Consider the following 203763-nt stretch of genomic DNA (forward strand, 5'->3'; position numbering starts at 1 on the left):
CCCCGGTCACTATTTAGACACCAGAAGCTAAAGATGAGTAAGTTCTGACTCAGAAACGAGGTCAAAGCGATTATTTTTTCCTTGTCAACAAAGGAGGGCCTGACCTCGTGCACAGTGAGGAAAACACGTCTGTGGGGAGATTAGTTTTACTGTTGAGCGTTTAAAGCAAACAAACACACGCGGTTAGGCAGATGGCAGAAGAGTTCAAGAGCTATCCATGTCATACAAGGAGTTTGGGCTATAACTGTTTTGCCAATAACACCGCAAAGTGCACCCAACCTAGGCGAATGCAATTTGACATCAAGAAATAATCCGCCAAATTAAAATTAAGCTAACCCTGCCCGGTAATTTTGTACCCATTTGAAACTTCACTCTAGGCCTGCTGCTAACTGTGTGAAGCGCTCCTCATTTGAATGGCAGCGAAGCACCGGGATTCACGAGCCTCAGCTGCTTGCCGCTGAGCTGTGCACGTGGTGGGTTCTCAACCTCCTCTGACTTGACAGGTGGAGGTGGGTCAGGAAAGACTGGGGATTCATACACTCCCAAGGGAGTTGGTGTGTGGAGTCGGACGTGGACGATCGTCCGCACCGGCGGGTTCGGACCCGGACGCCCGGCGCAGCGAAGCACCAGCGGGCCCCCGAGAGCTTCGGAGGAGCGGTGGGCCCTAGCTTCTACCCAGCGGGGCGCGGCGCGGGGCGGGGCCACCAGGAGCTCCGCCCTCCGAGTAGCGGAGGTGCCTGGCGAGAGGGGGCGGGAGACGCTCTGTCCCACGCTCGCCCTGTGCTCGGTGGTTTAAAGATGGCGGCGGCGGCTGGGGTGCGGAGCCGCCGGAGGGGGAGGGAGAAGGAGAGTCTGTGAGTCGCTGGGAGGCAGCGCGGCGGCGGCTGTAAGGAGTCCTCGTGTGGAGCCGCCGGCGACTCGGGCCCGGGGGGCCTGGGCTTGGGCTGGAGAGGCCGGAGCGGCGCCAGGAGCTCCGAGGCCGGAGCAGAGGAGGAATGTGAGCAGGGGTCGGCGGGGGCGCGGGAGTACGCGAGCGGCGGGATGGGGCAGCAGGTGGGCCGCGTCGGGGAGGCTCCCGGGCTCCAGCAGCCGCAGCCGCGCGGGATCCGGGGAAGCAGCGCAGCCAGGCCCTCGGGCCGCAGGCGGGACCCGGCGGGGCGTACCGCAGACACCGGCTTCAACGTCTTCACCCAGCACGGTGAGTGTGTCCGGAGCCGGCGGAGGGCTTGAGGTGGGGGCCGGAGATGGGGTGGGGTAGGGGCGAGGTGCGAGGCGGACGGGCAGCCCTCGGGGGGCCAGGGCTGGAGGGGTGCCCGCTAGTGGGGGCGGAATCTGCTGCCATCTGGGCCAGTCACGGGAGGCGAGGCACACCCCTCCCCCCGCCCGGCTCGGCTCTCCAGCCTGGCTGGCAGCGTCTGGGGGCGGCGGCGGCAGAGAGAGCAAGCAGGGGTCTTAGGGACCTAGGCTAGACTGTCTGCTGTCCTGGGACTGGACGGGGCGAGTGTGGAACGAGGGATGGTGTCCCTAGGGAGGGAAGAATGAAGGCAGGTATGAACTCAGGTTCTGGAGGTGGGAGGATAAACCGGTTGTTAAGGAAGGGAACGAGTCGTGCCCTGAGGAATTGGGAAATAGGTACTGCATCTTGAGATCGTGGCATATTCGGTGTGTGTTTTATTAGTCAGGCATCGAGCAGTGTCAGAATGGTGAGTTGTGAACCCTTTTTAGCATCTCTTTACTTTCAATAGAGTATTTTCCCTAAACTGAAAATGAAGGGCTTTGCCAAACCACCCTGTTCTGTGTGTCTGAGTAGGACCCAGGATTCTGAGATGGCTGGCAGGGCTGTAGATGGGTGGGTATGATTGGGGAAAGGAATGTGAGTTTTCTTTGAGCCGCAGTTGCGTGTACATATATGCATAGGTGCTCTAGGTCGTATGGAACTTGAGCTGTCTCATAGCGCGTCCTCAGAAGAGCTGTCTCTAAACTATTTAAAATTACATTTATTTTGTGTGTGAGTGTATGTGTGCGGGCGTATTCATGCAGAGCTCAGAAGACAACTCGGGGAATCCCTTCTCTCCTTCCACCATGTGAGTTCCAGGTATTGAACTCCTTCATCATCAGGCTGGGAGGCAAGTGCCTTTACTGAGCCGTTCTGTTGGTCCAGTGTCTCTAAACTCTTAGTAGATACAGATTTTGGGCACATACTCTTATTAATTTGTGTGTCTTTATTATATGCTCTAATAATGTAGTTAACAAACAGAAATGAGTATAAGAAAGAGTGCAGTGGGAAAAATTGAGTATAGAGTTCTGTAAGTCAGTGACATTGCACACAGCATGACCGAGGCCCTGAGTTCAAGCCTCAGCAGCAGCAGCAGCAAAAAAAAAAAATTATTATTATTTTCCCCTGAGGCCAAGTGGATCCTTTTGTTCCTCTGTAGTGTTGTCGACCCTTTTTCAGAGAACTTTCCTAGAGAGGGCAGACTAGAGAAGGGGGGAAAGGCAGAAGATATCCTAAGACCCTCAAGAGGCTGCTGATATAGATGTGACTTCTAGAGAAAGGACTGGCCAGTAGAAACTGGTTGAGAAGTAGCAAAGTAGAGTTTCACTGAGAATATGTGTAGAAGCAAAGTAAAGGATAAACACTGTCCCACACCGCATAATTTGGGGAGAGGGAAGGTTAAGAAGTGCAAACTAGTCACGAGGAAGGGGGGTGACGATAGATGGTAGCGTGCCAAAAAGAGGTCCCAGCGGTTTGTAGCTGTTGGTCGAGTTGTGTCTGAGTTCTGCATTTGGACTCCTTTGTTTCCCTTTTCCTTTTTGAATTTTTAAAAACCGGTTAAAATTTTTATGTGTTTGGGTGTTTTGCTGCATGTATGTCTGTGTGCCATATGCATGCATACCTGATGCCCAGAGAGGCCAGAAGGAAGGCATCAGGTCTTCTCCTGAACTGGATGGTTGGTGAGCTGTCATGTGGGTGCTGGTGATTGAGCCCAGCTCCTCTGCAAGAGCAGTGGGTGCTCTTAACTACTGAGGCATCAGTCCATCTCCAGAGTTGTTTCTTAATGGAGGAGGTAGGTGATTTGGGGCCATCTGAGTTTTAAGTTTTATGTGCTCACTATTAAAGATGTGCTTGTGCAGCTCATCAAGGTGTGTGAGTTTCTATGCAGGGGCTATTTATAAAGTGTTTATTGACATACTGAAACATTGGGAACAGGGTTAACAGTTTTCAGGAAGAAATTCATATGGCTTTGCTTTATGGGGTTACTGTGTTAAGTGTAGCCCAGTGGGCAGTGGTGACCCTGTCCTTCTTTGGCCTGTAAGAAGGAAGAAGTCGTGAATAATGGACAAAGGGGGTTTTGAAGGCCACACTTGATTTGGGCCTGTGGAGCTGGAAAGAGCAGACTAGGTAGAAGACAGTGGGAAGTCGTGGATGAAATAGTCAGGAGACACTAGAGCAAAATTGGAATTTTTTTTCTTTTTGTGATTAAGAGCCTAACTGTGCAACCTTGGCTGGCCTGGAACTCACTACGTAGAACAGGTTGCCCTTCAGACTCAGAGATTGGCCTGCTTCTGCCTCCTGAGTGATGGCATTAAAGAGGTGTGCCAGCATGCACATGTGTAGGGTCTTTGTGTAGTGGAGGCCACCGTCGGACTTGCAAACCCTACTCACTCATACTCAGATACTGGTATTATGGAAGTGAGCACCCAGCTGCCATCTTTGAGTTTGTCTGAAAGAGCTGCCCTTTAAGTTTGTAACTTGATTACTCTGAGAAGTAATAGGAACAAAACATTTAATTGAAAGAGACTGGATTATGGGTACTCTGGCAGAAAGTTTCATCAGTTTAGTTGATTGGCTGTAGTTTATAGATTTTATCAATAAACTCAGGTATGAAATATAATGCTGGGAACTTGGCCTTAAAGTCAGTGGATTAGCAGCAATGGGAGTAGGCGGTGAGTTCAAGGTGAGTTCTGTTTATTTAGTGAGTTACGAGTGCTTTTGAGTACCTGTTGCATTCTGAGAGCCTTGTGAATGTTGAATGTGAGTCCTTCATGAACTTAAGGGACTTGAACCCCCAAGGCAGGGTTTCTCTGTGTAACAGTCCTGGCTGCCTTGGAACTCGATTTGTAGACCAGGCTGGCTTTGAACTCTCAGAGATCCACCTGCCTCTGCCTCACAAGTGCTGGGATTAAGGACTTGATTCTCAACATTCTCTTTGGCATTGTGATCCAGGTGGGAGCCCTGGATCCCTGACTGTTTATTTCCTGTGTGACCCTGGGCAAGTTATATATTGGGCTCAGCATTTGTAAAATAAGAATTAATAAGAGTACCCAGTAGTTTATCAGTTACTATTGCAAAGCATTTAGAATAGTGCCTTGCACATACTAGGAATTCAATGTAGGCCAAGTGTGATGGTACACAACTGTAGTCTCAGTACCAGGAGGCAGAGACAGGTGAATCTCTTTGAGTTCAACGCCAGCCTCGTCTAAAGTGAATCAATCTCTCTCTCTCTCTCTCTCTCTCTCTCTCTCTCTCTCTCTCTCTCTCTCTTTATATATATAATTCAGTGTGTCTTACCTCTTTTCATCATCCTTATTTTTATTTTATGTGCATTGGTGTTTTGCCTGTGTGTGTGCCTGTGTGAGGGTGTCAGAAGCTTTGGACCTGGAGTTACAGACAGGTGTGAGCTGCTGGGTGGGTGTTAGGAATTGAACCTGGGTCCTGTGGAAGAGCAGCATGTGCTCTTAACCACTGAGCCGTCTCTCTAGCCCCTATTCTTATTAAAAATGAGGATGTGTCAAAGTTAAAGTCAAGGTTTGTACCTGAGTAACTGGGATAAATGATTTTTATCCTTTAAAATTTTTAACCTTTAAAAAGGTTGAAAATTAGAAGCAGATGGATAGGATGTGAATATGGTAGCCAAAGACTAGTATGAAAAGAGTTGAAATAATAAATACTGGAAGAAATAAAGGTAAAGTAAGTACTTTTTGATTTTGTGGGGTGGTAGTCTGGGGGATTGAACTGAGGGCCTCATACAAGCTAGACAGTACTCTACCACTGAGCCAATATGTATTCGTTACATTCATACTCTGCCACGTGTCTAGCAGTAGTAGCCCATGAAAGATAACTTGTCCCACCTGGGAGGCTGAGGTTAGGAATGTGAAGGCATTCTTTGCTTGTACCTAAGGAGACAAAAATGGGTACTTCAGAGGACTAGGAGATTGCTCAGTGGTCAGGCACTTGCCCAGCATGTCAGGTCCTGTCTTTAACCTCCTGTGCTGTTTTAAAAATAAACAGACAGACAACTGAGGCTGAGACTGAGTTTAAGGCCTGGTCTACATAGCAAGTATACATTTGGCATTATTGTGAAAAACTAATCTCTGTCATCATGGAACTAGTATATAAATCACTATCCTATGCCTATAATCCCAGCCCTTGGAAGCTGAGGCAGATGGATTGCTGTGTATTTGAGGTTAGCCTGGGGGTATGGAGTGAGTATCAGACCAGCAAGGGCTGTGTAGTAAGACCCCATCTCAAAAAACTGGGAAAAAACTTGCTGTCTTGAGTTTATTGAATTATTAGCTTGTAAATCCACAACTAAAAGGTTTGGTGTGGAGCTGGAGAGATGGCTGAGTAGTTGACTGCTTGCTGCTCTTGCAGAGGAACTAAGTTTGGTTACTAGAACCTAGTCTAGGTGGCTCATAACAGCTTGTTAAGTCCAGCTCCAGGTGATTTGATGCCTTCTGGCCTCCTCCAACACCTTTAAACACCCTGCCCCCCCTCAGCACGGAAAATAAATCTTACAAGTGTGACAGAGCCAGGCAGTGGTGGCATATGTCTTTAATCCAAGAACTCAGGAGACACTGGAAGGCAGATCTCTGTGAGCTTGAGGCCAGCCAGGTCTACAAGAGCTAGTTCCAGGACAGGCTCCAAAGCTACAGAGAAACCCTAAAAAAAGTGTGATAGACTCTTGAGTTTACATGTAGATTTAAATTTTTTATATTATTACTTTGTTTATAATTTTTAAATTATTATTAAATTGTTATTGTGTGTGTGTGTATGTGATGTGTGTTTTAGTGCAGAGGTACATGGAGGTCAGAGAACAATCTTTATAAGTTCTTTCCCTTCTATCATGGGTTCCTGGAATTGAACTCATGTCATCAGGCTTACACAACAATTGATTTTGCTTGCTGAACTGTCTCACTGGCTCTCCGTATAAATTTTAATATATATATAATTTACATTAAAATTTATATATATATCTTAGAAAGTTTATCAGAGTCCATGATTTTTTTTCTTTAGCCAAGGGTGGCAATTTTTTTCATTGTTAATATCGTGAGTTAGCTGTTAAAATGATTTGCTTTGCCAGAAATGTTTTTAGAAATGTAATTTAAAAGGAATGAAATAGGCCATATTTTAGTATGAAAGAATGAGATATTGTATGACTTGTCAGTTTTTTAATTGAAGCTTTATAGTTGAGATGATGTTTTGTGTTGGTAATCTCTATTTGTCTTTTTGTTGTTTGTTTTGCTGTGTGCAGTAGGCTGGCCTTGAGCTTTCTTCCTGCCGCAGTAGTCTGCCTAGTGCCGAGATTACCAGTGTGAACCACCGCGCCTAGCTGCTTACTCTGCTTTTTAGTATCTGGCATACCTTTCAACAGTTAAAAGATGTCAAGTCAGTGTTGCTTCCTTCCTACCTCCTTTCTGAAAATTATATTTAAAAAAGCCCAAATTATAAGGTTTTGAGTAATAAAAAAATTTTAAGCTCGCTATTTTAAATCATTGGAATTTTCTTTTTATATCTATAGTGTATCCCCCCCACCCCGGGTTTCTTTGTGTAGCCAAGGCTATCCTAGAACTCTTTGTAAACCAGGCTGGCCTTTGCCTCCCAAGTGCTGGAATTAAAGGTGTGAGCCACCACTGCCCAGCTCTATAGTGCATTTTTAAGTCTTTACAGAGTAAGTTGTGGGTACTCCAAAGTAAAATGATATTCCTGAAAGATAGCATGATCTGTTGTATTGAACACTTACTGCATTTTGTCCATGGGAACATTCTCTATGTGTAGCCCAGGCTGGTATTGCTCTGTTTATAAAGACAGTCTCCTGTACCCTAGGATGACCTAAAACTTGATAACTGAGGATGGCCTTGAATTCCCTGTTCTCTTGCTCCACTTTCCCAAATGCTGAGCTTACAGATGTGTGCCACCACATGGGACTTGTAGGCTGGTCTCAAACTATTCTATCTCCACCTCTAAGCGCTGTGTTCTAGGTATTACGATGCCTAGCAGTGATCACTAATTGTTAGGAGAATTAAATTTTTGTTGTTTTTCTTTTTAGTTTGGGTCTCACTCTATATCACAAGCTGGCAGGCAACGTATCATGTAGGTCAGAAAAACTTTAAAAAATTGTTTGGATGGACACAGTAGTATATACCTGTAATCCCAGTACTCAGGTGGCTGAGGATTGAAAATTATGAATGTAGAAGAGTGTAAAATACTCACCACCCAGGCCCTCTATAGTAAATGATTCAGAACTACTGAACAGAAGGGACAACCAAGAGCTTACATCCCCAGCCATCAGGCAAAGAAAGCACATTGGGAATGGCTCTAGTCCTTTGAATTCTCAAACCCTCCTCCAGTGACACACACCTCCTCTAGCAAGACCACACCTTCTCTAATCCTTCCCAGACTGGTCAACCGGCTGGGGAGCAAAGATTCAAACATAGGAACCAACAGCGGCCTCTCATTCCTCCCACCACTCCTTGTGTCCTTTGCTAGAACCTGAACTGGGTAGGTGTTCTTGTGGTTGTGGTGTTCTTGTTTAAATCACATACATATACTTCCTTTTATATATTTCTGTAATAGTGTTAGTTAAACATTTTAAACTGACAAGTAACAATTTTACTTGATAGAACTTTGTAGGTGAGGTTGAGATGACTCAGGTGGAGTCTACGGGCTCACTGACTGTTCTAGCTGAAATGGTGAGCTTCCAGTTCATTGAAAGACCTTGTCTCAAAAAATAAGGTGAAAAAGGATTGAAGAAAAACATCCTCATGTCAATCTCTGGCCTCCATGTGGGCCCATATGGGTGAGCTCACCCTCATACACATTCATGGAGCACATGCACACAGACGTGTTGAAAAGAAGACAACAAAAAAGAAAACTGTAGGTAGCTGCTTTTACCATGACATCAGAATATTCAGATATGGAAGATGATCTGTGATAGCATTTTTTGTCTTAGCATTAACGTAACTATCTGGAGGAGGGCATTATTTTGTATTTATAACACTAGAATATATAATTGAAGTGCTCCAATGATCTAGTATTAGAATTTATATTGGCTGCCTGAAGTATCTCTAGTTTTATTTTTGCTGCACTGTGCAATTTATAAGAACCTTTTTATTTCCAGATAATATGTCAGGCCTATTCTGCAAGAGCTTTTAGCTGCGGAGAGATCTTGCCAGCCCAGAGTATTTTCTCTGTTCCTGTATTAGTGTAATCTATACTTTCTAATTGTACATGTTAATGACTCTAAGATCTTTAAAAATTTTTTATTTATTTATTTATTTATTTGGTTTTTCAAGACAGGGTTTCTCTGTGGTTTTGGAGCCTGTCCTGGAACTAGCTCTTGTAGACCAGGCTGGTCTCTAACTCACAGAGATCCGCCTGCCTCTGCCTCCCTAGTGCTGGGATTAAAGGCGTGCGCCGCCACCGCCCAGCCCTCTAAGAGAATTTTTAGGTATAATTTAGACAGAACTGTTTTTTCAAAAACTGTCAATGCTCAGATAGCTGTTAATCAACTTCTTCATTTAAGAAGTTAGAGGATCCTGCCCTGGCCTCCAGCGGAGAGATCCTCTTGCTTGACTCTGAGTGCTGGAATTAAAGGAATGCACCACCTTGCCCAGGGAAAATATTTATTTTTGTCCTTTATGTCTATGTGTCTGTGCGTGGGTATGTGCACTTTAGTGCAGGTGTCTATGGAGACAGAGGATTCGGATCTCCTGCAGCCAGAATTGCAGACACTCAATGGGCCATCTGCTGGAAGCCAGACTCGGGTGTTCTTGAGAAGCATCTGCTCCTGACTCCAAGCGATCTCTCTAGTCACCACCACAAGTCTTTAAAATAACAACAAAAAAATGTTAAAAACTTTTTGAGCATAGAAGTGAGATTTTTTTGCAGTGTGTGTGTGTGTGTGTTTGCACACTTTGTTAGTAGCACTGGTGTTTTGGTTACATGTGTACTCTGAGAATATCATACAAATTAGAAAGTTGTTTCAGTATTGCTTTTCAGTCAAACTTCCAATCAAATAAAAGCATAGATGAATATACATTTAATATAATAGCATCCCAAATTTAGTCTGGATTCCTTAAAGAAACAATAACTACCATGAGCTCTGGCTTCATTTTGCTTGTAAATATGCTGAGTGTGCGGTGATTTGCTGGCTTCTCCACTGTGAGCTCTGCCAGTGTTGGGTTTTCACCAGCATAACACAGCTCAGCAGGCTCAGGCCATTTGTATTCCCTGGTTTGCTGTCCTAGGAGAGGACTGGCCTAGAAATCTTTCAGTTGATGTGGTCACGGTCAAAGGTAGCTTAATAGACAGTATATATACACATATATTTTTATAGTCTACCCTTCCTTCTATGCTGATTATAACAAACTGAAGAAATACTACTGAGTTAAAATTCAAGCTTGCCACTTAGTATTTTCTGGTTCCAGGCAATTATAAGAAAATATTCTATAAAAACTAACAATATATTGTTTGTATCACCCACCTGTCTTTATTTATAAAAAGGTTGATGCTCAAAGTTTTTTTTATTATAGTAACTCTTTGAGTTAAAGATTGCATTTCATGTACAACGATACCTAAATGTAGAAAACAAATGTACCATAGAGGAGCTTGTACAGTAGTCAGTAAGTAGCTGGGCGTGGTGACACATGCCTTTAATCCCAGCACTAGGGAGGCAGAGGCCAGCCTGTTCTACATAGTGAGTTCCTGGACAGCCAAGACTATATAGAGAAACCCTGTCTTAAAAAAACAAGTTTAAGATTTATTTAAAACTTTAAAAAAATAATTAGTTTTATGTTTCTGGGTATTTTGCCTGCATGTATGTCTGTGTACCACCTGTGTGAAGTGCCCACAATGACCAAAAGGGGCACTGGAGTGGCAGACAGGTTTGAAATACGATGTGGGTGCTGGGAATTGAACTGAGTCCTCTGGAAGAGCAGCTGGTACTCTTACCCATCTCTCCAGCCCAGATCTGTAGGCACACAGTAGATAACCATTTATTATTATTATCACCTTTGTCTTTGTTATTGTTATTTGAAACAGTGTTTCTCTGTGTTAGCTCTGGCTTTGTACAAGAACAGGCTGGCCTTGAATTTAGAGATCCACCTGCCTCTGCCTCCTGAGTGCTGGGATTAAAGTCGTGGGCCACCACCGCCTGGCTATTATTATTATTAATTAACGTTTTGACTAGCATACAAATAAATAGTTTTTACCCTGACATTTTCATGCATATGTCTTCAGACAGTATTAATATTTGATATTGGCCATATTATAGTGCATAATTTATAGTCAGTGAGTGTGCTTTGAACAAACCGAAGCATTCCTTGAAGTTGTTGATGGGTCTGAAAAAAGTGTTTCAAATCTGTCTTTATTCTCTTTATATTCTTCCCCCCACTTAATTGCCCTATTTTTAATGTAATTGTATTTTACTGTATTTATTTGAAACAGTTTCACGTTGTAGCCGTAGCTGACCTGAAATCACTACATAGTCCAGGGTGGCCTTGAACTCTAGCCAACCCTCCTACCTTAGCTTCTAGAGTGAGCAGCCTAAGTCTTCAAGTAAAACTTCATCAAATTCTATATCATTTTGTTTCATTAACTTTTTTTATTTTGTTCTATAATTAACTCTGTTTAGAAAAATTTTAATGCTTTTATAAGTTCTTTGACCTAATTATTTCAAGACTTCTTAAAATTATTAACTATGTTCAAACAAGGCGTTCTCAGCCCTGGGCAAGTAGGTTGTTTTCTTCTCCAGCCTAAGGTCACCCACTAGATCACTCACTTAGTGTTTGTTTTTGTTTTTTGATTTATTTGGTGTTTGTTTGTTTGTTTGTTGATGAGGTCTCACTGCGTAGCCCAGGTTGGTGGTGACTTTCTGCAATCCTCCTGCCTCTGTCCTGGGATTATAGGCACGAGCCAGCACACCCTGCTTATTTTTTGTTTCTTCTTAGCAGTATGTAGGTTTTTTTTTTTTTTTTGGTTTTTCGAGACAGGGTTTCTCTGTAGCTTTGGAGCCTGTCCTGGAACTAGCTCTGTAGACCAGGCTGGTCTCTAACTCACAGAGATCCGCCTGCCTCTGCCTCCCGAGTGCTGGGATTAAAGGCGTGCGCCACCACCGCCCGGCTTGTAGTTTTTTTTTTTTTTAGTTCTGAAAATGAACCCAAAGCCTCATGCCTGCAAGGCAAGTATCCTACCACCGAGTTATAGTTCTGCCCATCTTTTCATTTTCGTCTTGAAGCACAAGGGTTTGATGTGGTAGCTGTGGGAAAAGTTTTAAGGAGGACTCTTTATACATATCAGATTTGGAGTTCATTGTTTTCAAGTTTAGGATATTTGCTTATTTCTCTGTTTTCCATAGTATTTGCCTTTTTTTATGTCTATATTGTAGACTAATTCACATTGATATCTTCATGGTTGGTTTTTCAATTAGCAAATTTCATCAAATTCTTTGCTGTTTTGCTTGGACTCAGCTATTCCACACTACAGAATTGCTTCTATCTACTTCAGCAGTTTCTGTGAGTGGTGTGTGTTGGCAGTACTCTTCAGTTATAAGAAGTAGAGGTCATCTTATGCCATCCCTAGCAAACTCCCATGCTTCACTGGCCAAGTAGAGAATTCAAGGATAAGAATGCAGCAAGGACTGTCCAGAAACAGGAAGTGGAAGGCTGCTAAAAATTCAGCCAGTATTTATTTTCTGTTTCTTGTTTTAGCTTCTGTTTGCTCATTTTATCCTCCTCTCTAATTCTGTTCATTACACTTCCTGTATTTTAGCCCGAAAGTGATGGTCCATATAATGTTCATTGCTTGATCTCAGCTATATTTCCAGGACTGTCACCATGATCACAGCATCTGTTAGAGTTTTTCAATTTCTATAATTTTGTACAAAGTGATAGATTGTAATGAGGCCTGAACTGTGTATTTCTCTACCAAACAGTTGTCAGTAGCACTCTTGCTTCCAGTTGACTTCTGAAATGTGTCCAGGCAGTGCTGGATATCCCTGTGGATATACAAGTCTCTGTTGCTGAGACCCAGCAATGTGTTTGCTGTCCGCTACCACTGGTGTGAGGGTGTCAGGAAGCTTTAGAAGGTGGTGGTTGGTGGGGTCTTTGCCTTTTTCTTTTGTTTGTTTGGGTTTTTTTTTTGTAGCAACTCTTTAAATGTTTTTCAAATTGTTCCTATTAAACTTATTTTTTCTTATAAGGTATCTGTATTTAATGTACTCTCATTTCATTTTTTCAGAAGTGGTTTAGGAGACCAGTAGGTAGCCGGCATTTATTATCATTACATTTGTTTATTTTGGGGGTGGCATATGAACTAGGATGCATGTATGGAGGTCAGAGCACACATGTTCTTTCATCCCAACTGTGAGGGTTCCAGGTATTGAGCTCAGGTTGAGACTTGGCAGCAGGCACTTTCATCTGCGAAGCCATCTCAGCAGCTCTAATGTGCTTTCTTATTACTTAAAGTTTTTGACTAGATTTTATTTATAGAGCTTGCCATTTTGGGTCATTTCGCTGAATTTCTGGATTTCCCCAAAATTCCTTCTAGTTTTTCTTTTTCCTGAGAGCAAGTAGTATGTATGTATGTGTGTATGTATATATATATATATATATATATATATATATATATATATATTTATATATATATATATATATATATATATATGAAGGTATTAGATGTTTTTAAGAAGAAATTTGTGAGTTTGATTCTTCAACAGAGGCATTAAAAATTTAGAGCTGGAAGAAACCTTAAATACAGTGATTTCAATAAAGTTGATTTGCAGACAGGCGAACTGATATTTGGGGAGTTGAAAGTTGATGATGCCCCCATAGCCTGTTACTAGATGCAGAGGAAGGAAATAGTCTTTTCCTCACTCTCAACTCTGTTCTTGGCTGAAATCATTGTAACAAAAGGCAGACCAGTAAGAGAAACTTATGGAGTTATATGTCTTCTGGTTTTCCACATAAGAATGTTTCACTTAGAGAGATTGTTTCCTGCCATTGGTTTAAGCCCCCCAGCCCCCCAAAGGGACAGATTCTTCTGTAGCCTAGACCAAAACTGAGTACACGGCCAAGAATGACCTTGAACTTCTGGTCCTCCTTACCAGTTTTTGCAAACAGCTGGTTGTGTATACTCTGGGTGTAGAGGTAGGGCTCTGTGCATCTGCAGGTACTCTAGCTAAGCTGGGTTCCCAGCCCTTAGCAGCCTGACTTTTACTTTTTTTTTTGTATTCTCCAGTTCTCTGCTGGGGGTGGTGTATGTGCCTGCTTTTCTTTATGTTCTAAAAAGCCTTTATGATAATAGAGAAGGGGAAAATGTAGCATATTATTTGTTAAAGGTTAATAAATATAATGGATTAGTTCATTTGGTACTACTTTGCAGAAATTGTGTTGTACCTTTCTCATATTTTTAGACTTATGTTAAAAGAATTATTAGTAAAATAAGTGTAGATAATTACTATCAGGAAGTATGTTTCTTTTAAACAGTTTGAGATAAAAATAGGTGGTACAGACCTGTAATTCCCTCTGCTCTGGAGGTTTAGGCAGGAAAGCCTGTCTGGGCTGCAGAGTGGGCCCTGAGACTTTGTCTGAGCTGAAGCTCTTGCATAGTTATATGTTAGACCTCACATTCAGTCCCCAGTGAAGGAAGGGAGGATAGGTGACACTTAACAAAATGACGTTTCTAACTTTAAACAGATTTTTTAATCTTAAAATTCTTTTTATTGTCGTTTGCTTTTGCATGCATTTGTTTTTTGTTTTTTGTTTTTTTGTATGTGTGCATATGTGTGCTTGAGGCAAGTGTTCTATCACTGGGCTAAGCCTCCAACTCCTTCACCTTATATTTTGAGACAGGGTCTCTCACTGAACTTGGCCTCAGATTTGGCTAGACTTGCTGATCAGCAAACCCCAAGGATCTTTCTGTTTCTGCCTTCCAAGTGCTGTGTGTGCTGCCTGGGCTGACCAGACACTGGAGTCAGACTTGGATCTTCATGATTGCTTGGCAAGCCTTTCATTGAGTGTTCTTCCCTAGCCCCCTTGGGTTTTTTTTTTTTTAAAAAAAAAAACAAAACAAAACTGTCGTGTGGGTTCACTACACACCCAAGGCTGAAGGCTGGCCTTGAACTTCTAACCCCCCCACCCCCCAACATACCTCTGCCTTCGCTTCTCAAGTGTTGGGATTAGAGACCTGCACCTCTATGTCCAGTTTATACTTACATTCATAAGACTTTTGGGTTTTTTGTGGCGGATCCTTGTAATTAGAGCATAGAGCTGTAAAGTTTTTTTTTGTTTTTTGTTTTTTTTTAAAAATACGGTCTATAGCAAGCACTGAGCCCTTTGCAGTCATTCATTCATTAATTCATGAGTCAGGGTTTCTCTCTCTAGCCCTGGCTGCCTGGAACTCACTCTGTAAACCAGGTTGGCCTCAAATTCAAAGAGATCCATCTGCTTCTGCCTCCTGAGCACTGGGATTAAAGGTGTGTGTCACCACCACTGACCAGCAATTTTAACCTTGAACTTGCTATATTGCCAAAGATGACCTTGAACTCCTGAGGGGCCTGCCTACACCTCCCGAGTGCTGGATTATAGGTAGGTGCCACCTGTCTGGCCTGCCTTCCTGCCTTTGTCCCTACCTCTGTCACCTCACTCTGTATCTTAGACCAGCCTGGAATGAACTGTGACTCAGGTTGGCCTTGAATTTTCAGAGATCCTCCTGCCCCACCCAAGTGAGGGGAATTGTGGACTACTTACCCAGATCTGATAGCTTACCTCTGCCTCCCCTTTTAGGTTTATTTTTATTTACGTGTACGTGGTACGTGTGTGTGCGCACGCTCATACTACTTGTGTGGAATGCTCTTAAAGGCCCAGAGAGTGTGTCAGGTCCCTTGGAGCTAAACTTACAAGCAGTTGTAAGCTAACAAGCATACGTGCTGGGAACTGAACTCAGTTCCTCAAGAATTCTTAACTGTTAGGTCACCTTCCACATTCCCCTTAGATCTTCTTGTTTAAGTGAAGTATTTTTGTGATGTTAGTTTTCTTATGTGACCCTTTGAACAGAACATTCTTAGTCTAAATAAGGCATTGTTAAGTATTGAAAACAGTGTGGAGGAAGACTGCAAGGTAATACTGTATTCCTTAAAAATGTCATGAGCTTGATTTCTTTCAAGAAGGAAGTGTGGGCTTCCTGCCTAGCTCTTTGCTGGTGTTTTGTAGAGGACTAGCACTCCCACAGTGGTGTTTGGTGATTTGTGAGTGTCCATGTCAACCAGCAAGAAGCAGAGATCTTGAAATAGGGCACATCCTTTTCCTTTAAAAAATACAATTGTTATCTTTACTTTTATGATGTAAATATTTATTAAATTGTATTAAATGATGTTTCTCTTAATGAATAAAGATTAAAATTTTACCATCCTAAGTTATTGAAGATTTCTTGCTTCATTATAGATATTATAATTTTATACTGTATCTAGTACATTTGGGTTTTATAAGTTTTAAAAAGTTGAACATAAATAGCAGGCAGTGGTGGCGCACGCTTTTAATCCCAGCACTCAGTAGGCAGAGGCAGGCGGATCTCTGTGAGTTTGAGGCCAGCCTGGTCTACAAAGTGAGTTCCAGCACAGGTTCCAAAGGTACAGAGAAACCCTGTCTCAAAAAAAACAAAAAAACAAGCAAACAAAAAAGTTGAACGTAAGTAGATTAAGTTATGAAAATCTCGGTAATGGAAATTGTAATTAAAAATGGTAGCCGGGCGGTGGTGTTGCACGCCTTTAATCCCAGCACTTGGGAGGCAGAGGCAGGCGGATCTCTCTGAGTTTGAGACCAGCCTGGTCTTTAAGAGCTAGTTCCAGGACAGGCTCCAAAACCACAGAGAAACCCTGTCTCGAAAAACCAAAACAAACAAACAAATAAATAAAAATGGTGATAGTGATGAGTTTTTGCTTTGGGCTTTTGTTTTGTGATGGTACTGGGGATTGAACTGAGGGCCTCATGCACACTTACTATCAGTGGGGGTTTGTTTTGAACAGAAAATAAGGATCACAAAAACCATAACAAAACTCCCACGTTATTTCCAAAGGGAGCATCTCAGTTGGACCAAAAGCCTTAGAAAAGCCTGCTTTCAGTGTTGGCACTTGTCTATCTGGGAGCTTGGGTGTTTGGAGCGTTCAGGTCTGAAAAGAGTGACTCAGTCTGCTGAACTGTACAGAGTGGTTAGCACTGGGCATCTACATTCTGGGAGTTTGAAGTTGATAGAAAGAAGGCGGAGGGTGTTTATGTTACCACCTCTCAATAGAAACAGAGTTGGGAAACATTTGATCGAGTATGAACTAAATACTTAGCAGTGAAGAACAACTTTTGGAAGAGTGTTTTCTAAACTGTAAGTGTGCCTTATTGCCTCTGATGATTGTGCTTTGTATTTTCCTGTAACAAGCTCTCCACCTGGTCGGTTAGCGTATTTGGTTAGATCTCGATGCTAGGAGTCAGTGTGACTACAGGTATGTGCTGCGATCTCTTAAGTCTTTCTGAGTCTTGAAGCTAGGAGGTGGTATTGGGGACTTTGACACAACAGCAGGTGGGATGCATTTCCAACTGGAACCTACCATGATTCTATAAAGCTTGTATGTGGAAGTACCCAGTGAATAGTTGCCATTGTTTCTTACTGTCCCCAAATATTGTAGTAGGTAGAATAAGTAAAGCTAACGTAAGTTCAGTTCTGAAGAGGAACTGAGGGGGGACAAAAACAAACCAGAAAACCTAAATACTCTTTAATTTGTGGGTATGAAATTTCTGTTAAAGGGCCAGTATTTGCCTTTTTCTTTTTGCGATAGGATCCTCTACAGCCCAGGCTTCCTTAGAACCCACATGTAAACTGGGCTTGAGAGGCAGAGGCAGGCAGATCTCTGAGTTTGAGGCCAGCTGGTTCAAATAGTGAGTTCAGGACAGCCAGAGCTACATGGTGAGATCCTGTCTCCAAAGAAACAAACAAGCACAAACCCTCTTATGTAGCTCAAGCTAGCCTCAGACTCCAACAGTCCTCTTGCTTCAGCCTCCTGAGTATTGGGGTTACAGGATACGTGGTTTAAAGGCTTTGAGTCTCTTGGTGTCTTTTTAATTCATAGAAATACAAAGCTGTAGATGGAGAACTTGGAGGCACTAAATGATTCAGAGCACTGAAATGTGGATGGCACTGAGCTGTAGAAACTATGAATGGTGCCTGCATGGGTTGATACATATGTGTGGGTTTTCAGTGGCTGAAGAGAATAGTTCCCAGTGATTGCTATTTTATTATATATTCACTCTCTGCCTTTATCTTCTTTCCTTAATTCAAATATATCAGAAACATCTAGAAAACACACACACACGAGCATTGAACCAAGCAGGTGTACTCTATATGAAAAACACTTCTGGTGATTTAGATGTAACATACTCATCCAGTTAAGACTTCACTTTAGGAAGCTGGGCATAGTGGTGGACACCTTTAACTCTAGCACTTGGGAGACAGAGGCAGGCAGATCTTTATGAAGAGTTCCAAGACAACCTGGGCTATCTAATGAGACTTTGTCTCAGAAATGAAAACAAACTAAAAGACTTCTAGATCCTAGAGTCCAAGTGCTGAGGCAGAAGTCTATAGGTCCTGAAGAACTGAGTACAAGGCTGTATCTAAATCTCAAGTTCATTGCCAGAACTGTGGTGGTTCAGAAGGACACATGGGAAGTGCATACGGACCTGGGCAGAATTCTCACCACTGATGGGCTTACAGAAGTCATAAAGCAGTGACGGTACTGTGAGAAAGAAGTCTTACCACCACTGCCAGTGGGAGAGCTGTGAAACCTGCCAGAGGATCTCCAACATGGAAATGGCTTGAAAGATTAACTTCTTGATATGAAAGAACCAGGCAGATCCATGGGCTGCTAAGGCCTGTGGATAGAAAGCCCATATTAATTCTATGCCCAACTCTTCTCTTTATCTAGCCCCAAACTCTGTTACTTTTCTCTATAATAAACTCAGTCAAACATGGGGGGGGGGGACGGCTATAGGGCTAGGAGGCCTAGCATGCATAAGGTGCTGGGTTCTACAGCACAGAAAAAGAGTTAGTGCCGCATGGTTTGGGGCATGGGGTGTGTATAGGTACATATGTGTGTGGGTGCCCAAAGCAACCAGAAGAGGGCATTGGATCCCTTGTGCCGGAGTTACAGGCAGTGTGGATTGCTTGATAGAGGTGCTGGGAACTGAAGTCCGATCTGCTGCAAGAACCGTAAGTGGTCTCAGCCACTGAGTCTGTCTTTATCCAGCCCTGGTGAATGTTTTAAGATAGCCATGTTGCCCAGGCTGCTCTTGAGTTCCTCAGCTCAAATGATTCTCTGTCCTTGGTCTCCAGAGTCTTGGGATTCCAGGCATACACCATCATACCTAGCAAATTTATATTTGATGGGAACAGAAAGACCCTCAAAATTGTAGTGGGCTTCAGTGACTGGCTTTTGATTTTGCCTTTTGGTGAATTTACTATCTCCTGGGTTCTATTGTTGCTATTGAGAAAGTAACTGTCAGTGTAATTGACTTCCTGCAGACAACCTGTCATTTCCATCTGGTGGCTTTTATAAGTCGCTTTGTCTTTGATGTCTCGCATTTCCACTGCATCGTAACTAGATTTCCTAGTATTTTGTCCTGCTAGCATGATCCTTTGTGCTTCCTGAAACTAGGGCAGTTTTCGAAAAGTCAGCAATTATCTCCTCAAATACTGCCTTCTCATTTTGCTAGTCTCCTTGAACGTTATTTTGGCATATTTTGGACTTTTCCTTTTGTTCTTGTGTCACTTAGCCTCTGTTCTGTAGGGCTTTTTTTCTTTTCTTTCTTTTTTTTTTAGTACTGTGCAATGTTTTATTTTATCAAAGTGCTTTTTTTTTTTTACTGATCTGATCTACAATTTAATCATTTGAACCTCTAATTTCAGTTACTATTTTCATTTCTTCAAGTTCTTTCTCTTTGACTCCTTTAATCTTTCGGTCTTTTTTGTTGTGGCAAAATACTGTACAGATACAAGAAATATATTTAAAAACTTTTAAGTGTACAGATCGATGACATTGAGTATATTTTTATTGAATGACAATTACTACTGTTTCTCTCCAGAACTATTTCCTCCCATCCCCCAAGACGGGGTTTCTCTTTTAGCCCTGGCTGTCCTTGAACTACTCTGTAGACCAGACCCAGACTCAGAGAACCGCGCGCCTCTGTCTCCTTAGTGCTTGGATTAAAGGCGTGCGCCAAGGCTGCCCAGCTTCTCCAGAACTCTTTTATCTTCCCAGATCCAAACTTGAATCTGTTAAACATTAACTTCCTAATTTTGTCATCTCCCAAGCCCCTAGCAACCACTATATTTTTTTTTTTTTCGTCTTTGTGAATTTGACTATCCTGGGTATCTTTAAGATTTTTTTAAAATTACATTTTATTTTGTGTGTATGTGTGTCTGTAGGTGCCCACTCATGACGTGGCATACATGTGGAGTTAAGAGAACAACTGTGTGGTGGTTAGGACTGAGAATATGCCTCATAGATGCAGGTATTTGAACATTTGGTCCCCAGGTGGTGCTGCTGTTTGGGGACGCTTAGCTGGTGCGGCCTTGTGAGGGAGTGTATCACTGGAGGGTTTTGAGGCTTTAAGGACTGTCTCCTCCAAGTTTTCTCTTTCTGCTTTGTCCTTGTGCTTCAAAATGAGTTCTCCTGACACCATGCCTGCTGCCTCAGTTTTCTCTGGAACTGTGATCCCAGTAAACCCTTCTGTGTCTGAGTTGCTGGGTCATGATGTCCACCACAGCAACAGAAAGTAGCTAATACATGCTGTAAGCCAAAGTAAAATAAACCCTTTCCTCCCTGGTTGCTTTGGGTCAGGCTGTTTTTCACAATAGAAAAGATGTTATGACACCCTGTTTTAGTTAGTATTCTGTTGCTGTGATAAAGCGTCCTGTCCAAAAATGTCTTACTGAAGAAAGAGTTTTGGCTTCCAGTTCTGGAGAGCCAAGAGTCCATCATGGCAGGGCGGCCTGGCAGCAGGTGGCAGGAGCAGGACTCTGAGAGATCCCATCCTCAGCCGCCGGCATGAAGCAGACAACTGAAAGGAGGGTGAAGCTAGGAATACTTCAGAGATCACCCCACTCGTAGAACTTCTCCCCAAAACAGTGCCACCAGCTGGGGATCAGTGTTCAGATATGGAGGGCACCACTTCTTCAGACCACCACACCCTCCAATAATAAGTACATAAGGATTTTAATTTCTCCACAATTTTTTTTATTATGATTAGTTTTTTTTTTTGCCAGTCAGTGGTGGTGTACTTTTAATCCTAGCACTTGGGAGGCAGAGGCAGGTGGATTTGAGTTCGAGGTCAGCCTGGTCTACAGATGAAAAGTTTCAGGACAGTCAGAACTACACAGAGAAACCCTGATTCAAAAAACAAACAAAACCCTATTTTTTTTTAAAATAGTAACCATAGCTCATAGATATGAGGTAGGGTCTCAGTATAGCTTTGATGTGCTTTTTCCTAACGACTAGTGATGCCGGCCATTTGTATAACTTTCTTGGGGAAATTTTCAAGTCCTTTGTTTTAGATCAAGCTGTTTACGTTTTTGTTCTTGAGTTGTGAACTTAGTTGGCGATGTTTTGTTTGCTTCCCTGTCATTCCTCTTTTATAATAGTAATCAGACACATTAAACTCAGTATATTACTGATATTCATGCCTGAATATCCAGTTACTCCAAGTTTACCTTTAAAACAACCAAGGTTTATTATCTCAAAAGTTCTTGGAGTGTCAGAAATGTGAGAGCAACGTAGCTTGGCTGTTGTGGCTGTTAAGCTGCTGGCCCGAGTGCCAGTCTTCTGAAGACTGGACTCCTGCACACAGCACCACCCATGGGAAGCCTCTCTGGAGCATCCTCACACTGATGCCTGCTTTCCCCAGAGAGAGAATAGAGTACCACATAGCCTTTTGTGAAGTGGGTAGAGGCACACAGCGTTATTTCCATCTTACTCTATGTGTGAGGAACAAGTTCTAATTCTACCTGGAGAGGGAACTAATCTTCCCTTCCTATCAAAGAGTTTAGCTGAGGGGATGTAGTTCAGTGGTAGAGTGCTTTGCTCATTTGGTATGTGCCAGGCCCTGGGTTTGATGATCACCACTGAAAAAAAATATTATTTTTGGAGATAAAATCTTAAATAGCCCAGGCTGGTTTCAGACTTACTGATCCGCCAAGGCTGACTTGGAACTCTGATCTCCTTTCTCTCTCTCATGTGCTGGGATGACCATGGGTGTACATCACCATACTTGCTAAGATGTTTCTTTAGAGAAAGTGCTGGGCTGTCCATGGTGTGTCCCACCATACACTGTGAAGATGTTTCTTTAAAGAAAATTCTAACCAAAAATTTTATTTTATACTCTAATGGGTTTGATAGAGCTAATATTAATAATGTGATGTCTGACATTATTCTAAACCAGATGACTAAAACATTTCATTGATCTTTATAAGAATGTGGAAGATAATAGAGCTCTTTAGAAGAGCCCTGTGATTGCCATTATATAAATAAATCAAGAAAAGACAGCCACATGGCAGGCAGTATGAGAGACAGTACTAGGGAGGTTTACTTCAGGGGATTTGCTGATTTTAGCTAAGATTTGAAGGTAGGAGTTATGTTAGGCCACAGGAAAGGGATAGAAGTGCTTTAAACAACATGGATGAAGAAAGGTGACATTTTCTCTGTCTCCTGTGGGGAAAATTTGGTGTGCGAGTTCAGCACATTGCGTATTTGCAAGAACAACAAACAAAAGAGTGTATTAGGGTTTTCTCAAGGAATGGAACTGATAAAATGAATCTATGTGTATATAAAGGGGATTTCTTAGAGTGACTTACAGACAGATGCTGTCTCCCGATGGAAAGTCCATCCAGTAGTTGTTGAGGCCACAAGGCTAGCTGTCTCTCAGCTGGACTTCAGTAGACACTGGAAACCAGAAGTAGGCTTGAATGCCTCAGGAGCAGGATAGGTGAGCTTGCCCGGTAGAGTTGAGGGCTAGGAGGCGAAAAGCAAAAGCTTTTTTTTTTCTTTTATATGCGACTGTTATGAGAAGGTGGGTCCTAGATTTAGGGTGAGTCTTTCCACCACAAAAGATCCAAGTTTAGGGTGGATCTTCCCACCTCAAATGGTCCAATCAGTACTAATCCCTTAGATGTACATAGATGCTTGGCTTTTTGTTAAATTCCAGATGTAGTCAAGTTGACAACCAAGACTAGCTGTCACAAGTAGGTACCTTCTTTTTAATTGATTTTATTGAGCTCTACATTTTTCTCTGCTCCCCTCCTGTCCTCTTCCCTTCCCTTCAACCTTCTCCCAAGTTCCCCATGCTCCCGATTTACTCAGGAGATCTTGTCTTTCTACTTCCCATGTAGATTAGATCCATGTGTGTCTCTCTTAGAGTTCTCATTTTTGTCTAGGTTCTCTGGGATTGTGATTTGTAGGCCGGTTTTCTTTGCTTTATGTTTAAAAACCACTTATGAGTGAGTTTAAAACCCAAATATGTTGTTTGTCTTCTGAGTTTGGGTTACCTTACTCAATATGATGTTTTCTAGATCCATCCATTTGCCTGCAAATTTCAAGATGTTATTTTTATCTGCTGTGTAGTACTCCATTATGTAAATGAGTAGGTACTTTTTTTTTCTTTTTTAATAAAACTGTTAACAATGCCTTTAAATTGTTTTTTTCAACCACTGGCATGGTTGTTGGTGCTGACCTGCAATCCTAGGATTGAAGAGGGAGAGTCAGGAGGATCATTGTAAACTTGAGGCAGCATAAGATCTGGTCTCAACAAAAACAGACAAAAAATGGTTTTTAATTATTCTTTTTATTCTGCATTAACAAGAATACTATGTTATATGAACAAATAATTTCTAAGCCCCTATGAGTAGTTTAGGCAACTATTGGCTTTTTGGAAAACATCCTGCTCAGTATTCATAATTGAGTTGTTGACTTTTAGGTCAATGAGGTATTTTAACTTTCATAATAAATTCTTTTCTTTAAATTGTGTTCTAGGGAAATAATAAGTTGGCTTTAATTTCAAAATTTATTTTTATGTAAAAGTACTATGAAGAGATTATATTGTGTAGCGCACAACGCCTGTCTGCGCTCTGTGTACTACCATACAGTTTTTGAACCTCGGGCAAAGGCCTGGAGATTGAAACACACAAAGACACACAGACAGAGAGACAGAGACACGGACCTCTAGTCACTGGTAAGAAGTCCTTTATTCAATAACACACTGGAGGCTTATACACCCAACACAGACAGGTGGGTGAAAACCTTATCCTCTGATCCTCAAGGCCAAGGCCACTGGGCTCCTGAAGCAGAGCTGGTAAACAACTTTGACACAGTTTTCAGTAACTCAGATCAGAAGGAAAGTAAAGATCTCTAGCAGGGAAGAGCAGCTGGAGGCCAGGACTCCAAATGGTCCCAACAATATTGGAAACAATACTTTAGGAAAAAATAGGTTTCTGTTTTGTAAGAATTTTATTGATCTCAGAATTATAACATTTTCAAAAATCAGTGTTAATATTGCTTTCACTATACATAAAAAGAAGGGTTTATTTTGCAAGTGAATTTATCATCAGAGTTTTACTAAATTAAAAAATTGTTCCTTACCAGGCCACTAGGGGCTACTCCAGTGTCTAGAAGAGCCCGTTACCACCGCAGCTGAAACATTATCTTCCTTCTAGCATAATCAGCACCATCTCGATTTCTTATATGAGAAAGTAGACTTTTAAGTCTGGTGTGGGCTATTAATTTTGACAATAATATGTACCTTTGGTCAGGATTTGCTGTAATTTTATTTTTTACACGTACACACTGGTATGATGTGTGAGGAGAGGTCAGAAGACTTCCTGCAGGAGTCATTGCTCTCCTACTGTGTGGGGTCAGTGCTGGAACTTGGGCTGTCAGACTTGGCAGCAAGTTCCCTTACTCTCTGAGCCATCTTGCTGGCTCTGCTTTGTTGTTAAAATGTGAAAATTTATTGGCCACTTTTTCTAATGGTGCTGTCTCAAACTGACTTTGATCACTTGAGGGAAAATTGTAGCTTTCTTTTTTGGTACAGAACATGATTCTTACTTGTTTTTTACGTTAAACTTTTTCTTGAAAAATTCGAAAGGCTGGTATTTGGTTAGAGTTATCATTTCTTTTTTAAATTATGTATGTTTCCTTAGAGACAGGCAACAGGAAGGACCTTCATGTTCCTTTCAAGAGTATTTAACAAGCTGGTTACGGTGGCATGTGCCTGTGGTCCCAGCACTGGTACTCTGGAGGGAGACAGAAGCAGGGGATCTTCAGTGCAAGGCTATCTTGGGTTATGTGGTGAGACCTTGTTTCCAAAAACAAACACATGAACAACTAGCCAGGTATTTAGCACTTTTATTAGCATTATTTTCATTTCTTCCCAGTTACATAAGAAAATATAATGCAGTTTTGAGTTATAAAGAAAAATATATAAAATAGAGAGAGAATGCTCTTGTTCTTCTCTCTCCCCCCCTCTTCTCTCTCCAGGGTGCCATGTAGTCGAGATGGTCTTGGATTTAGTATGTACCTGGAGATAGCCTTGAACTGAGCCCATAAATTAACATGGAAAATTTTCAAGAAAATAGTTTAGGCACCCATGTATAAAGGAAAGGTTATTGGGGTGGCATGTGTGTGTCTGTTCATCCATCTGTCTGTCCTGGTTTCTGCACCTTCTTAGAAGCCACCAGGATTCAATCATGAAGCCCTTGTTTCTAAAGTACTACTGATCTCTAAACATCCTAGATTGAATTTCTTTTTTTTTTTTTTTTTTTTGGTTTTTCGAGACAGGGTTTCTCTGTGGTTTTGGAGCCTGTCCTGGAACTAGCTCTTGTAGACCAGGCTGGTCTCGAACTCACAGAGATCCGCCTGCCTCTGCCTCCCAACCTAGATTGAATTTCTGACTTCATAATGGAGAGTAAATTTCACAGCCTGAACCATTGAGAGGGATATACACTAGAATCACATCCAAATCACAGCATGTACCTATAATTAATATGACCTGTTGGGGGCTGTAATTTCCCACTTGAAACAAATTTTATGTTTTTGACTCCGCCTCCTCAAAAAAGAAGTCATCAGACTTAATGCTTCAGAAAATATTTTGGTCAACCAAAATTGTATTTATTAAGACATCCCTTCCAAAAGACAAGCCTTGCTATATTGCAAAGGCCAGCCCCCAAACATCATAGCGTAAAACTGTCCTTTTGCCTCAGACTTCCTGGTACTTACAACTACATTTAGCTCAAAATTTTCTTTATCTGTAGCGCTAGGGATTGAACTCAAGTCTTCACACATGCTAGGCAGGTTCTACCACTAAACTGTATAAATATCTTACTGTTTATGTGCCTCTGAAAAAAATAAGTTTTATTGTGTGTATGTGTGAACGTGCACATGCGCTTGTATGCTCGAATGTGTGTGCTCACCAAGGGACAACTTTTGGAAGGTACTTCACTCTTTGACCATGTGAGTCCCAGGATAGAACTCAGGTCGTCACCAGGCTTGGTGGCAAGCACCTTGACTAGCTGAGCCCTCTCATGGGTCCTATTTCCTTTATTTCTACTTCCCACCCCCTTTTGAAAACATGTTTCTTTTGAGTCAGGGTCTTGCTGAGTTGCCCAGACTGACTTGAACTTAGCACCCTGCTGCCCAGCCTCCTGACTACAGTCTTGCAGCACAGGTGAACGAATACATACTTCAAATTTAGTATTGAGGCTGGAGAGATGACTCAGCAGTTAAGAGCACTGGCTCCTCTCCCTGAGGACCTGGTTCAATTCCCAATACACGCATAGTAGCTCACAACTGTCTGTAACTCCAATTCCAGGGAATCTGATACCTTCACACAGACATACATGCAGGCAAAACGCCAATGCACATAAAAGCCAGCAAAACCCAGAAAAAAAAATTTAGTTTTCCTAACCATCCCCCAACCCCCCCCCCACACACAGAGTTTTTCTAGAGGACCTGAGTTCAATTCCCAGCAACCTCATGGCTCACATCCATCTGTAATGAGATCTGGTGCCCTCTTTTGGAATGCAGACAGAACAGCAATAAATAAATAAATCTAAAAAAAGAAAAATCATGAAATTTACAAATAAATTAATAGAACTGGAAAAAAGTATACTGAGGTAACCCTACGCTCAGGAAGACGAATACCAAATAATCTTTCTCATGTATGCATCCTACTCTTAAGTACTTAGTTTGGTATGTTTATCTTTGAGTGCCTGTGGAAGCCAGGAAATCAGAAGGGGCCATGCAGCACATGGGTGGCGGATGCCTTAAGGGAGGGTAAAGATTAGAACATCAGTGAAAGAAAAAAATTAGGTACATTAAAATATTTTTTTTTGGTACATTGAGAAAATGTGTGTCCGTGTATAGTTATGTGTATATCTGTGCAGGTGCCTGCAAAGCCCAGAATAAAAACAGGATCTCGAGTTGTAGGTATTTGTGATCCACCCAAGTGTTTTACCATCTCTTCAGCCCCACACAGAGTTGTTTTGTTTTGGTTTTTTGAGAGAGAGTTTATGTAATCCTGGCTGTTCTGGAACTATACGTAGACCAGGCTGGCCTTAAACTCAGAGAGATCCTCCTGCCTCTGTTTTCCGAGTTCTACCTGTGCTCACATTTGTGCTTGGACATGTGCATGCACACATATACCTCAGACACAGAGAAGCACACACCACAGAGACATATACTAAATAAATTAAAAAAAAATCCCAAAGAAGAAAATTAACTTGTTCCTGATCATTTATCAGGTGTCAGGTTTGGGATGCAGTTCAGTAACATAACTTGTCTGGCATGTACAAGACCTGGGTTCAGTGTGTGTGTTATCATACAAAGCTGTGGTTTCTTTTAAAGATTTATTTACTTTTATATGTATGGATATTTTATTGGCATGTATAGGAATCTACTGGGTATGTGACCATGGAGGTCAGAAGAGAGCACCAGAGCCCTTGGAACTGGAGTTACAGATGGTTGTAAACCACCGGATCAATGCTGGAAACTAAACCTGGTTCCCCTGCAAAAGCACCAAGTGCTCTAAACTGCCAAACCATCTCTTCTGCAGCACCCCACAGAGAGTTTCTTGATTGCCACTGCAACCTCAAAATGTCTAGATGGCATAAGAATTATTTTTTGTGTGTGTGTGTGTTTTGTGGATGAGCCTAAGGAAGTTTGGGGATTTTCCCCAGGACTCAGACTCCATTAATCTGATTGTCAATACTTCTTTACCATAGTAGAATAATTTCTCTGGTTTTGTGCTCGAATGATAATCTCAAATAATGACACCCCCCCCAACCATCTCTTTCTCTCTCCTCCTTCTCCCTCCCTTCCTCACATATACACACAGAGGGACTGGACACGGGTCTTGTACATGCTAGTTAAGTGCCGTGTCACTGAGCTGCAGCCAAGGCTGAGACTTGCTATGTAGTTGATCCCGGCCTTGCATTCCTGATCCTTCTGCTCCCATTTCCCAAGTGCTGGGATTACAGGCATGGGTTACCACATCTGACTTAACTAGTGTTAACTGACTTAACATTCTTGCTCTATGGTCTCAAAAGCATTTGGTTATGTTTTTATATTATAATGGCTGATTTGTTTTTGTGTTTCTAGTAGTATGTGAGAGTTTTTTTTTTGGTTTTTGGGTTTTGGGGTTTTTTTCAAGATAAGATTTCTCTGTAGCTTTTTTTGGTGTTATTAATATTCAATGGCTAGGATATTCTATAACATCACATACTATAAGTACCAGGATATATGAGGTTATTAAAAAGTTTTAAACTACCTTTATTTATTTACTTGTGTGTATATGTGTGTGGGCACATGCAAGGCACAGTGCACGTATGGAGGTCAGAGCACATCTTGTGGGAGTTGGGTCTCTCCTTATACATGGGGCCTTAGGGTCAAGCTCGGGTCATCAGCTTGATTGCAGGTGTCTTTGTCTTTACCTGCTGGACCATTCCTGGCCCCAGTATGTGAGGTTTGAGGACCAAAGACCATGGCTTATTACTACCTTAGTCTCCCCTAACTCTGCGCCACTCATTTGTTTTATGTGAAATATGTGTGTGGGTACTTGCATATTATAGAGGATATGTGGAGGCCAGAGGACAGCTTTAGGAAGTTGCTCTCTCCTACTGTCTGTGTCTCGGTGACTGACTCAGGTACCTGAGGCTTGGTGGCAGCTTCCTTTACTCACTGAGCCATCTGGACAAGCAGGTGCTTTGCATTAAAAAACAAATAGATGAAAATAAAAATTACTTAAAAAAATAAAACCCTATTGCTTATATATCCTGGTATTTATAGTATGTGATGTTATAGACTATGCTAGCCATTGAATATTGTTTCCATATCTCTTTTCTGTTGAGCTAGAGATTGAACCTGCTAGGCAGTGCTTTACCTCAGAGGTCGCCCCTCCTTGCCCTTTCAAGCTGAAAATTGCTTAGACACTTGACTTGTGAAATAATCAGTTATAAATAATTCCAATGAGCAGTTATTGTAACAGTCATAATTAGTGTAATGTGGCTGCTTATTACAGGATTGGGATTTGAGATAGGAAGCTTAGAATTACAGACTTTGCCTTCGTGTGGAGCAGTTATCTGTGCACTCTAAATAATTGTACTGAATTATGTAAGCCATACCCTTCTAGATAAGTACAGCTGAGTTCTGTACATTTTAAGATGGTGACTCATTGAATTATACTCCTGCTTAGATGTAGCTGTGTAAGTGCAGTTGTTTCCCAATTTCCCCTTTTCCAGCAGTGACACTTTTCTTTTGTACTCTGACGTCAGTTGGTGCCGTGTGTTTTCCTTAGAATTAATGGATCAGTAAGTTGTTCCCACGGAAAGCTTTTTAAAGATGTTCTTTCTTTTGCAAGTGCTTGATCATTTTCCATAGAGTGTTGTGCTTCCTGTGTGTTCCCCAGTTTTAATTGTGAGAACAATTGGAAAAAAACAGTGGATAAGGAACTTAGAAGCATATTAAAAAATGTCTTGGGATTTTTAAAATTTTGACTTGAACATTTTTTTTTATCCAGAATCAAAGATTTAGGCTAGTGGTAGAGAGTGCTTGCTGAGCATGTGTGGCCCTGAGTTTGAGTGGAATGGAAGGAAGAAAGCTTAATATACAAATAATTGTTGGAAAACTCATATTTATTGAAGTGTATTTAGCTATAAAAATTTTAAATTAACAAATTAGAATTCAAACCTGATCATTTAGCCAGGCCATGTTTAATCTCATCACTCAGGAGGCAGAGACAGGCAGATCTTTGAGTGCAAGGTCAGCCTGATTACTGAGAGAGTTCCTGGACCGTCGGGGCTACACAGAGAAACCTGTCTTGAAAAACTAACCAACCAAACAACCTGATCACTTTTTTCTTGTTTCATTAGGGCGACTTTTATGTGCCACTTAATTTGCTTATAGAAGATTGGTTTTTATTTTGTTGTTTTGTTTTGTTTTGTTTTGTTTTTCGAGACAGGGGTTCGCTGTAGCTTTGGAGCCTGTCCTGGAACTAGCTCTTGTAGATCAGGCTGGCCTCAAACTCACAGAGATCCGCCTGTCTCTGCCTCCTAACTGCTGGGATTAAAGGCATGCGCCACCACCGCCTGGCTAGAAGATTGTTTTTTTATATTCAGTTTTAAACTTTTAAAAAATTGTTGTGAAATATAGATATAATTTTTTATCTCACTAATTTTGTATATACAGTTCCATGCCATTAATTAAGCTCATACTGTATGATTGTTACTATTGTCCATTCCTAAATTTTTTAAAAAATATTTATTGTGTATACAGTATTCTGTCTGTATGTCTGCAGGCCAGAAGAGGGCACCAGATCCCATTACAGATGGTTGTTAGCCACCATGTGGTTGCTGGGAATTGAACACAGGACCTCAGGGATCTCTCCAGCCCTATTCCTAAAATTTTTTTCATCAGCCAACATGAAAACTCTTATCTCCAGTAAGGAGTACTTTCTCTTCCTTCTTCAAGATCCTGAGTGACTTCTTTATCACTATGAATTTGCCTTGGATATTTTCTGTTGAGTGGAACCATGTAATATTTGTCTTTTTGTGTTTAGCTTATGTTAGTGTATTTTCAAGGTTCAACACATTATAGCATGTTTCAGAACCTTGTTTCATTTTCCTGGCTTAGCAATATCTAACAATATGTGTATACCACATTTTTTTTAATAATTCATTGGTGGACACTTGGGTTCTTTTTCCATTCTGCCTATTATGAAACATGCCTTTCTGAACAGTGGCCTATGTCAGTATCTGTCCGAGTTCCTGTTTTCATTGATTAAAAGTGTATTCCTAGGACAGGAATTGCTCAGTTATATGCTAATTCTGTATTCAAATTCATACAGTGCAGTCTGTTTTTATATTCCCACCTGCAATGAATAGCAATTTGTTCTACAGAAATAATTCTACCTACGAGGCCCTAATTATTTTACCTTAAATGACTTGCAACCTGTCTGTTATTACCTTACTTTTAAAAACAGAGCTTCGGGGCTGGATGGTTTTGTCAGTAAGCACTTGTCATGCAAGCCTGACAGCCTGTGTTCATCCCTGAAACCTACATAAAGTCGGAAGGAGATAGCAGAATCTACAAAGTTGACCTCCACATGAATGCCACAGCAGGCACGTGCCCCTACACACTGCAGCAACAATAATAATAAGTAAAATAAAATAATAATAAGTATGGAGCTTTAATTTCCTATCTTTACTCTGTAAAGTTCTGGCTGGCATTTCACTTGGTCTTAGCTGCAAGGCTGAAATGTGATATGACTGACATTACAATGGATTGGCATGAGGTTCGTATTTGCAATACATCTATCCCTTTCTTCCCTTTTATTCTACCTTTATTTACTTTTGCTATTGTTTTAAGGCAAGCTCTCATACACTCCAGGCTATCCTTGAGCTTGATTGTAGCCAGGCCTAGTCTTGAACTTCTGATCCTCCTGCTTCTGCCTCTCAAGTGCAGTGATTATAGATAGGCATAAACCACCACATCTAGTCTCCCTCCCTTTATTTTGCTTTAAAGAGCAATTTAATTATATGGTGGCAAAGAAAATTTATATTCTTAGCAATAAAAGTACATTCAAATCCTTGAATACTAATTCTTGTTTTATTTGAGTCTTTTTTACATAGTCTTCTTTGTTTGTTTTTGAGAAAGGATTTCTCTATGTTACAGCCCTAACTGTCCTGGAACTCACTATGTAGTAGACCAGGCTGGTCTTGAACTCACAGAGATCCGCCTGCCTCTGACTCCCGAGTACTGGGATTAAAGGTGTGCACCACTACTGCCTGACTACACTTTTCAAGTATATTAGTGTTGAAATGTCACAAAATTTATTAAAATGTTTTATTACTCTAAAAAATGATAATTTGATTAGAAATTTACTCTGCAATCTACATCCAAAAAGTCTTGCTAAACACTAGCAACAAGAGTGATATTATAGCAATAACATAACAAATGCTTTGTAAGGAGTTTTAAAGAATGTAGCACTTACAGTCTACAGTCTAACAGGCTGCAGGTAGAAGCAAAGAGCACAACCTGGACTACAGTCCCTGTCTTCTGTTGCTTAAAGGTGTAGGTACTTAGTGAAACTTTAAGACAAGGGGATTAAAAGTGATTTTAAATTTCAAACCTAAAAATAAGAACAGTTATAAAAGGGGTGGTGGTTAAACTAGTAAGATTTACAGCTTAAGTGAGAGTGCACTTTTGATACAGATGTCAGTGGGGTTTTGACATGTTGGACTTGAACCTTTTGTTGCTAAAATTTGTATTATTCTGTATGTAATGATATTCCTGCAGATGCGGTAGTGTATTTGTTTACCCAGCAAATACCTGCAGAGCTACTACCCATGTAATAAGTAGGATCCCTGAGTCATGGATCCATAGAATGGGCACTGTATGAGATAGCTGTTTTACCCCAGTGTATCTTTAACTACTTATGAAAAACATTTTTAGTAGCAGTTTTCTCTAGACTGATCACCGAGAGGACTGTGATCATTCCTATGAAATGTGTGGCCTAAAAGCCACCTTTTTTTTTTTTTTTTTTGAGACAGGGTTTCTCTGTAGCTTTGGAGCCTGTCCTGGAACTATCTCTTGTAGACCAGGCTGACCTCTAACTCAGAGATCCACCTGCCTCTGCCTCCCGACTGCTGGGATTAAAGGAATGCACCACCACTTCCTGGCTCTAAACTGATCACATGTAGTAATAAGGGCGTTGGGGCTGCATCCCCAGCACCCCGGCTGCCTGGCTAGCTTATGCCCGAAATAACAACACACAAACTGTATTCATTTAATCACTGCTTGGCCCATTTCTATCTAGCCTCTTCTAGGCTAATTCTCACATATTAATTTAGCCCATTTCTTATCATCTGTGTAGCGCCCCTAGGTGCGCTTACCAGGAAGATTCTAGCCTATGTCCATCCTGGGTCGGAGCTTCATCGCTTGCGTCTGCCTGGGAGCTGGGAGCATGGCGTCTCTCCGAGGCGTCTGCTCCCGAGAGGAGAGCTGTGGAGTCTGAGCTCACTTCCTCTTCCTCCCAGCGTTCTGTTCTGTTTACTCCTCCCACCTATCTTCTAACCAATGAGGGCCAAGCAGTTTCTTTTTATTTAACCAATGACCTTCCTCCATCAATCACATAATCTGTTAATATATAGTCTGCCTTAATTTTCAGGGGAAGGGCCTCCAATTTTTAAAGCAGAACCTCAGAAGTTTCTTAGGAGCCAGCAAGATGGCTTAGCAGGTAAAGGTGTTTGCCACCAATCATGACAGCCTGTATTCAATCCCCAGGCCCCTCATGGTAGAAGGAGAGAACTTGAGAACTTACTCCTGCAAATTGTCCTTTGACTTACATTGGAGAAAATACACACGAGAGAGAGAGAGAGAGAGAGAGAGAGAGAGAGAGAGAGAGCGCAAAGAAGGGGGGGGCAGGGGGTGGAGAGAGGCACTTTTCTTAAAAGTTTCTTTCAGCACTTTTGGCTTTTGGATTCTACCTGAGTGAGATTTATAAAGAGATTACCAGTTGCTGCTGTCTGTCCCACTTCCTAGAATTAAATGGATTAACTGTTTAATGAAGTCAAGTCATTGCTGTTAACTCCCATATTATGTAATGTTTATTGGGACCTCTGTGCCTACAGTGGAAAATGGCAGCAATACCTGGCTGCCATGGTGACCTGTCTTTAGTCCTAGAGTAGGGAGGGTACTCTTTTGCAGTCTCTGAGGATTCTTGTGATTGGAAGGGTCTTCCAGGACTGTTCTTGGGAAGCCTCAAGGGTTGGGTTGGCTCTCAGTGCATCTTTGAAATAATCTGCATGTTTAGTGTAACATCTGACTTGAAACCAGAGCTCAGGACTCCAACAGTAATTCTTATTTGTGTGGTTTTATTTACCTTTTCTAGAAGATTTGTTTTTTTAGTGATTAACTATTTTTATTTATTTGTATGTGTATGTGTTCCATGATGTTAGATGGAGGTCTGGACTACTGTAGATTTGGTTCTTTCCTTCCACATTTGTGTGGCTTCCAGTGATTGAATTCAGCTCACCAGACATGGCAGATACTGTCAGTTGGAGGGGTGTTGGGAGAGGGCAAGTGACAGGGTGTCCTGTATATCTCAGGCTGTCCACAAGCTTGCTGTGTAACCAAGGATGACCTTGAACTTAATGATTTTTCTCCTGCTTCTGTCTTCTTCACACTCGGATTACAGTGTTTTTATTCTTTGCTTGCTCATTAGCAATAAGAATTTCTTCCTTATTCATCTGTCCTCAGCATGCCTGGGGATGTGGATCAGTCAGTAGAGTGTTCCTAGATGCCTTGTGTTCAGTCCCTGGCTCTACACAAACCAGACGTGGTGGCACCTGTCTAATCCCAGCACTGAGGAGGCAGTGCCAGGAGACTCATATCAAGGTCACCTTCGTCTTTGTACATAGTAAATTTTGGCTGGCCTAGGATATATGAGACCCTGATTTAAAACAAAAATAAAATAAAAAAGTTATTTTTTGCATTGATTCATTCCCTCCTAAGGTCCAAAGCAGACTTTTGTTTCTAAATAAACTTGAATTTTCTTAAGCTAGATGAACTTCACTACATCTGGAATGAACTAAAACCCAAGTGCTGTGTACACCAGTGAAGGGTTTTTTTTAATTAAATAATATAAAGTGGGAAGACCCACCTTTAATCCACCTCTATTCTGGACCACACCTTCTGGTGGCAGCCTATATAAAGGACTTAAAAGAAGGAAGTTTTTGCTCTTTGCCTGTTTGCTCTCATTCTCTGTGGCAAGTCCATTCTTTCACTGGCATTAGAGCCTGCTTTTCTGGGATTCCAACAGTTTACTAAAGAGGAGCTGAGATATCCAACCTTGTGGACTGAACAACTACTAGATTCCTGGACTTCTGTAGGTAGACAGCCATTGTTGGCTTAACTGGGCCACAACTGCTAAGCCATTCTAATCAATCCCCTTTATCTGTCTGTCTGTCTCTGTTTCTCTATCAATTAATCAAATAATCATTTTTAAGTCTGTTCCTTGAGAGAACCCTACACTAGGAAAATGTAATAGCACTAAAAACTAAAATTGACTGCTGCCAATAAAAGCCTTTTTGTTTTATTCTGCTATCTTAATATGCTAGACATTTGTCTTCATCTCTCAAAGTGAGATATCAGGTAGAACTTTAAGAAATCTTTAATTGCATATATGTTAACAATGAATGATAATTGATTTTCATCAAGTTCGTAAAACCCCCTTTCAACTATAGAGACTAAGGCAAGAATTTATTTTGTGTAGGTCTTGTGCAGGCCGCATAGCTATTGAGAACTCATGAATGTAGTGGCTCAGTCATGTCCCGAAGACACTGCTTTGCTTTGGTCCTCTCCAGCCTTTGGCTCTTAGATTTTTCTTGGATCTCTTTACAATGGTTCCTGAGCTCTTCTCACTTGTAAATGCCCAAAGTTCATTCTTGGAAATAATTTTCTATTAGGATGTGAATATTTCTGTGATGGGGGATTCATGCTTTTACTTGTATACTGGAGAACATTATTTAGACCAAAACTGTAGGAGATAATTGTGGTGGAGATCTTGCTTAGAACACTGAAAAAAAATAACAAAACCTTAAGCTTGAGTTTTTTATAATTAGAATATATTGGGCTAGTCTCCTTTTCTACTGTTCTTCAGCCAACAATGAAGTCATGTTTATCAGTTGAATAGAAAAACATCTACTTGGGACAGTGTATATATACATTTGTGTATGTGGACAATAGACAATTGGAAGAGTATCTTAGGGGTTAAATTCTTGGTAGATAATTGGACAAAGTGCCTGGCAGTGGTAGCACACACCTTTAATCTTAATCCCAGCACTTAATCCCAGCACGCGGCAGAGGCAGGAGGATCTCTGTGAGTTCAAGGCCAACCTGGTCTAAGAGTGCTAGTTCCAGGACAGTCTCCAAAGCTACAGAGAAACCCTGTTTCGGAAAACAAAAAAACAAAACAAAACAAAGAAAAACCCCAAAAACAAACAAAAAAAATGGGACAAAGTAAGACAAGTGTGTTTGTTCATCAAGGCTTGCTTTACAATATTCCTTGGGAGGAGGTTTGATGAAGAACTTCATTTTATTTTACTTAGACAATTTTTAAATTATTTTTATTTTATGTGTATGAGTGTTTTGCCTGTATGTATTTATGCATGTATGTGTACTATGTGAGTTTCTGGTGTTCATAGAACCCAGAAGATGGTATCAGATTCCATAGGACTGGAATGATAGTTGATTATAGTTGGTTAGGAACTACCTTAAGGTGCTGTCTATTAAACCCAGGTTCTCTGGACGAACAGCCAGTACTCTTAACTGCTGAGCTCCTTTTCCAGCCCCCATGACTTTCATTTTCTTGTTTGTCTGTTTTTGAGACAGGGTCATCCTATATTTCCCTGGATGGCCTGCATTTGATATCTAGACCAGAGGCCTCCGACTCACAGATACATCTGTCTTTCCTGTTTGAAAATGCTGATGACCTATTTTATTATTGTTGTTATAATTATTATTATTATTATTTTTTTTTTTTGGATTTTCGAGACAGGGTTTCTCTGTAGCTTTTTGGTTCCTGTCCTGAAACTAGCTCTTGTAGACCAGGCTGGCCTCGAACTCACAGAGATCCGCCTGCCTCTGCCTCCCGAGTGCTGGGATTAAAGGCGTGCGCCACCACCGCCCGGCGCTATAATTAATTTGTAACTTTTCCCAGAATTGTTTGGGACATTAATTTTTCAATTAATTTTGGTGGGTGAAAAGTGTTCATTTATTAGTATGTATTAAAGTTTTAGCCTCTCTTGGTTTTTTTCCTTGTGATTATTTTTTTTTTAACAGTATCTTGTATGTTGTCTGTTCAGGATGGTCTTGAAGTTATGGTCCTTATGCCTCAGACACCTCTGCTAGGATTGCAGATATTTGGCACCTGTCCATGAGGGGAAATATTACAGTAATCAATAGGGAGCATCTGTGACTAATGAAGTTTGAGTTGGGGGTTTTAACAGTGATTTTATTGCTTTTCAGAAGTTTTCTAGTTCTGTGAAAAGAATTCCTTGCAGCTTCACTGAGCTCCTTACAGAGTTGTATATCTATCCCCTTGTACTTAGATGTGACATTACTAAGTGCTCGTTGTATTTCCTAGCAGTGTAAAGTGAACTTTGAAAATGCCTCTCAAACTCAGGCATTAAGCTCCCTGGGAAGAGGATCTCTTCTCTTTGAGCTGTGTGTTGTCCATGCTCTGTAACTAAGCTGACACCCTGTGGAGAGTGGTATGATACACTGTTGGGAGGTGGTGGAACTGTTAATGTGATGGAGCATAGATGATTAGTAGTTACAGGGGTGATTGATCCCCCATCATGTCAGAACTTTAGTCTTGAGCAGATTAACTTCTCAAAAAAAGTAGTGCTAATACAAATTATTTAATTTCCCACATTCCACTTAATTCATTATTATTCTCAGATTTAACACTTGAAGGTTTGCATTGTGAAGTTTTTAGAGAAAGGTATTTAATGTTTGGGTCACAATGACTATAATAATTACTGTTACCAGGCTTTTCTGTAGCAATAAAGTGATGTTCCTAACAAGAATTGTTCCAGATTACTTCTTGAAGTATGTTTGATTTTTCCTTTGTTTGTGCTTCTGATAATTCTCAGGCCTTGTTTCTGTTGAGTTTTGGTATTTCTCTTAATGTTGTGGTATGCCAGGTATTTGAAAAAGACAGACTTGTTAAAAAAAAAACACTGTTAATAATAGCCAAGCTATGGGATTGGCCTAGGCATCTATCAGTAGTGCATGCAGAAAGAAAATGTGGCACGCACACACACACACACACACACACACACACACACACACACACACACACGAGCTTTATATTACTGTGGTGGTTTGAATGAAAATGGTCCCCATAGGCTAATAGGAGTTGTGGTCTGTTGGAGGAGGTGTGTTATTGAAGGTAGGCTTTAGGGTTTCAGAAGCCCAAGCCAGGCTCAGTGTCACTCTCTTCTGCTGCCTGCAGCATATCTGGATTTAGAACTCAGCTACTTCTCCAGCACCATGTCTGCCTGGGGGCCACCATGCTTTTTGCCATGATGCTGATGAACTGAACCTCTGAACGTGTAAGCTAACCAAATTAAATGTTTTCCTTTATAAGAGTTTCTGCGGTCATGGTGTCTTTTCACAGCAATGGAAACCCTCACTAAGACGACCACCCCACATGATCTTCTGGAAAATAGATGGAACTAGAGATTGTCGTAATAAAAAAGCTCGAATTCAGAAAGGCCAATATTACATGTTTTCTCTTACGTTTGATTCTAGAGTTCATGTAGTTTTGTACACACACACCATGAAAGTAGAGGTGGGAGGAAGGAAGGTATGAATGCAAGGTGAATATAAAAGAGAAGATAATACTTGAATGAAAGTCGGAATACTCTTCACTGTGTGTAGTGTGTGTATACCGATATAAGTTAGAATTTTTGATATTTAGTGTTAAAGATTTCTATTTTCTTTTTTATTTTTGGTATTTGTTTGTTTCAAGACCGAGTTTCTCTGTGTAGTCCTGGCTGTCCTGGAACTCTATCTGTAGACTAGACTGTCCTCAAACTCAGAGAGCCACCTGCCTCTGTGTCCCGAGTGCTAGTATTAAAGGTGTGCACCACTACAACTGGCAAGATTTTTCTATTTTTCAAAAGATATTAACTTATTAGGCCATAACCAAAGCAACATAAATATTTGCCTGATAGTAGTAAAAATAAATTATATCAAATTCCTGCTATGTTACTGATATAAATAATTTCAAAGTTTCAGTGACTTAAAACCCCACCCTCCATGAGTCTCAGGGACAGGAGGGATGTGACTGGCTTTAGTACCTTTGGCAGCTTCCATGGGCCTCATTGTTGTAAAACTCCACTGGTTCAGTTCCTGTGCTCTACTTTCTACCGGAACTGGGCTGAAAATTTAAACATACACACACACAGACAGAGACAGACTGACAGAATGGGCCACAGGGACATCCTTGAGACAAGAGTGCCAAGAATGCCCCTTTTCTATATAATTCTGTGCGATCTCTCAGGGATTCGTAGTTCTTGATGTCGCTGGGACCTCCACTTGTAAAAAACCCGAAATGGTCCTGTACTATGCCTGTAGCACCCGACTGTCCTGTAACTCCCGTGTCACTACAGGACCGGTTGTGCACCGGGAACTAAGCTGGAGACTTAAAAACATACAAAGACACATACACACCACACACGCGCGCGCACACACAGAGATGGAGACATGGGTCACTCTTGATACAAGAGTGCCAAGTTTATTGTGCTCAGGGGAAGCTTATGTAGGGCTCTGGCCACGCCCCAGCTCTCGGGATCTCGAAGCTGCAGGCTGTTCAGAGCAGAGGAAAACAAGTTGTTTTGCTCAGAGCAGCTGCAAACACAGGAAAAACAAGCCACTCACAGGGAATTCAGGGTCCGGGGTTCCACAGCCCCTAGTTGCTCCCAACAATTGTCTTTCTCACAGAGGTAGCAGGAACGTGAGGTATTTTTCTTGTGTCTGTGGATATTACTTACTTCAGTGAGACATTTGAAACAGCAGTAGTTAGCAAGTCAGGTGGGAGTGGAGGTGATGAAGAAAAGAAAATATTTGGGGATGATTTAGGAGCTACAAAAGTTCAATAAGTTCAGAGTGTGGGGCAAGTTATCAAGTGTTTGCCCAAAAGAAAATGATAGAGAAATAGAGTACACCCTTCAAAAGAGCCCCGTGTGCCATAGGAAAATTGAGATTTCCTTGAATGCAGTGAGGAGAATCTTTGCAAGGTTACAAGGTCAGACTTAATTGTGTCTAGACAAAACAAACAAAACAAAACAACAACAACAACAAAAAAAAACCAGTCTTGGCTATTTATGCAATCACATTCAGGGTTTTTTTGTTTGTTTTTTAGATAAGACCAGTAGTGGGTAGACCATCAAAAAGCCAGCAGAGGAATTAACAGAATATAAACTGAAGTCATAGAATCAGGGCCAGAGAAAATTAATTTGAACTGTGTTGTTTTTTAAAAATATATCGCGTGTCCCAGGCGGGCTGGCGGTGGCCCAAGCAGTGCCGCCAGAGCCAAGAGGCTGCAGGTTCCCAACAGCAGGCGGCCAAGAAGTGGGGGGGGGGGGGGAGAGAAGAAGACGAGAAGAGAGACAAAGACGCCTGTGCACACCAGAAAGAACAGGAAGAGAGAAAGAGTTTTCAGATGGGGCGAGTGGTCAGAGGTTGCTAGAAGTGGGTGTAGAAAGGGGCATAGACCAAAGGAATAACAAACTGTATTCAACCAGCCAATAAATTTGCCCCATTTTCATTTTGGGGATCACTTATCTTAGAATAAGAGCAGTTTTTCATTCCACAAATACCCCCAGCCTTTAACAGTGTTAGCATGGGAAGCTAAGAATGATTTGGAAAGAACGAAACATTTAACTAATACTGATATTGCACATTTTTTCTTCCCATAAATTCCACTCATTTCCCAGTCCTTCCATATCTGTCCTTCACCCTTGTAACCTCCCCCAAAAGAAAATAGAAAAAAAAAGTTTTACCTTGTAAGCTGTGGTGTATTACAGTGTCACACACTTTTGTCTAAGCAGCTTTACTTGCAAGTGTTCATTGCAGAGAGTCATTGGTCTGGTTTGAGGTGATCCTCACCAAGACCCTAGGTATCCTGCTGTTACCCTGAGTCGTGGAGATCCTGCAGTTCCTTCACAGACAGGCTCCATCAGGCCATAGATGGGTGTAGTCAGAGGCCGTTGGTTCGTTCCTAGATGCCCAGACCTGAAATAATCACACAGAAACTATATTATTTGCTATACTGTTTAGCCAATAGCTTAAGTGTATTTCTAGCAAGCTTTTATATCCTTAACTAACCCATCTCCATTAATTTGTGCATCACCACGAGGTTGTGGCCTACGGTAAAGTTTTAGTGAACTCCAGTAGAGGCGTGTCTCCTGTGGTGGCTATATGACTTCTCATTGACTCCATCTTCTTTCTCCCAGCATTTAGTTTAGTTTTCCCGCCTAACTCTATTATGCTAAACCACGGCCAGGCAGCTTTATTCATTAACTAATAAAAGCAACACATATACAGAAGGACTTCTCCCACCAGATGGGATAGGTGTTGGGGTAGGCCAACCCAAAGCCCTGTATCAGGGCCTGGGTGGTAGCTGAGTTGGTCAGTGTAGTAGTAGGAGCAGCGGGGCTGTGTCCCGCCACCCAGCTGCCCGCACGGCTAGCTTTACCCGAAATAATTACATGGAAACTGTATTCTTTTAAACACTGCTTGGCCCATTACATCTAGCCTTTTCTCGGCTAACTCTCACACCTGGACTAGCCCATTTCTAATATCTGTGTAGCTCACGAGCTGGCTTACCAGGAATGATCTTAACCTGCGTCTGCCTGGAGTGGGAGAATCATAGCAACTCCTCAACTCAGCTTCTTTCTCTCAGCCTTCCGTTCTGTTTACTCCTCCCACCTATGTTTTAACCTATGAGGGCCAAGCAGTTTCTTTATTGCTTAACCAATGAAATCAACAGATTGATATATGACACTCCCACATCAGGTCAGCCTGCCAGCTCTCCTGCCTAGCTCAGGTGAGGGCCATTATCATCTCCCCTCATCAGAGCAAGCTCTCCCACACTGTCCAGGCCAGGGGCAGGGCCAGCTCTCCCAAGTGCTACAGCTGGTGAGTGGCAGGTTGTTATACTTTCTTGATACTTTGGAAGAGTTGAGTGAATACTTAGTTATGTTGAAGGTAACTGATCCACATTTAACTATTATTGATGTTTTGTTTTGTATTTCCTTTGTGTATACATGTGACCTATCTCCTTAATCCAGACTATTAAAAATACATACTCATTTAAAAGAGAAACTTTAAAAAATTGGGGATGTTCCTCATGGCTTGTCTGACTTGCAGAAAACTCTGGGGTCAATCCCTATTGCCATATAAGCAAGGCATGGTAATGTATACCTACAATCCTGCTACTCAAAATATAATCTAAGCCAAGCAAAAATTAAAACCTCTTGAAATTCTCTTTGCTGTCTCTCTTCTTTCTCTTTCTTCCCTTTCCACTTAATTTAACTTGGAGTAGCTGAAGATGACCTTGAACTCCTGGACTTCCTGCCCCTACCTTTCCAAGTGCTGGTGCTTTAGCTGTGTGTCACCACACTGGTCTTCTCATTGTTCTTTAACATCTTCTAATTGCCAGCAAGATAACTCTGGAGTTCTTGGTGTGGCTAGTGTACAAGACTTCTTAATCGAGTCCTCCTTTACCTCCCTCCTATTTTTGCTGTTTAGCAGTTTGTTTAATACACGTACATCTCTGCACCGAAAACAAATCTAGAGTCCAAAATACATGTTTTTTGATTAAGAATGAATTATGGTGATACATTGTCACTAGTCAACTGTTGCCTGAGATTTCTGTCCTACCCGGTCCCGCAACCTTTTAGTCCCATAAAAACACAGAGATCTACATTAATCATAAACTGTTTGGCCTATTAGCTCAGGCTTCTTATTAAATCTTAGGTCCTACATTAACCCATAATTCTTGTCTGTGTCAGCCACGTGGCTTGGTACCTTTTATCAGTGAGGCATTTTCATCTTCCTCTGTGTGTGGGTTACAACTGTAGACTCAGCCTTTTCTTTTCCCAGAATTCTCCTGTTTTGGTTGCCCTGCCTATACTTCCTGCCTGGCTACTGGCCAATCAGCATTTTATTAAACCATACACATGACAAATATTTCCAGGGTAAAAGACCATTGTCCCACAGAAGTCAACTATCTCTGAACTGGAATGTCTTCATCATTTACTTTACTCAGAGTAGTGGTTCTCAGCCTTCCTAATGCTGCAGCCCTTTAATGTTACTACTGTTATGATTGTAATTAAATATCTGATATACAGGTAATCTTAGGTGACCCCTGTGAAAGGGTCTCGACCCACAGGTTGAGAATCACTGTTTTAGATGGTTATTAGAAACATGACCTGTTGGTATATTAAAGTGTGTGGAATATACCTGGGCACGGGTCTCATCTTTCTAGCTTACTCATATAGCTCTAGTTTTGTTATAGTGTGTGGCAAAAGTCGATAAGTATTTTAATAACTGGTACATTAAAATTATCAATAGTTTTACATTTTAGAACTTCCTAATATGTGATGGTTAGTATTAATTGTCAACTTGACACCTAGGAGGCAAGTCTCTGGTATACCTCTGAGGGATTGCCTGCATTAAAATCAGCTTCTGAGAATGTGAGGGATTGTATTGGTTTTGGTAACTGATATGAGAAGATCCATCTTTTTTAATTTGTTGAGAATTTCATACATGAGTACTGTATTTACACCATTACCCTCTCCCTCCAGTTCCTTATGTGTTCCCCCACTCCTCAAATTCATGACCTCCTCCTCTTTAGTCATTATTATTACATAGATATACATACATGTGTATGCATACAGCCTACTAAGTTCATTTCATGTTGCTTTTATGTACATGTGTTTAGAGCTGACTACTTGAGATTAGATAACCTATAAGGGGGCTCATCCTTGGAGAAAACTTATTCTCCCTTTCTCAGCATCTCTTGAATGCCTATAGCTCTTCACCTAGGGGGTGGCCTTTGTGAGCTTCCCCTATCCAAATTAGCATGTTAATTGGTGTTGTCAGGGAGACCCTTTTTAACTGTGGTCAGGAGACTCCTGAGTGGAGAAAGTGGCCTGAGCACTAGTAAAGTGCTTTCAAGAATTGTTCTCCATTCCATGATACGGGTGTGATGGGAGGGACTTGCTCCCTCAGACTGTGACTTCCCGATTATGATGGGCTGTAACAAGTAACCGGGACAGAACAAACCCTGTCTACTGTAAGCTGCTTTTATCAGAGCAGCAGGAAAAGAAACTAAGGATTGAGTTGCATTTTGCACCTACACAGACATGTTTGTTCTCTGCATAGGAGCTGTGGGGTGTGTGTGAGTGAGTGAGAGAGAGATGAGAGAGAAAGAGAGAGAGAGAGAGAGAGAGAGAGAGAGAGAGAGAGAGAGAGAGAGATCACAGTTGTTGCATGCTTCGTAGTTTCAGTGAAACAGCTGACTGCTTAGGTTACAAAGGATTGTCTTATAGATCTTTAGGAATGATCTAGGTTTATTGTGAGTCTCTCCCTAGGAATGTCAACTCCAATCTTGCATTGAAGTCACTGTACCAGGTGCTAGCTGCATTGACTTTGGGAATTCCGTGGGGCAGAGAGGATTGGCACATTCTTCTCATCCCTGAGATAGTTCGTTTTCTTTTGCCGTGACTACATAGGCAGTCATGTGCTTCTGCTAAGACGAAAAGATCATGGAATGTTGGATTCCACATAGCTTTTTGTTTAGAAAGGACCCTAATAAACTTTTATTACAATTATGAGCAGAAGTTATTTATATCTAAAATAAGTTGACCTATCAGTCAACAATTAAATTTTAAATTTAAACCCCAGAGTAGGCTGTATATTTTTGTCTAGATATTACAAAATTTGTGTTCTGTGATGTGATGGTTACGGTTTTTCAGTTTGATGGAATTGGTATGAAAATGATTCAGCTACTTCAATGCTTTACCTATCTTCTATTTTCTTCATTTAAGAGTTTTGCTGTAGAATTCTATGAATTTACTTATTTACTTTTTGGAGACAAGTCTCACTGTTAGCCTTTGCTGGTTTTTAATTCCCAATTCTGCATCAGACTTCCACTTACTGGAATTACAGGCATGCACTACTATCCCTGGCATGTTCTATGAGTTTTAACATTTGCAAATTTGTGTAATCCCACAACTGCTAGAACCATTCTGACCCCAGAAGACATCACTGTTAAAACTCTGGGGAATTGGAGTCTCATTTGGACCTATCAGTCAACAAGTAATAATCCTTTGTAGTTACATTTCCTATCTTTAACCCCTAGCAACCATTGATTTATTCTTATCACTCACTATAGTCTTGCTTCGCAAAGATGTCATATGAATGGAAGCATATACTATATAACCTTTTGTGAATAGCTTCTTTGGGACACTAAGCGTAGGGCCTTTGAGAGTCAGACAACTTAAATGTGCCAGTGGTGTATTTCTGTAAGTGTTCAATGACAATGATAAGGTGGGTATCAGATTTTGTTTATATTTTTTTGATCCATTGATGAACATTTAGATTTTTCCAGTCTGGAGTGATTTGTTGTTTCTTTGGTTTTTGGGGTTTTTTTTTATTTTTTTGAGACAGGGTTTCTCTGTAGCCCTGGCTGTACTGGAACTGGCTCTGTAGACCAGGCTGGCCTTGAACTCAGAGATCCAACCTGCCTCTAACCTCCCGAGTGCTGGGATTAAAGGTGTGTGCTACCACTCCCCAGTGATTTTATTTCACTTATGTGTGTATGTATGTCTGTATGTATGCAGGTGCCTGGGGAGGCCGGAAGAACATAAAATCCTTTGTAGTTAAGAGTTATAGGCAGTTGCTCTTAATTCCTGTGCCATCTCTCCAGCCCCAGTTTGGGGCAATTTTGAAAAGAGCTTTAAAAAGTTGCATACAGGTTTTTGTATGAATTACAATTTTTTTACTTCTCTAATATAACTACTTAGAAGCAGGAGTACTGGTTCATATTTCAGGTGTTTTACATTATAGGGGACTGCCCAGCTACTTTGCAGGTTAGCCATACTGCTCATTCTCCTGAGTACCATCAATAGGAAAGTTCTAGTTGCATCCTCATCCACCCTAAGCCTATTTGACAATGGGCTCCTTGATCTAAGTTTACAGAACATGCTTTGGGAAATACTGCTGGATGTGGTATGCCACCCTATGTAGTATGGCATACAAGCAATACTGTGAAACATGAAGATGCATGACATTTAATTTTCAGATCTTGAAACAAGCATTTAAAAATATATTAGGAGTTAAGAGCTATGTATCTTATCTTTTTTTTTTACATTTATATATTTATTTTTTTCAAGACAGTTTCTCTGTAGCTTTGGAGCCTGTCTTGGAACTAACTCTTGTAGACCAGGCTGGCCCTGAGATCCGCCTACCTCTGCCTCCCGAGTGCTGGGATTAAAGGGGTGCGCCACCACTGCCTGGCACCAGTTTTTTTAAAGGTTCTCTTTTATGACATTTTGAAAGATTTATTTTTAGTTATGTGTTTATGTGTATTGGGTATGTGTACGTACATTTGAGTGCAGATTCCTGCAGAGGCCAGCGGTGTCAGATCCTCTGGAGCTACAGATACAAGTGCTTGTGAGCCACTTAACATGGGAGCTAGGAACTGAGCTCAGTCCTTTGCAAGAGAAGTTCTTGCTCTTAACCTCTGAACCAGGTCTTCAGCCCCTTGTTCATGACATTTGCCCCATTACTTAAGGACGTTCTAGGTAGTGGTTTGAAAGTTTGGAACCACTCTGGAGCAGTACTAGCGATGCCCATCTTTAGGTCTTGCCCTAGGCCATCACAGTCATAAGCCTAGAGTAAGATGGCAGGATACTCATTTTCTGTCAGGTTCCCCGGGTGGTTGTGCTCTGTACTAAAATCAGGAACCCAACCTGGCAAATCAGTCACTTTGGTATTAGAATAATAATTCAGCTTTCAAATTGCAGTTTGTGAAATCTGCTTTACTGGGAAAGCTGTCGGTAGTTGAAGGATAAAAAGGAATGTAAGAATGCATCTCCCTAGTAAGAAGCTGTTTTGTGAATCTTGCTTTGTACTAGGTTCAAATTGTGAACAATTGGGTGTGAATGCTACTCAGTTACACCTTTGTCAAAGCCCTGAATCCTGTAGGATTACAGCAAAGATTAAGCCAGTGGTCCTCAGCTGGGAGCAGTTTGCCCTCCAGATTACATTTGAGTATGTCTGGAGACAGTTTTGATTGCTATATCTGAGAAAGGGGAGCTACTGATCTTTATTGGGTAGAGGGCAGGGTTGCTAAACATTGTCATGTAAAGGACAGTTGTCTACAGCAAGGAATCATCCTGTTTCATCCGCCTATAAATGCTACAAGAGTCATTGTTGGAAAATTTGCTGTTATAGTATTAATTATAGATTAAAAATTCTGCCATGAGATATGAGATAATATAATTTGTTACATTAAGAACATTTTGGGGGGCTGGAGAAATGGCTCAGAGCCTAAGAGCTCTTCCAGAGGTCCTGAGTTCAAGTCCCAGCAACCACATAGTGACTCACAGCCATCTGTCGTGAAATCTGGTGCCCTCTTCTGGCATGGAATGCACATGCAGGAGGAACATTGTATACATAATAAACAAATAAATATATTTTCCCTGGGTGTGGAGGCAGAGGCAGGTGGATCTCTGAGTTCAAGGCCAGCCTGGTCTACAGAGTGAGTAAGTTCCAGGACAGTCAGAGCTGTATAGTGAGACTCTGTCTCCAAACAAACAAAAAGAACATATTTTCTTTCACAGCTGGGTTTATAGCTCAGAGGTTCAAGCATGTGCCATTCACATGGCCTTTTAAATGTGAGTTCTGAGGATCAAATGCAGATCCTTGTGGTTCTGTCAACTGAGTTCTCTTTCGAGCCCTCCCATGTACATTTTTAGCCAAATTTAGTCAGTTGAGTCTATCTTGCATCCATGCAGTCTGCTAGCTAAGCATGTAAGCATGTGCAAGAGGTTAAGCATGGAATTAATTGTTAATAAAATAAGGCCTGACATCTTTCCCTCTACTCAGTCTTTCTGTCTTCAATCAATAAGGTAAATATTTATATAGTCCTTGTTTTTTTTATTGAAAAAATTTTCCGCCTCTTCCCAGCCTCCCATTTCCCTCCCCTCCCCCACTCCTCTCCCCCTCCCCCACTCCTCTCCCCCTCTCCCCACTCCTCTCCCCCTCTCCTATCCCCCTCCCCCTACTCCTCTCCCCCTCCCTCTCCAGTCTAAAGAGCAGTCAGGGTTCCCTGCCCTGTGGGAAGTCCAAGGTCCTCCCCCCTCCATCCAGGTCTAGGAAGGTGAGCATCCAAACTGGTTAGGCTCCCACAAAGCCAGTACATGCAGTAGGATCAAAACCCAGTGCTATTGCCCTTGGCTTTTCATCAGCCCTCATTGTCCGCCATGTTCAGAGAGTCCATTTTTATCCCATGCTTTTTCAATCCCAGTCCAGCTGGCCTTGGTGAGCTCCCAATAGATCAGCCCCACTGTCTCAGTGGGTGCACCCCTCGTGGTCCTGACTTCCTTGCTCATGTTCTCCCTCCTTCTGCTCCTCATTGGGACCTTGGGAGCTCAGTCCGGTGCTCCAATGTGGGTCTCTGTCTCTATTTCCACCCATCGCCAGATGAAGGTTCTATGGTGATATGCAAGATATTCATCAGTATGGCTATAGGATAGGGCCATTTCAGGTTCCCTCTGCTCAGCTGCCCAAGGAACTAACTGGGGACATCTCCCTGGACACCTGGGAGGCCCTCTAGGGTCAAGTCTCTTGCCAACCCTAAGATGGCTCCCTTAACTAAGATATATACTTCCCTGCTCCCATATCCACCCTTTCTTTATCCCAACCATCCCATTCCCCCAAGTTCCCTTCATCCTTCCCTTCTCACTTTTCTCTTCGCATCTCCCCTTACCCCCATCTCACCCCACCCCCAAGATCCCAATTTTTGCCCGGCAATCTTGCTACTCCCAATATCCAGGAGGATAACTATATGTTTTTCTTTGAGTTCACCTTCTTATTTAGCTTCTCTAGGATCACAAATTATAGACTCAATGTTCTTTATTTATGGCTAAAAACCAATTATGAGTGAGTACATCCCATGTCCATCTTTTTGGGTCTGGGTTACCTCATTCAGGATAGTGTTTTCTATTTCCATTCATTTGCATCCAAAATTCAAGATGTCATTGTTTTTTACCGCTGAGTAGTACTCTAATATGTATATATTCCACACTTTCTTCATCCATTCTTCCTTTGAAGGGCATCTAGGTTGTTTCCAGGTTCTGGCTATTACAAATAATGCTGCTATGAACATAGTTGAACAAATGCTTTTGTAATATGATAGGGCATCTCTTGGGTATATTCCCAAGAGTGGTATTGCTGGGTCTTGGGGTAAGTTGATCCCGAATTTCCTGAGAAACCGCCACACTGATTTCCAAAGTGGTTGCACAGGTTTGCAATCCCACCAGCAATGGATGAGTGTACCCCTTACTCTACAACCTCTCCAGCAAAGGCTATCATTGGTGTTTTTGATTTTAGCCATTCTGACAGGTGTAAGATGGTATCTCAAAGTTGTTTTGATTTGCATTTCCCTGATCGCTAAGGAGGTTGAGCATGATCTTAAGTGTCTTTTGGCCATTTGAACTTCTGTTGAGAATTCTCTGTTCAGTTCATATATAGTCCTTGTTTTAAGGTCTTTGCATTTAATCTTTTAATTCTTGTGCCACTTCTGTGAGTGACTATAGTATTGTCTATTTGTGGATATATGTATGTGCACCTCTGTGCAGGTGTGTATATACTTATATGCATGTGTGTGTGGTGGGGCAGAGGTTTACCACAGGTGCCTTCCCCAATCACTTCCACCTTTGTGAGATATAGTCTCTGATTAAACATTGAGTTTACTGATTTGGCTAGGCTATTTGGCCAGCAAGCTCCAGGTGTCCTCCTATATTCTCATTACAGGCAATGTGCTGCCGCCATACCTTCTTCTTTTGGTAAGTGTTGGGGGTCCCAGTTTAGGTCCTAATGTTGTGTAGCAAGCATGTGCCACTGTGCCATCTCTAGTTCTTGTACTGTCCATTTATGATTCCAACTTGATAAAGGTTTCAGAGATACACTGATTGTAAAACTTGAATTTAGATCTAGGGACTGTAGCTTGAGAGTCTGTACACTGAGTCACCAAGTACGTGGCTACCTTATAGGGCTGTTTACAGTTAAACTTCTTGTGCCTCATACTTTGCATGTGACAGGTACTCAGTAAAACAGAGCTGGTTTTATATATTTTTGGTAAACATAAGCAGAAAGAATTCTGCAAGGCATGACTTTTAAGCATCACTTTAAAGAATTACAATAATACCTAAATCAGGGGATGCTTGTTTAAAATTTTCCTACATAGTAGGAACTTTGGTATTGAGGTAATCATGCTTTTTAAAAAATTTGTATTAATGTATATTGCATTGATGTTTATGATCTTTGAACCTTGCATGCCTGCTGTTGGATTTGGCTTGTTATAAATTTATTAAAGGTTTTTAAATTAGTAATCATAACTAATATTGACTTTTACTTTTGCTTTTCTATGATGTCTTTGTTTTGCTTTACTCTTGCTTAAAATTCATTCTCTAGCATGCCCTCACTCATGAGAAAGGTATTATTGTAGTTACCCATTTCTAGCCTTAGATCAGAGGTCAGTTTTGCTCCTGCGTAAGTGTGGAAAGCCAAATATCAGTCTGTTGTGAGGACTCTTAAGACATTCTGGAATGCAGAGCCTTTGATTCCTTACAGAGGAGGAGATTTATGAAACATGTATACTCCTCCCTGGTGCTCCATAACCCAAATACCTTATCAACAGCTGGATCTGAGGGTGCAGAACACACAGATACAAAGGACCAAATGTATAGCTCTCTCTCAGTTCTCTAAATAGTTCAATTTGTCTTTTAAAAAAACCCTGTGTGTATAGTGAGTGTGTGCAGGGAACATGTGTAGAAAAGTCAGAGGACCCCCAAGTGTGGGTCCCTGCCTTCACCTTGGTGGCCTCAGTTTTCCTGGTAGCTGGGATTATTGGCCTTCACTGCCATACTCAGCTTGAAATATTAGTAGCTTACCCACATTCCCACATGTCTTGATCTGATCTGAACTTACCATTTTAGCATATAATTTGTAATGCTAAGAAGAATTTGCATTAAGTGTGCATAATCTCTCTCTCTCTCTCTCTCTCTCTCTCTCTCTCTCTCTCTCTCTTTCTCTCTCTCTCTCTCTGTGTGTGTGTGTGTGTGTGTGTGTGTGTGTGTGTGTGTGTGTGTGTGTCACAGACACATGTGAAGGCCAGAAGTCAACTTCTGGTATTATTCCTCAGAAGGATGAGTTCCCATTGTCTCTCAGAATTGGTTGGTTTGGGTTAGGAGGGAGTTACTGGATAAATGTAGACAAAAAGGGGGAAGCTGCTTGGTTCACAGGGGAAAGACTAGTTCATCAACTGTTTGTTTTGTAAAGGGAAAATAATCAAAAGTTTAAATGAAAATTATGTGAATCTACTTAGAACAGTGGTTCTCAAATTGTGGTTTGCCATCCCCACAGGAGTGGCATATCAAGATATCCTGAATAGCAGACATTTACATTATGATTTATAACTAGTAAAATTACAGTTATGAAGTAGCAATGAAATAATGTTATGGTTGGGGTCAGCACACCGTGAGGAGCTGTATTAAAGGGCTGCAGCATTAGGAAGGATGAGGACCACTGCCCAGGGTCTCTGACCCATCTTCCCATTTATTAGTTCCTCAAAGTAAAATTTGATATTGAAATGTGACAGATTCTTACCACAACTTTGCTCATATTTATGACTCATGAAGTAATTATCATTCATTTTCCTGTGTTGTAAATAACTGTAAACTCAGAGCCTAACTATCTGAATGTCAGGTCTAGAAACAGGGTAGAAGTCATTGAATTTTTGTTTGTTTTTATAGCAGTCACAGCTTTCAACCACCAACACAGTCTGATCTTAGGACTTAAACTCCAAACAAGAAACCTGTGTAGCCAGTAGCAGTCAGTCACTCTGCGTTCCTCTTCTGCAGCTCAGGGCTCCTTCAGTTTCTATGGATTGCCTGTTCTAAAGGATTTTTTTATTTTTTTTGAAAATTTTTCAATTTTTTTATTTATATATTTTTTATGTACTCTGCATGCACACCTACAGGCCAGAAAAGGGCATCAGATCCTAATACAGAAGGTTGTAGCCACCATGTGGGTGCTGGGAATTGAACTCAGGATCACTGGAAGAGCAGCCTGTGCCCTTAACCTCTGAGCCATCTCTCCAGCCCCCCTAAATGTCTTTTTTTAAATCGGGGTTCTCAATCTTCCTAATGCTGTGACCCTTTAACACAGTTCCTCATGTTGTGGTGACTCCCAACCATAAAATTTTTTTGTTGCTACTTTATTACTGTAATTTTGCTGCTGTTATGAATTTTAATATAAACATCCATGTTTTTGGTTAGTTTTAGGCAACCCCATGGAAGAGTCAGTTGAGAGGGGCCGTGACCCACAGGTTGAGAACCAATACTCTAAATTGAAGCCTGTAGTATGCATTAATTTTTGATGTTTTTCATTTGACATAATGCTTTCAAGGATTCTCTTATAGCATGTAGCAGTATTTTGTTCTTTATTGCTTAATAATTTTATGTGTGCTCACTGAGCTATATTCTTTTAATTTTATATGTTTTATATATGATTCTAACCTTTAACAAAATTACATGTATGTGTGTTTCTTAGGATTTCTATTGCTGCGAAGAGACTATGATCAAGGCAACTATTATAAAAGAATTTAGTTTGGAGCTTGTTTACTGTTTCAGAGGGTTAGTCCACTACCCTCATGGTGGATAGTGTGGCAGCAGGCAGGGAAGCAAGGTGCTAGAGTAGTAGCTGGGAGCTTTACGTCCTGGTTTACAGGTAACAGGCAGAGAGAGACAGAGACAGACAGATACACAGACAGACACACACTAGGCTGGTATGGGCTTTTGGAACTTCAAAGCCCACCCCATGTGATGCACTTCCCCCAACTAGGCCAGACCTCCTAACCCTCCTTTCTCAGACATTTCCACTTCCTATTTACTAAGCATCAAAATATACAAGCCTATGGGAGCCAGCCTCATTAAAACCACCACAGTGTGCCAATCTTTCTAAGTTTGTGCAGTGCCCCTCAGGGACATAGTAGGGCATTGGATGCTGTAGTTATAGGTGGTGAACTTACCAACTTGGACACTGGAAATCAAACTTTATTTACCACAGAACCATCTCTCTAGACTCTAGTTCTTTCTTCTTGGTGTTCCAGAATTTTACAACATTTCCCATTCTATCTAAATATCTTTCTTTAACAGTTCTCCTAAAGCCAGTCTTCTGGCATTGGGCTCTTGTTGATTATGTGTCTCTTTTACCATTATAGCTGAAGGGCATTTTTTCATTTTTCAAAGATCTTTATGTGTAAGGATGTTTTGCTTGCATGTACGTCTGTGCACTGCTCACATCCAGTGCCTGTGGAGTCCAGAATTGGGCTTTGGAACCCCCTGGAACTAGAATTAGAGGTAGAGGTGATTATGAGCCTCCATGTGGGTCCTGGGAACTGAATCCAGGTCCTCTGAAAGAGCAGCCTGCATTCTCAACCACTGAGCCTCTCTCTAGCTTCTAGATATTTTCAGTGGCTGTAGAAATTTGGGTTAATGTTTGCTTGTTTTTGTGATGAACTTGGAGCCTTGCACATAATGGACAAGTACTCTATTACAGAGCTATGTCCATATATTTTTGTTTGTTTTTGTTTTGCTTCACATTTGAAATTGTATCGTCTTGCTACTTTCTAGGCTACATAGTTTCAAACTAGAAAAGAATCTTAAGTGATCTGAAGCAGCATTCTCTATTAAGTGTGAATTCATTAAGTGATCTCATCCATATCTATAGTTAGGGTGTGTGCGTGTGTGCATGTGTTCATGTGAGTGCAAGTCTGTGCACGTGTGTGTGCTGGTTTGTATGGAGGCACATGATAACTTGGGGTACTGTTATTACTTAGGAGCCATATCTGGGAATCATTTACCTGTCTCTACTTCGCTTGTGTTGGGATTATAAATGTGTGCCACCAGTCGAGCTCTTTCATGTGAGTTCTGGGGATCAAACTCAGGCCCTCATGCTTGTATAGCAGGTGACTTACCAACTGAGCCATCTCCCTGCCCTTGTCTTGACTTACTTTATTTTAAATTTTGCATCTATTCATTTATTTGGGGAATGTGGTGTACTTGTGTGGATGTGTGTGTGCCCTGTTGTGCATGTGGAGGTCAGAGGATAACTTGGCTTTCTCCTATTATGTAGAATCCTGGGACTGAACTAGGTCATCAGACTTGGTAATAAGTGCTTTTTACCAGCTGAGCTATCATCACCACCCCCTCGTGCTGATTTTAATTACCATGAGTGTTGGTGCCTTCACCCCAAGATCGTCTCTGAGCTTCAGATTTATGCATCAAAGTGCCTCATTGTACCTTTTAAATTTAGTTACTCAGGAAACTTGCTTCTGAGTATGCATGGCAACTACCCGAGTTCTCAAGCTTAAAGCCTTTGTTTTCTCCTTCTGCTGTATCTAAGCAGTTTTAGGCACCCTGGCTTCCATCTGTGAACCACATCTTTAAGTACATCTGCTCTTTCTTTGTCTCCGCTGCTGTCATTGTACTCCAGCCAATATGATCCTACTCCTGACTAGTTTCTCATTTTTCTCTCTGAATAATTACCCCTCTTCCCAAGCAGTAGTGGTTATTTAAAAAAAAAAAATGGAGGTCAGACCATATGACTTCTCTGCTTAGGGCAGTTCACCGGATTTCCTTTTGTAATTGGAATATGCTTGCTCTGGCAGCCTCAGGCGTCCTCAGCAGTGGCCACACTTTTCATTCTCAACACACCAGGTTCTTCCTTTCTGCTTCAGTGGTTTTGCCTCTGAGGCTCTCCCTGCCCCGTCAAGGATGCTGCTAAGATTCTTATTCCTGGCAGAGGTTGTCACTTTCTTTTAAATAGTACACATCTTTGCTTCAAGGTATTGCATTTGTAAACAACAACAATGCTACTCCTTCAGTTGTCTTTTGAAAAGTCACTTTTAATAAAAATGTTATTCATACTGATATTTTAGAATTAATAATCATTGTTAAGATTTCTTGGTTTTAATACAGTAAGTAATTGTAGCCCAATAATCAAAAGGTTTTTGGAGTCTCAAGTTATTTTAGTTTTTATTATGATAAAATGTAAATAATATCAAGTTTGCCATAAATAACCATTTTCCACTGTGCAATTCTATAACATTAAATTTATTCACAGTTTTAGGCATTTACATAAAAGAAAAATCAAGATATTTTATTTAACTGGAATTATAAAATATTTGTCCCTTTGTGTCTGGCTTCTAAAAGATGCTTATAAAAGATATATATGTTGTAACATATATCAAATTTTATTTCTTTTTATTGCTTAATAATATTTCACGGTATATACGTACCACATTTTGCTTTTGCATTTTTTTTCTATAGTGTCAGAACACTATAAAAGTACTGATGACTTGAGTAGATTTACTGATTGAATAGTTAATCTTATGATAGATTCTACATATGAACAGAACATGGATTATAGAGATACTCTCCCAGAAAAGTTTAATCCTCAGAAAGAGAAATTCCACCTGGCATTTGAAATTCTGAGTCATTATTTGAAGTAGCTTTTAGTCATTTAATTCTTACTTTTTCATGATATGGATGCAGTCGCTTTGTAAAGGTTAGTTGCATTGAAAACATAGGCTTTAGTTTACAAATTGTTGTTGATAACAGACATCAAATTCAGTCTTTCTCTTGCAATGTTACTTACAACTTGTATTTTTATATTTTTATTTTAATGTATTTAGGTTCTGCTTTCCTGTAATTTTACTATGTTACTTTTATTGACCTAAAATAACTGGTATATAGTAGGTGCTTAATAATTAATGCAGTGGGCATTCCCAACTGTACAGTTATTAGCACTGTTTTGTATTACTACTATGATTGGTGCTGTGGTTGAGGCTAGCTTTAAACTGGAAATCCCTGTCTGCGCCCAGATGTGTGCCACAACCTTCTCTGAATTATTCTTGTAGATTGTACTGCTTAGTTATCTATCGTTTACTTTATTGGTTTGTGTCTCATAAATCACTCTGATTTTTAAGGTCTTAATCTTACGTAACCTTTCCCTTTATACTTAAAATTAGACTTGCCTTTCCAGGTTTCAGCATTCACAGTTTCAGCCCTGTGTGCCGTGCTTCTTTACCTGTTTTGAGCCACACAGGCCATTTGTTAGGGAAGGCGGTGGATAGTTGCTCTCTGCTTCTGCCTTGCTTATGAGTCACACTGTAACTATTTCTTTGACTTTGGATTTGTGGTTTCTTGAACTAACTAGAGTGATGTAAAGATGAGTCTTGTTAGGCGTTTCCTGTCTTCTCAAAATGTGTTTGGTGTTGTACTGGAAGCAGGCTTTCTCCAAGGAAACACTGAACAGTTTCACCTCATTTTCCCTGGGACTGTAACTTCTGTACCTACTGATCTTGGCTGATTTTGTTATTAACTGTTACTGTTGTGACTTGAAATAGCCTGTGTATGGTTCTTACCCCATCCCTGAGTTTCTGGAGTAGCTCCACCCTTACTCGGGTCTCCACCCCTGTGGGTTGAACTTGCCCTTTGTTCCTTCTGGCCACAGAGTGTGTGAGTAAATGTCCCACGTGTGTGGATTGCTGGCCAAGGTGATATTTTAAGGCTCCTCTGTTCAGAACAGTTTAACTTTCATGCTGTTGGCCAAAGGCATGGTCCTGGGACCTGTTCAGCTGCCTCCAGCCAGTTACTGCAGAGACCAGGACACCTTGCTGTCCTGCTCAGGCAGGGATGCCTCAGCGTTGCCTGTGGCCCACGTGACAGGTATGTTCAGAGATGAGAGCTGGGATGGGGTGGAGGTAGATAACAGTAATGAAACGTGGATTAATCTCCTTTTACCTCCATTGTGGTCAGTGAAGGTTTATATGTTTTGTTTGTTTGCTTTATTTGGTATTTTATACTACACTCTTTCGTTTGTTTGCTTGGTTTGGTTTGGGGGGGCAGTATCTCACAATGTAACTTTGGCTGGCCTGGAACTCTGAGGGACCTTGCCTGCCTCTGTAATGCTGGGAGTTGAGGTGTGTGCCACTATGCTCAGCCTTGTTTTGTTTGAGATAGGGTGTCACTGTCTTAATAGTTGACTTGGAACTTGCTATGTAGACTAGGCTGGTCTCAAACTCACAAAGGTTAGCCTGTTTCTGCTTCCTGAGAGCTAAGAATAAAGGCGTGTACCACCATACTCAGCAAACTAGACTTTTAGCAAATACTTAATGGAAGAACATGAATAATATGTAAAATGATGTTAGATGTATATATCTTGATTGAAAAACTTAAGCTAAATTGAAAACTGCCAAATAATATATCCAACTAAAATAGTTTTTAAAAGAGGTATTAAAAATTACTAGACATATACAATCAAAGTAGAACAATGTTAAACAGTATAAAGTAATGAAAACACAGAAAATAATTACTATCTGACAAATTTATAATGAAAATGATAAAAAATTCCTGACTGAATTAATATTGAAAATGTGTTTTATAAGCTAAATATTAAATATCCACATTTCCTCTGAATTTAAATTTGTATTTCAGTTTTATTATTTTGGATTTTAAGTATGTTGCTGGTGTGTGTATGTGTTGTTCTACAGTAGAAAAGATAAAGATTATTTCTTTACGATTGTCAATATTTCTGCTCCCTGAGTATTTCACACAAGTTTAGGGCCCTTAACTGTTCTTTCCTCAGTCTACCTCTATAGCAGTGGGTTAATTGAAAGGATTAGTTAATGTGCTAAGTTTACCAGCTTGCATTGTTCAGAAGTTAGGCATTCTAGCCCACACACTGACATTGAAGTGGGTGCAGTACCTCTGACTCATGAGGCTCGCCTGTCTTAACTAGTGGCAAATATGGCATAGACTGGACCTTGATGTCGGAGGCTCCAGTGTCCTCCACCCACAGGCTTTGGTTCCCTTTTGCTTTGTTCTTTAGTTTACTCTCTTATTTCATTAAACATCGTTCCTCAGCCTTCCAGCTAAGATCGTTCCTAACTCTGTGCTTAGTCCTGGCCTCAGGAAGAATTAGGACGTTTTTGTTTGAAGATATTTTCCTTTTGTTTGGTGTTAGTGGATAGGTTGTATTTTCTGTGGATATCCTGTGCGGGCAGATTGGACAGGAACTCAGTCTACAAGAACAAAAGAGTGAGTGGGAAGAAAGAAGGAAGGAAGGAAGATTTGTAAAAGCCGGAGACGGGAGGGCCTGCTCGGAACGGAAAGACTGTCTCCTTGGCTTGGGTTTCTTCTAGGCCGTTTCCCTTGGGCACTGCATTTACCTTGTGCTTGCTTGTTACTTCATTTAAGGCTGTATACCATTGGTTGACTGTTACTAAATTTATTAAAGTTTTTTAAAGTTTTTTTTTTTGGTGTGTGTTGATTATATTTAACCCCCTCCTCTAACTCTTCCCATAGTTTTAAAATGTACACAGAATTTTTCTGTGAACTTTATTCTTTTTTCTTTTGTCAAATAAAATGGTTTTGAAGATAATAACTTGCCTTTAATAGCCCTCTTTTGGGCCCAGAGTTCTTCCCAGAGTAGATGAAACCTGTCTGAATATTTCCTTATGTGTTGACAGTCAGCAGTACAGAAATATTGTTCATCACATTTAAAAGGCGTCCGGTGTAAAGTGAGCTATGCCCAGTTTAAAGGGTTTGCTGCTCCCTCCCTTCAATAGCACCTGCTGTGAGTTTGCAGGCTACATGATGTATCCTTAAAAAAGCCTTTTTTTGTGTATTGGTTTGGAGACAGAATCTTGCTATATTGTGCAAACTCATCTAGTGTGGGACCTAAGATTCTTCTGCCTCGGCCTCTGTAATACTGGGGTTGCAGCCATGTGCCACATGCCTGATTTTAAAGAAAAGTTTCTTTAAAAGGGCCTCTTTTTAGGAGCACTTTTGGGTCTGGGGAGAAGGGCTTTTGTTGTTCATTATTCAATGAACGAATAAGAAAAATTTTGTCTTCAAAACAATGCACCTGGAAGAGTTTATACATGCATATCATAAGCAAGTAAATTGTGTGATGTTTTTTGTAGAACAAACTGGGCGACTAAATCAGGAAAGGAAGCTTGGAGTACGTTAGAGTGTTGTTAGGAGTGATGCACTTTAACATCGGACCATCAGGACCTGGTAGCCAGAGGATTACGTTTGAGGGAAATATGAAGAAAGCATTTTAGGCAGAAGAAAAGGCCAGTGGGGGAAAAGGCAGGGATGTGTACCTGCCATGTTTAAGCAGTAGTAGGGAGGGTAGTGGTCAGCATTGAAATAAGACTAGGGGAGAAAATATGCTAGGGCTAGAAAGGGACACTCCCTACTGTAGCCAAAGACTGGGGTTCAAGTGCCAGCACCAGGTGGCTACACACAACTGTAATTCCAGCTCCAATGGGTCTGATATACTCTTCTCACTTCCATAGGCACCTACACACGAGTGCAGACATACAGACAGACAGACAGACACACACACACAATTTTAAAAAATCTTTAAAAAAGAGCTGTGTGTGATGGTGTACACTTTCAATCCCAGCAGTGGGGAAGAAGAGGGAGGTGGACCTCTGTGAGTTCAAAACCAACCAGGGCTACATAGTGATACCTTGTCTACAAAGAAAATAAAAAATGAAAATGAATTAGGCAAATTAAACTGCGAGGGACCTGAAAGGCCCTTTAGGGATTTGGTTCTTACTCTAAAATTGAAACCAATAAAGAATTTTAAACATAGAGTAACAAAATCTGGCTTTTTTTTTTTTAAGCTTTCAAAGGAAAAAGTATAGACACAGAAATCAGTAGCCTAGTGAAAGAATATTGGTAGAAATGAAAAGGTGGGTAAGAAATGGATAGATTTTGGATGCTTTAAAATTTTTACATTAATTTGTATGTGTGTGCACACTTACACATTCACATGTGAGGGTCAGCGGACAGTTTAAAGAGTCGATACTCCTATCATGAGCATGGAACCAGGTTGTCAAGCTTAGCAGCAGGCAGCGTTACCATTGAGCCAGCTCTGGACTCGGGTGTTCTGTGAGACTAAGAGCAGAGGCATGAACAATTAGAGTTTGTAGCTAGAGCACCTGAAAAGATAGAATTGCCTTTGAGTAAGGCAGGGAATTTTTCACAAGAAGTGGGTATGGCTGGAGAAGCAGCTTTGCTTGGTAAATTCTAGCAGTGTCATTGGTGATTTCTGGCCTTCACGTTTGCAGCACAATGCCAGATGAATGTTTGCTCAGATTAGTTTTACAGATCTTAACTTTGAAGATGCTGAGTTTCACAAAATAAGGTAGGCGTGTGCTACTTGCTACTTTTGTCATCATTGTGTTGAAGTTGGTTTTATTGTCTTCTAAAGACTACAGAAAATCAAGGTCTAAATATTACTTAATGGGTACCTTTATTTGGTTTGTGTTTTTTGTTTGTTTGGTTTTGAGTCAGGAGTCTCACTATGTATGCTATAGCTCTGAACAACCTTGAACCCACAGAGAGCTGCCTGCTTCTGCCTCCCCAATACTGAGATTAAAGGTGTGTTCACTACACTCATGGTTAGTGTATTTTAAGATACATTTCACTGTTTCCTGTCACTTATGTTTTGTGTAAGTTGGGCATCATGCACCTAACAGCTGTTAAGTATAGATTATAGAACCTTTAGGGGGAAAATGTGATTGTTAGCCACAAGAAGTACATTGTAAGTTTGATTCCCAGAACCCGTGGCTTTAAAAGCTGAGCATGGTGGCATACTTGTAATGCCAGTGTTTGGGAGCCAGAAGGCTAACATACTTGGTGACCCTTAGGCCAGTGAGACACCTAGTTTAAAAAGAAGATGGATAGCCCGGCAGCGGTGGCACATGCCTTTTAACCCAGCACTCGGGAGGCAGAGACAGGTGGATCTCTGTGAGTTCGAGGGCAGCCTGGTCTACAAGAGCTCATTCCAGGACGGGCTCCAAAGCTACAGAGAAACCCTGTCTCAAAAAACCAAAAAAGAAAGAAAGAGAAAAACAGAAGGTGGATGGTTCATGGCTCCTGAGGAATGACTGACACGTTGTCCTCGTCTCCACGTACACACAAAAGAATAGTGGGAAAGCCACTGCAGGTGTAATGAATAGTATGAAAAAAGGCCCAAATGTGGACGGCAACACCAGTAAAGCTTCAAGTGTAAGGTGTGGTGTGGGGAGAGGGGCAGAGAAGTAGGTTCACCTCACTCATGAAAGGGCTTGAAAGCCAGGAATGAAGAGACTCCAGTTTGATGATGAATTCTTAAAGGGGCTTAAGAGTGATGTGGTCCAATTTTTGTCTTAAATAGATCACTTTGCCAGCTGTGTGGAGGATGGATTTGAGGGAGACAAGACTGGAGGCAGTAGTCCAGGTGAGATCTGTTGGGGTTCGAATGGAGGTATTGAAGGAGAGGTGAAGAGGGATGTCTTGAAACAACATGATACCACAGATTCAAAGCTTTCCCCCTCTTCAAAATGACTAAACCAATTTTGAATAAAAAAATTAGGAAAGAGATGTAAGAGAAAAATGTTACAGTACATGGACAGATAGATCTATTTGCCTTGGCAGACAGCCACTTCACACAGGCCCTTAGATCAAAATTGCTATAGGGAAGTTTTGTTTTTGTTTTGTTTTGTTTTTCTTATTTGTTTGTTTCGTATAGCCAAATTAGGGTATGAGAATGAGGTAATTTTTCAACAAACATGGTATAGATACAAATAGATTCAGAAACTATAAAGCCTTGAGAAGAAACAGATCTTACAAGGCTAAGGCTGGTGTGGATAAGTGAAACTCACAAGTGCATTGGTGGTATTTTCTAGAACCTTGATTAAGTTTACAAAAATTTGATGCCCGGGAAAAGAGATTATAGTTTTAAAAGAAATTAAGGCAGTGAACAACTGTAAGCTATTATAACATAAAAAGATGTTTCTTTCTTTACTGTTTTTGAGATAAGTCTGACTCTGTAGTCTAGGCTGGTGTCAGATGCCTCCTGAGTGGTGGATTACAGGTGTGAGCTGCCATGCTTGACTCAAATGTGGTTTTGTTTATCAGAGAACTTGAGCATTTATCTTGCTAGAAGTGTGGTATCTTTATTTGTAAATAGAAACAAAATTTCCCTACAGTTTCTTTTCTATGAAGGCATATAGGAAGCACCTAGTTTAGAAGAGTTGCTAATTTTACCATTCATATTTCTGATTCTTTCTGTAATAACTGGGTTTGAAGGACACTCCTATAATTCTAGCACTTTTTGTGTAGGGGGTAAGGGAAGGGGGTAGATGGCAGAAGGATCGGGAGTTCAAGGTCACCCTCTATTTCATAGCAGGTTTGAGACGGAGGCCATTTAAGACCCTGACTCAACTCCACCTCCAGAAAGCTGCAAGTCGTTACTACAGCAAAATGTCACATGTGCCTTGTAAAGCTAGCAAGTACTTGTTTGGTCCTCATTTTTAGACAAGTGCACCTTTGCTATTCCTTTAGGCCTGAGTTAGGTGACTGCATGTAAATCAGAACTAAAGTCTCATTCTGTGGTCTTTCCTCTAACTACAGTATTACAGTTGCAACAAGTCCGTTGCTACTGTAAGCCCCTGAAATTCGGCACCTTTGCTCACTCTCTTGTGTACGTTGTTTTTTTGAGATAGTCTCATGTAGCTCAGGCCGGCTTTAAATTCCCTGCCCAGTGGAGGAGACCTGGAGCTAACTCTGAACAGTTCTCAGTATGAGTCTGCAGCTCAAATGCTGCCCCTGCACCGAGCTGAGCTCTTGCTGTTTCACTCACTGGACTTCTTTCCCTTTTTATGTCTTTCAGAAGTTTTACACCGCCCCTATGGCTGTGACGCTGAATCTCAGGCACTGAATGAAGCCATTAGGTGGAGCTCCAAGGAGAATTTGCTGGGAGCCACTGAGAGTGACCCTAATCTCTTTGTCGCACTTTATGACTTCGTGGCAAGTGGTGATAACACACTCAGTATCACTAAAGGTGAGACATCTCTGAATTGTGCTTCACAGCTTTCTCTGGTGGCTGAGAAATGAACCCTGTGCTGCCTTCTGCCACTGATTTGTGACCAGGCACTTCTGCTGCCTTTTCCCTTTTACCTCTTTCTGGACTGCTGCCTCAGAAACAATCAGCTCTATTTTCAGGACTTATTAAAACAACTCAAGAAAAGGTTCATGTTGTTAGGACTTTGTACTCTGAAACACCCTAGCTTCTGCCTGTTTACACTGAAATCATGACTGAGACAAGCTGCAGTGCAGAGCCCCCACTGGTACTCCAGTGCTCTGCATGGACTGTTAGAGTTCACGGTGAGAGCAGGAGCTTGCACCCAGAATCTCAGCCAGCCGTCTCACTGAGATTTAGTCTCACAAGACTATTTCGTTTGTATCATTTTCAGTTTTTGGAGTAAGACTTTCTGTAGAAAGTAGTCCAGTGCTGCCGGGCGGTGGTGGCACACACCTTTAATCCGAGCATTCAGGAGGCAGAGACAGGTGGATCTCTATGAGTCTGAGGCCAACTTGGACTACGGAGTGAATTCCAGGACAGGTTACAGAGAAATCCTGTCTTGAAGCCCCCCCCCCCCCAAAAAAAGAGAAAGTAGTACAGTGGTTATATCAGGTGCATGGTTCTTACGCTGCTGTTGTCCAGGTCACAGTGCATGGCCCAGACAACCCTGTCTGTGTTGACTGGTGGAGAACTGTTAGGGAGGGGTCTATCTCCTGCTTGTAATATCTTTAGAGAGTGAATGAGGTTCTTTTCAGTGGCCAGTTCTTATAAAAGGAAACAATAGGACATGACCAGATAAAATCACCAATTATATTTTGAACATCAATGAAAATAGTGGAACTTTATGAGAAAGAATAAGAATGGGGACGTTCTTGTTTGTTTCACACATGGACTGGGTTAGGCTAGTCTCCTGCACTGTTTTTTTTGGGGGGGTGGTGGTAGGGAGGCTGTAAAGCCTCTCATGGTAAGGAAATGTATTTCAAAATAATATTTAAATGAAATTATAACAAGCTATTATTTCTCAAACAGATACCTTTGATTTATAAGGTTCAAAATGAAGCATTTAGTGGAAATGATGATACTAAGTCAGGCCAGCAAGCCTTCCCTGACTGTGAGGAAATATTTCTATATAGAATTTTTTTTTTTTTTTTTTTTTTTTTTTTTTTGGTTTTTCGAGACAGAGTTTCGCTGTGGCTTTGGAGCCTGTCCTGGAACTAGCTCTGTAGATCAGGCTGGTCTCGAACTCACAGAGATCCGCCTGCCTCTGCCTCCCAAGTGCTGGGATTAAAGGCGTGCGCCACCACCGCCCGGCTCTATATAGAATTTTTATAACTAGTCATTAACTTTGGAACCTCATACAAGCTAGTCGTGTGCTCTAGTGATGAACTATAACCCCAGAATCAACATAGCAATTTTTAAGTGCCATCAAATTCACTTAAGCAGAATTCCTTAAAACCGAGTTTGTCAACAAAAACATTTTTTTACGTGTATTTAATCTATGTATATGAGAGCCTCTTGCCTGACTTTCTGCATGTGTACCACATGTGTGCCTGGTGCCCCATGAAGGTCTCAAGAATGGTTGCATCTCATGGAACTGGAGTTGCAGATGGTTGTGAGACACCCTGTGGGTGCTGGGAATCTAGCCCAGGTCCTCTGAAAGAACAGCCAGTGTTCTTAAGTGATGAGCCATCTCTCCACCTCCCAAACTGAGTTTCTCAGACTGGGGTATAGGTGTGTTCAGACGCGCGCGCGCGCGCGCGCACACACACACACACACACACACACACACACACACACACACACACACACACACACACACACACACACCAGAGGCCCAGGGAATGCAGGCCCTCCTCTGGTCAGCATGAGATTTTGGTTTATTGGGGGCAGATGTTGGAACAGGTATGCACGTGGAGATTATTTTATTTATATAAAGTTCAAGGCTAAAACAAAGGACTTCCAAGCCATGTCTGTTGTGTGGTTTTCCTTTACATGGTAGTGTTCTCTTTGTACCTGTTTGCAAAGTAGTGATTAGGAACTTCATTAGCTAGGTAAAATTTTCTCATCAGTATTTTCGAAGATGGTTCTTTTATCAAGGAAACAGTGATAAAATCATCTTAATTTCTCAGTTACTAGTTATAGAACCACTAGTATTCTGCTCAAGGACTGGGATTCCCTTATCTCATGATTGACAATGGTTTTCTTTAAAAACCTAATACCTAATTTTTATATCAGTTTCTTACTACTAAAAAGATGTCTAAGATGTACACATATGAATTCCTACACAGACTTCAGAGTTTTTTTGTGTTATTATTAATGAGTCAGGGTCTTATGTAACCCAAGCTTGATCTTGATGCAAAGCTGGCTAGCCTTGAACACCTAATCCTCCTGTCTTTACATTCCAAGTGTTGGAATTAAAGATGTTTGATACCATTGTCTGCCTTTTTATATTTTAAAAGAGAAGAAACTATCCTTTAATTATAGTTACTCTTTTGAAAGTGATGGTTGGCTTGAATTAAATAAAATTTGGGGCCTGGAAACATGGGTCAGTGGTTTATGAACACTTCTGCAGAGGACCCAGTGGTAAATCATAAAATGTGATAGACTCTTCTAGCCTTTTCAGGTATCATACACATAGATGGTACACATACATACACACAGGCAAAACATTTATACACATCAAATAAAAATAAATGTGCTTCACAAAAAATACTTTGTGTTGAATATGTGGCTTTTGTTTGAAATTCTAGGATTTTGAGATACTGAAGCAAAACATTGTTGGCCAGAGTGGGCTACAGAATGAGACTCTGTCTTTAAATAAAAATTTTGTAGAAAACAATATTGTGGGGGGCTGGAGAGATGGCTCAGTGGTTAAGAGCGTCGCCTGCTCTTCCGAAGGTCCTGAGTTCAATTCCCAGCAACCACATGGTGGCTCACAACCATCTGTAATGCGGTCTGGTGCCCTCTTCTGGCCCGCAGACATACAGACAGAATGTTGTGCACATAATAAACAAATAAATGAATGAATGAATAAATGAATGAGTGAATAAATGAATAAGAAAACAATATTGTGTGCATATAAGCAAGAGGTTGGCTTGAACCCAGGGGACAGATGCTATCTATCCTGACAGAGTGATGTCTTCCCATATCAAAAATAAAAAGAAAGTTCTAAGATTCCTGTACTGGCAGGTTCAATGTCTGTTTCCCTGCCCATTTTCATGGTAGTCAAGATTACCAGGGTAGGAATTCTAATAAAAAGAGGAGGGAAAAAAAAGCAAAGCCCTGGGGTTTTGGCTTTATCCTGATTATGATGGCCTATATTAAGCGGTTCTGTGAATTTCCCTGGCAAGTTCCTTTTCTTTTTTTAAAAAAGATTTATTTATTTATTATATATACAGTATACTCAGTATTCTGTCTACATGTATGCTTTTTCTTTTTTTAAAAAAGATTTATTATGTATACAGTATTCTCAGTATTCTGTCTACATGTATGCTTTTTCTTTTAAAAAAAAAGATTTATTTATTATGTAGACAGTATTCTTAGTATTCTGTCTGCATGTCTGCCTGCAGGCCAGAAGAGGGCACCAGATCTTATTACAGATAAGTTGTGAGGCACCATGTGGTCGCTGGGACCTGTGGAAGAGCAGGCAGTGCTCTTAATCACTCAGCCATCTCTCTAGCCTGCAAGTTCCTTTCTTTTGTACATATAGCTACTGTGCATCTGCACATTTGTGAATATCCACTGCCATACCAGACACTCATATCTTATTATCTGTATACATTGTATAATATGTACACATATGAGTTCCTACACAGACCTCTGAGTGGTTTCTCTCATACCAGGTGTCTCATGTGAAATGGTAGGGGCTAATAGGACTCCAGTTATGGAAAACATGATGTTTTGGTATGGTAAGCATAATGCAAGCCAAAGGAGAAAGGTAGATGGCTATAACAATAAGTCTGAATTTCCCTCACCAGTTTTGTCCTGGTATCTTCTGGGCCCTGTACTATAGATTGATTGGCTTCTTTCTGCTCTCTGGAGCTAACAGATGTGAACTCTATAGAAAACTTTGTATCTCTTAGAAATAAGAACCTCAAGTACTACAGTCCTTAGATGAACATCTGTGTTACCATTGCTATCTGTTACTCTATCAGATTTGACAAAGAAGCTTCTAGTCTATGCTGCAAGTGTATATTGCATGGGACAAAGTGTATATTGAAGTTTTTAATAATAACATCAAGAGAATGAAGCTGATACAAAGATTCACCAAGTGATTTAGATTTAGGGTTCCAACTTTACAGTTATTTTCTGTTACCACAGACTAATTTTAGAGGAATGGGAAAGAATGATTCATTTTTTATGGGAAACAGGAAGAAACTGAGAAAATGGAACTTTGAAACCTTGAATTCTGGAAACACTTGAGCCTTAAGAGTCTTCACCACCCCTCCCATCCTCTAAACAGTTCTTGTGCTGAAACCTCTTTGTTGGATCTGGAGTCTCAGGAGGTTGGGGCAGGAAGTATTTGCTTACATTGAAAGCTTTGTTGCTTTGACATCATCTGAAAATACAAGTAACTGTATTTTAGACATCTTGTTCCTAAGCTTTTGTTATCATTAACACTGAATCATCTGTGTGTGTTTATGTATACGTACATACATATATGCATACATACATGTATATCTCTTTAAGTGAAAGTAAATTTTACTTTTCTTTTGAAGAGTGAGTACTATCCAGGTGTTAGTATATGCCTATAATCCAGAATTCAGAAGACTGAAGAAGGGTCATGAGCCCAAGTCCAGCGGTGTAGGCTACATGAAACTGTCTTAAAAGAAGAAGGGGTAGGTGGGTGGGCTTGGTAGATAGTTCAGTGGTTAAGAGCACTTACTGCTCCTTCAGAGGATCAAAGTTCAGTTCTCAGTATCTGTATTAGATAACTCAGAGTTGTTGGTTACTCCAGTCCCAGAGGATCCAGCACCCCTTTCTGGACGGACAGACACACACACACACATACACACACACACACGAACACTGTCATTTTCTAGCTATTTGAATAAACTTTCTATACTAACTTAGCACAGGACATAGTTTCTGCAAGACAATTTAAGTGACATATAATCCTTTAAAAACTTAAACTGTCTGAAACCATTTCTTGTTATGCTCATTTGATTTAAGCCACAGAGTGGAAACTAATCAGGATATTGGTAAGCAAGCACCAAGGTTCTTGGTTCATTTTTCAGTGAGGTTGAAGTTTTAAGCCCTTCCGCTCAGTCTTAAAGAGCCTTAATGTTTTCCCTTTCATTCTGTGATAACATCTTGGCTAGGTGAAAAACTACGAGTCCTTGGTTACAACCAGAATGGCGAGTGGAGTGAAGTTCGCTCTAAGAATGGACAGGGTTGGGTGCCTAGCAACTACATCACTCCAGTGAACAGCCTGGAGAAGCATTCCTGGTACCATGGACCTGTGTCCCGCAGCGCGGCAGAGTATCTCCTCAGCAGCCTTATCAACGGCAGTTTCCTGGTTCGAGAGAGTGAGAGCAGCCCTGGGCAGCTGTCCATCTCACTCAGGTATGAGGGACGTGTGTATCACTACAGGATCAATACCACCACAGACAGCAAGGTAAGACATGTCAGCAGCCACCTGTGCATGTGGACTAGCTGTTGAAGAAATGCACTGAACAGGGTTAAAGTAGAAAATCATTTCTGTCTGATGTAAAATAAAGTGTTGCCTAATTGTGTGAGTTTGGGTTGTTTAGCATGTTAGAGAGTCTGTCTTTCAAACCAACTTTGTAATAAGGATAAAATTGTAGATAATTAATAGTTTAAGGGTAAGCCATATTTGAAGGCGAGGAATGAAGAGGTGTATACATGTTAGCTGTTTTAATCATCAACACAAATACACACTAAGTGCTTAGAAGCAAAAGTTAGAAATCAACTCTAATGTCCATCAGGAAGTTCACAGAGTAAGAGTTGCTTCTCATTAGTATATGTTAATATAAATAGATCACCCAGCCACTTAGAAACTTGGATGTTGGGAAACTCAATCTCAGTAGAGTGGATGTGTTAGGCTGGAACTGTTTAGGGCTGGAGAGATGGCTCTGGTATCAAGTGCACTGGCCACTCTGCAGAGGACCTAGTTTCAATTTACAACACTCACCCAATAATTCACCATCTGTAACCCCAGTTCTGAGAGATCCAGTGCCCTCTTCTGGCCTCCACTGGTACTAGGAATACATGCGGTACACAGACGTGAGCAAAACACTCATCCACACAAAATAATAAAGTAATAGTAATTAAAATTTAAAACAAAAATGGAATATAAATTATAAAGCCCAAACTTACATCAGGTTTTGTTCTATTGAATGGTTGATTTAGGTTGAGCCCCCTTTCCTCCATGGGGCAAGCAGAACAGCTTTACTTTCTAAGTGCACTATTTATTAACTTGGAGACTTTACCTGAGTCTCAGTTTGCCTAGTGTTGGTGGTGATGGTTGGTGATTTAGGCAAGGTCTCTTTGTGTTATACCATATGGACTGGAACTTGCAATGTAGACCATGCTGAATTTGAGCTGTAACAGCCATTCTGTTTCTGTGTTCAGAGTCCTGGGATTATAGGTGTGCACCACACCTGGCTTTCCTTTGTATATTACTATTATTTTTTCAACTTTGTTTACTTTTCAATTTTTAAAATGATGTATAATGTGTTGTATGTCTGTGGGTGGGTGTTTGTGCATGTGGGTGCAGTAACCACACAGGCCGGAAGAGGACTTCAGATTCTCCTGAAACTGGAATTGTATGCTTCCTGGCATGGGTGCTGGAGACTGAATGTCAGTCCTCTTCAAGAGCAGTATACACTGTTAACCACTAAGCTATCACTTCCATCTCCCCCTTGCCTGTTATTAAACCCCATCTTGTAGGATTATTGTAAGTATTAAATGAAGCAATTTTTGTAAAGTTTAATAGCTTATACAACATAGGAAATATATATATTACTAGTTTTCTTTCTCCTTTTGTACCATTATACAAGCATAGTGTATTGTCTATGGTCCAAGTGAATGGATTCAGAGTTTGTAATGCTTTTGGTTTTTGGTTTTTTTCAAGACAAGGTTTGTCTGTAGCTTTGGAGCCTGTCCTGGAACTAGCTCTTGTAGACCAGGCTGGTCTCGAACTCCCAGAGATCCGCCTGCCTCTGCCTCCCGAGTGCTGGGATTAAAGGCGTGCGCCACCACCGCCCAGCATTGTAATGTAACAAAAGTGCCAGTAGTTATTAGTTGTTTGCTTTTATTTGTCTCTATGACAAACACCAGAGAGAAATAGTTCACAGACATTTATTTTGACTCATAGTTTCAAAGAGTTCAGTCTGTTTGCAGTACTTTTTCTAATATTTTCAGGCTGTGGTCAGGCAGAACATCATGGTGGGGTCACGTGGTGGAACAGAACTGCTCACCTCATAGCTACCAAAAAGGGAGCAGAGAGAAGCAGCTTACTGATTGGACCTACCAGCTAAAGACCAGCGAGCCCTTCAGCACAAGTCTTTTGGGGGACACTGTGCATCTACTACCTGACATAAACACAACAGTAGTGACCACACATATGTGCCAGACTTACGCAAGAAAATTGATTCACAGCCACGGTGTTTGTGATAACACCAAACAGTGTAATTGATTAATAAATGATCATATATTATTAAAATAGAATCTCCTTCAGAAACAGAAATGAACATGATGTTCTGTACACAAGTCCCTAGGAAGCGGTGGCCTAATAGCTCCCTGTATCATCATGTTATTTGTTTCTGTAGTATCTGAAGCTACGTTCTGTTTCTAAGCAGACCGAAGTAGTTGCTACAGAGACCCTATATAGCCCCAAGCCTAAGATACCTGTTTTTTTTTATCCCTTTACAGATAATTTTTCTGACTGTCTTATAGATGAGTTTCATACGCATAAAGTAGATTGACAAGAGTAATATTTTCCAGAGAATTGTATGGAGAGGAGTGTGGGAGTGGTCGCTAATAGCTATGGGTTTTCTGTGGGAAATGATAAAAGTACTTCGATGGAGTTGGATAGTGGTGATTGATTAGCGAGCCCGGTAAATGTGCTGAAAGGTATGGAATGGTATACTGTAATACTGATTTTATAGCATGTGAATAATAGTTTAATAAAGAGAACCGGCACTAGATAATACATACTGCATGACTTCTGTACATCATGCAGTTCCGACAGGGCTAGTCCCATATGCTACAAGTGTATATAGTGGAAACCTTTGCAGGCAAGGATTCTGGGTGCTGGTGGTGTTATAGTTCTTGTGTGAGGAGTTTATTTTGTGAAAGATCACTAGTTCTCCACTTATGAATTATGCACATTTTTATATACAATAAAGCACCTTTTTGTTTTAAATAGTGGTTTATTGTTGAAACAATAGCTTGGGCATGATGGCACACACTCTAATCCCAGCACTCATGAAGCTGAAGCAAGAAAATCACAAGTTTGAGACCAAACTGGGTTATATAGAGGGACTCTGTGTAAATTAATCAGTCAGTTAATTAAAAACAGGCAAATCATATTCTCTTAGAAGATAAAGCCAGCCTGGTGGTGGTGATGCATGCCTTTAATCCTAACCCTTGGGAGGCAGAGGAAGCAGTTCTCTGTGAGTTTGAGGCCAGCCTGATCTACAAAGCAATTTCCAGGTTAGCCAGAGCTACACAGAGAAATCCTGTCTCGAAAAAAGATACAGCCAAAGACTATCTTATTTTATACTTATTAATTATCACAAATTAACAAGCATCTTGTTAATAACTCTGAAATCCAATTATATTTCTTTTTTAATGGCCTAGACATTTAAAAGGGATGTTGTAAAAATAAAATTTATAATTAATTATATGATGATTAAATAAGTATTATACCCGTATAACTTCTTAATTTTAAAATTAGTGGCTGTCAGTTTATGTTCCCCATGGATTATAAATTCTCCTTTATTATTAGCTTGGAAGCAGATCCTGATTGCTTATTTTAACCACTTCTCAGGTTTGAGTCTTTTTTTTGTGGTAGTGTCTTGCTCTAGCACAGGCTGTCCTGGAACTCTGAATGCTCTTCCTCCGGCATCTTCTGAGTGCTGAATTACACATTCTCTAGTCCTAATGCTTAGCAGTATTCTGAGGACAAGTTTGCCTGACGTACCTGCAGCTGAAAGAATAGGCAGGATGCTTACAATGAGATTAAGCCATCTCCCTTGCCCTGAGTATTAACATTTACTGTCTTAATTCTGATAACCTTCTAGAGTGCTAGTAGCACTCGCAGACAGCACCTGTGATCTTCGTGCCTTGTAGGTGGAGACAGAAGCCTCAGAAATTCTTCAAGGCCAGCCTGGGCTATATAATGGACACCCTGTCTCAAAACAACAACAAAGCCAGGCCAAGTGTGGTAGCGCACACCTAGAGGTAGAGAACTCTGGAGGAGAGGCAGGTAGATTTCTGTGAGTTCAAGGACATAGTTGAGACCCTATCTCAGAAAACAAGCAAATATCACATCTCTAGGCCAGTGAAATGTATGATTTTAAAAATAGTTCCTTCTTTTCTGGGTTCGTTGAGTCTCCTTTTCTCCGCAGGTGTATGTGACTGCTGAGAGCCGCTTTAGCACGTTGGCAGAGCTTGTTCACCACCACTCTACAGTCGCTGACGGGCTAGTGACCACACTGCATTACCCGGCACCCAAGTGTAACAAGCCAACCGTCTATGGTGTGTCCCCTATCCATGACAAATGGGAAATGGAACGAACAGATATTACCATGAAGCACAAACTTGGGGGCGGTCAGTATGGAGAGGTTTATGTTGGCGTCTGGAAGAAATACAGCCTTACGGTCGCTGTGAAAACACTGAAGGTAGGTTGCTGAGAGTTAAGTTTGCAGGCATGTTTGTGTGTGTGCTGAATCACTTGGAAAGATCAGTGTGCCCTTCTTCAACTTTGGAACACTTTCCACCTACTGGTGCCAAACATTTCAGCAAATGGTGGTGATTAACCGTAGTGCCGCTGCTGACAGTGCAGGGCAGATTATTCCCTGCAGAACAACCCACGTGCTGGAAAGGCTTGTCTCTGGAGGCTGTTGATAGAGATCGTATCGGGATTTAGAAGCAAATTATAAGTTCTGCTGAGAACAGGCCCTGCTGAACAGAATTCTCCATGTGATCATAAGCTCCCTATTTTGGTCTCTATCCCCCTGCCTTTTGTTTCTCCCTTATGCCTTCTTGCAATTGAGACACCCTTTTTTTAAAGTTAAAGTAAAAATGACAGGGTGTCACTAAGTAGTCTGGGTTGGTCTTCAAGTCATGATCCTCTGCCTCAGCCTCCAAGTGCTAGACTTACAAGTATGCACTACCATGCCCTGCTAATCACTTCTTGTTCTTAAATTCATAAAAGTCCTTTTCCTGACCCTTCTGTCCTTTTTTTTAAGCACCCTGGTATAAAATCAACAGAGTTGTCAGTCATTCAGTACCGTGGTGTGTCATTCATGTGAGCTGTTCTCATGGGTAGTCAGCTCAGCCATGTTTACTAGCATGTCCTGAGTGTGAAGTGAGCAGTGATGCGGTGCACATGTGCTTTGTTCTTTAAGAATCCCAGTATCGGGCTGGAGAGATGGCTCAGAGGTTAAGAGCACTGACTACTCTTCCAGAGGTCCTGAGTTCAATTCCCAGCAACCACATGGTGGCTCACAACCATCTATGATGAGATCTGGTGCCCTCTGCTGTGTGCAGGCACACATGCAGGCAGAATGCTGTTAAAAAATAAATAAATAGCCGGGAGGTGGTGGCACACGCCTTTAATCCCAGCACTCGGGAGGCAGAGGCAGGCGGATCTCTGTGAGTTCGAGACCAGCCTGGTCTACAGAGCTAGTTCCAGGACAGGCTCCAAAGCCACAGAGAAACCCTGTCGTCTCGAAAAACAAACAAACAAATAAATAAATCTTAAAAAAAAAAAAGAATCTCAGGATCTAATCAGAAGGTCAAACACTAACCTGCCAGAAAACTGAATCTCAGTCCTCTGCTGTGGTGAGTTTTAAGATGAGGCTGTTGAATTTTGCTTGCCCTGTTTATTTTCATTTTTATTCCAATGTCTGACATTGGATAAGTTAAAGACAGTATTCTTAGTTATTCTTCTGTAGAGCATATTAGGTTGTATGTAGTAAGATTAATCTTAAGATAATATGCTAGAATACTCAAATGTGATCCCTTTTACTTAAAAAAAAAAGTACTTTTATGTGTATGAGTGTTTTTGTCTACATTTTACACCACATAGTTGCAGTGTTCAGGGAGGCCAGAAGAGGGCATCAGAGTCCCTGGAACTACAGATGGTTATTAACTGCCATGTGGATCCTGGGGACCAAACCTAGATCCTCTGCAAGAGCAACAAGTGCTCTTAACTACTGAGCCATCCCTCCAGCCCCCTTTTACTTTAATGCCTCAAGTAGGCTTGTGAATTAACTTAAATGAATAAGTCTTTCTTTCTTACATACTTTAACCTTTAACAGGAAGATACCATGGAGGTAGAAGAGTTCCTGAAAGAAGCTGCAGTGATGAAGGAAATCAAGCATCCTAATCTAGTACAACTGTTAGGTAAGAACCCCAAACCATAGATTTCCTCAGATCCACGCTCCCACCCCAGCCCTTTGTTGTATTCAGATCATGGTTTTGCAGATTGTTGTGTTTTGTTTTAGCACCATGTTGGAAATCCTAGGTGTAAACTGACTGCATTAAATCCTGTCAAGAGCTGGGGATGCAGACCAGGAGTAGAGCTAGTAAGCATCAAGTCTTAGACTTAGTACTGCAAATACACATACACACATGCAGGCATATGCGCACGTAGGCACATCGCTTCTCCTTTCATTAGTAGACTGCTTAAAACAAACAACAGTGGCCCAAGTTGATGGCTTTTTTAAAAGAACTTATATTTTTCACTGTATTTTATATGTATATATGTTTTGTCTGGTTATAAACATCTGCAGTGCCCAAGGAAATAAGAAGAGGACATTGGATCTCCTGGAACTGGAGTTCTTAACCCCTGAACCAACTCTCCGGCCCCTTTAAATTTTCTTTACTTAGTTAAAGTGTTTGGGTGTTTTGCCTACATGTGTGTCTATGTACCATATGTGTGCCTTGTGCCTTTGGAGGCCAGAGGGAGGGCGTTGGATTCCCCAGTACTAGAGTTACAGATAGTTGTGAGCTGCCATGTGGATGCTGGGAATCAAACCCCAGTCCTCTGAAAGATCAACCAGTGCTCTTAACTGCCCAGTCATCTCTCCAGCCACAGGTTGATTGCATTGTGTAAACGTGTCTAATTTGTAGTTTTCCCAGATTCAAAGTTCACAAGCATTCAAGGTGGCATCAAAAATTGCCATGAAATATTAGGAGACATTAAACAAAGAACCACTGGAAAAGGTGAATTAAAACTTGTGGCCGATGAGTTTATTCAAGCAGGAAATGCATATGCTGCAATGGGCTAGTTTCTTACTTGTTTGGGTTACAAAGGATCCTTTGAGGAAGCATTTTTGCTTTTTTAAAAATCAGGCCTTTTCTATTCTTGTTTTGTTTTCCAAGACAGGGTTTCTCTGTGTAGCACTGGCTGTCCTGGAACTCACCCTTGTAGGCCAGACTGGCCTTCAACTCAGAGAGATCTGCCTCCCAAGTGTTAGGATTAAAGGCATGCGCCACCACTGCCCAGATGGACCATTTTTTTTTTTGAATGCTCAAATTAAGCTAAGCTATGCTAAAAGGAAACCAATTAATATGGAATCTGCCATTTATTAGTGAAATTCTTGACTATGAAGATAGTTTTTTACAAAGTAGTTAGAAGCAAGGAAACATCAGCGTAGGCCTAAGTTCTGTTACTTTAAGTTAACATGGTTTGCACCCAATTGAAGGGGAATGGGCACATACAGAGCTCTAGAAATGTTGGTCTTATTCCTTTTCGGGTTAAGGTAAGAAATCTGCGTCCCAGGCCAATGCTGAAAAGGTCTGTGAAGCTGCAGAGGACAGTATGGCGGAACAGATTGACCAGCCAGTTTAAGATGTGTTGTGTTTATTTCATAGAATGTGGTGAAGATTGTCAATTGTTCTTGGTCAGGTGTGTGTACTCTGGAACCGCCGTTCTACATCGTGACTGAATACATGCCTTACGGGAATCTGCTGGATTATCTCCGGGAATGCAACCGCGAGGAGGTGACAGCAGTTGTTCTACTTTACATGGCGACTCAGATCTCTTCTGCCATGGAGTATTTGGAGAAGAAGAACTTCATCCATAGGTGTGTGAAGCTGACTGTTGTGATGACTAACCACAGAGCTGTCTTGCTTGACGTGACCATGAAAGAAGAGCGTTGGCAGACCGTTTCACACACAGGCTTCCTCTGTTTCAGCCTCAAACCAGAGAGCTGTTTCATCTAACACTTCACCCAAGATCCTTTGTTCCACCTAGTGGCCAAATTTTTTAAATGCCATTCTGTCTTAGGAAAGTATTTTAAAGCCTTCAGGGAGGGGTCTGTTGCTCCCCCTTGAAATCTATCCCATTATATTTAAAAGGGAATTCATTTTGTTCAACGTCTTTTTTCTGCCTCTTTGTGGGTACTCAATGAGTGGTAGAAATTAGTGAGTTTCCATACTGGTGATTATCATATATCATAAAGTATGACAGTGTTAGTTAGCATCTCCTTATCAACTCTGCCTGTAACACACCGAACCAAGACTAGCGTGTTCACACCCATCTTTCTCACCATCAGCTGGAATAATGCAGGGCTCTTTCCCATAGAGATCTTGCTGCACGGAACTGCCTAGTAGGCGAAAACCATGTGGTGAAAGTAGCTGACTTTGGTTTAAGTAGACTGATGACTGGAGACACCTACACTGCTCACGCTGGAGCCAAATTCCCTATTAAATGGACGGCACCTGAAAGTCTGGCCTATAATACCTTTTCAATCAAATCTGACGTCTGGGGTAAGGTTGATACAACTTCTTATATGTATTTTATTCATTCATTTAACATTAACCATGGCTGGCCTGGTAGTTACTATATAGTCTAGGCCAAAACTTGGGATAGTTCTTCAACCTCAACCTCCTGAGTGAGGACCATAAGCCACCATGCCCAGCTAATTCCCTTAGTTCTTCAGAGCTTTTATGATTCTCACATAAAAAAAAAAGGATATTGAGAAGGGTGGTGGAAACAGCTGAGAAAATATCAACACCTACTTGTAATACCGTCACTCAGAAATCTGAGATACGAGATCTGGGAGTTTGGAGTGAGGCCAGCTTGAGCTACATAGGGATGGGGTATAGTTTAGTGGTAGAGTACTTGCCTAGTTGGTACAAGACCCTGGGCCGTTCCCCAGCATAGGGGTTGGGTAGAAGCAATCAAAAAATGTATTACAGTTGAGACATGGTAGCAGATGCCTGTACTTTAGCACACTGGATGCTTAGATGCTCAGATCCCTTAACACCTACCTGGACAGTATGACAAGACTGTGAACAGCAGCCATATAGCTTGACATGGTGGTGAGGGCTCTGATCTCAGCACTTAGGAGACTGAAGGAGTATGAGCACAAATTGGAGTACAGGCCAGCCTGTGCTCTCTGTATAGTAAGTTCTAGGTCAGCCTGTGCTCTCTGTATAGTAAGTTCTAGGTCAGCCTGTGCTCGCTATATAGTAAGTTCTAGGCCAGCCTGTGCTTTCTATATAGTAAGTTCTAGGCCAGCCTGTGCTTTCTATATAGTAAGTTCTAGGTTAGCCTGAACTGTGTAAGAGCCTGTTTTTAGGGGGGAAAAACCAAAACCAAAACCCCTATGCCTTGAAAGAGGGTCCAGTCCAGACCTCACACTGCAGTGGATCTGTACCAGTCCTTCCTCTCTAAAGCTTCCTGCTTTTCCTGTGAGCTTGTGCTTATTTTCAGAATTCTGTCATAGGGAATGCTCTATGTAAGGACGGTCTGAGAATGTTTCATTTAGAATTTGTCCTTATCCTGGATCTAATTTCTACTGCCCTGAATGACTAAGTAGAGAGACTCAGTAGACCAAATTAGTATAGAAAATTGGAATTGGGACCAATAAAAATATATTTTTTTAATCCCTTTACACAGCTTTTGGAGTACTTTTATGGGAAATTGCTACATATGGGATGTCACCATATCCAGGTATTGACCTATCTCAAGTCTATGACCTACTGGAAAAAGGATATCGAATGGAACAGCCTGAGGGGTGCCCCCCTAAAGTATATGAACTTATGAGAGCATGTAAGTGTTTTGTATATTTGAGCTTTGAAAAAGAACCAGCAACAGGGTGGTTAATGAAATCTACCATTTTTGCTCTCAGTCTTGATAGACTGGATCTAGTCTCATTAACAATTAAAGAGCTTGTCATTGACAGGGCCAGTTGGCACAGTGCATGATGTACCATTGAGTCTTACTGGAATCCCAAGAATAGCTGTCTGTGGCCCATATACAGAGCCAATTTCTGTATATTTAATAAGGCAGTGAGAAGTTGAATTTGCATAAAATATTAGGAGGATGGCTGCTTTCAGCTAGATATGAATGGTTACTAAGTGTGATTGTTAAAGTAACCTGTGGTGGGCTGGGAGGTGGCTCAGTGTGTAAGAGCACTTGCTCTGCATGCATGAGGACTTGAGTTCAAATCCCTAGTGAAAAGCCTGTCTCCGCTGCACATGCCGGTAATCCCAGCATCAGGGATGTCATGAGGTCCCAGGAGCTCACTGGCCAGCAAGCATACTTAGCTGAAGTGGCAAGCTTCTTGTTCAATGAGAGACCCTGTGTCAAGGCACTAAAGCAAAGAGCAGTAGAGAAAGGCATCCTGTGTTTTTTTCTGACTTCCACAAGCCTTACATGTGGGCGTATAAATGCACACTCCCATGCATTTTCTAGACACATAAAAACCAGAAAGTAATCTCTTATGAAGGTGGACAAAAGCATCAGACTGCTTGAGGATGCAAGCTTAGGAATTGAGTAGTAAACAAGAGTGTGCTTGTGTTCACGCGCTACTGCATTATTTTCTCAACGAGCATTTGCGGCTCGTGCTACCCTTTATCAAGTATGAACTCTGTAATCTTTCTGATAGCTTGTTAAACTTCTGGATTTATACACTCAATTTTTAGGAACCTGGGTGTATTTTGTTGGTGGTGGTTGGTTGGTTTTTGTTTGATTTTTTTTTTTTTTTAAAGACAGTATCTCATCATGAAGCCCATTCTGGCCTGGAACTCACTGTGTCCAGCAGACTGCTCTTGATCTCATAGAGATCTGCCTGTCTCTGCCTCCTCAGTGTTGGGATTAAAGGTGTGTGCTACCATGCCTACCCAGTTATTTTTTAAAATATTTATTATTATTTATTTATGGGGTATGCTGCAGTTTTAGTGTGGGAGTCTCTGTATAAATTCTCTTATTTCACATTGTGAAGCCAGGGATTGAACTCAGGTTCAATCTTGGTGGTGAGCACTTATACCACTGAGCAATCTTACTAGTTCACTTTTCTAAAAGTGGAAAACTTGCCATTTTCTAAACATTCTCCTGATCTTTTCCTCATTTTTGTGAAAGTAGTAGGAATGGGGACCAACACCAAGGAGTGGGAACTCGTACTCTATGGCTGGAACCAGGAAGTAGCCGTACATCCCACGGTTCACCTACACATGCAGTACTCTGATAGCACACACCATGGCGTGTGGACCCCATTGCTGGTGTGCTTCTGGGCATGACGCTGTCAAGGAGGCTTTAAGTTCTCTTCTGTTACAGGCTGGAAGTGGAGCCCTGCTGACAGGCCCTCTTTTGCTGAAACCCATCAAGCTTTTGAAACAATGTTTCATGACTCCAGCATCTCTGAAGGTAAGTCTTGTGACTGGGGATTGACTACTGGTGGCCAGTTGCAGGGTAGTGATGGTCATTCAAAATGGGCAGCTACTATAGTTTTTAACTGTTTAAAGTTGACTTTTGACCTTTATTATTCTGCTTTTTTATACCTTTTTAAAAGTTTTGTGTTTTTCATTTTTCTTTCTTTTTTTACTTGGTTTTTGAGACAAGGTTTCATTGTGTATCCCTGCGTGTCATGGAGTTTACTCTGTATACCAGACTGGCCTCAAACTCAAGAGATCTGCCTACCTCTCTGCCTCCGGAGTACTGGGATTAAAGGTGTACGCCACTACTGCCCAGGAGTACTGGGGGTTTTTATATCGTATTTCATACTGAAATTACATTTTGATTTAAAATGTACTCAGTCTCTACAAAGAAAATCAGTAACTTCAGTAGTTCTTAACACAGTATGAAGGAGATTAAAAAATAAGTGTGAAAATATTCTAGGGGGACGGGCTGGAGAGATGACTCAGAGGTTAAGAGCATTGCCTGCTCTTCCAAAGTTCAATTCCCAGCAACCACATGATGGCACACAACCATCTATAATGCGGTCCGGTGCCCTCTGCTGGCCTGCAGGCATACACACAGACAGATACTGTATGAATAATAAATAAATAAATACTTAAAAAAAGTATTCTAGGGGATGGGAAGATGGCTCGGCAGTCAGGACACTTAGTACTCTTGCAGGGGGCCAGAACCAACATCCACTCTGGGTGACTCACAAGTATCCGTAACTCTGGCTTTAGAGCACCCATTGCAATCTCTTGGGGTTGTTGAACAACCCTTTCACAGGGGTCACATACCAGATATTTATGTTATGATTCATAACAGTAACAAAATTAAAGTTATGAAGTAGCAAATAAAAATAATTTTATGATTGGGGTCACCAGAACATGAGGAACCCTATTAAAGGGTCATGGCATTAGGAAGGTTGAGAATCATTATTTTAGAGACTCCAGTGCCCTCTTCTGGCCTCTGTGGGCACCTGCACTCATGTATGTATTCCCACACATATGTACATAATTTAAAATAAATCCTTAAAAATAAATATATTCTCATACTAAACCACATCTAAGGCAAGACCTAGACCCCCCCCCATCAATATCACGAAATTCCAATAGAGTATAACCAAGATTTATCTATAGGCAGATGTGGCATCTGACTATTGCTTATAATACTGAAAAAATAGGAACAACCTAAGCATTGAGTGAACTGTTGATTGTATAACCACATAACTGAAAACTTATATCTTTAAATATTTTAGGCTATCAGTAGAGATAAACTTGTCCTTACTCAAGAAATGGATGTATGGACACATATAGGAAGTTGCTTGCTTTTGTACGTAGTACTCATACCTGAAGAAGTCAAGCAGTAAGCAGTGTGTGGCACATCAGTTATTTCAGCACTCAAGAGGCTGAGGCTGGAAGCTCTCAAGTTCAAGGCTAGCCTGAGCTACAGCATGAGACTAATAAAGTTAATAGCCTGCCCTTTTGTGGTATGGAGTAAGACCCTGTTCTTGGAGAGCTAAGACTACAGAATTCTTAGGTTTTTTGTTTGTTTGGTTTTTTTGTTTTTTGTTTTTTTTGGTTTTTCGAGACAGGGTTTCTCTGTAGCTTTGGAGCCTGTCCTGGAACTAGCTCTTGTAGACCAGGCTGGTCTCGAACTCACAGAGATCCGCCTGCCTCTGCCTCCCGAGTGCTGGGATTAAAGGCCACCACCGCCCGGCCAGAATTCTTAGTTTTATCTGTCTATTAGACACCTTGATACAGTTCTGAAATTTTGTATAAACGTTTCCTTTTCTTTATAATCGCATAGAATTGATCTTGTAATTTCAAGTTTTAATATAGTAGAAGAAATTGAGAGTTGAATTTTGTCCTCCCCTAGTGGTTTGTCACACGAGGTAAGAAGAAAGGGGAAACAAGTGCAGTGTCAGTGTTTTAATATGTCTTTATTCTTCCCTCAGGTTGTCATCTCTCTCTCACACACACCAAATCAATTTATTAAGTGGTAGCAAATTTTTACAATTTGATTGTGTTTCATTTTTATTTAGGAATAAAGAGTATGTTTTTGCCTCAGTCAGTAAAAGCCACAAAACTCAGCTGGGCGGTAGTGGCGCATGCCTTTAATCCTAGCACTTGGGAGGCAGAGGCAAGTGGATCTCTGTGAGTTCAAGACCAGCCAGGGCTACATAGTGAGACCCTGTCCCAAAATCAAAGCACATTTTAGGGCCAAAGAGATGGCTCAAACGTTAAGAGCACTGGCTGCTCTTCCAGAAGACCTTAGTCCTAGCAACCACCTGGTGCCTCATAACCATTTTAGATCTGGTGCCCTCTTCTGGCCTGTGGGCATACATGGAGGCAGAACACTACATACATAAGATATAAACAAACAAATATTTAAAAAAACAAAACACAAAACTCAAGAGTTGGCAGCCAAGGGTGACCAACAGAGTGAACACATTTTTGATAATCAAGTTTTGTTTGGGGGGATTGTTTATTAGGTTTTTTATTTTTTAATTGGGGTACTTGGGCTTAAACCCAAAGTTTTGTACATGTTAGACAGGCACTCTACCACCTGAGTGGCATTCCAAGCTCAAAAGAATCAGGTTTTTTTTTTTCCCCTATTGTAGGTGGTTAGTTGGTGGGGGGGGGACAGGGAAATGTACTGATTTGTTTCACATACATGAAATGGAATAAATTATATTTCTCTACTTTTTAGTGAAAAGTGCAACCTAATGGACATGTTTTTTTTTTTTTATTCAGCATCTGAACAGCACTTAGGCTCTCCAAATAACCCACTTAGCCCAGTAAGCATGCAAAGCTATGAGCAACATCACTTGCCGCAGGAAGTACAGGTTAAACTATTGAGATTCCCATGACATGCTTACCAGATTGAGAAAAATTAAAGTTACATACAGCCGGGCGGTGGTGGCGCACGCCTATAATCCCAGCACTGGGGAGGCAGAGGCAGGCGGATCTCTGTGAGTTTGAGGCTAGCCTGGTCTACAAGAGCTAGTTCCAGGACAGGAACCAAAAGCTATGGAGAAACCCTATCTCGAAAATCCAAAAACAAACAAACAAACAAAGTTACATACACTATAGAGTAACAGCATCCAGTTCTTGCAGGCATGCTGTATAGGTAACCAGAACACTTACACACTGGCAATGTGGGTGTAAATTGTTATGGCTGTTATATTGGTCAGAACTGATAGAAGAACAGTGAGTGTGCACCCCATGATCTGTTTATATCAGTTAGATGTTCATGGCCTTGTGAACCAACAAACGTATCAGGTTGTTCCTAGCAACGTATTCATAGTTACTAAAATTGGAAAGATCCTAACTAACCATCAGGAGGACAAATCAATTTTGGTCATATTACACTTCAGAATACTACTATACAATGAGAAAGAGATCCCACCATATGCAGTAACCTGTAAATCTATAGAATAATGTTGAGTAAAAGAAATTGTATATGAGGGGGCTGGAGAGATGGCTCAGTGGTTAAGAGCATTGCCTGCTCTTCTAAAGGTCCTGAGTTCAATTCCCGGCAACCACATGGTAGCTCACAACCATCTGTAATGAGGTCTGGTGCCCTCTTCTGGCCTGCAGGCATACACACAGACAGAATATTGTATACATAATAAATAAATAAATATTTAAAAAAAAAGAAATTGTATATGAGAGTATACATGGTACTGGGAGGTAATTCAGTTAGTAAAATGTTTGGCATTCAGGTCAGAGGACCTAAATTCAGATCCCCAGCACCCACATGCAAAGCTGGGCATGACAGTACACACCTGTGGGTGATGGAAATAGGAAGATCACCGGCTTGTTGGCTGGTCGGTCTAGGTCTGGCCCAGTCGAACTAGACTGGGGAGAGATCCTGTCACAGTAGTAAGGTGGAAAGCAACTGGGGAAGGCACCACATGTACAGGCTCCTGTACACTCATGAGATTATATGCTCTAGTTTCATTTATACGTTTTGTATAATTTGTTTTCCAGATGGCATCTTGCCATTTTGCCCAGGCTGATGCATTGCTAGCCTCAGCCTTGGGAGCAGCTAGAACTGAAGCACAGTCTGTTCGCCTGCTGCAATCATGTACTTCAGTGTTCTGGGCTCCTTCTTTCTTTTCTCAATTGCCTGCCTTCTTCTCCATCTTAAGATTGCCTTTTTAAAAACCAGACCTTGTCTTTCTTACAGAGGTAGCTGAGGAGCTTGGGAGAGCTGCCTCCTCCTCATCTGTGGTTCCATACCTGCCTCGATTACCTCTACTTCCTTCCAAGACTCGGACTCTGAAGAAGCAGGGGGAGAACAAAGAGAACTTAGATGGGGGCCTTGATGCCTCCGAGAGCCTGGCCTCCAGCTCAGCACCAGGTAGGAGAGGTCAAAACAGAAAGTGCATGCCTGAAGAACCAGGGGCCATGATGGGCCTTGGCCCTGCCCTGCCAGTATGGGCAGCCCTGTCCATCCAACAGAGCTGCTACCAGCTCTGTTTTCTCAGCCCCTGGCTCCCAGAGAGTTACCCAGATAGGTGATGGCAGATGCATCTGTATTGTAGAGAAGGGATGAAGACAGAATGAATAGCACGTGTCACTTTAATATCCACACCACAATTGGACACTAGTCACTGAAACTGATCATGTATTTATTAGTTTCCTATGTAATGCCAGCATCTGATGTTTAATAAATGCAAATAGAACTTTTCTAACTTAATCATGCTTACTGGCTCACCTTTGTCTTTCTTGTTATTGATTGGCCATTTCTCAGCAGGGTTCATTAGAAGTGCACAGGCCTCCAGCGGGTCCCCAGCTCTGCCTCGAAAACAAAGAGATAAGTCACCTAGCAGCCTCTTAGAAGATGCCAAAGAGACATGCTTCACCAGGGATAGGAAGGGAGGCTTCTTCAGCTCCTTCATGAAAAAGAGAAATGCTCCCACACCCCCTAAGCGCAGCAGCTCTTTTCGCGAAATGGAAAACCAGCCACACAAGAAATATGAACTCACGGGTAACTTCTCATCTGTTGCTTCTCTACAGCATGCTGATGGGTTCTCTTTCACTCCCGGCCAGCAAGAGTCGAATCTGGTGCCAGCCAAGTGCTATGGGGGGAGCTTTGCACAGAGGAACCTCTGTAATGATGACAGTGGTGGGGGCGGGGGCAGTGGCACTGCTGGGGGTGGGTGGTCTGGCATCACAGGCTTCTTTACACCTCGCTTAATCAAAAAGACACTGGGCTTACGAGCAGGTAAACCCACAGCCAGTGATGACACTTCCAAGCCTTTTCCAAGGTCAAACTCTACATCTTCCATGTCCTCAGGGCTTCCAGAGCAGGATAGGATGGCAATGACCCTTCCCAGGAACTGCCAGAGGTCCAAACTCCAGCTGGAAAGGACAGTGTCCACCTCTTCTCAGCAAGAAGAGAATGTGGACAGGGCTAATGACATGCTTCCAAAAAAATCTGAGGAAGGTGCCGCTCCAGCCAGGGAGAGACCAAAAGCCAAACTATTGCCCAGAGGAGCCACAGCCCTTCCCCTGAGAGCCCCTGATCCGGCCATCACAGAGAGTGACTCTCCAGGGGTAGGGGTGGCTGGAGTGGCAGCTGCCCCCAAAGGCAAGGAAAGAAATGGTGGGACGCGACTTGGAGTCGCTGGAGGCCCAGAGGATGGAGAGCAGCCAGGCTGGTCTTCTCCGGCCAAGGCTGTAGCTGTCCTCCCAACCACCCACAACCACAAAGTGCCAGTCCTTATATCACCCACTCTGAAACACACTCCAGCGGATGTGCAGCTCATTGGCACAGACTCTCAGGGGAATAAATTCAAGCTCTTATCTGAGCATCAGGTCACATCCTCTGGAGACAAGGACCGACCCCGACGGGTAAAACCAAAGTGTGCCCCACCCCCACCACCAGTGATGAGACTACTGCAGCATCCATCCACATGCTCAGACCCCGAGGAAGAGCCAGCTGCCCCACCTGCAGGACAGCCCACTCCAGAAACCCAGGAGGGAGGAAAAAAGGCAGCTCCAGGGTCCGTGCCCAGTAGTGGGAAACCTGGGAGGCCAGTGATGCCCCCGCCTCAAGTGCCTTTGCCCACATCTTCCATCTCGCCAGCCAAAATGGCCAATGGCACAGCAGGTACTAAGGTGGCCCTGAGAAAAACCAAACAGGCAGTGGAGAAAATCTCAGCTGACAAAATCAGCAAAGAGGCCCTGCTGGAGTGTGCCGACCTACTGTCCAGTGCAATCACGGAACCTGTGCCCAACAGCCAACTGGTGGACACTGGGCACCAGCTGCTTGACTACTGCTCAGGGTACGTGGACTGCATCCCTCAGACTCGCAACAAATTTGCCTTCCGAGAGGCTGTGAGCAAACTGGAACTTAGCCTACAGGAGCTGCAGGTGTCTTCCACAGCTGCTGGTGTGCCTGGGACAAACCCTGTCCTTAATAACTTATTGTCGTGTGTACAGGAAATTAGTGATGTGGTGCAGAGGTAGCCATTGTCAGCCTGGTGGGAAATGCACACATATCTGAGGGGAGAGGGAAAGGGACTCATTTTCCTGTGTTCTTGTTTTTAAAAAGTGACAGACTGATACTTGAGTGTGTTTATGTGAAGTACCTCAGATCCCTGAATTCTCACGTTTACAGGTTCATCTCATAATAGCAAAGGAAGTCACAGAAATAGATAAGTCAGTTTGGTGGAGCAAGGAAGTGCGGACAGAGTTGGAACCTGCGCTGGAAAGTAAGGGAGCATATGTCATACGAAAGTGCAGCCCCTCTCTAGCCGGAACAGCCTGTGCACTCCAGTGGGCTGCTGGCAGTTGTTCTGTATCATGAAACAGGCCTTGACCTGGCATGTCCTGGGGTGATTGTGCTTCAGCTCACCATGCAGATTCAGGAAGAGGAGAAAGCCAAGCAAGGGATGTAGCAGGAGTTTTTACTCAAGGCTGTCAGAAGTGGCTCCCATGGGTCATTGCTGCTGTAGCAAGAACTGCAAATTAGATTGCTAGAATACTCAGCTGTTAAGTGTGGCCCTCTGTCTGCTTTTGCCCTGTTTACCTTGGGTGTATTAGTTGGTACAAGAAGTACAGAATTGGAGGGACATTTAGGCAGGTTGACACCTAAAACTGATGACAACTAGCAGTCACCCCTCCCACTCTTCTAGCATGTTACTTCCTAATGGACCAGTATCCACTTGCTGCTTCTTGGTGGCTGTCTGTAAACCACGGACATGGGGGGTGGGTCTTAGTGGTTCTTCTCTGTCCCTTGCTGGGCAAGCTGTCTGTCCTTATTTCTGGCAGCATTCAGGGCATTACCCAGCATCAATGTCAAAAGTAGTGGTCATTACAGGTTCTCATCGAGGAGACCTTCTATGCCCCTGAATACTGACAAAATGGCCACTTGAGCAGCTATAAATAATCTTTTTTTAGATTAAAATACCAAGGAGTTACAGTACCTTTTTGATGCTGGCTGGGCCCAGAGGCGTGAGGCTGAGAAGAGAACCTTTTCCTGCCCATGACACCCTGCACTAACCCGGTGACAGTGGAGAAGGCCTTTTCACTAAGGCTTGCCTCCGCAGTCTTCCATGCTCTTTCTCTGCTCACATAGCACACTACCCCCTCGTCGCACTTGATGTTGATGGAGTTTGTGTTGGGAATATAGTTTTATTTATTTTGTTCTTTCACCTCTATTTTAAGAGTGCATTATAGGAGTGGGTTATTTTCAGGGAGCACCAATTAGACTTAGAAACCTAAGGGTTTAACCTGCAAATAGGATTTGCCTTTGAAAAATAGGCATTTCCTGTCCCTAAATTACAGGTATGGAAGCTAATAGGGTAACATGGATTAAAAACTTAGTAGGCAATATATTGTTGATGTTTTTGGTGCTGGGTCTAATTCCAGTTTTGTTTTGTGTTGTGTTGTTTTTTTAACTTTGTGAACACACCCCTATCATTCCCCAAAGAGAACCCAATACAAAATACCTTTTTTTTCTTCTCTCAGAGTATTAATGCAGGAAGATGGGAACTCACTAAGCAGTGTTTTCTTCCTGATCGTCATCCATCACTGTCAGGTCACCGCCCATCTTTGGATCTATTAATTGAAGGCACTAGCCCAGATTCTCGAGAGTGTTTGCAGACTAATCTGCAGCTCCCTTTGAGAGCCTCTCTGGAGAGCTCTTAGTGTGGGTACATTGGGTCGCTTTTCATTCTCCGCTGATTCTCAAATGAGAAACTTTAGAACTGCTATGCTTACAATAATCGGGCCAGAATCCTAAAAGGGAAACTATTTCAGGTTGCATTTGGCATGCTTGACCAAGGAAGAAATGTAGTTTTCATTAGAAAGGATATTTGGATACTCCAGAGAAGGCTCAGGGTAAGAGGAGGTCTGGAGTGGAGGAGACAGCTCCTACAGGTGTCAGTGTGTTCCCACGGCTGCAGTCAGGGCAGCTAGGGATCAGGTTAATGCCCTTGTAGTAGTTGGAAGAGAATTTTCCCACCTCCTCCTTCGCCACTCCCCACGATTGTATGCACCCGTATACTTGAATCTGTTTTAGCAGTTAGCCTCATATAGATGGGGAGGAGAAAGCTAAAATTTGAGGCCGTTATTAATGCTGCTTTTAAAGTTCATCCCTGCCATAATGGGATATCATAAGAGATATAGTTGTTTTCAGATTTGGGTCTTGTTTTGTTTTGTTTGTTTGTTTTTGTTGGATAGTTGGTTTTCCCTTGAGAGTTCTGAAAACAGGTTTGGAGAAACACTACTGAGTATCTCAGCTCCCTGCTCTTCTCAGTCTGAGAGGCTGAGGGCAGCACCGATTCTGTCCTGCAGAGTGGGTCATCCCTGAGTCCGCGAGCTGAACTGACTTTCTCGGCACTGCCACGAGTAGCATTGACTGTTGTAGCACACGCCCCATGATGCATGAACTGTGGCTTTCAGGGACTAGGCCTCAGGTCACAGAGGCCCTGTCAACTTGCTATGGAAGAATGATTTAGGTTTTTCCTTTTATATACCTGCAAGGGACCAGCTTAAAAACAGCAGATTTGAAGGTTTGAATCTAAAGCAGAGAAACTGCTTTTAGAAATTAAAAATGTTACTTTACTATATGTAGCCTGAAAACAGCAGATGGCAGGTCCTAAAGTCGTTTGATCTATGCATGTCTTGCCACAACTTCATCCCTTTATGCAAAGTCTTGTGGATTCAGTTGGGTCCCCACCTTCACGTTGCATTTTGTAGTGAATATATCCTAATTGTGCTTACAGCAAGCTTTTTTTTTTTTTAAGCTTTGGCTACAATTATAGTTCACATTTTCAGGTGTTTTCTGTCATTACATTCAGAAAGAGAAACCTTAAAATAGGCTTTTCTTAAAAGATGTGTTTTGTAGTAAATTGGACTGAATTGAACATGGTACACCAAACTAGATCTCTCTAGGGAGAAAATGATTGGGTCATTTCAGGATGGCCTCTGTGTAAGGTCATCATATAGTGGAGACTAGTTTCCAGCAGCAGTGTCAGGTTTCAGTTGGAAATGTTCTAACACTGTTGACAAGCTGACTGATTAAACTGTTTCTTGGCATAATGAAGACTGGGTTTTTGAGTTTAGGGGATCCAGCAACGCCAGTAGTGTAAGGTGATGTTTGTAGACTAGGTAACTCAGGTACCCGGTACACGCTCCATAAATGTTGACCGATAGTGTTCACTCCTAACCCAGGAGTGCGCAATAGTCCTGTAGAGGGTTTTAAAGGGAACCTCATGAACTCGCCCCATTCTACACTGGAATTCCTGGTGGACTGACAGAGTAGCTAGTATGTTTCCCAAGAACTTCTCCAGGTTTCAAACACCACTGGCTGAACAGAACACTCTAAGCCCTTTTCTTTGCAGAAGAAGGACCTGGAGAGGATGGCTGTCACTAGTCGGTTATCTTCGAGCAGTTAGTGACAGAGCCGAGGGGAGAATTCAGGAGTCCTGACACTGGTGGTTCTCCACCGCTCCTGCTGCCTTGTGAGGTGCTCAGCTAGACAATCAGTATCCATGGTGCTGCACGCTTGTAAAGCACAGGCTCTGGCGGGCCCTGGCGGTGACAGTGTAGCCAAACAAGCCTTTAGTAGAATTTGGTTATGAAGCCAACATAGCCCTGTTCTTCTAGACCTCAGCCACACAGAAATCTGCACTTTGTAGCTAAAAATATCTAAATCTGAGTTATTTCAAAACAAAAAAAGAACAAAACCAGTCTTACATTCCTTTTTGTTCAAAAAGAAATCTATTGTTGTGTCATTTTAATGACTGAGGCATAATGGGAAAGCACTTGAGAAGTAGATGCGATCCGACTATGAAGCTGGATTGTGATTTCTGTAGAGGATGGCCTGACCTGGACCTGCAGCTAGAGACTCTCCTCTGGAGTTCGCTAGAGTCACATATGAAACTGCTCATAGTTTAGAGCTGGGAACGTCAGCAAACTGGGGACCAGTTGTTTGGTTTTGTTCTCGTTGTTAAGAACTAGTAAAGTAGTGGCACGTAATCCTGGCAGTGAAGGAGCTGAGGCAAGAGAATCTCCAGATCCACATCAGCCTGGGCCACAGAATAAGACTCAAGAGGAGTGGGGGTTTGTCCCTCTGGAGCCCAGCAGCTTGTCTGGGCCTGGATTGAAAGATGAAGGCCCTCTTTCTTTAAAGCAGTCATCTGGTATGCGCTCAGCAATTACGTCCTTGCTGTGGTGAGAGCAGACTCATTTCCTGTTCATGTTGACAGTATCTTTTAAAACTAATATCTTGGCGGAGGGAGGTAGAGAACTGATGTACTTGGAGGATTTCCAGAATTTCTCTACCAGTTATAAATGACATTGACATTGATCATCTCTCCTTTAAAAAAGGTAGCTGAGCTTACCTCACCTATTAGATAATCGTATGTGCAGGTAAATCATATGGAGGTAGGCAGCTTACATCTAGCTGCACTCTACTCTAACCTCCCTGAATTTGTAGTAATCGTGTGAGGTGACTTTTCTGATCTCCCCATATTTGTCTATCTTTGCTAGTGCTATCATTGTCATCATTAGGCTGCATCTTCAGGGGAGTCAGTACTGGGTTGATAGTCTTTATTTCTGTTCTTAGCGACCTGTTTCATCATCTTGCATGCATTAATTGCTTCACCGGGATCTGGGATCCATCTTTACACCCCCAGCATCTGCTGTGGCCAGTAACTGTTACATCCACTGTCAGCTGCCTTAGCTTCGTCAGGTAGCCATCCAGGTCTTTGAAAATTCCTGTTTGAGTTTTATAGGCATGCAGGAGCCTAGAGCAAGTCAGTTCCAAGGGGATCTGTGCACAGACTGGCCAAGGCAGCCCAAGAGTGCCCATGGCTCCCATGTTGCTAGGATCGCCTCCCAGGTAGAGAGGCGTGGCCTCGGGATGCTTCTAAAACTTGGCCCACTCCTAATGTCTCGTGCATAGAGTTCCATTTTTCCAACTTAGGGGTCATGGTGCTTGGAGTACTGGTTGCTGTCCCCTGCTCTAGTCAGCACAGCACGGTGCCCCAACTTCACTGCTATTGCCTGTGATCCTGCTAGTGAGGAGGCTGGCAGCTGACTGTTGTCTCCAGCTTGTCTTTGTAAGGCTGCTGATTTCCATGTCATGTGTGCGTGTCCGTCTTGACTGAGTGTTCCATGATAACTCTTTCGTTTTGGACTAGGTCCCCACATGACCCGGGAGACCATGTGCTGTGCCCTGGATAAGATCTGGGGCAGTTTGTCTTGATTAGAAGCTGACAGAGTGGCAGAGGCCATGCTCAGAGCTGTGCCTTCAAGGATGGCTTCCTGAGCATTGCTGGGAGAAATACTTGACTGCATCAGGACTCACAGTCCTTGCTTGTCAGTTTAGAAGATCCCTCCTCCCCAGTCAAAATGCCTCACCTTTCTCAGACCTGTGTGATGAGCTGAGGGACCCACCCTCCCTCCACACACACCTCCTTGCTCCATCCAAGGGGAAGTATGGCCACTTCCTTGAGACGCTAGCATCTTCAGGGGAGAATGGGGCTGTTCTGTCAGTCCTCTGCTCTTCCCAGGGTACGGCCCTAATCCCTTAGGACATGGGGGAGGCACTGTCAAATGCCAACAAGTTAGTAAAAAAGAGATACAGAGAGTTTTGTGGGTGGAACTTGCTTGCCTTGTTTCTGTGGCCCTGAATAGGAGTTGAACATCTTGTTTTTAGGGACCATACAATTTAGTGGCATGTGGGACTTAAATATTTCACATTCATAGGTTCTTAATTTTCATCAGTTGTAAGTTCTTTGTTGAATCAGGGCTGCAATGCTTCAGGGTCCTTAGTTCCCTACATTATGCTTGGTGTTCTTAAGACCTATGCTGTCTGTATTGGGAATGGCAAGAATGCGGATGGTCGGAGCCACATGAACAGTATTCTTCCATCTGACGGCCAGCTTCCACTATACCACTTACACTCCATCATGAGAAGCCTTTGCTGAGACCTGAAGAAAGGACCTTTCAGGAAAATGAGTATTCAGAAACTAAAGAGAAGGGCAGGTACTCTCCACAGCTCCTGCTTCCCTCTCTCTGAGGGCAGAAGCAGTAGTGTGGTGAGCGTGCTGCCCTGATCAGCTCCCTGAGCACACTGCACTCTGAAAGCCTTCCTTGGAACCCTGCACTTTCTCTCCCTCACAATCAGATTCTGTAGTGACTATCAGTGGAGAAACCCCAATTTTGTGCTTGCTTGGTAAAAGTAAATTTGAACGTTTTTATGGTGGTTGATAGAACTTTGTCCTAAATTTTGCTAATTCAGACTCTTTAAAACCCTAATGTTTATACCAAAGGTTACACTGCAGGCCTGGGTGGTACACAGAGGGCGAAGCCCACAGTGGGCACTGTGTGCATTGCTAAGGGGACACAGTGCCCAGTGAGACCATGTGGGATTTAGCTAAAACATGTCAGTCATGGGTCACACTACCACTGTTGTCAAGTTTGTTCTTAATTGTTACTGTAATATATTTTCGATTGTTTTTCTAATTTAATTCTCTCACTCTGTTGTCTGACTGTGAACTGCTAACAGTGTTAAACTTGATGTAAATAAATGATGCCCTTGGCAGGGACTGCTTCCTGTCGTATCTCACATGGTTTGCAAGTTGTGTTTTGTTTTAAATAAAGGTTGAAGTATTTTATCGGCAAAGTGGGCTTGAGTTGGAATATTTCTCCCAGGATTTTAATTGAGAGGGCAGCTAAGCAGATCTTTATAGTTGTACAGTGGATGATCAGTGAGCATCCCTCTAATACATCCTTCTGGAGTGGGCTGTGATATGGATCCTCATCCTGTGATGAGTGTTGTGCGTACAGCACCTTCGGAGCCTGAGCTGGCTGATATCAGGTAGGTCATGTGTGGTTATGTATCCAATGTGTATGGACTACACAGAGACTTGATTCTCTGAAAATCCATTCTGAACACAACTGCAAATATGTTCTTAGATTGTCTTGAGACATGTATTAAACAGAGTAAGTATAGATCCTCAAAGAGAGTATTCTTAAAATTATTTACCTCTTTTATTTTTTCATGCTTACAAGACAGGCATGTGTCCTTCCCAAGGTGGCCTCAAACTTGCCATGCAACCAAAGATGAACTTAGATCCCCCCCCCCCCGCTGGGGTTGCTGTTGCATGCCACCACACTGTTCATATGGGTGCTGGCAGTTGAGCCCAGGACTTCATACATGATAAGCACTCTTAACAACTGACCCACATTTCCAGGTCCCAATACCTTTTTGACACATTTGTACACATTCATCGAGGACAGTGTGGCCAGCGGCTATCATGACACAGTCAGGTAAGAACTCGGTCGTGGTGTTCGCCTGCAGAGTGTTTCAGAAGAGCTAACAGTGAAGATTCTGAATGCTCTCACCACAACGAAATCTGGTCATGGATATTCTAAATACCTGATTTGGTTACTGCAGTGTGCGCATGTCTAGAAGCTCTCCTGGGCATTGGTAGTCCTCCGCATGATGAGCTCCCTGACACAGCACGAGTGGGGTCAGACAGCGTTGACCCTGACTTATTCCGAGCAACACGTCTTACACATTGATCCATGTCACTGTTTCTCATGCCCCAGGACTCTCCCCTCTGTGTGTGCATCCACGTCCAGGACCCCATCATCTACTGATGGACTCAGGCTGCTTCTGTCTCATGCCTCAGCACAGAGCTGCCCTGAACACGCGCTCCGGTATCTGTCTTACATGACTCCATTTCTCTTCACTCCCTGTAGTGGGATTTGTGTTCATATTTCAGCATTCCCAAAATTCTGTGTACACTGGAATGTTATACATTGTAGCATATTTAAAGCTGTTGAAGTGTATTTTTGAATTTTTAATGTCTATAAAATACTTGAGTATCGTGATGTTTTAAATCATTGTATAACTGTTGAACTGTTCAACACTGTATAATGTTGAAATTATGTTAAACATCACTTCCTCGTATTCATTCCTAATTTTTTATTTTGAAAATAGTCTCACTACATTGTCCTGACTGACCTTATCCTTGCTGGCTTTGAACCCTAATCGTCCTCTGAATGATGAAATTACCGGTATGGGCCACTATGCCCAGCCTCAAACCCTTCTAGCCAGTTATTTAAGTGTGCGGTACCCTCAGAGGCCAGAAGGATTCCCTCTGTTTTCTTAGGGTAATTTTATAGTTTCAGATTATACATTTTTATATTTAACTCAAATTTTGTTGTTTTAGCTGAGATTTTTTAAAGCTTTTTGTTTTTCCTTTTTGTAGTACTAGGGACCACATAGGCTAGGAAGATATCACTGAGATACATCTCTAGTCCTTGGCCTTTTGAGTATAGGCTGACCTTGAGTTTTGAATCCTACACCTCTGCCTTCTAAGTGCTGGGGTTACAGATGTGCACCTTTGTGCCAAGCTATACTTAATGCTTTGCATGACTACTGTACCATTTCCATAGTGTCTGTGCTGGTTTACCTTCTCCCCAGGAGTGTCTTACAGGTCCTTTCCGTAGCCCCCCTAGGGGTTGTTGTCTTAATTTTCCGGTCGGGGTAAGGTGTGTCCTCTGAGTTAATCATGGTTCCTCTGGAGGGAAGACAGGAGCTCATGCAGCTTAGATTGACAAGCCCCTTCCTCTAGGCTACCTGAGCACTCAGTTGCTGCAAACGGGAGAGACTGGTAGAGTTGCTTACACGTTGAGCAGAGAGCTCCAGGGCTGTAGTTTTCTGAGTTACATCCGTGCTAGGATAGGCTTTCTGGTGATGTAGCACCTGAAAATCGCCCAAGTTTCTGTACATCACCCCTAAACTCATTGATTAACCAAGGTAGACTTGGATGGAACCATCCCTCTGGTTCGGCACTGGTGCCCTGTCAGAGGTGAACAGAAGTTTGTTCATGTCGTCTTTATCAGGAAAAGCTGCATGATACGTGCACAGTTCGATTAACTTTTCTGTTCCATAGGATGAATACTTGGCTGTTGCTTTTGTCTCTCTTCTAAGACTTTAAAAAAAAAAAAAAGATTATGTGCTATAAGTGTTTTGTCTGCATGTATGCCTGCATCACATGCATGCCTGTTCCCACAGGCCCAGAATAAAGTGTTGGGTCCCCTGGGACTGGAGTTAGAGGTAATAGTGAGCCATCTTGTAGGTGCTGGGAACTGACCAAGTATTCTTCGTCACTGAATTCTCTTCCAGCTCACTTGTCTTTTGAAGAGCTTCTATTGTCTTCAAACTGTTGTTGAAGTTTTAATGGGCTTATTTGTTGAGCTCTTTGAGCTCCTTCTATGTTCTGGAGAATAACTCAGTGTCACTAACATAGGTTGTCTCTGCCTGATGGTTTATTTGGCCTTTGGACTTTTTAGTTTGATGAAATCCTTTTGTCATTTATTGCTACTTTACTGCTTTGCTACTGGGGACTTTTCCAAAAAAACCATTGCCTGTACCAAGGTCTTCAAACATTGGTGTCCTAGTTTCAGGTTTTAATGTAAATCTTTAATCTGTTTTGAATTGGTTTTATATGTGGTGAGAGCTAAGATCTACATACACACAGCCACATTACCCAAAACCATTTATTACAGAGACTACCCTTCCTCTGTTGCACTTTCTTGATACCATTGTAAAAAGTCTGTTGGCCTGAAGTGCATATATTGTATTTCTCTGCATTCTGTTTCATTGGTGTGTGTTTATGTCGGTACCACGATGTTTTGGTTCCATACTTTGTAGTAACTTTCAAGTTAGGTAATACAATACAGCTGTGTCCTTTTTGTTTGAATTCCTTTGGCTACTTAAGGATTTTGTAGTTTCTTAAAAATTTTGAAATCATTTTCCTATTTGTGTGAAAAATGTCCCAGTCTTTCTCATCGGTGCTCTTTCAGTTTTCAGTGTAGGCTATTTTACTTCCTTGGTTACTTTTATTCCTAAGTATTTTATTATAATTGTAAATAAGTTTGTCTTTTTGATTTTCTTTTTCAGATAATTGGCTGTTAATGTATACAAACTACTTTTTTTAAAATCCTCCTGCCCACACATAAGTGCTAGAAATAACAGATAAGCAAGCTCATCATTCTTACCAGTTGATTTGATTTTTTTTGTTTTGTTTTGTGATTTGAGACTGGGTTTCTCTGTTTAACAGCCCCTGCTGTCCTGGAACTCATTTTGTAGACTAGGCTGGCCTACAACTCAGAGGTCTGCCTACCTCTGCTGGGATCAAAGGCATGCGCCATGTTGCTTTATTTTTTTATTATTATTATTTTTTATTGTATACAGTATTCTCAGTACTCTGTCTACAGGCCAGAATAGGGCACCAGATTTCATTGCAGATGGTTGTGAGCCACCATGTGGTTGCTGGAATTGAACTCTGGACCTTTGGAGGAGCAGGCAGTGCTCTTAACCACTAAGCCATTTCTCTAGCCCCACCACGTTTTTTTTTTAATAGCAGGTTTTTTTTTAAAGATTTATTTATTTATTATGTATACAATATTCTGCTTGCATGTATCCCTGTGGGACAGAAGAGGGCATCAGATCTCATTACAGATAGTTATGAGCCACCATGTGGTCGCTGGGAATTGAACTCAGGACCTCTGGAAGAACAGCCAGTGCTCTTGACCTCTGAGCCATTTCACCAGCGCCCCCACCACGTTGCTTTTATACTTGATTTTTTGAGGGGTTTTTTTTTAAACATTAAGAGGTTTTTCAATTGGTTTTTCTGCATCTATTGAAATGATCATATAGTTTGTACCTTTCATTCTGCTAATATGATAGATCATTTAATCATTTACAGAGATTGAACCATCCTTGTATCCCTGTAAAGAATTCCTTTTGGTCATAGTGAGTGATCTTTTTGTTGTGATGTTGTTTTAGACTGTATGGTTTTATTTATTTGTTTGTTTGTTTGTTTTGTTTTTCGAGACAGGGTTTCTCTGTGGCTTTGGAGCCTGTCCTGGAACTAGCTCTGTAGACCAGGCTGGTCTCGAACTCACAGAGATCCGCCTGCCTCTGCCTCCCGAGTGCTGGGATTAAAGGCGTGCGCCACCATCGCCTGGCCTAGGCTGTATGTTTTGTTAAGGATTTTTGCATCTGTGTTCAGCAGGGATGTTGACCTATAGATTTTTGGGTTTGGCGTGGGGTTTTATTGTTTTTATTTTATATCCTTGTCTGATTTTGCTATCAAGGTAATACATCATGGAATGAGTTTGGTAGTATTCCTTCAATTTTGGGGTAGTTTCAATAGAATTGGTATTAGTGTTTGTTGTTTAATAAAACCAACCTTAAACTCCTAACCCTCTTTTCCCAATCTCCTTGGTGCTGGGATTACTACTGTGTTTCACCACACCCAGATTTATTTGAGAATGGGTTTCTCAACACAGCTCTGGCTATCCTGGAACTTGCTGTGTAGACCAGGCTGGCCTTGAACTCAGAGATCCAGCTGACTCTGGATTAAAAGGCACGGGTCACTATGCCCTTCTCAGAATTTAACTCTATTAAGGTAGATTTGAATCTACTAAGGTAGATTTCAGCATGAAGCTTCTCTTTGATGTAAGACTTAAAAAAAAAATACTTGTTAAAAGTCTGTTTGGGTTATTTCCTCATGACTTAATCTTGGTAGGTTTTCAACATACAGGAATCTGTCTATTCTACATAATCTAGGTTGTTGGTGTATAATAAGTTTTTTTGAATCCTTTGTATTTCTATGTTACCAGTAGTAATATCCTCCTTTCTATGGATTATTTCTCTTTCCCCACCCACCCTTTCTCTTAGCTGGTAAAGGTCATGTTTATATTTCAAATATGAAGGAAGAACTAGCAGCCTTTTCACTGATCCCTAGTTTTGCTTTAGTTTTTAGCATCCAATCCAATGTCTTTATTTAGAAACAAGGTCTTAGGCCTAGGGATCAGCAAAGTGCTTGCCTAATGTGCAAGAAACCCTCAGTCTGAGCCCAGCACCAATAAATCCAGGTGTACTGGCATGCCTGTAATTATAGCACTAGGAAGATGTTGGCAAAACAGTCAAGGTCATTTTGGGATTACAGACCAGTTTTTGCTGTATGAGACATTGTCTCAAAAAGACAAATATCAAGACAAGGTCTTCAGTATATAGCCCCAGCCAGTCTCAAACTCACTAGACAGCCCAGGTTTTTTTAAGCTTGGCAGCCTCCTGCCTCAGCTTTCCAAGTGCTAGAATTACAGGTGTGCTACCATCCTTGCTATTTCATTTCCATGGTTTTCCACTGCGATGTTTGTTAGTGTGCCAATTGTGGGCACAGTGCTTGCTACGCTGAGATGTGTATAGAGGTCTCGTCTCAAGAACTCAGGATTCTCCAGCTTAATCTCTCCACTGCTCTGTTGTTCTAGAGTGTTTCTGGAAGTTTCTGCAGCCTCTCCTCTGCATTTCCACTTGTATGCCCTTGTGATCATGAGGTACTTCTAGGATTCTAGTTCTGTTAGGTTAGTACGACCTGTTGAGCACTGTCAACATGGCCTGGCCTGTGGGGGAGAAACCTGTGTCTGGCTCCTGGATGGGACGGGGTCCCCATGGCTTTGTTGCAGCCCCAGCTGTCTTCCCGCTCTTCTTCCTAAATAGGGATGACAGGCATCGCAACACCTGACTTGAACAAGAAATCTACTTTTTACTGGGCATTTCATGTAGTCTGAATTGTTAGATCTCCATCCCTGGCTAGGCAGCAGAGCTCCTAAACTTTGTGAGCTGCTGTTGGCTGTTCGAGATCCCGCTTTCAAGCCATGCTGCTTTACACGCTGGACTCAGTACTCCCTAAGCTAAAGCAGGTGAGTACCCAATCACCAGGTCTCAGTAAGAAAGGAGGCCAACATTAGAAAAATACAAAATTTAATCTACACATAGTACATTCTGTAACAAGGCCCCTAATTAAAAAAAAAGTTTTCAGTCTAAACATGCCTTAGCTACACACCCATGGTGTGGACCTCTTGAGCTCTCTCCCGTATTGGCCTACTCAGTGCTGGGATCACAGGTGCGTGCCCCCATGTCACTGGCATGTTTTGAAAGCATGTGGTTTTCCCTTTACCTAAGGCCCCCTTTGCTGTTCTGCTCGCACACAGAAGCTAGCCCACGCCTACAGACTGGATGGAGCACACTCCCGCTGAGCCACAGATCTTCCATCCTTCCATGTTCTGTAGCCCAAGAATCCTGCGACCACAGACTATGCTCAAGTCCTACAGCCTGCGGAGAGCTGCGGCGCCAGCAGACTGCAGGGGAGTTCTGGGGACCCTTTGGCACCTGGACTTCCCGATGGCTTTTTGACTAACTGGCCTGCATTGTAGAGTATCTAGAAGGTAGGTCTTTAAGGCACCAAGTGGTTTTCAGGTCTGCCTCCTGCACGCTAGCTGGAGCAGTGGCGTTGGACGCCGGGGTGCCTGGCAGATCCAGTGAGCACAGTGAGTCACTTTCAAGGGAGGAAGAGGTTGATTCTCTGGGAAATGGATTTGCAGCCCTGGGAGGAGAAAAGCTGCTCCTCCTCCGGGACATACGTCATCATCTTGGCGATTTCATCCAGGGCCTCTTCTGTGTACAGGAGGTCCTGGCTCAGGAAGGCGTCCCGGACACACAGCCGCACATGGCAGTACTCCAATGGCAGGAAGGGGACAAAGAAGTCAATAAGGTTTTCCTTCACAAGACGGCTGGAACCAAAGCTACTGTCTGAAACCAAGACCCAAAGTTACATGGAGACTAGAGACTTACAGTGTCCCCCAAATTGAGACCTGGCCAAGATCTAGTTTCCCATGATGCTCTAGGAGTGCTGTCGGCAGTAGGTGCCAAGAGCTGTGTAGTTGTGGCTGCTTTAGGCACAGAAGCATGGTGAGTGTGGCTGGGCACGACCACCAGGACTGTGGCTTCATCTGGGCAGGAAACAGGTGAAGCCATCCTCCCTTTGGCTGGGGACTGATCTGCCAGACTGTGGGCATCAGAGACCATGGCTGTGCCTGGCTGTGCCAAGGACCCTCGTAAGGGCATTTTCAGGGCAGGAGCTTAGGGTTCCTTTTCCTTGTGCTACCAGAAGCTGACAGTGTTGAGACTGTCCTGTGTCCTCCACCGTTCACCCCGCCCCATCTCGAATTTAGTACATACATTAACTGCTCCAGCTGTGTTGGTGCATACACTAACCGCCCCAGCTGTGTTGGTGCATACACTAACCGCCCCAGCTGTGTTGGTGCATACACTAACCGCCCCAGCTGTGTTGGTGCATACACTAACCGCCCCAGCTGTGTTGGTGCATACACTAACCGCTCCAGCTGTGTTGGTGCATACACTAACCGCTCCAGCTGTGTTGGTGCATACACTAACTGCTCCAGCTGTGTTGGTGCATACACTAACCGCTCCAGCTGTGTTGGTGCATACACTAACCGCCCCAGCTGTGTTGGTGCATACACTAACCGCTCCAGCTGTGGCTCCTGGCAAGGCCTGTGTATGTGACCTGGTCACTTACCTGTGGACGCCGTGATCTCAGCTTGAAGGAGGGTCTCCAAGTGCTGCATCGTAATTTCTTCCCTGGACCACCCAGCCTTAAGCAAACCCAGGACCTCTTTGTTGATGACACTGCCTCCAAGGTTACTGAAAGAAACAAGTGCCTGTTAGCAGTTGGTTCCACACTCACTCCCACGGGTTACCTGACCGCATGGGAGGCTGCTCCAGGGACAGAGCAGAAAGGCACTGCCCTGCTTCACCCCCATCCTGCCTCCCTTGCTCTTTTGGTAAACACTGGTGAATCTGCTCAGTTCAGGACACACACAGCTACTGCCAGACTCGGGGGAGGGTGTCTGGGCACAAGGATGCAGCAGAGGGCTGTGAGCGTCAAGGGTCAGCGGTAAGCATGAAAGCCAGGCCACGGCTACAGAGAAGGTGCCATGCAGCCCTGAGGATTTGGGGCTAGAAAGTAGGGTGGTGACTCTCGTTCACTTTATGTCCTCAGAAACCTGTTCTAGGTTAGAGGGCATGGAGAAAAGGTAGAGGACAGGACCGGACTGGAGAGTCAGTTTAGAAAACACCATTAGAAGTCGGAGAGGTGGGATGGAGAGATGCTCAGAGGTTAAGTGCTGCTCTCCCAGAATTCCTGAGTTTGGTTCTTGGCAACCACATGGTGGCTCACAGCCATCTATGAGATCTGGTGCCCTCTTCTGGCATGCAAGCAGGCATGCAGACAGAACACTGTATAAGTAACAAATCTTTTTTAAAAGATTTATATTTATTTATTATGTATATAATATTCTGTCTGTGTGCATATCTGCAGGCCAGAAGAGGGCACCAGACCTCTTTACAGATGGTTGTGAGCCACCATGTGGTTGCTGGGAATTGAACTCAGGACCTTTGGAAGAGAAGGCTATGTTCTTAACCACTGAGCCATCTCTCTAGCCCCCAACAAATAAATCTTAAGCAAAAAAAAAAAGAGAGAGAGAGAGAGGGGAGGTGTCTGCCTGGGCTGCTTGCTGCAGCTTTCACAGAAGCATGGAGCGAAGGCTTCTTTTGCACTGCCTGTGGTCTAAGGGTCGAGAATTACAGGGCTGAGCACAGGAAGACGGCTGCACACTGTAAGACAAGAGTGAACAGAAGACAAACCCAGGGAGCCACCACCTGAGGCACCTTCTCCCTGCCCCACTTGACCCTCACTCTTTCCCCTGCTTCTTCAGGCCACAGAATGAGGGATGTGGTGAGTGAAAAGAGCAGGGGAGGCGGGCGCAAGTCAAACCGTGGGGGGCTAGCATCTCCATTGCCCCATACCTCAGAAGAGCTCACTCATAACCTCTTGCTCAGTTTTCATCTCAGCCCAGAAGAACACCAGCCGGCTTCTTAAACAGTTTCTGCACAATCACCTGCTCTGTCTGCAGCTTGCTTCTGAACTGCCTGAAGCCAGTCTCTTCCTCCCTCCGTGTTACTTACAGGTTGTACCTCTCACAGGACAAAGCCTAGGAAACCTTCAGGGCCCACCCAGCATCTTCACTCAGCAGGGCTGCATGCCAGAGCAAACCCCTGCCAGTTGCATGCTGAAGGGAACACAGTCACAAGCTCTGTCACCAACTGTGAACTCTTTCCTAAAGAACAGCGCTAGACTCAATCACGAATATCTTTGCACCTCAGTTTCTTCATTTGTAAAATGAGAAACTGGGCCCAGACAGTCTGGGGCCATTTGTCAGTGGACAGTAACAAACACCCACTGTGCACCTGCACACTCTGTATTCACGGATAACTCACGTCCATATTGTTCTTTTTCAAAGTCCTTTCTGTTTGTACCCTGACAAGAATTCAAAGGAGAGCCATTTTGTAGTAATACAAGCGGTGGGGCTGCGTCCCCAGCACCCTGGCCGCCTGCTAGCTTATGCCCGAAATATTACACGGACACTGTATTCTTTTTTTTTTTTTTTGTCTTTTTGTCTTTTCGAGACAGGGTTTCTCTGTAGCTTTTGGTTCCTGTCCTGGAACTAGCTCTGTAGACCAGGCTGGTCTCGAACTCACAGAGATCCGCCTGCCTCTGCCTCCCGAGTGCTGGGATTAAAGGCGTGCGCCACCACCGCCCGGCTGACACTGTATTCTTTTAAGCACTGCTTGGCCCATTTCTATCTAGCCTCTTCTAGGCTAACTCTCGCACCTGGACTAGCCCATTTCTAATAATCTATGTAGCCTACGAGGTGGCTTACCAGGGAGATTCTAGCCTCCGTCCATCCTGGGTCAGAGCTTCATCGCGTGTGCCTCAGAGAGCAGAGCTCTCACGTCCGCCCGGGAGAGGGGAGCATGGCGTCTCTCTCCAGAGAGCAGAGCTGTCGAGTCTGAGCTCACTTCCTCTTCCTTCCAGCATTCTGTTCTGTTTACTCCACCCACCTATGTTTTAACCTATGAGGGCCAAGCAGTTTCTTTATTGCTTAACCAATGAAATCAACAGATTGATATGTGACACTCCCACATCACATTAGCAACCCTCTTCTGGGTGCACGAGAGGACAACAATTCCAGTCCTGCCATGCACCTCTGGAACCTTCTGCTGGCAGACACGGGCAGAAACCAACACTACTTTTCTGGTAACATATAGCAAGTGCCTGAATTCTTCTGGCCCGGGTAAGGGATGGGCTTTGGTTCCCCGATTGCTTCAACTGCTGCCTCTGAAGTCAAGCTTGAACAGCACCATCAGTGCTTCTAAAAACTCAGGACCTAAGTATGGACTCTAGGACAGACCTAAAATATCCCCCGGAGCCTAGCGGGAGCCAAAGTCCCCAGTAAGCAGAACCTGGAGAATGAAACCCTAGGTGGGAAGGGAACGAGGCAGGGATTCTGTAGGCGCTTTCCACCTCGGCTTCAGGTGATTCTGCTGAGTTCTCATCGCTAGACTGCCCTCCACCCTGCCCCACCCCGGGCCTGGCTGCCTTCCTAGCTGTCTGTCTGTCTGCCTGCTTTTATAGACAAAGCTTGCTCTTTCGCAAAATCTTAGCATGATAAAGTTATCCGTGATGGGCAAGCAAAGCCTCCTGGGCATCACCTACTCTGAGTGCCTTCAGGTGCTACAAAAGAGCTGACCTCAACAGCAGGTCTTGGGTTGTCTTTTCAGGTCTAAACTGAGGGTTAAATTGACTGTGCCAGGGCAGGGAAGGGCTCAGTGGACAAAGGTATCCAGCAGCCCTGTGAAGAGCTGACATGGCTGTGTGCACTTAGAACTTCACCTCTGGGGGCTCGCCCTGCCTCAAAATGCAAGGTAGAGCCAAGTGTGATGGCATATGCCTTTACTCCTAGCACACTGGAGACGGATATGTGTGTGGATCTCTGAGTTATAGGCCAGCCTAGTCTACATAGTGAGTTCTAGGTCAGCTGGGTGACATTGTGAGACAAACGAGAAAAATAAATAAAAGCAAACAAGGTAGAGAGTGTGATATCGGACATCCACTGTCAACCTCCACACTGCCAAGCACACACATGCAAGAATCCTTACCACAAAGGGGAGAGGAAGTGAAGTCCCTTATAGAAATCAAGTCCAGAGTCTCAAATCTCAACACTATTCCCTCATAACTAGAATATCAGGCAATCTTGGGGCACCCTCAGGAGGGGTGGCTGTGGTTCTGCATGGCTGGAGACAGACTGGCAGAGTGGCCATGGCCTCTCCTTGGCAGCAGAGCTGTTGGAAACCACTGCAATGTCTCTTTAAGAGCTCCTGGGTAAGTGAACTCCCCAGAAGGCAAGCTCGGCTGCTATCAGTGGCATCTCCCAGCCCCACCTTTGCCCATGTGAACCCATATATGTGTGTGTATATAACTACGTGGCCTCAGACAGTCCACTGAGGTCAGGTCTGTAGGGGAAAGGGCAGGACCATTGCCACCTGGTCAGTGACCAAATGTCTGCCTTGAAGTAGGAGGATCACTGGGTCACTCTCTCAGCCCCTGAAAGAGTTTGCCAAGTTGTGAAGCAACTGGGTAGGAGAGTCCGTGCCTTAGTTAATATTCAGCCATCTCTGCGTGTGAGGCTGCCATGGACAGCTGAGGCCACTGTCTCAGAAAGGGTTAAATACTGTGGACGCTGCTCAGTCTTCACTCTGGCACTCGGGGTACGTCACCAAATGATGGGGGATATCCTTCTGCATATGTGTTACTAAATGCCTCCCTTTTCTTAAGACCACCCTGAGAACCTCAACCCAATGCCATCCTTGCCTTCCGCATGCAGAAACTCATGTGGCCTAAATCTCTTCCGTCTTGAGGAGCCACCCTAACCCCAAACCTCCTTCCACAGTTCAGCCAGGAGAAAAATCCTTCCTGCTTCCTCAGGGTGCCTGAAAGCCTAGAAAAATCCCAGAGGGGTGGCCTCGCAGCTAGGGAGTAAGCAGTGGGTTTGCTGGGGGCTTTGGTGAGGCATTCATACTTGACACATCTCTTCTCTGCTCCCCACAAAGCCATTTTGGGGATCTGGGTACATGGCTCAAAAGTACAGCAATTCTGGAGTTCCCCTGCTAATGTGAGAGACCTGCCCATCACTCTATACTCCAGAGAAGGGTCCACCCTGACAGGCAGGGATCCTGTGAAGGGGTCAAGATTTGCTCTCTCCTTAATTTTAGAACCAATAGCTGACTTGAAAACCAGAGCTCCCCTTTTTTTTTCTGGCCTCTTTGGCCTCGGCGGCAGAAGCAAGATGACGAAAGGAACGTCATCCTTTGGAAAGTATCACATGTTGTTCCGCCGCTGTGGCTCTAAGGCCTACCACCTTCAGAAGTCTACCCTGCCAAGCGCAAGAGAAAGTATAACTGGAGTGCCAAGGCCAAGAGATGAAACACTACTGGGACTGGGCGGATGAGGCACCTAAAAATTGTCTATTGAAGATTCAGATATGGATTCCATGAAGGGACAACCCCTAAACCCAAGAGGGCAGCTGTTGCAGCATCCAGTTCATCTTGAGGATTTCAATCTGTCATAAAATAAATGTCTGGAAAAACAAAAAAAAACAGAGCTCTTATTCAGGAGCCCCCACCGCACCCCTGTCTCTCTGCAGGAGTGTGGCCTGCTGATACCACATCCACTTGACCTTGCCTTACATACCCCGCCCATCCCCAGGACCCAAGGGCTGCTCCTCTCCAGGAAAGGGAACTAAACCCACAATGGCAACCCCACCCACCTCTGCGACCTGCCTAGGTCCACATTTCCTGTGAATGCCTTCCACCACAGCACTCCCTCCTCACCACCATCAGACAGGGGTTCAAGACTCCCTCCCCCAATAACTGCTGCTTGAGGACAAGTTCTGAGCAACTCCAAGACTCGCTATGAGAATCTTCTAGCTCAACAGTGAGTAGGTCTGCTCCTGGTCTTAGAAACCTCACTTATTGTAGGCCCGGCTGGAACTGCTGGGACCCCAGTGGAACCTCAACACTGAAACCTCAAAGACTCAAACCTAAGCCTCAGTTAGTCAACTACCTGACAAGCTGGGTAACAGGAAACAGCTTCAAACACCCTCCCAACAAAGCAGACATACGATTCCCACAGCCAGAACCACTGCCAACATCAGTACAGATGCCTAGGTCCCAATGTTGTAATAGTTTGTTTGTGTTTTAACAAATAAAGCTTGCCTAGAAATCAGAGGCAGACCTAGCCACAAATTAACCATAGAGGTCTGGAGGTCTGTACAGACAGACAGAAAGTGATAAGGTGGGGTAGAGACAGGATCTTTGCCCTTTTCAGTCTAAACAGTCAGAGAGGTAAGAGGTGACTGTAGCTGGTCCTTTATATCTCTGATCTTTCAGCTTTTACCCTGATATCTGACTCTGGGTTTTTGTTAAGAATAATGAGGATCATGTTTCATTTGGCACTCACCATGGGGCTAGAGTAAAAGAAAACCCAACAACATTTTGGCACCCAATGAGGCGCATGAATTCATGAAAAAGCTGCTTGCCCATGGAGCTGCACGCAGCCAGAGTCTCTACCCTGCCAAATACTCAGGAATAGTGGAAACAATAAATCTCTACCAAAAATTAGTACTTCCATAGTAATGTCTGAGAAAAATCAGCTTAGATGACACATACGACAGTAATTTCAAAATAGCTGTGTGCCTTTAATCTCAGCACTTGACAGAGGCAGACAGATCTATGAATTTGAGGCCAGTCTGGTCTATAAAGCAAGTTCTGGGCCAGCCAGATTCTATAGAAAAATCCTGTCGTGTATATAGGCAGAATGTTCTGTCTACCAGCCAACTCTCAAATAACCACACAGAGACTTATTAATTATAATCACACAGGGAATAACTTAGGATTATTACTAACTAGCTCTTACATCTTAAATTAACCTCTATTTTTTTTTATCTATGTTCTACCATGTAGCTCGATACCTTTTTACAACACAGCATGTCCATCTTGCTTCTCCCTGCATCTCCTGGCAACTCCACCCTTCTTCATCCCAGCACTCTCTTCCTGTCTGCAAGTCCCACCTAACCTCTTCCTGCCTAGCTATTGGCCATTTAGCTCTTTATTAAAACAATGAGAACAACACGTCTCCACAGTGTACAAAAACATTATGCCACACATATATATGTATCTTAGATCTGGAGATAAGTAGAGAAGGGATCAAATCACACAAAGAAAATGACAACCCCCAAACACCCTAAGAACAATGTGCAGAAGCCTGAGGTGCTAGAGAAAGACCAACCCTGCAAAACACAAGTACAGAGAGGAGGCCCAGGTCAAAGGCACAGACTTCCCAGGGACTGGAGTAATGGCTCGGTGTTTAAAAGCACATCAAATACTTTCAGAGGACCCGAGTTCATACTCCAGAACCCACGTCTGGTGACTCACAACTTCTTATAATGCCAACTCCAGGGTATCTGACATCTCTGGCCTTGGTGGACACTGAACTCACATGCGCATACCCACACAAAAGCACAGACCCATAATTTTAAAAATAATCTTAAGAAAAAAAATCCCTAATCTAAGGAAAGAGATGGCTGTCATGTCTAAGGGCCAACAACATTCAACATTTATGGGACATAATGAAAGCTAGGAGTTAAGTTTATAGCACTATGTGTCTAAATTTGAGAGAGAGCTCAACTTAATAATGATACACCTGAAGGCCCTAGAAAAACAAGATCAACAGCACTCCAAAAAATTTAGGTGGGATGAGATAAAAGCAGAGCTTATCCTAATAAAATAGAAATAAAAACAAGACAAAAATACAAAGAATCAATGAAACAAAGCACGATTCTTGCAAAAAATTAGCAAGACTGACAAACCTTTAGCCAAGTTAACCAAGAGAGAGAGGAGGGGGATCCAAAATGAATAAAATTAGAGACAAAAAGGGAGGCGTTACTACAGACCTGGGAGGTTCAGAGAACTGTAATACAAACATTAAAAATCTATATTCCACCAAACTGGAAAATCTAAAAGAAATGAGTAAATTACTACTAGATAAATAAAACCTGCCCAAGTTAAATCAAGATGAAATAATCTGAATAGACCCACACAGCATCCAGTGAAGAGATTCATAGCTGTCAGTGGTCACGTCAGGAAGTCTGAAATGGAGCTTATGGGGCTCAATTCACTGAATAGCAAACAACCCTAGAGAAGCAAAGCCCCAGGATGGGGGTGGGGGATTGTCTCCAATTGTCCCTTGCTTCTGTCCTGCTTCCTCCTGCTGTATTTGGCATGGTGTGATTTCTGGGTGAAAGGATCCCACTGTATCTAGTATAGTGTGATTGTTTCTTGGGAAAGTCCCACTCCTCCCTGGGTAGTTTACTTGCAGATCATAATGCAGATGATTCTCTAAGAGTAATAATTAGATCTATGATTTAATTGGAATTTCTGAGTTAGTCTAAAAGATACCGGTAGTTAAGGCAGTAAAGACGATTAGGGAAATGGTTTGAGTTCTTCTGCCAACTGCTCCAATAAGAGACACAAAAAGGCAAATATAGGCTGAAAGTCACTTCCCTTCATTAGATATGAGTTATACAGAGGATAAAAATAAGATCAAGGAAGTTTCATGCATTAAAAACCCATGAATTCTGCCTGTGGAAAAACGGGCTGACAATCAAATGTGGCAGTTACGTCCTGTGGAGGGCCGGTTTTGAACTGCGTAGAAACTCTGTGCAGGGTGACTTGAGGTAGCATTCTTGCTGACAGGCTTGGCAAACCTCTCCCATCAGTAGAGGGCCCTGCCAATACTCAGTCCTTGAGAACGCAGATGTGCACTGTAGTTCAAAGTGATGAGGCTCTGATTAGGTTGTGGTTTGTCTTCTGATGAGGTATTTTTACATTTTATATTACAGCAAGAGTTTTTTCCCATAACACCAGGCTTTTTGTTTAGATTAACTAGGGCACAAAGCTCTTGAAATTATTTGCAACAAAGTTATTAGTTTATGAAACTATTTTCATGTATTATGGGAACCTAGTTTGAATTGTGATTTGAGTATTATAAAAGAGCACTGGCTTTGCAATAAAGTATGCAGTGTGTATCTCCTACTCTGCGTCCCCCATGTCCTGATTTCTGCGGCACTACCCAGGGTCATCCATAACGGAGGAGGTTGGGGAAGGTTCCCCAACAATGTCCATGCACCCAAGCTTAGGCCTGAGTTCCTTAGTCGTGTAGCTTACTGAGTTAATCACAGGCCCTCCTATGCACCTTGAATAAACAAAGTTGTGAAAGGAAATGAAAGGACCCTATTATGTGTAACGAAGAATAGGTGGTTAGCTGGACCACTTGAATGAAGCTTTGTAGGACTCTGCCACACTGAAGCGACAGACAGCTCTGCGCCCGTACAAAGGAACTGGCTGGAATACACTTGACTCGCTTAAAACTATGCTGATCTGTTATGAAAGAATCTTTGCTTTGGGGGGAAGATGTTACGGTGATAAAATTAATACAAAAAAATGTATAACTACTTATGGCCTTCTAAGGAAAACATGTAACTTGTGGTGTTAATGTGATTTCTTCCTATGTAAGGATTTTAATTTGTTTTCGGAAAGTAAGTAACTTGTGGTTATGAGGTAATCTTTTCTTGTGTGGAAATTTTTGTCTTGGGGAGATGAAAGAAAAACAAGAGATGTAAGAAGGGAAAAGGAGCCAGGTGGTGGTGGCACAGGCCTTTAATCCCAGCACTCAGGAGGCAGAGGCAGACAGATCTCTGTGAGTTCGAGACCAGCCTGGTCTACAGAGTGAGTACCAGGACAGACTCCAAAGCTACACAGAGAAACCCTGTTTCAAAAAACCAAAACAAACAACAAAACAAAACAAAACAAAAGACAGAGGAATAAGAAGGAGGAGTAAAGAAGGAAGAAGAAGAAAGATACAGAAGGGAAACAACGATGAAAAGGAAAACAACAGGGTAGAAGAACAGAAAAAGAACAAAGAAGGGGCTGGAGAGATGGCTCAGTGGTTAAGAGCATTGCCTGCTCTTCCAAAGGTCCTGAGTTCAATTCCCAGCAACCACATGGTGGCTCACAACCACCTGTAATGCGGTCTGGTGCCCTCTTCTGGTCTGCAGGCATACACACAGACAGAACATTGTATACATAATAAATATTAAAAAAAAATTAAAAAAAAAAGAACAAAGAAGGAAGAGCAACCAGCAGAGAAAATTAATTAATTAATTAATTAATTAAGTGTTGGCCCTCAGAAAAAGTCTCTGTGTGTATGCAGTTCCGCCGATGCCGCACCTCATTTTCAGTTTCTCTAGCACTGCTGAAAGATGGCCAGCACACAGCAGCACATAGTATCCAGTGAGACAGATCCACAGCACCCAGAGAGACAGACCCACAGCACCCAGTGAGACAGACCCACAGCACCCAGTGAGACAGACCCACAGCGCCCAGAGAGACAGACCCACAGTGCCCAGTGAGACAGACCCACAGCGCGCAGTGAGACAGACCCACAGCGCGCAGTGAGACAGACCCACAGCGCCCAGAGAGACAGACCCACAGCGCCCAGAGAGACAGACCCACAGCGCGCAGTGAGACAGACCCACAGCGCGCAGTGAGACAGACCCACAGCGCCCAGAGAGACAGACCCACAGCGCCCAGAGAGACAGACCCACAGCGCCCAGTGAGACAGACCCACAGCATCCAGTGATATAGAAGCAGTAATTAAAAATCTCCCAACTAGGGGCTGGAGAGATGGCTCAGAGGTTAAGAGCACTGGCTGCTCTTCCAGAGGTCCTGAGTTCAATTCCCAGCAACCACATGGTGGCTCACAACCATCTGTACTGAGATCTGGCACCCTCCTCTGGCGTGCGGGCATACATCAAGGCAGAATGTTGAATACTTAATAAAAAAAAAAATCTCCCAACTATCACAGACATGCATGTTGGCAAAGCATGTAAAAAATAAAATATATGATACTAATAAATTTTAAGAAGCACCTAACTATAAACCCCAGGGCCAAATGGATTCAGTGCAGAATTTCATTTGAACTAACAGAAAAACTCCTTAATCAAATTCCTTTTATAAGCCAGTTTTATCCTCATACCAACACCAAAGACCCCAACCCCACCCCCACCCCCCAAAAAAAGAAAATTATAGGCCAATCTTCCTGATGAAAACAGATTCTGGGATTCTCAATAAAATATTTACAAATCGAATTGAAGAACACATAAAAAAGATTACCCATTACCATTATGATCAAGTCGCCTTCATTCTATAGATTCAGGGATGGAGCAACATATGTAAATCAATAAACAAAATCCACCACATAAGTAGACAGATCATCATCTCATTAGACAGAAAAAGCCTTTGACAAAATCTAACACCCATCAATGATAAAAGTTTGGGGAGAATAGGGATACAGGGGACTTTTCTCAACATAATAAATACAATCCACAGGAAGCCCACAGCCAACAGCATCCTAAACAGAGGAAAACTTGAAGCATTTCCACTAAAATCAGGAATGAACAAAACGTCCACTCTGCACCCTGTTCAGCACAGCGTGGAGTCTTAGAGAGCAAGACAAGAGGAGACTAAGAGGATCCAAGGAAAGGAAGAAGCCAGAGCATCTGACTGCAGATGATGCGATTCAATACATCAAAGACTCCACCAGGGGTTGGGAATATTATTTTCAGGTGTGTGACTTTTGTTTACGCTGCATTTGTTTAACTCTGTGAAGCTGTGTTACTGCGCCTGTCTAAAACCCCTGGCTCTAATAAAGAGATGAATGGCCAATAGGTAGGCAGGATAGGTGGGGCTGGTAGGCAGAGAGTATAAACCAAAGGCGAAATCTGGGAGGAAAGAGCCCAAGAACAAGGAGAAGAGGACATTAGGGGCTAGCCACTCAGCCAGTCACAGAGTAAGAAGGAAAGAAAGGTATACGGAAATAGAGAAATATAAAAGTCCAGAGGCAAAAAGTTGTCAGGATAATTTAAGAAAAGCTGGCAACAAGCCAAGCTAAGGTCGGGCATTCATAACTAAGAATAAGCCTCCATACGTGATTTATTTGGGAGTTGGGTGGTGGGCCCCCAAAAAATCCAAAAGAGTAAAATATCCTACAATATCAGAGGGTCCAGAAAGATGGCTCAGAGGTTAAGAGAGCACTGGCTGCTTTTCTAGAGGTCCTGAGTTCAATTCCCAGCAACCACATGGTGGCTCACAACCATCTGTAATAAGATCTAGTACCATGCTGGCATACATGCAGTCAAAACACTATATACTTAATAAATAAATAAATAAATTTTTAAAAAGACTCCATCAGAAAACTACAACTGATACCTTCAGCATAGTAGCAAAATATAAAACATTCAAAAATTAGTGGCCTTCCCATATACAAATGTCAAACACACCAAGACAGAGATCAAGGGAATGACCCCATTCACAATGGCCTCAAAAATATCTTGGAATAAATCTGAGGAAGTGAAAGACATGTACACTGAAGTTTTAAGACACTGAAAAAGAAAAAAGGAAGAAAACTTGAATAAGATACCAGAGGATGAAAGACTTCCCATGGTTTATGGATTAGTAGGATTAATAGTGTAAAAATGACCATCCTACCAGAAGAAATCTACAGATTCGACATAATCCCCATTAAAATTCCCATGCAGTTCATAAAAATTGAAATATAAACTTTAAACTTTACATGGAAACACAAAAACTCAGGATAATCCATCAGAGAAATGCAAATCAAAACAACTCTGAGATTCCATTTTACATCTGTAAGAATGGCCAAGATAAAAAACATTGATGACAACTTATGTTGGAGAGGTTGTGGGGAAAAGGGAACACTCCTGCATTGCTGGTGGGAATGCAAGCTGGTACAACCCCTCTGGATGTCAGTGTGGTGATTTCTCAGAAAATTAGAAAACAACCTTCCTCAAGACCCAGTAATATCACTTTTGGGTATATATCCAAAGGATGCTCAATCATACCACAAGGACGTGTGCTCAAATATGTTCATAGCAGCATTGTTTGTCATAGCCAGAACCTGGAAACAACCTAAATGCCCCTCAACCGGAGAATGAATAAGGAAAATGTGGTACATTTACACAATGGAGTACTACACAGCAGAAAAAAAAATGGCATCTTGAATTTTGCAGGAAAATGGATGGAGCTAGAAAACATCATTTTGAGTGAGGTAACCCAGACTCAGAAAGACAATTATAACATGTACTCACTCCTAAGTGGTTTTTTAAACATAAAGCAAAGAAAACCAGCCCACAAATCACAATCCCAGAGAACCTAGACAACAATGAGGACCATAAGAGAGACATACAAAGATCTAATCTACATGGGAAGTAGTAGAAGACAAGATCTCCTGAGTAAATTGGGAGCATGGGAACCATGGGAGAGGGTAGAAGGGGAAAGGAGAGGCAGGGTGGGGAGCAAAGAAAAATGTACAGCTCAATAAAAATTAAAAAATTAAAAAAAAGAAAGATGTTGCAAAAAAGTATGGGAGTAACCCCCACTTTCTGGTGGATCTAAGTCTCACACTATACTTTGAAACCCAATTACTGGGCCAGGAACCAATGACTAGAGACGCCATTGGCCTTACAGGAGATGTATTATTCTGCTAAATGTACATAGTATTAAACGAACTCCTAATGACTTATCTCTAGACCGATCCATAGAGCATCTCGTCAATGATTAACAGAGACCCACAGCTGAACAAGACGCCCAGCGTCAAGTCTGCCCAGCTCCAGATGAAACACAAACACCTCACCCACTCCTCCACAGCTCAGGCATCATTTCGGAAGAGGAAGGAGGAAGAGTGTAAGACCAGGGGTGGTAGACAGCTCCAAGGAAACGGAGTTCTTGACATTGCAGGGCAGCTGCGCCTATGAAGTCGCTGCAGTTGTGACAGCATGCTCAAAGTCTGTGCAAGCCCAAGACAAGCCAAATCCCACCGAGTCCCACGCTAAGGAGCTCTTGGCGATTATTGGCTACAGAGAAAGGGGGAGTTTCTTTTTGCTTCATGCAGTCCTTGGTGAGATGACCCCATTCCAGTGGTCACACATTCAAGAATATTTGGGATTCACAAATTGGTCCTGATGTGGTTTTTTTCTTCGTTTTGTTTTGTTTTAAGGGACGCAAAGTTGGATGGGTAGGAAGGTGAGGAATGGATTTGGTGACTGGGGTTGGAATGTGTAAACATGATCAAAACACATTGTACGAAAAACCTAAAAAAGGCTAACTGAAAATCAAAAACCCTAATTAATGCTTCCTATGCGCTTTGCAAAGGCCTCTGAGGCGGCTGCGCAGACAAGCAGCTCCGCTTTTCCAGCTCTTGCCGAATGCTGGGGGAGAGGGGTGGGCAGGGAGGCCTCAGCGTCCCTTGCCTGCTTCCAAGCTGTGGGGCTTTGGCTTTGGGAAGGCCTTAGGACTGACAACCAGCCCCCCACTTCCCGACCTCCTGCTCAAACCTACCTGAGAAAGAGGAAGATGGCCCGTGGCGGCTCAACGCCCTGGGTCTCGGGGACCCTGGGTTCCAGGTGCGGTCCAAGCAGCTCCAGCAGCCCCGGGTGCAACTTCTCCGCTTCGTCAAAGATGAACATGGTCTGCTGGCAGCCCCGCCGGGTCTCCTGCATCTGCCTCTGCAACTCCTCCTGCATAGGACACCGGGAGCTCAGACCTCGGAGGAGCATGGGCTCCTGTTTCCTAAGGGCAGTGGAGCACCGAAGCCAGGCTCCACCCCCAAACCCCAGCCCTGGCTTGGGCCCCACCTGGTACTAAGCTTCCCAGGTGACTCTCGTGTACCTGCGCTGGGCATCCCCACCTGGGATGAAGACGTGCTAGGTTCACGAGAAAAGCCCCCCCCCCCCCCGCCCGCAGGAAACAAGCACCAGCCAGGTGCCTTCTCCAGGATTTAGTAAGTCCCATTCTGGAGCTAAGGGCCACGTCACTCCCCAGAGGCAGAGACTTTGGGCTCAACAACCGAGATAGAGGGAAGGCTCAAGGGCCCAGAGGCTGCCAGCCACACTTGAGGGTTAGTTACCACAAGGGCTCCCCATCACAAGACAGTAAACCCTCCACCGAGCATAAGCTTTGGGATTCTCTCAGAGCTGGGCACAGCTGCTTTTCACTGGAAAATCTACACTACCTATCTACCCATCTCAGGCTCCTCGGCATCCTCATCCCTTCGACACCCAGGCATGTGTGTGTACCTGTCGCTTTTCTAGTGGGGAAGTGGATCCTCAAGCAGTTTGGCTGTAGTCGACGCCAGAGAATTCCTCCTGGGAAGCTCAGCTGTCGACCTCCTGACATGAGCACATCTTGAGTCTCAGGACACCCTGCCCTTGCCCTCCATGGCCATACTGAAACTATCAGGTGACCTAGGCAAGCTCTGCCCTCAAGGCTGACGTAATTTTCCCAGTTTACACACTCCCAAGTATTACAGCTGAGAGCCAGCATGGGCGTGGTCACGGCTGCTTGCTTACGTTCAGGCTAATTTTACTACATGTGTAAGTGAAAAAAAAACAAAACTCCAAATAGCAACACAGTAAAGGAACATTTGGTCCGCCGGCCTGCAGGCATGTAACAAGCTGCTATGGGAAGAACTGAGGAATCACATGTGATGTGATGATATGCCTATTAAAGATGGCTGGAGTGTAGCTAAGTAGTAGGCTGTTGTCTAGCATGCTCATGGCCTTCCGTTCAATTTTTAGCAACGACATTTTAAAAAGTGAGCATAGTACAGGTCTGTGATCTAAGACTTGGGAGGCCCAGGCCAGAAGGCTCAAATCAACATTGTTGCTTTCTTTGCTCAATGACACACTTGTTCCTGGCGGGGGTGGGGTGGGGGAGCCTGAACAAGCCATCTGAAACAAGCATCTCCGCCTGCAGTTGGCGGCCACGTTAGTTCTCTAGGCTAGTGTCAGGAGGGTTGGCTGTGCTTTCCAGGCAATTACGCTTGTAAAGACCAGCCACGCATTCGTGGCCCAGTGTAAATCTGGAGGGAGTGAAACAGAAGCCAGTCGAACATTCTAACGAAGCTACCATGGTGTGAAAGAGCTGGGAAGAGGTCTGAGAGCAGCAGAGTCCAGAATGTGTGCGTGTGGGTGCGTGCATGAGAGCGTGAGCGCATGCGAATGTTGTGTGAGACTGTGGGGAGTTCGCAATACTAACTGTAAGCTAAGGAGGCTGTGGTACAGTTTATGCCTTTCTTCTAGTACACAGCCTCTCTTTCTCTCTCTCTCTCTCTCTCTCTCTCTCTCTCTCTCTCTCTCTCTCTCTCTCTCAAGACAGGATCTCGTTGTGCAGGCCAGGCTGGTCTCGCTCCCCACCTCAGCCAACTAGCATTGGAATTAGGCACGTGCCACCACACCCAGCTACATTTTACTACTTTCAACACAAAGAAAAAAAATCACAAAAACCCGTGGTTCTGTTGGCAATGCGCTCCAGTCACGGAAACAGCTCCAGGGTGTAGTGGAAACAGGGCTTTTCCCTCCTGCAGCTCGAGGCTGCCTGTGGACAGGTTCTGACCCTGCCGCTGCCTGTCCCCGCAGGCTCAGAAGTCTATCTCCTGGTGGCGTCAGCATCTCCACTCGCTCCTCGGCACAGGGGCCTCACCCCTGCCGGGCCACCCCTGCCGGGCCACCCCTGCCGCGGGCCAGCGCTGTGGCCTCACCTTGTACTTGTCCGCATACTTGGGGTGTGGGAAATGGAAGGTGGAGATAAACATCTTGACACAGTCACTCCTCAGTCCGTCCCGATACAGGTTCTCCGCCAGCATCCGGGCCACGAAGTTCTTGCCTGTGCCAGACCAGCCATGGAATGACAGAGCCAGGGCCTTGTCTCCTTGGGGCTTCTCTAAGTAGCCCCTCACAGCTCTTAGGACCAGCTCGCTAGCCAGATGCTGGCCATGCAGTCGCACACGCAGGTCTGATTCTAAGCCTGGAAGGAGAAAGGAGGCCAGAGTGAGAGGTACGGGGCGTGTGTGTACCGCCTCCCTGCTGCATCCCATCTCTTCTGATGGGATTCATCTGATCCCCGCGGCGGGGTCTAACCCCAACATAAACTATCTCTCTGGACCGGCGTGGAGGCGCGGGGGTAATTGAGACACAGTTCAAACAGCAACACCAGAAGGGAGTCTCAGGGTTCATTCAAATCCTGAAGGTCACAGATTATTCCCCAAACAGCTTTTATCTCCCAAGGTAAACTGAGGGGGAAGTTCATTAGCATTGTTTCCGGGTAGCAGGACTAAAGTCAGTTCTGGAATTGACACCTCTTCTCAGGCGGTCTCCATAATTACAAAGAAAGGAGCAGCACCACAGGAGCATCCGGAGACAGCCAGTCTGAAGATGCTTTTAGCACCTCAGCTGCTACTGTGGCTTGAGAGCCTGGCTGCAGAAATATGTGGCCTGTATCATATTGCCCCACATCCCTGTGCTCTCAGAACAAGAAGCAAGAAGACAGACGTCACAGCAGATGGTATTCAAAGGCCATTTGCTGAAGAATTTGAGAAATCAAGATTGAACTCCGGGAAAATAGAATTACCCTTTCAGGATCCGCCACAGTGGGTACCTGCTCCCATCCTGATCCAGGAGCTCATGCTGTCTGTCACCCCACCCCAACCCCGCACATACTTGAGAGCAGCTTCCCAAGGCCAGGCCTGCTTTCCTTTGCCCCCTGAAGGGGTACAGAGGCAGGGAGGCTGCACCATCAGCTGGGGTAAGGTGCCTGCCATTACCCTATTATCAAGACCAATTGGCTGGGCACCTCAAGTCAACCCAGAGGGAGTTCTGGAACATTGGCAGGTGACAGTCTACTAGAGAACACCGCCATCACCTTGCTTCGCTTCAAAACCATTGGTGCACCAAAAGGAAAACGGCCACTTAGAGCCGTCTCCCCTAGCATCAGGACCAGGAGGCCGCAGATCTGGACTTCATCTAAAGGGAGAGCAGGGACTTGATGTGAATGCACGTCAGGCTTCCTGACTTGTGTGCCCTGAGATTCCTGGGCTAGATCCGGCTCCAGACACACTGAGTCACTGTTGGTCTGTCCCTCTCTCTCCCTCCCTCCCTGTGAGTATGTGTTCGTGTGTGTGTGTGTGTGTGTGTGTGTGTGTGTGTGTGTGTGTGTGTGTAGGGGGATTGCATGCGGAGGCCAGAGGTTCAGACTGGGCATTTTCCTCAACAACTTTCTACCTTGTTGTGTTTTTGTTGTTGTTTGCTTGTTTGTTTTGATTTTGGTTTTTTGAGATTCTGGCTGTCCCAGAACTCACTCTGTAGACCAGGCTGGCCTCAAACTCAGAGATCCGCCTACCTCTGCCTCCTAAATGCTGGGATTAAAGGTGTGTGCCACCCCCGCGGGGCTTCCTGCTTGTTCTTTTAAAGGCAAGATCTCTCATTGAACTCAGAGCTAGGTTTGGCTCCACTGGCTTTTCCAACAAGCCCCAGGGGTCCTCCTGTCCACCCCAGTGTGCCTGTGCCACTGTGCCTCACTTTTATGTGGGTGCTGGGAACTGACCTCAAATTCTCATGCTTTTTTGACAAGCACTATATGCCCCATTGGCACTTTTTCTAATTAAGTAACCTAATGTTTACTTTGCAGTCAAGGTGACAGAGACGCAAGAGGTAGAATGGGAGAACTCCAGGCAACTCCAGGTGAGGAGCTGCTTCTTGGGAAACAGGAAAGTTTGCTAAGGATTAAGCCCTGGGCCTTTGTCAGAACAGGTTTTGTGTTTGAGGCTAAATACCACAGTGGAGAGTTAAAATGCAAACTTGCAACATGCACTATAGACCCACTAAGCATGCATCAGATCCACTAAGAATGCACCAGACCCACTAAGCATGCACCAGATCCACTAAGCATGCACCAGATCCACTAAGAATGCACCAGATCCACTAAGAATGTGCCAGATCCACTAAGCATGCACCAGATCCACTAAGCATGCACCAGATCCACTAAGCATGCGCCAGATCCACTAAGCATGCACCAGATCCACTAAGCATGCACCAGATCCACTAAGCATGCACCAGATCCACTAAGAATGCACCAGATCCACTAAGCATGCACCAGACCCACTAAGCATGCACCAGATCCACTAAGCATGCACCAGACCCACTAAGCATGCACCAGATCCACTAAGCATGCACCAGATCCACTAAGCATGCACCAGACCCACTAAGCATGCACCAGATCCACTAAGCATGCACCAGATCCACTAAGCATGCACCAGATCCACTAAGCATGCCCTAGATCCACCTAACGTAATAAAAAAACACAGGGGGAGAAGATTGGTTAGTATTTATTTGTATTCATGCATCTAGGCTGGGGGAGGCTGGGGGTGAACAGGCTGTCTGATAGGGCAATGTTCATCCACAGAATGGTATGGATTGGTTTAAAATGGAAAATAACTTCTTGTTTCTCTTAGGATGCAGGCTCACCCCCTACCCCCACCCCTGCAGCCTTACTTTATCAAGATAAACCAAGAAGCCCAGGTTATACCCACCACTGACATTTTCTGCTTAAACTTAGAAATAGAGTTTTATTTTTTGTTTTGTTTTGTTTTGGCTTTTGATCCTGGGTCTTTCTACATAGCCAAGGCTAACCTTATATTCATGATCTTCCCACCTCATGGGTAGAACAGCACACCTGACTATGCGGGAACGCTGTGTGTGTTGTGTGTGTGTGCCTGTGGGTATGGATGTCTGCACGTGTGTGAAGGGCAACATCAGGTAATCTCTCACTTTTTCCTTTTTTAAAACAGGGTCTGTCTCCGGACCTGTTGCGCATTGATTTGACAGCCCGAGTAACAGCTCCAGAGACCACCTGTCGATTTGCCCCCGAACACTGGAATTATAGGAGTACAATGTTGTGCCCGGCTTCTATGCGCTAGGGATCAGAACTCGGGTCCTCGGGCTTGCCCTGCAGGCATTTTACCAAGTGATCCAACTCCCCAACCCCTAGAAAATTACATTTAAAAAACTTATTTTTATTTTTAAATCATGTGTATATGTGTATATATGTGTGCCTGCAGAAGCCAGAAGGAAGTGTCAGCTCTCTCAGAAGTGGAATTATATAGGCAGTGGCTATGGGATTGAACTTAGGTCCTAACTCCTGAGCCACCTGTCTGGCTCTCTGGGACATTTTAGCCACACTTCTGGAGCAGCTTTCTGGCTCCGTGCTCTCAGCCGTGCTGAGAAATTGCTCGCTATTCATGGTCTGGTCCTAACTCTCCTGAAAGGGGGCAGGATTCTCATCCTCCGCAGAACTCAGCACAATGCCTGGTGCAGGATACCTCAACAGAGATGGGCTATTCTTCCTCAGGGCTGGTAGGGCATGGCTGGAGAGACATCTTCAGAAGAGACTGGGACAAATGGTGACAGGGCCTAGCCTACTGTGTCTCCTGATAGCTGCCTTAGTTGTGTGTGTGACATATCCGTGGTTCTCAAAGATCCCGGCAAGCTCACACCCTTAAACTAAAGGTAAAAGGTGTCCCCAGCACGCAGGGCACCAGGAGTGAGGTGGGATCAGGGTTTTGCCCCTGATCTAAAGATCTTTAGATCTCCACACTCTCAAAAAACAGGAGGGTTGGGGCGGGACACTTGCCAAACATGCCTGAGCACTAGCTCAGTGAAAACACCCACATAGGAAGTATTTGGAAACTTGTTCTATCCGTTAAGGACACCATCATTGTTGGCGCCCTGTCATTCCCATTGGAGTGTGTCCTTTCTGGAAATCAAAGTTCAAAGTCTTCTCAGAAGAGACCCTCAAGTAACCGCAGACCTGACTGTCTTCTTATTGGGGAGGGGGGATGTCGAGGGATAAGTTTCTCACCAGTCGCTTCTCCACAGTCGCCAGCCCCCTCCCCACAGATTCCCTGGACCCTAGAAATCATGCCAGCTCCAACCTGTCAAGTTGTTGGAGATCCTGCAGTCCCCGCCACCGGTGCAGCAGTCCTGAAAGCGGCAGAACCACTCGGTGAGGCGATCCAGGGACCGCCGGCCCCACTGCAGAGGAAGGCTCCAGCCTGGAAAGGAGATGCTTTGAGATGGCAGGACAGTGATGAGAGGCAACCCTGAGGTTTCTCAGGGACGGCGCTCAAACGGGAGTCTGTGTCCTAACTCCAGCCAGGCTCCAGCATTTGCTCCAGAGCTACTTCCATGAGCCACAGCGGCGAATGTATCTGGGGACTGGGGACAGCTACCGGTTGTGTCTACGAAGGTCTTTCCCTGAGTCATTAGTAAGGCGAGCAAGAATGGGGAGACTGTGAGTGTCTAGAGGAATCAGGGCAGGTGAGGTGCGGCAGGCAGTCAGACCTCTTGCTGTCCCCAGGGGCTGCACCAGATGTGCAGTGATAGGCCTGCTAATCCGCGGAGGCTGTCGCTACTCCTGCTAGGGGCGCGAGACGACGCTGGTGAGGCTGGCAGGGGGAACTAGAGGGTCGGCGGCGGGGACGCCCTTACCCAGCGGCGGCGTGGGGGCCTCCTGGTCCTGACAGTGATCGGGCCACACAGTGCAGCTGAATAACCCCCAGTACCGTTTGGAGAGGGTCCCCACCGTCCTCAGCTGCTCCTTCAGGCGTTGGACGCCCGGCCAAGCGGCCGGTTCCTCGTCCTCCTGCCCTGAGCTTGAGGCACCGCTGTGGCCCTGCGTGCCCGAGGGTCGCAGTGGCAGCAACAGCAGCAGCAGCAGCCAGAACGTCCCACCAAGCATGACCGGACCGCGTGCTTCCGTCACTAAGTGTCCGAGAGTCAGGATCCACCGCCGTCCGCAAGCGGGCACGGCCCGGGATTGGTGCCGCCATGGTGATCGGCCCGCCCTTCGCGGAGGTTGAGCCAGTTACTGTTCTCAGACTTGAAACCCACCGGAACCGAAACCCAAACTGATGCCGGACTATAGGAATCCCGAGACTTGAGCCCCTATCCATCCCACGGGACGTAGCCTATTCTGGGGCAATGCCTGAGGCCTCAAGGAAGGTGACAGCAGGCCCTAAAATGGCCACTGCCAACCACTCAGTTATGCCTCCCACAAAAGGACCCTTTGGTGCCCAGCCCTCGTAGGAGGTCAGCTTTTCTGCCAACCCCAGGAAGACGATAAAACCCGCTAAGCAGGAAGCGTTTTGTTGGCCCGGAGTCAGCTGAGTGGAGGAGCTTCCCCGGAATGCGAGCAGGATTGAGCTGAATGACCAAGGTCGCCCCTGGTCCTCTGGAGAGGGAAGCGAGACAACAGCGAGTTCAGCAGCAGGCTGGGTGCCAATCCGGCAAAAGCAAGAGGAAGTTGGTTCGGGAGGTATTTGGGTTTTGGAAACTCCCGAGATAAGGGGAAATTGTATCACGTGAGAATTACAAAAGTTAGCGTAAGTATTTTCCCACTCATAGCTAGGTTTACGAAGCTGATCTGGTGCGCACGACACAGGGTTTTAATCTCACCAAGGAGGAGGAGCTCTGTGAGTTCAAGGTCAGCCACCACTGGCTGCGTACTGAGACCCCATCTATATTTATTTATTTATTTATTTTAAGATTTATTTATTTATTATGTATACAACATTCTGCCTTGATGTATGCCCGCACACCAGAGGAGGGCGCCAGATCTCAGTACAGATGGTTGTGAGCCACCATGTGGTTGCTGGGAATTGAACTCATGACCTCTGGAAGAGCAGCCAGTGCTCTTAACCTCTGAGCCATCTCTCCAGCCCCCATCTATATTTAGAAAACATGAAATACCCAGGTTTGGTCCCGAGCTTGGCGTCATGGGGAGGTGGTGGAAATCAGTCAGGGGTGAACCCTGGTAGAGGTCTTTGGGTTATTGGGTAGATAGATGATGGGAGCATGTTCTTGTAAGGGAATTGTGGGTGAGCCGTTTTGCTCTACCAACTGCTCCTGCCATGATGCGAGGTGCCCGCCTTCTCCAGAGGCCTGTGACTAGTGAACTGGAACCTTCAAGGCAATGAACCAAATAAACCTTTCCTTAGTAAGTCTACCTGGCATTTGCCACAGCGGCAGGAAACGGACACACACTATTATGCTTATTTGAAAACATTAACTCATTCAATAAACACTGACAGTTTAACATACCCATTATCTGAACGAGCCCTATTTCCTATTGGTAGGACTTGGGCGTTCCCTTTCTTGTCAACACTCTGACTGCTCCACCCACACTCCACGACGTAGAGATGCTGGGAGAGCAGTTGACTGAAAGGTTCCTATTCAGTACGTGGGCACTTCTATTTCCTCATGTAGCAAGCATGCGCATTTATAGGGGACGGGTAAAGCAGCATACTGGGAGAAACCTGGGTGGCTCTAGTTATGCTAGGGTTTACTGGAGAATTCAGTGTCAACGAGGTAGATGGTAGAGGGCCCACTTGTGTGCTAAAGTCAATAAAAGTGAAAAAAATACTAAAAACAACAGTTTGCCAAAACACAAGTTTTAATTCTGTGGGGTAACCATCTCAGTTTTACAACTTTTGGGTTGTGCTTGGAATCTGAGAGCTTTGGTTTAGATTTAGCACTTTACTGCAGATAAAGTTACTCGAAACTCCTTAGACTAACTTGGTTTCAAGACATTCCTTTAAAAACACTTGAGGTAGACATTTCACCAAGAAGTCGGCCCCACGTTGAAACAACAAATTCACACATCGGTCAGTGGTTGTATGTCTCTAAGTATTTCCCTAAATTCCTCGCCTCCCCTTCTCAGGGATTGGGGCTGTGGGCTGTAATCGCCAGGAAGAGTTCATGGGTGATGGGGACATCTAGAGGTTACTGTGGGAACTACAGGAAGCTATGAACGTTCAGCATTACTCAAAAGACCCAGGGCTCTGACTTTGCCTAAGAGGCGTGTCCTAACAGCAGAATCTGGAGCGTGGGACCCCGGACCTGCTGAGTCAGCGTATTTCTAAGAGAAAATGGGTATTCACCACTTAATTGAATTTATCTGGATGAACCCTCACTTTTCTGAAGATACCTTCCTACCCCACTGAAGGTAGCCAGAACCATCAGCCTTGAAAACAACCCCTGGGAACGACTTTAAGCCTTTGACCTCCAAATAAATTTGGTAAACAAACTGAAAACATGATGAGTGTGTCCTAGTACACCTGTTAAAGGTTGGACTTTCGTGGCCCATTGCACTTGCAGAATCCCTGTGGTCTGTGACTGTTCTTTCAAGAGAAGGAACACTCCAGTAACAGGATGACCTTAGGAAACCCATGACCCAGGCAATGGACCCTACATCTTTTGAGTTCACAGCTCCCCAATTCTGGAGTCATGGACTTTTATTGTCTTTGTTGAGATAGGGTCTCACTACTGTGGTGCTGGCAGGCCTGGAACACTCTACACAGATCACTCCTGCCTCTTACAGGCTAGCAGCTATACACACAGGTCAAATTCAGACCAGTACCTTCTTCAGTGGAGGTGCTGTGCTCATCCTCATCCTCCCTACCTCCAGCACTCTTCCCTGGTCCTAGTTCCAGAGCAAATGTACACTACTCCAGAGGTACTCTAGCCTTACACGCTCTTCCTCTGCTGACACTAGTACGTTTCTACACCTCTGGGTCACAACCCCGTTACGGGGTAGGGGTGTCAAATGACCCTTTCATGGGGGTTACCTAAGACCATCATAAAGCGGGTATTTATATTACAATTCATAACAGTGGCAAAATCAGTTATGAAGTAGCAACGGAAACAATCTTACGATGGGGTCACCACATGAGGAACGGTATTAAAGGTCACAGCATCAGAAGACTGGGAACCCCTGCTCTAGAGGCTTAAGGGAAAGGCCAATCACTGCCATCTGGGTGGCACGCCACAGGTCTCAGGACAATGTCCACTCTGTAGATGTGTACTGGGGTCTATACTGCCCACCCCTGCCTGCCTGCTTTAGAAAATGAAAGCTGCTCGGCCGCAGCTTCTAATACCTGTCTGGTGGGCAGCAAAGGGGCCCTCAGGTAGGGTCTGCAAAAAGATCTATGTGATTGTTTAAATGAGAACTATCCCTGAATCTTGGGCCTTTTAATATTTGGTCCCTAGTTGATGGTATTGTTTGAGAGGTTTGGGAGCTATGGCCTTGTTGGAGGAAGTACGACTGGAGGAAGGGGTTAAGAGTTAAAGACCTGCCAGACATGGTAGCACACGCCTTTAATCCCAGCACTTGGGAGGCAGAGACAGGAGGATCTCTGAGTTCGAGGCCAGCCTGGTCTACAGAGTAAGTTCCAGGACCCAGGGCTACAGAGAAACCCTGTCTTAAAAACTCATGTCATTTCGAGTTTGCTCTGCCTTCACTCCACCATCATGGGCCTTGGCCATGGTGTTTATCACAGCGATAGAAAACTAACAGGATCTGAACGTGGTGAGTCAGGAAGGAACACATGTCCATGTGCGAGGTCCAAATATACAAGAGCTCGCACACTTATGTACTATACCTCTGGTTTAGACAGTGGATTTCCATGTCAAAAATGAAAATTCTGTGGCGCACGCCTTTAATCCCAGCACTCGGGAGGCAGAGGCAGGCGGATCTCTGGGAGTTTGAGGCCAGCTTGGTCTACAAGAGCTAGTTCCAGGACAGGAACCAAAAGCTACAGAGAAACCCTGTCTCGAAAAATCAAAAAAAAAAAAAATGAAAATTCTGGATGTCCTAAGAATCAGGGGAACCAGCTTTTTCTTCCTGCTTGTAGCACACTGTTCTGCCAAGTCCTACTCAGGATTTCACCTCACAAGAAGCTTCGACAAAGGAGCTAACTAAATATCGAGGAAGCCCTATGAAACAATCCCTAAGAAAGTTTAAGTAGAGGCAAAAGATGTAACATTTTCCCTTAGAACAGGTAGAAAAATGGAGTAGGAATCACCAGGGGGGAAAAAAGTATTAATAGGAAAACATGATACAATAATATATATTAAAATCTTTATTTTTTTTCAGATTGAAACCCATAGAACACATTAGAAATTTGTTTGGTGTCTTACCAAGTACAACCTCTGTCTGCACAACAGCTCCAAGAGGAAATCCTAGGCAGATCAAACAAGAGGGCAATGAAACCTACACCACCCTTTAGACAAATAAATTAGCTTCCCAGTAAGTTATTCCCAGCTTCCCCCAATAGTTTATGAGGATCACCTTAGCTCCTAAACACTGTGACAGTGCAGTACCCAGCCCCACTCACCACCCAGACTAGAGAACTAGAGGGGAGAAAAGCCAGCCTCCCCAGGGAGCACGTTTCACAGTCAGGTCCCTGGCTCAGCAGACGCTGATGAACATGCTAATCTTTACCGGCCAAGTCCTTTCTCAATGTCAGTATTTCCTTGTGTCAAAGTAAATCTATTTTCCTTGGCAGAATGCACACACGGCCTCATTACCCTCAACACCTCTACCCACCTGTGCTGAGCCTGGATCCCAGGCTGCAAAAGGGGGGCTTGCTGACAGCAGCTGTCCTATGATCATAAGAGAAGGTCATGTGCTGATCAGAGGGATCCAGGGAGGGGTGAGAAGGGAGGCTGAAGGAATGTGGTGCATGGAGAGGGAGAGCCAAAGTGTGAGTGTCTGAAAGAAAACATGAAGCCTTTGGATGACAATGCTGTCCCCAGCACTGGGAAAGTAGAGAAGCTGTCAGGGTTCACTCTGCTAAAAGAATGTAATAAAGGTACCTGAATTCTTCCATTTTCTTCCTAAAATTTAGTTTGACACTTAACCCTAAGTGCAAACAGGTAAACATACTTTAAAAATACCATTCGTCTCCAGCACACTGGAGCCTACTGTTTTGAAAGAGACTTACTTATAGTCCTCCCCAAAGCACAATGCAGCCTGAGACTAAGGGACAGTTTGGGGAATATAAATTCTATATCCAAATTTCCCTTTGCAACTAAAGAGGTGGGAGCAAACGAGGAGCCAGCAATGGGTTCTGGCTTGTTCTGCAGATGGTCGGTTGGCAAATGTGCTCTAGAACTGACAAAATCCTCTGGTGACTTGATTATGACAGCCCTAACGCTAAAATGACCCCAGAAGAGGCCAGAGTCACAACACCTTTGAAAAATGTATCTGTCTTATTTCCCCCAACAGAACTTTGTGTCTATAAATTTGGGGCTAGAAGCTTATGGCTGGTCCACAGCCCCACCCATCATGCCAAGATTCACCCAAATACACCTTTCCTACCTTAACCCAACTCCACCTTAGAACACAGGTTTATATTCTAATCGCTGTGTCTCAATTCTAACTTTATCCACTGTGGGTCTGAGTACCTCCTAATGCCATGAGTGTGAAAAAAAGCGCGAATGGCTTTTCTCTAATTTTTTTTCAGAGCAGCTTTTCTGCCTGCTCTTTTCCTCAGAAGAATCTCGTGCCTTCAACGTTACAAGTGAGGCTCCTTGTCACTCACTGCACCAGTGGACAGAGTGCTGACCCACAGCCCAGTCAACACTGAGGGGAGGGCTGACTGCAGCCATCTGTTGGCTCCCACTTTCGCAAGTCTAACCACATTAATCTCAAATTCAACTGTGAATCTGCAAGTGGCCTGGAAACTGGACTCAATACCTCCTTTTGCTAACACTATTACAGTGTTTTGTGCTAATATTTGTTTTATTAAGTTCAATATCCGAGTTTTAAAAAACGCAGCCTATTCCTTAATCTACCTCAAAATGCACATAAAATGTGCAAATGTTCCTAACTCCACGCCTTTTAAAAGTTGTTATAGGTTACTAGGTTTCACCATGAGAAACCTGGGGTCTTACCCTCGGAAGGTAGCTGCCTCAAGCCAGGCTCCATGGCTGGCACTGAATGTCAAGGAAAGCACTGGAAGGCTGGTCTTACAGAAGTCCAGAACCACACAAGAGGCGGAGGGAACACACAGCTCTCGGAGTGTGGACATGTCCCTAGTCCTGGAATTTACCACAGCTGCTTACATGTGAAATGACTTCGCTAGAATACAGAACTAAACCTCAACTTCAAGGAGATGGAAGAATTCTACTACACCAAATGAGGTTTGAAGAATAGAATTTGGATTTGATATGAACCAAAAATATTGAGGCTCTTTGTGGTAGTCTCCTCAGTTTCAAGGCTCAGAAGGCTTATCATTTTTCACTCCGCTACCTCCAGGACCCCCGCCTCAAGCTCCAGCCAGCTACTAGCAGGGCGCATTCTCATAAGAAGGCACAGACAAGCCACCACCTCCTAGAAACAGCAGCATCACTGATTAAATGCCTCACACCTGAAAAGAGAAAGGAGAGCTGGGCATGCTTGTTCATACTTATAATCCTAGCACGTGGAAGGCTGAGGCAGGAGGATTGCTGCCAGTTTAGAGCCAGCCTGGGTTACATATTAAGTTCCAGACCAGCATGGGCTAGAGTGAGAGCCTATAGTATCCTTCAAAATAAATAATGCTGATGCAAGAAAAGGGGGGAGGGAGGAAAACTGAGGATGAAGGGATCACAGGCACCTAACTTGAATTACTTCAGCTTGTTCTGCTACTTTGGGCAAAAGGTGGACGTGGAAGTAAATTAGTGTTCATAGGGGACCATGCTTGGGTTGTAATCATATTTCCTCCAGAGATAATTCTGGTTATTTGAACAGACTGGAGGATGAGTGTTTGCTTTGGACATATCCAAGAACCTAAACTCAGGGGAAGCTGTTTTTCAATAAGCCAATCATCTTCCTGGTTCTACAGAGTAAGCCCCTCCCTCTTCTCTTCCCTGAGATGTCAAAACCACAGCACTCAATAGCTAAGAGCCCCAACATCGTCCTGCCCTTCTCCCCCTCCATCAGACTGTGCTATTTTGTTGATGCCACTATGGAGGAACAGTACATTTTCCAGTCTGACTAGTTCTGCCTTTTTTGTTTTGTTTTTAAGACACAAGGAACTGCAAAGTGATCTACAGAATCCATGGGTGTAGAGAAAGGACGGCAAAGTTCACCGTAGACATACACACTCTCGAACCAATTCCTTAGCCAGTGCCACACCTGCTTGTCCTTTGGAGTGGGAATAAGACTGACCAGACCTGGTGCTTGCTGCTTGAAGGGTCAACTGCCGAGGACTCCAGGTGATTCTGCAGACAAGCGTCCACGACAACACTGCAGAAAACACCAGGCACTCCCAGGGCTGCCCTGTCTTCTACCACCAGAACCCGCTGCTGGCCACTTCCAGGCCCTCACATGCCATTTGGAATTGATTGTGCTGTTTCTCTATCTTCGTAAAAACCAGTTCCACTTGTTTCACGTTGTGGGTTACAAGTGGGAGAGCGGCATCCTGTCTTCCACCAGCACCGTGTCCATCCCAAACTGGTCAGTGCACTGCTTGACGGTGGCAAGGACATTGAGGAGCCGCTGGTCTACAGTGTCCAAGTGTGGATCAGAGAGCACAGGGGAGATGGGGTCGTGGGCCATGGCAGATTTTAAGGCAGACTTTAGCACTCCGTTCTTTAGGTAGTTGAGTCTATTCCAGGTTGAGACCCGAATGCTGGAGGACAGAGTTTTAAAGAAGTTACAGAACATTCTTCCATCACACTCAGTAAAGCTTGGGTAGTAGGGAAGGCATTTAAAATCATGTAAAATATTTCAACTAAAAAAAGTACCACTTCTATTTCAGACTTAAGCTCTGTAATAGAAGTAAGCCGCACTGCCATGCTGTAAATTTGGGGAGTAATTAGAGATTCGTACAAAGATCTGTACACATTCACTACGGTAAGGAGAGAACTGAAGCAATCGAAATGTCTACCAAGTGAGACATACTTCAGATTATGGCTGACACATCAGGGAATACCATGCAGCCATTAAAAAGTTTGAAAACTCGCCGGGCGGTGGTGGCGCATGCCTTTAATCCCAGCACTCGGGAGGCAGAGGCAGGCGGATCTCTGTGAGTTTGAGACCAGCCTGGTCTACAGAGCTAGTTCCAGGACAGGCTCCAAAACCACAGAGAAACCCTGTCTCGAAAAACAAACAAACAAACAAACAAACAAACAAAAAGTTTGAAAACTGAGTGGCATGGGGAAATGTCCATGACAACTACATTAGAGCTGAGAAAGTCAGTGAGAAAAACTCACTGCCTGTTTGTAGGGAAACTAACCTGCATGATCAGTGATGAAACTACAGGATTAGAGCGAACTTTATGTTACAGGAGTTATCGCAGATGCTCAGGGGTGATTGTAACTTTATTATTCAAATATTTCTGGATTTAAAAAATTCTACCATTAATAATAGAAAAATATTTACTCTAAAAATATCTCTTCTTTTGCCAAGAGATGATGGCGGACACCTTTAATCCCAGCACTCAGGAGGCAGAGGTAGGTGGTTCTCAGTGAGTTCGAGGTCAGACTGGTCTACAGAGTGAGTTCCAGGACAGCCAGGGTTTTCAGGACAGAGACCAGTATGGCACGTGCCCAATCTGAGTCACTCTGTGGGTCCACAATGTGCCTTGAAGGTGGCCCAGAGGCTTAGCAGAGCCACCTCTTCCTCTGCAGATCGTGACACCAGTGCTGACTGTCTGTATTCTACGTACTCTCAGCTTTCCAATCTCAGTAAGGAGAAGTACTGCCCAGGTAAGTAAATGTGACTTTCTAAAGAACTCTGTTTCTTACTGAAAAAGAAAAGGCCGAGCACGGTGGCACAGACTGGATGTAATCCTGGCACTTGGAGGACTGAAGCAAGGGTGCTGGGACTTTGAAGGCAGCCTAGGCTATATAGTGAGACCCTGTGAAGAAACAGAGGACTTTGAAGGCAGCCTAGGCTGTATAGGGAGACCCTGTGAAGAAACAAAGGACTTTGAAGGCAGCCTAGGCTATATAGTGAGACCCTGTGAAGAAACAGAGGACTTTGAAGGCAGCCTAGGCTGTATAGTGAGACCCTGTGAAGAAACAAAGGAAGAGGACAGATGGACGGAGATGGGTGGGCTGAAGAGCTCAGTCAGTAAAGAGCTCTGCAAGCACAAGGACTTGAGCTGATCCCCACAGTTCATGTAAAAAGACACTGGGCATAGTGGGACCTACTTGCAAACCTGGAGTCAGGGAGATGGAGACACGGGGATCCCTGGGGCTTAATGGCCAGCCAGCCTAGCCTACTTGATGAGTTCCAGGGCAATGAAAGACCTTGGTGGACAGTTCCTGAGGATGGCACCAAGACTGCCCTCTAGCCTACACACATACTTGCACACATACAACAGCATAAGTTTGTGTGTGCGGAGAGTGAGGGTGGAGTGTAGCTCAGCGGTAAAATACTTGCTTGTAGGCACAAGACCTGGATGTAGTCCTAGTACTGGAAACCAGACAGACAGACAAGGGAAAAAGAGAATAAAGGCAAAGCTGCAGGGGCTATGTTTATGGGCTGACTAGGACTAGAGTTTTCCCAGATCTGCTTTCACAGACAAATGAGGCAAATCCTGCTGGTTCTTGATGTGCAAACTTCAAAATCAGTCCAGGAGCAGGGACCAGAAGCATGAGCTCCTAGGGCAGACTTTACTTCATTTTCTTGATCTACTTCTCGATTTCTTTATTCTCTAATATATTTAAATCACATATTAAATAGAGGAAGTTATTTTTGGATTAGATAATTTCAAACTAAGATATATAAACTCCAGGGGGCAGGACTTGAAACCAAATGGTAAACCAGATGTAGCAACTGAGAATACAGTTTCTAACAGATTTTTTTAAAAAACTATTAATTTTTTTTTTTGAGATTGGTTTAGTCTGTAGCCTGGCTGGCCTGGAACTCACTCTGTAGACCAGGTAGCCTCAAATTCACAGAGATCCACCCGCTTTTGCGCTCTAGGTGCTGGGGTTAAAGCCAAACTAGATTATTTTTAGTATGTGGTAGGGATAAGAAGCCAAACACACACACATGACTTAGATACTACAAACTCAAAACAAATTCTGAGCTTTGGGTGAGCCGCCTCTGTGCTCCCCTCAGCTCTGTCAGGGTGTACAGGTCTGTAGATGTAGAAAAAGCAACCAGGATGTTTTAAGGTCAAGGAAACGGATGGACTGGACCTGAACCTGAAGGAAGCAATGCAGCAGACACACCTGCTGGGCATTACTTACATGCAACACTGATAGAGAGGGGCAAGAATGCTTCTCTCATCCAGCGAGGGGTTCCCAAAGCTGAAAATTAAATTAAGACAGTGAATTAGGTGCAAGTGTTTGCTCCCTTCAGCATCAAAGTAAGAACATATGCTGTAAAAACCCAACTGTGATCCTAGATAATTTCATGCTCCAACAGCTTAAATAATTTAAATTAAAAATAAGCCAGGCATCACTAATTAGACACAGGATCATTAACAGTCTGAACTAAAGTATCAAACAGCAAACAAACTCATGTAACAAGGAACAAGATGCTACAAGATGCTGGACCACAGCTGTGGTGTCACTCTGTGAACTCCCAGTGCAGAGGGAGAAGGCAGAAATCCTAAGTCTGTACACCTGTAAGAGATGCAGAGAGAACGCCAGGCTTGGGATCCCTGCCAGAGTCCCCTAGAAGGCAGGGGAACATTTACTTCCAGAATCACGAAACCATATTCCTGTAAGCAAAGGTGTTGGCAGCTTCAAACCAGAAAAACTGCCCAGGGGCTTTCAGAGGTTGAGACAGAACCCACTCAAAGCAGATACAAAAATGGTATTTCATTAGGAATGAAAAGGTGATTCTGGGGGAAATGGTCACACTTTCACTTTTTTTTTTTTCAAGACAGTCAGTGTTTCTTTGTCTGTTCTGGAACTTGCTCTGTAGATCAGGCTGGTCTCAAATTCATAGAGATTTTCCTGCCCCTGCCTCCCAAGTATTAAAGGTGTGAGCCACCACTGCCTGGTGCCTTCCGTTCTTTTCCTGGAATCTCTCCTTAATGACTGGAGAAGCCTCTAGCCCTAACAATAGTGCAGGCAAAGCAGCTGCTATCCTTTGAATATTTCTGCGGCCCACAAACTCTTGTTGCAACTTAATCCCCAATGCAAGGCTATAAAAAGGCTAAGTCCAGGATAGTTTTGATCCCAAGTCCTCCCACCCCAATCCCCAGGCTCATCTAAGGCACTAGTTGCCAGCTGTAGCACTGTAGAGAGGTAAAGAAGTCTTCAGTAGGTGGGGTCCAGTGGAAGGAAATCAGGCCACTGGCGTGCATTCTTGATGGGGATTTTGGGACCCTGACCTTTTTCTTGTTGTTCTGTTTCCCAAACGCCACGAGGCCAGCAGCTTTGCTCTAAATGTGCTCCCAGACGTGATGATTCTGCCTCATCACAGGCCCAAAAGCAATGAAGCCAACAAACCTCTGAAACCATGAACTGAAATATGCATTTCATTCCTACAAGTTGATTTATGGCAGTATGTGTATTTGAAAGGTCACCTACCCTAGAGAATGTACTCTTTCACACAGACACCAACAACATAGTCCTGCTATACCTTTTGGCATTATCAAGAAGAATAAGCATGCTAGCGCCTTCATCATCTTGAAAGCTTTCATAGTGATGGCGGTCGGCATTGCCAATCAAGTAATCAAAGACAGCGGTGTCAATGATGTCCAAGAGGCGTGGGCCTGAGTCATAGGGGGACGTTTTCTTCACAGCATCGCAGTAGCTCTCATCGTATTCCCACCTGGAGACAAGCGGCGTCACAAGGGTTACTGAGTGCCAGCTACACCTGACTATAGAGTTTAGCTCCTAAGAGTCCTACAAAAGCCACATGCTAAGTTTGGTTGCCAGCTGTGATATTATTAGGAGGTGGGGCCTTGTGGTAGGAAGCTGAGCAGTTGAGAACAAGCCTAGAAGGAGGATCTGGCTACCCTGGCCTTCCTTCTCATTGTCTGCTTCCTAGCCACCATGAGGAGAACAGCTTTTCTCCGTAGCGGATGTGCTGCCTTGATACTGTATGACCATAAGTCTCAACACAAGAGAGCAAACCAAGCTGGGCTAAAACTTTAGAAACTGTGAGCTAAAAGAACCTTTCTTCTTTTAAAACATTCGGCATTTTGCTAGTGACGGAAAGTTAATGAAGAAAATTGGCACCAAGATAGGTTCATTGTTGTGACTATCTCTGACAGCGAGATTCAAAGGTCTTTGGAATTGGTTTGCAAAGTTAGAAAAGTTTAGAGAAGCAAGCTAAGGAAAGCAGAGAATGCTGGAAACACACATTTCTGGGAGGTTCTGGTAGGAATACAGTTAGTCAAAGCTGTACTGACAGGTTTGAGATGGAACAGGCACCTCACTGGGAAGTAGACTAGAAGCTTATGTTACATTCTCAAGAAAATCTGTCTATGTTTTGTACTTACCCTGAAACTCTCTACAAAGGCTTATATGGTAGAGGCAATTTCAAGGCAGCAGAGTGAGAATTACTGGCTGCTTTTAGCCATATTTACTGTGAGAAGTGGAATCAAAATGCAGGGTAGAAAGCTCTAAAAAGCTTGTAGTTGAACCAGGAAAGAAGTACATATAAAGTTCAAGGCAAGAAAGGTACGCTTGCTGAAAAAACTAGCACCATTAAAAATAAAAAAAATTAAAAAAAAAAGAAAAAAAAAAGAAAGTAGCTGGAGGCATCTCAGGAACCTGCAAGACTGTCCATCCCAGGCTAAACCTCTGTGTTCAACCATCAAGATACCAAAGAGGCCACTGTGATCCACTTATCCACTGGATAAGCTCAAAATAGTGCCAGACCTTGTCATCATCCAAGTGACGCTAGTGTTGCAGGCATACAGAATTTAAGACTTGTGGAGCCATGTCCACTGAGATTCCAAAGGTGTCCTGAGAGGTTGTACAGACAGGACTGGCGTTCTGTACAGTCCAAGAGCATGATGTATAAAGTGGTGAGAGTAAAGCCAATGGACAGATGGCTGGCTCCTATTCAGGAAGGGCAACTGGAGCGGTACAGCAAAGAATTAAGTCAGGCACACAGGAGCCTTTACCTAGCCAATTTGCCCTCTCGGTAAGTCCTGCCCCACGGGTGTCGATGTTTCTGTAGAGGCCACACATCTGGAAGCCACAGTGTGATGGATCCCTCCATCATGTCTCCATCAGCACACGCTGGCTCTGTTTCTCGACAGTAATAGCACTTCCCATAGAAACATGTATTGTTCCCTGCAGGGCAGAAATGAGTCAGATATACTTAAAGAAGAAAATTAAGAACCCAAATTCTCCCCCAAACAAGATCAAACAGCTAAGTAAACAGGCAACACGAAAATTAAAATCCTGATGTTGGTCCATTTCATGCATGTTTTCCTATATAGGTAAAAAGAGCAGACAGCATAAAACAATCTCCAATGAATGAAACGTTATATACTAGAAAGCAAATCTTCCTGTGTCTCCTTATACCCAGCCTCTCTCCCAGAAGTGAGCCTCCATCACAGATTTGCTCTCAACTCAAAAGAATTAATGGAAACAATGTCTTCGTGTTCTTTATCAAAGCTGAGATTTTGGCCAAAGTACCCAGAGGAGAGAGTCTGGTCACATATGGGGGAGCAGGAACAGGTAGGCAAATACACTGAGGATAATGGGAACTAGGTTCCTCACAGATGGAGAAGGAAGAAAAGATGGTCAGAGTAAACCCTGCCATGAATTAGAATCAGATACTAGTTTTTTTTTTTTAGATCATTAAAGTTCTTTTATTTATTTATTTATTTATTTATTTATTAAAGATTTCTGTCTCTTCCCCGCCGCCGCCTCCCATTTCCCTCCCCCTCCCCCAATTAAGTCTCCCCCCAGCCCGAAAAGCAATCAGGGTTCCCTGTCCTGTGGGAAGTCCAAGGAACCCCCACCTCCATCCAGGTCTAGTAAGTTGAGCATCCAACCTGCCTAGGCTCCCACAAAGCCAGTGCGTGCAGTAGGATCAGAAACCCATTGCCATTGTTCTTGAGTTCTCAGTAGTCCTCATTGTCCGCTATGTTCAGAGAGTCCGGTTTTATCCCAGGCTTTTCCAGACCCAGATACTAGTTTTAATACACACCCAGAGATAATGGCACAGATGTGTGTATGTGCATTTGTGCCTGTGTATATAAACCTGTATTTCCTACTATGCCCTTCAACAGAACCTAGAAACAATGAGATCCAGGACTTACTGAAACATTGGTTCCCTGTTCTTCTCCCTTTCTTCTTGTGGTGATAGAGCCTCATATATACCAGGCAAGTACTCTAGCACTGATGTATATACCCAGTCCTCGTTTTGAGGCAGGCCTTGAACTTACAAGGCTTCCTGCCTCAACCCCACAAACACCTGGAATTAAAGCTTATACTACAAGACCCAGCTTCACCTATCACTTTCTAAAGACCATTTTGATACTATAGTAAAGGAGGGGGGCACTCACTGAACAAGTAGCTGCCTCCAGGGCTGAGTCAGGGAAGATACTGATGTGTCTGGACTATACTGACGTCACCAGCTGTAAGGAAGGGCTCAGAGAATGACACCATCCCAAGGACATGAGGCTCTTTCTCTTTGCTCTTATTTTAGGATCATTTTCACAGTTCTTTACTCCTTATGACATTTAAAATAGTCTTTGTCTATTTCTACTCTAAAATGTTAGTATTTCCAATGTAATCAAGTTAAATTTATAATCTTAAAGTTGCTGGGTAGTGATAGTGCGTGCCTTTAATCCCAGCACAAGAGCCAAAGGCAGGTGTTTCTCTGAGTTCCAGGCCAGCCTGGTTTACAGAGTGAGTTTCAGGACAGTCAAGGATACAAAGAGAAACTCAGTCTCAAGAAGAGAGAGAGAGAGAGAGAGAGAGAGAGAGAGAGAGAGAGAGAGAGAGAGAGAGAGAGAGAGAGAGAGATATTAAGGTAGAGAGGGTGATATAACAGCTTTGGGGGTGTGCTATAATTGATTAGGTTCTGTGTAGTACATACTTTGCTTGACCTGGGAAATAAAAGCAAGTGGAAAGAAGTAGATCTCTAGGCTTTGCTAGGAAGCCAGCCCAGTTGGGGAGCCCCGTGTCAGGGAAAGACTGTGTAGCTGTGGGATAATGCTCTTACACACTGTAAAGATGTACTTGTACTGATTTAACAAAACACTGACTGGCCAGCAGACAGGCAGAAAGTATAGGCAGGTGACCAGATTAGAGGAAAGGCAGAAATGCAGTTGCAAGCCAGACACAGAGGAAGTAAGACGAGAATGCCTTATGGAGCAAAGGTCCCAAGCTGCATGGCTAAACATAGGTAAGAATTATGGGTTAAAAAAAGAATTATGGGTTAATTTAAGTTGTAAGAGCTAGTTAGTAATAAACCTGAGCAATAGGTCAAACAGTTTATAATTAATATAAGCTTCTGTGTGTTAATTTGGGACTAAACGGCTGTTGGAACCAGATGGGACAGAAATTTCCATCTATACCCTGTCTCAAAAACAACACAAGGAAGATATGCCTGAGAAACAGCAGCCAAGCTGCCCTCTAGCCTCCACAAACACATGTGCACACAAAAGATAGTTGACAGAAAATACAAATGGCTCTTACACAAATAACAGATGTTACATATGAAACAAACAAAAAGCCCAAAAAGTTTCAGGATACATTATTATTATTGATGTTTTTGTTTTGAGACAGGGCTTCTCTGTGTAGTCCTGGAACTTACTTTGTAGACCAGGCTGACCTCAAAACTCAATAGAACCACCTGCCTCTGCCTCCTGAGTGCTGGGATTAAAAGTGTACACCACCATTGCCTGGCTCAGGCTGCATTATTAATGATAGTGCAGGGGGTGGGGCACAACTCTCATATATTGCTACAGGTAAGGTAAATTAATTGTCTATGAGAGTAATGTGACTATATTCACTAAAATTCAAGCTGCACATACAGCCTAGTCAGTGCTCTCATGAGCTATAGTCCCAGCCCCTGAAACAGAAGCTATTTCAGTAAGAAGCTGCACGATGCTGAGCATGAGATTACAGTCTCCAAGCATGCTCGTTCCTCCACTGTCAGATGGTGAAAAGGAAACATGCCTATGTCAATGCTTAGACAATCAAAACAGCATCTACCACTCTGAATAATGACTAACTGCCTTCCTGACTTCGTATCTCCATTACACTCGGTGAGCCCAGCCTCTGGCCTCTGACCACTTCCTGGACATGCTCGACTCTGGAAACTGCTTTTCTGAGTGAAGTTCTCCTCACTCTGCTCGGGTGAGCTCTCAGATCTAGGTTTCCATCTCGGCCTTTTCTCTGTTAGCATCACTTCTTTCTGCACAGTATTCTTATCCACACACCCTTAGTTAACTGCTTCTATAGTCACTCGATTATCCAATCTAGAAATGTGGAGTCATTCCTAAGTTTTCCTTCCTGCTTATTGCTCCTCCGACTGAGACGTTCATCTCGCTGTTCATATTCCAGTTCACCACTGTACCTCATCCTTATCCTAGTTCTGTCTCTTGAAACCACTTCTACAGTCCGCCAGGGCTCTCGTCTTCTCCTTCTCCCCATCACTATTCACCCTCTACAATACTGCCGAAATTAGCTTTCTAAATTCAAATATGATTACTTCATGTTCTGAATCTCTAAACAGCTTCCCAATGCCCAAGGGAAGTCTCGACCCGAGCATGATTTCTAGGCCCTTCAGTGACCCCGTTCTGACTACTTTCTCTCCTCAGTGCTGAACCCATGCACACCTTCCCCTGAGTTCATACTCCTCCTGTATTCCTGATCCCTCGTCCATCTTCTGTCCTAGTCTAGATCAGTGTTATCTCAGGGCTAGTGGAGCGAACTGGATAGAAATGAAATCACAACTTTATTTTCACTAACCTCTATCTGAAATTTAGCATTTCAATGAATTATGACAATAGAAACCATAACATTAGAATTTCCTGCCACCTTGTCTAAAGGAATCAGTTTTCCATATTGTATTATATTGTAGATTTTTTTCTTAGATAGGCATTGCTTCACCTCATTTTCAAATATAATCCTATTCATTCTAGTAAAAAGCCAGATAAAGTTCATTTTCATTTTTCAATGTCTGTTTCAATATTTATGCCATGTAGCAGAGCACTGAATCAACAGAAAAGTCACTACTAAGAGGCCAAGACAAGAGAACACAGAACCTCTAAATTCTGACTGTTTTACCGTGCTCCCAATGAGAACAAGACTGAGGAGATCCCCTGCATCACAGTAGGATAATGGGAACCAGGGCCAGGGGAGCCATACCTAGGTCCATGATTTATAAACTAATCCTTGGAGGAAGAGCAGTGGCCCAAATGCAGTGTGTGTATATGTTTATTCAGAGGGGCACACACATAGAAACAAGAATATCGAAAGCTGTAACATGACTAGTAAAAACCCAGAGACAGATATTGGGGTTCAACCTGAAGATCAGAAAAGCAAAACAGTCAGCCACTGGCTCTTACCTCTACCTCAGACCAAAATGGTGATCTTGGAATCTCAGAATGAGACTGTGTGTGAGAGCTATCTCCTCCCGTTTTATAGTCCTCTCTAGGGCTGGGATTAAGGGCGTGCATAACTGCCGCCCAGTTTCTATGGCAAAACAGTGTGGCTACTGGGATTAAAGGTGTGTGTCACCACTGCCTGGTATGTAAAAGACTGACCAGCAGGGCTGTTTTACTCTCTAATCTTCAGGCAAGCTTCCCCAATTGCTCTCCACCTTACTTTTTAAGACTGGGTCTCTCACTGCACCTGGAGCCTAATACCAGTTTGATTACACTGGGTGAGTAATTAGCTCCAAGGATCTGCCTGTCTCCGTTTTCACAGCATTGGAATTACAGGTGCTCCTTCCATATCTGGACTTTTACACGAGTATGGGGATCCAAACTCAGGTCCTCAAGTTTGCATAGCAAGCACTTTACTGGTTAAGCCATCTCCCTAGCCTCTGGCTTCCCCACTTCTCGGGAGAACACATGTACAAAAACTAACCACTGGGCAGTGGCTGCATAAGCCTTTAATCTCAGTACCTGGGAGGCAGAGGCAGGTGTATCTCCCGTTAGTTCAAGGCCAGCCTGGTCTACAAAGTGAGTTCTAGGACAGCCAGGACTATTATACAGAGAAACCCTGTCTCAGAAAAAAAACAAACCAAACCAACCAAACCAAACCAAAACCAGGACAATGATATGCAGACAGTATCAAATCTTGCATTTGAGACTTAGCTAGAAGATCAAGCGAAACAGTTACCACTTTCACTATTGGTAAATGACTCACTTCTTTAAGAAGTGTATATTAGGGGAAAATTCTCATTTCCCATTCTCACCATTAGACCTAATTCCTACACTAACAAGAAAGCAGGCTTTCACACTCTGTGAGTTCTTTAAGTATGAAAGAGATGCACCTAGGAAGTTCAATGGTGCCCATTATCTAACTTGCTGGTCATGCCCCTATCTAAACATCCTCCATCATCTCTTACCTACAGTTAGGAAGGTGCTCAGCAGCTGCTCCGTGGCCACAGGCTTGATCTCCGTCCTCAGATTAACATATCTGCCAACCACCAAGGGAGCTCGGCGGAAACCCAGAATCCTAGTTTTGAAGGTTTAAGAGAGAAGAGAGAAATCGTTAGGGAGGTATTTTAAGTTAAGTCTCAAAACTCATGGTCAATCCCATTAAAGACATAAAGTTTTGGAGGTGGTAGGTAGGTGAGCTAACCTCGGTTTTTAGAGGTACATATGTTCATGAGTTTGTCAAGATGGACATTATTCAACAGTTCAGCAAAAAAAGTAGTGGGCCAATTAGGCAAAATGTCAAACTGTTATGCCTAGGGGACGGGAAATGGGGCTTATCACAGTACCCTGTTTCTGGCAGAAACTTTTCATAATCAGAACTAGAAATACATGCTAACAACGCATAAGAAAATACCATGCTTAAACTCAGATGAGTTCAAAGCTTTGATAAAACTTTGACAAACTGCAAAGTGACCAAAACAACACACCTAAAGGACAGTTTAAATAAGGACATATTTGGAGGTCTCTAACATTAGAAAATACTTACTTTGTTTTTATTTTCTTTGTTGTTTTTTGTTTTGTTTAGTTTTTTCTACTTTTATTCTTTTTGGATTCCACGTCATGCATCCTGTTCCACTCAATTCCCTGTCCCCCTCATCTACCTTTCTGCTCCTGCAACTTTCCTCCAAAATTTAAAAGAAAAAACCAAACACCAAACAAACCAAACAAAGAAAGGAGAAAGATCTCATTGTGAAAGCTGTAGTGTGGCCTGTTGATTAACACCATTAACCCTTCAGTCCTTTCACCTTTACTTGCGAGTGTTCCCTGCAATGAGCTGCTCTGGTTCAAGGCCTCTGGGCTCTCACTAGGGCTCCTCTTGGATATCCTGTCATCCTGTGTCTTGGGGATCCTGTAGTTTTGGATCTGTAGGTTCATCCCCTTTTGCTACTCCAATAGATCCTAGATGAGGTGGATGTTGGGGTGGGCCCTCAGGGCTGGCTCACCAGTATCTTTAAGTCCTAACAACAGGGTTAGCTCTACTGTGCTGCAGCTGGTAAGGGACAAGTATAGTTTTCCACCTCTCATGATCCCAGAGCTAGCCCTCTCACCCACCATGGGTAGCAAGGAGTCAGAAGGGGAGGTCATTTTTCTCTCACCTATGCCACCACATGGTAGACAAGGGGGGATGGGGTCAACTCTGCTGTTCTCATGCCCCCAGAGCCAGCTCACTAGTGTCCCTGACAACTGGATTAGCTCTAGTGCGCTGCCCAGGTGAAGTGCATGCCCAAGGGTTGTGGCCTTTGGTGGCAACAAGGGCCTGGCTGTGCTAGGACCACAGACCCAGACATGATCCTAGGCCACAGCCTAGGCTCAGATGTCACTATGGTCCTAAGTGACAGCCCAGACCGCTGGCACTAACATGGCCTTTAATGGTCTCAGGAGCTATGGACATCAGCTCAGACCCTGGCTGCTGTAGGGCCACAGACCCAGACATGGCCCTCAGTAGTAGCCCTGGCCTGGATGATACCCTGGTCCCAGTCAACAGTACTGGCCACTCAACTCAGCATGACCTGATGGCAGCACAGCCCTTGGACACCAACACAGTCACAGGTTGTGACCTAGACCTTGGAAATCTATGTGGCCTTTGGTGGTACCATGTACCATCAACAGAGCCTGGCTGTGGTAGGACCACAGACCCAGGCATGACCCTCAGCAGCAGCCTGGGTCCAAATGTCACCATGGGCTCAGGTTGCAGAGCAGGCTACCCAGATCGGTATGGCCTTTGGACACCTACCTGGCCCCCAGACCATAGGCCTCTGCATGGCCTTCAGTGATGACAGGAGCCACAGACATCAAGTCATGGTCAGGGCCTCAGACCAAGACTGGCCCTTGGCAATAGCCAGGCTGGGCATCACTTTGGACTCAGGTGGCAAGCAGGTCATTCCCATTAGCCTGTTTCTCACCACAGTCGCTCCTTCAGACCTGCCTCTCTCCCCAACCCATGAACCACTCCACCACTCTCTTTTCCACCTCCCCACCCTGTACTACTTTACCATCACAGTGTCTGACTGTCCCGTACCATAGGCTCCGGGCAGCACTTGGTTGAATCGTGCCCCAGCCATATGTATGGCACAACCTGGAGCTGTTGCTGTATCATGGTCTGATGCTAGAGTCCCCAGGCAGCTCTTGGTTGAGTCCTCTCCCTGCCAGTCACACGGCATACCAGGGTGCTCTGTTGCTTTTTGAGACAGAGTCTTACTATGCAACCTTGGCTGACCTAGAACCACTAGGTAGACCACTGTGGCTTCAAACTCAGAGAGCCTTTGATTTCCAAGAGTTGGGACTAAAGTTGTACACCACCACACCTATTACTTCCTTTTAAAATGACATTTCCTGGTCAAAAACAAAAACAAAAAAGAAACAAAAAACATCCCCTAAAGAAAATTTAGAGGTTCAGAACTTGAAACTAAGATCATCCTAATTCTCAAGCCTAGCAACTGACATTTTGTAATAGCATTTTCTCTTAGTTGCATAAACACACAGGTATGTATAAACATCACATGCATTTGGCTTATCTTCTTTCTTTCTAAACAGGATCTCACTGTAGCCCAGGCTACCTGTGAATTCAAGGCAATTCTCTCGTCTCAGCCTCTCAAGGGCTCGGATTACAGGAATAAGCCATCACACCTGGCTTAATAGTAACCATACCTATATAGAGAATACTTCACTACTTAACAAACTAATTTTATGAAAGGATGTATTTTGCCAATAATGGGGGGGGTAACAAAATAAAATAATGATATATTGCTCTACATACATTACACTGATGAAATTTACTATGCTGCGTATAGTGATCCAGAAGTGAGGAAGTAAGGCTCTTTTCAGGTTTGGACAGTCTAATTCTAGTCTGCTGTTAAATGAGGAGTTGGACGTATCCAACCCTGCATGTAGTTCCTTTAAAAGACTGCAAATATAAATAGTATTAAAAACACTCATTTAATTTTTCCCTATCTAAAGTTACTAAGTTCTTATCAAGTTTTCCTACCAAAAAATGCTAGTACAATACGTATCTATATAATTTTTTCTTTTTCATTTTCATAGTACTTCTTAGAAATATCTTAGATATATGCACTAAAAGATAGTTATTCATTCAAACGCTATGAAAGTAAGCTTTCTGATACAAAACAACATTAACAATGCTTTTAGCAGCATATGAATTCAATATATTACTAACAATAAAACATTATCCTTAAAAAACTGTCATTTCAGCAGGTGAAAACAGTGAGCTATGGCTTCAAAGGGATTTTTTTTTAAGATTTATTTATTTATTGCGTATACAGTATTCTCAGTATTCTGCTTGCATGTATGCCTGCAGGACAGTAGAAGGCACCAGATCTCATTACAGATGGTTGTGAGCCACCATGTGGCTGCTGGGAATTGAACTCAGGACCTTTGGAAGAGCAAGCAGTGCTCTTAACCACTGAGCCATCTTTCCAGCCCTTCAAAGGGATTTTTTTTTTTTTTTGGATTTTCGAGACAGGATTTCTCTGTAGCTCTTTGGTTCCTGTCCTGGAACTAGCTCTTGTAGACCAGGCTGGCCTCGAACTACAGAGATCCGCCTGCCTCTGCCTCCCGGGTGCTGGGATTAAAGGTACGCCACCACCGCCCGGCCTTCAAAGGGATTTTTAAATATTGCTAGTGACAAGAAAACTGTCTCATATTTATTAGCACTCGTAACTGCAATTATTTTCTTAACTACTTACAGTATTTATTTATCCAGTTTAGTCTTTTTTAAACAGTAGCCTAGGCTATTCTCAAACTCCTGCTTCTCCTCCCGTAGCTGTCTAACCTCAGGAATTACAGGAGTGCACCACATGTTCAATTCTGCTTGTTCTTTTTAAAAATACTTTATTTTACTTTATATAATGGATGTTTTACCTGCATGTATGTACACAATTTGCATGCCTGCTGGATTTCCTGAAACTGGGAATGGTTGTATGGGAACTGGGAATTGAACCCAGGTCCTCAGGAGGAGCAACAAATACTCTTAACTACAAAGCTCCAGCCCCAGTCTTCTGCGTTGGTGAGGACCATATTCCACTACAATGTGTGTGTGAAAAAATAGGAGAAATTCTTCCTAGTCCAGAAAAAGACAAAAATTTGCCTTTTCTGATTTCCTTGTATGCTTTTTAAAAGCTTCTTTTTCTTCTGTTGTCAATTCATGGGGTTTCCTATAGGCAAATGCTCTACCTGAGTCACCTCCTGCCCAAGCCCACAATCATGTCTTGTAGTGTTTGTCACCATGGCAGACTGAAAGAGTACCTGTGAGTAGGAACTGGGATGCCAGAGCGTGGCTAATGGGTGCCTGTAAAAGCAGTATCACTCTTTCTAGAGGGCCCTGTATCCTGTTTTCTGAGACAACATCTTGCTATACAGAGGTTGGTTTAATCTCACTATGCACCCAAACCAGTCTTGAACTCCCAGTCTTCATGTCTTTGTCTCCTCTGTATAGCGAGTATAGGTGTGTGTCACAACTAAGTGCTGGTTATATATGATAATTCATGGTGATTTTGTTGTTTCTTTTGAAGGTGTATATATTTTGTATAAAAAATATCAAAACACATTCTAAATCCCATGTATGTATTTTCAGGTATGGGGATAAGTCAGTATTCCTTACAACAGAAACAAAACAGCAAGGCTAGGAGGCCCAATTAACGACCAATTCAATACAGAGATTTGAACTCAAACTTCTGATTTCACCCTGACATTTTATTTACTTATTAATATCTTCAACCATGATGACATAAAGCATGCCAAGAACGAAGTGAAGTAATAGGAAGTAAAAATCTGGGATTAAAAATATTTAACCCTGTTGGCTGGACAGAAGGCTCTGGCTAGGAATACCTACTGCTCTTGCAGAAGATCTAGATTTGGTTCCCAGCATCCCCACAGCAACCCATAACTATCTGTAACTCCAGTTCCTGGGACGTCAATGTCCTCTTCTGGCCTCACTGGGCACTAGATACACATGTGATGCACAGACATATATGCAAGCAAAACACACACACACACACACACACACACACACACACACACACACACACACACACACACACAATGTCTTAAAGATTTATTGCAGTTTTCTGACAGCACCCAAATTTTAGGTTTTCACAATGGCACTAATTCATAAGTTATAAACAGGGAACACGCCCACATTATTGCTACATCAATTTCCATTTCACATACCTACCACAGTTCCCCCACCCTCCCCTCTTCCCGCTCCCCCATCACTCACTTCTTGGGGAAGTACACAAGTTCTCTCTGGAAGAGATGACGAAAAGGAAATGTAAGAGATTGCACATACCTGTCCAGGTGGAAGGCTGCCACCTCTGCATTGTGTCTGTCATAACCAGCGTAGGGCTCCCCCTCTACCACATAGTCTCTGCTATAGCTGCAAAGGGGATGGGAAGCACAGATATAGATATGAGTTCCATAAGTGCTGGAAGCGACAGCACAAGGTAGAAAACACACTTCAGCAGGCCTGATCTGTTCCACACTCCTCTCTGTCAACCCTGAGGATTAAGTGTTAACACAAATGGCTGGCAGATGAAGAGTGAGTCTAGACGAAAACCTAACACTGTTGTTACCTCAGCAATCATTCTTTGAATAAAACATGGATGACATTACATTTACTTCTAAAAATGTCTCCTAGTATAGTGGGGTTTTTGTTTGTTTGTTTTTGTTTTCTTTTTTGGTTTTTCAAGACTGGGTTTCTGTGTGATTCTCCAGGCTGACCTTGAACTCTGAAATCTGCCTGCATCTGCCTCCCCAGTGCTGGGGTTAAAGCATGTGCCACCACCACCCAGCCAGTGTAGTTTAAGCACAACAACCACAAGATGAGTTTCTGAAAAGAAAGAATCACCTTTGTATTTCTATCAGCTTAATAAATGTCTTTAAAAATGCTTACTAATGTAACTGAAAAACCAAAGAATGCCTTTGCTTACCAGAATGCCTACTGTAAGGACTATAGAAGTCTAAATTTCTTGGGGACGCTCTACCTGACATCTCAGTTTTGTTAAAGAGAAGGCAAAGGTGCGTACAGCAGTCTGAATAACCATCCCTGTTCTTTTTTCAAGTTTATCCAGGACTGGTAGTGATAGGACAGCCTTGAGCAAAACCTTTCTGTTCTGTCTCTAGAGATCCCTTATCTATCTGTAAGACCAGGAACTGCACTGAAGGAAATTCTAAGGTCTCTTTTATCTCAAACAGCATTCTGATGACTTTATGCCACGTGCATTACATTTTTTTTTTTTAGGTTTTTCGAGACAGGATTTCTCTGTGTAGCCCTGGCCACCCCGGAACACACAGAAGTCAGCCTGCCTGCTTCCTGAATGCTGGGAATAAAGGTGTGTGCTACCACCACTGCCCAGCTCAACGAGTCATATTTATTTATTTTTGTTTGTTAGATTTATTATGTATACAGTAGTCTCAGTACTCTGCCTACATATATACCTGGAGGCCAGAAGAGGACACCAGATCTCATTGCAGATGGTTGTGAGCCTCCATGTGGTTGCTGGGAATTGAACTCAGAACCTTTGGAAGGGCAGGCAGTGCTCTTAACCGATGAGCCATCTCTCTAGCCCCAATGAGTCATTTTTAAAGACACAATTTAAACTTGTTAACTGGGAAGGAAAAACTATTGAACTCACCTGCACTCCTGAACCAAAGAGGACCTATAGGGCTTTGGAAGGAATCTGTGAAAGAAAAGCTGAAACTCAAGTAAAGAGCAGTCCCACTGAACATAGGATTTCTGACGCTGAAACAGCAATCATTGAGTGGAAAATGGAACTATAAAGGGTAATGACCTTCAATGACCTTAGAATACAAAGTGAAACACATATTTTCAAGGCAAATGATGAAGAAGACCTATGAGAAGGCAATCGTGCATCTTGGTGGCATCAGTTTCTTCTCAGCCTGATCCACATGCCATGCATTAAAGTTCCAAGTACAAGTCATTACTTGGACAAGTACAAGGCTTCTTAGGTTTATACAGGCTGGCTTTAAATTGTCATTTAAAAAATACCACTCAGCAGGAGCTGACACCTAACAAGCACTTCTCCCTCTACCACCGGTGTAGGTGCCATACAGCTGGGGAAACAGTCCTTGAATACATTTCAGGACCTCGGCATAGTCCATACTCCCCCTGCTGATGCATTACCGACCTTTCCAATATAGCCAAAGGCTGCCTAGAGTGAAGTGCATGAACCTAGAGGCATCTAGGAACTCTGAGGGTAAACGAGAGCAAAGAGGTAGAAGAGTCAAAGTGAAGGAACCACACTGGAGTCAGGTCAGAATCTGTGCTGTTCGTTTGCGTGTTTTGTGTATGTACACAAATTTGTATGTTTATGCATGTGTACATGTCCGTGGAAGCTAGAAGATGAATGGGGTATCAGTTCTTAAGCACAACCTAACTTCTTTTTCTTTTCTTTTTAACTTTTATTTATCTATGTATTTTATTTGTGAGTGCTCTATCTGCATGTATGCCAGAAGAGGGCATCAGACCCCACGTGGTTGCTGGGAATTGAACTCAGGACCTCTAGAAAGGCAGTCAGTGCTCTTAACTGCTGAGCCATCTCTTCAGTCCCCATCTAACTTTTTTTTAAATCATTTTTTTGTTGACATAGAACTTATTGGTTGGTCAGTGGGCCCTAGGGATCCCCCTAACTCTGCTTCCCCAGTACTAAGTTTACACCCCAGTACTAAGATCTCTCTCTCTCTCTCTCTCTCTCTCACACACACACACACACACACACACACACACACACACACACACACACACACACACACACACACACACACACATGCTTGCCTGTATGAGTGTGTGTGGAAGCCAGAGGCTGATGCAGGGATATCTTTCTTCTATTGCATCCTACCTTATTATTTTTGAGACACAGTCTCTTACTGAACCTGAAGCTTACTGCTTTACCTAGTGTGGCAGTCTGAGTAAGAATGGTCCCCATAGACTCAGGGAGTGGTACTATTGGAAAGGATTATAAGGATTAGGAGGTGTGGCCTTGTTGAAGTCCAGATGGCCTTACTGTGGGAAGTATGCCACTGAGGGTGGGCTTTGACATTTCAAAAGCCCAGGCCAGGACCTGTCTGTCTGTCTCTCTGTTTCCCTCTGCTTGTGAATTGGGATGTAACTCTTAGCTACTTCTCCAGCACCATGCCTGCCTGACACCATGCTCTCTGCCAGTCTCTGAGACTGTAAGCAAGCTCCCAAATAAAAGCTTTCTTTTTTAAGAGTTGCTTTGGTCATGGTGTCTCTTCACAGTAGTAGAACACTGACGAAAACGGCTAGTCTGAGCCAGCAAGCCCTGGGGAGCCACCTGTCCCTACCCCCACAGTACCAGGATTGCTGTCACCGCTCTTGGCTTTCCATGCAGATGCTAGGGATCCAGCTCAGGCTCTCATGCTTGCAGAGCAAGCACTTTACCCACTGAACCCCACCCCACCCTATGCCTGATGTTCTCTATGTGGATTTTGAGAATCAAACTTAACAATTGAGTCATCTTCCAAGCCCCAACGTCTGAATTCTTTGCTCATGTTTTAACTGTGAAATATGAAAAGTTGGGATTCTGAATCTCATTTTCCTCACCTGTAATCTTCAAAGGCCCTTTTAGTATGCACTAAGATCATTCATTCACGTTGATCTAACCTTAGGTTCCTGCTTTATGTCCTTGTCCAATATAACTGCAGCTATTGCCTGTAAAAATCAATCTACTTCTAGAATGGATACACTAAATTGGGGGAGGAGGAGGACTTTTATAATGCAGTAAAAACATAAACCATGGTATTACACTGTAACCTTACATATGTCACCTACCTGAACATAACTCCCAACCCTGAAAGGAGGGCATGAACCCGCCTCCAGGAAGCTAAGACCACAGAGGAAAGTAAAGAAAGGTGTATGTCTTGACTAAGATTCTCCTCGAAACAAGGAATGATCCATCTTAAGTCACTGCAGAGCAGCAGAATTCATACAGTAACCGCCAATAAAATCACTCCTATCCTAGTGAAGGACAGCCAAGTCTGCGCACGGAAATGAATTTTCACTACAGCAGGGCTATGTGTAGCTTTTGAGTGCCTAGAGGTAAGAATAGCACTCTGTTGAGTGTTCAAGGTCTAGAATGTTTCTTTGAGTACCTCAACCCACACCCATTCTCGCTTATATGTGACAAGGTCTGGAGTCAGAACTCACACCAGTGTGTGCAGTAACTGAAGGAGGCAACACTCCCACCTGAGTTGTACACAGTGCTGGGTAGAAGAGACTGCCCTGGGGCTGGGGTAGGAAAGAGTTGGGCTCCGCCAAGCCTGAAATAAAGACTGAAGGGAGAATAAGGCTGAGTGAGCTCAGGCAGAAGGCCAGACTTTGGGGTCCTCTGTTCTTAGGCTGTAGAGGATGGACTGTCTGAGGCACATAAAACTGAGGCGCACAGAGATACATGAGGGGGTCAGGCATAGTGGCACAGGCCTTCAATCCAGGCACCAGGGGCAAAAGCAGGCAGATCTCTTGAGTTTAAGGCCACCCTGATCTACATAACAAGTTCTAGACCCTGTCTAAGAGGGGAAGGAGAATGGATGCCATTCAGGATCTGGAAGAGGAGGGTGTAGGGCAGTGGTACAGAGCAGTAACAGACAGGAGATGAAGCAAGACTGACGAGGACTATGCTCTGGACACCTCTCCTCTTCATCAGTCTGACTGTTCTGCCCGCCTTTATACCTTCCTTGAACACCTCAGGCATCTCTGCAAAACCGATGGTCCACAGCTGTCAGGAATATCTATCTTTCGATATACTTCATCCCGTATCACCCTTTATTCTTTAGTGAGCAAATAGTGGACGGAGATCACTTAAACATGCGTAGTCATAATTAATTTCTTTCCATATAATTTTTCATCCCCTAAATACCCTATGTTATTAATCCCTTAAGCTACAAACCATGAGATTAAGAACTACACTTCAAAACTGAATTAGTGAACAAATGAGATGGCTCAGCAGGTCAAAGCACCTGCCACCAAGCCCGATGACACGAGTTGTTCCTGGGACCCACATGGTAGAAGGAGAAAACTGATTTCTCTGTTGTCCTCTGACTTCCAAACACACGTGACACATATGTGTCCACATGTGTACATACATACACACACCAAAAGAAAAAAACCGTAAGTTAATCATTTTTTGTTTTCATGATAGGTGCTTTACATCACCAAGCAAACAAAGGAACTGTTTGAATACAAACAGCTTGTATTTGGTAGAATACAAGCCATTAAAAACTCTGATGTACTAAATTACTATGAGGCAACTTTGTCAAGTCAGTTTCTTATTGTGGAAACAGAGACTGAACTGACCCAGGCGTTGAAAGTATTTAGTGTAGTGCCTGGCAAATGGTGTGCACTCCAGATCAGAGCTCAAGGCCTACCTCCAAAGTGCGGGGATAACAGGTTTGCATTCACAACAGCTCGCCTGAATTTCGTTTGGTTTTTTGAGACAGGGTCTTTCTATACAGTTTGACTGTCCTGGAAATTACTGTGTAGACCAGGCTGGCCTCAAATTCACAGATTCTCCTGCCTCTGCCTCCTGAATGTTAGGATTAAAGGCATGTGCCAACACACCTGGATTCGCTGCCATTTTTAACTTGCCAATTTTTATTGACTCCTTTCATTTCTGGGATTCTAAATGGTTCCATACGCCAGCTGTTTTTTTTTTTAAATCTGTTGATAAATGTGTAATAAGGGAATTACATTTTATATGTCTTCCCCACACATTACTGCCTCTACTCTAGCAAGAAATGTAAAGGTAAGATTCTCTACAAAGTTTCACTGAGAGATGAAAAAAAACGTTCAGTGTCAGACTCTGAAACTATGTGCAAGAGAATGCAAATCATCAAGCTCTGTTTCATTCACAGAAAACTATGAGAACAGCAGGATCCGTGGGTGTCAGGGGTTCAAGGGCAGAGAGGGAAGGGTGGAGCTCAGAGTACTTTTAGGGCTGAGAACCACAAGATATTACAGTGATGGATATTTGCCTAAATCCACAGAATATACCCCTAAAGAGTGAACCTTAATATAAACTATGGATGTTTTTCTTTTTATTTTGGTTTCTGTTTTTTCAAAACTGGGTTTCACTATGCAGCTCTGGCTGTCCTGGAACTACTATGTATACAGGCTGGCTTCAAATTCTGAGATCTATCTGCCTCCGACTCCCAAATGATTAAAGGTGTGTGCTGCTATGCTCAGCCAAACAATGGACTTTAATTAACATAGTATTATTGGGTCATCAATTGGATTAACGAGCAACAGTAATAATAGAAAAAAAACTGGAGGGAAAGGTAATTAATGGGACTTGTTTGTATTTTTCTTAAAATGTTCCATGAACCTGAAACTGCTCAAAAAACAAAAACAAAACCCAATGAAAGCCCTAGATGAAAGTCACTGCTTCAGCACTGACAGGATGTCCCCCATTCTGAGTCCGTTCTAACCATGTAGCTCCTGATCTTTGGCTATCCAGCTTTTAATTATACTTTGGGGTGGGGTGAGGGGAAATCAACAAATTGCTTGTTTTCTACTCAATTCAATGTGTACCTCCAATACTTACCACACTGAAGGTATTTAGTATACCTTCAGTTGATTTAGAAATCAACAGTCAGGCATGGAAGCTCAGGCCTGCATGATGCAGGAGGATCACCAAGTTGAGGTCAGCCTGAGTTATACAGTGAGACTGTCTCAAAACAAGCAACCCAACAAACTAACAACGCCTCAGAGAAATCAAAGTTCATTCTGTCCAAAACTTCAGTCTTTTGTTTATACCTTACTATATACAGCCAGGCTATCCTCTTTCTAACAGTCTTTCTGCCTTACCCTCCTGAGTGCAGATTATAGGACGGAACCACCACAAGCTGGCTCTTTAAAAAGACTTAAAGGGACCAAAACAGGTTCCCATAGATTTCTTCCACTCAGAGATCACTGCTTCTGCTGCGGGATAATGCTCTTGTACACTGTAAAGATTTGTCACTTACAGGTGGGGCGACCAGCCTAAGAGAATTCTGGGAAGAAGAAAGGCAGAGAGACATAGCCACAGGCCAGATGCAGAGGAAACAAGATGAAAATGCCTTACTGAGAAAAGGCCCAGGCAAGACAGAAACTTCTATGTACAAGCTGTCATTTTACTGAAAAGAATAGCAAGGAGAAACTCTTATATAGACCCCAAGGTGAACAAATCAACAGCCAGTCCATACCCCTAGGATGAAGACTCACCGCTTAGGCTTAAAGACAACTTTCTGTCCTCCTTCAAGAATCAGCAAAGCTTTCAGCTGTGTCCCTTTATAGCCTACGTCAGCTTTAATGATCTTCTTAGTGGCCATGGCATGCATGATTGCTCCCAGCTCTGGTGTCTCTTCGGGGTACACTTCCCGGGGCACAACCCATTGGGCTGCAATCTCCCAAGGAGACTGCAGGGTGTGATCCAATTTAGGCACCAGTTCCACCCGCAAGCCAGTCATCATTCGGTGAAAAGCCCTCTGGTCCTCTCTGTTGGCTGCTGATGTATCTAAGTTGTCTATCAGGAAAACTTTGGTAAAGATAAAGATGACCAGGAGTATTGCTAACAGCACAACTCGCTGCTTCAGCTTCATGGTGGCCTCTTTTCCTTCTCCTCAACCCACTTTTTCACTGGCTTGTCAAGGAGAACAGGTGGAGATGATTAGCAAGGCGATTCCATGATTGCCTACTTCTTCACCAGTGCCTCCCAATTCCTGCAGGACAAAGTACAAAACACAACATGATCAGAAATTCTGTCCTTCTACCTCCACATTTTGCAAGCCTAATATGTTACTTACCCTTTTAGTGATAGATGGCTAAAACTCAGCTTGAGAAGGCCCATTAACTAAAAATAGTGTGGGAAAGTCCTAAGAAAGATATTGCCTGGGTACATGGAAAATTCTAAAAAAAAAAAAAAATCCCATTTTAATTAGGAAGTGGGGTCATCTAGGAGCCATTTGGCTATTTTATATATATATTTCCAAAAATTATCAAAATGAAAAAAAACACTGAACTGCGCATAGTTCTTAACTCCAAGTTTTACTGTTCAAAATCTGTAAGTGAATCCTTGTCATGTCTGATAATCTTCCCAGCTCCCATCCACATGATACCTTGGATGGCGGGTACTCCTGAGAATACCAACAAGAGTCCAGGAAAGAGGTGTAACTCCTTTTTAAATACAAATACTCAGCAATCAGACAAGCCATAACTGTTATTCCTGTGACTAAGCACAACACTCAGACATGTACTCTCCTTAATCAGACCTCCACTAATTATTTTTCCTGGTAAAATGTGGATAATCAGATCTGGATGGATTAAGTAAAGAAAAACATTCCCCTATACCATCTGTCTGTTTAAGAATATGATCAGACTGCTCGTGAACCAGAGCAATACCACTGTCTTCAATGGTGAGGCACACAGCAAGGATACTAATGCCATGGACCTAAATGAGTGCTGCTTCCAGTGTGGGCTAGTGACAGAGGGTGTCAAAACATAAAATTCAGTTTATTTGTATGCTGAGAGGTTGCTTTCCACTCCACTGGGCTTTGTTTCTTTGTTCGCTTTTTGAGACCAGGTCTCCTGTAGTTCAAGGCTGAACTCATGGTTTTCCTGCTAATAGCTCCCGAGTGCTGTGGCTATAGACATGGGCTGCAGTACCCAGCCCCACAAGGCCACTTCAAATGTGCACAAGCTTCCTCTGCTATATGCCTACAGCCTGTACTGTACAGCACGGGGACAAAATAAGTGACAAGATAATAGGGTATCGCTTCATTCTGCAACTCATTCAACAGCTCAAACCATTAATCTAAGAAATAAGACCAATACAGAAAACAGAGCAAACAACTGGGCTGAGACACTCCCATCTAAATTTAAGGCTGCTTCTTTAACAACTGGAAACAACCCAAGAGCAAAATTCTGAGCAATGCCTTTCTTGAGCCAGCTGATGTGACGTTCATTTTCAACCATTCCTTCCTGTTCCTTTCATGAAGGAAGCAGAAAGTGAAAGTTAAATTCAAATCTGAATTATCCCCAGCCATCTGTTCTGTTTGATCACCATTTCTCATAACACTGTTAAGCTGGAACAAAAGCTGTGTGAGTACAACTAAAAATGTAATTGTTTTTATTTAGTTGTTTCTTAAGTTAGCACACAAAGTAATAGGTTCCATTATGCTGCAATGTAATTGTGATGGTACCAGACTTGGCATGGAGCTCAGTAAGAGCAGTTCCTGGAAATTATGCACAACAGCAGTATTAGGAGAGTGGATTACTGTGTTAGCTCTAATGATACTGTTGTTTCATCCGTTAGTTCAACAATACACACTGCAGGGTGCAGTGATAAAGGAAACAGGAAAACAGCATCTTCAGCACCTCCACCCCCACCTAGTCACAGATGAACAGTTCTGGCTAACGGGGACAGCTACACAGGCTTTGCCTTTCCATAAAATGCACTTTGGCACTACAGTCTGGCTAACTAGACTCTGATAATACATATCTAATGGTTGTGCATATTTTATGCAGAATAACCTTCCCTCATATTATAAAAAATAGCCCTTCCAAACCTGTTTTGCTTTACTAGCCTTAATCCTGAAGCAATCTTTCTGTGTCCCCCACCCCCACCCCACTTGCAGGGAGTGTAGACACTTACCACCCCATCACATCAGGCTTGGGGTTGTTTGCCTTGCTGGGGATTAAACCCAGGGCCTTATGAATGCTAACCAAGTGCTCTAAAATTGAGCTATATACCCCACTCATATCTCTTTAAGTTTTAGAAGTCCCAAAATTAAGATAAAAGGGTTTGAATCTGAAACCCAGTTTGTAAGCTTTTTCTAAGTTTTGAAATATCATTACCTTTTGAGAGGCCTCATAGAACATACTCATCATTTCAGGCCTGCAAACAATTCATCTACTCAGGTAGAGCAGAAATTTATAGAGGGAATTGAATTCTTCAATTGTTACAATATCAATTTCATCTTTGAAGAATTAGTGGGAACAGACGTGGGAAAAGGAGAAGTAAGTTTTCATGTTTGTGATTGATGAGTTGCCACTTCCAGGTAAAATAAAAGACTGCATGCAGTATATCACTATTCTTTCTTTTGAAAGGAGAGAAACTGTTTGAGATAGGGCCTCACTATGTAGTCCAGGCTGGCCTTGAACTCAAGCCATCTCAGTGTGGTGAGTGGTGGAATTACTGGCGGTACCCACATACCTGTCAAAGACTTAGCATTGTTCTTTCCCAAAGACTTCTACTTCCATAACCCCAGCTTCCAGAGCTCTGTGGTGCTCAGCACCTCCTACTAGACCCTGGAAAAAAGTTATCTGGACCTGTAGGCTTCAATAGAGCCTCATTAGTCCCTTGACCATCCTGAGTTCTACAAATTCCTTAATAGGGCATTAAAGTCTTACTCCAAGCGGTATTAAGTGAGGCAGTCCTCACTGTCTATCTTGGCTTCCACCAGTGAACTAACTTAGCGATGCTGGTTTCCCCTTGTTGTATGTACAGTTACCTTTTGTTCCCACCATTCTTTCTCAATGTTCTTAAAATCCCTTTCTCCTCACCTCTTGTTTAAAACCTAATCCTCCCCTCACAGCCCATCTCAAGGGCATTCTAGTCCCTGTCCATCCTCTATGTTGACACCTCCCTCCTTCTCACTAGTGCATAACTACATTCTGCTTTAAATTGCCTTGCTCAGAAATATAGCTCCTTAGGAGGACCCCCCCCCCCAGCTCCTTTACACTCGAGAAAGGGTGCCCACGACCCAGCTTTCAGGCTTTTTAAATGATGATTATTAGTATCCTTTTTGATTTGAGGCAAGCAGTTTACTGCAAGCTGAATTTTTAAGATCACCTATTTCAGATAATAAAAGCAGGGTTACTGGGTATTTTCCAAACTACCCATGAAAACCTCCCTAGTGTTCCCAGAGTAGCACTGTACACCTGCTCTATTTCAGGTCCTCATCTCCTGCTGTAAAACGCTCACAGTGCAACACTGTCCAGTTATACTATGGCCATTTGTTTTCATGTTTGTTATGTGGAACAGAGCCTACTTCAAAGAACAAGTAGACTCAGGGTAATAGCATAACTCAGAAAGTGTTAAATATAAAAGAGGCTGTGTAAGTGGAACACTTGCCAAGTCTCCACACTAAAAGCTGGCATGAACCCAGAGTGCAGAGTTCTGGGAAGCAGATCTCTATAAGCAGTTTTCCTAGGAACCCTATTTCACTCCCAGCAGCCCATGTGGGGCTTGCCACACTTTGACTCTTCACACACATATATCACCACTCTGTGTGTGTGACACATCTTTGGAAGGACAAACCTTAGAATGCAAAGTGCTTCTACAAGAGCTTCACAGATTCAGAGGGAAGGAAATGTGATATCTTAGTACACAGTCCTCCGTTCGAGAATCCAGTGATGATGCAATGAAGGTATACAGAGAAACGCCTATGAGGGTCTAAACCATACACTAAGGAATGTGACAACACCTAGCCCAATATTTACTGGGGGGTCCTCTAAGCCACAGCTCTAGAGAGGCTCCAAGCCTCGTCAACAGCTGAGCCCCTTTAAATGGGCCCAATTCGACAACTTCACACTAATCCCAACTTTTATTCGCAGCGATGAGAAATGAAAGTTTCAGTGAAAATGAACAGAAGTTTCTTTGCGAGAATTTTACCAAACGAAAGCCTTGTGACTGTGAAGGGCCACAGAACACATAATATTCAGTTACACTTTGTGCAGAGGACTAGGACATGTGACACAGGGAGACTTTATTAAATAGCTAGTATGTGACCACATTTACGCATGCTCTTTTCTTGTCCCCATCCTGACTACAAACTATAACATCCCCATTACGAACCAATCTCTTTGTAAAGCATTGGTTTCATCAAAACTGAAGATTTGGTAATTGTAAGAAAAAAACAGGATCTCAATGTAAAATTTTTACGTTTGCCTATTTATTTTGAATGTATGGGCGAACACACCCAAGACATGTATGGAAGTCAAAGGACCTCCTCATGGTTTCTGGGGACTGTAGAGGCTATCTATCCGGATCTGAATTGAATTAAGATTTTCTTGTTGACTATTTCCACAGATAATCATCAATAGTTCCTCCCACCAAAGGGTGGGGTCTGTTTTTTCTGCTCCTGATTTGAGCTGGTTTTGCAGCTTGCTTTGATCAAAAGGCTGTACAAGTAGATGCGTCCCACTTTTGAGCCTAGGCATTAAGACACCTGGCAATTTCCACATTCACTTTTTGGATCTAACTACTATGTTTGGTTACACTGCCACATGAGTGACCTATATAGATAGAGGCTTTGTACGCACCCAGCTAGTCTGGTCACGCCAGGGGAAACGCCAGAAAGGTAAGTAAAGTGATAAAAGGCATTTCAGTCCCAGGTGAATTCTGAGATGCACAGATCCATACATGAGACCCCAGACCATACCAGGTGGGCAGTAGCCAATCAGCTGAGAACACATGACCTACGTAATTATAAGAAAAAACAGATTACTGTCTTAAGCAACTATGTACTTTGAAGCAGTTGTAGAACTTTCTGTGTTATGTCTTTCATCAACTCTTTTGGTGATCTTAAATATTCTGGAGGTGGAGCTGGGGATATGAAAACAAGGTATATGGCTAAAAACAATTTGGGAGTGGGGTGGTAACAATAAATTAATCATTAAGCATAAATAAAGAGCAGATTGATAAATGGTTAGACCAGGTACTCTCGTAAATGATTACCAATACTTTCTATGGGGCAACAGTTATTGTAAAATTATGTGCTTATTTCTTTTCTGACATGTATTGTAGATGTTTAGGAGGAAACAGTCCCTTAGAAGTAACACAAGTGCTATGGAACAATGCTCCTGTACACTGTAAAGATTTGTCACTCTTATTGGTTTAGTAAAACATAGATTGGTCAGTAGTCAGGCAGCAGTCTGGGGCAACCAGACCAGACCAGGAGAAATCTGGGAAGGAAAAGGCAGAGAGTCAGTCACCAGCTAGAAGCAGAGAAAGCAAGATGAGAATGCCTCACTAAGAAAAAGTACCAAGCCATGTGGCTAAACATTGATAAAAATTATTGGGTTAATTTAAGTCATAAGAGCTAATTAGTAATAAGCCTGTGCTAATAAGTCAAACAGTTTATAATTAATATAAGCCTCTGTGTGTTTCTTTGGGACTAAATGGCTGTGGGACCTGGTGGGACAAAAACTTCCATCTAGAGTCTCGACTGTGTTAGTCAATTTTCACTGCTGTGATAAAATACTTGAACTAATTAGCTTAAAAGAGGAAGCATTTATTTGGTCCTATGGGTTTAGAGGTTTTGGTCTATCTGCAGCCAGCTCCACTGCTTTTGTGCCTAAGATGAAGCAGAACATGACAGGAAGCACATGGCAGAAAGCAGAAAGAAGGAGCAAAGGTCTAGTGATGAGACACACTCCTTAAAGGCACCCCCACTGCTCTACTTCCAGCTAACAGTCACTCATCAGTAGACTTTGAAGAATTAGCACTCTTATAATCCAGTGAATTCCCAAGAGCCTCATCTCTGAACAGTGCACTGGGGCCAAGCTCCAATACACAATTTTGGGAGAGGCATTGCATATCAACCCTAATATGAAGCACTTACTAAAATCTACTTACATACTGTACAGCCTTACTTATAATCATGCAGTGCAAGGTTGCTATCACTCATACTACACATACTCAGCCTGTAATGCCTGACCTTTGTATTTCAGCCAAAGTATATACAACAGCAAAACTCCAAACCGTTTAATACAGAGGGCACAAGACACTTTCACCCTGATGTACTGACCCTTTGATTTTTTTTAAATATTTTATTTAGCTTTGTTTTATGTACACTGGTGTGACAGTGTCAAATCCTCTGGAACTGGAGTTACAGACAGTTGTTAGCTGTCATGTGGGTGCTGGGAATTGAACCTGGGTCCTCTGGAAGAGCAGTTAGTGCTCTTAACCACTGAGCCATCTCTCCAGCCCGACCCTTTGATTTTTTTTAACTGGCGTTGACTTTACAGCAGAGTCACATTGTATTAGCTGTTGTGAGTTTACATCCTTTGCCCCTTAGAACAAATATAATTCCACCATGATCAATGTAACTCAAACAGGTGAGAAGCATGACCTAAATTCTATTTCATACAAAAATCAGAAATACAGCATGCCTTTCACTAGTCTTTCATTCAGAAAACTTGCTCTATGCTTAATAATGACTTTATTCTTAAAACTATTTAAAGCTTAAAGATCTTAAAACTTAAGTGTTGAGAGCAACTTAGAGCATAGATATTAAAAATATCTAATTCCCAGTCCAAATTGGACTGTTAGATCTTCCTTAATATTTTCATTTCCATTTAAACATCCATATAATATCTGAAAAATAATTCTCTTCCATGTAAAGTCTTTTAACAGTTCCTTGTGAAGGACATCAATTAAAAATGACCAAGCAGGCTTTCAGGAAGCATTGAGGAACCTGGCCCAGGTGTGACCCTAAAATGAAAAGGGCAACAACAACAACAACAAAAAACCCCACACTCCCTTAAAAAAATAAATTAAGAAAAACTTGCAACCCATCCCATTTAAACCTTAAATCAGGAAAATTTTCTTCCTTTAAAAAAAAAAAGAAAGGAAGGAAGGAAGGAGGAAAACAGACAGACAGAGAGAGAAAGACAGACAATTGTATCTTTATCAAGCCTTGATCTAGTGTACAGAAGAGACAGGCAGTGTGCAGTGACCCAGACACTCAGTGGAAAGTGCTTTAAAGGTACAAGGCACAATGAGGCTTCCTATGCCCTAGGTGTTTCCCTACTCAATCATCAGTACATAACCACCATTTACAGCTGTGTTAGGCTGTTCTAGACTACTGTTATTGCTAACCCGGTTCCTGATGCTGGTTGGAACTGGGAATAAAAACAATGTAGAGATTTTAGCAGAAAGAATGGACAAAGTCCAAGAAGATATTCCCCAGAAGTGATATATGAATGATATAAAAGACAAGGCTGAAATCAGATCTTCAAATATTACCAACAATGGTTTTCTTTTCTTTTGTTTGCTTTTATGAGACAGGGGAGACAGGGTTTCTCTGTATAACAGCTCTGGCTATCTTGGAACTCACTCTGTAGACCAGGCTGGCCTTGAACTCAGAGATCTGCCTGCCTCTGCTTCCCAGAGTGCTGGGATTTAAGGTGTACACCACCAGCCCCTGTGCAATGGTTTTAAAAAGAAAAAAGAAGAAGAAGAAGAAGACCCAACATTAGGACTTCCATGTTACTTTCTTTTTGTGCATGTGTGAGTGGTATTCATATGTATATGTGTGTTTACACATGTGAAGGCCAGAGGTTTACACTGGGTGCCATCCTCAATCCTACACTTTATTTACTGAGGCAGAGTTCGTCACTGAACCTAGAGCTCACTGACTGAGCTAGTCTAATTAGTCAGTTTACCCAGGGGGTCCTGTCTCAGCCTCTAGAGTGCTGGGATAAAAAGCTGCCATGAGCTCTCAGTTTTTATTCAGATCCTCAGCTGAGGATCTAAACTCAAGTTCTCGTGTTCGCACGGCAAGAACTTTATCCACCAAATCTTCTCCCCACTCCTATTTTGTCTCCAGGAAGAACACACAACATAAAATGCATATATACGGGATGCAAGTCAGGGGAAAAGAACAAGAGATGAATTAAGAAGGTCTTTGGGCAAGCACACAGTGGTTACAAAGTTCAGCCACTATTGCTCAAAGAGTCTACAGAACTTAATAAGTTTATTACTTAACTATCTTAAATGTGATCTCAGGAAGCAGAGGACCTAGGTACTGCTGCACAGAAGGCCAGAAGCTATACAGCTTCCTACCCGTGAAAGAAGACAGGCAGACTTTTCAAGGCAGATACAGGAAGTAAACGCAAGGGTAAACAGCATCAGCAGCGTACATTTCACAATCATCTCAAATCCTTGTTCAATTACTGTCAGTAATGGATGCTAATAATCCTCAACTTGAGGCAAGAAGGATTAGACCACACTGCTTAAAAAGAAACAAAGGATATAACGTATTGTAAGACTTTTCTCACAGAAGTATACCTAAAGTAAGAATTAGCATTTAATACATTATTACCCAACACTAGATAAATGAGGCAAAGGTACGCACACAGAGAAAGTCAACACCTGAGAACACGGACTAATAGACTTCACTATTCTGCACTTGGCTCTTTCCTTCTTATGCAGCCATAATTTCATGTCCTTTGGCCTCCTTTTATAACAGTCTTCTCTACCGTGGCCAGTACCTTCCCACAAGATACTAACCTCAAACATGCCAAAGCACACTGGCTCGTTCTGCACCACATCTGACCCTCAGCTCTGCATCCCCAAGACTCTCTAGGTCTAAAAATGGCATTTCTTCTGTTTTTGGCAAGAACAAAAATTGCATCAGAAGGCCTTTTTTATTCTTTAGAGAGTAGTTTATTAATTTCTGTAACCAAACCCACGCAGCAGAGGATCTCTGCATTATACTCTCTTCTAGGCAGCTCTCGCTGTCATGTTGACAGTATAAGTTAGTCAGAAAGGAATTTCAGTAGCAAAGTAGGGACTTCTGTTCCACACCTCAGGCCCACGTTATTGAGCTCATTAGTCACACAGACCCCAAGAAGGAAAAGAGGGAGAGATGTGCAAATCCTGGAGAGTTCTTAAGAAAGACTCTTCCTTTTCCATCTCCAATATAAGGGCCTGAGGACGGTCAGCACCTATGCTGCTGGTATGGTTACACCAAGAATTCCAAGTTCTATTAAGATAAAACACTGGCTAACCATGCATCCATCCACTGAACTGTTCAGCCAGTGAAGGCAGCAGGAGAGTGTGTGCAGCTCCTCATGACCAGAGCATCGACAGGCTGCAGATGGCTAGAACGCCATATAAACCCAGGACTGACTCTCAATACAGCACCAACACACAGTTACCTTTGCAGACACCCGTTTTAATAGTGCATTTCCAACAGAAATCTGAAACACACAGCAGTGACTTATTTTTTTATTGAAGGGGGGCTAAAAATCCAGTTTTAGCACCAGAGTATCTATGCTTTCCTCACATTAATTCCCATTTATCAATTCAACTAACAAATAATTGATGTACACTTACTATACACCCTATCATTATAACTGCAGGGTCTGAGGGTAACTGTGCTCCCTACCCCAATCTACAAAGTCAATTACAGACAGACCTTCCATCAGTGTATCTTTCCACTGTAACTGAGTACAGTCTCTACTATGTGACCCTAGCACTCACCAAGTGTTAAAATGTAAATGGTTATCAATTTGAAGGCTGAACTTTCTGACTTTACACTAATAGCACTGAAATGGTAGTCATAGGGAGCTAATCCATGTCCTAAAAGCAAACAGAAAATTTCATTTAGGGATTGAAAATTCAGAAAAGATTTTTAAAAACAACAGATGCTTTAAAGCTCTATGAAAAAGTTGAAATGGAAATCGAGACATGACTAAAAGCAAATAATCATGACATAAGATTATGAAAAATAAAAGCCAGTGACTTGCTTTTTCCAAAGTATACTTTTGTGTGTGTGTGTGTATATGTATATATATATATATATATATATATATATATGCATATATTTAAACAAAGTGTGCCTATTTCTCACTATCTCTAAGGAAACAAATCAACCCCACTGTCACAAAGGAAAGTTATTAATCCCAGAATTTTTTTTTCTTTTTTAAGACATGGTTTCTCTGTGCAGCAGTTCTGGCTGTCCTGGAACTCACTCTGTAGCTCAGGCCGGCCTCAAACTCAGAATGATTCGCCTGTCTCTGTCTCCCGAAGGCTCGGATTAAAGGGACGCACCAAGCCAGCCCCACGTTGTTCACCTAGATAAGCATTTCAAATGTGGAAAGGGCATCTTGTTGATGGGTAAATGCTGGTTCTGGGACACAAAGCCCAACACCTTCACAAACTTTAAGAAAGTTATTAAGCCGGGTGGTGGTGGCACACGCCTTTAATCCCGGGAGGCAGAGGGAGGCCAGCCTGGTCTACAAGAGCTAGTTCAAGGACAGGCTCCAAAGCTAAAGAGAAACCCTTGTCTCGAGAAAAAAGTTATTAAGTTAATACAATAATTTTAAATTCAGAGCCTACACAAATAATTTGGCATCTTTAATTCCTGAATCTGTTTCTCAGGACGGTAAATGACAGGCGGAGTGCTCTCAGTTTAGCTCAAAGGTCTTGCATAAATCCAAGAAATGAGAAGCACACTAGAATCACCAGCCCAGTGAAATTCACGCATGAATTTACAACCCCAGAAATATAAGCATGGTTAATAAATGACAATCTTGACTCTACCGGATTACTGATTCTATCAAAGTCTACACCTCAATGAAAAGATCACATTCTTTTTTTTCCTTCCAGCGTGAGCCACCAAACCTCCAGGGGGAAACTGGCTGAGTAAATGACCCTGACACCTGGCTCTAGACCCAAGTGACAATGTTAAACATTTTTCCCAAATTGTAACTCCTTACCCATCCTACTGGAGATAGAGTCTTTAAACGAAGTAATTGTATGAGGACCATCCTCGCCTTGCTCCCCCTTTTCTCCTTTTTATCAGAAGTGTGACAGAGAACGGGCGCCTGATTAAAAATAATGTCTTATCAGACTCCACAATCAAGGACACAGCTTGACAACGTTCATGTCCAACAGTAAGGCTACGTCTGAGTCCGCTCCTAAACGCCGGGCCGTCACACCCGGAAATGAAACCGCCGCCAGCGCAGCCCACTCTGGACTACAGTCTCATCTCAAGTTGTGCCCACGGCGCTCCGAGCGCGCGACCCCAGGGCACGGCTGCCCTCTCCGGCCCAGGGGCCTGCAGGTCACTCGCGCTCCCCGGCGGTCACCATGCGAGCCCGATAGGGGCTCAGCAAGAGCGCGCTCCTCGGCAACCATAAGGGCCCGGTAGGGACCCAGCGAGAGCGCGCTCCTCCCTGGGCCGCCGACACCAGCTCTGCGTGGTGGGAGGGCGACGCCAGGGCCGGGAGCCTCTGGGGACAGCGCTCGGCAGCGAGCACCGGTCACCGCAAGGACTCCCGACCGTCGGCGCCTCGGCAGGGCCGGCTTCACCGGCCGAGCCGCCCGCAGCCTCGCGGGGAAGCCGGGAGCCCCGCATCCGGCCCCAGGGGGAGCTGCCCCGCCCCCCGCCGCCCGCGCTTTCCCGCCCTCCCTCCGGCCGCTCCCGGGCGGGGGTCGCGCGCCCTCTCCCGCCGCTCACCTGACGGGCCTCAGGCTCGCTCCATAGCCGCCCGCGCGGTGCGGTGCGGCGCGGGCCCCGGCCGCCCCCGCCGCCTCCGGGGAGGGGCAGCCCCACGCCGCGCTCACCGCCCCCAGCCTCCGCCGCCGCTACTGCGGCTCCCGCCCACCGCCGGCCCGGCCATTCCCCGGGCGCCGCTCACCGCGGAGCCGGCCGCTCCACACCCACCCCCGCCTCCGCGCCGCTTGGCTGTTGGTACGGTCCTAGTGGAACGCCCTTCCCCACAGCCAATCCCAGTGCGCCCTCGGCGTAGCCCCGCCTTTATTGCTGGTGGGCGGGGCTACCGGGCCAATCCGGACCGCCCTCTTTAACCCCTTTACTCCCTCGGCGTTCAACTCCGTAGGCACCGTCTACGGGTATTACCAAGCCCGTTTTCATAAACTAGCTTCTGGCTTTTCTCTTACCTCCACTTTTTCTTTCCTGCAGTCATCTAGGTGAAGTTCTATTCGGAAGAAATAATTTTCTTCTTTATTTCGCGCTCTGTCTTGACGTCTCCTTGGAGATCCTGCCTAAAAGTGTCCTTCCCTGGCCCAAAGAGGCCAGACTTCCCACCCTGGGAGTCGCTCCAACTTCGGACTAGAGTAGAGCTCCCCGCTATACCTTTTCAGTAGCACTTCACAAAATCCTGGTTATTGTATTGTAATAGCAGTTGTTTTAGGTTTGTCCTTTACGGTGGACTGTAAGCCATAAGAGGGCAAATCAGACGCGTCTCGGTTTCCAGAGCCCCGCACCCACCCACTAGACTCCGGGTGAGTGAATGAGATGCTCCTACCCCTTCACTTAACGTGTGTCCTTTCCACTGAGTCCATACACAGCATCCACTATATAATGCATACATTTAGTCACCATATACTCAACTTACACATAGTCTGCCTGACTCTGAAATACTATCGTGTGTGTTCTTCATGCGATACAATTTGTATGGGGGAGGATGGGGACTAAGCAGGCATTTCTTTCAAGAAGGAAAGAAATGGATCTGTCTTTTTTTTTTCTCCCCTCCAGTACGCTATCGGGTATGCCGTTTAATATCTCTGAGCAAGAGGTTCGGTGGAAAATGGCAGTTAATCACCATACCTGCTTCGCAAGACCGCTGCAAGGCTTGAGTGGGAATGTGTGGAGCAAATACATTACCGTGTGAGGCTAGTTGTTATTCGTGTGTGTGTGTTGAGCACTTTCAATCAGGAGAGCCAGAAAAACTGTTGGACTTGACACCCAACCCCAGACAACCTGGTGAGGGAAAGCGGCCCTGGAAGCATTAATCACTGCAAGGAGTACCCAGGCTGGCGCAGAAGGCACCCTGTCAGCCTTTGACTGGATAGGGTTGCAAAGGTTTGGGGTGGTTATCTGACTGTGGGATGCACAAGTCTTGGGGAAACTGGCTTGATATAGTGAGAATCTGCCTTATTTCCCAACGGGGGCATGGGTCTACTTGTCTTCTTCCCAGACCAGCAGATCTTGAAGCAAAAGAGGAAGGCAACAGTTCCTCTCACACACTGCCCCCAAAAGTGTCCCTTCTTCTCTGTCATTCTAATGACACTGAGGATGGACTCTGACCCTGTCACTACTTGGGGGAAGACTGTCTCATCCTGACGCCTAGCTTCCTGGAGGTGATGCCTCTGTGAAGGAGGGTTCTTGGCCCATGGAGACAATCCAGTCAGGTGCTTAATTTCACATCCATCCCCCATACTGCAGTAAAAACCTCTTCTTCCTCAGAGGGTTCAGAATCTCTGTGTCTAAGGCTTTCTCCCAGAGCAACTGGTCTGTCTCTCCGCTTTCCCCTCTGCGACTGCGTACACAGCACCAACCCTGTGCCTGACACTCTGCGACATCCACAGGCCGCTAACAGCACCCACAGGCAATACATTCTCGGTGTTGTGGGGCATATGATCAGCTACATGCCCAGGAAGCAGCTGCGAGGAAGACAGGACATCTGAATTATGCAGCACAGACTGAATCGGAGTGTGGGCTGGAGTTGTCAGGGAGGAAGGATTGAGGTGAGCACAACAGAGGTAGGAGCGGGGAATAACAATAGGAAGCCAAAGCTGCACAGTGCTGTGGGAAGTTGTCACTGATATCCTGAGCAGGTAACACGGGGGAGATGTGTTCATTCATTCATCATGTGTGCATGCATCCATTCGACTACTGAACATGCATGCCGGGCATCAGACTAAACTTCGCCCATGCAGAGATGAAGAGGGCCCATGGCCTGTCTCTGGGAAGCCTTCAGGCTTGATGGAGCTCCTGCAGAGCGCTTGACGGGTTGTATCCTTTCCCAGGGCATGCTGTGTACTGTGGTTTAGAGTCTCTACCTCATCTCCTCTTGGCCCCCAGACTGCAAGGTTTTTAAAGATATATGTCATAGAGCACCTTCTCCATGTGTACATATTGCTGCTCGTTGAGTTGAAACCAGAGCAGGAAATAGGTTGTCCCTCTCCCACGGGAGCAGCAGACCACCCTCTGTAGAGGAGTAGTAGTTACTGGCCCAGAGGCTTGGCTGTGGCCTGCACAGTTTACAGGGCACCTTCCTGCTTGGTACCTCTCCAGAGCATCCCTTAGACTCCTCCCCACAGGCCTCCCTAGCCCTGTTCTCCCTGCCAGTGAGACTCCTCCCCCGCCCAGCCTCAGGAGTGCTAAACAGCTGTCTCTCCGTGACATTTGGCCTTCCATGGACTGTCCAGCTGTGTTTCCTTTCCTGAACCTCTTGGGAGCCCAGTGCTTTGGTTGGACCTCTCTGATGGCCTAGTTGATTAAGGCTTTGGGGGATTTTTCTGATGCTATTCTCATGGGTACAAAGCCTTTCCATGCCAAAGACAGTGTTGTGTTGATTCCTGTGTCCTCCATAGCGTCAGCATCGTACATGGATGTGTGGACATGTCCCTTGCAGGAGAAGCTTGAGGACCGCAGATCCCATAGGGTTGGGTGCCTAGCCCTTGCTCTCTGTATAATTTTAACCATTTTCTAAAAAGTGCTTCAGAACTTCAAGCCTGGGTCAATTCATGAAGTCTCAGGCCTCTAGCAAATGCCAGGAATTCCCCTAGCGCCTGCACACGTAAAGGCAACACACCCTGCTTTTCTGAACCTACTTAATATACCTACCATGATGGATCCCCCTGAAACCCATAAGCGAATTCTACATCAAGCTAGTTGAGGAGAGCCCTCAGAAAACTCCGTCTAGGTAGGAGCCTGGGGAGAGAGTGGCAAGGAAGGTTAGAGAGAGGCAACAAAGCGCATGCAAACACACACACACACACACACACACACACACACACACACACACACACATCCTGCCATTCCCTGCCAGGAACAAGTGTTCCATCTCAACGGCCTCTGGAAGTCTTGTTCTCTGCAAGAGGCTCTCCCTGAACAGCAGCTTCTGCCTTTCCTTCCCAATAGAACAGGTGCCTTTCTTCCATTTTGCTACCCCCTCTGCAGAGCTTCTCTCAGCCCTCTCCATTCCAATGACAGGAGACTGCCCCCCTAACCTTCACAGGGCACCTCTACCGATACCATCTGAGCAAGTCATTCATGTCCCAGGGCAGCATCCTGTGCCACCCCCCCACACAAGGCATGCAGGCCCCGTGTTCTGAATGGGGTAGAAATCCTCCAGCTATTTTTTTTCTACCCTTGTAATACTTTTTAAAGAGCTGCGTTATTGAGATGTAAGTTTAAAGCACATGATTCCCTGCCTTTTTGTGTGTTTACAGAGTTGAGTCAACATAATTAGACCTGGATTTTTACATATATCATCACTCCCAAGATAGTATGGACCATTTTCTCTCGCTGTAAAATCTATTTAGCTCTATTTTTAAAAATATGCACATTGAAGCAAAAGGAAAAAAAGGAAAACCAATAATAAGAGAGTGAAATAGAACACAGAGGACTGTAGCTGTGAGAGCCGTGATTCCCTTAACTGCCCTGTGTGGCAACAGCAGTTCAATGACCAAGCTGCATACTATGTTGTGGTGTGCACTCCTCAGTTAGTGTCCAGGGCCACATCTCTGCACCCATTCCAGTGTGCTGTGGCTCTCTCTAGTGCCGCATGTGACTCTTCTGTGGCCTGAGCAGAGATAATTCTACAAATCCTCATCCCCAGTTCTCAAGGTGATGGCGGCGACTTTGTAATTGGCTGAGATGGCGCCACATGCCCTGAGTATAATGTCCGTGTAGAGGAAGCAGAGAAGCTTGTTGTTTTGAAACATTTCATTCTGTAGCCCCAGGTGTCCTGGAACTCACTCTGTAAACCAAGCTGGCCTCAAACTCACAGAGAACTACTCGACTCTGCCTGCTGGGGCTAAAAGTGTACACCACAATGCCCCATCTAAACGCTTTGGTTTTTATGAAGTCAGTTTACTGCATGAAGTAATTGCAGTTACATGGACATTCTGGGTTCTTCATACTTCTTCAAAACCAGGAAGCACATACCATTAGCAGTAATATGGTCCAGCAAATGCTCTTTGAGCCTCTCTTTTGGACCCTCTGGAACATTCTAGAGCTGCAATTACCCAGCAGGCTACATAGACAGTTGAAATATCTTTATACCTGCCCCCATACTCAAAGATAGGAATTTATTATCATGGGTCAGCTCCTAGAAGGATTTTTTTCAAATTCTAAGTTTATTCTACCTTGTAACCAAAGCCGACAATCATTGTTTTCCTAGTGACTAAGCCAGGATCACATTTCCAGGCTGAATTGAGCAAGATTAGCATCATTAGAGGACAAAGAGAAGTTGAGCTGGTGATTTTATATATAGTACAAGTTAATTATGGGTGATTGATCTCTGTTTGGGGGATAAGTGAGTATAAGTGAGTTGCTTTTTGGAAGATCTTCTACAAGAAGTCATTCATTTCTCTCTAGAGAAATACATCCTGCAAGGAGCAAGGATGAAGAAGATGGGCAGGAAGCCAGCACCCTGTATGGTCCAGCTGCCTCCTCTCGGTGGACCAGGTCCACACGGTGGCTTCCAGTGAGACCTGACCTTTCAAACACCTGGAGCTGTCGAGCACAAGGGGAAGAGAGCAAAGTAGACCCGGATAAGATGACCAGAAGCTTCAGGAAATGGGAAGACCAGAGGAACTGGCCTCTTCTTCAAGTCTAGACACACACACACACACACACATACATGCACATGTATACATGAACTGCTTTATCAGATATAATCTATTAAATTTATCATCAGGCAATTCCATCACTATGAAAATATCAGAACATACATTTTTCTCAAATATGGTAATAGGAATTTTTTTAGCTTCATTATAATGTACGGAACACCACCTGCAGATGCGGGTTGACATTGAAATATCACCATGTGGTACATGACTGTAGATATTCAGATGTAGATATTCAAATACTGAGCAGGCCAAATACAACACACATGCGAGTGGAAATCGGGGCCTTTCCCCTCTAGTGTATGACCATCTCCTAGAGGATAGATATTTGTGGAACAAGGAATTGGCCCAGGAAGGAAGACAAAGTGCTTGGCACAATGGGACAATAAGCTTAGAAGTAAAGGAGCATCACCTCATTGATATACCTGGTGTACCCTTCAGGGATCCTGTAAGAAAAAGGCGGTGGTGAGGTGTGGCAGGAGGGTCCCTGAGACAAGAAGTAGAAAGGACCCATGAGGGGTGTGGGCAATGACTTTCATTGGTATTAGCAAATCTGACAGCAGTAATACTAAGTTGTACTTCTTTCATGACAATGCACAACTAAAGGGGCCGGGCACAGCTTAAGAGCAGACCTAAGTGATGTGGGATGTCCTTCTGTATATGTGTTGCATTTATTGGTTGATGAATAAAGCTGTTTTGGCCAATGGCTTAGCAGAGTAAAACCAGGCGGGAGATCTGAACAGAGATAGAGAAAGGCAGAGTCAAGGAGATGCCATGTAGCCGCCTACGGAGAAAGATGCCAGAACATTACCGGTAAGCCACAGCCTCATGGCAATACGTAGATGAATAGAAATGGGTTACATTAAGATGAAGAAGAGCTAGGTATGAATACGCCTGAGCCATTGGCTAAACAGTGTGGTAGTTAATATAGTTTCTGTGTGATTATTCAGGTCTGGGTGGCCAAGAAACAAAAGCACAATCTCTGTTTACAGGGCCAGGGAGGTGGCTCTACAAGTAAAGGCATTTTCTGCTAGGCCTGATGACCTGATGACCCACTTAGTAGAAGGAGAGAACTAGCAACTTGTTCTCTAGCCTCCAGATGCATACTGTGGTGCATGAATGCCCTCTACACGCTCTCTCTCTCTCTCAGACACACACACACACAGACATACACACACACACACACACACACACACACACACTGAGAAAGAGAGAGAGATTTTTTTAAGATAGTGCCTAAACTTCTTCATACTCCTTCTTCCCAGCCCCACCACTGCTAAGCTCACCCCGAATTCTGCCAGTAGTTCAGTTTGTGCCAACTCGATGAGCCGCAGAATGCCCGGACATCTGGTTAAGCACTGTTTCTGGATCTATCTTTGGAACTATTTCCAGAATATACAGCATTTGAGTGAAGATGAATGAAGGGCCCAAGTAGAGTGGGTAACTCTCCAGAATGTGGGTGAGCTTCATCTACCTTGATCTCCCTGCTCCAGAGAGTCTGAATAGAAGAGAAATGGAGAAGGTCAAATTTGCCCTCTGCCTGGCTTCTGAGCTGAGACACTGATCTTCAGATCTGGCCTAGAATGTACCATCAGCCACACAGCTCATGGGCATCCAAACTGCATCACTGTCTTGCCTGGATCTCCAGCTTACAAACTGTGGTTGTCCTCAGTTTACACAACTGCATGAGCCAGTGCCTTATAATAAGCCTCTTACTAAAGATTTTATATATGCATATTGCGGTGGTTTGAACGAGAATAGCTCCCACAGGTTTTGAATGCTTGGTCCCCAGTTAGTGGAGCTCTCTGGGAAGCTCAGAGGTGTGGTCTTCTTGGAGGTGTGTTGATGGGTGTGGGCTCTGAGGTTTCAAAAGCTCATGGCAGGCTGAGTGTCTCTTTCTCTACCTGCTGCTGGCAGATCAGGATGTAAAGCTCTCAGGTATCTCTCCAGCACCATGTTTGCTTGCCTTCTGCTGTGCTCCTGCTTGATGAGAACGGACAAAACCTCTGAAACTGTAAGCCCCCACCTAAATTCCTTTGTAAGAGTTACCTTGGTCATGGTATCTCTTCACAGCAATAGAACACACACACACACACACACACACGCACACACACACACACACACGTACATGCACAGCACAGCAGGGGTTGGAGGGAGATTGGTTCTATTCATTCTGTCTTCCAAGAAAACTCTGACTACTACAAATTTAATAGCACAGGGTGAATTTGCTTCCCCCACTCCAGTTCATATGTTCCAGCTAAAATCTTAACGCCATAGTAGTATGGGAAACAATTAGGTTCTGAATGTACAGCTTTCAGAATAGGGTTGGAATCCTTAAGAGAAGAGACATGAGAGGGAGAGGGAGAGGGAGAGGGAGGGGGAGGGGGAGGGGAGGGAGAGATTCCATCTCTGCTCTCTGCCATCTGGAAGCAAGGAAACAGGCCCACAGCAGGCACCTGATGTCTGTCAGCACCTTGGTTTTGTATTTCTCAACTTCAGGAAAGTGAGAAATAGATGGATTCTGTTTAAAGTCCCTCTCTGTGATATCCTATCAGCCTAAGCTGACTGATTCCCTCTGGTCTCCCTGTCTCCAGCTCATTCCCATGCACTCCAGATATCCTCATAGAAAACTTCATCTAGAAAGCTTCTCCTAGAAGGAAACCTTACCCACATCACACATTGCTTATAATCCTTCAGTGACCCAAAGGCCAAAGTCTCAGCAGAAGAAGCCTCAAGGCCCCACTTGCTCCTGTGACTTTCTTTGCCTTTCCAGAGTCTACACTCTGGGAAGAAATGAACTCCATACATCACTGCACACTATATGACAGTTCTTGTCTCTGTGATTTTTGTAAGGTTTTTGATTCCGCTAGGAATTCCCTTCCCACTTTCCTCCAGTCTTTACTCATCCTTTAAAATGTCATCTTTGCTGAAAAGCTGAGTACCCTGCCTCTCGATTCCCCTAGCAACCTACGAATCCCTCTCCTTTATATTGATCTGGCTCATCCTTTCCTAAATATAGGCATTTGCAGCTAGAAATTTCTTACTTCATCACAAAGCAACTCCTAATTTTGCAGACTTTTTCTCCGTCCACTGGGTATTTAGGAGTGTGCTGTTTTGCTTCCACGAGTAGGAATTCCAGTTTCCCTCCTTGTTATTGATCTCAAGTTATGTGTCACTGTGGGCAAAAAACATGCCTGACTTCTTCTAAATCCAATGAACCCTGGTTTATGGTCTAACACATGAACTGTCCTTGGAAACATTCCTAATGTACTTGAGAAAAAGCCTAATGCTGTTGCTGGATGCAACAGCACTCAAGGTCCACCGGCAGAGTTGCTGCTGACTGTTTCCTTGTTGGTCCTTCTGTCTCTCTCTCCAGTATTAAAGGGGGCTTTGAAGTCTTCAACTACTACTGTTTCTTTGTCTAATTTGACTTTCAACTTGGAAAGCATACATATTTATAAATTTCACATCTTTTTTCCTTTTTCTTTCTTTCTTTCATGTTTTTTGTTTGTTTGTTGTTTGAGACAGTTTCTCTGTGTAGCCCTGGCTGTACTGGAACTAGCTCTGTAGACCAGGCTGGCCTCATGGAGATCCACCTGCCTCCTGAGTGCTGGGATTAAAGGTGTGTATCACCAAATTTTCTTGATAGGTTGACATTCTATCCCTATAAAATTGTTCTCTTTGTCCTTTTGTGTGATGTTTTATTCTTTTGACGTTTTGAGGACCGCCACCTGGCTCCCAAATGAATCTCACACGGAGGTTTAGTCTTTCTTAGCTATAAACTCGTGGCCTCAGCTCGGCTGGTTTCTGGCCCGCTTTCCTTGGCTTAAATTATCCCGATTACCTTTGCCTCTGGGCTTTCATCTCTCTCTATTTCCGTGTACCCTTCTTTACTTCTTCTCTGTGGCTTGCTGTGTGTGGCTAGGTGGCTGGCCGCTGATGTCCTCCTCTCCTTGATCTCTGGCTCCTCTTTCTCTTCCGTTCTCCTATTTATACTCTCTGCCTGCCAGCCCCACCTATCCTTGCTCCTGCCTTGCTGTTGGCTGTTCAGCTCTTTATTAGACCATCAGGTGTTTTAGATAAACACAGTACCACAGCTTCACAGAGTTAAACAAGTGCAGCATAAATAAAAGTCACACACTTGAAAATAATATTCCCCACCACTGTCCCTTGCAGTAATTTTTGCTGTGAAGTCTGGAACTAGCACGGCCAGTCAAGCTCTCTTCTGACTGCTGTTTGCTTTTTTTTTTTTTTTGCCATTCTTTGACTTTTAACTATTTATGTCTCTGAATCTAAAGATGTGTCTTATAGATACAATATGTTCAGATCATGCTTCTTATGTATCCTGTTGGTATCTTCCCCATTAGAGTATTCTCTTTTCCAGAAAATTTAGCAGCTTTTTTTGTGGTTGTTATAAAGTTGAACTGTTGAAATGTGCTCACTGGAACATTTTGCTTGCATTAATGGTTTATATCTTGCATTTACATAAAAATTCACACACAAATGAAAATGGAAAAACTGCCAATACCTGATTTCTGTCCCCTAGTTTTCCACTCACAATCATATACTTATATCAGTGCTAGAATTGCCAGTATCCTTAGAAACTCAATAAATTTTGTTTGTAAAAGTGAAATGAACACTTGCCAGTTGGGTCTAGAGACCTTTTACTCGCCCTTGGAATAAGAATGCGGTTGGTTGCTTTCTGCTCCTCCCTGTTCCAGAGATAGCCACATCTTCTTGTGCAGTGGCAGCCTTGTTCCTGAGACAATGGTGAAGGCCAGAGTGAACGGATTTGGTCAAATGAGCACCTGGTTACTAAGGCTGCCTTCATGTCTGGCAAAGTGGACATTGTTGCCATCAATAACTGTTTCATTGACCACAACTACATGTACCAGTATGACTCTACCCAAGTTCAATGGCACAGTCAAGACTGAGGATGGGAACCTTGTCATCAATGGGGCAACGATCACCATCTTCCAGGAGCAAGATCCTGCCCACATCAAATGGGGTGATGCTCGTGTTGAGTATGTCGTGGGGTCTACTTGTCTCTTTACCACTGTGAAGAAGACAGGAGCCCACCTGAAGAATGGGACCAAAAGAGTCATTATTTCTGCCTCTTCTGCTGATGCCCCCATGTTTGTGATGGGTATGGACCATGAGAAGTATGACAATTCCCTTAAGATTGTCAGCAACACTTCCTGTACCTCCTACTGCTTAGCCCCCCCCCCCCTGGCCAAGTCATCCACGACAATTTTGGCATTGTGGAAGAACTCATGCCCATAGTCCATGCTGTCGCTGCTACCCAGAAGACTGTGGATTGCCCCCATGGGAAGCTGTGGCGAGATGGCATGGGGCTGCCCAGAACATCATCCCTGCATCTGCTGGTACTGCCAAGGATGTGGGCAAGGTCACCCCAGAGCTGGATGGGAAGCTCCTTGGTATGGCCTTCCATGCTCCTACCCCCAATGTGTCCATTGTGGATATGACATCAAGAAGGTGGTGAAGCAGGCATCTGAGGGCCCACTAAAGGGCATCCTGGGCTACACTGAGGACCAGGTCGACTCCCGTGACTTTAACAGTGACGCCCGCTCTTCCAACTTTGATGCCAGGGCTGGTGTTGATCTCAATGACGTTGTAAAGCTCATTTCCTGGTACAACAGCAAATACGGCTACAGCAATAGGGTGGATAACCTCACAGCCTCCAAGGCCTCCAAGGAGTAAAAAGCCCTGGGCCATCCACCCCAGCAAGGACAGGAGAGCCCTCAGCTGCTGAGTAATCCCTGTCTCAACTCAGCCTCCGACACTGGGCATCTCCCTCACAGGTTCCATCTCAGACCCCAAGATAACAGGAGGGACTTAGGGAGCCCCACTCTCTAGAACAGCATTAATAAAGTTCACTGCACCCATTTAAAAAAAGATACAATTGATCAAACCAACTTTATGACCTTGTCAGTTATGAAGCTTCCTAGTCCGGTTTAGTGGAGTCAGCTGGAAGTTGGGTAACAACATTATTCTCCAGCAGATCCATTTACCAGCCCTAGGAAGGTACTGATTATATCAATATATTCATACTAAGTGAGAATCTGCTTCCCAGTATCTGCTTCATATGCACGTGTGAGGATGAGCTGCTCCCTGGTGTGGTCCGTTAGGCAGTGAGAGACAGACAGAGGAATACCATGGGGAGCATTGTTACAAACATGGTGCTTTTAAACGTGTTTACAGGAAAAAGCAAACTAACCCAGAAGCATAGGAAGAGAAGAGCATAGAATAAAGATACTTGGGCAGCATTGTCTAATATCAGTAATGACAGTTCAATGTCCTCTATTAGAGAACCTCAAAGGGATGAAGCCACATATGAGGCTGAAGCAGCCTTGGATTTAGCCTGGCGTTTTGATCTTCCTGCTGTAGAAACACAACAGCAGAAGAACTGGAGTAATTTGGCCATGATAGCACAGCTATTGAGGGGTTTCAGAATTAGAACTTGAATCCCAAGACAAGGCCTCCATAATGCCCACGGGTTGTTGCTGTCTGGTTACCTAGAAACACTTTCTTGCTTTGCTATAGTCTCTACTAGAAAAGAGTTGAGAATGCCTCTCTGGTCTGGTTCAGACTGCAGCATTGCATGCATGACTCTTACAAAATGGTATAATCATTTGTTTCCACACTGCGATCATTACTTCTCCTGGTGGAGCATCCTCTCTGATAGTTTCTGGACACTGCAGCTCCAGACAGATGATTTAGTTAGAACATATGTGTTTAACCTGTGCCAACCCACGGCACCTGAGGAGAAACCCTCATCATGGCTTCTGGGAAAGGTTTCTTCTTTATTAAAGGGAAGAATGACACTTAGATGGAAACCTCGGAGTGAGAAGGTCAAATGGAAGTTACTGGAAGCTGGGGAGAAGTGAGAATTGGAGTTAATGGGCTCAGAGTTTCAGTTCTGCAAGAAAATGGTTGCAGAGATGGCCACTGACAATGGCCACACAATGTTCTGGATATATTCAATACTGCTGGAGTACACCCTGAGAATGGTCGAGATGGTTTTTATAAGAAAGGAGAAAGACGAGAGCTGAAGACAGCCTACTTCCTGTTGTTAGCTGCAACTCCGTGAATAGGTTATGTCCATAGAAACCTGAAGATGAGGCCCAACAATGAACAAGGAGCTGCAGAGGGTGCCCGGGACTCATCCTCTCATTTCTGGAAATGTAGCAAACACGCAGTCAACTGCAAGCCCAGCGTCATGAAAGGTCACAGGTAAAACCCCCTGTCACGAGCATCTTCACTTCACTGTGCACAGGGACAGACACTGTCTTAACATCTGACATCGCAGACGGTCTTTCCTGCTTTAGGCCTTTGTGCAGACAGAACCTGGCTGGTTCTGGTGGACACAGTCCCTCACTGAACATATAGACACTTCTATAGTCGGTGTTTTTCTTTAAATGTGTCCGTGAGATTCATCCATGTTTCCTATCACTATAGATCACTCATTCTCACAGCTGAATACAATTTTATTTGGAGGCTATGCTGTAATTTATCCATTTTGATTCTTGACAGGCATGTAGACAGTTTCCTAACTCATGCTATTAAAAATAGTGATTCTGCGAGTGATTTCTCCTATGTGGAATGCTTGGATATGCCTAGAAACAGAATTTCTGGGTCTCTGGGTATGACTATGTTCATCATTAGAGAATCTAGACAGTGTTCCAAAGTGGGGTGCCAATTTAGATGTACCCTGATAAAACATAAACATGCATTATCCTCATAGATCCTTTTGAGAATTGAACAAGCAATTCTAGAACTCCTAACTCACGTTGAGTGTTTAAGCAGTTGCTAGTGAGTTCCTGTCACACACAGCCCAAAGTTTCTCGACTAATAAGGGATTCTTTGTAGAACGGTCATTGCCCTTTAAGGCCTAGCTCCTTTCAAGCCAGCTGGGTCACTCCTTGTCAGGGCAAAGGATGGGGTGGTGGAACCTGAGTGACTTCTTTGGGAGTGGCTCAGAGTTAGCTCATCTCCACTCTCCACCACTCATCCAGGCTTGCTAATTCCCTCCTGGACTATCACTATTACTCTGCTGATGACAGTCCTGCATGAAGTCCCCTCCACTGTGGCATTGCCTCCAGACCACCCACAGGACTAACTGCCGTGTGTACACCCCAGTCAAACTCCAGCGGCCTTCCAGAGAATCCAACAGTCAACTGCCATTGTCTTCTCTGAGAACCCGTTCAGCTGCCCAAAGAGTAGAAAGAAGAAGGACCTTGGCTAGAAATCAGCCATTATAGTGACTACAACTGAACTCATTTGTCCGACAAGGCCTGTGCCAAGGATATTATGGATATTACCTCATTTTCTATTCACCTGGAAGATATTGTACCTATTTTTATTCAAAGCCCCTTAGCTCCAAATCTACCCATTACTACCTGCTCTGTGAAAATGATGTTGGGCCCTAGAAGCAGAGCCATCTTTTAGTGTCTGTAGCCAACTGATTGTGAGACCCTCTGTCCCCACCATTCCAGATTTTGGATATCAAAATCTGCAGATGCTCAAATCCCTTTTATAAAAGGTTACGGTGTTTGTAAATGACTTTATGCCATACAGTACAATATAAATATAATTGCTATGTAAATGGTTGCATTGTACTGTTTATAGAATAAGGACGAAAAAAAGTCTGCACATGTTCATATATAACTTTCCTGAATTTTCTGACCCACTCTTGATTGAATCTCCTGTTGTTGCTGGATCCAGAAGGCTGTGCTAAGGAGCACCATGTTAAATCTTGGCAGTAGAGGGCGCTGGAGAGGCACCACCCGCAGAACCATCCTTCGTTGTGGTGGGCTGGCTCCTTTTAGCCAGCTGAGCCCAAGCACAGTTCTCTAAGGGCCAGGTTTGTTCCGCCACTTCCCCAATGCTCCTCCCTGTCTTTCTGAGTCACCTTTTCCTCGATGATCTTCCCTGGCATTCTAGAAGGTCGAGTTTAAGTACATTTAGGAATTTCCAGCTTGCTCATCATCTGTGCACCGCCTCGCCTTCTCTGCCACTCAGAGAGCCATGACTGTGCCCACGGCCACCGTGTACATTTTAGCCCTGGGCGGTGGGCGGGAGGTCTGGGGTTTCTGAATGGACCTTAAGTAATATGCCTTTTCCTCCTTTGGGGGCTTTCGTTTCATTTTAGAGGGAGTGGTTAGTTGTTTTTCTTTCTCCTCTGTGTAGCTCCTGTCATTACTATTTCCATTTGATTAGCTGGGCCAATTGACTGTAGCGCCTTACAAACGCAAGCATCAGTTGTTCTAAATGTCGTCATTTTGAGAGGTTTTTGTTTTGTTTTAACTTGCTGTGTAAACCAGCTGCCTGCAACTCCGAAATCCTTCTGCCTTCCCCAACCCTAGCGCTGGGATTAAGGGCATGCGACCACACCCACCCGATTTCACCAATAGGAGCAGCCTCTCCTGTGGTTTCCTGACTTGCCTACACCGACTGGCTGTCCTCCATTATCCCTGCTTGTGTGTGACCCCCACCTGGGGTCTGTCTCGAGGGGCATGCTGGGACTCTCTGTGTGGATCACTCACTATGTACACCGGCATTTTATCTTATTTTGTTTAGTTTGAGACTGCTGGCTTTGAACTCCTGATCTTCCTGACACTTCCTCTCAAGGGCAGAGGTTACAGATGTGTGCCACCATATCTGGCACTTATTTTTATATCTATTTTATCTATTTATTTTATCTAATTTTTTTTGCAGGTATATACTTTTACAAATATCTCTTGAAGATGGGAATGGTTGACACATGCTTATAATCCCAGCATGTGGGAAGCTGAGGTAGGGGGATTGAGGCCACTCTGGGCTACAGTCACAAAACAAGCAAAGAAAAGCTCATTTCATTACCTACGTGGGGCTTGGAGATGAGCAAAGGTCCACAGGTGTTCATTCTGCTGTCTTCCCCAGGACTCCCATGTGTAGTCTTTTGAAATCTACTTTTTACTTTTTCAGTGCTGGAAATAGATTTAAGGGCCTCCACACACACTAGGGAAGTTACACCCCCAGTCCTAAAAGTCTACTTTTGATTTTTAATTTAACAGTATATCAATTGTACATATTCTTTTGTGATCTCTCTCTGTGTGTGCATGTGCGTGTGTGCATGCACGCGTGTTCGTGTGTTTCTGTGTGTGTGTGTTTGGAGACAGTCTCACTGGATAACCCATGCTGGCCTCAAACTCATGACTCTCTGGTCACAGCCTCTAAAGCCCTGGGATTTCAGGTGTACACAACCAGGCCCAGCTTGTTACAATGTCTTCTTTGTATCTAGAAGCAGCAACACACACACACACACACACACACACATTCACACACATGCACACACACACACACACAGAAGGACATCCCACATCACTCCTTAAATTAATCACTACCACATTTTAAGAGGTCTTTGCTAGTTTATGCTGAGGATATGAAAAAATTCATTTAACTTGTACCTTTTAAAAAAAAAAAACTTAAGGTGATTACATTTGCTTGCTCTTGAGAATTTTATGAAAGTCCCGGGTAGGCCTGCATAGAGCTGGAGGTGCCCTCCCGGAAGTAACGAGGCATCTGTCACAAATACAGCACCGTTCTCTCCCAAGGCCTTTCTGAGAAGAACTGGAATCCTCTGCTTTGATGCCCCACCCCCCTGTCAAGGACACAGCATCCAAATGCCAGCTAAGCAGCAATGGACCCAAGGAAATGCAACACTCATTATTTTAAACTGTGTGCGTGCACACACGTGTGTGTATGTGCATGTGACACATGTCTGGAGGCAGAGGACAATGTGGACTTCATGCTCTCCTCACCTCTTGTGAGTTCTGGGGATTGAACTCAGGGCATTTGACTCGCAGCAAGAGCTTTCAACCCTGAACCATCTCTGGCCCTCTCTTTTCTTTTTCTTGCATTTCACGTCTAATTTTGCTTTTGATCTATGAAATAAATCGGTCACAGATTTCTTTTGCTTACAAGAAATGAATTTCTGCCTTGGATTTATTGTCATCGCTGTTACATACAATGTTCCTGTGTTCCTCCACAGAGCTAAGCGGGCTTCATCCGGGCTCATGTTCTAACATCTAGGGCTGCCACACAAGGTCCCACCCTCAGGCTCCAGTTTGTTACATGAAGGAAGGCTCTCTATGCCTCAGGTTATAAAATGTGCCAAGCAATGATGTAACGGCCCAGAAATAAATATGGGATACTCAATGAATGTTAAGCACTGGAGAACTTACACAGAAACTGAAAACAGTTCTGACCCTTCGAGTCTTTGCCCTCCTCCACTCACAAACACAGACAGGCAATTCACAAGTAAATGCAAACTTTTCAACAGCCCAAAAACCCACCCAGAAGTCAAACACCCCGTACAGAGCCTTTCCTTGTCCTTGTGAGAGCTCAAAGAAGGTCATCCAGCAACACAGCCTTTGGGGTTGAGAGCAGCAGGAACCTGGGCGGTTTGGGACAGTGTTCCCTTTCATGAACTGGAGCGAAGACTGAGTTTATTCATGGGGCTTGGGGGATTTGGGGGACAGGGCTCCACCTCCAATCCTGGAAGGGGCTGTGCCCTGAGGGTTTGCTCACCTCTTGAGGGCAGTGTGGGTGCAGGTCCAAACCCAGCATCCACCGGAGGAGATGGGAGCTCTGATCTGAGTCTCCGTGGCTGCTCTTCAGACATATGCGACTCATTTCTGACCTGACGCACGCTTCCGCGGACTTGGGTGTTGCAGGGGCTAGACATGGATTCCAGAGGCTCAATACAACTTTTCATGCCACTCACTCACGGAACAAGCACCTAGGTGCCAGCGGCATGGTTCCAACAGAGGAGAGGTAGAGAGAGAGAGAGAGAGAGAGAGAGAGAGAGAGAGAGAGAGAGAGAGAGAGAGAGCCTGCCAGGGGGGAACGGAGCAGGCAGGGTGCTCAGAAGGGAGACAGGAAGACGTGACTGAGGAAACGCCAGTTTCCGTATGATTCCATATTCACCACACTGAAGTTTTCTTTTATTTCCCTCTTTTTTTTTTTTTTGCTGTGTGTGAGGGGCATATGCGTGTGTGTGTGTGTGTGTGTGTGTGTGTGCGCGCGTGTGTGTAGGGGCCAGAGGTTAGTGTTGGCTGTCTGCTTAGTTTTTGAGACGGTCTCTCCCTGAACATGGAGTTCAGTGATTAGCTAGGCTGGCCGGTGAGTTCTGGTATCCACCTGTCTCTGTACCCCAATGTCAAGCTTTTCATGTGAGTGTCGGGGATCTGGACTCAGGTTCCAATGCTGAGACAACTAACATTTGACCTGCGGAGTCATGTCCCCAGCCTCTGTTCTTTCAAGAGGGGACGTATTGATAGAGGCTGTACCAGTCAGCATGCCCCCTCCGTGGGCCCTGCGTGTGCAGACTGTGGAGCCCACACAGCAGTACCCGTGGGCCCCGCGTGTGCAGACTGTGGAGTCCACACAGCGTGGGCCCTGCGTGTGCAGACTGTGGTGTCCACACAGCGTGGGCCCTGCGTGTGCAGACTGTGGTGTCCACACAGCGTGGACCCTGCGTGTGCAGACTGTGGAGCCCACACAGCGTGGACCCTGTGTGTGCAGACTGTGGAGTCCACACGTGGGCCCTGCGTGTGCAGACTGTGGGGTCCACACAGCGTGGGCCCCGCGTGTGCAGACTGTGGGGTCCACACAGCGTGGGCCCCGCGTGTGCAGACTGTGGGGTCCACACAGCAGTACCGGAGTGCCACTCACTGTCTGGTGAAACAGTCCTTTGTGTTTATTGAGCACACACACACAACAGGCCACAGGGCTTGTTCTCGGAACTCACAGGGCCCTGGAATCCTCACAGGGGGCTACTTGAAGGCAAACCTACCCAGGACATTATTAAGAATACGAAGTATGAGGCAGAGGATGTGCTTTGGCTGGCAGAATATTTGCCTAACACACAGGAAACCCTGGGTTCTAGACTCGGTACTGCATGAACAGGCCATTCAGGGCATAGTGGTGCTTGACCACGACCCCCGCAGAGTGACAGCTTTAGTGGCTCCCTGTGTCTGTCTTGTCACTCATGGCTTCTCACCAAAATTACCCTGAAGCCGCTTCTGCTTTTCTGGATTAGCAGCAGCCTTTCCCAGGGCGAAGGAAGCTCCCGAGGGCAATGCCCTCCATTGCTCACCGTCCTAATTTCTGGCAAGGATGCTGACTGCTTCTCAGCCAGATGTCTGCTCCTGGGTCAGGGAAGGATGTGACATTGGAGTAAGACCTTAAAGAATATCAGTGTTGGTGGAGAAGACAGAGCCTCGGGAAGGAGACTCCGGGCCCCGGGGTTGTGGTGGAATGGGGGACCAGGGAGTCTCTGTTCACAGAGGTGTCAGGATGTGTTGGGAGAGTGACAGGAGCTTGGCCATGCAGGATCCTATGTGCCTTCCCCAGGGGAGAGAAGCAAGGAAGGTCTTGGGGGGGGTGGTATTGAAGCTTGGGGTATACCTGGGAAAGCAGCCTGGAGCCTCCCAGGCAGTAGTAAGACAGTCTAGGTGAGAAAAGCTGAGGGCCATGTGAACTGAACTTTCCAGAATCTCCAAAGCTGATTGATTGGTTAGGACTCTTGATTGTGGAAAGTTGGGACAGTCCAGATCTGGAGATGACTATCTTGGGTCGTTTGCCCCTTTAATAGCCTCTCTCTGCCCACTGTTGTCTTACCTAACAGCGGCACGAAACATTTCAGAATGTTTTAATGGACTTAACCATTAGCTTCCACCAGCCCAAAGCTAAGAACGCCGTGAGACAGTGTCCACAGCTCACAGCACAGACTTTCCTGTTTCGCTGTAACCCATGAGCTTCCCACCAAGGTGTTCTTTTAGATGTCTTGCTTGGGTCTGTCTTTTGTTCTGTGATCATAAAAACTCCTGAAATCATTGCAAATGACTGATTTGGAGAAAAGGTGTCTTCAACATGGCAGACAAATCCCAAACAGACAGTGATTAATATTGATTGGGTAGTTGAATGAACTACTACTTCATGTTTTAACATCTTCAAATCATGTGCCTATGCACCCTTCTTCCTAAACAGAGGCCCAGCATCTAAACTTGCCTTTCTCTTGACCATTGACACTTATTCCCTCAAGGGCCAGAGTCTTTATTGGAACCCACTGACCTGTGCTGAGGATTCTGGGAGCATTAGAACAAAATAATCTGACATATGGAGACCTAAACATGACAGGGCTTTAGAGAGAAGATGAGGCTTCCCTTTAAAGTCTGTAGAGAAGCTAGCTTCATTAAGAGTAAGAACGAGGAGCTGGAAGGGCTGCTCAGTAGTTAAGAGAGCTTGCGGCTCTCACAGAGAACCTGAGTTCGGTTCCCAGCACCCGTGTTGGGTGGCTCTCAACAAGTAACTCCAGCTCCAGGTGAAACACCTCTGACCTCTGAGTGCCCCATGCACATACTACACACAAAATTAAAAAGAATAGAGATGCACCTTTTATGAAAGAATATGAATGAATGAGAGAGGGAGAAAGAGGTAGTTGTGACTGAGAACTCTCTAGATGAAGATGGTGGGGTGAGGAGTGGTGGAGCCTCCTCAGAAAGTAACCTTGATGTTATTTTCCTGGGTGACACCCCTGAGGCATGTCCTCTGGACCAATCCTAATAACAAATAAAAAAGTTCTGAAATTATAACCTTTTGGAAGTGGCGAGAAGTTTCACATCACGTGATTTAGGTCTACATAGCACACATTGAACAACTGTCCACCTAGATGAACTCAGGTGACCTGGGAAATCATGGTCCCAGAACAGCTCAGATTTGAATGTTTCAGTGGAGACAAGTCACCAGGGAAGGACGAGTCAGTGGGCCCTGATGGGACTGGGTCAGCGGTTCTGTACTGCAACTGGGAACAGAACTGGATTGCTCAGGGAGAACTGAAGGGGTCCATTGGCTTAGGTAAAGGGGAAAAGATTTGAGGCCTCTTTTTTCTGTCCCTGTTGCACCTCTACATATGGCCACACGGGGTCAGTATCCTTTTAGAGTTGGCCAGGAGAACTGTGACCGGAACAGTCCTGGGCCCACAGCTTTCTCTGAGGTCTTTTTGAAGAGTTGAAATAACCGCAAAATCCTCCCCGAGACTCGGACCATTGTGGCCTCTTAGACTCCTTCGTGAGGAGGGACCAAGAGTGAGGGTGAGGTAGCGCATCTTGTGGGGAGGCGATCACATGGCTTTCCTGAGAGGAGCCACAGGGGCGGCACGGGGGCTGCCTAGGCTGGATCTGTCGGAACTCACCCGGGCTGCATAGGCAGGAGGGTCTCACAACCAGGGAGGCAAGACAGAGCTATGCAGCCATATGCCCCTACGGTGCGCCTGGGGTCGCAGTATAACACAGACTACTCCGGCTGGTCCTGTTTGATCGTCGTGTGTGTGTGTGCGTGCGCGCGCATGTACATGAGAAGACAACAGTTGGTTCCCTCCTTCCACCTTTCCACGGGGACCCAGGGATCATGCGCAGCTCATCATTGGGTCACAAGTACTTTTATCTGCAGAGTCATTTCCAAGACTCTGGTCCTAATTTTAAAGACTCCCAGAGACTCAGTAAGACAATAACTCTGTGGCTTAGCCTATACCAGAAGGTGGGTAGTGCTGATACAATGGCCAGCCACCCTGCCCTTTCCCTCAGAGTTCTTTTGAGGGAAAACATCTAGAGGTCCACCAGTAAATGAATGTCTCACGGGCTCGTGTGTTTTCTCCTGTTGCCCAAGGCCAAGCATTTCTCTAGATGAAGATGGCTTCTAGGACCTGGGAGAGGAGGACTAGGGTGGGGACCTTGGGGAGGAGTGGGGTTGGCCCAGACGGAGCTCTGAAGGCCAGGATTGACTGCTGGCATACAGTTCTGGCCAATACTTGGGCCAGACACAGATCTAGGTTTTGTAGGGTTTGAAGTTTGAGGGCCTCTGTAAGAAAAATAACCTAGGACTGGAGAGATGACTCGGTGGTTTAGAGCAATCGTTGCCCTTCCCAAGGACCTAGGTTTGGCTCTCAGCACCCACGTGGCAGCTTGCAACAGTCAGTAACTCCAGTTCCAGGGTCTCCTTGGGCATCATTGCACACACATGACTCACAGATATACATGCAGGCAAAACACTCATATATGGAAATGGAAATATATAAATCTCAAAAAAAAAAAGAGAGAAAGAAACCAAGTGCTGAATTACAAGTAAAAACTTAGGTATAAAAGTAAATACATTTTAGGATGAAAAAACATGTCATATCAATTTATGAATTTTTAAATCAAATATAAAATCAAAAAATTAATATTTTCAAAGTGGCACGTCACTGTAATATTCCATTTGTTTTTGGGTGTCTAGGCTTTGATTACCACTTCATGGGTCAACAGTGTCAGCTTCTATTAAAAAGAGAATAGCTATGGAGTGCAGCCTTTCTACAGGACGGTCGATCAGACATTTAGATAATGTTGCCTTTCCACCTGTAGCCTGACTGTTTGCTTACAGATTCAGGAGAGAGCCAGAGCATCATGTTCCGTCAGCCCGAACATAGAGAAAGCATGTCGCGGTCCCCTGTGTACACTCCGTTATTAAACGTGTTCCCGACGAAAACAGTCTCGGCCGGACAAACCCCGCTTTTACATTCGCAGTGGATAAAAAGACTTTTCACAAAGTGGCATCTGACTCAGAGCAAGTTGAGTGTCCTCTCTTGTATACTCCCTGTCCACTTGCGGGGCTGGCCGTGGAGGGTCACGTTCACATTGCACTGACTTGGTAAGTGGGAGCCAGTGAGGACAGTCCTGGAGGTTGTTCACACACTGAAGGAGGACTGCTGCCCTGGGGTCACATGATTAGCTCACATTCTAAAGATCTTAACTAGCATTTGTTCCTGGTTTGCTCGGCTGGACCTTGAGATCAGAAGGTTGTATTCATAATATAGTCGGATAACATTGAATGGACAAAACCAGAAATAAAAAACAGTAAAAAAAATGGCTTATTTGGTTATTACTTGGTATTTTGCCATTTTCAAATCAGGGGTCTCCTGTGACTGGCCAAAGTTGCCACAATGACTCAGTGGACCCCTAAGTTAGTTTTGGGGACAGCAAACCAAATTAGGTTGCAGTTTGTTATGTAATGACTTAAATACAGAGGAACCACTAGGCATGATTTTAGTTGGACAGAAATGACTGCATACCATATAAATAAGCATATTTAACTCAGTTTCTCTCTAGCCAGAGGCCAAAAATGATTACAGCCTTTCCAACCTCCGTTCAGCTTCAAGTGTGATTAAGGATGTCAGAATGGAACAAGAATTCATTGTGGCTAATACATTAACACTTCTGAATTTTATAAGTGCGAAACCAATTGTTTTGGGGTCTTCTGGAAACTTAGGAGGATCCTTGCAAGTGAGGTGTCTTCAGGCTTAATTGATCTTTCTTAGCGCTGTGCAAAATCTACCTGTGCATGGGACCCATCGCTCCTCCCTCCCCTTCCAGGAACTGATCCGCCATATTTGCTCTCTGCTGCCCAACTTCTATGGCTTCCAGGGAAGGAGTTTCCTGTCCTTCCAACTCCTTCCAAAGGGAACACAGCAAATCTTGGTCCCCAGCCTCTCCAGGGCACTGCCTTTCCTTCCAGGATCATGTGACTTTCTGGTTTAATTTTATTTTATTTTTCCTTTTGGTGTTTTGAGAACACCTCACTATGTATCTCTGACTATGTAGACCAGACTGGTCTCAAACTCACAGAGATCTTCTTTCTTCTGTGCTACCATGTCTGGCTTACAGTTCAATTTTTTTTTTTTAAAAAAAGAAGGGAGTTGCCATTTAAAGAAAGGGATATGAGTGAATAGAAGCCACTCTTGGAAACTGATAATAGCTCTAGCCCTCCGAGGATTGTGACTACCACTTTGTAGAAATCTCCCGGGAGTAAAACAAAAAAAAAGGCAAAGAAATGGAAAATAAGAAAGGTCAAATATCATACTGCAGGAGTTTTAGTGAGAAAGACCAGCGAATGGGAGCACATCATCAATTAAACATACTAGAAAGATTTTCTGTGCCAAGTTCATAAATCATGGGCACGAAGGCATTGCGGAGAAATGAGACCCACAGCCAGATACTTAATCTTGAGTTGTCTGAGCATCTAGAACACGGAGATGAGCTGGTTAGGGGAAGTCACGTACAAAGGACCACAATGAGGTTTTCATCCAATATAGCAGTCAGGGAACAAGAAACAGTGCCTTCAAAGTGTGGAGAAATGCCTGCCGGTCTTGAATCCCGGTCCAGGCCTGGCCTGGCACCTTGTGAAGAAAAACGTGCTTTCGGACATGGTGATTTAGCCTTCTACACCCTTTTCACTCAGGACTGTACTGATCAGCAACACCACCAAAATGAGGAGTAGATCAAGGCAGAGAAAAGTAGGATCAGAAAGGAACTCAAGAGGGAGATGGAAAGTTCCAGAATGGTGCTGAAGGGAAACACAGCAGGACTTGGTAAGAACAAGAGACAGAGAGCTGGTGCCCTTTGAATAAGAACTGTGAAAAAAAAATAAATAAAAAAAATAAAAAAAAATAAAAAAAAAAAGAACTGTGCTTCACATCCTGGGTGTTTGAACACTTGGTCTCCAGATGGTGGCTCTGTTTGGGGGAGCTTTAAGTGGTGCAGCTTAGCTGGAAGAGGTACATCCATGGGTGTGAGCTCTGAGGTTAAAGTCTTGCAAAATTTCAGTTTGCCCTCTCTGTGTATGCTTGTAGTCGAGAATGTGAGCTCTCAGCTTCCTGTCCCTGCAGTCAAGGTTGCCTCCTCCTGCCGTGCCCCCTGCCGTGCCCCTCTACCGGGATGGAACGTGAGCCTTCGAACCATAAGACAAATTTAAATCTTCTGTAAGTTGCCTTGAATGGTGTCTTATGAAAGCAAAGAAAAGTAAATAAATCTCTAGGAAGAGAGGGATGTCTCAGAGGGGAAACAAAACTATAACGAGTCTTTCTTTATCCCACCAGCCAGTCCCCAAATAACGACAGGGAACTTATATTAATTATGAAAGCTCGGCCTTTAGCTTGGGCTTATTTCATCTAGCTCTTTTTTTTTCATTTTATTTTAATTTTTCATTTATATGTTTGCAGGTGTGTCTCTCTGTGTCTGCCATGTGCATGGGTCTCTTTAGAGGTCAGATCCCCTGGAGCTGAAGTTACAGGAGGTTGTGAGCTGCCTCACATGGGTGCTGGGGACTGAACTGTTTCTCTGGAAGAGCATCAAGTGGTCTTAATTATGGAGTCATTTCTCTAGTCCCATAAAGGCAGTTCTAGACTGGGGTTGGGATGGGATAGAGGTGGGGGACTCCACAAGAAAGAAAATGAGTCTGGACTTAAAGTAGGATTTACCTAGAAACAATATAAATACTAAATATTGATTTTTATTTTTTGGCATTACTTTTTGATTAATATGCACTAATTATATGTACTTGGGCATGGCTTCTTTTAATACATGTATATGTAGTATTTTAATTTTTTCTATTTTTTAATTTCAAAACATTTTAATTCGGGGTTCGGGAGCTGGCTCAGTTCATAAAGTACTTCTGCAAGTCCAAGGACTTGAGTTCAGATCCCAAGCACTCACTCAAAATAGAAAGTCAGATGTGAGAGTATATGCCTGTATGTAATCACAGTGCTGGAGCTGTGGAGACCGGAGGGGCCCCAGGACTTGCTATGAGATCCTGTGTCAAAATAAGATGGAGGCTTACTGAGGAAGACTTTGGTATTGGCGTCTAGCCTCCAGAGGCGCACACACACGCACACACACGCACACACACACACACACGCACACACACACACGCGCATACACACACTGCACACACACGCACACACACACACGCACACACTCTCTCTCACACACACACATACACATGCACACACACACATGCACACACACGCACACACACTGCACACCTACACACATATATAACATGTAATCTCTTCTCTGTCTCTCTTTGTATCAATCTGTCTCTGTCTCTTTCTCGCGACAGGGTCTCACTTTGCAGCCCTGGCTGGCCTGGAACTCACTTTATAGACCAGGCTAACCCAGAACTCAAAGAGATCTGCCTGCCTCTGCTCCTCCAAACACCGGGATTGAAGTTCTGCACCACCACAACCAGTCTGTGTTTGCCGTCTCCATCTCAAGTGTTATCATCTTTGTAAGTCGGAATCTTCAAATTCTTTTCCTCTGGGTACTGTGAAACGCATAACGAAGCACTGAAAACTCGGTTGCTCTTTTGTGCTACAGGACATTAGCTCCACACACCCACACCGACTGTGCTTTGACAGCTGCTCACCACTCACTCTTCCCTGTCATACAGCTGATGGTTACAGGAGCCAGAGGAAGTGTGTGGATGTGTGTGTGTGTCTGGGGAGCAGGAAGGTGTGCGCAAGAGAGATAAATCTTCATCTTTCCTGGTGACAGTCAATAAAGATTGTCTAAAATGAAAAGTAGATCAAGATTAATAGCCTTCGAAGGTGTGTTGGGGGCTGCAGACCCCTGGCCCCTTGACTTTCTTTGCCTGCTGGAGTGAACTGAGCAAAACAACTTGTTTATCTGTGCCTGCAATGAGACCCTCATGAGCACGAGACCCTCATGAGTTCCTGATGACAGGGGAGTGAATTCTGGTGGGTTTTTCAGTTGAAAATCTCAAGAGCTGGGGCATGGCTATCAGTTAAGGATCCCTATATAAGCTTCCCTGGAGCACAATGAAGTTAACATTCTTGTTTCAAGGATGACCCGTGTCCCCGTGTCTCTATCTGTCTGTCTGTCTGTGTGCTTTTAAGTCTCCAGCCTGGTTCCCAGCTCACCTACTGACCCACAGTGGCCTGGGGCAGGCCCTATAAAGGTGTGCAGTTAAAATTTTAAGAATGGGTAAAGGAAGTAGAGGGGATTTGCCCCGGGAGTTGAGTCTTAGGGAAAACACTAGAGAGACTGTTGTTTGTGTTTCATGCTTTGAAGTAATATTTGACTTCAGAAACTATGAAATTATTGTGGTGGTTTGAAAGAAAATGCCCCCCTCCCCAAAGGGAGTGGCGCTATTAGGAGGTGGACTTGTTGGAGGAAGTGTGTCACTGTGTGGGCAGGCTTTGAGGTCTCTTTTGCTCTAGCCTCATTCAGTGTGACAGTTGACTTCCTGTTGCCTCTGAGTCAGGATGTAGCACTCTCAGCTCCAGCCCCATGTCTACCTGCATGCCGCCATGCTCCCCAGCAAGATCATAATGGACTCCCGTCTCGGGGGGAAAAAAAGATGATAGTGGACTGAACCTCTGAAACTGTAAGTGAGCTATCCAAATTAAATGTTTTCTTCAATAAGAATTGCTGTGGTCACGGTGTCTCTTCACAGCAATAAATACCCAATTATACCTAACTGTATAACACTATAAAAATGAATGCAGGTTGTTCAAAAACCTCTGCTTCCCCTCGGTTTTATATTGCGCTCCCACCAGGCCCTCTGTGTTCCAAGACCAGGTCATCAGGCCTCTAAGACAGTCTCAGACTCTCCGGAAGCCCACCGGGAGCATGCCGAAAGCCCCCTTTGTCCCTACTTCTAGGAGAGAAGTCAGCCTCCCTGTGAGCTGAGCCCCATGCTGACGCCACCACCTTGCTTCTGAGCTGGGAGGGCCTTCTGGATTCAGTGCTTTTCCAAATCAAAGCAAAAACTCTAAATCTTCCACCCCTGCCCCCCACGCTTTGCAGGAAGGGTCCTTAAACTGGAGGAACCTACAAAAGGGGAAAGACGCGCACAGCTCTAAACCACAAGGCGGCTTCAATTGCCTTTGTCCTTCAGAGACAGCAGAATGGATGGGCTGCCCCGGGAGACCCGGCAGATGGGAAACACATTAGAGATGCAAGCTTCAGAGAGAGGGACCCGTGCGTGTCAGGAGTTTGGGGGGTATTCACTGTTGCCTGGAAACCGGAGACCAAATAGGAAACAGGAAGCCCCAGGAGAGGAGAGGCAGAAAATACTTGAGCTTCATTTCCAGAGGTGAGGGCTCCCTGCCAAGGCCTGCGGGCAGCCCCGTGCCTTCCTTCTCCTCCAGCCTCAGATCCGCAGTATCTACTTCCTTGGGCACCCAGCCTCGCTTTGTGCCTCGTAGGATTCAGATGAACCTATAATGGTGTTGGAACACACACACACACACACACACACACACACACACACACACACAAACACACACACACACACACTTTCTGGAACTGACTTCTGATGAAACTGACAGCCTAACAGAAAACCTGTCTCACCTCTGGGTTTCCTGCAGCTGTTTGGCTGCCTGAGAGGCTCACAGACTCCCAGTTCTAATTGTGTGACCCTGGGTGAGGCAGGTCGGTCTGAGTCTGTCCTAGAAACTGCAGCTGGAGCAGAGTGTGGCCAAGTTGGGAGAATTCCTAGGGCTTGAAGGAGCACAGAGCACAAAACCTGAATGACCTCTACCCTGGGGACCTGCTGAACACACCAACTAGGTCCTTTTCTGCTGCAGACACAGGCCTGGCTGAACGGGTACCCTTCACTGGGCCATTCTGGTGCCTGTCACTGTCTGTCTTCTCTGTCTGTATGTCCCTTCACCACTCCAAACACAGATGGAGCCTCTTCCCCGTTCCCACCTTGGGAGCCAGACTGTTGTAGCCACACCCTGGATCTTTTTGGCATTAGCGCCTGTGAACTTGAAAGTCTGAGAGGAGGGCATGAACTTTGGGGTGAGGCAGGCTGAGCATTTTTGCCACAGCACGGACAAAGCCTTGGACTTTGCTCCTCACGTTCCATCCTGCCTGAGCAGTCTCTGGTACTGTCGGGAGAGCTGGTACTCAGGCTTCCAGGAAATGGTTCTCCATCTCACATATCCTAGGGCCAGTGCTAGTATAACGAATCCACGCCCCTGTCACTGTGTCTGGCTTTTTCTTGGGCGTGAGGTTTTGAACTTAGGTCATCAGGTGACGTAATGGTGTCACTTTTACCTATTGAACACCCTCCCTTGCCCTGGGTTAAATTTTATGATTTAATGATAGGCATCCAATTTTTTTTTTGTTGTTTTGTTTTGTTTTTAGTTCTAAAATGACAATTTCGTGCGTTTCCACCAATGGCTTATGAGAGACTACATCTTGTTGACCTTGGCAGCTCTTGGTTTTAATTAGTCAGTCACCTGCAAAAGACACCTCGATCTTACAAAAGATTTTTTGGAAAGTCTAAAAAAAGACAGATGGGGGCTGGAGAGATGGCTCAGAGGGTTAAGAGCACTGGCTGCTCTTCCAGAGGTCCTGAGTTCAATTCCCAGCAACAACATTGTGGCTCACAACAATCTCCAATGAGATCTGGTGCCTGGTGCCCTTTTCTGGCATGCAGTCATGCATGGAGGCAGAACACTGTATACACAATAAATAAATAAAATCTTAAAAAACACAAAAAGACAGATGGGACCCAGGCTATGTAGGGTCTCAGAGGACAGGGGTGATGACCTCAGTGAGGAAGAGGGACATGGCTGAAGGAACAGAGCCACATAGCCACGCATTCAGTGCTTAACTGATCTAATGCAAAGGACACTTATTAGCCCTGGGAGAGGAGCGGGACAAGTAGGGGCTTGTGGGAAGGGAGAGAATCCTTCAGGAAAGCAAAATCAGGTCTCTAACCGCTTTTGCTGGATTATTTTTGTCTGTTTTGTATTGCTATTATAACTAATAAACTGAGAAGCTGAAGACTACACATTGAGGTTCTTACAGCGTGGTTTTCACAGGGCTAACGGAAATGTCCGCAGGCCAGATCTGGATATCTAGACTCTAGGGGGACAGCCTGCCTCTTGGCCTTTCTATTAAGGCTGTCCACAGTCATCAGCTAGTGGCCCCCTCCCCATCATAAAGAGGAGGACTGTGGACCATGATCCTCTCATGCTGCTGCCCTCTCTGCCTCATTTCTGCTTTGCAGGTCCCTGTGGTACACTTGGACATGTGATCCAGAATAAGATCCTGGTAAAGACGGCCTTGACCCCCTTAGTCTCACAAAAACCACTCAGAAGTGACAGATTCCGGGGTTACAGTAAGCATCCTCCATAGGCCACAGTTCCGTCTGGAAGGAATATGGGAGGTGGACGTGGACAGCAAACAGGTAACTGTGAGTAGCTATCAGAGAACAAACCCTCAGAACCCGTCTGCTCCAAACAGTTTTAAGATGCAGCTGTCCCTGGTATAGGAGGTAGCAGACGACACTCTTGGCTCACAGGTTCACATGAGGAAGAAAGGTCATATTTCTCTTCTTCCAGTTGACTTCAGCCTGAATCCAAGTTCCTCCCTGCCAGCTTGGCAGGAAATCCTGTTTAATTATTACTGTCTCTTCCCCAGAACTCAGGGTCCACAAACTAATCAGGCACTGTTGCAAGCCTTAGAGCTGTAGCTCACTTAACTCTCCCAATCTGCTCGACACAAGGGATCCTTCTTCTTTTACACAAGAGGGGACTGAGCCCCAGAATGATTCTGGACTTGCTCAAGATGTCACCACACCAGGATATTATGCTTGTGACTGACACCCTTGTTGTTCAAACCCAGAGTGGCCCCTTGAAGGTTTTTTCTGTTTCAGTGGAGTATGGAAGTTGTTGCTGGCCACTGGTGCCCATACTATAGCCCCTCCCACCCCATGGTACCACATAACTCTCCCTCAATGATGCTCAGCTGCTCCCTCCTGCTTAGACTGATTTCTAATTTATTTTTAATTTTTGACTCTGAGAATTCTCTTGCCATTAAAATGCTTAGACTCTTTTTAGCCAGTGCCAGGAATAGACAGTTAATTGGGCACCTCTGTGTGGTTCTAGCTAGACAGAACTCTCCCATGGGAGAGAATGGATATAAATGTGTGTGTGTGTGTGTATGTATATAAGTATATATATGTAAATGTAAAGGCCTAGTTTGCCTTCACCCTTCTTGAGGTTAATACATTTCAATTAGAGGATACTCACATTCATGTTTTAAGAAGTTACCTTGTTGGGGTTCGAGGGATGGTTCAATGGTTAAGAGTACTGGCTGTTCTTCCAGAGGACCTCGGTTCAGTTCCCAGCATCCACACAGTAGTTCACAGCTGTCAGTACCTCCAGCTATAGGGGATCCAATACCCTCTTCTGGTCTTTGTATGCAGAGATATACATGCAAGCAAAACACCCATAAATAGGAACTAAAATACGAGGAGACTTGGAGGAAGAAGGAGATACCAGGGACCCTGCAGATGGTAACTCAAGTTTTTTAAAATGGAAAAAGAAATATGAAATTCCAAAGACAGACCCCAAGCTCGATGGCAGTCTCATCCTTTAGTAGTGGAGATGTCAGACTGGAGAACCCAGGAGAAATTACACTCAAAGAGACCCCGGGCTCTAACATGACCTTCACCGATGTGAGGCAGAAGTCGAGGAAAGTTCAGTTGCTAGCTGGTTAGATGGGACTGTAGCTGCTTCAAGGAAAGTTCTTAGAGGTGGTGTTAAGGAAGTCTGTCATGGGGAGGGGCAAGGATCACGGCGTGTCAACTGAGGTATGTAGCTGGCTCTTATCCCACTCAATGTTTGAATTAATTTGCAGGATTGCACAGGGATGTTCATGAAAAGCAGCTTGAACAATTACAGTAGAACAGGAAAGAGAAGAGCTCACGAGTCATTTGATATGCTTCGACTCTCAGAACAGCCTGATGAACAGTACCCTCAGGCTTGCTTTAGCTCATGCTTACATGTCTATGTCTGTCTGTCTCTCTGCCTGTCTGTCTGTCTATCTATCTATCTATCTATCTATCTATCTATCTATCTATCTATCTTCTATTTATCTATTTATTGAGACAAGGTCTTACTGTGTAATCCTGGCTGGCCAGGAACTTATGCTGTAGATCAACATGACCTTGAACTTATAGAGATCTGTCTGCTTCTACCACCTGACAGCTTGGATTAATGGCATAATGGCATATGCTCTTTTAAGATGTATGCCACCATGTCCAGGATTTTGTTTTGTTTTGTTTTGGTTTGTGTGTGTGTGTGTTTAATGTCTTTAACTTACTATGTCCTTCACCTGGAACAGGAGCCCCTGGACACTTGCTCCTAGGAAAGTCATAGTTGATATTGTATTTAGCGATGTCTCCAACCCTCTCTGCCATATTTCCTGTTGTCTATTGCGGCCACCAAACCACACGGACAGTGTGTGCTACCATCCAAAGGAGCAACAGGGAGCCGGTGCAGGACTTGCTCCTATTCTACATTCATTCCCCCACGATGCTGTGGTTGGCAGTTCTTCCCAGGGTGGTGGCAGCTTTAGCTCTCATTGTCCCTCAGTGAAGACAGGTGGAGCAGAAACCCTGTGGCCTGAGATGCACAGGGAGCATTGATTGGCAAGGAAGGAACCCTTTGGGTCCCTGCAATACTGGGGAATAGCCTGCTTGACCTTGTCTGATACAGTAGGTCCTTATCAACTTCACAAAGCCCTGTGTTTAAAAGGTAACACTCAAGCTAATTGCAGATATGTACCTCAAATGTGAGTGTGTGTTTGTAATTTTTCTTTGTTTTTAAGATTTATTTATTTTTATGTGCATTGGTGTTTTACGTGCATGGACGTCTGTGTGAATATTCCAGACCCCCTGGAACTGGAGTTACAGACAGCTGTGAGCTTCCATGTGTGTGCTGGGAATTGAATTCAGGTACTTTGGAAGCATAGCTGTGGTTTTAACTGCTAAGCCATCTTTCCAGCTTCCCTTCTTTTGTTTCTTGAGACAGGGTTTCACAATGTAACCTTGGCTGGCCTGGAACTCACTCTGTAGACTGATGTGGGAAGTCCTTCTGCATATGTGTTGCTTTTATTGGTTAATGAAGCTGTTTCAGCCAATGACTTAGCAGAATAGAAGTAGGCAGGGAAAACTAAACTGAATGCTGGGAGAAAGAAGGCAGAGTCAGAGAGAAGCCATGAAGCCAACAGAAGGAAAAGACACGAGCTGCCAGCTGGAACCTTGCTGGTAGGCCACTAACATCATGGTAAAATATAAAATAATAGAAATGGGTTAATTTAATATGTAAGAGTTATCCAATAAGAATCTAGAGCTAATGGATCAAGCAGTGATTTAAATAATATTGTTTCTGTATGATTATTTCTGGAGTCTGGGCAGCCGGGAAACAAACAAGCTGCCTCCTACTATGGTAGACTAGGCTGGTCTTGAATTCAGAGATCCACCTGTCTCTGCCTCCCAAGTGTTGGGATTAAAGGCATGCACCATTATGCCTGGCTTTTAATACTACTAAAATTATTATTTTTATTGAATATGTATGTGTAGGCATGTGTGTTGCATGCTCATGGAGGTCAGAGACAACCTGTTGGGTCTGGGGGTTAAACTGAGGTATGCAGGCTTGCACATCAAGTGCCTTTATCTGGAGAGCCGTCTTGCTGGCTCCTCTGTACTATTATGTCATGTACTTAGAGGTTTGCTCCGGGCATGTTACATGTCCTCACATATTTCATTCTCTCAACCCTCAGAGACCGGGGTTGTGATCGGTCCCATTTTCCAGGTGAGGAAGTCATGATCCAAAGAAGAGGGTAACATGAGAGCTGGACTCCATTTAATTTTAATCAACATCCTGCAACTGTAGCGGTGAGCCCAGGCAAGTAACATCTGGAGGCCACTGTGGCAGTGTGCAGCAGGGCAAGGCCTTGATGACATCCTCTGGGGCTACCCGTGCCATCCTGGGACAGAGAGTGAACAGACTGAACAGCAGTGTGTGCTCTGTGGCAGAGACACACAGTAGAAAGCTCACTACCACGGCAAATTGGGTGCAGGGTCACCTGCGTGACTCCACGTCTGCTTAACGTCTCCGGATGTTTTAAGTTGTTTGACTGCCAGTAAAATTCCCCGCAATGTGCTCTGGGAGAAAAATACCCAATCATCCAACAAGAGCCCAACCCCCACCCGGACCATTACATTTTTTAATCCATATGTATTCTTCGGGAAAATTCAATCCATATGTTTCTCAGCCTTTTATACGTTGAAATGTTTCTTGGGGAGTATTTGACTTCCAGAAAGTTTAGGCCCTTCCCCCTACTTTCCTCCCTCTGTCTCCTGCATCATCCCTTCTTCCCCAACACTTTAAAACCAGGGATTTGTGTTGGCTCAACCAAACAGCCAGGGCAATCCCATGACTATAACCTGACAGTGCTCAATGGCTTTGAGCCACTGACATGTCCAAAGAGCACCTGAGACCTGTCCCCTCTCAGCTTCATGTAGCAGGTCAGAAAGGCTGGAAGCTCCTATCTGTCCCAGGACGTCCTACCACTGCTGCGCACACAGGGTGGGGTCAGCCCGTGGGATCTGATCGAGACTCACACTGTGTTAGAAACTGGAGATTGTTCCCAATAAGAGCTTTTCATGAAGGCCAAGTGTGCGGTGTAGCAGGTCTGAGGAGGAGCCGGCTGCGCGCAGGGGCTCAAGCCAAGCTCCAGGGGGTGGAAGTAATAATAATTGTTAGTGCCTGGTTTTTGTGTAGCACTTCATAGCTTTAGAAATGTCAGCAGCTGGGTGGAGCCAACAGTTTTCTGGGCTAGGAGATTTGGTTTTAGATACTTTATCCTAGATCCAGGAGCGAGACGAATGGCCTCATCTATCTGAGCCCCTGCCCATTTGTCTGTGGAAAGGGGACAGTGTCCTACCTCGCGGTCACGAGCATCGTGAGAGAATGTCACGGGTGCTGGAAGAGGCTGACAGCTGCTCATGCTGTTGCAGAATGGGTGCACACCTCAGCTGATACTTGAACCCAGAGCCTGACTGCTTAAAAAAATAAACTCCAGAAAAAGAAAGATATCTGCGCAAAGATGCTCATCACACAATTGCTTATAAGGGAAGTTTAAATTTTCAGTTATTAGGCAGTAACTGTGGCACATGACAGACACACACAGAAGGACAGACACACACACACAGCATTAAAAAGACTACAGATGTCAGGAGGGACCAACATGAACACACAGGAGTGTAGAAACGTGTTTACAAGCTAGTTCTGAGTAAAATAAACAGAACACAAATTACTTATAAACACTATGATTAGAGCTAAGTAAAGAACGAGTATTTCTAGCTAAAGATTAACAAAGGGGCCAAAGAAAAGGAGAATGGCTGTGTGAGAGGAACAGGTAGGATTACACACTGGCTTTTTCCCTTAAACTCCTCTAATGTTATTGTAAATATCACATCAATAAAAATGTCATATAAAATTAGAAGCCCCGCACTGCTGTCCCATTCCAAGCAAGTTCACGTCAAGTGTGTCGCAGCTTGCGGTTACTTTCTCCTGGTTGTCAGTTTGGACCAGGAAGAAGGCTCCTGGGAAGGTGACATCTTTTTAAAAATATTTTATTTGTTTGCCTGCATATATGTGTATGTGCACCATATGTGTGCATCGACTCCCCTGGAACTGGAGTTGGGGATGATTGGGAGCTGCCATGTGGATGCTGGGAAGTGAACCTGGGTCCTCTGCAAGAGCAGTGTGTGCTCTTAAACACAGAGCCACCTCTCCAGCCCGATCAGGCCTCCTGGTGGGCAGAATGAACTCTAGGAGATGGGGGTCCTAGGTAGGCAGGGTGGTGTGAGCCAGCCCCTGCCATGCTTCCTCACAGACCCCAGGAGCTGAAGAACAAGCAGCACACATTCCTAGGCTTATCCCAGGCCCAGCTTCCTAAGGAGCCGATGGCTTGTGGTAATTGGTCCTCAGTTTCTGGGTGCCCCATGGTATAGGCAGACAGCTCAGGCTCAGTCCAGTCTACGGTGTAGGTCCCAACAGCGAGAGGAGAGGCACTGAGAACTCAAGAGAGAAGGCCGAGAGCTGACACATGACTGAGGGGATCTGGGAGCCCCAGGCTGGGAGTCAGCGTGCTCTAGCAGAGGAAGAATGGAGTTTGCACGCCCATCATGTATTAGCGAGCTGTCCCAGAATCAGTCATTCAGTTTTCCCTTCTCTAAAACTGGCATTTAATGACTCCCACCTGACTGTGGGAGGAAGTCAAGGACCTACGAGTACAGTGTTGTTTGTGAGACACTATCTTTGTCTCCAATATGTCTGTTTTTGGTGGGGCTGGAAAGAAGCTAGGCAGCTTCTTTCCAAGTCCACGATGTTCCCAGTGAACCACAAGATGAAAGAGATGGAGAGAACCCTGTGAATCATGGCAAGGGGCAAGAGGGGCTGGGCATGTGGCCCAGGAGTGGAGCCCTTGCCTGGCATGTCCGAGGCTCTGGGTTTGAGCCCATCACCACAAGAAGAAGAAAACACATAGGAACCCCAGAAGGCAGGTCCTAGAACTGGTGTGCAGCCCAGGCTATTCTCGTTTCTTGATTTTAACCCCTTACAAGTTCATGCCTTAGCAGCGCCGTCCACATTGTGATCTGCGCCACCGGAACTCTAAACCTGTTCTCTCAGAATTAGCTACTACGTCTCCAGAGGAGCCGCTCTTTGGGAATGGATGGTTAAGGTCACGGGAGCAGAGCAGTTCACTCAAGCTCTCCATAAAGCCAAGGGTGATTTGACTTCCTCTTGACTAAACAGGCTAACCTGACCCCTGAACTGTGGGATGAATGGTCAAGTGGAGTCTCCATATCCATCATCTGTGAACTGGCCACTGGCACTATGTCTAACAGGCAAAACTAATGTGGAGTTTAATCATGATTAAGGTTTGGGTGGTTCAGAAGGAGCTGTAGACTGCTCAGATGTAACTGATGTATCTGTGTGTGTGTATACATATATGTATGTATATATGTATGTATGGAGTGAGCAAAAGACAGGCCGTGAAAGAAGGGGACTAGTGCCTTAGGGGTTGGACAAGGAGTAGAAAGGAGAGGGTGTGAGGGTGTAGCTGATGGAGCTGGTAACTGTTTGTCTAGCTAAGCTGTAGCAAGGTTAAGTGGTCCTCTGAACGGCTTTCCTGTTTTCCTATAGAAGCCTCCTGAAGACACTGTCCTGACGCTAGCCCAGCTCACAAATCATTGTTTTGCTAAATAACTCTACTAAATTTAATTGGTGGGACTGTCTGTAGTGACATTCACTGAGTACCCGTGCCCTGCCTTCCTGAGACAGCGTGCGTGGCAGCCAGCTTTGCGGAGCCATATGCCTGGGGTGATCATGCCTTTTGCAGCAGTACAGGAACACCAAAGACAGAAAGCTTTGCTCACCCAAGGATTCCTGGGGATGCTCCTCCTCTTCTTGCTAATTTACTTTTTATTTTGCTTTAGAATATTTTGTGTGTATGGATGTTTCCACTAGAATTTACATCTGTGTATGCAGTGCTCCTAGAGACCAGAAGGGGGCACCATCCCCACTGAAACCGGAACTTCAGTGCTGTCATGTGGGTGCCAAGGATTGAACCCTGGTCCTCTGGAAGAGTAGCCAGTGCTTTTAACCACTGAGCCATTGCTCCAGTCTCGGATTTCACTGTAATCCTGCACAGCACTGTGGCCTCAGATCTCCAGTGAGACTCTCAGCTTCTCAAATGTGTGAGCCACTGTACCCAGTTTAAGTCACATGAAAAAAATGGTTTGAATTGGTGCATCATTGTGAGTGATGGGCTGCATAAATATATTCACCTCTCACACCCTCTCCTTCCCACTCTTTGCCTCCCACTGGCCCCTTCCTTCACAGGCCTATCTCTTTGCTTTCATGGTGTGTATGTGTGTGTGTATATATATGACCTCATATATGGGATTTTATGTATCTTTATAAAATCTGGAATTCATAAAGGAGAGAAAACATGACTTTTGTCTTTCTGAGTCTGGCTTACTTCACTTAATATGATGAGTTCCAGTTGTGTCCATTTTCCAGCAAATGACACAATCTCATTCTTCCATATGGCTGAATTAACTCCACTGTATATACACCCCGTTTTCTTTGCCCATTCGTCTGTTAATGGACATTAGGCGGATTCTGTAACTTGGCTCTTGTGACCAATTCTGAAGTTGTATATATATGTATATATACACACACATATACATATATGCATATTATATATACACATACATATATACATATTGTATATATACACACACACCTTGGAGTGATATGAACTCATATGATGTTCTCTTCCTGGTTCATTTACTTTATTTACTACTTAGTTTATCTACCTTATAGAAGCTTCCCACCAACACTTAGCAAGCAGTCTGCTGAACCTATATGGGATTGAGTCTCTGCTCTGAAGGAGCTAGCTGTACTTGCTGGGGATGTTTCCCTCAAAAGGGATTATATCAGATTGAAACAGACCAGACAAGGCCAAGATTTTTAGATGGAGCCCAAGCTGAGGCTTCAAGGCTGTGTCCCATGGGTGCCAGGTGCCTGTGTAGATGATTGGCAGGTAGGAAGCAGAGAGAGGGGACATGCAGGCAGAGTAGTAGGCTGGGCAAAGAGGCAGACCTATGGATGGTGACAACTTGAAGGTGTAGCTAGAAAGGACAAAAAGGACCCAGACATGCCATGCTCAGGGCTTTGAGCCTTGTCCTGGTGACCCAGCTTCTCATGCATGCAAGTTTAAAGTATGATCAATTAAGGTCACAATGACAGAATAAATAGTCCTCTGTGGGCCTCTACCCACTACCACGAAACTCCTACAACTCTCAGAATCTGCACACTTGCTCATTTCCCTGTGCTCCTTGGAGCCCCAAAGGGACCTGGGACCCTATAGGGTAAGGCATCCCCATACAGTCCCTCATGTGGCCTGGGAGCTCAGTAGCTCTCAGAGGTAGCTTCTGGGGTTCTACAAAGCATCCAGACAGTCACGGCACTGTTCATGTCTCAACCTTCCTGCAGGACTCCCCAGATACTCAAGGCCTCCCATCTCTGTAGGACAAGTTGCCCAAGTCCCGCTTCCTACCACTTCTTCCCTGGATCTGAATGCCCAACAGGGAGCTCCATGGTCCCTCTTCGATAAGCTACAGACAGACTCCCAACATCTAGAAACCTGGGACCCACACACAGTGTTGGCAGCAGAGAGCATTGGGCAGCCAAGGAGTTAGACCAGTTCATGTCCTTTCCAGAAGAACTGCAGGGAGCTGAAAATGTACTTGCCACTCCGCCCCAGTGAATGAAGGAGACTTGACATAGCAAAAGTGTTGTTTCTGGACAACCCCAGGAAGCAGTTGGCACACTGGGGTCAACTTGGACTCAAATCTGAGCCTAGGTTGAAAGACGCTGGGGTGGCAAAGTAGTAAGGGGATTGTGAGGTGACAGGTAGGTGCTCTTAGGAGAGCTGAGTGGGGCCAAGGGCCTGCTTCACTTGGGGACTTCCTGTATGTGCAACCGTAGTTCTCCTTTTATTTCTAACTGATACATAAAAGTTGTCAACTCTTATGGGTGTGAATTCACTATGTGAGGTTCTGTTAAAGTAAATGTGCCCCCTCTCCAGCACCTGCCATTTCTCCATGGTGAGATAATTGTCTTTTTCTTTTTCTTTTTTTTTTGTTTTTTCTTTTGTTGTTTTTCGAGACAGGGTTTCTCTGTGGTTTTGGAGCCTGTCCTGGAACTAGCTCTTGTAGACCAGGCTGGTCTTGAACTCACAGAGATCCACCTGCCTCTGCCTCCCGGGTTCTGGGATTAAAGGCGTGCGCCATCACCAGGCGATAATTGTCTTTTTCAATGCCCACCTTCTGTCGCCACTGTGCAAGCGGCTGTAGGAAGGCAGGGTCTGAGTCACATTTTCCTTTGGTCCTGAGAACTGATGCGTAGCCCCTGTTGCTGTGGGCTAGAAACAATGGCAGCCCAGCTCAACTTGGAGATTGGGGCAGGATCCCAGTTGGTATAGAGAAACAGGAAGGGCAACCCAAGGCAGGGATGGTATAACCCAAGCTGAAGGTGAGAAGGGACAGAGTGTGGCAGAGTGCAAACTCAGCGGGTGGGGCCCACGGTACAGAACCATGAGGAATAAGGCTGCAGACGGGGCGTTTGGCCTAGCCTTAGCCTGGGAGTAATCATTTTTCCAGGCTGACTTTCTCTGGCTCGGCGCAGGGAACAGTGGTGTGGTGGAAGGGGTTGATTGCATTTGGCACTTTCTCGCAATCAAGAAAGGAGGAAGAAAAATAACCTAACACTAAATTAGGTAAACAAACAGGATCCATGCTGCCGTGTCCAGGCTCTGAGTGGAAACAGATGGCTTCACTGTCTCTCTCAAGAGTGTCATCGCA

The 203763-nt window shown here is 44.0% G+C and overlaps 3 protein-coding genes and 3 pseudogenes across 10 annotated transcripts; 4 read left to right on the plus strand and 2 right to left on the minus strand.

Annotated features, from left to right (window-relative positions):
- Window positions 1-761: 761 nt before the first annotated feature.
- On the plus strand, window positions 762-92691 carry Abl2 (ABL proto-oncogene 2, non-receptor tyrosine kinase). Of its 7 annotated transcripts, none has more exons than XM_075988323.1 (13): window positions 762-1198; window positions 60969-61031; window positions 62466-62636; window positions 67979-68274; window positions 72254-72526; window positions 74171-74255; window positions 75763-75940; window positions 76441-76625; window positions 77761-77913; window positions 79420-79509; window positions 83734-83907; window positions 84301-84537; window positions 84847-92691. In XM_075988323.1, the coding sequence occupies exons 1-13, from the start codon at window positions 1042-1044 to the stop codon at window positions 86019-86021; spliced, it is 3237 nt and encodes a 1078-aa protein (XP_075844438.1). In that variant the 5' UTR covers window positions 762-1041; the 3' UTR covers window positions 86022-92691. The 7 variants fall into 7 exon arrangements, with proteins under 7 accessions (XP_075844438.1, XP_075844439.1, XP_075844433.1 ...); XM_075988324.1 differs by having other exon boundaries at window positions 84304-84537; XM_075988318.1 differs by having other exon boundaries at window positions 84301-92691.
- On the plus strand, window positions 16748-18205 carry LOC142859186 (small ribosomal subunit protein bS21m pseudogene; annotated as a pseudogene).
- A 6145-nt stretch (window positions 92692-98836) lies between the features above and the next one.
- On the minus strand, window positions 98837-121667 carry Tor3a (torsin family 3 member A). Its single transcript, XM_075988326.1, has 6 exons — window positions 121308-121667; window positions 120752-120871; window positions 116525-116790; window positions 114325-114503; window positions 100469-100593; window positions 98837-99681 (listed from the first exon to the last, which is right to left on the minus strand). The coding sequence occupies exons 1-6, from the start codon at window positions 121555-121557 to the stop codon at window positions 99431-99433; spliced, it is 1191 nt and encodes a 396-aa protein (XP_075844441.1). The 5' UTR covers window positions 121558-121667; the 3' UTR covers window positions 98837-99430.
- LOC142858709 (large ribosomal subunit protein eL37-like) lies at window positions 105138-105419 on the plus strand (annotated as a pseudogene).
- A 4047-nt stretch (window positions 121668-125714) lies between the features above and the next one.
- Window positions 125715-164616, minus strand: Fam20b (FAM20B glycosaminoglycan xylosylkinase). Of its 2 annotated transcripts, none has more exons than XM_075988327.1 (8): window positions 164477-164616; window positions 152448-152944; window positions 145500-145586; window positions 140104-140213; window positions 134687-134858; window positions 133192-133383; window positions 131847-131906; window positions 125715-129274 (listed from the first exon to the last, which is right to left on the minus strand). In XM_075988327.1, exons 2-8 carry the CDS (start codon window positions 152822-152824, stop codon window positions 129043-129045), a joined length of 1230 nt encoding a protein of 409 aa, XP_075844442.1. In that variant the 5' UTR covers window positions 152825-152944; window positions 164477-164616; the 3' UTR covers window positions 125715-129042. The 2 variants fall into 2 exon arrangements, with proteins under 2 accessions (XP_075844442.1, XP_075844443.1); XM_075988328.1 differs by lacking the exon at window positions 164477-164616 and adding an exon at window positions 163734-164361.
- Window positions 164617-174387: 9771 nt separating this feature from the next.
- Window positions 174388-175341, plus strand: LOC142858264 (glyceraldehyde-3-phosphate dehydrogenase pseudogene; annotated as a pseudogene).
- The last annotated feature ends 28422 nt before the right edge of the window (window positions 175342-203763 follow it).

The sequence above is a fragment of the Microtus pennsylvanicus genome, chromosome 10 (assembly GCF_037038515.1).
Source record: "Microtus pennsylvanicus isolate mMicPen1 chromosome 10, mMicPen1.hap1, whole genome shotgun sequence".
Lineage (NCBI taxonomy): Eukaryota > Metazoa > Chordata > Mammalia > Rodentia > Cricetidae > Microtus > Microtus pennsylvanicus.

Coding starts and splice junctions, on each gene's coding strand:
- Abl2 (XM_075988318.1), top strand. CDS start 1,042: ATGGGGCAGCAGGTGGGCCGCGTCGGGGAGGCTCCCGGGCTCCAGCAG. Junction 77,914..79,419: donor ATATGAACTTATGAGAGCAT/GTAAGTGTTTTG, acceptor CTTCTGTTACAG/GCTGGAAGTGGAGCCCTGCT. Junction 79,510..83,733: donor TGACTCCAGCATCTCTGAAG/GTAAGTCTTGTG, acceptor TCTTTCTTACAG/AGGTAGCTGAGGAGCTTGGG.
- Tor3a (XM_075988326.1), bottom strand. CDS start 121,557: ATGCTTGGTGGGACGTTCTGGCTGCTGCTGCTGCTGTTGCTGCCACTG. Junction 114,504..116,524: donor AGTATGCGGACAAGTACAAG/GTGAGGCCACAG, acceptor TGTCCTATGCAG/GAGGAGTTGCAGAGGCAGAT. Junction 99,682..100,468: donor TGAGATCACGGCGTCCACAG/GTAAGTGACCAG, acceptor TCTTGGTTTCAG/ACAGTAGCTTTGGTTCCAGC.
- Fam20b (XM_075988327.1), bottom strand. CDS start 152,824: ATGAAGCTGAAGCAGCGAGTTGTGCTGTTAGCAATACTCCTGGTCATC. Junction 131,907..133,191: donor CTTCTTGATAATGCCAAAAG/GTATAGCAGGAC, acceptor TTTAATTTTCAG/CTTTGGGAACCCCTCGCTGG. Junction 129,275..131,846: donor CCTCTCTATCAGTGTTGCAT/GTAAGTAATGCC, acceptor TCTGTCCTCCAG/CATTCGGGTCTCAACCTGGA.